General features: G+C 43.1%; 9 protein-coding genes and 1 long non-coding RNA gene across 38 annotated transcripts; 3 read left to right on the top strand and 7 right to left on the bottom strand.

Moving 5' to 3' along the window:
• The first annotated feature begins 3,005 nt into the window (after window positions 1-3,005).
• Window positions 3,006-12,092, top strand: foxo4 (forkhead box O4). The gene is made up of 3 exons (XM_034597413.1): window positions 3,006-4,986; window positions 6,400-7,910; window positions 8,433-12,092. The coding sequence occupies exons 1-2, from the start codon at window positions 4,552-4,554 to the stop codon at window positions 7,882-7,884; spliced, it is 1,920 nt and encodes a 639-aa protein (XP_034453304.1). The 5' UTR covers window positions 3,006-4,551; the 3' UTR covers window positions 7,885-7,910; window positions 8,433-12,092.
• An 826-nt stretch (window positions 12,093-12,918) lies between these two features.
• Window positions 12,919-25,591, bottom strand: si:zfos-80g12.1 (sestrin-3). The gene is made up of 9 exons (XM_034597414.1): window positions 25,367-25,591; window positions 18,440-18,637; window positions 18,087-18,269; window positions 17,711-17,956; window positions 16,697-16,811; window positions 16,389-16,513; window positions 15,366-15,532; window positions 15,105-15,249; window positions 12,919-14,800 (listed from the first exon to the last, which is right to left on the bottom strand). The coding sequence occupies exons 1-9, from the start codon at window positions 25,439-25,441 to the stop codon at window positions 14,711-14,713; spliced, it is 1,344 nt and encodes a 447-aa protein (XP_034453305.1). The 5' UTR covers window positions 25,442-25,591; the 3' UTR covers window positions 12,919-14,710.
• A 5,785-nt stretch (window positions 25,592-31,376) lies between these two features.
• On the bottom strand, window positions 31,377-33,575 carry zgc:92907 (uncharacterized protein LOC436733 homolog). Its single transcript, XM_034598688.1, has 4 exons — window positions 33,378-33,575; window positions 32,603-32,765; window positions 31,736-31,874; window positions 31,377-31,629 (listed from the first exon to the last, which is right to left on the bottom strand). The coding sequence occupies exons 1-4, from the start codon at window positions 33,456-33,458 to the stop codon at window positions 31,518-31,520; spliced, it is 495 nt and encodes a 164-aa protein (XP_034454579.1). The 5' UTR covers window positions 33,459-33,575; the 3' UTR covers window positions 31,377-31,517.
• Window positions 33,576-35,553: 1,978 nt separating this feature from the next.
• On the bottom strand, window positions 35,554-39,720 carry rap2c (RAP2C, member of RAS oncogene family). Its single transcript, XM_034598371.1, has 3 exons — window positions 38,836-39,720; window positions 37,718-38,003; window positions 35,554-36,873 (listed from the first exon to the last, which is right to left on the bottom strand). Exons 1-2 carry the CDS (start codon window positions 39,106-39,108, stop codon window positions 37,725-37,727), a joined length of 552 nt encoding a protein of 183 aa, XP_034454262.1. The 5' UTR covers window positions 39,109-39,720; the 3' UTR covers window positions 35,554-36,873; window positions 37,718-37,724.
• Window positions 39,721-41,166: 1,446 nt separating this feature from the next.
• Window positions 41,167-72,010, bottom strand: mbnl3 (muscleblind-like splicing regulator 3). 13 transcript variants are annotated; one of them, XR_004615330.1, is made up of 11 exons: window positions 71,852-72,010; window positions 71,671-71,765; window positions 63,011-64,006; window positions 56,840-57,004; window positions 56,148-56,351; window positions 55,811-56,053; window positions 54,354-54,507; window positions 51,211-51,321; window positions 48,827-48,921; window positions 47,611-47,723; window positions 41,167-44,426 (listed from the first exon to the last, which is right to left on the bottom strand). XR_004615330.1 is itself a non-coding variant. In XM_034599043.1 (10 exons), exons 3-10 carry the CDS (start codon window positions 63,182-63,184, stop codon window positions 44,412-44,414), a joined length of 1,182 nt encoding a protein of 393 aa, XP_034454934.1. In that variant the 5' UTR covers window positions 63,185-64,006; window positions 71,671-71,765; window positions 71,852-72,010; the 3' UTR covers window positions 41,167-44,411. The 13 variants fall into 13 exon arrangements, 11 of the variants coding, with proteins under 11 accessions (XP_034454934.1, XP_034454937.1, XP_034454935.1 ...); XM_034599043.1 differs by lacking the exon at window positions 48,827-48,921 and having other exon boundaries at window positions 47,611-47,726; XM_034599046.1 differs by lacking the exon at window positions 41,167-44,426 and having other exon boundaries at window positions 47,101-47,726.
• LOC117769860 lies at window positions 57,059-78,029 on the top strand. The gene is made up of 3 exons (XR_004615332.1): window positions 57,059-57,070; window positions 64,627-64,631; window positions 77,863-78,029. It is a non-coding gene; the product is annotated as an uncharacterized LOC117769860 (long non-coding RNA).
• On the bottom strand, window positions 74,601-197,307 carry LOC117769856 (collagen alpha-1(XXIII) chain). 14 transcript variants are annotated; one of them, XM_034599026.1, is made up of 33 exons: window positions 196,704-197,307; window positions 196,025-196,094; window positions 108,732-108,776; window positions 105,350-105,357; window positions 104,147-104,173; window positions 98,243-98,269; window positions 98,129-98,155; window positions 95,673-95,699; window positions 94,724-94,750; window positions 89,275-89,325; window positions 87,209-87,325; window positions 84,973-84,999; window positions 84,808-84,834; window positions 84,609-84,662; window positions 84,441-84,500; window positions 84,267-84,311; window positions 84,076-84,153; window positions 83,906-83,929; window positions 81,242-81,286; window positions 80,461-80,505; window positions 80,275-80,355; window positions 80,130-80,183; window positions 79,373-79,438; window positions 79,252-79,278; window positions 79,104-79,163; window positions 78,942-79,013; window positions 78,818-78,844; window positions 78,648-78,701; window positions 78,301-78,387; window positions 78,036-78,134; window positions 77,058-77,096; window positions 76,872-76,880; window positions 74,601-76,271 (listed from the first exon to the last, which is right to left on the bottom strand). In XM_034599026.1, the coding sequence occupies exons 1-33, from the start codon at window positions 196,983-196,985 to the stop codon at window positions 76,221-76,223; spliced, it is 1,839 nt and encodes a 612-aa protein (XP_034454917.1). In that variant the 5' UTR covers window positions 196,986-197,307; the 3' UTR covers window positions 74,601-76,220. The 14 variants fall into 14 exon arrangements, with proteins under 14 accessions (XP_034454917.1, XP_034454915.1, XP_034454925.1 ...); XM_034599024.1 differs by lacking the exon at window positions 89,275-89,325 and adding an exon at window positions 88,855-88,929; XM_034599034.1 differs by lacking the exon at window positions 78,036-78,134.
• A 645-nt stretch (window positions 197,308-197,952) lies between these two features.
• Window positions 197,953-205,650, bottom strand: clk4b (CDC-like kinase 4b). Of its 2 annotated transcripts, XM_034598241.1 has the most exons (13): window positions 205,465-205,643; window positions 204,140-204,300; window positions 202,056-202,305; window positions 201,327-201,429; window positions 200,931-200,997; window positions 200,719-200,835; window positions 200,436-200,602; window positions 200,252-200,346; window positions 200,014-200,143; window positions 199,844-199,926; window positions 199,671-199,750; window positions 199,465-199,555; window positions 197,953-198,927 (listed from the first exon to the last, which is right to left on the bottom strand). In XM_034598241.1, the coding sequence occupies exons 2-13, from the start codon at window positions 204,298-204,300 to the stop codon at window positions 198,712-198,714; spliced, it is 1,560 nt and encodes a 519-aa protein (XP_034454132.1). In that variant the 5' UTR covers window positions 205,465-205,643; the 3' UTR covers window positions 197,953-198,711. The 2 variants fall into 2 exon arrangements, with proteins under 2 accessions (XP_034454132.1, XP_034454133.1); XM_034598242.1 differs by lacking the exon at window positions 201,327-201,429 and having other exon boundaries at window positions 198,075-198,927; window positions 205,465-205,650.
• A 243-nt stretch (window positions 205,651-205,893) lies between these two features.
• Window positions 205,894-206,991, top strand: tmem126a (transmembrane protein 126A). Its single transcript, XM_034598307.1, has one exon. The coding sequence runs from the start codon at window positions 206,064-206,066 to the stop codon at window positions 206,679-206,681; it is 618 nt and encodes a 205-aa protein (XP_034454198.1). The 5' UTR covers window positions 205,894-206,063; the 3' UTR covers window positions 206,682-206,991.
• A 453-nt stretch (window positions 206,992-207,444) lies between these two features.
• On the bottom strand, window positions 207,445-229,961 carry LOC117769431 (ras-GEF domain-containing family member 1C-like). 3 transcript variants are annotated; one of them, XM_034598304.1, is made up of 14 exons: window positions 229,591-229,961; window positions 216,497-216,718; window positions 216,177-216,299; window positions 215,812-215,949; window positions 213,538-213,759; window positions 212,278-212,352; window positions 211,451-211,552; window positions 210,576-210,678; window positions 210,403-210,482; window positions 210,212-210,307; window positions 210,033-210,128; window positions 209,829-209,952; window positions 209,152-209,224; window positions 207,445-209,071 (listed from the first exon to the last, which is right to left on the bottom strand). In XM_034598304.1, the coding sequence occupies exons 2-14, from the start codon at window positions 216,710-216,712 to the stop codon at window positions 209,047-209,049; spliced, it is 1,473 nt and encodes a 490-aa protein (XP_034454195.1). In that variant the 5' UTR covers window positions 216,713-216,718; window positions 229,591-229,961; the 3' UTR covers window positions 207,445-209,046. The 3 variants fall into 3 exon arrangements, with proteins under 3 accessions (XP_034454195.1, XP_034454197.1, XP_034454196.1); XM_034598306.1 differs by having other exon boundaries at window positions 211,451-211,549; XM_034598305.1 differs by lacking the exon at window positions 229,591-229,961 and adding an exon at window positions 228,875-229,258.
• Between the last annotated feature and the right edge of the window lie 2,452 nt (window positions 229,962-232,413).

The raw sequence follows: 232,413 nt of genomic DNA, 5'->3' as shown, positions 1-232,413 counted from the left end.
CACATTTCAGAAATGGTTAATAACATATGATTATATAATTGTGCAGACACTGTAAGTTACATACAGCTGCTACTTCTAACCTTACTCAGAAAACCCCTCAGTGAAAAATAGGAAAAAACTTTAGATACCAGACAATAGCTGCTTAAGTTTCAGAAAGTTTTTTGTTTTCAAATTTACCATATCTGCTGAACATGTAATTTTACTATTCATTAGATTCATGTCAGGAAGCAAAAAAAATAAAAAATAAGGTCAGTTGTGAATCACTGGTATCTGGCAGACTCAAAAGGAAATAATAATTATTAATTAACTGAGTCATTCTCAAGACAAATGTGTCATATAAAGTGAAGAGAAATCTTGTCAAATCTCAAACATTACTTACACCTACAACAAATAAGCAATGTGTCAAGTTAACAAGTAAAAAAAATTTAAGAAATTGCATGAGTCTTTTTTGTTCCTCAGTGAAACTTGATTATTTCTAATGGGAAGCTTAAGTTACTACTTAAGTTAAGTTATTTCAATATATTTTGCAAAGTCTACAATTTAAGGTATCACAACATTCTTCCCAGGGTCAAGAATGAACATCCATGTTCAAATTCTAAAAACTTACACTGAGGGGGAATCAGGAAGGAGACTTTAAATGTACAGTGTGAACAGGAGGAATTATTACAGAAAAAGCTTATTGTTAATATGAGTAAATTACTTCTCTATGAAGTCAGACTTGAAAAGTTGTGAATGAGTGAGAAAGTAGCAGGGTGATGATGAATGCTGGGCAGTGATAGTAAACTATGTATTACACAAGATGTGTGTAGTGCTGTGTTACGTAATCGGACACAGGTTAATACACAACACGAGGGCCAGTTAAAGTTCTATTGGCAGATGCCGAGAAGGCAATCGTGACATCGGAGAGAAACACGATACAGAAAACCTCACAAACTTCCGAGAATCCAACAGTCAACAGCTTATTAAAAATAAAATGCAGGGCAAAGGCTTCTGAAACCTTTATATAGACACTGAGTTATTTTTAAATTGCATCACTAGGTTGTGTTCCTCAATTATACAATGTTTGTGTTTATTCAGTAATAATAATATAAAAGGCAATAAAATCTTAGTATAAAAATTATGAAAAAAATGTGAACCTGTACGTACAATAGTATTTACCAACAATGTAATCTTTCAAGATATGAATTTCACAATTAAATGTTAAGTACTTTTAAGGTTTCTAATATTAGGTCTGCATTTCAGCTTTATTTGCTATGTATGAGTACACATACTAGGAATTTGACTCCAGTGCAGTATTTGTAGTTCAGTGTACTTATACAAATAGACATACAATTTACAACAGGTTCTGATATTAGGTCTGTACTTAAGTACTTTTAAAGTTTCTGACATCCGGTCTTAAGAAACTTTAAAAATTCCTGACATTAGGTCTGTACTTAAGTACTTTTAAAGCTTCTGACATCAGGTCTGTACTTTGACTTGAGTAAAATGACTAACTTGTAGTATTTTTTTATATTGTTGAGCTGAACTTCAATCAATCAATCAATCAAATTTTATTTGTATAGCCCATATTCACAAATCACAATTTGTCTCATAGGGCTTTAACATGGTGTGACATCCTCTGCCCTTAACCCTCAACAAGAGTAAGGAAAAACTACTTAAAAACCCTTTTAACAGGGAAAAAAGAACGTAGAAACCTCAGAGAGAGCCACATGTGAGGGATCCCTCTCCCAGGACGGACAGAAGTGCAATGGATGTCAAGTGTAAAGGAGAACATCAAGATAAAGGTTTTTAGCAGCATTGATAAGGGTAAACATTTTGAAGTATAACTGAAGGTCAGTGAATTGGTGGATTAATGTCATTAATGGTCAAGTGTCTGAGGAGAAATACTATGTATCGAGCAGTCCTGCTGCAATCATAGTCCATGGTCAGCAGCCAGCAAGATCATGATCCACCATCAAGATCGGATGCCACTATAGTCCACAGTTATTGTCCACTGCCGCCATTAGGATCCATCATCAGCTGCCACCTCGGTCGTGGTCCACTACCAGTATCTGATGCCAACACGATAAAGGATCTGCCTTTGTTATCACGATCAGCCAGCACGATGCAGAATCCGCCATACTGGATCCACCATTACGACCTCTGATACGTGATCCACAGATCCTAATCCATGATGTGGCCACAGCCGCGGCCCTGGGTCTGCGGACAATAAGGCAAAGGGACTCCGGGGAAGAAGTCAAGTCAGTAACATGTATTGATGGGATATGAATTACTTTGATGTGACAAAGATTGAGAAGAGGAAGGAGAAGCTGGAAAGAGAAGCTCCGTGTGTGATGTGTCCCCCGACCTTCTAAACCTATAGCAGCCTAACTAAGAGCAGGTCTAGGACAAGCCTGGACCAGCTCTAACTATAAGCTTTATCAAAAAGGAAGGTTTTAAGCCTACTCTTAAACATACAGATGGTGTCTGCCTCCCGAACTGAAAGTGGGAGATGATTCCACAGGAGAGGAGCTTGATAGCTGAAAGCTCTGGCTCCTACTCTACTTTTAGAGACTTTAGGGACGACAAGTAAGCCTGAATTCTGGGAGCGCAGTGCTCTAGTGGGTTGATAAGGTACTAACAGCTCTTTAAGATATAATGGTGCCATATTGTTAAGGGCCTTGAAGGTGAGGAGGAGAATTTTAAATTCTATTCTAGATTTAACCGGAAGCCAGTGTAGCGAAGCTAATACTGGAGAAATGTGCTCTCTTTTCTTGGTTCTTGTCAGGACACGTGCTGCGGCATTTTGGACAAGCTTCTACTACAGCACCATATCTAAGTGGCCTACTTCTCCCACGTGTGACCGCTAATAGCCTTCTGCAAATAACCTAAGTTTACCTGCGGCTTAGCACACTTTCACAAACGGTTACATAATGGACCACAACAGGTACACGACGCCTCGCGGAGCCGCTGTTTACGCCTGTGCGCTGTCACGTGAATGACTCGCTTTCCCAGAATGCCGCCCGGCGCAGGCGCAGTGCGCGCTGCCTGACAGTGGTAAACAGACGTCAGAAGGGAGTCTTCGCCTCGAGTCAAAACAAAACAAAACAAAACAAGTGAAAAAGACGGCGGAGGAGTGAATATTTGGACCCTCACGACGACAGGAAGTCCCGCCGGACCCAACGCTCGTCAAACGCGGGGACTTGGAGGGAGTTACGTGCGGCTTTTCGCGGACTTTTTCCCGGATTGTAAACTCTGGAGTAGCCGGAGCTCGGAGCAGCTAACGTTACGGAGGCTGTCGTGCCGTTTCCAAAGTGCGGCGGTGGGAGCCGACAGACCTCCGGAGGCGACCCAGCTTCACCCTGCCCGCCGGGGGATCCGCTCCGGAGCGCGATCACCGAGACGAAGCTCGGCCGAGCCGCGGGCCGAGGTCGAAGGAGGGGTTTTCCTACAGCGCCTCTCCGAGCATCGTGTGCCGCCGCAGGAGTGTGGAGAAACATGGCAGATGGTGACATGCGCCTGTCCGCAGTGTGGCGGACCTGAAGCACGGACTTCACGCACTGCTCTTCCATCCACTTCCTCACACTTTGAACAGCCGAACTCCATTAAACCACCGCCGCCGGCGTGGGTTTGATTTCCCCCCAGTTCCCTCGCTCGACTTCTCCGCGTGTTTAGCCGCTTTAACCCACAGGCCACTGCGCTGTTTTTACTCTTTTTACAGCCGATGCACCCAAAACCGCTGCTCGGTTAATCTGCCGTTTTTCCTCCTGCACCCTCCGGACTGATCTGTGACTGTCTGCGGGTCGTTTTAGGATTTAAAGAAAAAGAAAATCTTGGCTGGAGGTATTTTGTGTTGTGGAGCTCAGACATCACGTTGTTTACAAGTGCAGACGGACAGTAGCCCGCTAATCCCTGTTTGTAGCCTTTATGGAATTATAGTAAAATACAACCACTTCCTGGGTTTGGATCAGGAATTTTATATTTAATTTGATAAATCTGGTACGAAACTAAACTTAATATTAGTTTTTTTTAAAATATTGAAACCATTGCCGGGTCCCACTTTGAGAAATAGTTCAAATATACTATTTCTAAATTCTAACATTGACAATTATATAGTTTGAGTTTTAATTCAGAGGAATGGTTTCATATCCATGTACATTCTGGATTGTTTAATTCATCCACAGCAGAGACTAAATCTGCATAGATCCAGATGTTTTGCTGCTCATCCTCACTCAGCCACTTTTGTTTTTATTTCATTCAAACAAAGAGACTCGCATCGTCCCAGCCTCCTTCATTCTATATAAATCGGAAGGTTTATGATAGTTACTATTAAGGAGATTATTTGGGTTCCCTAATCTCCAATCTGAGGATTAACTGAGGCTATTGGTGTGTCCAGATTATTACGTCTCTCTTGTAGGCCCCTCGGTGGGTGAAGCATCTTGTTTTTGTGTCGGGAAGTTGTTTTTTTTTCACGCATCTTCCGGCCTCAGAGTTAACTTCAAACTTTTAAAAAGGTAAATGTTTTGAGTGGCCTCCGTCTTTTGAGGTAGAGTGGAAACCCAGCGCGCCGCCATGGAGCAGTCCTCGGTGCCCCCGATTGACCCAGATTTCGAGCCGCAGACCAGACCCCGCTCCTGCACGTGGCCGCTGCCGAGGCCCGACCTCTCGGTTGTCAAACCGGAGGGCGCGGACGGCACCGAGTCCGCCGCCGGCACCCCGCCCGCCGACGAGGACAAGCCCGAGCCGCAGCAAATCACGTCCGAGCCCGAGAAGGCTGCGGCCGAGGGCGGGGCCGCGGCCGGCGTGGGCGGAGCCGGCGCGACGCCCCGCAAAGGATCGTCCCGGCGCAACGCGTGGGGGAACCAGAGCTACGCGGACCTGATCAGCCAGGCCATCGAGAACTCACCCGAGAAGAGGCTGACCCTGGCCCAGATCTACGAGTGGATGGTGAAGACTGTGCCTTACTTCAGAGACAAAGGGGACAGCAACAGCTCAGCAGGCTGGAAGGTGAGTGTGTCTGTGTGTGTGCATCTTTTAACTGGATGAACTGAACTGTAATGCTGGAATAAGTCATAGATGTTATATCATTACACGTGACAGACTAATTAACTGTATACAACTATATTGATCTGTTTGGTCTTGTTAAATAAACACAAATACATTCAATTAGAAAATATCAAAGCAAACACAACAACCAATATCTGTATATGACATAATATATGACATCCTCTTCGTTATGATTATTTCTTGCATAGTTTTTTTGTGGTGAATTCACTGCTCATAATTGAATGACTTTTTATTATTATTTCATTTGTACTGCATGTTAACAGGACACGTTATTGTTCTTTTTCAATGCATAATTTCCATCATTCATGAATCTGCAGTCTAAGGTTATTCTACAGGCGATGATGAATGTTTTGATTTGTCAAACTTTAATTTAACCTTCTCAAAATTAAGAACAAGTAATTGAGATTTTTTTGGTGTCGTTTTTGATCGAAAGTAACTTATTCACCGAGATAACAATTCAAAAGATTATCTTAAATGTTAGCAACTAATTTTCTTTTAGTCAACTCATTGACTAGTTCAGTGTACTGTATCAACACAAGTTAGCTCCATTGTGTTTATGTCCTGCCAAATGATTACAGAAGTTATCCCAGGGCACTTTTCACAAAGAGCAGGTGTAAACGAAGAAAAGAAATCCCTGTCAAAGGGAGCGGACCTTAAATCAACTGGACGAGGGGGTTCCACATACAGATGTATAATATAAAGACAATAACTAAAAACAAGGCCAATAGTAACAACAATAAGTCTTTAACAGTAATAATAATAGTATCAGTTATATAGGCAGGGGGTAGTTTGATATCACTGGTAACATTCATTAGAGGATATGAATGTGTACAGCTGGAGAAGGAGCAGAGGAGAGAGGTGCATTGTGGGAAGTCTCAATCACACCTGAGCCAGCCCTAACTATGATCTTCAGAAAAAAGCAAAGTAAACGTGGTGAGGGTCCCCCCCCCCCACTTTTGCAGACAGGAACCATAAGTCAGTTAAGTGCATGGAGCCATTAAAGTCTTGGTCGATGAGAAGAATTTAAAATTCTATTATGGATTTTACAAGGAGTCAGTGCAGCGAGGTGATTGCAGGAGAAATTATATATTCTAATGTATCCAGGATGTAAAATTAATCAGTGTGTCACAACAAGACAAATGTAAACATTCGAGGATGGTCTGAAAAAAATATATACATAAGAGTTTTCTGCTTCCTTTTGATGAGAAAATTCCATTTTCTATATTATATTGAGGTGTGCCATGTTTTAGTTTCTGTAGAATCACTTAAACTTCGGCCGTGGCTAAGTATGTTTATTACCAAGTGTGTCTATCTTTCTTTAATCTGCTTATTTTTCCTTCTCCCTCTTCTCAGAATTCCATCCGCCACAACCTATCACTCCACAACAAGTTCTTGAGGGTACACAATGAATCCACAGGAAAGAGCTCCTGGTGGATGCTCAACCCAGAAGGAGGGAAGACCGGGAAAGCTCCTCGACGCCGAGCTGCCTCCATGGACAACAGCAGCAAACTGCTGAAGAGTCGGATGAGGGCCAAGCAGACCAAGAAGCAGGCGGGAGCAGCCGGCGCTGGAGGGGCGCTGCAAGGTGACGGCGGCACGGGGTCAGGGGGAGCAGACAGCCCTAACTCGTCCCAGCAGTTTCCCAAATGGGGGGTCAACAGCAGTAGCCCCTCGTCCCGCGGCAGCCTGGATGACGCTGACATGTGGACCACCTTCCGTCCACGCACAAGCTCTAATGCCAGCACCCTGAGCGGACGTCTGTCCCCCATCGCTCCTGGACAAGAGGACGACGACAACCTGCCTGAGGATGGACTGCTTGGAAGATACGCTTCCAGGAGCTTGACCCCCACCCTCACCGAGACCCTCATGGAGGAGTTGGATCTGATTGATGGCCTCACATTGATGACTGGGCAACAGGGAGGGGCCAGTCCCAGCACAGCCCCACCGGCACCTCCCACTCCGCTGCCCTCCGCCTCCACCCTGCTGCCCCGTGGCTCCAGCTTCTCCTCCTTCCATCAGCTGCAACCATCCAGCCTCCCGCAGGCCCCGCCCCACACTGGAACCCAGGCCTCCATCTCTCAGTGCGGACCCAGCAGCAAAGAGCAGACGACCTTCAGCAATTCCCTCTTCAACCCCATGTCCAGCTCCGGCTCTCGTAGTAACAGCCACTACAGCACCCACGTGCCCTCCAGTCTGGAAGCCCTGCTCACCTCTGACTCCCCCCCTCCGAGTGATGTCATGATGACCCAGGTGGACCCCCTCATGCCTAGTCCCGGAGGGGTTGGCCTGATGAATTTGGGTTCATCTGTGGTGGGTGTGAGGCCCAAACCCAATCAGCTGCTGTTGGGTAAGGGGCTGGAGCCGAACACCGTGGCCCCCATGGCGCTTCAGGCTCAGATGCAGCCTCAGCAGCGTCACCTTCACCAGCAGCAGCCGCACCAGCAGCAGCAGCATCAGCAGCATCAGCAGCATCAGCAGCAGCAACACCAGCATCACTCTCAGATGGGGTTGGGGATGATCCTCTCAGGTATGTCTCAAGACCCGTCACAGCTCTCCGCTCTCAAAGCCCAGCACGCCGCAGGGCCAGCGCTGGGCTCTCTTCATGGAGGGCCCGGCGTCAGTCTGCAGGCGATGGGTCAGTTCGGAGCTCCGTCCTGCTTCCCCGCCGGTCAGGACCGACTGCCCACAGACTTGGACATTGACATGTTCACGGAAAACCTGGATTGCGACGTGGACTACATCATCAACAGTGACCTCATGGACGGAGACGGCATTGATTTCAACTTTGACCCCATGCCTGGAGGCCAAGGCTCCGCTCACAACTGGGTCCCCAGCTAATTCCTCAGCTGACAACGCAAAGCCAGGTACACTGATCACTCCCAGCTTCCTCCATCACACGAATGATTCTTGTTATTATCGATTCATCTACTGTTTATGGATTTTTTTAGTCTATAACTGTCAGAGGATAGTGAAAAATATCGCAAACGTTTCCCAGAGCCCAAGGTAAAAACTGCAGGATACAGGACTGAGGATTTTCTTCATCTGTTTAAAACTAAAATATATTAAACATTTACAGCTTTATAAAACAAGAATCAGTACAATTTAGAATCTGAAATTACTAGAAACATTTATATTTTGGCTCAATACACAACAATCAATATTAATTTGATAATTGATAAATGTTCTGCTTCTAAAACGTGAGGACTTGCTGCTTCTCTCTGTTTTATATCATCGTAAACTGAACATTTCAGAATTTAAGACAAATGCATGAATCATAAAAATAATCGAAAGATTCATGAAAACTAAAAGTGAATTTTCGCTGCAGCATCTCATCATTTATTTAATGAGATGATGTTAAATTTCTCTTCATCGTCTTTATCTTGCAGGAACTGATCTCCAATGAAGATGACCTCACAATATGACAAGACCGGTGCATTCCTCCTCCCTGACGATGGCTGATTCTCAAACACAACACTTCCCTTGGACTAAACCAGACCTCACTCATGTCCTGTGCCAACACTTGCAGAGGACAGGGAGGAGATGACGCAGGCTACTATGCACAAAGTTTCTCCTTTTTTTTTTATAATAACACTTGCAACAGTTTGGCTGCTAGCCATTTTTACCTTTTGAATTCAAACCGTTTTTTTTAAGACATGTGAAATAATGTTTTTAGAGTGAAAAGACAGATCACGAGCCCCCGCCTGCCGGGTGTTCATATTACCGTTGTGTTTCACCACAATAGCTTTAGGGTCGATACGGTACCCCCCCCCGATCTCGATGGGTTTGGTTTTGAAGACTCGATGGACTGCGTTTTTGGAGAAATGGCCAGTTTCCCATCGACACTTGCATAGCATGACTTGCCCGACCAAATGCTGTTTGATCGTCTGAACGCGGTGCACTTACTCTGCCGCACCAGCTCAGATCGCCTCCCGAGGAAACATATCGTCCTCCGTGACAACACGTGACTGCGTTTGTGAAGAGGTGAAAAATAAAGACCGGACGACTGGAGATATAAAAATGTTTGATTGAACATCGGCTTTACATCTGGCCCAATCGTGTACTAAGACTAAGATCATACGTACGATTCATTTTCTCACTTTAGAGGAAAATTGTAAAGATTTTTTTTTTGGTGTAGGGCTGGGCGATACAGTAAAAAACTGTTAAATTTCATATCAGTTGAAATCGACAATTATCATGATAAACATCAAATTATTGTTTATTCCAAGTTTAGAGACTGATTGTCGCTCCTGTTTGACAGTTGGCGAAACTGTGGCTCTTCTTCATGGGCAGAAAACAGCGAACAGCAAAACATTTCACAAATCTGAGGTGGAACATTCAAAACGATGACATGTGTTACACTTCTCACAGGCCTGCACAATGCATAAGCATCACATTGATAAACAATGAACTTTTGTAATGTTGCTGTTGAAGAACATTGCATCGCGATAATTATTCTTATTGTTTTATCGCCTAGCCCTGATGTGGTGATTCACCTCAGAGGGTATGTTTTTGCAGTTTGGCATTTTTTCAATGCAGTGTGGTGAGATAGACGTGAGTTAGAGGGTGTTTATTTTTTATTTTTTAATCCCTGATGTGCAGTTAAACTAAGAAAATGAAGAAATGTGATTTGTGACATACACAGGGCATTCAAGGGTAAATTTATTTGCCAACGAGTGATTGGTTGGCCAAGTATTACATTGTCTTAAACAGCAATATGCCTCCACTGTCGAATGGTCTACCTGGTTTAATTTTTCCTCTTCCTTCTTTTTTATTTTTTTCCCCTCGAGCCTGTGCATTTTCAAAGCACTTAGGTTTCCTGCGACACAGGGACCCCAAACTAAGAGAATACACGTTACGGTTGTACCATTTCATTATAAAAGAGTTTAAATCCTGTATAAAAAAACAATATAACATGTAATGTACACATTGCACATGTACATGATGACACGCTATGCAGATTTATCAGGAGAACAAAATGAAATCTTGAAGGAAATTTGAAAAATCACTTCTTGAAGGTTTTTGCTATTTAACATTTTCCTGATATTTTGTCTACGGGGGGGTGACGGAGGTGCGGGGGCCTCGTGTCAGAAAATCCTCTCACACTTTAATTATTTAGCTCTAATATTCAAGAAATGAATTCACTGTGTGAGAAGTACGAAAAAAGAATATATTTGATTATAGTTTTAATATACAATTTAGATGGAGGTAATAAATGAGATATTAATACATATGAATATATTACTAATGACACGTGATTTTTTTTACATTGGAGGAAGCATTTTTAGATCATTTTTAACAGTAATTTTCTATACTTTTATTTTTGTAAAGGATGAGATGCGTGTAGATTTTTTTTTACATAACCAAAGGAACACTAATATTTGCATTCGCATGGCATTTAGGGAGCTTGGGCCTGACACAGTATCTCGGTGTACATACGCTTAGCAACAGACGCCGCCTGTAACGTGAAATCTGACGCATCAATACTTGACCATTTTTAAAAATTCCCGATTGTCTGCCTCATTATTTTATAGCATTAGTTGTGGATCCGATTGATAGAAATCTGTGCTGAAGCGTGGCACGATGTAAAAAAAGAACGCCTGTGCCACTTTCTCATCTCAAAACGAGACTAATGCAACCGTTACCTCTCAGGGTCGCTCAGAAGAAAAACAACTCCGCACAGATTTAATCAGAAAACGTGATAGCAAAAAAAAAAAAAGAAATGTTGATTTTACTCTTTTTTTTTTTTCTCTGTTACAACAGACTGGAAACCGATATCTTTGTTTTTGTTTTTCCTGGAGACATTTCTGTTGATCTCACGTTTCACTTCCCTCTCTAGAGAAACCTCTTCTAGCTCTCCAGTCACATTTATCAGCACTATCCTGTCCCTCGTTCTTTTTTGTTTTTTTTGACTGCCAACATTTAAAACACTAGCATGATGTTACTCTGTAGCAGGATGGACTTTTATTTGGTCATCTCCCCCTTTGAAAAGTTTGTGTTTTGTGTTTGTATGTAAAGACTTTGTTCATAACCGTCAGGTTTCTTGTGAATCAGGAAATAACATCCCAACAGTTAAACTCCTAATATTCATCATTTCACTGTAGCTATGTGAATACGTTAGTCTCTGATTTATACAAAGCACTCTCTCGTTTTTCCACACGTGTATTTTGTTTTATTTTTGGTGCTAGATGTCATTTCCGTGACATATCCTGGAGTACGCCATGACGCAGTGGGTGCAAATCAGGGCCTTTTGAATCTTTGAATTTTCTGTGTTCAGCGCAAGGATCTTGATTTGGTGTCGTTGCAGAACACAATCGAGAGTCCTTTCCCTTTTGTTTTATGTTTTTTTTAAATATATATTCAGTATATAATAACCTTCCCCCAACCTGGTCACTTAAATCGATCTGAAAACCAAGGGCCAACTTTTAAAATCTGCATGATTTTCTTATTTTAAAAACATAGCATGTTATTATTTTAGGACGTTGTATGTGCAACAGACCCCCCCCGTGTTTTTCCTCACTAATGGTCAGGTGTCGGAGATGTTATTAACTGTGGATAGGACGGACCGCAGCATGTGAACGTGGTTGGTTTGTGAGAATCAGCTGCAGCAGGCTTTCACATCTGTAGTTTACTGTGGCCGCCTTAAACAAAAAGGGCAGATGTGGTATTATGACTTCCCCTTGTATCTCCCCCTCCAAGTAATTAAAACTATCTACATATTTTTCCTCCGTTTCCTTATAAAGTAGCCATTAGTTCCTGTATTTTTGCTTTGAAAATTTAAAATTTGCCCCATTTGATACAGTATTTTAGTATTCGGCAATGGTTGTTTTTTTTATTTTCATTTCTATAGGGGAGGTTGGGGCGGGCAGGGATTGATAAGTTTGTGGATAAGCCAATTATGTTCATAATTTTTGATTAAATGTCGATAGTTGTTCTTTTCTTCTCCCCCCCCTCTTCATTCGTTTTCTTTCTTTACTCCTTGTAAAGTCAGCCAGCGATGACGAACAGTTCTGAACAGCAGAAATAAATTCAATAAACTGTTTAACCCACTTTGTCTGAGTTGTTGGTGCAAATTGAGAGTTGTGATGCTTCAGACATGGTGTTCTTTCAGCTCTGCCACTGGGGGGCGCTGCTTTACAGGAATACTACTGCAAAGTATTCAACTAACCACACAGATACAGCAGCTACTGTTATTTAAACATATTAAAAATGAAATTGAATTTTGGCAACTATGGTTAATTTAAAAGATTAAAATTCTAGGTTCACTTGTTTTTTCTGTAATTTGTTCAAACACAAACTTCGTCTGCAGATCAAGACAGGGAGAGGTCTTCTGTTAAAATTAAAATGTAAGTGGCTTTAAATAATCAAAATATTAACGTGAATTCCACGTTTTAAATATTTCATGTTCCGTCCCCACAATGTGTTTGAAGGACAAAACCAATCAGGAAACTCAACAGTCCAGCGCATTTTTTAACCAGAAGAACCAGATTTTCATTCATGCCGTCATCTCCTTTGTTTGCATTATTGCAATTCCTTCTTCACCTGCCTGAGCCGACAGTCTACAGCTCGTCCAACACGCAGCAGCCAGACTCTTCATCACATCTGCTGAAAGACGATGTATTACTCTACGATTTAACCTTTCTTCAATGGCCTCTAGTTCATTTTGGAATGTGTGATATCCATAGAAACCACGAGTGGATTTTAAATGAGTGAAAATACAAAGGCAGTCTAAACACTAGGGAAGTGATTCAATACCAAGAGGATTGTGTGATTTCTACATGGATACAAACATGCAGCTTGTAGAACAGACCACAGGAGGCAGCAGTTATTTTCATAAAGCATCTTTATAGAAAACATTTCTTCACATTTTCAAAAAACATTTTTTTTGTTTTTCATTTGTTCTATTTTTTTTTTAAAGTTAATTGTCCATTTTTTTTATTCTGCTAAAGTTGAACTTTTTTTTTTTAAACATCCATCTGTGTCAAAGGCTCTCGCTGAGTTGCTGGGGCTCGTAGATGATTTCTGATTTAAAAAACAAAACAGGCATACACAGCCGTAATATTTATCAGAAATGGCGCCGACCACCGTAAGAAAACACAGTTCTCATTCATGTGGGAAACAACACTTGTCAGGTGTCGGCGTTGCCCAGATGCAACCAAAGCCCACATTCAGACTCCAGGAGTCACAGCCCTCCACTTCAGCTGCACTCCAGTTTAATCCTGAAGGCACCTGTATTAACAGCGCTTTGCTTTAGTCGATATGCACTTCTGTTTTCTAATCTAAACCTAATGTCTAACTCTAAAACAGTCCGACACACCTCTACGTCTACCCAGGCGGCAGCACAACAAGCGGGTCCTACCGTCACACCCAGAAACTAAACAGAAAAAGTACTCTACCGTTTACAAAAAAAAAAAAAAAAAAAGTGTTTTAACAACTGGTTTGCACATTGTTCCTCTCTGCAAACTGTACCGTGGATTCTCACTCCGGCTTTGATACAGCTCACAAAAAAAGCTTTAGCACAAAGCAAAGATCTGAACTTAACCCCAACTCACGACCAGTGCAGATCTGCGTCTGCACTTTTCATCTGCCAATTCATCACTAAGTTGATTTTTAATGACCTTTGGTCTGAAAGTCAGTATTTGATCATTTCTGAAGCATTTCAGTGCAAAAAAACCCAAATCATGCTGCAATTGGCTCAGCCTCATCCCAACTGTCAGAAACAGCTCACTGACCGCTTCAGTTTAGTTACTAATGTTCTCATCAGGCGTAAATTGTGTCAAATCAGTCATTGTTCAAAATCCTTCCAATAAGAATATTCACTGAAATATCTTGGATCAAGAAGAAACTTCACTCAGATCTGCAGCTGAGCACAAACGTCTGAAAGTTTCAGGACAAACAGTCTAAAAATGTTTGTTACATGTCATACAGTGACAAAGAAAAGGCATCAGACCCACACAATGTGTGTCTCAATGTCCACTACTAACAAGCTACCTTGCATTATAAATATATAAAGTTTTAAAAAGTGCTTATTAAAAGAAACTATAGTGATGTGATAACTTCCAGCAGTGTCACTGTTGTGTGTGTGTGTGTTCTTGACCAGCATTAATACAAAATGCTTGGGGAGAGCAAAATGGTCGTCCTTCACAGTCCGTGTACTGTCGTCCAACACTGACGAGGATTGTCCAAAGAAACAACAAAAACAAAGGCCCTGGTCTCCCGCTGACATTCATTCAACTTGTACAGAGAGATATGTTCTGGGAAAGTAAAGGAGACTGATCCAACTTAAAAAAGGACAATATTGGCCACTGTAACACGCGGCTACACCCAAGCAGTTTCTCACAGACTGAGCTGGAACACATAACAGGTACAAATTAAAACAACGCTAGTCAATAATTGCACATGATCTTTGAGAGTCAAGATGTTTGACAAGAGGACGTCACAACAGGAGTCTGCAGAAAGGGGGGGGATGAGGGGACTGTGGCACACTATGGTATAAATACATTAACTCTGAGGAAAAGAGAAGCATATTCATGAGGCACAGCTACAAAACAACGGAGCTGTGTCCTTCCAAGTGGCGCTCTCGTCCCACTTCACTGCGTCTTCGTCCTCGTGTCTCTGGGTCTCTCGGTACCGGTGAAGAGTTTCGACTTTGTGCCTCTCCGAGCACTTAGGCAATCATGTACTGAGTGATGGCTCTCAGAGCGTACAGCAGCTCCGCCTGCAGCCGGGCCTCCATGATGAGCAGATTCACATGTATCTGAAGGAGAAAACACACAGAAGGTTAACATGTGGTGTTTAATTAATGTGGTACATTGCGTTTAGCCAGCCGGGCCAATATCTATACGGCTTGTCCTTTTGAGGGCCGACATATAGAGAAAAACATCCACTCACACTCAATTTAGAGTCTCTGATTAACCTAAACCCAATCTGCATGTCTTTAGCCTGTGGAGGAACTTGGAGAAAACCCACACAGACATGGGGAGAACATGTAAACTCCACAGAAAGACCCCTCTTGCTGCGAGGTGACCACTGCACCCCCATGCAAAAAAACTCTTCCTTACCCTTTCTGAAGTTTTGAGTAGAGCCCAACTCAGAGGACACACTGGAGTTTTGGTGGCGTCTGGAAAACAGGCCACCGCCTTGATGTACAGCTTTAAATCCCGCGCCAGCAGCTGGTTCACTTCACCGTAGTCATAGTCGTCATAGCTGTGGCCACAAAATGAAAAAACTGTTGTTGACTAAACTTACAATGAAAAGTAGGAGTTTTGTAGGTGTAAAAATTGTGTTTTAATTGTTGGCAGGTGAATAAAAAGGTGTCTCACCGTATTCCTAACACACAATGGATGTAATTCCAGATCGCCCTCTTCAGGTCGGAGCTGTGCAACGAGGGGAGAGTGGTCACGCTCCTGAATCTGTCGTCCAGGAGGTGCCCGATGTCCGAATACAATCTGTTGACTAAGGAGAAGCCGTGGTCCTCCCAAGAATAGTCCTACAGAGTCAATACAACAACATGTTTACGGTTTGAGACGTGTTCAACCAAACTATTTTATATAGTTTCTGTTTGTTATTTGAATCGTTTTTCAGAGACCAGGGAGTAAAAGGGGTTCAGGAGAAAGAAATTAAGTGGGAAATATAGATATATATTTTTTACAACATGCAGTTACTTTAATAGCACTTAACTGTCACTGCTGTAACACGGCAAATTTCCTGTTATGGGCTAATAAACGTTTATATTATATTATCTTAAACAACTGGCTACCACCCTCAGCCTTGTGTTCATTAATATCTAAGTAAGAACTGTAAATATTCAAGGGGAATAAAAAAACTAACTCGTGGTTCCGATGATTATCTGTAATTTTCCCATCCAGGAACCAATTTGAGATCCGGAGCCAAACAAGTGTGTTAAAACGTCAAAATCAATATTGATTGAGCCGTTGGGCCTGGGGCGGCCCGATTATAGAAACCTAATTTACATTTTAATTTGGCCACTGGCCACGGCAGTTCACTGTGTCGACTGCATCACCGGTGCAGTTTGGAACTCGGCCATTCAAACATAGAAACCTCGTAAATTCTACCAGACATGGGACTGCAGCTTATATTACACATGTCAGTTTACTGTACATGACCTGACAGTAAATCTAAAATCCGGTATCATGTTGTAGAGCATCTGTTTGGTTGCTCAGGTGACAGGTTGTAATCTGACACCGTGGATTTAGAACTGTGTTAATCTAATCTTCAAATCTGGGGCGAATATTCCCTGTGGCCACAGCCTCAAGTGCCACAACACACACATAAAGTTTACTGACAACAACACCTGTCTGATGATTCATGCACAGCGTCCTCACCTGAACTCTGAATACTTGGAAGTGGTCCTCCTCTCTCCGAGCAAACTCCACATAGCAGAAGTTAGGATCTGTGATGAAACGCGACGGGTCTGCAAAGCATATTATCTCCTCCTCCTCTTCCATGTCTAAAAAAAGAAACGACAAACGCAAAGGAGGCGGAGAGAATGTGTCAATAAATGTGACCGATGAGTGGTAATTGCTCAAGTTTCACACCATGCGATCTAAATTTAAAGATGACCCTTCCGAAGTCAGTGGGCACATCAGTGGGCACATCAAAGCAGGGTGCGTTCGTCAGCCAATCACGTTACCTGTTTGTTGGAGCGTCTGGGTCTGCAGCAGACGCTCCTCTCTCTTCTCACGCTCCTCCTGAGACTTCTGAATCCTCTCTTTTAGACAAGCCATGTCGCAGCTGGAGTCCAGAGACTGTCGACACAGAAACCAGACAAAGTACAGATGAAGTTAAATCAACCTTTATGGATTCTGGCACAAAATAACCTCCTCATAAATTTCTTATTTCCTGTTATCTCATATTTATATAAATTAGTTCTTAAAAATCTAAATGAGACTAAGCTACATCAGATTTCATACAGAGAGAAAATAATGATGGTTCAACTCCACATTTCACGCCACAGTATGACATTGGTTTATTCTAACTTTACTGTAATTACTATATATATATATATATATATCTTCATAAATGTAATGTTCCTAAGCAGAGAAGAACCTGAATCCTAAAATTATCTTAGAAAATAATCTACAATTATGCTGAAAACATTTGTCAATTAACTGATAAGGCAATGGTGAGAAAATTAATCAACAGCTATTCTAAGTGTTAAAGTCGTGTCTTATACACAAAGAAACTAACATCCTCTGGTTTCAGCCTCAATGTGTTGATTTCCATTTCCCCTGTTTCTGATCATTGTGTTAAAATGTTTGTGGGTTTTTAACTTTTGGTCGTTTAAAGTTTTTATTTTAAATGTTTTTTCTTCTACATGACATGTTATAGACTAAAAGAATTATCAATAATTGTTAATAATATCCAAATTAGTTATAATTTGAGTATTAGCTTTAATAATTTATTTATAATTGTCTTGCCAGTTTATCTCAATGATGGAAGGAGAAAAAAAGTGTTAAAATAGAATTACATTAAACATTAACCCTCATGTCTATTTCCACAGCTTACATGTATGATGATGTATAAACACAACATTAAAGATACCAGGACATACAAAATTTAAGAAATTAGTTTACAAAACAGCCTGTATATCTTTCTGTAATCCTCTGAGATGTTTACTTAATAAAATACAAGTGTGGTTTCTCACCCGTCGTCGTGTTATGTGTTCGGAGGGAGTGGCGAGGGACTGAGGCACGTTGGTGTTGCCGTTGGCAGCATCAAAGGGGCAGAAGGTCGGCGGGGTACCGTTAGGAGATTTGGCGCGAGGGACAAAGTCTGAGTCTGTGTCACATCCAAACACAAAACTGCAGAGGGCGTGGCAGTGGGCCAGGATCACCACGGCCTGCACCAGCTCCGCCAGCGACCAGCACTGCTCGCCCGACTTCAGCAGGGTCTGGAGGGGCAGAGACAGAGCTCAGGATCTCACAGGTCGCATCAAGGATAATCATAATATTTTCATACCGTCTTTGTTAAAGTTGTTTATTTTATTTTGTGTTGTTTGTCTGTGGTTTGCTTTGCTGTACCTGAATATGTGAGCAGGCGGTGAGCCAGGGTTGGTGGGCCAGCACCTTGTTGATGTGGGCAAGGAGGCGAAGGCGAGGTGGTGCTGCCTCCAAACCCTGCAGCCACAGAGGGTCCCCGCCCACCCTCAGAAACTGAGCTGAGTGCAGGTACACCAGGTAGTTGCAGTGATGTCGTGCAGCAGCCTGGAGGTAAAAAAAACCCAGACAACTCAAATATTAGAGGATCTTAGTCTTTCTTTTCGAATAATACAAATAATAATTTCTGCCATACCAGACAGGGAAACTAACATACAGTAGAATGACAACTGGTGAGATCGTGGTTTTGCAGTAACAATAGCAGACAATTCACTGACCATGATGGCGATGTAATGGCGGTATGGCAGCGGCAGAGGGCCGTCCATGTGCAGGATGTAGTGCTGTGTGCGCAGGAAGCTCTCCAAGTACTGAGGGTGAGAGGCCATCTGCTGGAAAACGGCGTCCACGCTCCCCCTGCTGACCAGAGCCTTCATGAACAGCAGTGACACTCGCTCCTTCTCACCGTTCACCACCACCTACAGAGACCGGGACACAGAGGAGGGAGCTCAGTTTCTGACGGCACAGGCGAAAACATTAAGCTCTTTGTTACAGCAGTGCAAGCTGAGATATGTATGTGACGCTGAGCCTGTCGCCAGTGAAGCTGAAAAGTCACCAATTAGTCAAACTGTCTCAGGAATCGAATATCATATCAGGTTTTTGTTTTGTTTTTACCCAAAAGGATAAACATTGGCTGGTTATAAACGTATCAGATGTGGATCTGATGGTGTTCTTCATTATATATGAAGGCAAACTAAATAAATTTAGATTTTAATTTATAATTTAACATTATTAATTGATTATAAAAAAGAAATTGTTAGTTGCAGCTCTGTAATCTTAAACTTGTTTTTGTCATTTTTCAAGAAAGAAATGTCCCAAAAAGATGCTGCACCAGAATGAAAATGTGCGGCCTTTCTTTGATATATAACTGTAAATCAAATATCTTTGTCTTTTTTGGATTTTAGTTGGAAAAAACAAGTAGTTTGAAGTTGTCACACAAACAAAACAATTTATTAGTATTTGAAAAGTAATCAGCAGATTAATCATTGAAAACTAACTAGACACTTGCAGCCAGATAGTCATAGTCCACAGTGACAGTTAGTAATGTCTCCACTGGTTTTGTGATTCTTGAGCAATGATTAGCAAATGTATTCCTTCAAGCTACTGTGACAGACATATAAATATGTTTTATGTTGAATAAGATTGGATTAAATACAACTAACAGGGCGATGACAGTCCCTTGGAAGTAATTTGGAAGTAAAAGCAGGTATCAAGATACAGTTGGAGTTCAGTGTCCAAACCGTGTGAGGACAGACTCAGACGAGGCTCTGAACTTATGTTCCAGCCTTTAAATCGGCCCGAGAGTCTTGGAAGAGCAGCAGCCATGATACTGTGATAGCGGCGCCACTGGCAAGTAAATGCATTCCTCACATTATTTTTTTTTCTCAGAATAAAACAAGCAAACAACAGTGATCAACTGGGAGCTCAACACGCACACACAGACTAACTCACTCTAGCCACAGCAGGGTCGGATGCTTAATACAAGTCTTCCGTATTGTTATTATAAAATGTAGATGAAGTACCATGCATTGACAGGAATTCCCTTTGGTGAAATGAAATTAATGAGAAACCAAAAAAAACGGCCTGATGCTGAGACCAAGGAAAACAAAACAGCCAGGGTTGTCTTTTGAAAGGGGGATTTACATGCAGGGAGGAACCACAGATGAAGGAACTAATGTGAAAGTTGGGCTTAGGAGGCCTTAAAGAGGGAAAACGCTGCAGCAGCAAAGAAATGAATGAGTCCAAACACACAAACATAGAAGCGTCTGGGCGGACGAGCCCGAGGCCAAGAGAAACAGAGCCATGTGGAGAGGGAAGCGGCCTTGCCCTCGTCGGTAACAGCCCTTTATTACCGCTCTCGCCGTCATACATTCACCTCTAGGAAAAGGTGTTGGAGAGCTCGGCCGCGGGAGAGGACTCAGTTCCTCTGTATGTGAAACCTGAGGGCACAGTGACGATCAAAGCCAAATGGTTCACTCCAGTTTGAACCATATGAATGTTGACCAAGATTTCCTCAAACAGCACAGACTGCTGTCGAGGACTATTACATTCTGCTCAAATCAGAGACACTTTAACTTGTGTGACAGATAGTCGGAGCAAACAGTGACTATTGGGCCTTCATGCAGCTCTTTGGCACTCGGCACCATGTTTATCTGGCTGGTGGCTCCATGAGATATTTCACTTCTGCCTGCAGCGATTGAGGGTTTCCTCCTGATCCTACAACAGGCTCCACCTCTTGACCTACATAAGGGCCCATGCTCAAATCTTAAAAGACATGTTAACATAGTGCAAATTAAACAAATCCTGAGTTTTACACTGATGTTTATATTGCCCTAATCTTTGTTTATAAAAAGCCAATAAGAAAAGTCTCTTAAAGAAACAGGGGGGGGTGCGGGGGTGTTAAAAAAAGCAGTGTGTCTGCAGCAGGAGTTGGCACGAAATGAGACGGGCTCGGACGCAGACCCCGACCCGCTCTCATCCGTCAACGTACACGGGACACGGCGTGGAGGGAACGTAGAGCACACAGGTGCCTGCCAATCAAAGAGCTATTGACGAGAGCACAAGTATCTCTCTGCAAACACAAGAGCTACTGATTAGCATGTTGCACTGCAGAATCTAGGTTACTGCTCCAACAAGAGAGGAGGACTGTTTAACTATCCAGCGTTTCAGAGTCCTTCACCGAACAGACAACATGCTCCGAGTGTGCGACTTATTCAGGGCTTAAAATACCACTTGTCCTATTTTTCAATCTGTCTGTGTAGAATAAGCTATGACTGCGACATTAGCTGATTATACTTTACATCTGAATGTGAATGAGCCATGTGAACAAAATCACTCTTCAGTTTGTTGAATGTATGTTGTGATTTTCCACTGTACGAAAAATATCAATTGAATTCAGTTTGTGTCAGCGATTCTACGCAGATTAAGACACTAAATCTGAATTCAATATATTTAACACATTTAGAAGATGGTAATCTTTTGCTAGGGATTCCTTGCATTTGGTTGTTCAAAAAATTGAGGCCAAGATATATATGAATTATGCATCAGATTTGACGATGGAAAAATGTGCTCAAGTAGGACAAACTACAGTATGATCACAACACTGTATATAAATGAGCGTAAAGAAATCGGCTTATGAATGTAACAGTATTTAGTATTCTCATTCTTTTTTCTGGAGTTAACACTATTTATCGATTAATCTACTGCTACAACCAGAGCCCCAGATAAGAGTAAAGAAACTGTAAATGAAATATGAACACTTCTAGTTATGTTTTTTCATCAGTTGCAGCTGTAATAGAAACTAACTGTAAGTTTCAGAATCACAGCACATCACACGATATGAATTCAGAACAATAGACATATTCGGCTTTTAGGTTTCAGACCTGCACCACAGACTTATTAGAGGTGTGTGGAAAAAAATATGGAAAAAGCAGAGGACAGCAGTCACTCCTGAAAAGCCAGACGAATATGATCCCAATAAAAAAACCTTATCAAAGAGCGACATCAGGGACAATCAGGTGACAGAACTTGGGCACAACACTGTGCTCCCTGCTGAAGTGTCTCCAAGCAAGGCACAGACTTCTGACTCCTCCAGCTTATCTGTGCAGTAGCTCTTTGTCCAGAGAGAATGCGAAAACATCATTTCTGTATGAGGATCAATTCATAGTTCATACTGCTGATGGTAGACCGATAAATTCTGAAATAGTCTCTGTCCGCACCAGCTTCACTGGACTGCTCAGTCAGCTAATAAACACACTGCAGTTGTCAAGAGAAAAATCACAAATACAAAATGAAAAGCCAAAACAGAGAGACGCATCAAATCTCCACAGACATATACGATTCCACTTACTGGTCCTGTCAGTCTTCCACAACTATAAAATCTACAGCTGTGACAAGTGAAATATACGTGACTGCACAATACTGGCATCACACAATCACAGGGAAAAAAGTGCAATCTCTCAAAACATGTCTGAACAAATAACAGGACAAGACAAACTGAAAGAGGAACTACTGCTGGCGTGAGGCGCTGTGAGGCAGGAAATGAGACATCATACAGTTTTTAACTGAGTCTGCTGACACCTTGAAACAAAAGCAAAATTAAAGCTCAGCTACACCCCCTGTTCAAGACAATAGATGGTGTGTTTATGACAATGCAAAATGAAAACTGAGCCCGCATCAAAAACACACCTCGTTTCCCTTTTTCACAGCTGCTAGACTGATTTAGAGAAGCCATCTTTGCTTCAGTGATTTAGCACAGAAGTGATCCATCCCACATGAATTCATTCTCATTAGAACTAATCAGTACTCGTGATTAATGTACACTAGGGGTTTAGGTTTAGGCAGACATCCTGGCAAAAAAGTCCAGACACTTACGCTCACTTCTTTGTCTCTATTGTCTGAAAACAGGCCCGAAAAGCAGCAGTACTTATGATAAGGTGATATGCTTCTTACTGTCCACCCACATGAAAAAACACCCGTATGAAAAAGAAAAAGCTGGTAACAAACACGTGTGGGTGGATATATAAAACAAAACACGTCATCATTTAGGTGACTGTGTGTGGTATTACAAAGCACAGTCTGGTTTTACATAGATGCAAACAGTCTCCTGGAGCACAGGAACATAAAGGCTTCCTGCACATGAAGCTATTAATCCTGCTTACAGTATGCCCAGAAGCAGCCCATTTTGAAAGAGAGCCATTTTTCTCAAGTCAAACACAAGCCTGAGGGTGAGAAAAGCGCGACGGCTGTGTTGATATTAGAGCTGCTGTATTAAAATCACAAGATGAATCCTAACTTATGGGCCGGCTGTAGATGATTTAAACAACGCCTCACAGAGGGACTGTTGTGAGCAAAAATTCACAGGTGCAGATCATTTGACATTCAAAATGAAAAAAAAACACATCTCCCTTCCGAACACAGAAGAGGTCATTTGTTTATTGATCAGAGAGGAGCAAGAGGCAGGGATGAAATGAAAAACAGAGGTGACGTCAGTGAGGGGAAGAAAGGTAAATGGAGACAAAGACCGGCTTTGATAGCAGGGTGACAAAACCAAACAGCAGCAGCCCTGTACGAGCAGCGATATGAAGGAGAGCAAAGGACCACGGTGACACAAAGAAATGGAAAAATTACGCCACCAGTCCTCCAAGGGTAAATGTGTCAGCTCGAGATGAGACGTGCATGTGCGCATGTGGTGTCTGTGTGTGTGTGTGTGTGTGGTAGTAATGGTGGGCTGCAGAAGGGGGGCGGCTGCAGATACAGGAGAGGGACATTCAATCTGCATTCCGATTGAGCCTGGAAGGGGTCCATCCTTATCATGCACCAGCGTCCAAGCGGCATTACTCTCCCCCCCCGCCCCCTTGCCCCCCTCTTTAAATCACAGGAAACACAAGCAGCCAGGGCTGATTTTGGCTCTGCAACCTGAACTCAGGGAGAAGCACAAAACAAACCAGCTGCAGCCCAAAGAGGTGTCTGAGAGGAGGAGGAGGAGGAGGAAGGTGGTGGTGGGCTGGGGGGGCTGCTGGGTGGGACAGCACATACAACACAACCAAGACAAACAAAAACACTGCATCCACATAAAGCCGATGAGTGATCGGACCTGTCAGAAAACAGCACGACGAGCAGGTCGAGCCCGGGGAAGACGCACAAACATGTTGTTGAAATTTGCTGGAGCTTAAATGCAACAACACGTATCTCCCGTTTATTTTAAACGGACAGCTCTGGGATCTGTTCGGCAACTGCTGCAAGTTGCTGTAAACTCAGAGGGGTTGTTTACCTCTGCGAAATCATGAATGTGTCATGCATGCGTTACATTATCCATGCGATAATGTTACTGAATGCTTGTCACCAGTTACAGACGAAGTGTGGAGTCGAGTGCAACAGCAGTGCAGCGAGTGCCAAATGAATGACAGTGAGGATGAACAGCAAACAGGGGGACAGAGGTGCTGGCGGGGACGGACACACGGACGAGGACCTGTAACCAGGCTGCAGGTTTTTTCCTCTCTTTGAGTCCCTGGCTGCCTGCATTCCTCCCTGTTTTGCTCAATTTTCTGGACTCTAATCTGCAGCAAACACGTCTTTTTGGAGTGCACTCGCCACACAGCGCCCCCCTTCTGTTGCAAAGTGAAAGAGCAGCGACAGATGAGAAAAACAACTTTGATTGGCAGTCCAGTTCAGCAATAACAGCACAATAAAAGTGGGCAACGTTAAACAGGACAGCGGGCGGCGAACACGGATCAATCCCGCGTCTGTCCTCGGGGATTAAACCCGTATATCCACCTCTGTGTCACCCGGAGCGGTTTTATATCTAATAAAGTGAATAAATGTCACCGCGTTACTTATGACATTTCTGTCCCAAATCCTCAGATGATGTCATCCTCACCTACAGACTTCTCCTCGCACTGCAGCGACCTCCACCATCACTGGGCCACAACATTTCAAAAAATCTGTGTAAAAGAAACTCCATCTTTTCGCCACATTCAGATGAATCTCTTAGATCAGTGTTGGAGGAAACAACAAAAGCAGAGTCTGCGCTTCACTGACACTGCAGCGGCCGGGGGGGGGGGGGGGGGACGTTAAAACCACAAAACACACGGTGCACATGAGAGAAAGAGGAACAATCACACAAATGTTCTCATCCAGACAAATAGTTAATGTAGCTGCGTAACGTCAGCGGCTGAAAGTGGAGAATGGCTACGAGCTCTACGGGACTTTTGTTGCAGCTGGGGACGGAGAGTGTAAAATGTCCCTGAATGGTGAATAAATGTGGAAACTGTCAACAACGGATCGAATCACGACACATACATTGGTTTCTAATTGTGTTTTCCCAGCGCCGGAGACAAACTGCGGGCAGAGCTAGCTAGAGGAGAACTTTGCTTGTTTGCTAGTTAACTCTGTAACGTTACTGATTAAAAAAAAAGTTTAGACACCGACCAAACTGTTAAGCTGGACGTTAATGTCACACACACACCGTTTTACTGCTGAAAGGTTTTAATTCAAACTAAAAGAAACTGCTGTAAAAAAGAGCCGCTATAGCGAGACCAGCTCCTTTCTTCGGTCGAAACGAGTCGCTGGGACAAATGAATGGAGGCTGCTCGGTTAGCCGCTAGCTCCGCTGTGGAACTCGGGGAACAACGTCAGCTTCTACCGACCTGTTTCTGGACTCGCTGGCACGGGCTTCTCAGGGGGAACTGGGTTCTCTCCATTTTACTCGTACAGATGATCATTTTACTAAAAAGTGCGCTATTGCATGGATGCGGCTCTGTCGGTCTCTCCTCGGTGCTTCCAGCCCCCGGCTAACAAAAGGCAGAGAGGCTGCCGCTGGCCGCAGTCAGTCCGTCGGTGCGCAGCTGAGGAGCGGACTGAGCCGAGCTGAGCTTCCCGGAGCAGAGCTGACAGCTCCGGTAACAGTGTGACCAATCAGAGAGCAGGGGGCGGAGCCGGGAGGACTGAAGGGTCCATGTCTAAATGCTAATGAACATCTGCAAACAACAGACACACACACAGCACAGACACACACAGTACAGACACACACTCAGACCCACACACAGTACAGACACACAAACAGATACACAGACACACAAATAGTACAGACACACAAACAGCACAAACGCACAGCACAGACACACACAAACAGTACAGACATACAAACAGCACAGACACACACAGTACAGACACACAGCAAAGACACACAACACAGTACAGACATACACAGTACATAAACACAAACAGCACAGACACAAATAGTACAAACAGCACAGACAGACACAGTACAGACACACAACACAGACACACAAACAGCACAGATAAGTTTACACAGTGTAAACGTGGAGTCATCAAACTGAAGGTTAACAGATCCTCAGAAACTAGATTTATTAACACAGATTTATTAACACGTAGGTTTTCTACAGACAATGAATTTCCTTTGTTACACAACAAACATTGAGTAAAGAAAAAGGAGAACAGTTAAAACTCATGAAGAAACAAGCACTGTATAACAAAAACTAAATAATTTGATCAAATTGAAAATTTTCACAGCTTAAGTACAAGATGGACTAGAGGCTGTTTCCATCATGTGGGCCTGCTTTTGTAGACAGTTTGTATTTTTTGTGCACATTGCCATGTTTTTTGCTTGCAGCTTGTTTTTCTTTTAAAATCCACGTCGACATCTTTTAACCTTTCAGTCCCAGGCTCCATGTTCGAGCTGACATGACCCTGATGACACGTTCAGGATTTTTGTTTTCTGATACAAGACAAAGCTCCTTCACAGACACAAAACAAGAGTCGACTGCCCATGACAAGTTATTTCTTTTTAACAATCGTGTGCTTGTCAGATCCTTCGTCTCCAGAGTTACTGGCCTCAGGTCGGCGTTTCTGGACTTCAGCCTGTAGGACGTAGAAGCTTCATGTCTCTTTTATCCCTGCAGTTATTCAGATGCTTTATGGCAGATAGTACTTCGCATGCATTCCCAGCACTTCCTTGTACATTTGCATATCAGCCCACTAGTACGTTTGTACTACATTTGTACATTTATACAGTGGCACTTTTGTACTTGGGCGCAAACTTGCATTCCCTGTTCAAGCTCTATGTTTTCAGTTTGTTGTTGTCACAGTCAGTTTTTCTTTGTGTCTATTTGTTGGACGTGAAACCGGGCAGCAAATCAATTTCTCCCAAGTGGGACAAAATCTTGAACCTCCCAGTTTGGTGGTGAAGAATCTGACTTGTCTGCACAGAGCTCTGACCTCAACCCAGTATGAAATGCAACTCTCACACTGGACTATATTGTGGCTGAAGCAGCAACACAACTGGATTCCAGATGTATAGATAGCCGACGTCTCAAAGCTGCGAGAGGTAGTTAACCGGAGTAAAACCGTAGATAGATCCCAACGATAAAATGCGTTCAAGTCATACAAGTGAGTGAACAGGGAGACAGTGAAATCTAAATCTCAATGTGACCGTTCAAACATCCTGAAGATTAAGTAAAGACGCATCCTTTCGTGCTCGTATCTTCATCTTAATACATAACAAGCATTGAAAACAGTCCCTCTCGCCATGGGATGTCCACAACTGACCACTGCATTCAGGCTGTTTTGATTGACCCTCGGCTTTGTTGCTTTTTCTATGAGCTTATTCACTCCATTCTTGTCTTAATGAATGGGACGTTTGTTCTTTATCAGAAATCTTGGTATTGCGTTGGTTCGAATCATGTTGTCTTTCTGTGGGAGTGCAGGAGTCGTGAGGCTCATTTGAGTTTGTTGCAGTCGAGAATCTGTTCTGGGTTTTGGTTGCTTTCTTACCAACTCCAAGGTAAAGATTGTGTTGGCACTTTGTCAATAATAACCTCAGAGCTGCGTTATTTCTTTCTTCAGAAAAACACAGAGGAAAAAAGTAGCGTTGTTCTTGTGAAAGCAAAAATTCAAATATTAACAAATATTAACAAAACACACAGAAAGAGGTAAATAAGACTAATAAAGACTATGATTAAAGAGAGAAATGACTGATTGTATCGTGGCACAACTTACTGTTTTTACAAGGGAATCATCTGTATTATGTAAAACCACTTGTTAGCATGTTGGTTGATAACACACATGTGTAATACAGCAGCTTTAAAAACTGCATAAGAACACATACAGCCACTGCAGCACATTACCTACCTGTACTAACATGGGATATATACAGATAACATAATGTATCAGACAACATGAGTTTTGCATGTAAATAAAAAGCTGCAGGAGCTTCTTCAGTATGGGAGACAAACAAGAGACAGTAGACTAGTGTCCTTCCCTATTAGATTAACATGGACTTTGCACAAACATCATGTGAATCATAATGGAGAAGCAGGCAGAACCAGTGCAGACCAAATAACTCCTGTGGAATTGAATCAAGGAAAAGTAACAAAAACCCGTGACTTGTAGAATCAGACTCGAACGTCTGATGGAGAGATTGAATTAAAGAAAAGATCAAAAGGTACAGGACCAGGGTTAATACTTGTGAGGAAAACTGCTGAAGAATGAACCAAATCACATCATGTTATATAGCTGGAAAAACCCATTAAAATGCATTTAACATTTCAGAGGCAGCACTATAACGTGATTTCAATAAGGTATGTTTGTCCCTAATAAAATCTCTCCCCTTTTTTGTGACTCAACTCCATACTTTAACACTTTTTGTTGTTTTAACGCCTACATTCCCTATACCAGCTTTGACTACTTTATCAAGCCGAGGTGATACAAACAGTTGCTAATCTGTGTCACCACGCAAACAGAAACTATTATGCTTCTTCAAAAGGAGATGGCAGAACATTTTGAAAGCTGAAGGAGGGAACTGAAGAGAACTCTCTGTCCCCGTTAGTTTCACATCACAATCCTCCAGTTCCACAGAAACTCTTCAACAGCGCCGACTATCCTAAGAGGGAAGTCTAATAATCTTATGGCTTATTCCTGATTTACAACAGTGATTTGACATCTGACTCATTCAGTAACAGGTCAGCTATACTTGAAGAAAGGTCGGGGATTCACACCAACGCTGGTGAAATCCTGATTCTATCCTGCCAGTAAAAAGCAGCTGGTTGGTAAATGATGTTGCTGTTGAATCTGTTTCCTGTCATGACTCCTAACTCTAGTTCGGATGTTAAACAGTTGAACTGGACTATGTGCTGCCTTTCATTCAACATTTCCTGTTCAACTAAACTCTCCTGGTGAAGAAACCACACAACAGCCTTTGACCAACATCCACACTTTTCCAAAATTGAACAGTGCGTCTTTCATAACAGCAGTTTCGCAAGGATTTTAAACACTTGGCCTTAAAAATAGTGACTCCACACCAGCTGAACATAACAGAGATTCACATGTAATTTCTAATCCTGGTTTGTTTAAATAAACACAGCGGACACGTCTCCGCTGCACCACAGATGATTGATGACACCTCTCATACGCTGATCACTGAAGCAGATGGCGCGGCCTAATATCAGGAGGAAGAAAACATTTTACGATGCATCTTCTCTCCTGCTGTTCTGCCGATACACAGACAGACTGCGGTAGTAGGAAAAAAGGTCATGTGACACGTTTAACATTTAATATCAGCATATAGTTGTGTTTCATTTTACCGCATATATTCTGTTTCACTATATCGATTAGTTTTTATTCCATTTATAATTATAAGTAATGCGTGTTTACTAATTAATACTGAACTGATGTCTATTTATACTTCTGGAAGATGGCAAAATTCCCCATAGTGGGACTAATAAAATGTTTTTTATATTATCTTATATTAACAGTTTTTAACACTCAATCATTTGGATGTAAACAGGTGTGTTTATTAATGCTCCTCCAGTAAAACATGGGTAATAACATTCAAAATATCTTCATAGGAGAAGTTAAAATGATTAACATATGCTGCATATTAATTAACACTTAAATGTCCTTATGGCTGCTGACAACTACATGACAATTCTGTTATAATCCATTATTTAATTTTTAAATGCTAATAAAGACAATTTTACTTGAGATGTGATCGACAGGACCTGGTGGAACTGGTTGCACACTCCACATGTGCTGGGAGGACAAATGTCAATCAAGCTACAAGGTCATAGATTCATACATCATCTCACCCTTGTGGCAAGAGTTGGTATAACCTGCTTCACTGTGATGCGGCACTATTTACAACAACCTGGCTGTTTGTTTGCCCTGAAATGCTCTTTCCTGTCTTCTCCGGCCATTTGACAGCTGGTATGCTGCGTGCACGTGTGGGCTTCTACTCGTTTGAGTGGGAAACTTGCAAGGTTTCTCCTTGTTGAGAGGGAGGGGGATTGTTCCTTTGAATTAAAAGTGTCGTTTTTGTGTTTCAGGTTTTGTGGTCGGCCTCGGCTTTCTCAGGAGCTTGTTTTGAGTTGAACAGTTTAATATTTTGGGTAAATTGTAAATAAAATATAATTTGTAGCATGTATCATTTACCCTTGTTTCTTTTTGCCCGGTTTTACTTTTAATATGTTACTTACCCCATCTTCAGGACTTCACTGGAATGTAACAAACTGTGTTAGACAAACTGTGCAATTTATCATAGTTTGACAACTGTGATAAATTGTACAGTATGAATTGCATGTACATACATTTATAGTCTATGTAGTTTTGGGTTCCTCCAGCCTGAGATCTTGGCCCTCTGCAGTAAAATGATGGCCTGTAGCACTGAGATTTCATAGAATTAGAAATAGACTAAAGAATTAGAGAATCACAGACTTACAGGATGTGTAAGTTTGGACTTCATGAGAAGAGAGCGGTCGAGTTAACACCTCATCACTATCTGTCACACACAAATACAATCACACAAACTTAAGTAAACAGTTAAAACTGAGAAGTATATTACATACTCACTGTTTATTAGTGGATTGTCAGAAATATAAGCTTGGCTGCTGCCAAAGGGAGTAGAGAGGTGTCCACTAACCAGAGGGTTGATGGTTTGATCCCCAGCTTCTCCAGCATTCTGGCGTGTCCTTGGGCAAGATACTGAACCCTAAAGTAAACCCGAAGGCTGTGTCAGCAGTGAATGAATGGTGTGTGTGATAGAAAAGTGAATGTGACTTGTACTGTAAAGCACTTTGAGTGGTCGATAAGACTGATAAGACACTATATAAATACAGTCTATTTACAATAAGGTCACTATGACCTCAGATAAACGTTTACAGAGCTACATGTACAGTATATACAATAACAACACTGCTTTACTTTCATGCCACTAAGACTAAAGCTGGAACCAGCTTCATAAAACAGATGCCATAAGTTGTTTTGTCTAAAATTAGAGGTTGACATTAAGGATACATTTTCCATCTCTAGATTTACAAACCAGCTGTTTGACTCTACAAACAGCTGGTTTGACTTTGACTTAAAAAAAGTTACCAGTTAACCATGTGCACTAATAAGGATGAAAATCACAGATAAAACCTGACGCTTGTAGATTAAGGTTGACAGTTTTTTAACCAATGCTGCCTCTGTTACATCTCAAAGTTCTTTGCTGTCTACAAATCTCTGAACCAAATTATTTCACTGAAAGTCTTCAGGCTGGTAAATGTCTTTTCCTTTTCCTGTATGTAAATGTTTAAAAACAAAAATTTGAATACATTTAAATACAAAATTTAAATACAAAGAACTAATTCACAACATACATGATTTTAAATTAGATATTATTATAATTTATTACATTCAGAAATCGAAAATATTTTAAAGTTCAGCAGTGTCACATTAACTACGACATGATATTCAGAAAATCATCATACAAAAAAAACAAAAAACAACCAGTGCTGTAAAATTTCACTGAACACCGAGAGCTTTGTCTAGAAAGTTTGCAAAGTTTTTTGTCCGCCCGGGTAAGAAGGGCTGAAGAACAGAGAGATCCATGGTCGTCAGCGTTTCTGTCAGCGTGCTGAAACATTTATCAAGGAGAACAAAAGTTTGTTACTTTTGTTTTGCTGAATAAACCCTGTGTGCATAAACTGATAAACTGAAGCAGGACCGTGTGGCTCACATACCTGCATGTGCAGTACAACAGGTGGGAGTCCAAGTGCAGCTGCTGGGCCAGCTCCAGTTGGTGGTTGTTCATCAGTTTGTCATTAACGACGACGAGCAAAGGCTTTCCTGCACCGAGCGCCTCCAAACAACTTCCTGCCCCTGAGGAGAGAAACACAAAATCTTTATTCACAACAATGTCAGTCTGTGTTAATGCAGCAGCTGGTTTCTACTGTTTTTCACTGAAATATCAAACTTTGAGATTAATACTGATATTTGCAACAACAACAAAAGAGATTTAATGTTTTGCGTTAATAAAGGATTTAAAAAAGGTCTTTTGTTTGTAGTAATGTTGATCTATGACAGAGGCAGGGAACATTTTCTTGTTTCTTCAAAGCTATAGTTACAGGGAAGCGTGGTCAGAGTCAGACCCACTACACATTCATGTGCAGGGTTACACTATACAAATCTATCAATTCATCTAGAAAACTGATTGTTAAATTATGTAAACTGATAGTTGTGTCCTAGAACTTACATTGTGTCAGAACAACTGTATTGTTGTTAAGGGCTTGAATATAAACTTGTTTTAAAATTCTCTGCCACATCCGATTCTTTCATTTTGTATCTTTCTGCCAAAAATAAGTCAATAACTCTTCTGTTGAATGTTTGTGCACTGCTCACAAAGAGCTGCATCTGCAGTAGGAAATGAATTGTTTTGGCACAAGACTGTTATAATTCATTGTTATTTTAAAACCTAATACTATAGAGAGTATTTTGACTCATTTAACAGCATAAACTCTCCGTTTACTGCTGACAGGCTCAACCCTGAGTGCATTGTTTTCAGAGGAGTAAGTAGCAGATGCTCAAGGTTTTAGATTTTGTTTTCTCACCTGCGTGGCTGATGACAAGGTCAGCCCGCTTCATGTCCTCCGCTATAGAGTCTTTGAATCGAAAGGCCTCCAGTCTGATGAGAGGACAGCTGTCAGCAGCTGGAAGGAGCGATCCTCTTCCAACCTGAAGAACCAAACACTCATATCCACGAGCCTTTAAAGCCTGTGGGGAGAGGAACATTTCCTCATTATAAAAATAATCACATGTTCATCCTTTGATAAGAGAAAAGCTCATTCTAAAACCCAGTAGCTCCTTCATTTGTCATGTGCGTATACACTGATACCACACCAAATGTGGGACTGGGTATTTTTCAATTTTCATCGATTTCTCAGAGAAAAACGTATGGATCTTGATGAAAAAAAATAAAATCTGTCGTTATATACAATGATCCATTATGTTTCATAAATGTCTAGAATTGAAACTCTTTACAATAAAATGTGACCAAAGAGGAAATAGCAGAAACATTGAATTGAAGTGCAAGTACCTCAAATTTGTTCTGAGGAAGAGTAAATGTACTTCCAACATTAATGTCAACACAGAATAATCATAGGGGTGTGTTCGGGGGGAACAGGAACGAAAAGGTTGACCAGTGACACGTATATTTTACGAAAACGTGGATCCATATTTTACCTTCCAGCTTCTGTATTTAGAAGACAAACTCTACATTAAGTAAGAAAATACACTTAATATAAAATAGTTGTTTCTTTACTTACATCCCATCATAAACATGACACACCACCACCCTCATGAACAGGTGGAGTGACTGTCTCTCACCTGGACACTCTCTGAGGACGTGATGTTTTCTATCAGCTCATCGAAGCTCGTGGTGCCGACAGTAACAAACACGGTCTTCATGGCGGCTCGCTGAAAACTGTCCCGTCTTCAAACTTTATGTAAACAAGTGGCAGCCTCTTCTCGCAGATCCTCCAGCATCCTACTGAGCTGACAACCGCTTCCGCTTCACGCCACAGTCCGGCTGTTCGAATACACCGTGCTGCCACCTGCAGGCCCGGAGGGGTAACTACCCTTGTACACTGAGGCCGCAGCGTGGAGAAATACCAATTTGTCACTGCTGCTGAACAGTAAACACTGGGAAAGACAGAAAATCCCCCCGAGCTACAACATTAACACAAGACTTTGTGTCTTGTTGTTGATCGTGCTTTTGTGTGAGATGAGAGTTTGGTTGTAACTTGCAGAATCAAAGAAGAGTTCACCCAAAACTGAAAATTCACTCATTATCTCCTCACCACTTTGCCGATGGAGGGGTGGGTGAAGTGTTTCAGTCCACGAAACACTTTGAGTTTCAGGGTTGAACAGCGTTGCAGCCAAATCCAATAGATGTAACTGGTGACCACTTCTTCGAACGTACATAAAATCGAGAAAAATACCATAAAATGCCTCCTGTGGTGTCATCCAATTGTCAATTGTATTGGTTTTGGCTGCAACACTATTTACCCCTGAAACTCCAAAAGTGATTTCCCCTCCATCGGCATAGTGAAGATATGAGTGAATTATCCCTTTAGGCTTACAGTGTGTACACAGGCAACTGAGAGTAAACCAGTCTGTGGTGTTTTGTGGACAAAGACGTGCACACACACCCACACACATACACAGTGGCTGCTGCAGCTCAGGGAAGGATGCACAGGCTCATTGAACACTAAGCAGCTCCACCTGACGGGAAGAAGAACCAGATGTTTGCTCCACGGGATGTGAAAACGACAGTAGCACCATGTGGGACTTGCAAATTGCACAGACACTGACAGCAGCGCTCGGCCACACTGGTGCATGACAAACACAAATAGAGCAATGAGGAAGTGAAACGTGTGGTGGTATTTTCAGCTTGAGTAAAAATGTTTTAACTTCATGTGGTTAAATGATTTTCTATCAGAGATAAAACAGTGAGTCGTCACGCATTTTATGTACAAATGCTTTAAGGATAAGTTCACATTTTTAAAGCCCGGCTTAAAACAATATTTATCCAAATGTTTACTGAAAGAGTTCCTGATCACAGCTCGTTTCTGCTGTCAATACTGGAAGCTGTACATCACTTCTTGTTGAGATTTTAATAAGTGAGAGTTTGAAATCACAGCCTTCTAGTGGCTTAAAGATGTATCCTAAAGTTTCGTTAAGGCAAATATAAGGCTTCAGCAGTTCCCCAGTTTATCTTTGTATCTTTCAATGTCATTGTGTTTTGTGGACAAAAAGGAATTTAGACATTAAAATATGTATAGATAGAACAATTACACCAAACAAAAACTTTCAATGTGTGGACATTGAGCTTTTGAGGGGAACCGGTTCTCTCTAACACTAAACTTTAGTTCAAACTGCCAAGTCTCCTGTTGATTTGGGTGAATCTTGTTTTCAGGTTATTATTAAAACAAAACATGAAGAAATTCTTTTACTGTATCTGTAGCTGCCTTCTCTCCCTGTCACACTTTCTTGGAAACAGAAAGGAAAAGCTGGAGGTGCATAGTTTTAAGGCCGCTGAAAGAAAACCCCCCATCAAACCAGAACGTGCACTTTAACTTACCACAAGGTTTTTTAATCTTTCATAGAAGCAAGGTCTTGTTGATGCAGCTGCAGGAAGGTCTACTTACATTATCGAATAATTGGCCAATTATTTCCTTGATTTGCTGATATAGTAAATAAAAGGTCTAAGGGTAAATTAAAATTCCTCTCATGGTTGCTCAGAACTCAAGGTAACGTCTCTAAACATCTTTTTTTGTTCAGTTCAGTTCATAATCATATACGTCAGGGAGAAAAGCACAAGTTCTGAATATTTGAGGAGCTGGAACCAGCAAGTGTTCGGATTCCTTACTTAAAACAGAAATGACAAAACTGAATTTGGCTCAATTTGGTTCAGCCGCTTAAATGATCAGATCGACGTAGTCAGGGTGAAAACTAACATCAGCGACTGACAATACTGTAACTTTGTCCCATGACAACAGCCGAAAGGCCAGCATGTTTATTACCACACAATGACAGCTGTTAAATTAACTTTGAGGAAACAAAAAAGAAGCATGAGACCAGGGTGCAACAGAAATTATTTAAGGCTCTGTTAAATTCTCAGCTTTAAAATGAAAAAAAAAAAAGAGACAAAAAACAAATATACCATAAATTGTGGAAAGTCACAAAAAGCAAAAACTAGTAAAAAAAATTTAAAGTTTAAAACTGGCTACCCATGTCATTACTTTTTAATAAATAGGTTACTGTAAGAAAAAGAAAAATACAAAGTTAAATCTGATTTACTGTGCCGGAACTTTTATCAAACCACATTGCAGCAGGAGTTATTTAATGACAAGAAATCGGCGTCTCCTGGATTTAAAGCAACACACGTCATTTAGTCAAACACAAATATGCAATGGGAGTTTACTTTGGTCGTTTCCAAAATCATTCTCCTGCAGCGACTCCTCGAGAAAACTGAGAATGGAAGACCTGCGTCCACGTGATTCATGCCTTGTAGAGAGACGGACAGAGTTCAGGCTAGAAACAGCTAAATGGCTCTTCCTCATCACGCCACGTTGATTTAGTAGAACATTTTCAATTTTGAGCATGCACGTTTTCTGATGAGTTTAGCTGCTTCAGGCTACGGCGACAGTAAAAATGGTGAATTTAAAACCACAGGGCAGCAGAGTGGACTGGTGGATAAAGTGGCCGGTTAATCCACAAAGCTGAACATCCTGTCCAGGCTTCCCAAAGTTAAATGACTCATTACACATACGGCTGTCGTTTGTGTCCATTAGAAGAACTAGTCCAGACAAGATTTAAGTAAAGCGAGCAGTACACCCGGGCAGCAAACTGTTCAGAGTATGCATGCTTAAAAGTCAAACTGTTTCAATATTATGAAATACTTTGTCAACTTCCAAACTTGAGACATAATACAAGTAATAATAAAGTATATAATAGTGATTAAAGCAGCTTTAAAAAGAAGCTGCAACCTCACAAACACCCTTGCTTATTATTTCTGGGATACTTCTGACTAAAATGTTGGAAAAGAGAGAATTCTTCACAGATGGCCAAGTCTGTCCGCCTGACTCCATCCCGGGTCATTGCAAAGGCCATTAAGGTTGCAGCAGAAATGTCTTCTAACTGTCGTGATATCAAAAATAGGGCTGACGTCTTTCCTGTCAGATGCTCTGTGACGGGCTGTCAGAAACCACCATGAGCGGAAACTTTACCGGCTGTGGTAAGTTTTTGTCAGAGGGGCCAAAGTCAGGTCATCCCACGGTTCATCAAAAAGTTTGTGGTGATCCAGACAAATGATGCAGCTCTAAAAAAAAATATAAAGAGAAGAGAAAATACAAACCAGGTAAATAATTCAGCAGATTTAAACATGACTGAAAGTGGCATATGTGTTGGCAGTGGTTAGAACAAGCAGCATCTCGCACAGAATCTCAAGTGAACTTCCTGTTTTGGAACATAATTTCTTTCTCAGGATGTTACATTTTCCTCTTTGTACGGTTTGCAGGACCGTCTGCTTCATCAGTCTCTGCTCTTTGGGCTTGTTTTTCCTGAGCTGGTCAGACAGTTGTGTTCTTCATGCCGCATACTTTCTGCAATCTAATGATAACAAACCAAAGCAACGGTTTTGCACGGAGCGGCACCACCCACTCGTCGTTCGCACTTCCAAACCAATCTATCCTCTACGGCACTGAAATGCCACACAGTCGTCACATTTCTCCTCAGCTCGTGAACCATTTCTACGCAGCCGCTGCAAGGACATTTTATCACATTTTGTAAAATTAGCGAGGGGCCAACTGTGCTGCTCTTGTGAGTTCGCAGAAGAGGCTGCCCAAGTATTAATAGGGGCTGCAGAATATATTGTTTCAGCATCGTCATCCTGACATGAAAATGCGCAGTGTTAGAAGCAGTCGTCACATCACAGAACATGCAATGTCAAGTAAGTCAAATTAATCCAGTGAGTCATGCTACAACCCCCCTCCCAAGTTGTTGACTGCAGCCTGAAAGTGGGCGATAAACAGGAAAAAACACAGGAAGGAAGAATTGGTCGTAACGATGACATTAACTGTTTAAAAGTAAGTCTGGTCCAACATCAAACAGCTCTAGTGCAAATCTGACTTTAGGAAAGAGGATGTGAACGGTTCTGCTCGTACCTCTTCCTCACTGTACCACGCAGGCTGTGCAGCACTGTTCCTGCTTCTCTGGCAGCGTGGAGTAATTCATCTGTCGCACGATCTCTGCGAACAGCTCGTCCACCATGGTCTTGCTCTTAGCCGAGGTTTCAATGAAGGGGCAGCCCCACTCTTGAGCCAGGGCTCGACCGTCTGTCCCGGCGACCTCGCGCTCAGACTCCAGGTCGACTTTGTTCCCAACCAGGATCAGCGGCACCTTCTCGAAGCGCTTCACTCGCACTATTTGGTCCCGCATCGGTCTGATGTCCTAAAAAATGAAGAGGGAAAATGTAGTTTCTCTGGGCTATCGATAAAGGTTAAAAAAATTGAATGACCCAGCATCAAGCAACATTCAATTTCCAATTAGAAAATAAACTGTGTAAAAGTGAAGAACAAAGTATAAGTAAAGAGGTGAATATACACAGTTATTGATTTCCCTTCCCCTCAACACTTTGCAAAGAAGCACTTCAAAGAATATATTTTGCAGACCTGTGATGATTAAAGCACTGATTGATCTGTTACTTACTTTCCAGTTAAGAGGCATTTTCTTACTCTTACACACACACACACACACACACACACACACACACACACACACACACACACACACACACACACACACACACACACACACACACACACACACACACACACCTGTATAATGGTTTTTGATTGACAGTTTACAACATCATCCTGTGTGTTATCCCAGGATTAATGCAGCACTATTGTCTGTATTGTTGAGTTGCAACAATATGACGATTAATTGGTTCTGTGCTGTATTAAAACAATTTCCAAACATTTGGTTCTTCCAGTTCCACAAGTAGGACGACATGCAGCTTTAACAGTACTGTGCACTGACAGCAAAATCCATTTCAGAATTCTGGATTTTTTAATTGTTGGTAGCAACCTATTATACAGTCAATACATTTTGTTTTTGCATTTTTCACCATGATTTTGAATAGTGGAATCAAACGTGGATTGTGCTGGACACTGATCAACAACACTTACTAATCAAGTACATTATTAACATATCCGTGAACCGTTTCCACGTGTGTGTTCACATGAAGTGAGCCTGCACACACACAGACACACACTCGTACCTGGAATGACTGCTGGTTGACCAGGCTGTAGACCAGGATGAAGCCCTGTCCGTTCTTTATGTACAGATCTCTCATGGAGGCGAACTGCTCGGTCCCCGCCGTGTCCAGGATCTCCAGCACGGAGGGAGACGAGTCCACCTCGATCTCCTTGCGGTAGAAGTCCTCGATGGTGGGGTCGTATTTCTCGATGAAGGTGCCGGTGACGAACTGGACGGTCAGCGCGGACTTGCCGACGCCGCCGCTGCCCAGCACGACAACTTTGTACTCTTTCATTTGGGTCGGCGGAGGCAGGCTAACTTAGCAGCTAACGACTTAGCGACACGGCTGCACTCGATCCGGACACATCGATCAGGCCTTGGGAGAAGCGAAGGAGCGAAGTGACAGACGCGACACGGTGTGAAATAAGCCCTCCTCGGTCACCGCTACACCCGGGGTCCGCCGCGCATTCTGGTAGCGAGTAAAAGTTGACGTCCGGTGTTAGCTGGCGGCGAAGCTAGCTCGCTGTCCCATGCCCAAGCCTCTGCACCGACCACCGGGGACTTGCTGCCCAGACACAGACAGCAAGAAACACATTACACGTCCCGGAAAGACAACATGTCGACTCCCGCACGCAGAGCACCCCGCCGGCGCTGGCTATGTCCGTGCGTCCGCCCGGGCCTGGTTCTGGTTCCGGCCCGGCGCCTCGGCACAAGGGGCGCGTTATCGACGGACGACCCGCAGATTCAGTGCGGAGATCCGAGGGTCCATCGGCTGGAGTTCGTTGCTGTACCGGCGTGTGTTGGACTCTGAGCGGCTTTGATTACAGAAAGAGACGCTTCTTCTTCTCGCAGCGGGTTCCCTGAAGCTAACAGCCTGACTTCCGCTAACCAGGACAAGACTTCCGCTGAGGCCGTTTTTCAGAATAAAAGCCCTTATATACATTCTATAGAAATACTTCTGGGTAAATAGTGGGAGAGCTCTACAAGCAGGTGTGCTGTAATACACGTGGATGCATTTAAAAAAAAAAAAAACGTTGCAACAAATATAAATCAAGAATAAGAGCTTTTTCACCAGCTTAAAAAATAGGTTAGAAATTACAAATGATTGGTTGAGGGATTCTTACTGAGGCAATGATTCTGTGGTCAGCATTAGTATGAGTCTGTCTTCTTGTACTGATTGCATTTATGTCTTTTTAATATAACTAATCTATACAGTGTAAAAACAAGAAAAATATGTGCAGTGAATGGATTGCACAAGAACCATTGTATAGCACAGACAGATGGATATTGCACAGTTAAGAGAGTTGATCTAGAGTAAGTGCAGTAGATAATGGTTGCCTGTAGTTCTACTGGGAGCAGAGCTGGTTTTACTGTCTCACTGCTGCAGAAAGGAAAGGCCTGCAATACCTCTCCTTCAGACAAATAGGGTGAATCAGTCTGTCGCTGAGGGAGCTGCCCAGTGCTGTGATGGTGTCCTGCAGGGGGTGGGACTGGTTGTCTATCAGAGAAGACAGCCTCACCATCAGCCTTCTCTGTCCCACCACCTCCACACGGGTCAAGGGGGTATCCCAAGACCGAGCTGGCCCTCTTAAGCAGTCTATCCAGTCTCTTCCTGTCAACAGTTGAAATGCTGCTGCCCCAGCAGACCACTCCAAAGAAAGGCTACAAATGAAAATTAGCTTTGAACTATATCTGCCACAATAAATCTACCGTGCATTGCACCTTTTAGTACCTTAATTCAAGAATTAAGTTATTGTGGGATGTGCAAATGTTTGGGAGACGCACTCAATCAACATTTGCGGACTTGTATTGGTGGTTTTGGGGTCATTAGGAGTGAAGGGGGTACAACAAATTCAAGAAAGCCTGCAGATTAGAGACTCTTTTCTTAACCTTGGAGTAACTGTGAAGCTTTGCTCTGGCCCCTACACTTAGTTGGGATTACCGTAGTCTTTCAAATAAATTATTCAGCCAACAGGAATAATCTATTCATAATGATAATAATGTTAAATTATCACAGTAGTGTGCAGTTATAAGTGCCCCCGTCTTGAGATTTTGAATCAGAGAGGCAGGTGTTTTTCAACCCAATTATTCTTAAAAATCCCAATTTGAAATTTATAATATTCAATTATTCCCAATTACATACAATTATTTCTGACAAATAAAACCATTTTTGTTTGTGTGGTGGGATTTGTTAAGGTCATAATCTAAACACTGTTAACTGATAATATATGGACAGTGTTTATTAGACTTCAAACATCGTTCATAAAAAAATATCAAGTCACGCAAAAGGCAAACATTTCATGTCTCTTTAAAGGTAACACATAAAGATAATAAACAACAACACACACTGAGGGAGGATCACAATTATGTTTTTATTAAAGGTCAAACAGAAATCGCAGAACTCATCATAGGCACAGTAACTTACTCTTAATAGCGATACACTGCAAATCAAATTGGCATGTAGCACAGCAGCACATACAAGCACCACAAGCAAAAAAAAGAAAAAAGGAGAGAGAAGCGATAGAAACGGCCGTCACCTTCAAGTCTGTCCTAGAGTGTCAGAGAGAGTTTTTCATATGGCTTAGTCCTGAACAGTCTTTGGCCCTCTTCACCTTCCAGGGGTTGCCATTCAGTCTGCGACTGTACCCAATGTGATTGCGACTCACCAACAGATTACAAAAACGTTTTACACATAGTCAACACTTGTGATGTTTCAAGTCAATTCAAACGTAAAAGGAAAACTACAGTTTGCACAATAAAGGCACAATTACAACTGAACCTTTGAAATAACAATAAATACATTTCAAAATAAAATCACAATCGTATTCCCTTATTGGTGACTGGAAACCCACAGTATGTCAAGACCACTCCACATGTACTTCTCCCCCATACTGTACGTTGGCACTGCAGTGATGATGGCTGCTGGTTAGTCACAGCAGAGAACCTTTGGTGAGGTTTGGGTACACGTCGTACAGAGAGCCGTCTCTGTGAACAGACACTTAAAAGTCAATATTCAACAACAGTCCGAGGGGCTGTGAACCGATTCACCAGGATGACTCAGTCTGTCCACCGCTAGGACAAGTGCCATGGCAACAAAATCGCTGGCTTTGAGAGCAATTGGAGAGCAGTGAATGTCTAAATCTGCAGGAACAGAGTTACGCAAGGACGCTGCTGCTCCAAGAATAACATCGCAAAAACAGGTTGTTTGCGATTGTGACGTAAATCCGCAGGAGAATTCAGATTTATTGTTGTTTTGGATAATGACAACAAGGGGGAAAACAATAACCCATTTCACAAAATGACAGAAATGAAAGTGGATTTAAAACACATCTCATGTTCATCTCTCTCTAGAGTCTGATCTCATATCTGCTCCTCTTGTTTCCCAGCTGTTTTCAGGTGGAGCTACCCTGTGCTTTATTTTGCTTTAGAGGAAAGAGCCTGCATTTGTGTCATCACGATGAGCATATAACAACCAGGTGTTAGTATTAGTTTGTTGTAATTATTCCAGAGGGACTGTTTCTTCTAATCCATCTCTATTGTTGGATGTCAGGTTTGAACCAGAAACGAACTGAAAAAAGCTTTTTAAACCCGCAGCCCATTCATGGTTTAGAGTGAGGCAACGTCATGCTTGGATTAGAACAGGGCTCCAGCAAACAAACAAACAAAGGGCAGATCCCTCAAAGTGATCTTTTTATACTGTAATAAAATGATAGACATATCATTAACAATACACTGATTAGATTTTTTTAATCAACTCTTTTCTCTATATTTATTCAAAATAAATTTTGAGTATTTTGACATAGTTATGTACATAAGTGCAAACAAGGTGAACATCACACATTCAGATACACCTCAGTAAGGATCGTCATCACCCAGCACAGCTGGGCAGGAAGAGACTTCTGGACCACGTTCTGGGCCGAAACTGAAACAGAATTCACTGATAAAACCTCAAACCTCCACAAAGAGAGGAGAGACGTCCACGCTGCAGGCAGGAAGTGAACCGATTCGTTTGATTTGACAGACAAAGATGAAGATCTTTCACTTAGTCCAAAAGCCTCTTCACCTCCCTGACAGAAAGGTGTTTAAGTCCATTCTTATTTCTCAAAAATAACATGTTCAAGAATAACAAAAAAGAGAAAACAATTAAGGTCAAATTAATACAACAAAATAAACACCTGATCTCCCCTAAGGACCTTTGGATATTACGAAGATTTCCATATAAAATATTTCATCACGTCGCAATAACAAGACAAACTAATTAGACATTCCCTTCTTGAATAAGTTAGTGGTGTACGTTATTTCAATTAATGTGAAAAAATTCACAATTAGGATAATAGAAAGGTAGCCATGTTGTCATTTTGTTGCCATAGCAACCACAACTATTACCGTTTACAATGACTCCATCATTGTATACAAATGATTTTCACATTGTATATTTTTTCTTGTTGGTCTACACAAACTATTAACTATGTATAAATGAGTTTTTTTTTTATTTCATGCTGTGTTTTTGTTTTAAGTTAGATTTAAAAAAAAAAAAAAGCTTAACTTACCATTAATACAAGTCATTTTGATACACAGCTATCATATCTTTATACAGTGATCAAGAAATAAGGCCCTTTGTTTGTGCCCTAGGAAACAATAGTAGGCTGAATTAATTGTCCACATGCTAAAGGATCTGGTCACTGCACCCAGTGATCAGATCCTTTTGCATTTGAGAAAATCATGTACATGAGAATTAGAGAAAGGAAAGAAGTAAAATGTTTCTCATGCCACACTGCAGATCCACTAACTAACACACTCTTGTGCATCAATACATACGTCTTAATGTACTTCAAAGTTCGAAGCCCTCAAGGGCCACAACTTATTCATCAAGTATTCATTTTTTTTTTTCAGTCAAGGCAAAATTATGTGAAGGGGGGGGGATGAGATAAAGGCTAGAAGGAGGGGCTTTCTTGGCTGGACAAATCTAAACTCTCAAAACCGCAAGATTGAGATAATTTTTGGGGACATTCTAATCCTCAATTTCATGAGCAGGGGAGAAAGTTTTTCACTAAAATTAGCTACTAAACCCTCGAATACAGAGTTAAAGGAGAAGTACAGTATATGTCTGTGACAAAAAGTATTTTACAGATGTATGGTACCAGACATATAACAGGCTAGGTACTGCTTTTATATGGAGGACAACACGTGTCACAGAAAAAGAGTTAAAACATCAATTGTGCAATAAAAATATGCATTCATGAATTTTCTTTGCAAGTCAATTTATTATTATATAAAAATTCTACAAATGAAATCCATCAATCAATAGTTCAAATAACAAAATATAACACAGTCAATAAACGTATATATCATTTAAAAAATAGGTTATTAAATTCAACATTTAATAATGGAATTTAAAATCTATTTGAGAATGCAATTTGTAAACACGTTTATATCATGTTCTATCGCTATTCCTGTGACACCTGTTGTCCAGTGGAATGTGATCCACATGTGGATGAAATGTAAATGTTTAAATAAATACTACACATATTCACCTTCTTTTCGTAGAATTAGATGAGTAGATTAATATCACTCTCATGTCTGTTTGGTATTTTGAAGTTAGAACCATAAAGACTGGAAACAAGGGAAAACAATGCTTTAGTTCATTGCAGAGATTTTTACACTTTACATTGATCTGCAACGATGTAGAATGTTGGTCAATAAATAACAAGAAAGTGTGAAACAGAAATGCCAGACTGGGTTTGAAGCCGTTTAGAATACTTATATATAGTTAGTGTTTGATTTTGTAACTGATAATAATGTCCTACACGGTCACAATTCTTCGTATTGATGTTTTCAAGAGATTCCAGATTATGCACTTTGCCTGGTTGTTGGTCAAGAAATAGTTAAAGAACGCAATACTACGAAATTAACGAAAGACGCAACGATTCCAGCCTAGTTGTTTCCCCCTGCCTCCAGGTTTGTGCTAAGCTAATCAAATAAAACTCATAAACAGGAGAGCAGTATTGATTTCCTCATAGATAGACAGAAGGGATATTGTTATTATCAAGGGTTCCAACTTGCCTCATTGAACATAATTGATACGGATGTGAAGCCAGTGAATGATTACGTCCCTGTTGCTGCACGAGCATCTCCCACTGGCTGGTCTGTCTACACTTCCTTATTCCCAAACAAGCACAGAGGAGAACTGTCCGATCCAAACCACGAGAAAAGGTCAAAATACTGCAGGAAAAAAAGAGTAACATGCTAATTGTCTCAAATTTGCCCAACGGTTACATCATTGTTAATTGGTGCATTTTGGGCACTTTGGGTATTTTCCACAGTTGGGGTACAAAAACTGACTGGTACTGTAATTTACCTGTATGGTTTACATTGGTACTTCAAAAAGCACAATTCAGCTCTACCTTTTCTGAGAGTGAAAGATATTTCTAAAAGTAGTCACATCACCCACTGACATTAAATATAAATCTATAGAACAATACACATACTTTATATGTCTTTACACACTATCAGCATGGTACCTTTGTGACCTAAGAAATAGCCTATATATAGTGAATCATTACATTTCAACATGCCTGTCTTTTAGAGGAGCATGAATAGTTTTTGCTTTAGATACATTCACGACACAATGACATTATTTTAAATTAATGATGTTCAGTGGGAAATTATCTGCAGCATTTACAACAAACCAATTCGGCGATTCATTGTCTCAACACACTTTACAATGCACACAATACACTGATTTATTTACTTTACATTAACAATAGGACAGCACAGCTGTCTCAGAGAAGAAACTAGTACAGATATGATTCACCGTAATAATAATGTACCAAATAACACATCTATCTTTGAGCACTGGTCTGTTCCTACAGTGTATTGACAGCAGTGGTTTGAGGAGACTTTAAAGAGGCACGTTTGAATTTGGATAAAAGTTATTTCAGCCCAGTTCCCAAAGCCGTTATGTTTAATTTCACATGCCATCAGAGCAATTCATCACAGGCATTTGAAAACCAGAAATCCAACTGGTTCGTAAATGTCTTTTTTCAAAGGGGTGATTTCCTTCTCATTCCTCCATCTTCTAACTTCGCCACAACTCAGTCCTGGTTACTAACTGTCGCTGTAATATTTAGAGTCTGGCGACTTAAGACGAACAGGACACATCAGTAGAAAAGACGACACAATTTAAAGTCAGACAGGATATTTTCAAGTTCTAAGCTTTCTCCCTGAAGAGCCGTGAAACATAAAAATCTTGTGCCGCTCATTCGATCCAAGAGCCACATGAGAGGAGACACTTACATTAGACAAACTGCCCGTTTAAAATACATATCCGCACTGACGAGGGGAGACGTTCATTAGGAGGAGTTATTCAGGTATTGCATTGAATGGGGGCATCACCTTGCATATACCACCACTTGGCACACAGACTAGGCACAACATCAGGAAACAGATCCAGCTTCCTCCTCTGACATCAGGTTTAAAAGTTTACGAAGTACCAATTAAAACGTCTCAGATCTGACCCTCATAAATATAACTTTGTTTCTATTACAGGGAATCCGGATTTAAGTCCAAGGCTCGTAGCTTTAACAGAAGGTGAAATTGACTGCGTTTGTAGATTGTCTTTTTTTTTTTACACCATGTTTGGATGTGAAATCATGGTGAAAAAAGGACAAACAAACCGTATTTCAATCATTAGACAATTACTGACAGGACACAACCACTGACCGAGTCCAGAGAATTCACTCAAATTCAAGAGTAATAGCGAGTTGAGCTGTCTGATGTGAAACTTTCAGAGTTGTACCGAGACAGGCTTCCACATAGCGAACACCACCTCAGCTGCTTTAAGGCAGTTTGTGTCTTAGATCCAGAAATGTTATGTAATTTATAGTTTTTTTTAAGGACTTTTAAATAAAAGGAAGTAAAAAGAAAAATAACACTTGCTGCCATTATCCAGTAAGCACCAGATACTGACTATGAAACGCTGATTCAAATCATACTTAATATTTATAAAACAATTCAAAGTGGTGACCACCGTAATTACTGGAGGAATTAAGAGGGACTATAGGTTGATACAGATTTTTTTTTAACGACATATTTTGCCTTTGATTGGCAATAATAACATCTTTCAGTGTATTTGTGTATTTCAGTGTATCTTGTGGGAAACTACGTCTCCTCTGCAGCTGAGCTGATAAAAACCAAAAGGCACAAACAAATGAACAACGACTCACACCAGTGTCACATTTGTAGCCATCTTGAAACGTAAACATGACATGACATGAAACACTCCTTCATTATGACAAACTGTACTGGTTGCAGACCAGCGGCCGTTTCACACGAGATGCTTGAACCGTCTGAATTTTTCCAGAATCAACTTTTCAGAGTTTCATACTTTGGAACAGTCAAATGTGTTGGGTCGCCACATGTTCATGGCTTCAACCCATAAAGGGCTTTTTAGTCTTACAAGTGTATGTGTGTGTGTGTGTGTTTGTGTGCACACGTCTGCTGCACGTTTAAAGGTGTGGGCATGTATGGCTGTAACAACGAGGGAGCTCTATTGCTCTGCCTGGTCAAGTCAGTATGCATCAGGATGGCTGCTTTAAAGCAACAGTAGTATGTCCGGGCTTGTGTTGCGTGAACCATCGCAGCTTTCCTACTGTCAGAACATAAGAAGTGTCACATTGCCACTCAGTCGTGTGCAGTGTGGGGGCGAGGCACGTGTTCGCTGCATTCAGAAAGATGGCCGCCCCCGGTACTGCTGCATGTTTCAGGGACTTTAATTGGTGTTTCGGGAAAGGCTTACTGAGTTTAGCGCCACTGGAGCTGCCATCAGCAGTTTGGGGACGGGACAGAAATGGGTTTCCATGGGAACGCACTGGAGCTCCACTGGATCAGAGGTCAGAAGCTCTGAGGTTTCTACTGGAAAGGGAGAGAGAGAGGGCAGGGAGGGACACAAACATCTTTACATGACCGTCAGGAGATTATTCTATACGCTGAAGTTAGTGTGAACAGACTAAACATATTCGTTATTAATATCATGACCAAAGCAAACCGTCAAGTCGGCACCGAGGATGTTTTCATGGATCGCTGGTCGACTGAAGAAGCCAGCAGAAAACATTTTGTGCTATTTTATATCATTTAAAGAATGATGTGAGATTATTACGATTATGATTTTGTCTTTATTCAGAGAGGAAAACATCAAGACCTTCATCTTTAAAAAGGTTTAAATGCTCTGTAAAGGGCCAGTATAGTAATTATACTATTAATTTGAGTATAATACTAAAAATAAATGTTAACCGAATACATTGTTTCAACATCACAATGGTCCATGCAAAAGATATAATGTAAATACAATTTAATAAGGACAATGTTACCTATCACTGTATATTACAGTGTATAAAAACTTTATATTACACACTTCATCTTTTGAAGGCTACTATTAAAATTGTATTTAAGCAAATACATAACATTATTTAGCCTGAATTAGATTTTGGTGGCTGCACATTTTCTTTCTGCTCCTCAAATAATCAATCACGATGCTTTCTTACCATTTCACAAAAAAAAGCTAAGATCAGATTATTGCTGCCAAACTGCGATGAAGTGAATAAAATGAAATAAACAGTCAAAAGCACAGCTGTCACTGGAGGAAAGTCATATCTGAAGGTCAACAGAATTTAAATGTATTTTTATGTAACTCAGCAGCTAAATCCAAGTACTGTATTTCAGTTAGAGCAGTGCTGACACGTGACACACTATGTACTGTATGTCCATACATTGGGACAGACAGTGAGTAATGATATGGTTCAATGGCAAACAAAGACATTGAGATGAAAAAAGTTTTATATGTTAGGATTCCTCCGAAATTCTGTTTTCATTTGCTCACAACAGACTCAAAGGTGACGACAGATGAAACGTGGACATGTGTGACTCTACTCGCAGCAGCTTCTTTAACCTGACGAAAAAAGAGACTCAGAGCCTGCGAAGCTAAAAGAAAAGAGAACTGAAATGAAGGAGCAAACCTGATTTGAGGCGGCAGATTCAGCGAAAGGAACATTGGTGACTGGGGTCGAGGCCGACGAAACATTGGAGGTGGTGGCACCGTGCATCATGGGAACTTTTATTCAGGCGAGTCAGACGAAAGACAGAGGACGAGGATGTGGGCGGGAGGGAGGGAGGTGGGGGGGGGGGGGGGGGGACAGGAATGATATGGTTACCATGGCAAAATGTGTCGGATCAAAAAGTTATGGCACAAGTCAAGTGATATTGCCAGGATGAATTTGAACAAGTATCAAGACACATGCAAAACAAAATAAGAGACAAAGAAAATTACACATTTAATTAGCCGACCAGTTACAAAATAAATCAAAAAAACACTGTTCACTAACAAATGGTATTTAAACAAACAAGGCAATACACAGTCATACAATCTAATCAGACTGGAGGATCTGATCATTGTATTGAATGGACGGAGCATGTGCATGGAGGGAGCCAACGATCCGCACGAGAACAAAACCTCTTTCTGTAAAGTCTCAGCTCTAATGTGACACTGGTTTATCTCTTCTTTAGCACTTAGCTCAAACTCGTATGACATTGATTGAAATCTGCAAATAAAATAGTTTTTGTAATTGTGTCTCATTCGCCCTCTGGTGGCTGGCTGCAGTATAGGTCACAAATCCTGCTTACTCCATGTTAGTGGATGGAACATGGAACGAACAAAGTCTAAGTACATCTTAGATAAAACATTTTCCAAAGATCGTTTCAGTCATTTTAGGCAGTTTTTAAATCACATGGTTTTTCATTTGTTAATTGAAATTAAATTAAAAACAAAGTGAAACGTAATGACTGACAGCTGAGACTGACTCGTGATAGGTCGAGAATGTGTATCGGTGTGACCTCATAACCACGGTTTCATCCCCCGATCGCTACTGCGCAGACTCTGACTCCAAATGACGTGATCGGAAGAAGATGGCAGCGTTTGTTTCCGGATAGTCGGAAATGTGAAAATGCGTCATCCACCTTTATTTCCGTACAGTCTATGCATTCAACTCATACATGTCCTGTGGTGCAGGAGCTGTGGACAAACAGTGACAATACATTTACTGCAATATAAGAAACTGTATATTCTGTGATCTGTTTTCTATCAGCATCTTTAATTCCTATTAAAATCACGCTGCCTAATTTACACTTAAATGTCAGTTTGCTACACACCAGGAATTCTACTATCTTAGATCTTTTGTGTCTGAAGGAGTTTTGTCAAGTCTGAGAAAATAACCACTGAGAGTTTATCTCGGCTCAAAGACAAATCGTCCTTCTCCACACTTACATTTGCAGTATCTGTGAGTAGTTCAGTGCAGACTTGTGTCATTGATTTCTTGTTGGTGTCCCAGAATTGTGTGTTGAAAACAAAGTGTGCTTTAGTTGTGTCCGTCTACCAGGTATGGAGGATCTAATGGACTGATGCTTTTAATTGCTTTATGGGATATGTAGTATCTAGTCTTTTTGGGAGTTAAACCTATATATGGGAGCAAAAGTCAGGATATTTCTGCCTTTACTGCTTGATTTTTAATCTGAGTCACCCAACATGATGGAAGAGCAACGCTAACTCACTGGAGAACTAAACCCTTTAAGTCTAGGAAATCACAGCTGGAACAAATAAAACAACGATCAGAAAGCTGGACACCAATCACAGCAGCTTCAAATACTCCGTTTTCCCGACAGCGGCGTGACACATCCCTGGAAACTCTTTTTACGGTGATTCATAACAGAAACAGAAAACATTTCTCTTTGTTCTATCTCCTGAGTTTCTACTTTTACTAACAGTGAAATGATTTTCAAAATGTTGCGTGTTGCTATCGCAGTCTCCGCATGCAGCAGTGGTAAATACTTTACTGATGTAGAACACAAAGTCATGAAGTGCACAAAGGGGAAGTGGTCACACACACTCAGATACACACACATGTGACAACACGTCCTAAGGAAACTCTGTATAATCACCACCTTCAAGTTTTGCGACGGTAACTAATCTGTGCTGCCACAAATGACACTGTAACTTCCTTCTCTGTGTGTGTGAGTGTGTGTGGGGGTAGACGACTGATTCTAATAGATCTTGAATATTTCAGTATAATTTCTTTGTAATCAACACTGCAACACTGCATTATCACAGATGAGTGGCCCATTCAGGTTCACACATACTGTAATTGTTACGGATTGTACTGACAAAACATCTACATTTAATAAATTATCCAATAAGTAGTTTAATTATTCTGATATTTTAGTATCGAACTAAGAAACACGACTCTACACTCAGCTCAGTTACGACCTGTTTGGCTTAGTCTCTGGGATGTTAAAGGGGGCTGGTACAGGTATTATCTGGACATGGATAACCTATGGGGGGTCCCCTCACCACTCAGTCCAGGTACTGACAGGAAGCGGCTGGGGATTTGCCTGCAGCTGCTCCACTCCCTCCTTTCCCAGCGGCTCTCCGCTGCCAGCGGGGCCGGGGTTTTCATAAGTCCTACAAGAGACAGGAGGAAGGCTTAAAGCGAGACTGTCGACTGCTTGGACCTCGTCCTGCTTCCCTGAGCCACTACCTGAGCAGGCGGCCACACCGGCACACACACACACGTACAGCATGTAGGCACACGTACACGTCACACATGCATGCACCGAGTTGAAATGAATTCATGAACTGCTATTGGCTTTATAATGTGACTGCAGAAAGGAAGACATGATGATACACACATGATGCAATGAAACAGTCTGAACGTCTGTCATATGGTCTTTAGCAGCTGAATAATAATAATAATCTGTTGCATGTTCTCACAAAGGCATGAATGTACCTCAACATTGACAAATCTCAAGACCAGAGCAGCTTGAGCTCAATGTCTGAAAATGTCATAAACGTTACAGAACTGTAGACTAGCGGCTGGTTTCTACTCTGTACAGGAGGGTGTGCAAACCAACATACAGATAACTGGTGCTTGTTAGAGAGAAATACATCAGGACAGCACTTGTTCACCTTCACTCTGCGTCCGGGATTTCAGATTTTTTGGACAATCATGAATTAAAGTTGAGCAGCAGATATGAAGGAATATTTGAGAACACTTTGAGGAACACTTAACCGTAATTAAAGATATAGTGAGTAGAGAATAACCCTTGGATTGCCATGTTTTGTCGGAAAGAGAAAGGCAGATAAATTCTGACGTGTTTGTAGACTTTTTCATGTTGGTCTTGTTTGTGGTTTTAATACAGTTTGTTAATATCTGTATCGTTGAGAGAGAACTACAACACAAAGAGACAAACCGTGCATGCCACCAAAACATTTCTCTTAAAGACAAAAACACATTTAAGACCTGTATGTAACATTTTTACGTTTAGAAAAGTCTAAAATTCACATTATTAATTATTTAAGACTTTTAAAGCCCCTGTAAAAACCCTTGTTCATCTCATTACTGTCCATTATTGTAGTTTCTCTCTTTTTTCCCCGTAGCAAAACACAACATTTTGTGTGTCAAATCATTTTTACATAATTCCTCCACATCAGATAGAGATTTTAAAACATCACCTGTTCTCGCGGGGCACCCTGGTGGTCGTAGTGTTTGAGGCACTGAACATGTGACTGACTGTGACCTCAGAATGAGTTTGTTAAACTTCACTCACCATGTTTCTCTCTCCAGGTTTTCTACCAACCCTCCGAAAAACATTTAAATAATTTCATACAAAACTGTGATGACGTGATGATTCACTGTGATACATCGTCCTCTCACAGGAAACCTTACGTTAAAATCCTGATGTAATATATAATTTGTTGACAGTGCTGCAAAATATACATGTTTTGAAGATAATCGGCTAAAACATGCTCTTCCAAAACATGCTCAAGATGATCAATAAGTCTTTCAGTAAAGGCTTCTGTTCACTAACCATACAGAACTGTTCCTGTCATACCAGTGGCTCTGGTTCCATTATGAATAGAAAGAGTGTGGGCTGAAAACAATAAATAAATGAGAGCAGACAAGGAGAACAGCGAGAGGTCAACAAAAAGAAAAGAAGAGCAGCGGTAAAGAAGATGTTGTAACTGGCAGCAGCAGGTAAAGACAAGTCAACAGGTTCAGGTCACTGCAGGCAGCACATGTGACATTGAGGCTGCAACAGTGAGTTGATATGTGTGCGCCAACACACACAGACACAAACACAAGCTGTAGATAACAGCACAAAAGTCAACTGCTTGAAGCTGATGCAGAGAAATGATGCAGAAGCTCTCGTGAGTATTAAGTATATCCAAGCAACAAGAATCTAAAACTTGTGTATAATAAATAAGCCTGTGTATTCAGTATATTCTCTCTTCAGAACACAACACAAAGTGTGTGGGGGTTTTGGCTGAGGAGCTGTTAAATTTAAGTATGTGGAATATCAATAATTCATGTCTGACAGGCTTAAAGCCTTTCACCGAGAAACCACTGTTTCTTTACAGCCCCAATAAAATGAAAAATGTCTGTTCAGTGGCGATACCCACTAATGTCCCTTCATTATGTGCTGCATATATAATAACAAAATGCATTTGAAAAACAATTTTATTAACACGGTTTATGTATTTCTAAGATTATTTTCACTGCCACATCTTCCAGTGTAGAAAAAGTTTCATTAGGGACTGATTCTATAATTATTATTCTAATGAAAGTTTTTTAAATTAACCGATTATTTGTCTAAACTATGACTTAAACAAAAAATGTTTAAGTCATAATTGTGTAAAACAAGTACATAAAACATATTTTAAACATTTGAGGGACTAGAACCAGCAACTTGATAAACAAGTTTAACAACTAAGTGGTTGGCAATTAATTCTCGGTCCGTTGACTAATCAGTTAATAGATGGATTCAGCCCTAATTTCATTTAATTAAACTTATTATATTAAACATTTGCAGCCATAATGTCTTCCTTCAAATAAAGTATCTCCTGTTGTTAAGTATCAACATATTGTCCAGTTTAATATACAAACATATGGAAAGAATTAAATAGTCAAAATCATGTCAAAGGACTTTAAATATGGTTAGAAACAGTCAGGCTTGTTTTGGATGTGCCTGTTATGTTCTGTTTTATCTTCTGTGGTATTGCAGCTAGCTGCTACTTTCAACAGGATCTCCAACATCCTGCAATGCATGTCCCCACCGAGTCTGTAGTGATTACTGTAAGATATTATATTTTTAGTAAACTATGTTTATGGCCCCAACCACTCTCATTGTATGTTAACCGAGTGAATCAAATGCAAGCAGCACAACAGACAGAAGCAGGAAGAGAAGCATGTTATGATAGAAGAGGTAAAGTTGAGCATGTTACACGATAAAGAAACTTTCACAGACAAAACATGCCAACTGTTGCCACTGCTGCTGTAACTCCCTGCATCCCATAATACTTTCCAGTTGTTTAACACCAAAAACCTGTGTGTTTATTGGTTCATGACACGTTTTAGTCAAGTATGAGGAGTCCATAATGGTTTAGCTCTTCCATACGCTCACACTGGATGGATGCTGAAGTGTGTGGAGACTCACCAGCGGGGATAAAGGCTTGTTGCTGCAGCTGCATGTTAGCCAGGGCCTGCTGGTAGTGGAACATGCTGGGGTTGAAGATAGCGGAAGCAGTTCCGTTGCTCTTCTCTAAAATCTGCCTCTTTGGTAGCTGCTGCATGACCCCCGGCGGCAGAGCCTGGGCAGGGGGAGGAGAACCAGAAGAAGGAACAAGACAGAAATGAATATTCAGCACTGGATCCTGAGCTACAAAACTTGTCCATACACTTCCCCTAAAGTAAAATGATCCGGTGTGATGTCAGGGTTAATATCCAGTCGAATCTCCAAGTATCCTTTAGACTCAACATCCAGCTGACACAGATCATTTCTATTTCCCACCACAAGAGGACACTGCAGCATCTAAGACGCAGTAAAGTGATGTGGGACAGCCCAGAGGTCAGGCCAGGGGGAAAATGGGATTACTATGATTTCATTCTCTAATGGGCCCAGTGCTGAAACATCACACTGCAGTGGACGACAAGACGAGGCCTTTGACACACACAAGTAACATGAATAAAACATGTATATGGGGAAAAAACTACCTTTAACAAACAGTATGATAATAGGATGTGATGTCAGGCTGATGCAGGAACAAGTTTTTCATTATACAACTTGATTTACCTCAGGCTGTAAAAATAATGTTCTAAAACCATTGAACAATTTAAATATACATTTTTGCTTATGAGGTCCATGCTCAATATGTCTGAGATGTGCCCTGGATGTGCTGAATTGGCTTATTGACTAATTCTTTCTTATTTAGTTTGTGTACAACTTATAAGGTTAAACAAATTTACCGTCTTTGGACCAAGATCTCATGATGTTTTTTTCTTTCTCAGAATCAAATATTCATTTTCACATTTGCTGCTATTACCTTACAATTAAATTATATAATTACATTTGGAATATTTGTCGACAGCCCTCGTGACCACACAGAGCAGAACGAACAGGGATAGTTTTGCATTTAAACAGCTGACGGCATAAACAGCCAAACCTTGAACATATTCTTTTTTATTTCTTTAACTACTTTGTATTTGTATATTGTTTAGTTTTATAGTGTAGCTTCTTGTTTTCCTTCATCAGATTGACCTGATTATATTTAAGCTGCTCACAATGTAAACTTTAAATCTCGTAGTTTGCTTCACTCAAGCACAGCTGCATGAAAAACAGAATCCTGAGTATACACTATCACATTTCAACACTCTGATCCTTCAATGCATCAGTTAATAATGTTCAAGTAGAGAGGAGGAAGGCCTCTAGTGTTTCACTGCAGATATTGACTTGTAACATTTGAGACGGTATTTATTTACGCCTGAGTTTTTTTATGCTGAAGGTTTCCATCTATCAATGAAAAAGCGTTCAACCCCTCGGTCAACATTTGCTGTTGGAGTAAAGAGAATAGGTTCCCAGTGTTTGTCCGTGTCACTGTGCTACGACGGACTCACCAAGCCTGTGTTGGTGATCGCGTTCTGACTGGCCTGGTGCTGTGCAGCCTTGATCCTGGCCTGCAGGTGAGCAGGCGGGTGGAAGTACTTGCACTTGTCTCGGCTGCAGCGGCCCTTGATGTAGTCCATGCAGACTATGACCGAATTCTCGCTGCAGTCCACCATGCCGGCCTCCAGGGGGTGAGCATAGCGGCAGTCGCTCTCGCCCCGCGTGCAGTTACCGCGCTGAAATTCCCGACAAACCTGGCATGGTCCAGAGGGAGCACGGGTCATCATTTACTTTTCATCATACTTTGGCCAAACATAGAAACACAACAACTGCACACAGGCCACATACCTCCAGCTTGTCTGTGCGCACATGTTTTTGTGCAGAGGTGCCGTTGCCCATGGCTGCCAGGCCGGTGGGACTCCCAGGGACCAGGAGGGGCGTACTGGGCAGCAGTTCAGGCATCAAGCCCATGCCGTGGCCCATGTGGCTCAGATAGGGACTGAACGCCATACTGGGACTGGTTGCCAGGGAGGGCGTCATCGAGAATGTGGTCTGAGGGAGAGAGAGAACAGCTGAGACAAGAGAGACTAAACAACAAGTTACGACAGAGTTTACAGTAAAACTAGAAAGAGCTAGAGGATTTGGTGGTAACATAACCAGTAACCAGTACTATGGGCTTTTTATAGTACTGAGAAGAATTCAGGTACTGTGAGTGGCATGATTACTCTTTGAAGCAAATCAACATAAAAAAAGATGATTGCATTAAACTAAATACAATGTGGCGGTAACCAAATTATCATTTGGCATAATAATTTCACTTGAAAATACCCAGTAAATATATTACTGGGATTATGACGATTTTAAAATATAATTCTCACTGTACATGACCAGAAAGTCAAAGCAAGTAACTGGGAAAATCCTCTTCTCTTTTTTTGTGTAGAAAGAGAGAAATTGTGAAAAATCCTGCCAGCAAGTTCTACCTGCAGGCATGACTGTGTGCATTTGCATTTGTTAAAAAAGTGTTGCTGTGGCCTGCTCACTATGGGCTGCAGCTGGGTTCCAGGCAGCATAAACTGCATCTGTTGAGCCAACATGGCGGCCGCCGCCTTCTGCTGGATCAGGTTGTTCCTCCCGTTAATCTCCAGCTGGGTTTTCAGGTGTGGAGGTGGGTGCAGGTATTTACAGTTCTCACGTGTGCAGCGTCCCTGAGGAGGAGGAGGAGGAGGAGGAGGAGAGGAGAGTGAGAACACACACTTTACGGTGACATGGCAGTGAAATATGAATATTATGATTGAGGCTAAATCAATCAACCCATCTAAGTTCAGCTGAGGACTTATCATCAAGCACAATTTGTTGAACTACAAGAGTCAGACGTGTTTTCCGATGAACGTGTCTATGAACTGTCTTGTAAATTATGTAGAAATAAAGTACTAATGAAGTCCCTGAAGATCTTATGTTGCATAATTCATGCAACACTTTCTAAAAGGGTCCATTGCATTAAAGCATGTTATGCTGCAATCAACAATAAACGGAGCAAAACTGAAACATAACTTTCTTTGGACGAATACACGCAGTAATTACACATAATAAGGCCATTTAGTTAAAATCAAAGTGTACATTTAATTTCAAACTATTACTGACACGTTCTTAGGCACTTTGAAATGCCAGGTGTAGTATTTGAGTCAGCTTTGGATTTTCCACAGTGGGAGACATCAAATAAACCACAGTGACAAGAGATAAAACTGGAGAGTGAGAACATATGCTCCAGTCTCACTGTCCTGTGTGACTGATACTGTATCTCTGTGTGGGAACTATCACAGCAACAGATACACCAACAACTTTACAGAGAGACAGTGAAAATAAAAATATAATGATACTTGTTTAGTGAAGAGAAGAGATAAAATGAGTAAATCTCCTTCAGAATAATATGATGGATTATTATATTTGCATTATTTGATCATTTTAGAAAGACGTTATTCACAAACCTGAGAAGGTGCACATAACTGACATGAGTTTTAAACTCCGGTCATGTGAAGGACACACACACACACACACACACACACACACACACACACACACACACACACACACACACACACACACACACACACACACACACACACACACACACACACACACACACACACACACGATTATCAAACATGCTAATCCAATAAACAAAGAGCATCATGTAACTATTCATTAAGCAGGATGCTACATGATGGTTCAACTGTTTTCTGTATCTGTACTTATGGACTAAATTTGTCCTGTGTGCAAATCTTCAAATAACATTAGAATATAACGCTTCGATTTTCCCTAATGACAAATTAATCTGACACTGTAATCAAAATTTTAGGGATGCAACTAACGATTACACCATGAACAAAGAATCAACAGTTTTTGATGAATCGTTTAGTTAATAAAAGCTTGCAAATGTTTCAATTACTTAATAATTACTTTAATACACTGATGTATTTCTGTAATTTACTTTCAGCAGTCACTGCCACACATGATTTTGTTCTGAAATAATTCTTCATGCCCCATTTTACTTGTCATTTTTGGCTTCCTCAATTTTGGCTTCCTCAATGAAATTTTGAGCCAGGTATTTAAAAGCAATTCATTTGGTCACAGACTGCCGTTAAAGCAGTGTCCTTCATCCCTGCCAGAGTCTGTGGGGAAGGTGAAGATGGTGCTGCAGGAACACTGCAGGTCAACACGCGCTCAGAGGAGGAACTGCAGTCTGCATTAAACCCCCTGGGCCGGCAGCAGCTGTCTTCCCCTGCGGATGTGCTGCTAACCCGCTAAACTACCTCCACTGAGAATCAGCTGCATCCTCTGTCAGCAGACCACAGAGACACGAGACATCTCTCATTATGTGACCGCGACACGAGCATGCTGCACAACTGAAGACAAACTGACGTCATAGTGCAGAGACTATGACGTTGATGGATGATGTCGCGCTGAGATGAGGACGCATAAAAAAGGGGTTTAGCATCAAGGAGAACTACGTGAATCCAGTGTCTCCAGTACCGGCAACCAAGAGAGACTCATATCACACACCAGACAACAAATTATACAGCATGTAGCAGCTTGAAAAATGGCCAGGATGCTACATGGGCTCACACAAACACTCTCACCTACACCCGAGAGGGAGCAAGCTTTGCGTCAGCGAGCTGTGCGCTCAGGGATGAGTCTGTAACGAGGAGTGAGGCCCATGAGCCCAGCAATGCTGCTAAAGCTCAGAGGGAAAGAAAAGTACCTTTTAATGAGCCTGGTGATAAAGTGTACGCAGTGTTTGCTTCGAAACACAAAAGCTGGACAAAATTACAGACTGAATTTTTGTGCTCTGGCAACACGAAGATTGATTCAGACACAAGAGCTTCATAAAAGCTAGAAAATCTGGGGAAGAGAAAGAGGCCAATAAGTGGTGTTGATGAGAGAATCGGGTCCGGAATCCTCCTTTTGGTAGCCACAGCAACACATCAAACAACACAGAGAAAGCCCCTGTAAATACAGTGGGGTGTTGTTGTTGCACTCAGGGAGAGGAGAGAGAAAGGCCTTTGTTAAACAGGATCGCTGCACAAATCTTAACCGTTACCATTATCGCTTTTTTGTATTATTTCCATATATTATACAAGCAGACATTCATGCTCCTCAGAGATGCCCTCAGTTTTCACCTTGCACCAGACTGACATTTTGTTTTTTTGATTTGTGAAATATGTATATTTAGTTTTGGACAAATTGCAAAGAAATTTGGTACAGAAATCTATAGACATTTATTTGCTCAGTTATTTGGTTTATGTGGAAATACCTGCAAAGCTAATGCTACTCTCTAAATCATAAGGTGTACTTTATGTTTGGTACAATTTATGAAATGTTAGCACTCTGACATGCTAAACAGATAAAAGCCCCTCAGTGGAGCCCATAGACAGTTTATGAAGATGGACGACATGACTGCTCCCCAAAAGTGGGGAGTAACTGAGGATGTTTGGGTTTAGGGTTGTTATTTGGACAAAAGAAGCATTTTAGAGGCGTTGTCGTTGGATCTGACAACTTTGTCAGCTTTTGTATTTTACATCATGTTTCAGACCAAACATTTATGTTGCTGCAGATCAATCAATAACAGAAATAATCGTAACTTGCATCCCATACCATGAAGCCATCCAAAAGTCACTCTTAAATCTACAGTATATTGTACAGATGTGATGTCCACACTAATCACATGAGATGACAGCAGCACTCCAGATAACAAGGTAAAAAGAACTGGGAGGTGAGCTTCCCCCCCCCCCCCCTCCCCTGCAGCAGGTTCAGACCAACCACACAGAGCTAATGGAGGAGCAACAGGGAACGACAGCGGTCAGGTCGGACCGAGCCGGAGTTACCAGATATGGGAGTGACGGTGATGAGGAGGAGGGAGGCCATTAGCAGATAAATCCATGAAAGTAACAAACATCCTCCTTTCAGTGGGCAGCAGGGGGAAGGAGGGATGCTGTAGAGCGGCTCTGTGGTGCACAGCACAGCATGTGGTGCTTCTTTGTTTTTCTAGTCAGTCGACCAAACACAACTGTCAGCTGAGTGTAACCCTGAACAACAATGAGGATGGAAACACTGGTGTAAAGAGGTGGTTGCTGACACACTGCGCTGGCACCAAAGCTCTGCTGCGGCTCCTGATAAAGAAGGCCGCTTTGACCTTCAACTGTCACCAACTTCAGTTCTTTCTCAAGCTAACAACATGACCCTGCGGCTTCCGCCAGCCAAACATGTCCTTTAATGCTTGTTCTCTGCCTTTGGTACAAAGCAGCTCGCCTCTTCCTCCCATCAATACAACCAGTATAGAGCCAGGCTGTTGCTCTGTGCTAAAAACAGCCGTGCCACTCAGGAAGATCAAACTATCCAATGGGTACGCACTCCTGTGCTGTTGCTAGGCCCCCCTCTCTTTTTCTCTCTCTCTCTCTCTCCCTCTCTCTCTCTCCCTCTCTCTCTCTCCACAGCTCCCTCCTGCTCTAGAGGACATAATACAGAAAAATGGCTGAATAATAAATTCTAACTCAATAAACCAGGAGACAGCAGCTGCACTCAGACAGAGAGCCCCCTGTCTTGGTCTCACTTTTTCGCTGCAGGAAAGCTGGTTGAACAAAACCTCTTGCAAAAACACACGTGCATCCAGACACACACCCTGACACAGACACAGTCAATTCTTGATTACGGCACAATTGTCCATTTATAGTCAAAGCTTTTCTAAAATACAGTACAGCATCACATCACTTGTCAGAGCGTCAGTTTTTCTGATCTGTGCGAGTCGTGATAATACGGTGGTTCTGTGGCGGAAGAGAGAGGATCAGAGTCAGGAGAGCAGCTGCAGCGATGACCGACTAGCCCACATCAGAGGTGGAGCAGAGCAGGAGATTACGTGTCGGCCAAATGGAAATAATGAATATATTGATAAGAGAGAAGGTGGACGTGTTTCTGACAAACGCATCTACATGTGTTTAGATCTAGAGAATGCTGTTTCAGTTTGCCTGGTTTAAATTAGGGTTGGGCAATATGATGATATACAGTGGACACTGAGAATCCTGGATTCTGACAAATATCCTCCAAGACGTATGTGTTTGATTTAATATCTAAATGAATACGATGAGTATTAAAATATATGTAACGACAGCAAAAATGAGGTGTATTAAAAGAGTTAAACCAATAAAGATTTGCTAAATATCTGCATTATAAGAGTCATTAAACTAATGAGAGGGCTTTCGAAATAACTTTAGTTAAATCATGGAGGGAATAAAATCCATTACAATCATAGAACATACAACTTGTCGGGAATTATCCATTGATTTTACCATTTATACAAAAGCAACTGTGGTTGTATTATCATTATTATTATTATTTCAAGCATTGCTTAAATCAGTAAGTAGGACTGCTATAATATGGTAGTATTGGATTTACATGATCTTTAACCGGTGTGATGAAGTATGTTGATTGGGCGCCATGGTAACCTAGTGGTGTAGGGCAGTGTTACTGGCCTTTGTATTTCATTCGCCTGTCTCTCGTCCAACATCTCCTTCCTGTTTCTATGTATATTATCTAATAAAGGCAAAAATCCACTTAAAATAAAACTTAACATATATTAGGTAATTTAGAGGTTTAATATATGTATATACAAGACTTTAAACTTTAAAATAGCTGTAAACAACTATTTTCTCTGTACAGATAAAGTGGTGTAATGGCGTCCTCTGTAGAGAATGATGTCACACATCTGTGTGAAGTGATACGAGCTTCTCTGTTCTTTGTCCGGGTGCTGGTTCATGTGAGTGCACGCGAATCCCTCCCTGTTCTCTTCATACGTGTATAAAGACTCCAGCTCCGATCAGTGGTGATGCATAAATGTCATCCAGGGACACACACAAATTTCCGCCCGTTCTGCAGTGAAACACTGTAAACATACCTGTCACAAACACAAATAATGTAGCTTCACCTTTTATATACAGTCTGCGGGCTACACACAGCATGACATGACTATCCCAATGATGCTAGCCGTGCTAACTGGCTGCTAGCTTGTGATTGTGTGTTTAGGGGCTGATTTCAGAGGATGTCCCAACACCCATTGACCATGGAGGAAACACCTTGGGAGCTGTGGCCGACAAAGCCTTTGTTTTGGTCTGGGAGCCTGATGCTATTGCAACATCTCGGCGCAATGAATATTATATATATAACCTTTAGATGCACTTTATTTTGACAGTTAAATATACTGCTAGTATGAATTGCTTAAACAGCAAAAAAAGTTGATATCCATCTACTGACCAACTGACATAGTTTGCACAGTTTCCCTCAGGAAATTGTTGAACTGATTGTGCTGCATCTTTTTTATTGAAGAATTTAATTAGCGGATGACGCCCTAAACCAGAGTCACACTCATGAAGTATTTGATGTTTGAAACAGCACCTCTGCTGTTTCTTCAGAATTGAGCCACTTGACCTGAAATAAAGACCATCTCCACTATGAAACTACAGGAAACCTTTGTGTGTGTCTATGGGTGTGTTTGTGTATGTGTCGAATAAGCGGGCACCAGCTTAACTTCAGTATTTATACAATACTTTGCAGAACCAGATGGCATCAACGGACCTGACGTTAACCATAATACACACGTCTAAACAAACATGATGTAATATGGCAAGTGTCGATGATGAGCGCAATGTGTGTCGCACCGTTACCTTCAGCGAGTCGAAGCAGGCGATGACTCGGCCGTTCTCCACATGGCAGCTCCGGGAGGGGTGGGCAAACTTGCACTCGGCATCAGACCTTGAACAGGTGCCTCTCTGAAACTCACGACACACTTCCAGGGTCAGCCATTTGGTGTCCCGTCCCATGCTCATGCTGACAGCCATTGGAGATGCTCACAAACACTAAACAGATGGACGGAAAATTGTCTGACGAGTGCAAGGGTGACTAATGTTCATGCACGAAAAAGGATCCCCAGCAAAACAGAGAGGAAAGAGAAGCAAAAATATTCTCTGTTTTTTCCTCAGCACAAATAGGCAGCGAGTCCTTGCGTTCAATGTATTTTGGGGGATGTTTATTAGTTCTTCCTGGGAAATGTGGCAGCTGAGATTTCACTGGGGCGAGATAGAGGGCCTTGACCGTGAGCAGAGGCCAGCTCTGTCTCAAAAAAAGGAAAAAAAAATGAAACTACTCTGAGGACATCACTCTGGAATGCTTAGATATGTTGCTGAGCATCTGCGCCTTCGTCTGACTTAAAGGACGCCCACCGTAAGTCACCGTTACATTCACGTCAACATGGCCGAGGCTGTGGTAGTCTCTGTGGTGCTAGTTATCTTTAGGAAGATTACTGTAGAACGGGGAAAAAAAAGCAGAACCTCGTATAGGGAAGGTCTCCTTGCACTGATGAGACGAGGTGGCGGCTCCGCTCAGGATATGTTGGGACTGCAGCTCAGCAACATGGGATGGATGACTGTGGCTGTCAGGATGAAATATAGCCTCGATTCAAGGCCAAACACACACTGAGCCCCGTCCTGCTCTCATCCAGCAAAGTCAGACGGCAGCAGACAACCCCTCGCAGTAGGCCCTTCAGAGTTCCACTTCCTCCTCTTACTTCAGTCTCTTTCTCATCCCTCCTTCGCTGTCCTTTATTCCTCTGTTGTCATCCTCCTCACTGACCTCTCTTCTGCATGTCCTTGCTTGTTGTCTTGCTGTGGATTGCAAAAGCAGAAGGGCAAACATTAATCCAAGGCATGAACAAAAACGAGCAGCCTGTTGAGGAGAAAAATTTGAATGTGAAGCCGCAACCTTGTGTGGAGCTTGTTTAAAGCGGAGGGTGATGAGGACCAGGAGGCAGGAGGGTGGACGCGTCAGAGCCAAAGAGAAAAAGCGAGGACAAACACATAGGGGAGCGGAGCATACGGGAGGGAGGGAGGCAGCAATGAACAGCAAAGGGCAAGCTACGTCTTGATTAAGTGATACGAGAGAAAGAGAGAGAGACAGAGAGAGGGAGAGGGAGGAAGAGAGAGGATGGAGGGAGATTGCAGGCAGGACAGAGACGTCACTTCAACTCCCCTGAGCCCCACGGAGCAGAAAGTAACTGACTAACTTGATGGGAATCCTGCTGCAATATACTGTGAACAGCGGTGTCCTTGAGGTGGCACAGGCTGGCACACGTGGTCGACACCGATGATTCCCAGACAGTCATTAATGTGAGGGGAAGAGGCAGGAAAGAGAGAGACTGGGCAGAAAGGAGAAGGGGTAATTCTTCACAACTGCTGTGCTCAATGCAGAGCAGCAGCCAACCGGGCGAGCTTTTGCAGGCAGGCAGAACACGTCACCGACCAATGACAGGGCCGCTTCCACAGCAGCTCCTCCCTCCACAGAGCCCGTCCTTGTTCCTCCCAGGTTTTTTTTTTTTTTTTTTCCACTGGTACAGCACAGTCATGGCTGAGCCACATGTTAATATTCAAACTGTACAACAACGCAGAGCGGACTCCGAACAGCTTTGTCTTCTGCACAGACAAGGTGGAGGAAGTCTTGATGCAAGGGAGAAGCATGCAGTGAGGGAGCAGAGTGACGTGTCCAGACCGTAACTGAATACAGATAATAAATCACTGTAATAAAAATTAAGTACGATTTAGGAAGGCAAAGTCCAAACTGTATTAAAGACATGAGATAAATTAAAGAGGAAGGAGGGCTATCTTGTATGAGACACTGTGGTAAATGAACGCACAAGTGAATAATCAATAGGCAAGATGCAGGAGAGGAGGAGCACGGCAAATAGGAGGAGGAGATGGGCAGATATTATCACTCTCTGTGTCTGATGGCGGCAGACACAGACGGATGAACGGTGGGAGGGGGGGCTGTTTAGGAACGAGCGTGTGTGTGTGCGTATGTGAGAGCGTGCAGCTAGACAGCCCCGTAGGAACACACTGCAATGGAGTGGGTGAAGGAGAGATGAGGGGGGAGGGACTGATACACCCACCTTCAAACACAAGATCTAAAAAAAAAGAAGGCAGGATGAGAGAGGAGCAGGTACAGCTACTGCTTTGCTGGCTTTACCGTCCTGCTCGTCCGTTCCTCCCCCTCTTCCCCGTCTACCTACAGATCAATAGAAACTTTTCTGTGGGGGTGGGGTGGGGGGGGGGGGGGGGGTGGGCAAGCACTCCTCCTGCAGATCTGCCTGTCCTGCATTCATGTCCACATCAGCTTGTGCGCGCCCCCGACGACGCAGCTCAGCAATATGCAAACCTGCATCATCCAAATGCTCCTCAGCAACAATCCCTGCTTCCCCCCCCCCCCCCCACTCGCTCTCGCCACACCAGACACCAAATGGCGCACAGTTGCCATTGCACCCATTCCTGGAAAGCTACACAGCAACACTGGCTCTCCTCCAAATCCATTCCAGCTTCTGCTCCACCCTGTACCTTTGAATATGCACATGTGACGACCTATCACCGACACATGTTTTCCAGGAGTTTCAGCCCCCCACCAAAAAAATCCACCAACTGTTTAACCAATCCTTTCCTTGTTAGCTTTGTCTTTGGCCTCCATCGGGGCTACTGGGAGACAATGGGCACAGTTAAAAATAGAGAAATCATGCTATGACAAAATATACATGTGGATTAAAAGTGAGAAGCCTGGGGGTTGTGTTTGTTCCTGAACAGACAGAGCGACATGGGAGAGTTGTGTGAAAGCCAGTGGATTTAATATTCAGGCAGCAAGTACGTTTTTATTAATTAGTTACTCATAAGTGGGGGCGCAGCCACTTTATCTCCAAACACAGAACTTTAGGACGTGGGACATGATCATGGACAGATGACTCACAAATAACTTTAGGCCAAAACTGCTGAACATCAAAATGCCAACATGCTTTAAACGTTTAGAAGTTACAGCGTTTTACATTTTCAACAAGTTTAAGCTGTTGCTTAACTTTTCTAATTATAAATAAAGGCAAAGTGTTCTGATAGGATCTTTTGTTTTGCAGTTATTTGTTCAAGAATTTTGACCCGATGATGACTATGTAGGAGAGGTCACTTCATTGTAAGCGTGTCAACAATGTGTGTACCAAATGTTATAGCAATCTTACAGGCATTCATTAAGGTACTTAACTCTAACCTGAACCCACTAAAACAATTATATGTCAACTTAAGATCAGCACAAATGGAAAAGTCAGAAATCTACTTAGTTAACTTTGTAAACCAGGAATGTCATGAATTTTGTGCCAATCACCATCATTTCAGAGGATACGTACAAACTCTGGCTTGTTGGTGGTGCTTGATGAAAAGTCAGAGGGTCCTGAAAGTCATGAGGATTAAATGTCTCAGGACAATGAATGTCTGTGCAAAATGTCATGGCAATCCATTTGAAAGTTGCTGAAATATTTCAGCAGACGACCAACGGACCGACGGCCTGAAACTGCCATCCGAATGTTTAAAAAGCAGTAAACACACAAAGAGTTGTGATGGTTTACCCCATGTAAGTTCACCTTGTGACTGATGTGCACATTAGTCAATTAATAATTCATCAACAGCAGTAGACAAATATAACCTCCAATACAGACCTTCATTCCAAAATGCGACATATCAACAGTTACCCAACATTCGGGTTTAAGAATAAAAAAAACATACCAGAGTTGTCACAGAGTTTTAAGAAACCCGACAAACAGCCACAGTTCCTCAAAATGCACGGAAACAGTGACATGGATCATCTGCATTAAGTAAAATACAGAATGTCTACTCGCAATCATTTGATGCTATGCAGTCCTTTTTTAAAAGATAGTGCTGTGGAAGTGAAACATCTCACAACACTATAACCACAGCAGTGATAAAACAAGGAGGCTGCAACTCATACAGGCTTAACAAACAGCAGAGGAGAAACTAATTAAGATGCAATAATAGGAGTGAATAGAAATTGGCTTGAAATGTTCTTACATCTAAATATTGATGAAGAATTCTGCTCGAGCAGAAAGGGCTGGATGCTCCATGCTCAAGGCTGCATTTGCACCCACAGTCCACAAATATCTCAAAAGACGGATGAATGGCTTTATTCATTCATATTCGACTGTATTCATAAGAAAGCATGAAAATAAGCTTTAAGTATGATAGGATATTCTGTGATTGCAAGTGACGATTACTTTCATTAAAAAAATAATATACTGATAATGTTTTAGATTAAACGATTCATTTTCTGGTCTATAAAATGTCAGATATTAGTGAAAAATGCTTGTTATAATTCCCTACAGCTCAAGTAGATTTATTCAGATTTAAAACCGAAATATGTTCAGTTTACTGTGATCGATGACATTGTAATAGTCATTTTTGATTAAAAAGAAACTAAATAGTTTAATCCACTACAAAATTGTTGCATATTAACTTGATATCGACCAATCGTAATAGCTGATATTATTTATTTTTTTTAAATTTTCAATTATCCGCTCATTGTTTTTTTGATTAATCGATAAATGAAATGCCAAAAGGGAGAAGATGCCATTGTGATGACTTTGAGTTGATTCTTTTGTCATTGTAAAATCTAAATATGTTCAATCTAATATCATAGATGATAAAAACAAGTAGCAAATCCTAAGGTTGAAGAGGTTGGAACTAGAACAGAATTATAAATGAAATCAATTTTCTTTCGATCAATGAATCAATTGTTTCAGCTGTAATTCAGGCACCTACTCACTGTACATTATGTACAGAAATAGTTTCTGCTTTCTGAACAGCTTATAACAGCATTAACAGTCATACGGGGATGTGGACTGCTGAATATTAACTGCCCTGGTTTTAACAGTCACTGTGCGGCTGCGTCTTCAGGTGTCTGCAGGGAGAAGAGCAGTCAGCAGTTGGGGGTCAACATGTAGGTGGAACAGGACATGGGGGGGGGGGGGGGGTATAAGGAGGACGGTTGGGGGTGGCTGCTGTTGACTCCAGCGCACTGCGTCCCTCATCAAACACAGTGCACCAAAGAGCTACCTACAGAGTAACCTTCACCAGAGCGCTGACGTCAGCATCATGGCTGGTGTGTGCAGGCCGGGTGCCACCTGAACAGACGGACCTGCTGCACCTTATCAGCTCGCACAAAGTTATAACTGTGAAACTTTAATGGGTCACACATGCAGTCAGTGAAAGACAGAGTGACACATTAACACTTGTGGGGAAACCTTTTATTTCTACTCTTAGATTTCCCCAATTGCTCATTTCTTTATCATGAACATGGTGGGCAGGGGAGTATTCTGAGTGCCATGATTAGTGCTCTCATTTTTTTCCAGTGGTTGATGGAAAGTTTCAAGTTTTTTTGCAGTGCTGATTTTATTTTGAATTCCTCTCAATTAGGAGCATCAAGGCAAATGCAGTAAAAGGGAATGTAAAGTGTTATGAGATGATACTGGAGTTGAAGTGGTAAATGAAATAAATTACAGTACTTTCAAAACAGTCGAAATGACAGTTAAAATTGAAGAACTGAAATAAATTATAGTTGATTCTAACTATTGAGAGAAGTGTCAGTTTAAGAGTGAGTGCTCGGTGAAGCTGATATCAGTTACTGTGAAAATGCCAAAAAGAAGATTAGGGAATATAAATTTCCAATCTGATATATCAGCAGTTTTAAACATATTTTTAAAATACAATTCAGCAATGAAAGATGCTGTTATTAAACATTAATGACAAAGACATTTTATTGAGGCTTGATATTTCACAGTTTAACCATAAACTTTATTACGAATACCTATTATGACTATAAATAAAAAGAAAAACACAAATACAACCAAATATATTGAACTTCAATGAAGGAACTTTACTTTTTTTTTAAAGGTTTTTGCAGGTGAAATATGTGAAATAGTTGAGATAACGAATATATATATATAATCTAAAAACTCAAAGTATACATATTTGAGTGACAGCTAAAATTCAAGAGCTGAAAGTGTCAGTTTAAGTTTGATCACTGGTTGAAGTTTCAGCTTATCTGGAGTTCCCATCATTCCCAGCAGCCTGGTGAATTGAAATTATTAAAATCACAGGTAGTTTTACAACAAATCCTGAAGTTGTTCATCACCGCCATTGATAGTTACACAGTTACACTACAATGACTCTTTCGAGAGCAGTGACACGTTCATGTGCCAAACAGGATAACATCCATAGCCAGATGATTGATTAAAAAGTAAAAGGTGAGAGAACTGCGAATCACAATTAGAGTGAGATCCTGCAGCCTGGAGGGGGGATGTGGGGGGGAGCAAAGTAATTAGGTTAAATATCAATAATCCTTTCAGCTCATTAAAGCACCACAGCTCTAACCCATTCAAGTAAACACACAACAGTTCCATCACACTATACAACCAGTGCAGATTTTACAGGTGAACCAATACTGTGTTGTTTGCATAAAGTTTTAATTTGTTTATTGCTGCCGTATTGTTGGCAAACAGTTGTATTTGTCCCGTAAAAGATGAAGCTTCACCAGCAATTAATGTGGGTCTGTGTCAGAGGGGAAATGAAAACAGGTTACGTGGGAAATATGGCTGCGTTCATGTGTGCGTGTTTCTTTCACTTTGTGGAAGAAACTTTGTTTAGCCTTGTTGTTGTGAGTCTGGCCTCACGAGTTCAAATGGCTGTTTGAGGCTTATATTTTGTGTTTAGATATAAGGTTAGAATAAGGTCAAGGCTAGCGTTGGGGTGAACTGAGGTAAGGCACTAAGTGTCCTCACAACTACAGAAAGACCAACATGGGTGTCTGTTTCAGTTTATCTGTGTTTATATTAGTGGAGAAAAACTAGCTCGACTGGTGCAGAGTCCACAGCCTAAAGGGAGAGTGAACTCGTCCTGACTGGCTGTATCGTTAACTAACAACAAAATAATGGCGATACAATATGCATGGAAATACATACACATAGAGTGTATGAAGGCAAGTAGTGTCAACAACACGGTCTGCCATGGTGGCTGGTGTGTGTGTGAGCCATCTGACCCAACAAGGTAAACAAGGACAAGGCTCAATCTCCTGAACTGAAACGACACACACATTTATGAATGTTGGCTGCAGACGTACACACACACACACAAATTTGTGCAGCTATCCTTATTAGGACTTTGCATTGACGTCCATTCGTTGTGGCCGGCCAAACAAAAACCTTATCCATGACCAATTCATACGTAACCACAACCTTAACCTAACCACAATTTACATCTTACTCCAAATCTTAACCAGGACCTAAGAAATTAAGTTTCGCTTGGTGGAACCAGGTTAAGGTCCTACTGAGGTCTACTGGTACATGGTCAGTGTTTATACTGGAAAATGTCCTTAAGAGGTAAATACAAATGAGTACACAAACACACATGTGCCCCCCCCCCCCCCCCCACACACACACACACACACACTTGTCTCAAGGACACTGCAATGACTTACATTCATTTCCTGTAGACTAACCCTAACCCTAACCCTAACCTTCACCATAACCTTAAACTAAACCTTACCTAAACCTTACCTTAACTTAACCTAAACCTATGCTTAACCTTAACCTGACCTTAACATCGCCTTAACCTAACCTAACCAAGCATAAACTAAACCTGACCTTAACCTAACCTGACATTAACCTAAACCTAACCTTAAAACATGTCTTCACCTTAAAGGTTCAGTGTGAAGAATTTAGTGACATCTAGTGGTGAAGTTGCATGTTGCAGCTGAACACCCCTCACCTCACCCTCCCCTTCCAAACATGATAGAGAACCTGTGGAATCCTTCAGTTGTCATAAAAACTCAAAAGGTGTTTAGTTTGTCCAGTCTGGGCTACTGTAAAAAACATGGCGGCCTCCGTAAAGAGGACTGGCTCCCGATGTGAATATAAAATAATTGTTTATATAAAGGGCCCATTCTAGGGTAAAGAAAACAACAAATCATACAATTCAGATGAAACACACTAATGAAAACATCATTAAGATTATTTTATATCCAATGTCTGCCTATAGATCCCTTTCACCTAAATCTTACACACTGAACCTTTAACAGCTTTGGACTCAATGATACATTCATTTTACGACAAAATACAACTTGTAGTTAAAACACTGGCTCTGTGAGAATCCAACCTCACGTACAGACCCAGAATACAATGCGGCAGCTGTTTGCAGATGTGTGTGAATCCACACGGAGACACCAGCATGTCCACAGCATGTCCACTGTTATCACTGTTGTGTCTGTGCAACACCACAGTTACGCCCGTATTCCAGAATAATAACAAGGGCGGGTTTGAGCGTCTGCGCAACAGGCGGACTGGAGGACGCGTTTAAAACGAACATGGATTAAATATAACATTCGCAGATATACATCTTTGGTTAAAATGCGTCAGGACGCGTTAATATCTCTGCGCCAGACGAGCTCAGTCTCTTACCTGCGTGTCGCGTCTTCTCCCCCAAAATAACGTCGGTCCAATTGTTTTATTTCCCGATAAAAAGACGCCTCGTTGCTCTGATGTACAAGGATCACCTGTGAGTGGAAGCACAAGGAGAAGAATCAGCTAGAAAGAATCAAATCCGACCATGAACAATTATTTGTAAAAGGGGAAAACGTACTAGCTCCGCCGCCGCAAAGCGCGAGGAAGAGGGAGACAGCCCCAAATGTTCCTGCAACTAAATTTGCTCGAGTGAAACAACAACACGGATCAGATTTTAAAAAAAAGAATCAGAGGAAGGGCGGAGGGAGGAGTTGGGAGGCAGACACAGACAGAGACAGAGAGAGAGAGAGAGAGAGAGAGAGAGAGAGAGCGCGTATGTTTGTGCGTGTGTGTGTGCGTGTGCGTGTGTGTGTGTGTTTGTGTTTGCTTTCGTTTATTAGATAACACCGTTAACATGAGAGGACATCAAAGTCACGACGGAGAGGCGGGCAGGGGTCTGCAGCAGGTGGGGGTGCACAGTGTGTGTGTGTGTGTCCATACAGACGATTTTATTATGTTTCATTGAGGGCTATAGGCCAAACACTGGGTCAAGATAATTACAAATTATACCAGTCGATATATCGATAATTATCACGACTTATGTTGCATTTTTATTCCTCTGAAGTTCAGAGACTGATATTTAATAATAGTTGAGTAAAACATTTACAAATCTGAGATAAATTAGTTATGTGTACCTATCTATCCATCCATCTAGGTCTGTTGTTGTTGAATGATAAAAAATGACTTGCCTTAATATTATTTTATTGCCCAGCCCTAATTTCATGTTGTTAGCCAAAACATTATCAGCCATGAAGTTACTCCAACTCCGTGCTCACATTTTAACAATATCATTTAAATGCTAACTCGATTTAACTGTATTTAACATACAATTTTAGTTTAGCATACAATTTTAGCATTTGGGCTAACATGGCCATTTCAAATCTAGCGTTTATTTGTGTAGCTCATGATAATTAACAGTCACAATCTAAAACCTGACGGTTGCCTTAATGAAGGATCCACAGACATATTGTCAGTTATTTATTATTGTATGTTATTTTTGCTTTTTACATTTAGATGACAGACATAATATGTAGGTAAAAAGGGGATTTTAAATTATTCCATCTGATGCTAGGAAGTTGCTCTTGTACCATGATACTAAGACTTAAGACTTAGTCGACCTTCTGTTTTTGACAATTAAAGCAGCTGTAACCCTCTTTCAGTTTTGCTTGGATCACGAGATCGAGTATAAAAATAGACAAATACAGGAATTGGGGATTCATGGTCCGTACCAGTATCTATAAGGATCGAAGACCTGAGATGGGCTTGTGTTATGGTTTTGGTTTTATATGTTCCTCTTTGTTGGGTTAATGAAAACAGGTTAAAAAAACAATACTGTTTTCATATTTTGTACTTATATGAGTACTTCTACAAATGAGTACTTCCTTTTAACAATCCAATAAACTCTATAATTAATGAGCAATACATTTCAGAATTATTCTAAAATTTTTAGGATCAGCTATCCAGACTGAAAATGTCAACAATCACCTCAGCATCTCCATCCAGGAAGTGACGGATTTCATTAAAGGTACTTCAGCGCTCCCTGCTGGTGTTCTAGAGGTTTGCAAGTGCAACCTCAACACTTCCCCCGTGCAGATAATCAGACTAAAGCACTGACACAGGCTTAAGATATGTCTGCATTGGAAAGTGAGCTAAATTTAGTGAATTTTCCTCTAATATCACCCTCAGGTTCAAGTTTTAATTAGTTTTAAGCTCAAATAGCCTTAAATGCTAATGATTTATTCCACAGAACAAAGATGGTGAACTTTTCTTTGTGTATATTTAAGGATTTGTATCTTTACCTTGGACTGTAATTTTTCCTTTTAATGGTTTGTCTCTATTGTTTTATTTTGTATTAATTTGCACTTGACCACATTCATTTCTCTTTTGAATTATAATGTTTAATTTCATACTTAAGACAATATGAATACATCTATAAATTATAGCATGCCACTTTCAATGCAATTTGTGAATATGTAGTATGTTGTGGGGTTGATAAGACATCTCAAAATTAGTGAAGAAAGACTGTATGAATACAAAGGAATTAAACAAAAATAATTGTACATGATTATTTATGATTTAATAGACAAGAAACCATAAAACCAGTTTATTTCATTCTACATGTTTAGTTAACCAGTTCTCAAGTTATACATATTTAGACAAGTAATTACAAAAATAGCTTAATTCTTTTACAACCAAATACACAACCAAAAAAAAACATTCTCAAAAAGTCAAGCTAATACTGTAATATATGATTTGCTAAAACACCAAACTGTAAAGTTAGATATTTTTGCCATCTATTGACGTCATTAAGCCTTGAACCTGCAACTGATAGAATCTGCAAAAGAAATAAAAAGATAAGTGACAGATAACCATCGGCTTCCAGTAAAATAATGCCAAGACCTGCACAATTTGCAGTTAAACCTTTCAATAAAAACAAAGAAATCTCATTCAAAAAGTTACTCAAATGAAGTTTGTGTGTCAGCTATTCTGTGATAGCTTAATGGTAATACACCTCATTTACAGATCTTTGTTTCATGGAAAACATCCCTAGAATACCTCTCGCCAATCAGTGCATTGTATAAGTTTAATATATGATGCACTGATCTTTCTCATAAAACATTTCTGAAGTAAAAAAAAACATAAAACAATGAGTTTATCCCACCGATATGGAACTTGTTATGTGTGATGTCAGTAATGCAACTTTGGCACTGAGCAGTTATAATGTAAAAAGGATCTTTGCAAAAATAAAGCTAATCACAGATGTTGCACATCAGAATTTCAGGGAAGTTTGGTCTGCACTCATGACGACTGCACCGTGACGTGAGCCAGCTTACACTTCAGCTACTCAATATTTCTATTGACCAAGATTACCAATGTACTGTCTGTACTGGATTCAGCACTGAACCAGTCATCCTTCTACTAAATTGCCCTTTTAACGAATTGACCTTGTTGGACTAGCAAGTTCCATTTTCATTTATTCACACATCACCGATACATTTGTGTTCTTCTCCTTAATAACCAGTCGGTAAGACTAGTGATTAACCTGAACATGTATCTTGCCTTAAAAAAAAAGAGGATTGCTTGATATTATTCATATTGTATCAAAAAGTGCAACTAATACCAATGCAGAGTTGATATATGACCGCTAAGAAAATACAATTTACCATGAAACTAAATGTATTTCTACACATGTAAACAGAACCAAATAATGATTTCATGTAATCTCTGTCCTGTATACATGCAGCCAAAAATATTTAAAAAAATAGTTAATGCAGTCTTATACAGGTTATTTCAAAAATGATGCATGTCTGTGTACGTGTGTGACTTTGACAACCCTAGATTGCACATGTAATGCAGAGTTTTAAACAACACAAAGAAATGATTCCAGCTGAGAAAAGGCTTTTCAAAGTTTAAAGCTGTCTATTGCTGATTTAAAATGAATATTTACCATAAAAAAAACTAGGGTTGTGTATACACCTGTTTCAAATGTCATACTTAAAGTCTGTTAGTCCTTCATTTCAAATGACTAATATTGGTTCAAAAAAAAATATCAAACAGAAAAAAACACACATTTAAGTCAGCAGCAAGAAGTTACAACAGTAAAACTGGCAACAGTAATTAAACATGTCTTCATCAATGGTTAAAAGATAATGATCAGTCACGCTGGAAATCATTAAGAAAAGAATCTGATCGGCAAACCGTTTGTCCAGGCAGCTAAAACAGAAACAGTCTAATGTTGGAGCTGATTGGCTCCCTGGTTGAAACACTGAAATAACATGAATAGTGTGACTGGTTCCTTCAAACCCGGTCTTGAAGTTTCACTCATTTATTTATTCCGCAAACATGCCAGTGCACAGGAATGCAAAAATGTAACTGGACAAAATCAGACAAGAGTCTAACGGAATAAAACAAAACAACACGCGAGTCACCACTGCTGTTAAGTGTAAGCCATAAAAAAAGGTTGACCTACCGACTCCTCTGAGTGGCTTGTTCACATGGAAAGACTATTAAAGACTGCTTGTTGCAAATGAAAATGAATCTACCGTCACCTGTCACATCGAGGGGCCACGCATCATACAAGCTTTCAGGATTATGATCATGCAAAAGCTTTACAAAAGGGCCATACAGGAGATCACCTTCACGTGTTCAATGTATCTGTGCAGTAAATTCCTCCGTTATGTGCCAGTGACATCCCCCCCCAAACAAACTGGTTATCAAGCTATCGCGTCACATCATCAGTCAGTGTGCGTCTTCTCTACCCAGGTGGATGTGGAATCGCAGTGTTCTCTGTCGCCCCCCCTCCTGAAGGGGTTTCCAGAACGTGGGGGTCTGAGTGTTCGGTGTGACACGGAGGCCTTGCGTGGCTCCGCTGCTGCATAAAGGCCAATCTGCCCCTCGTGCTCTCTGCCTGTCAATGTGTCCTTTCTCCACCAGGCCCCGCACCCCCTCTAGGGCTGAGAGAGACGCTTGCGTTTGAGCTTCTGCCTCGACATATCCTCCTTTCAGAAAAGAAAGAGAGCAGAAGAGAGTACTGACCCCACACTCCCCCATCTGCCGAGAGATCTGTCCATCCGTCCTCGCCACCGGGGGCGAGTGCACACGCCGTCATTCCCAAGCAACGTTTACTATCAGGCAGCAAGGCAGACTGTGTTAGTAAGGCACTCTTCTCTCCAACATGGTCAGCTGGACTGTCCTTCAAAGTAAGAGTCCCACTGCCAGTTCAGCGCCTTGTCTTCAAAAGCACTGCTGCATTCTCAACCACACCGGATCTCTAGTTTAAAAAAAATGTTTTCATAATACTGTGGACTCAAAAATGTCCATGTTAAAAAAAAATCTCAATATATTATATAAAAGTTCTTATAAAAAAAGTGGGGGAAAGGAGTGGGTTGTTTGTTGTAGTATTCAGTTGCAATATATACCAGATCAATATGTACAGATTCAGTGCTGCTGGTTAGTCATCACTGCAAAGGAAGAACAGGGAGTGTTTATTATTAGTGAATCAAACCAAAATGCACAAATAAGCAATTTGTGATGCAGTCAGCAAGAAAATCTCCTTCATGCATCACTGTTACAGAACTCACACGCTGTTATATACTTACAAAATGCCCCTGTGACAAATCAGAGTCAAGCAATTAATTTAATGCTGACAAGCCATGAGTAATAATAATGACTCGACTGTTAGCTATCCTCTAACCGTGCATACTGCTTTCTATTCATCAGAAGCTAATCGTTTCATTAGTTCACAATATGCTTTTTTAAAACATGTTACTCATCTGAACACTCACCTTGTGCCAGCAGCCTGGTATTGGCATCCCATCTTGTCCCTGCAGAGTAAGAACAGCAGCATTATAAAACATTTTTTAAAAAGCCAGTACAGGTCAAGTGATGCATCCTTTAAACAAACTTAGTCCCTGCTCTGACCTGGTACCAACATCCGTCATGACAGATATGATCACAAGGGGTCAGTGTTAAGTTCGTCTGTTCGAACCCAGAATTAAAATGCATCCTTAATGTGTCATCGGATCTCACTTCCCCACTCTATACGCAAATAGTCATGTACGTCATTCGTGTTCGTGAAAACGAAATGATGATGTTTTTACCCAGTCTGAGTTTACAGCTGTGTTAGATCACACTGGGCTTGTGTATGGTAGTGTGTATGTGTGTCTGTGAGTTGGCATGGGTGAGAGAGTGAGGGGAAACAGGAGGGGCTAAGTGAAGTGTTGGATTTTGTGACGTGGTCATTAACAAATCAGCATGTGGACGCAGAGAAGTGTAAAAGTACATTTGATTCATTGTGAAACTGTAGCAGGTCAGGAGATGTCAGCTGAGTGGGCGGTCCTTCACACGTGGCCCTGGACAGAGTCACCGTCACCCAGCGAAAAGAATGTGACAGCATGCGTCCCAGACCACGTCCATATGTGGTCTGAGTGATCGGATCTCCAGACGCTTTACAGTGTGTTCAGACCTAAACTTAGCTATGACCACTTGTGATCGCTCTGGATGGATGTTTTCACCAGGTCTGAACGGGGTCCTTGCCGTTCTGCAGGCTGCTGATTTAAATATCAATGACAACTATGATAATGCCTTAAGTGTACTGTGTAATATCTGTGTATACTTGTCTTTGCAGTGACGTAGACCTGCATGAAGTATGAATTGGTGACACATGCGTAACAGAGTTCGAGAGAAATAAAAGTGTTTGGCTGGAAAAGAGCAGCTGGAAATGATAGTGATCAGAAAGGAGAGAGGAGGCAGAGCTACTGTACCACAGGACAGGGGGCCTCAGGGCCGGAAGGAGGAAGAGGAGGAGCTGGAGGGGAAGAAAGCTCCGTCTCCACAGACACACCTTTAGTCTCATCACAGCCCTGTCAGCAAGAGCCAGTTACACATTCACAGCATTGAGGAAGAAACTCAGAGGAAAGGACAGGAAATAACAGAAACAGTGCTGAGAGCAGAAAGCAGGGAAATACTGAAAATGTGAGAGGAAAGTGGGGAGAAGGAAATCAACATGTGTGTCTGTATGTGACGTACCACAGGACAAGGCTGGTCCAATCCTGGGGGACCCTGCTCTCCCTTCTGGCCCTTTAGACCCCTTTTCCCTACTGTCCCCCTGTCGCCCTGGACACGGAGAAGACAGATAGAAACACACACACACTCATTAACATGCCACACAATACAGTTAACTGTGTTATTTCTTTATTATAGCACTGATACTAATGACATGACAATATGTCTTCCTCTACGTCCTCAGATAAACTGATCTCCGTTACGACAACAACATTCATGAAGTTTATTTAATACTGAGTGGACCTTTGTAATTACCACCATTATTGTTTTTATATTGATATAAATACATTATTGCTGTGTTGTGTACCAACCTTCTCTCCTCTTTCTCCTCGGGTACCTTTGTCTCCCATCATACCTGGGAAACCCTGGACATGGAAGAACAAAGGCGTCAGAACTTTGCTTATCACAGGATGCAGGTTAAAGATGATGTTAAAAATGAAATGAATTCAGTGAAAATGATCTTCTCATTGAAAACACTTACATCTAGTCCAGGCTCCCCTGTTCTGCCCTGCAAACACACATTCACACACATATCTCAATATTACATTCAATTCCGGCATACTGAAATATAGCAAACACATTTGTGCAAGCGATCGTCTTCTTACTTTTTCTCCCTTTGCACCTGGAAGACCCACTAACCCTGCAGATCCAGAGAGACCCTGGAGGCCATCTGGTCCCTGCAGTTAAAGAGCATCATCACAACTGCATCATGTTTGCATATCTTGTGTTTTATTATCATATGAAAATAAAGGGCCAGTGGCACTTACCCTGGGTCCAGGTGAACCAATCTCCCCCTTCTCTCCCCTCATACCAGCTCCAGGCTCACCCTGCATGAGAGTACAGGGACTGAGTCAACACATGTCACAGCCGCCACCACGAACAGATTCTACTAGAAACATGGTGGTGCAGTCTTACCTTAGGACCAGGCATCCCGTGCAGCCCCTGAAAAGCATTGTGTGATGTGAGTGCCAGAGGACTATAGGTGCAAATAACAAATGTGAGCAGCAGACCAGGAGTGGGACGGTAATACACTCACCATGGATCCAGAGGACCCGGGGGGGCCAGGTGGACCAGGTGGGCCTTGTTGGGATATCATCTGAATCTGAGTATCGTGGAAATCACAAGAGTCAAACAGGAGGCTAATGTTGGCAACGTTTAAAGCAACACTGTAATTTTACTGAGCAACAGCGCAGTTCTGTTGGTCTCTGTGGCTGAGCGATCAATTCCTTGACCAGAGCTCTGAAAGTGTTGTCCCTCGCACACTGAATGGAAACACAACTGAACGGTGGATATTCATGTCTATTCGTGTCTTGGCATTGACTTTGTATGAAATGTCATTAGGCGAAATTTGCTTTGCATTTGCATTACACAAGTGTTTTGAACTGATCTACAGTACAACATGACTCTTGAACTTGCTGCACCTGATTCTGGCTGATTGAGCTGTGACCATCAGTCAGTCACTTCCCACAGGATAAACAGCAACATTCATCCAAGTCAGTGAACCATCAAACTGGATTTTGAAGCTGCTATTTTAAGTTTAAAAAGTTGCACAGAGTTGTTTTAACTGAAACCAGAGATGATTCACCAGTTGAAGGAATTTATTTATTTTGTATGACTGCTGACCATTTTCCAAAGAATACCAGAGTTTAATGTGAATGTATTTGTTTCTATTGGAGAAATGAAAATGAGTTGTGTATTACAACATCCCTGCCATCGTCCTTTTAAGTTAACGACTGCCTGCGGCCGCACGAGTCTGTGATGAACTAGTGTGTTCATGTGTGTGTTTCACTGACCAGGTTGTCGTCCATTCTGCTGTCGCCTTTCTCTCCTTTACGTCCGTCAATACCCTGAATCACAAAGAGCAAAATGAACCTCCTGCTGTTTATGTGCGTGCCACTGTTTGTGTATCAGAGAGACATGTTTAGGGTCACCACTCACAGCAGGCCCAGAGAGCCCCATCTCCCCCTTCTCCCCTCTCTCGCCAGCGGGTCCTGTCCCACCTGTGTCACCTTGAGGTCCCTGGAGGTGAAGAATTAAGAATGAATCTCCAACAACACATTTAGCCATAAAAATGTTGTTATATTTCATTTTTAATGATTTTGTGGGTAATTTCTGCAACTATACCTCCTCCCCATCAACTCCCGCTAGACCAGGTAACCCGAGGTCACCCTGGAAGAAGACAAGGACAGATTCACTCACTCGATGAATACGACGTTAACGCTGCACAAAATCCTGTTTAGCATCTTTGGTTTTCCTGAAGCAACGCTACAAGCTAATGGTGGTTCAGTGCATTGGTAGGATGCTCAAGTGGAAGCACAGATACTTAAAAACAATTTAAGTAAAAGTACTAATTTAAACTCTTTACTCAAATAATAGTATAAAAGTACAGGCTCTGAAATGTATTCCAAAGTAGAAAAGTAAAAGGTTCCCTCTTGAAGGACATTTCTATTTAACTTAAACCGTAAATAAAAACAATCAACTAAAAAGTGATTAAAGCAGGAAAAGATGAATGAAGTATTCCTAAATTAAATAAGGCCAGAGATGGGGAATGTTTTGTTGCTCTGTTGTCGAAATGATCAGTGACGTTGGCTGATTCTTCACTTTCTTCCACGTTGTTGCTCCTTGTCACTGACATATGTCCTGTTCCTCTTCTCCACGGCCGAGTCTCCCTCTCTTGTCTGTTTCGTCTTGATAGGTTTTTTACATATGTTATGCGTGATTTGCACTGATAGCTGTGCAACATGGAATATTCTTGTGTTCTATTGCCCCATCCATATAGGTTGAAATCTGTCTTGATGTTGTGATGGTGGCGCTCAATGATGCAAAACAAAAATAATGTATAACAAAAGTAATGAGCCAGTTTTGAAAATGGAAGGAGCGAAAAATACATTATTCAAGTATTTACCTTTTCCCCTGAAGGGCCTTGGGGTCCAGGTGGTCCAGGCGGGCCCTGGAGAAAGGCAGACAGAAAACAGGAATGGACATATACTCAGTTAGACTTTGTTATGTGTCTCTTTTGACTTGGAATTAGAATGGAGAATATCCATCTTTAAACCTGCAATGATCGATTTCTGGCCACTGTGGGGCAGTAGAGACACAGCACTGGCAAGTGATCATCTGAAGTTCCTATTTTTATCAGTAAAGTAAGTTATGATTCTGTTTTCTTTGCTGTTTGTCCGACAGCAGGATTACTCAAAAACTACTGAGCTGATTCACATGTGCATTTTGTGGAAAGCTGGGTCATGACACAAGGCAGAAGCCAGTAAAATGTGGAGCAGATCCAGGATTTCTTTTCTCTAGGTTAGGGTTAGCCTCGGTGGAGGGATGCACTCTCCAAGCATCCTTCAAGTTCTCTGTTGGTTCATCACCTTGAGCGAGAGCTTTGATTCGTTGTTAATACGATCACTCAGGGGAGCATGTACCTCCGCTGAGGTCATTCAATTACACTGCACCAAATTTCACACACTCATAGATATCAGTCCTGTAAATAAGTGTATTTTTTTTACATCAAATTATTCCCTGAGAAAAAGGGTGAAAACATAAAAAAAACTTGCAATGTTAAGGAAAGAATCCTGGATCTGCCCCCTGATCTGGATCCATACCAGAATGTAATGTATTCTTCCCTGGTCTACACCACATCCTTCCACAAGGTTTCATCGTTTACAAACCAACCAACATACAAACAAACAGGGGTGAAAACCAAACATCTTTGGTGGAGGTAATAAAATACTATAACTGAGCCGCTGTCATTAGGTCTGTACTCGTCAGCATAGTCGCATCGACATAATGTGTATACATCGTGTAGCTGTTTACAGAAACTGGGAACTCACAGAATTTTACCATAAGGCCTGAGCTGGAGCCAACAGAGAGGATTTCACAAAACAGGCCTGACACTAAACAAAGCTGATGACGTCTTTTGTTTTGTTTGACTTTTTTTCCGTTTGCTGATCACAAACCAACTTGAAGCAATTTTTATCTCATTGAGATTGTGAGACACCGTCATATGTGGTTTGTGCTACACATAAAAGCCTGGCATGGTTTTCCATTCTGTTGATGCAGGATGATTTGGACAACAAGCGGAGAAACTAAACATTCATGCGACTCTATGTAACACTGAGAATGGATGAAGAATAGCACAGTCTCCTAAAGACTAACAGGTCCATTTTCTCCACCCTCTGAAAGTCCTGAGCCATCTGGGAGTGATAAAACATGTTGTCTCCCCGAGGTGCACATGCTGAATCTCTCAGTTTCTTTTTAAATTCTCTATTTAAGCCGCAGAAATGAACAGATGTTTACAAACAACTATTTGATCTGAGATATTCCATCATTGGAAAGTAAATTCTACTCACTCGGATAATTATACTAAAAGCTGTAAAATGAATGATGGTAACAAACAAACTATTTCAGCATGGTTTTTGAACCTAAAATGGCAGCTGGGTGGCCGGTAAGCACCCCCGGCTCCATTGATATAACTCTCACGGAGACCTGGCGTGTGATTTGGACGCAGCTGATCCACGCCGACATGAGACTTCTGATAAAATCTCAGGTTCGTGTTTTCACCAACTCCTTTGTAACAATCTCACACTGCAGGGGGAGCTGGTTCATAGTGTTTTATAATCAAATACACACTCCACTGCAGAGATAGCCATCTCTTAGCATGTAGCATGGTACCGAATCAAAGGGTCTTGTGTATGAAGACAGACATGTGAAACTGAGACTTTGGCGACTGTGAGGGGTACGTTCCAATGCATTCCCCTTGTGCAACACCTGAGTAATGTGGAACAGCACAAATACACGTACAGAATACACCATGCTGACCTACAGCAAGTCACAGCCATGTATATTGTGAGGCACGCTGGGCACATAGCATGAAAACACACTCAGAACAGTGTAACAAAGGCGGTTGACTCTTCTGCATGTATGCTCCTTTAGGCTCCGTGTTATCTAACCGAATACAGCAGCTGCACTATATTCGCTGGGGCTGTAAGTTTTATCCCTAGTGAATACAACAGTGAGTGTGGCAGACGAGAACAGTGATGAGCAAATCAAAATAAAAACAAACTAAAATAAAATATGTCCTTTCTTTGTCCTTTCTTTGTCCCTACCACTGAGGTGAGTATGACAGATTCAGATTATCGATCGCATTAGTTGCAACAGGTCAATTTACAGCATCACAAGAAACACTGCAACATGTGCACATAGATTTCTTTGTTTTCTTTTTTGAACATGCTGAAATCAATATTCTACGGGATGACAGGGGTCCCAAATCTCTGACATCTTTACTTTGGGGGCTGAGGCCTGAAAACGTTGGGAATCTCTGAACTAGTAAACCAGCCACATTCAGCAATACCCTTGATACGGTGACCTCTAGAGTGACATCCAATACATCTGAAGTCTGTACTGCTGGATAACTGATCTACAAAAACACACAGATCCACTGTTCAAAGTGGGATAGGGAACGGAATGAGTTGTGTGCATGTATGCAATTCCCTGTCTGGGTCTATGCATTGTTATGTGAGTTAGTTACTGATCACACAACCAAAACCGTGCAGAAACAACAGCCGATTACCGAAATGCTGATGGTGTTGATGGCCTGTCAAGGAGAAACGGCGACATGTTGACATGTTGAGTTTTGCAGTTTCGGAAAAATAACAGACACGTTTATGACAACACTAAAACAGTTTATATCAAAGTTGAGATAAAGTAATAAATGCCCAAAGGAATGTGGAAGATTCTCACCTGGAAAGCATCTAGGAGCTTCCCATTGAAGTCAATGATGTCTGAAGAACCTGTGGCGCCTTTTTCTCCAGGATAACCCTGAGACAGAGAGGGAATAAATAAATGAGCTCGACATAAACATGATAAAATATTGATAATTTTTCGATAGAATTATACTAACAGAGGGCTAACTGAATGAGTGATATACATACCATGGCTCCCTCTGGTCCTTGCTGTCCTATCTCCCCTTTGTCACCCTGTGAAAACGCAAAAATGCATTTTTATGGTCAAATTCCTTCAGATGTTCAAAATTTTACATTTTTGATTTAGTGTAAATGATCAAAATTTTGGATGTGTGAATTTCCAATTTCAAAATTGTCCCATACCTTTAATCCTGGGAGTCCATCCATACCTCTCTCTCCCTTTTCTGCCACACCTGGCTCGCCCTTTTTCAAAACACAATGAACATTCAAGGTCAAATGCATGAAAAGACAAGGCCACATTTAAAACTGTGTCGGATATGTGATTACTGATGAGTAAAAGCTTTTATTTACCTTCGTCCCTGGATGACCCTGTGGCCCTTGATAGCCGGGCTCACCGGCCTCTCCCTGTCAGGTAACAAATTTGAAAAGTTCAAACTTTTGGTCACATTTTGACAGAGGTTGACAAGAGAAGTGAGAAGTTTGAGGGAAACCAAAAGGAAAACAGCTAAGTTGAAATGAGGTGTTTGTGATTTTCCACACATGATCTTACCGGCTTTCCAGACAACCCCTGTGGTCCCTGTGGCAGAAATAAATTTGATTATTATAATTAAAGAGACGAAGACAAATCAAAGACTTAGGGTAATTCTTCATGAAAAAAAAAATGTTACCTAATACTTTTACTTACAAATAAAAATTGGATTTGAACTAAACTCACCTCAGAGCCATCACGACCTGGAAGACCCTGAGGACGACAGAGGAGACATAGTTATGGCCTGAAGTCAGTTTTCATCAAAGAGTTAAAAAATTGGCCACTAGATGTCAGTGTTTGATGAGGAATGGCCAGTCCATGGACTTTTGGTTTGTGAAGCGCTCATTCATACAAGCAGATGATAATTAAAAGGATGAAACTACAATAAACAAGTGGATAAACTGGATACATCTGTAGTGTACAGAACACAAGGGCTTACTGAATGATTTAATGACTGTGAAAATTATATGATTCACACGCTACAGCCTGTTACACTCACCACATGTCACCAAAGTTGAATAACTATGAGTGATGTGTTGGATAACGCTCCATATGTACAAAGTGTTATTCCTCTGCAGTTGTTTGTGTTGCATACTGAAAAATACCACTTGAGGGGGGGGGGGGGGGGTATTGCCTAATTTCAATAAATAAAGAAGTTGTGGGAAAATAGTTTGTTGTATTACTGTTAATCAGTTATTATATTTTATTTATTCATTAGTTTTACTCTCCTTAAAGGCTCAGTGTGTAGGATTTAGTGGCATCTAGTGGTGAAGTTGTATATTGTAACCAACACAATACCCCTCACTTTCCTCTCTAAGAACTACGGTGGCCTTCCTGTATCAAGCCGTCTTCTCCCCAGTGATGAGGTTTCTTTAGACTGATTATTTGATTATCTAGTCTGTAACTGTAGTTGATGGTTCACAAGTTGCATTGAGGTTGCACAAAGTTAGCTTGTATTAGCGATAGCAAAGTAACAAGTTATTTCATTGGACTCGTTTTAGTCCTATAACAGCGAAACGTTTTCTCAGTTTGAGCCATTACCCCCTAAAGAGTCAATATATTTCATGCATGGACTGGATAGTACTTCTCACAACATCATCAAAACACCAAATGAGGAAAGGTCTTAAGGAAGAATGGTGCTCATCCATTGAGTAGATTTCAAAAGCTCAACAATAGAATTTTTCTTTCATTTGTGACCCATCTGCGTTCAGATGTCAGATACGTTTTCCAAAAATATCAAACATCCACCAAAGCAGTTTCATGAAGCCACACATCAGAGGGAAATTATCCACCATTCTTTTACTTGTCTCCACTTCACTGATATAAATGATAAGAGTTCACGGACACCCATACTGGAAGGATTGCTCAGTTTCTGGTGCTCAGCCTTTCCTCCATTAAGACATCTGCCACCAACATGGAGCAGCTCTTAGCACCACACTGCCTTGTTTAACTGTTTGGGGTTTTGCAATGCCTTTAATCAACTTGGAGAACACATTTGAAAATGACGAGGTCACAGAACAGCCCCCCCGCCCCCCTTTTTTCTTCTTCTGTTTTTAGTCATTTTCTGAGCTGCGCTGGCTTTCTCGCTTTTCAGTTCTAGGTTCATAATTCACCCAAGCTAAAACCAATATTTTTCACTTGAATGTCTTTGCTGTCCTGTGACAGTTGAGGGTAAGAACTTTCATTCCTTCCCTTGGATAAACACAAATTACCTTCATAGTCTCCTTCCCTCTCTTCCATCTTAGAACCACAGCTTAAAGCTGAGATTGCATATGAACTAACCTCTGGGAAGAAAACTTAATTTTGAGGAACATAAACTGCCTCAGGCAAGGACACAGCTATTGTTTGGCGAGGCTGGCAAGCTGCCCATGAACTCGCCACAGTGCCATATCTGTTTTCAGGGGTCCACAGCGACACGGTCCTGGTGGGAGGGTGGGAGAATGGGGGCGTGTTGGAGAACATTGTGGCCGCTGTCTTACACAAAACAGATGAGGGCAGGGGTAAAGTTGCTATTCTGGGAGTTTTTAGGTAAACCACAGCTCACTGGCAATCCCGGAAAAATGAGAATATGGGTTCACTACGATTTACTGCATGGACTCTGTTCCCCCTTTAAATACATGTGTATAAATGCACGTGCACACACAGCATATACACACACAGTAACACAATTTGCGATATGTCACACCCTGCGGTTGAAGCATACCAGGTCAACACATTTGGGGCAACACAGCCCCTTATGACTGAGGTGTTTTATGTGACTGCATTCTTTGTGGTGAAACCTTAGTTAGAGGCTGAGGGAAAGGGGGTGAGTGATGAAGGAGGAGAATAACTGCAACTGAGTGAAGTGTGTGTGTATGGGTGTATTGTTTTGTATAGTTTTGAGTGTACATTGGCACTTTGATACATGAGGAGAAACTCTTACCGACTCTCCAGCAGGGCCACGGGGCCCGTCTTTGCCTGTGTTCCCAGGGGGGCCTCTGGGACCTGGAGGACCTGGGGGACCAGGAAGACCAGCGGGTCCTGCCTGGCCCTGGTCACCCTGATGAAAAATAAAACAAAACACAAAAAAATGAGTAATAGAAAAAACTAAGGAAGAAGACTACTATCAGTTATAAGTGTTTTCTTGCCTTCAGTACAGAAATTGGCAGAAACTCTGACCCTCATGCAATGGGTGAAAAATCTTGTAGCTTCTTAAAGTAATTGCAATCGTCAAGGACATCCTAAGATTATTTAGTTAACAGCCTCTTCAGTTTGAGATATAGCAAATATAGAAGACATATTCCTTATGTCAGTAGTAATTGATTTTTCGACCACTTGGTGGCAGCATAAACTAGCTGTAAACACAACACTGATATAATAATTAACAAACATCAGTGTGATAAGAACTACCTGAATGGACAAAAAATGTCTTTACTTGACTTTTTGGTTTGCTCCATATCAAGGCCATTAACATGGAGGAGGCAGGATTTATAACTTAAACTGCAGCAGCCACCAGGTGGCGATCAAGACACTTTGGCGTCACTTTAGGGAGAAGTCATGTCGTCCATCTTTACATACCGTCTACGGTCTCCACTAACTCCTGAGGGAAATAAATGCTCTTTACCAGTTAATTGTTTGGTAGCTTGTAACTAACAGCAGGGAGCCAACATGATAATTTTTTAGGCTTTTCAATAAAAACTGCTGTGGTCAATAATGACAAAAGCTAAATGAGAGATGCTAAAGGTGAGAGTGAACCGAAACACTTCATCAGGCCAGAAAACCAAAACAATGAGCTCCTTAAGTAATTTATCCACAATAATTATAAAAGTATTGACTATAGCAGCCGTTAATATCTTAAATACAACTTAGACCTGTTAACTTTTAGAAATGAAAAGAGAAACGCTTCATAAAACAGAAACTGAACGGTTCCTCATATTAAAGAACCATTCATCACAGTTTACATGTAATTGGGGACACGTCTCCTTCTGATGACTTCCACCCTCGTGTTTATACCAAACAGAAACCATCAGTGCCTCAAAATCTTTCTCACCACTGAAGTAGACGGAGGACCAGGGTTTTCTCTACAGTCACATGAGGATACTTTCTCTGCACCCACTCATCTCTGACTGACATGTGGAGCATTATGGTTCGTTTTGTTGCAAGGAACATGGTACTGCAAGCACTTTCATGAAAATGCTGTTAAGCACTTACAGCAGACCAACACACGATTTCCTAACAGATAATTACATTGTAAGGTCCGGCCTCAACCAAACTGTCACGAACAAACGTCTTCCATTCTCCCTCTAATAAGAAGCACACTTTGAGTCTGTCTGAGACGTGTGTGGTTCATCATCCAAGATGTTTTCCTGCTCTACACCTTCTGTACAAACAGTTTGACCTTACCACATGTGTTCATACAGTTAGAAAAGCAGGCGCACACAGGAAAATTAAGAAACAAAGGTCAAATGTGGTTTGACTGAGAAAGGTGAAAGAGTGAGGAAGGTAGGGGATGCACGGCTGAGCAGAGCTTGAGCGAGAAAGCTTGATTAAAGTGTTAAAAAACGCACACATGCCTTAGTGGTGGTCTACCTTCAGGAAACGTCTCTGAAAGCTGCCGGACTGCTCTCCAGAGAGAAAGCCGTGGTCATAGCGGGGAAAGGCCATCTGAGGATGGAGCAGTAAAGACAAAGAGAAAGACAGAGTAGATGGAAAGAGCCCGGGCAGAAAGAAAGGGTGGAAATAAAAAGGGAAAAGGAGAAGGACATAAATGAATAAGAAAATCTGAAGTCCATTTTTAACTGAGAGAGTCCAGAGGGAAGGGAAACAACAACAACTTCTGTGGGAGAAAACAGAAGAGTGTTTAGCATCCCCAGAAGCTGTAAGCCAAAAGAAGAAGCGTGAGAAGAAACGTTTTGCTCCTCTGTCTGAAGGGATAGCAACAGTTCAGCAGCCTGACAGAGAGCGGTGGCTGCTGGGAGGATAAGGGGACGTTTGCTGGAAGGGACAAACCTTGACAGTGAGAATCTGATTACTGTGCAGACCTGCGTATGTGCCATAGTTAGGGGGGCCCTGAAAAGAGGAGTGACAAAGGGACATTTCAGCAACTTAGCAAACCAGAGCCGTTTTCAGTCACAACCTTTGGAGGAACTCCGGAGAAGTGGGTCTGGACTTTCTCCAGAGGTTTCCTTTCAGGCATGCACAACGCAGCAGGAGATTCTCCGCTCAGACGCATTCACAACTGCAACAAATCTGGATTCTGGTGCAGCAGGCGGAGGCAGGATGTATTGATGTAACGTATTAACTCCGCTGCAGAGATCACACTCATGACGTCTTCGTTGGTGTCTTCTACATGTAGGGCACCGCTTTTTCATCCTGAGATATATGCTTTCATTTTGTATTTTTCTGTTGCGTGTTAGAAATATCACGCTACACGCCCACTTGCTCGCAGTGAATCCTGCAGAGGATCTCCTGCTGTGCTCTCTCATATGTGCTCCTCCACCGACTTAAGGGGGCCAGATGGAAAAAGTCTGAAGGCTCTTACTCGGACATTTGCGTTCACACATACAGCCCCTACGGAGAGAGTCCGTAGGATCAGTGGAGTTCAGTGCATGCCTGAAGGCAGCTTAATATTGGAAAAAGGCATTTACAAATTCTGCAGAATAAATGTACAGAACAAAAACACATCATCTGCAAATAGTGAGACACAAGTTTATAAAAAACCTACAACGTGAGACCCCTTTGTATCCTGTGTGTGTGTGTTCATTCCTATGTCTTCCCGTCTTCCCTCCCTACCCTTTGCGACCGAATGGCTCGGCTCTTTCCAGCCGACTGGCAGCGGGTGTGATGTTAGTCTGTCAAGCTGAAAGGAGCAGAGCTTGTTTGCCACCAGAGAGCTCGGAGCGCTGTGCTGCCTCTCTGGTTGAGTTCCCTCCGAAAACACATGGAAGGATGGAGATGGAGAGACAGGATGGAGAGAAGATCTGAAGAGGAGGCATGGGTGTGTGGGTGTCGGGGGGGGGGTTCGACACAGTAGGGACAGAATGAAGAAGAGACGCTGGTTTCCGTTAACAGGCTGCGGTGAACGCTGGATAGCTGAGGGTTTTTCCGACGCCGCAAAGGCCTCCTCTTCCTCTCCTTGCCTATACACTCCTCTCTCCCTACTGTCACATTCACTCATTCGCACTATTTGCACCATGGAGACCACATACACATATGTTCCTTAAACATCGAAGGAGAATAGGCCGTTTCACTGTGGGCTTCCGCTTTACCTCATACTCATCAGACCTTAGGCTGATACTAAGACAAACAGCCATTCAACCTCGGAGCCCTGTCTAACCATGGTCTACTTGCAGCTGCTCTAGGGGAGGCAAAGGGAGACTTGGCTTGGGATGAAACTCCCATCATGACTTGTCTTTCAACACAGCTTCCAGGCAAACCTAAACACACAGTCTCCTCCGTATGGATTAGACAGTATGGAGGTTGGGGGAAAATTGTAATCAAAGTTGCTTGAGAGAAAGATACAACACTACACATGAGCTTTTGTCTCATGTTGTTGGTGGTTCCATAACATCTGATTGTGTTTTAATGCCCCTGTTGTCCAATCTGCTCTGGAACCATGACTCAGCCAGACAAAGGTCCTGGAAATGATGGATTGACAGGAAGTCACAGGTTGACAGAGATTCATGGCCACTTCCTGTTTTCACATGTATTCCGTAATGTTCTTGTGGAGTTCAGAGGTGACACAGCGTACGATGTTCAAGGCAAGGTGACGACTGCGCTTACGTAAAGGGACGACGCCTCCAAACTCCCTCTGCACCACTTTCCCTCTGCTCAACCTCAGTGGACCTTGAGCTGTTAATTTCATACTCGGGGACCAGCAGTTTTTCATTTGCTTAAAATATAATTTTGCCAGTCTACCCTGAACGTTATTCATGACAACAATAGTTTTAGGAGCTGCAAAGTTTGTTTTGAACCAAATCTGTGTCTCTAAGTGATACACTTAGTAGTTACACAGAGTTTTTCTTAACACTTGAACAAAGTTTGGGCTCCAGACCTCAAAGAGATCAAAGCTGCGGAGGCCTCGACCAAGTACAATATTTACCATTTGGAGGAACTATGTAATGCAGAAAGCCAAAAAGATTTAATTTCTCGAAATCTATAAGAATCGAGGCACAGAAATAATCTGGCTCAGGCCTTGATGGGAATCAGGAATTCCCTTTAAGGTTTCTGAACCGCACCATTAATATTGTTCTGCTGGGCAGCCCTGTCAGATTAACTCTCCATGTATGCTCCGCTGTAAAACAATAGCCCATCATTCCGATACATTTCCACACTCTGTTTGTGTCAGACTCTCAGAAGATCTATAACAACACATCTATTTCTAATTATTATACTAAATCTTGTCTTTTGATGGATACACGCTAAAGAATACGAGAAATAATAAAAACGAGCATTAAGTGGCTACAGAAGGAGTGTACGTCTGTAGTTTTAATAAATGTGGTACGTGTTAGTATTTTGAAAGTGTTTGACAGTCGGGGGTTTGAACATTAAAAGGAAAGCTAAATCAAAATTACAAGCCAACACTTACTTACTATTTGTGTATTACAAATTTGTCATTTTGTCAATTTAAAAATATGATTATGAGACAGATTATAAGCAGCTTTGCTAGGACAAAAAAGCAATCCACCCATCCATTAATCCATCCGCTATACTGCTGATCCTTTGAGGGCTGTTGAGGGGGCTGGTCTGGACCTGGGCCAGTCAACACATCTAGATGTGCAACATGCATATCGTTAAATGTAAGTCCAAGCCATGCAAAAAAAATAATCTATGGTGAATTTACAACTTTTTATGTAGAGATGCAATGATTAATTTCTAAATTGAACAAGTTAATTGATTTAATTGTATTCTAACTTGGCTGATTATTACAGGGTCTCTAAAATATAATTATGTAGAGAAAATTCACATATACTGTGAAAATAACATGACATAACTAAACATAACAAACCGACAAAAACATTCAGGATTTATGGGGTACGTGACTCCTTCAAAGACTTCGAGCCGTTCACCATGTAAAGAACAGGGGGGATTTTTTTTTCAAACCACAGTGAATGAAGCGGCAGATAATTACATAGATCTCATGGTGGCTGGAATGATATCACATAAAAAGACAACACGGAGAAAGAACATGGACCAGATGCAGAGCGAAGTTCTGCTGTGATGTTTAAAAGAAACACTGGTCGAGAGGAGCTGGCAGATATTGGCACAGCCTCAACCGCTGAGTTTTGTTGGTGAGGTTTAAGTATTTTCATCGTACTGAAACATCATCGTTTCTCCTCTCGGGCTTTGGAGACAGACCTCATCATAGGAGCCGGACTAAGCTGTTGGAGCTGTTGCTGGGGGAGGGTACACTGGATAAACCCCCCATACTTCTGATCAACTGTGATCAATGTTTTATCATTTTTATCTCCCTGCATATACACATTGTTCCACCAAGTGTCTTCCCGGGCTTTGTTTTACAATTTGTGGTCTGATTACGGTTATCTGATATGGTCTGTTACTTGGTCTCTGAATCTCCTGACCTTCTCCTTTCTCTGTGAAATTGGAATATGCTCCCTGTGCTTTTCTGGCTGTTCAAATTACAAAATCCGCCTTGATGAATGAAAGAACTCCTGTCTAATCAAGACATATATAAACTTGTTCATGTGTGTTTTCAGCGGGTTAATGACCATTGTAACTGTATCTTTACAGATCTTCGTAAAAAAAAATCAAAGAGACAGCTGCAGCTCGTCCTGAAGTCTGCGGCCGGAGTCCTCACTAACACCAGGAAAGTGGGGCACATTACATTGGGTCCTTAAACCACTACACTGGCTTCCTGTGTGTCAGAGACCAGACTTTAAAATCCTACAGTCTATAAAACGCGAAACGTTCTCGGGTCTAAATAGATCTCAGAATTACTTGTACGCTACAAAGCATCCAGACTCTGGGGGTCAGCTGGGACAGGTTTACTCAGTGTTCCCAGTTTTAAAACCAAGCAGCCTTTAGTTTATATGCTCAGCAACTGTAGAACAAGCAGCTTCCTGAAGAACTGAGGACTGTTACAACTTTCAGCTCATTCAAATCGGGCCTTCAAACACAAGCAGCTTACCAATTAAAGATGGGATCGCTGTCTAATGTTAAAGACACGTTTTCTTGTTTTAGTTTTTATTGTCTTTTAAAAACAGTGTTAATGTCTTCATATTTTTTATTTTAGTTTGCCCTGTTTTCATTGTCCTTAAAATTGTATTTTATTATCTTGTCAATGTTGCTTTTTGCCTCATTTCCATGGATTTACATGCCTCTGCAAAGCCCTTTGAATTACCTTGTGTTTGAATGGTGCTAAATATAAAAACGTGCCTTGCTTTACACTGATCTGTCGCAGATACATGTGAAAGTGGTGTAATTTCAATTGTGCTTTATTTATTCTACTGTATTGGTGTTTGCCAATCGTTTTAACTGTGTCTCAATTCAGGGGCCGCATCCTTCGAAGGCTGCATTTGAGGACAACTCGTGTCATAGCGGCACAACGAGACTGTCCCATGTCAAATGCCTCCTTCCCTCCTTTCCCGATCAACGAAGCATCCAAAAGGTGGATCCCTCTCGGGCCAACCTATCCCAGGATTCATTGCGTGCTAAAGATGACGCTGATGAGCTAGTTATTTGGGTGACTGAGCTACAGTAAGTACAGCCATTTAAATTAGCAAACAATGCAACGGTTATAAGCTGGTGACACAAATAGGAAATCCTTTGTGAACCAGACCGTCTCATTTCCGTCCGGCCTTCACGGTCTAATAAAATAATTATAAGGCTCACAAAGGAGGCGCCTGTCATGGGCACACTCATTTGCTTACTTGCCATGCTTTAGATGATGGGAGATCACAAACCAATAATCCTCCAACTACCTACAAGAAAGTGGTGTGTTTTTATAGTGTTAGTCATTAACGGCTTAATTGAGATTGGAACATGTGGAGGACCTGTTGTTTTGCATTTTATTCTGTCAATCAATCTAACTCATAATTCCAGAAATCCCTGTCTGTCTTCCTGTGTGTCTGTCTGTTTGGGGTCCTGTGGACTGAGTCCTGCAGCAGGAAACAAAGCTGCATCCAGCCCCTTCAAAACAGGCAGGTTTAGAACAGGCACTAGTGTTTTTTAAAGGAAACACACTAGTAGCTGCAGTATTATTTTTCATATTAAGAAAACAAAAAAAAAAGAGGAAGAGGATAAAACTGGAGAGAAAGCTGGAATCAAAGTTCATTTTCAAGTTGTCATGCTTTGCTGGGGGAACAACACAACATTAAAAGGAAACGTCTCTTCATCCACGTCGGCTGTAGAGAAAAAAACTACCTTCTAAAATGAACATGCAACAATCAAAACAATCTCATTTATCTTTCTCAGGCAAAGACAGAAAAACGAGACTTACCCGTGGCCCCATGTCTCCCTGGTCACCCTGGGAGAAAAACAGGAAAGTAACAATTGTCAGCAGTTATTAGCACTGTATATGCACGCAGGACCAGTCATGCAAGAGAAGACTGTAAATGTAGAAGTTACGTGTCAGATAGGCTTAAAAACTAATTCTTCTGTAGAGGAAGGAGCAATTTAAAAGGTCATCCGTGCCCATACCAGCTCAGGATGTTGACATTTTCTGTGTAAATCATTTGATAGGCCTCAATTGGAATCATCTGATGGGATGCGATCGGTTAAGTGAGAGTGGGAGCGCGCGTGCTGGGGACCGATGCTGCTCTGATGAGGATTTGGAGCTCGTGTTCTCATCGTGGCACCATAGCATGATTACACGAAGAGGGCCAATTTTCCAAAACCTCGGCATCGTCCGTCATTTGCAATCCCCGCTCATCAGCCGGAGTCCCGCTCTGACAGATACCATTCGCTGCGGTTGTGTTGTTGTTGTGGTCGCGCTTATCGGGACAAGTTTCGCTCGAGTGCAACAATGCACACTTACGCACGCAGACACATTAAGTTACTTATCAGTGTGTGCACTCAAGCTCCTGCAGCTCCTTCGATTCACTCACATCTTTTGGCTGGACGGAGGTTCACAGAGCGGGAAAACATCTGGCTATCATCGAGCCCCGCGGAAAGGCCCGTTAACCTGTTTAGTGCCTTGACGTGAGAATGTGCGGAGACATATGAGCTCCTACATAACTACATGTAATCTATGGCTGGTTTGACGGGGGGGGTGCGCGGTGAAAACGGTGAACGTGGGAGGGCGATGGCGAGAACACCTGTGAGGTTCTGCGTGTGTATTGTGCGTGCTTGTATTTGTGTCTGTCTGGATCCTTCTGTGAGAGCACACACCCACACCCACACACCCACACACCCACACCCACACCCACAACTGTCTTCCATGAACATACCTTATCTCCCTTGGGGCCGGCTAGTCCCTGTGGGAGGGGGGAGAAAATCAAACGCAGTTGGTCAAGATATATCAGTTATCACATGAGCAACATACACCACAGCGCAATACATCTTCAGCTGGCCTCGAGCGGGGGGGGGGCATTCAAACGGTGAGGAAAGGCAGTAATACCACTCAATGCAGCCGTGCCATAGACTGCTCAATCAGAAGTCACTTTGGTCTGAGCATGTTTCACAATAAGAGCACATGGCTGGAGCTGAAACTACTTATTCAGATTTCACTTTTAGAGATAAAAACAATTTTTTCTGAGAGTTCAAACTGAAAGGGCCAAATGTTCCTTTGTTTGTCCTCCAGTTTCTCTCTGAGGAGAACTCTGAAGAGTGGAATGCTGGAAACACTAACTAAAAACATGGGGTCTCAAAACGTCTGATAACGTCTTCTGGACACCAGGCCCGCAGATGAGCTTCCTCCTGCCAGTCTGGCTGAGCTGTGCCCTCGTCCGTCTCTGTGTCAGCCCGTCTCAGCCCGTCCACTGCTGACAAGTGGAGAAATGACGCCAAATGTGGGGGCACCACAAACCGCAGTCTGACTACGGGCCTCTGAGACTGAGAGGCAGAGAGAGAAGATGATGTGAAAACCTGCCACTATGTCCTCAGCCACAGATCCTTTAAAAGTGACAAGTGGTCAGATCTCACGTCTTACAGCCCATAGTCTCCCTTTATATTAAACTTCTTCACGTCTCTATTCTCTAAACGGTTTGTTTTTTCACCGCAGTTCACACACTCGTCCCCTTTCCCTGATTTTAATCAGTTCCTGCCTCTACATATGACCCTGAATCTGCCTTGAAGCCTCTAATTCGTTCCCCCTTTCCTCTCGTCTCTGCTCTTCTGTGTGAAGCAGACGTTTCTCTGCAGCGGAGATCTAACACTACCAGGAGAACAATGCTGAAGAGCAGTGGAGAGGATGGGCAGTTTGATAATGTGACTGGTCACTTTATATATTGGTGTAATGCAGAAATGAGTGAAAAGCCGGAGGAACTCATATAATACATACAGTTATGTTTATTGTATATAAATCAGAGTCTGAAATAAGAGGATTTTTCAAGCCATAAAGCTGCTCAAAGTAGAGAAGGAAACTAAATGTTCTGGTATTTTTATTTAACCTCTGCCAGGGACGTTATGTTTCCGCCCCTGTTTGTTTGTTCGGGTTGTTTGTGTCTTTTTCAGTTCCATGGAAGAGAGGGATAAGGGCGAGGAAAAAAATATTTCATTTTGGCCCAGATCCAGACAAAGGGGCGGATCCAGGAATTTTTGATTGGTATTTCTAAAATATGGAATTAATATCATAATTATATAATAAAGTTCGGAACATGTTGCAGTAGGTATAATGTAATTTGAAAATTCCAATCGCTACAAAATGATAGACTGTTCACCCTGAAAGTTAATTATTGACCATGGAAAAACAAAAGAAAGCTGAATAATCTCCATGACTTTTCTAGCTATTTTAATCCATTAAAGAAGGTCAAGATGCTCATGAAGTTTTGTTTTTGTTCTTTTTTATTTTAATCAAAAACATGTATAACCTAGTGCTTCTCTTATTTTCTTAGTTTATTGTTAACTTGTGTTTAAACTTAAGTTTCTCTTCAGTGTTGCTTCGAACCGTTTCATTCTCGTCTTCTCACTCTCTGTCATCTACCAACAAATCAGTCTGACTGTTTTTTCCACTTTTCCTCTTGTTATCGTCTCCCTCGCCGTGAGCACTCGACTGTCGTCCTCAGGTCTGTAACACGCCTGCTGTGGTTTTTACTGTGGACACTTGGTGATGGGGAGAATCCTCTTAAAGGAGCGACCCAGCTTGAGTTCTCCTTTAGCAGGAAACAGCAGCCTAATGGTGTTTGGAGAGGAGCTATTCAAACAGCTCTCATTATGCTGTGAGACGTTTACATTTCAGCAGATGACGAGTCGCCCGCTCATCGGGCTGGAGGAGGGGGTGAAGGTTACTTTAATGACTTTTTAAAGAGCCTCTGCTGAGGGTTATAAACTCTTTTCTCACTGGTGTGTAACCCATTCGCTCTACTCTCTGCTCTCCACCCTACACCTGGGTGTGTCTGGGCGGGGTTTCGGGAGGAAACTTGATGGATGGGACTCCGAGGTGAAGAGCGAAAGGGAATTTCAGCCCTCGACTCAGCTGAACCGTGACTCCCCCGTGGCCTTGAGCCCTGGAATGAGTTAAGAGGTGGAACAAGAAACAAGATGGCTTCCACGGACGCTTCACTCACTTGAGATGTTCCCGTCGGAGCAGTAAAAATAATTGACAAGATATAGCAAACTTTCACCTGTCTTAAAGGCCAAATACGCCCCCTCAATTCACAGTAAGACAATCTCTGAGCAGGATTTGCTCCAGCGTTGCTAGAAAACCCAAAACAAGACAGCGGGTGTGTGAGGTGTGACACGGTACCTGGCTTCCTTTAGGACCCGGTAAACCCTGAGGGGAGGAAAAAAACAGAATTAAAAATGAATTCAAGTAAAGCACGTTTTTCAGACGCGTGCAAGGGAATATGGGAATACTCACTGGTTTTCCATCCATGCCAAGTGGACCCTGTCGAAAGGCGGAGAAAGTGAAATTATAAAAAAGAGCAACGCACAAAGTTTTATGAGTAATATCAACACAGAATTATTAAAGGGAGAGCTTTAGTTTTTGCATATTATTGCCAAGAAATAGATGAGGAGACTAACTCTCATCTGACTCGCAGCAAGAAAGTCACCGTGTTTCCAACAACTGACGTCTACGGTCGTGAATAAATAAATGATTAAACACTGAAACTTGACTGGTTTTAATAATTTCCTTCCAAAATGTCACAAAGCAGCTGTTATTTATTAGTAATTCATGATGTCTTGAGTCTGGATTCTGTTTCTCTCGGGGGACAATGTTAAACGATCGTAGGTCAAGTAGATTTTGAAAAACAAATCTATGAAGAGGAGGCAGTAAAAAAGTCTGTTAAGAGAGAAGAAGCAGCTGAGACGATTAAAGTTGAAGATGAAAAGTAGAAAAAGGGAAGAAAGTCCGTCCTGCCTCATTAAACTGTTATAATACTCAGACGTTTCCAGGTGGGTGTCTTTGTAATTATTTGGAGATTTAGTGTGTGGCATATCTGTCTTTCTTGATGAGCTGTGGGCAGATTTGCTCCAGCTGTATTAATCTGACACACGATCTTTGTGGTGGTGACATTATCCAACCAGCAGTTAATTATCTCCCTTATCCGACCTCGCCCGAGTGCTGAAAACAGCAGTTTAAGTTGTCCGCTGTGTTTACCTCAATGAAAACAGCCGCGTGGTCATTGAACTTCCTGTGCAGAGCGATGCTCAGTTCAAAGGCCCAGAACTTTAGATGTTGACTTCAACGTTAAGGAGCCGTTCAAAATAAAACCTTCCAAAAACACTTCATTGTGATGTATGTGGTAGAGGCCGATGTTGACTTCCTCCTTAACGGCCGTGCTCCACGTTAAGCTAACAGTTTTCACAGGGTCCCCTGAGTTGTGGGCCCTTCACAGTCCTGGTGGCTCCTCGGACTGGAAACCATCGCTCTCGGGCGTCATCTCTGGTCTTGCTTAGCTTACACAACGTGGGCTCTTCTCTTCATCTACCAGCTTTACCAGGCCCATGGGTAATATCTGGCCCAAAGTCCTGTTGTGAAAACCTACCACGGTGTCATCGCTGCCCTCCTTGATGGATGGACGGTAGGCGCATGAGGATGAAAGGAAGAAGAGGAAGAGGGGAGGGAGTGATATGTGGCGCTGCTTTCATTAAGTGCTCATGTGATCTTTACTGCGGCTCTTCAGTCCCATAACGGGCCGGCATGGCTATAAACTCTCATCACAAATGTAAGTGGCCAGTCTCTATAAACGAGTTTTGTAAAAAGAAATACAGAGAAAAGCCTCGGAGGCTCCTGATGTCTTCTTGATTCAGGGCCCCTTGTGAAACCAGCAGTAGGTGGCAGAGACTGGAGTGGAACAAATGACTGGGACCAATCGGACGGCAATAATTTCACCACGACTGTCTGAGGTTGAGAGAAGTGTAAAGAGTAACGGCGTAATGCTCTGTCTTTCTTTCACTGGATGCTGGACATAGACGAGACAGGCCGCCCTTCATCGCTCTATTAAAACACAGCAGGCTGTGTCGATCCTGTCATGCATGCAAGGGTTTGAATAAGCCTGCGGACGTCCCTGTGAGTTTTCTCTGCCATGTCACTGGATGTATGCAATGGTAAACTCTGCGGTGTGTGTGTGTGTGTGTGTGTGTGTATGTGTGTGTATGTGTGATATCTCTGCATCTGGGAGTGTTTATCAGAGCTCGGCTCCTTCAAGACTCGTCGGGATGAGTAGGCGAGGTGTACATGGTGAGGTCATCGGCTGCTGCAGAGTCTGAAGTGGAGTAAAAAAGACTGATTTATGGCTGCTAACAAGCCACGCAGTTGCCTGTGATCTGAAGGTACCACTGCTGTGTGTGTGTGTGTGTGTGTGTGTGTGTGTGTGTGTGTGTGTGTGTGTGTGTGTGTGTGTGTGTGTGTATCTTACTTTGAGAAGATGTGTATGTGTGTGTCTGTCAGTGAGAGCAGGTTTATTCTCACCAATAAAACCATAAATCACGTATTTGGCAGCTGACAGTTTGCATGAAGCAGTATATGGTAAATAACTTCTATGACCTGACTTACCTACTGCTATCCAATAGGGAATAAAATAGGCTATATACTTGGAGCAATACATCAACAATATGGCCGTCCACAAAGCAGAGATCCCAGGAGAACGTTTGATGGAACCCCAGGGCCAAATGGGTCAGTAGGGTTTATATGAATAAAGGTTTATATAAATAAAATATGGATTTTATGTGTGGGCTTTTATAGTCTGTGCTTTTCTGTCTGTATAGCTAAATTTCTAAACTGAACCTTTTCTGTTCCTCAAACCAACAGCACAGGAGAAAACAGGAATGACCGAGAAAATCTCCTCATCTCGTACCAGAAATGGATCGAGCAGGAGAAAACCATTTGGGGGAGATTTATGTTAAGAAAAAGTGAGTAAATAGCCCTGAGATAACCATGAAAACCACCAAGTGAATGTGAGGGAAAACAAAATAATGTATTTTTTATGTGTGTGTGGTTTATGTGTGTATTTACTCTTCACTGCCATCTTGTCCCTCAGCAGATAAAAACAACAACAAAAAGACTTGAATCAGCAGTCCCATGGCTTTTAAGCACATTTTCTGGAAAATAGCTTGGCCTGCAGGAGGGCATACGTCTGTGTTTATGTATGTGCCTGCTGACACTTGCACATGTGTGTGTGTGCGTGTGTGTGTGTGTTAATCTCAATGAAAAAAGGGCGAGGGTCTTAATTGTACTCCCTATGGTGCTAACAGGTAATTATCCTGTTGGGTGTATTTGTTGAGGATGCAAAGTGTCTGCACATCAGTACAGACGTCTCAGCTAGACGCACACCTGGTAATGTGTCTCACACATTAGGCTGAATTAGCGTAATTAGGGCGATGTCAAAATAGAGGACTCTTTCCGCTTTCTATTTTCTTGCATCCTCTAAAATCATCGTTTCCTCTCTTGCACTGATCCATCAACGCTCATTTGAAATATGTTTCAGTTTCCTCCTCCTCTCTATTTATTTTCATGTTGCCACAGGGACCAAACTCTTCTCCATGTCAGGACTACAGGAGCACAACTTGTGATACATAAGACTTTCTGTTCGGAAAAAAAAAAAATGGCTGCATCCAGAACCAAAGAGCAGAATAAAGCATACCAGACTTTGGGACAGAAAATTACTGACATGTTGTTGGGTGACTGTCTGGCTTTAATCTGCACTCAGCAGCCTGGAAGGCTGAACAATGGAGGGCTTGGCCTGTTTCTGCTGAGCGAGGTCCGCTGTCTGTCACAGACTGGCACTCTCGTGTAAACAGACCAGTGGCTGGGCAAGCCGGTGATCACACAAACGAATGAGGACCAACTGGTGTGTGTGGGAGTGTGTTTACCCCTCGGCACTGCTCTGTCAGTGTGTCTGACTCTGATTGTTTGACAGCGGGAAGGCTCTTTTCTGAAACTGAAACCCCTCGCCTGTGATTTATGAGAGGAAGAAGTGACAGGGTTACACAAGGAGAGAAAACACACATCAACACACACACACACACATACACCATTCATTAGCACTTTTTAGCATATTACTGATGTTTCTGTGGTTGCTGCATCTATTACTCTGATGAACTTAGTGTCTGCAATACATGTGTGCCACACACACGCACGCGCTCGCACGCACGCACAAAATCATTCTTGTACTTCTATCTTAGTGAGGACACTCATTACAATACTGCATTCCCTCGCCTTGACTATAAACATCATAACTAAATGCCAAACACTAATCATGACCCAATTCTAATCCCAAAAGCAAATCTTAACCTTCAACCATGAAAAATTGTGGAGCGGCCAAAATGTTTGGTTTGTGCTCAGAAATTGTGTTTTATCTCATTAGGACCAGGCTTTGGTCCCCATGAGGTCTACTGGTCCTGAATAGATCAGTGTTTATGCTGGAAAAGGCCCTACAGAGGTTACCTAGCGCACACACACCCACATGCACGCACACACACACACGGCTTATATGACAATTGCTATTTGTTGAGCTGTGTGTTAATGAGTTACAGAATCCAGTTACAGAATTAAAACTTGAGCCTGTTGAGGGTTAAAGGTCTGACATCTATTTAAATCACAGACACATAATAAGGGTGAGAGAGGGCAGGAAATCTTGCTGTTTGTTTAAAGAAAGAAATGTTGTTGGCACGAGTCAGTGGCACAACACGGCCTTTACCGCAGGGCTCTCCGGAAACTGACTCGACTCGTTTGTGTTGACGTGCACATGCCCAGTTCTCCATGTGAGAGATGTTATTGGTGCAAAAACCTATCACACACAATCCACAGTCCTGGCCTTTGTTACGGAGATGCACATGCACCATGGATGGTTGGAAGGAGTTCACACACATTTGCGCATGTGGACACAGAAACACAAGCGCTGCTGAGAACGATCCTTCTCTTCAGCTTCAATGCTGCTACACTTGATCACCTTGTTTGCTGCTAAATGAACCATTGTGCCTGTCTGTGTGAATTGACACTGTGATTAATCTGCTGTTGTTTCTCTGTAACTTCATACATGCAGCTCTCCGAGTCGACGTACCCATACGTACGCATTATAACAGGACGCTGCCTGCCACACTGAACACTTACACAAACCAGAGCTGCTCCAGTTGCAATATTGTCTCTGCTCTGCACTTCTCGAGCTCTAAAGACTGATTTCATTGGAACTGGACGAGGAAGGATTATCTAGATTAGGTTGTTCGAAGACGTAGAATTATATAACTTTACTAAACAGATGTTTCTAGCAGTTTAACGCAACAGCATTAAAATGGGCCAAGAATTAATGCAGTGACAAAAAAACTGGCAAACAAACACAAATATAGAGACACTTATGTGTGTGTGTGTGAGTGTGTGTGCGCTCGCTCCACCTGTGTGTAATTAGCAGCAGGCATTTCCCGTCAGGAGGGCTGTGCAGTGCCAGGCAGACTGGGAATCTGACTGGGAATGAGAGCCCCATGGGGATTCCACTTCCCCCCCGAAAAAGTCACAACGAGACAACGCACGTATGGACACAACACCGGCCGACTATATCAGGCTGCCGTGGCAACCAGACAGCAGGATCGCGGTGAGGCTAGACAGAGGGTCTCGCAGACCCTGCACACGCTAATGCTGCATGCGGTGTGTGCGCCACTATTCGTTTGTGACACGTCCAGCTGTTTGAACTCTTGAAGTGGATGAGGTTGTATCAGGTGATGAGAAAGCAAAAAATTTGCAGCAGAGCCATGAGTCAGAAATCGAACTGGCCACTAGAGGCCGCTGTATCTCTGGATAACACGGCTGCTACTGGAAGTCAGTGATCTGCTTTGCACTCAGTGGTTGAATGTGCATATTTACCTCAAACTATGATTTGTGTGTTGTGGACGTATGTTCCACATGTTCATGGTTTAAACCTTTGTGGTTTATGCTCGCTGATTATATCTTGACAGGGTTGCACCTGAATGTTTATTGCTTTTCATGTTTTCTAGTTTTTAAGTGCACCATATGTTTCATTTCACCGTTTTCTGCCTCGCGTCAGTGCGTTGTCATATTTCAAACTACCGACGGGAAATATAAACCTTTAATCTCATATTACCACTCTGGAGAATCTATATGTCAGTAACAAGAGTTGAAGAGGCAAGATAACAGGCAGTGATTAGAGTAAAGGTAATTTCTTTTAGAAGAGTAGAGAAGAAGCAAACGCAGACAAAGGCCTGATGAAGCTGTCGGAATAAACAAGAGGAAAAAAAACAACTAAAGTGAGAATAGGACCATGATTGGGTGAAGTGAAGAGTGACAGGATAAATAACAAATCAAATTTACCGGGTATCCATCCCGTCCAGCCTTGCCCTGGTGAGGTTAGAGATTAAAGCAGGAAGCATTGGCACAAGGTTAGAACAGAAACCAACAGATGCACACAAACGCTGCATTTACAACAGGTCGCCAGGTCATCCTGTGACCTCACACACTTTATTCTAATAGGAAACGAAAAGGATGTTACAGTATCATGGTTTCCCTTTTACCAAAGCTGTAATTTTAAAGTTAAATATTATTTTGAACCATTATTAATTAAAAAAATGAGCATTATCTGAATGTTGTGCTTCCAAATTTCATTTTACATTGTTCTTGGATTGTTTCTGACAGCTTCTATAGCCACAACACATTGTGCTGCTAGGCTGTTATTTTGTGGAGCAGCAGGTGACTTATTACCATTACCACACGTTGCCATCTATACTTTATGGGCTGCAGGATTTTTCAGGAAAAATAAATTATACATAATTTCATGCATATTTAGTGTAAAACTGCTGCACTGACACTTTCTTGCACTAAAACAATTCCCTGGATCTTAAAAAATGTCAGCTGGACATGCTGTTCCTTTTCCGATGTTTCCGGAAAAGCGTTCCGGTGTGTTTCATTTGCGCCTCAGTGTATCTGATCTGAGCCATGTGTGGCCAAATATTTCTAAGAATCAAACATACAATCAGATATCACTCTTCCCAGGCAGGTCACAACAATTCACATTTACATAAATTAATGTAAACTTACAAACCTAAAAGGCCACAACTGCTTCCACAAAATGTCTGTATTTGTATGTGTGTCAGCAGAAGTTATAGTCCCACAGAGGAGAATAACTTGCTGCTAATACTTTACCTCCCTGACCATCACCGTGAAACACACACAAACACACACACTTCCCCTAGGTGGTCCATTTATTGCCGTGCTCTCTGGATGCACATGTGTGTGTGAGTCTGTGACATTTGGTGTGTCTGTGTTTTACTGCTGTGGGAGAAAAGATCACTTTTGGCTTGAACAGTAGTTTGTCGATCTGTCCAGCGCACCGCAGGGGATGATATACAGTGTGTGTGCGTGTGTGTGTGTGTGTGTGTGTGTGTGTGTGTGTGTGTGCACGTGCACGTGAGCTTGTGTGCATGCTTCATGTCGAAGGTAAAGTGACAGTAACTGTTCTGTGTCCACTAATGGCCGGTTAATGGTGATACTACCTGGATGAGATGAATTTGTACTTACTGGAGCTCCTGCAACAGAGAAGAAGAGAAACATTAGAGAATAAATTCTGTGCATTTCTACTGACACATGATACAAAGCATTTCCCAGTTCTGGTAACCTCTGGTTTGTACAGCAATCAATTCCTCGGAACAGTGGTATGCAATAAAAAAAAAAGCCCTGCACATGCAATGCGGTTTGTTAGATGATGACCGTAATTAACCACCTAAATATGGTACAGAACAAGCTCATTAGAGCCGCTGCCAGTGGAGTTCGTGGTGAACATGTTATGATAAACAGACTTCTGGATAACGGGGTCATGTTCTGCATTAGGATGTAAAGTCACGTCAAGACTTTGTCTCCTATGAGAAGGTATGGGTGTATCAGATGGAGGGCAGACAGGGAGGGAGAAGGTCGGGTGTGCTGGCAAACCGTGTGCCCCCCTTTTCTCCGAGGTAGTCTTTCAAATCTGATTGAAATCCTCTGATGTTGAGCCTCAGCAGAAAAAAGTACATTCTGCTTCTCATTCTTTCCCTAACCAAAAACAACAGCAATGATCAAAGGCTCCTCTCGTTCTCAGTGGTCGTGGTTTTAATGGAATATTCTTATTAAAAAAAACAAAAACAAAAAAAACATCCTCTTAAATATGCAGCGCTGAGGGCACTGATAAACCACCCAAACCTCTACAAAGTGAAGATTTTATTTGGCAATAAAATATCTTTTATGAGTAATTGGGTTATATCCCTCCAATCATGATGCTGATGTGACAATTACATATATGGCACGGTGCAGAGTGACGCCACCGCCACCGCCGCCGCCGCTCTGGTACAGCAGAGCTCATCAGCATGGTCGCAGCATCTACATAAACTAAGCGAGATTGGAAACAGACTCCCTTTAGGGGGAATGTGGGATATCTGTGGAGGTTTGTTATGATTCAAACACACAGAAAATCTTCCGAGCCTAAAAGTTCACCGTTTAATCCGAGGGAGAGGGCATTTTCGGGACAAGAGGGACGAAAAAAAACATGACGGTGCTCTGTGAGAAGAGGTGTGAGCAGAGGTGCTGGGGGGGGGGGGTTTATGAGGCATGAAGACCCAGTCAATCAAGGTTTGCTGCGTCTAGACACTGAGACAAGAACCTCCTGGGCGAGACTGCAGGCAAACAAACGCAAACCGGCAGTGAGAGCAGCTACGAGCGTTGAACTTGAGACAGGTGTGTATGTGTAGACAGAGGGAGAGATAGAAGTAAACAGAAAGAGGGGAGGAAAACAAGTAAAAGAGCAAACAGAAAAAAAATACTGAGACAAGGCGACGTTCAGAGCCGATTTTAAGACGCTTAAATTCTTTGTCTGCCCCCTTTCCTGTTGTTCTGTTTCTGTTACTCATCTACACTCTTGTTGTTTTTTCCTGAAAGACAGAGAGAACGGGGAAAAATCTCTTCTGGTCTAGTAAAAAAACGTTGTCCCAGAGTCGTCAGCTGGCGAGAGGATGCGCGGCCGTCATCTCCCCCCCCCCCCCCCCCCCCCCCCCCGTGCCATACCCAGGCTGCAAACACAAAACTAAACCACAAAGTAGAGAACCTAAACAGAACCACATCACTCCAGAGCCTCCTGAGTGTCTGATCTCCGCTGAAACCTAAACAAGCAGCTTCCCATTTTATGAGAGTTCCCCCTGCTAAACACCACCAGCAGGAAAAACACTGCTGTGTAGTTGCGCAATGATCACCTGATGGAGGGACTTAATCTTTGTTGTGCAAGAGGTAGAGGATGTGGGCATTTACAGGAATAGTTCGTCCAGACTCAATTCTTTTCTTATCGTCAGCGAATACTAAATAAAAAACTAAATTATCCAGCAGCGTTGTCCAAAAACTTTTAAAAACAGCAGCGAGCCGCAACGTTGCAATGAGGCAATCCCACAAACGCTGTCACTCGGCTGTAAATAGTCCCTGACGAACCCGACGCTGACCCCAGGTTGAGCAACGTTTGCTAAAAACGACAATTCCCACTCGGTTTAATTACTGAGTCCTTCTGACAATAGAACTATATATTTGTGACCTGTGTTTAGAGATTCACATGTTCCACAGGAACCAACAGGCCTGGGAGTGAGCGCTGCAAACAATCCGGGAAGTCAGAGAAAGTTTCAAGTGGCTAAAGGACTGTTGGTTTTCTTTTCATATAATTTGTCGACAATAAATCTGCTTCGGACAAACGATTAACTCGGGACATTTTCCGGGAATTTTCCTTCCAGCCCCCTATAGTGAAATGTCTCATTTGTTTATACAGCAGGAAAATTGCTGTGTGAATGTATTAATGACGTTTTTGACAAACAACGTAAAACAGAAGAAAACAAAAAGAACACATATATCTCAGGAAAAGGAGGAAAAAGAGGAGCTGTGCACGTAGAAGACACAGACGAGGATGTCAACAAGATTCGAGAGATTTTGACGATAGCGGACAACACTGGTGTCCAGAGCCGATATTCCAGAGTACATGTCTGAAAATGGATTAGGACTAATATTAAATAACAAACTGTATTCAGAAAATGAATGGGATTTTTACGTGTGGAACCACGCTGGTCAGCTCTGTTATCGGGGCGGCCCAGATGATTCTGTGTGGGCAGTTTGTTAAAGAATGGCTCTGTGACCCCCTCACACGACCAGATAGTCTGAGCTGAACCAACCAAGGTTCCAGACCAGACTCATCCTCTGATTCTTTGGGGCCCGAATCAGGATTTAATCAATTTAATTCCAACAGTGTGAGCCCAGCTTTACTTTTCACAGGAGCAGACTGCATCTAATTAAAGCTCCACAACAATGAATCACAGCCAGACTGGAAAGTTCATCCTCTGACACATATCCTGCAGAACAACGACACTCGTGAAGGTCTGGAGACCACACGATGAAAAGAAACTTGACGTGACTCACAGTTGAAGAACATTCACTCTTTCTGTCATGACAAGCTTTTGTGTTACAAGAATTATGTCCCTGCTCTGTTTTGGTTCCTTGATGAGTGTGTTGCGGTCTGGACGGAAAGACACAGCAACGCAACAGCGGCGATTAGTGATGTTGGCGAGGGAGAATATCATTAGGCTCGAACTATCGCAGCTGCTACTGCTCAGCGAGAACGACCGACATCTGGGCAAAGTTAGTGCAACCACATGGCCGGAGTGAGCGCTGTGTTGCCGCAAATGAGGAGGGACAGGGAGAAGGGCCAACTGCAGCCCATCATCTGCCAGCCCGACTCTCTCACGGTTCAGTGCTTTTACCAGCCCTCGATCCAACCCAGTCCAAAAGAGGGAGCGCGTGAGGGAGAGAGAGAGAGAGAGAGAGATGAAGAGAGAGTGTGTCTTCCAGGAAAAAGAGAGAAAGGAGAAATAAACAAACAAAGCAGGTGGTGGTCGTCACTTACCAGTTTCCCCTCGTCTTCCCATTCTTCCACGCTTTCCTGGAGGCCCTGAGAAAACACACAGACAAAGCAATAAATCGCACAAATCAGCACTGCAGGGATGAGCGGAGAACCACTGGAAAAAGCCGGTGGTCGTGTGTTGCCTGGCAGCACGTCTGTGTGAGCTGGCACAGGACTGACATATCTATCCATGAGTGACGTGAGCACGGATTCAGAAGCTGGAGAAACAAAAATAAGAATATAAGATCCTGTCACCGTCTAAATGTACTGTATGATTTGATTTCAGACAGAACACGCTGGGCCTTGAGTCATGTCGTCTCCATTCAGCCTCCAGAGTTGAAGCTGTTCACCTTTCCGGTGAAAAGCTGTTGATGGAGAAGTTTCGTAGAGTTGTGAAAAACAACAGGAGCGCTGTGCATGAACCAGGGGATGACTGCGGCCTGCAGTGAGAGGGCCGATCCAAACACTCAGACATAATACTGCTAAAAGACCATGAGTCATTTCTATAAAGCCATTGGTTTACATTAGTGTCTCCCTCATTTAACGGAAGTACTGTTTAACAAGATGGTGCAACTGACTACACAAAAATACAGATTAACAAGACCAACATCAGCAATTTCAGCTTGGCTGGGGGGAAAAATGCAGATAGCTACTGTCTCTGTCTGTAGTATATAAGATAATGTGGCATTCGATTGGCTACTTCACCTTATCCCCAATTATGGGTGTAAGAAATTCCGGTTCTCCGATATTCCTTCATATCTGTCGTACTTAACATAGGTCTGGAATTTTATCCATTATGGTTTTAAAAAAGTCTTGAATTTTAATTTGACAATTGCTGAAACCCTGTGAAGGATTTTTGTTTTATCTGCAAACAGCATGAAGCTACTAACATTTAGCTTTCAGGCTGCAGTTGTGATTTGCACCAGCCAAACTTGAGAAAACCTGCTTTTGTCAAATCAAAGACCCATTGTTTCGACAACTAATGAGTGGTTGGAATATACCAATATATCTCCCGCCACGACAGTGAAAACTGCATATTTTCCCATGTGTGGAAACTAAGCCTGACAGCTACAGCAGCGCTAACTAAACCTTCAGCTCCTCCATGGCCTCCAACACCTTACTCTTTCTTTCCATGTGCCCATCCTCCCACACGCCGTCCCGCTCCTGTAGCCAAATGGGAACCATACCGGGCACTGTTCTGATTCTAAGTGGTTGTGGCTGCAGACATGTTTTCCCTATTGTCATTATTGGAGTTATTGTAGGGGCCTAATCACTTCCTGACTGTGCCAGCCTTTTCAAAGAGAGCTCAAATCGAGCTGCTCCACCTCCTGCTCACAGCTACCTCTCCCACTTTCATCCAGCTCTGCCCTTCTTCGTGCAACAGCAATAACCCATTAATGCCTCTGGAATTGGAGGATAAAAGAAAAAGTATAAAAAGACGTTAATTGTTGCCATTGCTTTCGTTGAAGCTTGGCTGTATTTTTGCACGGTGTCACTGAACCAGAATTTCACCTGAGTCTATTATTGCTCTTATAATAGATTCAGTTTACCATTTTTTAGCTTCAATCGACTTTCTTGGCAAACAAAATAACCCATTTATCATGGAACAATGGAGGCCGTGTACAGCTGTGCACCGACTGACTCCTATTTAAATTTTATGTTTCTACAGTTTTAATCATTTAACACCTCTACACTTTCAAACCTCAGACACATATGCCAGCTAACACACACACACACACTATCCACAGCATTTATATTACTAGTCTCCATATTCTATAGTGATCTCTGCTTCCCTTGCTTGAGCCCTGACAGCCATAAACAGCATGGAGCTGTTCTTCTGGGGCCAAGGCCTCTGCTGCAAAGAGCGAGAGAGGGCCAGAGAATCAGAAAGTCAGGCTGGAAGGGGATGTAGATGGGGAGGAAAGGCTGGAAAGGGGGATAAAGAAATGTGTAAGGGAATGGAAGGATAGGGAGAAAAGTGGGCCCTGGCAGATACATGTAATGAGAGAGACAGACAGAAGATCTACTGCCGTTAAAATGACAGGAGAGTCCAGGAGGAACGATGGCAGAGGCTCACCGGGAGCCAGTAGGGATGAAGGGTTGGATGCATTGCTTCACAATCCCATAAAAACTGGACGTTTTGAAGTGCCTGCTCTAGTGCCTCAGTCGCCAAATGCAGCAGGCGTCGCACAGACTGAAACGTGGGCGTGCGATTGGTCCTGAGCGGCAGGGTCGCAGGAGGATGGAGGTGGGCGATGACAACCTGATGTAGGACAGGATTGACTGGAGGAAGTGATGGGAAAAACAGCTGCACAGGAGAGAGGAGTGCATGCAAGCGTGGAAGTGGTTCAGATTTCTATTTCAGGAGAGGGCAGGGGACACAAACCAGCTGAGATGCCGACCGACAAACAGGCACACAAACACATGACGTGACTGGAGGTGTCAGTCGTGACTTCCTGTGTCGCTGTGACATGCCAGGGTCAGAGAATGTCACACTGCATCTCCAAAATAGAAAAGTGTGTTTGTTACCGTCTGGAGTGTTTAAATTCATATACCAGAGACTGTAAATAAAGATGGACGACATGACTGCTCCCCAAAAATGAGGCCAAAGTGTCTTGATCGCCCCCTGGTGGTTGGCTGCAATATTGGTTCAATAAATTCTGCCTCCTCCATGTTAGTGATGGCAAATGGACCAAAATAAAAAGTGAAAGTACGTGTCAAAAAATGGCTTCTGTCATTCTAGGTAGTTGTTATCACACTGATGTACATGTGCTCATGTTTTTTGATAAGTTTGGTTTTAATTAGTTATTTGATGCTATCAAAACAAACTGACTCCTGATTGGCATCAGATGCGCAAGATGGCGGCGTTCGTAACCGCGATATTTAGGCTTCATTTCTGCATAGTGGGAGAAGGAGGAGACACGTCTTCAAGCTTTTGTTGAGGCAGATTTTCCTAGAAGAATTTCAGGAGCAGGACCATACCTCAACCACTCATCATTCCCCGTTTCCCTCCTAACCCTCTGCTTCTTCTTTCATTCTTGTTTACTGCACATTTGGGTCCATCATTCCCCCGGTGCTACGGCAGATTCCCAAGAATCCTTCAACCTCTCATACATCATTTCTATTTCTATTGTCGTCAATAAACTGTTAAACGCATCTTGGTGCTAGTGAATAACATTATATGGTGTGTACCAACACAGTAATGGATTTTATTATAATTCGACTCTTTCCCCTTCTTTCTTTCAAGATATCAAATGTTATCGTTGTCAAACGGTTACACAACTTAACAGACAAAACACGACATTCCCACCAGTGGTTGGTCGGTTTATACAATGTAAAGCAGATGAGAGGATGCCAAAGAAGCAGACCCAAGGGACTAAGGAAAGAAAAAAAAAAGTGCAGTAGAGTGCAGAGATGGGAGGACAAGTCGATGTCCTTCACTGTTATAGGTGTTGAAAATCCCCCCAAAGAAAGACAGATGGAGCTCCACAAACGTCAGGCAGGAAAGACGACTACATCCTGAGCATAGATCTCTCTGTGAGACACACAGAGAGACAGTGCTGTACACATGCAACCTCACTCAGCATCAGCTATCGAGAAACACACACGCTGAACTGCATTTGAACTGTGGATAACTGTGCTTACATGATCCCATGATGCACTCTGTCTGTACATGTGGGGCTAGAATGCATGCAGTCCAAAGTTTGATGAGAAGCCAGCTACCAGGCCAATCCTCCCAAGAGGACTGTGTGTATGTTTATGTGTGTGTGTGTGTAGAGAGAGAATGTCAAAACCTGACACTGAGAGAAACAAACACATGGATCGCAGCCCAGATCCAGCAGCCTTTGTTACAGTCTTGACATGGCACCCATACCGCATAACACACACACACACACACACACACACACACACACACACACACACACACACACACATGAACAGAAAGATAAACACATACGCTTCTGCTGACAGGAGCAAATCAACCTGAGCAGAGTCCATTGATGCTTTTACTGGTTTTAAGGTTTCGTCCAACCCACAGTGACGTCACCCATTGCTGTTTTGAAACCTCAAATTTAGCATTTTGTCCAGCACCATCTTGGTTTTTTAAACCAGAGGTAACTGTATTTGGAGGAGCGAGTGGTTGAGCCTCACAAAGAGCTTACGGACACTGCACGCCCACCTACACCTGCGACCTGCACCCATTGGACAGTAGTAGCTGTCAATCACATGCTATCCATGCCCTAAGTGATGCTCTATTGTTTATTATCATAAACTCTGTGTGATAATATTTACTGATGTTATAAATCAAGTGAGAAGTATAGGGTCATTTTCTCATAGACGTCTATAGAAACTGACTTCTTTTTGCAACCAGTGGAGTCGCCCTCTGCTGGTCATTCGAGAGAAAACATGTTTCAGGCACTTCCGCATTGGCTTCATTTACATGGGCCCAGAGTTTACATCCATTTTAAATACGCGTGTCGAAGGTTTCTTCTCAATACGTGCGCAACAGTGCCACACACACACACACACACACACACACACACACACACACACACACACACACACACACACACACACACACACACACACACACACACACACACACACACACACACACACACACACACACACACGGCTTGGGTTGATTTAGCTACTGTGACATTTCTCGCAAACAAAGTGCTTCCATGGAACAAAGCACCCCTCCACCCCCCCCACCACTCTTTAAAAGGTCCCATTTTGTTTAACCCAACAACTGGGAGCAATAAAGAGCCAAATGAAAATAGCCGAATGTGATACTCTATATGTACAACCACAGGTCTCGCATCCACCCATCCATCCATCTAACCCCCCCACTCTCCTCAACTGTTGCATACTCCTCATGCAAAAGTGGAAAATTCAATTTAACCTGAGAGGAAGAGAAAAGTGGGGCAGGGCCGTAGAGAGGAAGAGTGCAAGTGGCGAAGGTCAACTTCTTGATTCCTAGTTAGCTGGAGGCAAAGTGTCTCTACGACACGTCCTCTCATTTCTTTGGTTGTTCCTTATTTTAAAATGTAGATTTCCCTTTAGTCTCTATGATGTCTGTATATCACAGATGAAGAGACTAAGATTCTAAATCAATGCTCTTGAGACAAACTGCGTTTTATTTCGTATCTGTGGAGATGTTGACAAACCAAATTCGAGAAATTTGGACTCAAACGATTTATCGTAAACACACAGTGAATCATTTGTTTCAGATTAAAGAGTGAGCTGTTTCACTATATCTGAAGAACTTTTATCTGTATATCTAAGCCAACTGCTATCATTGAAACTGTTTACTGAATGTGAGGATTCCCGCGACAGCTGTGAAGCTTCTCTGTCTGAAACTTCCCTCCTTCCTAACCCGTCTCCTGGTCTGTCATCGTTTCCCAGTGTTTGTTCAACTTTCGTTTCAATGAGATGCAGGACACATGCTGTGGATGTAAACACCAACAGAAAGAGTAAAAAGTCAACGGATGTGATTCACATGCTGGTGATTCATTCTCCAGCTGCCGTGCATCCCTCCTGCCCTGGGTCAGACGGGGTTTAATGGCTCAGACTGGCTTTGTATCTTTTCAGGTTTTCTGCAGCACGTGCACACACATCATTGTATGTTACTTTTTGTCACTTTGTGCTCCACACTCAACCATAATATGTTAAATATACTAATTATGAAAATCTTCTTCATCTTGCATCCACAACTTAGCCATGCACATACCTCCATCAAGGCCCAACAGTCCACTTTAATTCAATCAAGCTGCAACAATTTGCACCCACTCACATATTTCAGTTCCCTAAATTTGTCAGATCAAGATCAATGAATTATTCCCAAGGAAATCAGTGAAGATGTAAAAAAAAAAACCCTCTCCACAAAATAGTTTTAGTGTGATGCTGCTTACAAACGAACAAACAAACACGGACACATAATGTCCTTGGTGGAAGTATTTATGATGTCCGATAATTGATGAAAAACGCAAGTTCTTCCCTGACCCGACTGTTTACTTCCACCACAAGTTTCACGATGATCGGCCAGTAGTTTTGCGAAAGTCATAAACAAACAACCCCACCACCAATACGTAACCTCCTTGGTGGAGGCAATGATCTGCTTCCACATAAACACATTATCACCTTTGAGAGTTGTGCACGTTCAACTATTTCAGTATTGGATAATAATGTTTACTCAACTTCACCTCATCTGGATATTATGGGGTATAGCGGTGCAGAGAGAGAGTAGAAAGGGCACTAAGAGACCTCTCTGACCACTTTATCACCATATGGCAAACAAATTGAGACCACACAGATGCATGATTTTTTTCCCATAGAGATCACGCAATTATTTCTTATACTTATTTTTTGTAATCCTTCTAATAGACAAACAGCAATAAAACATAACCAGTGATGAGATGCTGACAAAAGTTTTTGTTGCCTCAGCCAAGGGGATTTTTGTCCAAAGTTTTTATTGCCAATATGTTTTGTCTGTTTGTTTGTTTTTGAATCAATATTACACAAAAACTACCCACATGATTTGCATGAAATGTTGTGCAAGGAAAACCCATTGGCTTAATTTTTACATTCTTTCAGATTCCAAGATTGGGAGGTTTCAAACATTTTCACTGATTCTAAGAGAATAATTAATCAATCTTAAGGAAAAAAATCAGACGACCAGATTGTACAGTTTGGTGCAGATCCAAATAAGAATCTGAGTATAGTGGATTTAAATGTGGTTTCATAAGAAGACAGTTGGGCCTTGTGCTCTACGCTCTACTGGTGTAATATTTTCTTCTTCTATTTTTTAATGGGTCTACACCCACGAATCACAAATAATATCCAGATTATGTTACAGCCCGTCTGCCTGCGGCCTGTACTTCCGCTCTTTGACTGTTGAAATGTGATTTGAGAGACATGCTATACAGTAACCGTCACTCGGATATTCATGCACAGGTCATGTGTGATTAGGAAATAAGAAGCCGAGAACACGACGGTACCAGGTCGACCTTCCTGTTTTACTTTCAGCCTCAAGTGTTCCGTGACAGAGGAGTGGATTTCTCTGAGCGGTGTGTGACAGGGCGTCTGTGTGAGAGGTCATCGGAGAGGGTGTTTTTCACTGAGGAAACGGACGCCTATTTCATGCCCATGCCGCTGTGATCAACATGTAGATTTCTTGACATGCTCCGTCAAGGCTGAGTGATGCTGCTGTAAACCTGTGTGTGTGAGAAAGTGCTCTTACAGCTGCAGGGTTGTTTATGTCTGTTGCATTATCCATTTAGTCCCAATGAGCGCTATCTATGGAAAGCCTTCATTTATTGGGGTTTTCTTATAATATCTGACAGTTCATTTGGGTGTTTCGATTGACGAGCTTTCACTTGAGGGAAACTTTGATCGTCTGTTTATATTCTGCTTGCGAGTGTGCACAGGTTGGGGGTTGGCCACCTCCAGTGCGTTCGCTCCTGTGAGGGACGGCAGGTGGTTTGCGTTGAGTGGCGGGCTGGCGCTGAAAAGCTGCACATAGGTAGTCATCGGGTGTCACAGCTAATGAGAGGCTAAGTCGGAGACGGGCCCGCCCCACACAGAGAGACAGACACAGTCAAAACACAGAGTGCCCAAGCAAAACACAGCCAGCACCAGCCGAGCACGGCAAATAAGAGCAGATCACAACAAAGCGGACCAGAGGACCCAACGTTGAGCTGCCAGAAACAAAGGCTTTGACTTCAGGCAACACAAGCTGAAGTTTCAGACTCAAACCCTGAGAAATAAAAGGTCGTCTGAGAGTTGGAAACAGGGCTTCCCTCTGCAAACCAATTAGCAGAGATAGGGGTCAGGGAGGAACTCATTAGGTTTTGGAGGGAATTTGATAAATCCAGGATTTTGTATCCCTTCATTGCAAGCTGGAGCTTTTTGTAATTTCTTCAGTAGTAATTCATGAATCTTGTTGAAAATGTATTTACATTTAGGGGATGTATATCTTTGAGTGTGTGCAATTTGATAGAGTTTAAATGGATTTAAGGGGACTGTTGGGCCTTGATGGTTGTATGCGCTCTACTGAGTGCTATTCTAGTTTGTGAGCAGCATTATGAAAAAACAATTGAGCTAATTTGGAGGGATGGGAGGACCTGAGAAGAACCCATTCAGTTTTGATGCAATTTTGATTAATGGCATATTTAGCGGACTGATATCTATGATACAGACCCAAATTCAAAAATATCCTCAAATTATTTGGCAGCATTGATTAGCACCGGGTCCCAGTTTGAATCCTGGATCGAGACTGCATGTTCTCCACATGTCCACTTGGGTTTTCGCTGGGTACCTTCCTCCCATAGTCCAAAGACTGGAGCAGCAAATTCCCTTTTTGTTTTGAAGTGCATGTTTCATTTCTTGTGACAATGTTTAGTGTCTTCAAGTGTTCTCACTCCAACTTTGACCATTGGGCCATTTCCCTGATGTCGCTGCATAAAACTCTAGACATTTTTTAGAGAACCACAAACATTACGGGAAAGTCTGGGAAATGTCGAGAGCTTGGATGTTTGGACTTTGTGTGAATACAAGTGTGTCTGTGAATCTGTGTCCTTCTTTCGGGGGGGGGGGGGGTCCTTGCGTGACAAAGCCTTACATAAGTTGACCCCAGATAAACAAACCCTACTCGGGCTGCAGGTGAAAAACACACACGGGTGCACACACATACACACACACACACTTACACTCAGATGTGCGTTTGTTGATGCAGGGCATGTTAGCGTGCATGGGAGAGGCTTGGTTTTTCAGGGGTTATTCTGGGTGGTACTTCCATTAGCAGTGACTCTGACCACAGACGGTGGAATTTGGGCACTCAGGAGAAAATTAAGTGTACAAACACAGTTGCACGCAAATGAGTAATCCTGAAACCTCAACACACACCAAACCTCCATGGCTGCAGATTAGAAATAGAAATACCTGCAGAACGATTCAGCAACGTGTGATATGAGTCGCACTGCAAATGGTTAATGACAAACCTGCTGTAACCAATTGCCACCATCAGATGTGGGAACCAGTGAGTCCCATAGAAAATGGGAGATTTGGCTGAAGGCAGGCGAGAGCATCCATTGGTGCAATGCCGCGGTGAAAATGAGGGTTATGTTTGTAGATCGGATCAGACTGGGGCCACCGCTGCCGCGAGGACTTCCAGGAAGTCTGAAGGTGTGAAATTCAGTCCTCAGGGAGAATAAACATGAGGTTTAGCACACGCTGGCACACATGTAGGGTGCAGATAAAAGAAAACACACCGGTCACCTGAAGGAGCATGGATCTTAACAGGACACGATGCTTTCCTGAACCGCCAAAGTGCCAAATTTCCTTGAAGGGGATTTGGATGACGTTTTTTAAAGCCCACACAAGACAGAAGTATCAGATGCTTTACTGTGAAGAATGTCAGCAGCATCGCTGTGAGCAGTGGTAATTTGACAAGGATAGTTTGAAGTGTTGGTTCGGTCCGGCCTGTGTCGAATGGTGGTCTGCAACAGGATAAAATGCACTTTTATCCTTGAATCCTTTCATTCATAAAATGTGGTTCTCGTTTGACGCTCTGGAACACGTTAGGGCAAAACCGGAGAGCCGGTCGAGGAGGGAGTGGGGGTGGTTCTCCCATTGTAAAGGAGTAAAGAGGAAAGTGCACTAATCAGCATGACTTTTAAATGAAAACGTGAGTATTTGTGTGTGTGGCTGAAACAGAAGACATTGTGTAGGGCACTGTGTGGGCCATGGTCGAGGAAACATAATGTGAAAGTTCAAAAGGCAGCTTTCCTCCAGCCTCCGTCTTTAATCCTGACAGATTTTCTGGAAAGAATTCTCTTGGCTTTTTTAAAATTCCACCTCTTACTTTACTCCTCCAATTGAAATCAAATTCAAATCTTCAAAATTATTGCTTTTTTTCCCCCCAAAGGTGTCCCGCTTCTCATGCCCTTAGCTCTTATCTTACACTAAAGCTTCTTGTTCTGGTTTCTTTCTCCTCTTCTCTCACACTTGAATCCGACAGGCTAACTGCCGCCTACGTGGAAGCCAAGGTGAGATCAAGCAGCCTCCAAGCTGTGGTTTGTGGGTAATAAGAAACATGGTACAGGTGGTCCAGAGGCTGATTACGCAGTCGTGACTTTGCGTGACATGAATTAAACGAGCAGAGCCACAGTAAACTGACTTACAAACACTGTTGCTTGATGAGAGCCTGTTGACTGCAGAAATAATGGAGCCAGAATGAGTTGTGATCAACCACAAGGTTGTAAGATAGAAGTAAACAGATGAGGGTGAACCTCCTGCTTCCTACTTATGAACATGAAGTCCCAGAACATTCACAACTTTACCGTTCAAAGCTACATTTGCCAAACTTTTCCTCTGTTTTCGTTATCTCTATCATTTCATCAGCCCCGACAAACCTGGCTTAATCTATCTATCATGTGCCAATACTTATTTGTTTCTGGTCTGGCAGTGATTAAACCCCAGTGCAAAGACCTCTGGTCCACCATTCCACTCAAGCAAATAACCCCCAACGCCATCTGATACATGTGGATCAAGAATCGATGGCCGCGAATCAACATTCATGTGGAATCAGTTGTCCCAAGCCCGTCATGGAAACATACATAGCAACACCACACGAGAGGAGCAAGTAGTAAAAAAGATCAGCGGACGTCATGTTATTTAGTGAAACACATGTAGTGTTTATATCTTTTAGATAACTCAGATAGAGGATTGGGAAAAAAGAAAATCCTCTGCAGGGATTTCGGGCAAGAAAATGTCCATGTTGGAAAATCTGGCTCCTGAATGTAAGCATACTGAAATAATGAATACAAATGATGAGTGAATGCATCGACTCTGTGGGGGTCTTGGCCCATTGACAACAATGCACATACATATGTAGATACACATCTCCAACGTGTACATGCACAGAACAAATCTGTGCACAATAGATCTCCAAGATGTCAGCGTAGATCTCGGCACCTGAGCTCATTGGCTGCCTGAGGGATCAATGCCTTCTTTCTACCGCTGTGATGCAGGGCTTCTGGGACTTAATATTATTATTAGATGATAAAATAAATATATTCTGGCTGAATTATAATACAAAAAGCAGAAAAAGTCCAAAATGTTTTTTTTGTATTCAACAAAACTTAAAAATGTGTTTTTTATTGATGTCTTAACCTTGTTCTGTCCCCTCCCGCACACCGATTCGGGTATTTAGCAAAACAATGTTTTTCCTCTGCGTCTCGGCCTCTTGTCCACGTGCTAACAGTGTTTTAACAATGGCAGCTATATTCCGGTTTCTCTATGTGTGTTTAGCACTGCTCGGCCTAAATACAAGTTTGTGACTAAATTTAGCATCACTGCACCACATGACCAGTATTCACAGGCATCTGCCTCGCCCAAAATTTCTTGGACCACAGCTCTCTTCTAAGGGATTTCATGGACCACTGATGTAGAGTCTATCGCCACCTACTGGCCCAGCATTCATATTTGAGCATTTGTAGTCACTTTTGTGTGGATAGAGATTTTTTAAATTTTTTAAATGGAGGGGAACATATCCATTAAAAAATATATAAAGCAGTAGTGTAGACAAGACTTTAAAATTGTCTGAATTTCATGTCGATATTATCTAAAATTTGTCTGGATTCAGAAAAATCTAAACTTGAATCAAGAAAAGCCACTTTGACAGTCACACTCCACACACTGGTATAATGTCACCGGAGTAGCTGCTGCAGCCTATTGGGACGTGAACTCTATCCGTCACGTCAGTGCGTTCTGTGTGATCACTCAAACTCTTTGGGATTTCAATATGAGGGTTATCAACTGCCTCTTTTAAAGATGATCACCTGTTTATTTTAAAGACTTACAACACACATATTTGTGTAAGGGGGATATCATTTCATTGTGCCTCTCGATACGATGCCACCACTGCAGGGTTTCTGGATGTCTCTCGTTCTCTGCGTTGTGATGTTACCGATGTAACATGAACCACGTTCCCTTCTACTACTGCGTGCAACAGTGTCGTGTGTCTGTGCTTGTATGTTGTGTTGTTGCTGTTCTTATGGCAGGTGCAGACTTGCCCCAGTGTGAACTTTATGGGTGGGGGTCATGCGTCACCTTATCCGATTGGTGGCTTCCATATTTGGTACAATCAGCTGCTCATGTTCCCGGGGTCGGAGCATGGAGGGCTTGAACACGCTGGGTGATAGACTCGTATCAGTGTGATATTTCAGCCTGTTGTGAGTTTACAAATAAGCATTCGTGTGAAATTTGTGAGATTAATGTGTCCACAACGAATAGAAGTCAATGCAAAGTCCTAATAAACCTGAGTGTAGAGGGTGTGTGTGTATCTCAGGCTCGGTTAGTTTGTGTGGCCGACAGCTGCGACTATGATAGATGGTTGACACAGCTGATACGTCTGATCACCTTCATGTACAGTAATGAAAGTTAAACACAGCTGGGAGCACATGACGGAGGTATGTGCCATTCAATGCTGTCGACCAATCACATCCCTGTGTCAGCATTCATAACGTAATGACCTTGCATAAGGGCCGAGGTGGAGCACGCAGGGATGAGATAGGGGACCACAGCTGCAGAGAGAGAGAGAGAGAGCTCATCTCACTCAACGCGCACTCATCTAACGCCTCATCCACACTCAGTCGAGTTTACCGTTTGACGTAATGGGTTTGATTCTTTACACCCACCATGAACACTGACCAACCTTTGGCTCTCCTGCTGTATCTGGCTCTCGTGAAGCTACTTCAGCTGCTGCTGGAAACTCCCACCTTTCTAAGCTCGCCAACAAATAAGCCGGGAGTGGAAAGCAGTGTCAGTGATAGAAGCAGTCATTCGGATAAAGTATCGCAAGAAACATCTTTCAACGAGCCATCCAAACCAAGGAGTGGTGCACTGACCCAGCCCCTGTCCAAACACTAATCAAGAACTGGAGTCAGCGGGATTTGTTCTTGGGGCCGAGCTGGAGTCCCAGATAAATGGATATTGTGGGTAAAATGATACATCAGTAAAAGAAATAAATTCGGTGATCATTTTGAAAGTGATTTAGGGCCCTTGCCATCCATTCAAAGTGGTGCTGCTTTCACATAGTTTCATATTTTTTATTCACAGGATGGGGCCGGCCTTGTAAATCTTTCAGAGGAGGTTTACATTAAAAACTATCCAGATATTTCCAACAATGGAGGCTTTGTCTGTATGCACCTCACAGTAGTGTGGCCAGTTGGGCCTCGAACAAAACCTAATATGGTGAAATGGCTCTGACAGCACACTTTCCCCCCCTCAATCAACCTTCTGTTAAAGACATTTTCAAAAGCCTATTTAAACAGATCCATCGTTGAAGGTGCAACAATTGATGTTTCTGATCCCAAATTCAAACTCACTCAGCTTGTCTTAATAAACGCAGGAGCAGGAGTCTGATTTTGGCGGGGGGGCGCTTGAAGGATCTAATTACCCGTCTCGCCTGTCAGCAATCACACTGGAGAAGAAGCAGGTCCCACTTAAAGCACCTGTTTATGACAGAGGATTGCAGATGCATGCCAGACATTTAAAGTCATGTGCACGCCAGCTACACCTACGAATCATATAACTTTCATCTCCACTCATTCAGTGAACTGATTAACCCATAGCAGTGCTTTGCATCGGGGACAATGCTTGTTCACTTTCTTGTCAAGATTCTAGATTGATGTCTTTACGGTAAATATGAAGCTACAGCCAGAGGCTAGTTAGCTTAGCCTAGCATAAAGACTGTCATCAGTGGGAAACTGCTGCAAACTGAAGCCAGACTCAACAAAAACGGGGGGAAAAGCGGTGTCATACACGTAGAAGACACTGAGGAAGATGTCAAGACAGTTTGTGGTGATAATTGCCGACACCGGTGTCTGTGTGTTGGCAAGAAAATCACTTGATCTCCGCAGCGGAGTTAATACGTCGCTTCCTGCCTCTGCCTGCTGCACCCGGCTGTCCCACCTCTCGCCTGAATAATGCGGAGGATTTGTTGCTGTTGTGAACGCGTCTGTGCAGAAGACCTCCCGCTGTGTTGTGCATGAAAACGGCTTAACTGCTGAGGTGAACTGTGTCCTGGTTCATGTTCAGCAGACGGACATGAGCGTGGCATCAATCTTCTTATTCAACGATTAGTAAAAAAATTTAAAAAAAAACCTGTGTCCCAAAATATAAAACAATTTTTCGGACAAATCTGTAAATTCCATGTTTAAAAATATTAGCCCATCAAATATAAGTTGAACTTAACAAACAGATAGATCAAAAGGGACAGAACAGGATAAAGTAGCCGAAACATGCGTTACAGATTGAACATCAGAATCCTTGATTGATTTTAACTCTTCCCGCAGGTTTGGATTTCCTAACCATGCCCCCCCCCCCACAGGAGATAAAAGCACCACAGTGACAGCAGAAGGGAGGGAGATAATGAATGAATATAGTAAAGAAGCAAGGGTCAATAGCACGACCCTGAGAAAACAACGCTCTCTTTTTTCCTTTCTCGGCTTCTCATCCTCTCATCCATCCACGTCTGGCTGTTTCAAGCTCCATGTTGCTCCTGATAGATATTAATGATAGAGAGCAACATGATCTGACTTTGTTCGTCCATCCCCGGGTCCAGAGCTTGTTTCATACTGATCAATTCCCCCCGGTCCTCCATCTTAATCAGACATTATCTGATTCACCCCTGAGGCCACATGGGATGTTTGAACACGGTCAGTCAAGCCTCATTCCCTGTTTTATCTTTTACCCAGAGCTCAACACTCATGGCATCAGCAGGCTGGTGTTGTGTGTGTACCACCGCTTTCACTGTGTGTTTGTGTGTGTGTGTGTGTGTGTGTGTGTGTGTGTGTGTGTGTGTGTGTGTGTGTGTGTGTGTGTGTATACGTGTGTGATAGTTAAGGCGTGTAACACAGTCAACATGTGACCTCCAGCGTCCCAGTTGGTGGAGCCCATAAATCTGCCACTATACTCCAACACAGCTCACCTTTGACCCTCACACATACCCATTCACATTTTCTCTGCAGGCGAAGCTGCGCAGCACAGACTCAGCCATTAAAAGAGAGGAAAGTGATGGGCTGAAAGTGAAATCAACGTGCAAACACGTGTTGTGGGTGTTTGCCATGTTTCCCCCTGGAGTTGTGTCATACAATATCTTCTCTCTCACTCTCTCGCTCCTGGGCCTCCGGAATAAGAGCTGGTATCAGTCTGAGAGGGGTCCTCATGTTGATGTCACGTCTTCCTGCCTGGATCTCTGCTTCCATCTTCCACTCACTTTCACTCCCACACGTCTCTGTCCAAGTCACCCTCCTCCTCTCTCTCTCCTGGTGTCTCATATTTAAGGCGGCCCACAGTTGTCCTTTGGTATTCTCTACTCTTGTAAACACCACTTGTCAGGGTGTCACCTTTCAATCACCACCACCAACCCCCATCCCTCCAGCACCTTCCTCACCCCTCAACATACAGTACATACCATCTCAGCCCCTGACACACAAACAGGCTCCCTCCTGACTACGGAGTAAATCTCATCCCTCGACTTAATATGGAAACATACAAGAGAGGACATCAGCTAAAGGATCAATTTGGGTCATAATAATCTTATAGTTCAAGTATGGGCAAAGAAAATCCAAAGGATGATGATATTTTTTCTATTTTAGGGTTATATTAAAAATGTTATCTTTATGTTTCTCCTTTGTAATATTTGTGATTAAATCACACTATTACTATACACTATGTCATAACAAGGAGTCCTGACCCCTAGATTGGAAACCACTGAACTAACAGAGTACCAGACTAGTACGGCTAGAAATGACCCAGGTTTTGAGCCAAAATTGTCCTTGCACACTTCTGGTTGTCAAAAATCACAAACAATCCAGTAGACCGATGTGGCAGCTGAGGAGGCAAATCCCCTCATATATTTTGGAACTTTGTGACCCCCCGCATGTTTGCTTTGAGGAAACAATACATCCAAAGAAAAATTCTCTCCTTGTGTCCTGCCCACCAAGACTAAACAAATCCACCAGGCCTTAAGCCTTGTGCAGACTGTGTCTGTTTGTGGTGGTGCCACAAGACATCACAACAAACACAAGCATGGGAAACTGGAGCTTGTGTGTTATGATGGGAATGGATATCACAAAAGAAGGCAACTTCCTCTCCTTTTTAACAGCATAAGATGATTCATATCAAAAATATTATGCTTTGCATTTATGAGTCATTAACAGTGTTTGCATATGGTGCATATTAAAAAAAGGCCTCAGGGGCTGATTTTACTTCAATGGATACAGTTGGACTGAGTTTGCTGCTGCATTGTCTATATATGCACAGTTCACACACACATTTTTAAATGTCTCCACTTCCAGAGTAGACAGATTGGCTGCATAGTTGCTTTGACATCCATCCAGACATCATTGTAGAAATAAACACTGAGAACATGCTTAGAATAATTCATCAATACATAAATATTCCAGGGAGGGAAACACGATTACTTCCAGGTGTCATTACAGATTCCACCGTCACTCAGCTGTGCTGCTGCTAACTATCCCCGACCCCACGCTTCACGCAACACTTCAATTATAATGAAGAGTTTCCGTCAGTTTCTCCAACACGAGTTGAAAGTGACGCGCAGACCGAGGGTTTCATTTTAAACTGTACTCTGGGTTTCCTCTGAAGACTACGACTGTGCACACTCTTCCCTCTGCAGCTCCAGTGCTGTGCACCCCCCTGCATGTAGAAAACACGGAGCTTTTGAAGATGGAGGCAGGCGCCGCCACAGGGGGCAAACAAGTTGACATTCAAAATTGAAACCTGATGACAGTAAATGATTGATGGATGACGATATGTACATGGGACCTGAATGGCCAGGTGATTAGCTAACAGCAGGAGGTTAGCGTATGTGTATGCATGTTTTTTTCTGTAGTTAGTGTCTCTGAAGTGCAAGAAACTGACATGAGTTGAGACAGTTCAGTGTCAAGCTGTTACCATTCCAACCTGTAATTTGGCACGCGACCTGGACAAAGAGGCCTCTCATGTGCATGCGCACGCACACGCACACGCACACACACACACACACACACACACACACACACACTCCAATCCACTCACAATCATGTTCTTAAAATTTTAGCCCAGAGGCGTCTCGTTTTTTCCCCCCTTTCTCTTCATTTTTCAGTCGTATTTCTAGTTCCTTGCGGTCGGAAATGTCTTGTTTCCTTAATGGTTTCCAGTAAAGTTCCCAGAGTCCCCAGTGAATATACAACCATCCTCCAGAGGAGCGTTCGTGCGGCCAATTAGGCCCTGCTTTCAGAGCGGTGTAATCAAGACATGTCCTGCTAAGCCTCATGCTATCCTGAAACTCAGACTTGATCTGGGATTAAACACTTGTGGAACCACAGTTTAAGCGGGTTTGCCGCAGTGCAGAACTCCCTGCATTACTTCATTACATCTACATATGAATACTGTTAGAGTCTAATTTGCCAGTCTCAAAAAAATGTGATTCCTATGAAAGCCATCAAATGTGTGTTTAATGTTCAGCTACTTGTCCTGCGAGTCCGCTCAGCAGGATTATCCTGTACTACACTGTGAGGAGGAAATGAAGCACAGAGAAAGTGAACATCGAGAGTGTGTGTGTGCGTTTGTGGTTTTCTTCCCTTACAGTATCCAGCTTGTGTGTATGTTATACACTTGTGTGTATATCGTTTCAGTCTGGATCTCCAGCAACACGCCCCGCGCTCATTAACCAGATGCCCTGCTAAGGGAGCTCCGTTCTGGGCTTCACCTCTATGGGAACCTGGGTAATCACCGAGCATCGCGACCCAAGGGCTTGAGCCTGCTCACTGCACCACCGCAGAGTCCACCAGCCATCGTCTAGCATTAGGTCCCCCCTCTGGGACCATGGTCACAATAGCACTAACTGTTGGCATTATAATGAATGGGTATTTAATGGCACTGAGTGCAGAAAGGCATTAAGTAATGTAGGGATTATTAGGGTGGGTTATTAGCAGCCATCCGTGGTGCTTTGGTTCAGTGAGACCAGCCCAACTGTTAGGAAACACACACACGCACACACGCGCATGCGCACGCGCACGCGCACGCGCACATGCACACGCACACAGTATATATGAGGCAAACTGACTATAGAGGGAATCCATGTAAGGGGAAAAAAAGGGGGAGACTCCATCATTTTTCACTTTCATTCTTGTTCCTGAAAAGAATGTGCCAGGAAATTTGGAGTGCAAAAGTAAGGAAATGAATTAGTCTTTTTGCCGGAGGTCTTTCTATTCATCATGCAGCCGGCTCATTTGTCAACTAGTCATTTTCTTTACGTTTCAAGGATTTCCAGCAGAAATGTTTGCCCTGAAGAATCATTTTAAGTTGTTGCAATTGTTCCCTTTTGCTCTTAAGCAAAAGTTTCCAGATTCTCTATAACCGTCTTTTTTATGGCACAGTTTACAGTCCCACCTGCTTCTTCCCGCGCTGACTCTTTGCCCCTTGTTGATGGATTCCCTCATTACGGCTCTGCAGGCTTCTCAGTCACGCAGTTGCACTCGAGGCCAGTGTCGCAGCTGCACGGTCAGCCAGGTGGCTGCTGTAGCATTCAGGATGTCAGTGTATCTTAATGTGCAGTAAACACTGCATGATAAAAGTTCAATCGAATATGTATCCTGTTTACTGCTGTTTATACATACATGTGTATACGTCATTATTGAGCCACACATACACTGGAGAGTGTTGCGTTTTCCTGTTGCCACATCGATATGTTTCCCACTGCAGAGACACTTCTTAGTGGTGTTAATAAAATGAATATAAATCTCTCTTCAATCTTTCTTGTTATTTTAGCTGCAAATAACATATGACGTGCTTCCTGCTGCTGGAACTAAATATAGCATAATAAATAAATTATAAAAATGTATTTAATCTTTGGTCTCTTACTCAGCTGAGTCCATTTGTGGGAGTAGCTTTCTCACCAAATCATGAGGTCGTGTTCTACACTTGTATTTTTGCAGCGTTAACATGATTTTCTGGATATTTACCTTCTTCAAAGAGGTTATGTTTTCACCCCTGTCTGTTTGTTTGTTGTTTGTTTTTAAACAGAGCTCAAAAGCTACTGCGCGCATTACCATGGAACTTGGTGGAAGGATGCGATATAGATTAGGCATTACATCCATTACATTTTGGTACAGATCTGGATTAGGGGGGTTGTGTATGAATTTCTTTTTCACTGTCTATACAAGATAGGGCATTTTTCAACATTTTTGTTGATTTCCCAGAGACTAATTTTAGCACGTTTACCTGACTGATATTTATGAATGTGTGCAATTTGATGGGGATTTAAGATAAAAATCCAGCTCTAGTGAATTTAAATGTGGTTTAATAAGGGGACTGTTGGGCCTTGGCAAAGGAATGTGCTCTACTGAGAACCATTCTAGTTTCTGTCTTTGTCTCAGTTACTTTCTCTTCCCTATATGCAGGTCCTGCACCTCACATCAGCCAGATGTACCGTCAGTTTACCCTGGATTTACCCTGCCTGCTTATCCTCTTAAACAACCCCACAAATGTAGCTGGTCCTCGTGGCACAGATCTCCTGCACTCAGATCCACGCTGTGTGCCAGTCCCAACACACTCCCCGCTCCTTTAATCTGCTGGGTCCAGATCCTCTCAGCTCATTTCACCACAGCAGAAACAAACTTTCTTTGAAGAGCTTCCAGCTTCCTGCGGGTCCGTAACGCTATGACTCACCACAATGACACGAGTACCTGCTGCGAGTGTAGGGGGCTGCGCTCGTTTTCACGCGCACAAACTTTCCCATGGGATGTACGGATAAAGACATATTCCACATGCACGCTATGACACACACCACATAGGTGCAGTCACGCAGTTTGGACAGACTCACGCCACACCACACTAACCCGACTGAGGTGCCGGAGTCCTGCGACGTATCAGTGGCAGCAGGAAAGAGGAGCGTGTGCATGTGAAAGCAAATAAGAGCAGCTCTGAAGTGCATGTGTCAGGTTAACAGAATTAGAGTTCGGGGTCTGCTGCGGTACACAGACGATCATGTTGTCTAAACTTCCAGTCGCTTTGATCTTTGTTTGAGTGAAGCTGCGGATTGGGCCACTGTGCAACAGTATCTGAAGAGAGTTAAGGGACCATATGTGTGTTGTGATGTGTCTTTTACATGCTTCAGTAATTCATCTGACACCAACACGCTGCACAGCCACGAGGAGCGCTTACACCCCTTTATTCAAAAGCCTTCTTAGGTTACCGGTGCCATAAACGCCGGGCGGAACAGAGGCAGCCGTTGATTTGATAACGAGCGTGTTTGCTGTACGTAGACATCTGTGAAGACTTTCTTTTTCACGGTAGGGAAAAAACTGCATTTACGTGACAGGGAACGTCACCTTTTTCCACTTAGGACTGCGTTCGATAGGCATCTCTGTTACAGCACTATGTATGTAACTGTGTTTATTCCTCCTTATTTCTGCACTTGGGACACAAACCAAAGAAAAGTAAAAGAAAACCCAGAGGGTTAACGATTTCACATTTAGTATGAAAACAGATTGTAGCAAAGGAAACCACAGTAGATTAAGATTAGTATGAAGAAATAGATTTTCCTCACATGTTCCTATTATTTTGCCCTTGCACACAGACAGAACAACTCACAATAAGTATCACTCAGAAATACATGGTACTTGAATGGTGATGATGCCATTTCATGGTCTATCACCATCTATAAAATATGTCTTGACAACTAATAATTTTAAAATATATCTTTAAGAATCAATAATACAGAAACAAATGAAGGTGAACATAACATTTAGAAATTTACTTTACTCGTAAAAATGTTCTCCAAATTTTCCTCTTTCAATCGGTCGACAAATGAAATTACCGAAAGTCATTGGCTTTTCTCGCAGCAGGAAATCGAATCATTAAGTTTCCCAGCCACAGCCCCTTTAAATTCAATTCCAGCTGAATTGCACACTCTATCAGTTCCCTCAGAATGAAAATGCCCTATTTCACTGTTGAAGAAAATTAAATTAAATAAAAATCCTGGATCAGCACCAAAATTGAATGGGTACTTTCCTGAGCCATACTACATCCTTCCACCAAGTTTCATGGTAATCCGTCCAGTGTTTTTTTGTGTAATATTGCTTACAAATATAAACAAAGAAATAGACAGGGGTGAAAACATAACCTCCTTGGCTGCTGTCACATTAAAAAATATATAAATCTGATTGTTTGGCCTTAATTTATTCAAATTACACAGACATTGTGTCCTGATCAGTCCACTCTAGTGATTTTAATGCTGTCTGGATAAAACGTGTTCTCATGTACTCATGCATATGATGACTGGTCTTGGGTCGGGGCCAGAGCTGGAGTGAAGAAGAGCAGAGACTGATAACAAAGCTGCCAAATGGCCTCTGTCATGAAGCAGTGAGACGGGGGAACGCTGCTGTGAACATCCCTCCCTCTCGCCGCTCATCTCGCTCGGTCCTCTCCCCTGCTGGAGGCCGGTCAGGATGTGGAGCGTGAGAGTGTTGACAGAAGGAGATATGGCCACGCAAGACCAAAACTCATGCACACAACTTGACAGAGAGGAGAGGGTTCAGGGGAGGAGAACGGGGTCCACATAAATCACGCCTCGCTCCCTCCCGTTAGCCTTCAGCGGGTCAAGAATGGCCGAGGAGGAGCAGGGGGTAAACACCAAACTGTCTAAAAGCAGCTTCTTTACTACTCTGCGGGGGTGGTCAGGTGAGATGAAGGTCATCTCGTGTCAGGGCGTGCATGCTGTGAAGTTTAGACTGAGGCTAATCTGAAGTGTGAGATTTATTTGTTTGTGGTATTCGACGGAGGGAGGTGTATGTGTGTGTGCGTGTTTATAGAGGTTTATGGAAGAGTCTAAACTTGCACCTGATTTCGCAAACACACACACACAAACACACACCAAACATCTGGAGAAGGGCCCTTGAGTGGAGTAGGTGGGGACTGAAGTGTTTCCACTGAAAAACCCATTTGATTACACAATGTTACTGTATTACGTCTTATCACTTCTGTATGTTTGCAACTCTGACTGCACCTTGTACACAACATGAACTCTATAAAAAGACAGGTTGGTAGAGATTATTCAGACAATATCAACACACCTGAATAAACTTTGGTGGAGAAGGCATAAAACGTATAGGGAGGGGGGGGGGGGGGGACCCCCAACCAAAACTGTATATGTTGTGTGTCTAAAACAGGACGACCACAAAGACGGTCCCAATATTAAGCTGCTTTCAGACAAGAAAGACGAAAATGATTGAGAAAATTGGGTCCGGACAATTTCCTGAGTTTTCCTTTCACATATGAAGAACGCAGCAGGAGATTGTCCGGGTCAGGTGCGTTCACAACATCGGGAAAGTGACCGGAACATTCCAGGGAGGGGGGGCGTGGAGCTTGCAGGAGGCAGGACATGATGTAAAGGTTCCACTGTGGAAATCACTTTTTTATTTACAGCACATTGACACCGGCGTCGACTCTTTTCATCAAAAGCTCTCAAATCTCGTCGTCTTTCCAAATTGACTTCTACGTCGGTGTCTCCACATGTAAGAAACCTCTATTTTATTTAACCTTTGCAACCGTCATGTGTTAGACGTGTAATCAACACACCAACTTGCTCTGCTGTTTTCTCACATGTCCTCACTCGAACATTTTCTGGAGCAACTGACTCGGACATTTGCGTTCTCCCATACAACCTCTTACCGGAGTCTAGAACATGTCTGAAATCATTTAGAGGAACAGCTTATTTTAGTAAAGAATAAGCCGAGATTCTTCGGCGATGTGTCACCTCACCACAAGAATCCCATGATAACCTGAAAACTCTCACCGCTGATGAAGCTCATGCAACATGATCGAAGGCTCCAGAACAGCTACTAAACGGACCTTAAGGTGAGATAACTTTGTCAGGAGGTGAAACACCAGTTTAAGCTGTGGCATTCTTATAAAAAAAAAAAATCGGGTTATAATTAAGTGCACATAGTTGAAAAGGGCTAATAAGGGCTGTTAATCAGGTAGAGTGTAGTGAAGCGTTGAGTTAAGACTACCCACGTTTCCAAGAGGTTGTTAAGGGCACATCTGCATGTCCCCCCTCTCCTCCACCACCCACACACACTTTTCACTGTAACTGTAACTCCTCTGCAGCAGGACAGCCGTCGTCCTCTCCGCTCTGTCCGGCTGACTGAATGGGCTGCAGAGTTGAAAGGGGGCTGCGGAGCTGGCTCTGATTAGATTGTTTGCTTTCTATGAGCTGGGGAGAAGGAAGCTCCCCTGCTACGGAGGCTCAGTGTCAACAGGCCACCCCTCGCTGCCCCAGCCACGAGGTCTCCGACAGTCACACGCACACATAAAGTCACGGGGCATACGTGCATGCACAGAGCTGCAGAGGGGCAGGTGTCAAATGCATGTTTGAGACGTGGACATGCAGGAAAAGACACGCCGATAAAGTGCACCACACGCATACGGACCTAAACAAACAGCCGTTCCCATGGCAGTGACACGGAGCAAATTACAGTCAGGGCGGACGAGGAAAGAGAGAAGACGAACGGAGACAAAGCATCGGCCCCCGACTCCCTTCGTATCCTTCACCCGACAAGGTTAAAACCCCAACTAATGTTGGAATCTGGTAAAACACACCACAGCACAGCCACAAATGGCTCTTAATAGAACTTCCCATTATCCGCACCACTGGAATGTGCAGCTAATGCATGGAGACCAAAGCCAGGCCCAGTTAACATACCTGTGGTAACTGCGTGTTTAAAAGCTGTGGGGAGCGTCTGCGTGTGTTTTCTGTTGCAATTAGCTGAGGGTTGGAATAAGGGATGACAGGATTATGGGGGAGAGACTTTAAGGACACAGCGGATCAACTAAAACGGATCGTTATTGCTTTCGTACCGTGAACCGGCGTTTCTGTTTGTTAGGACCAGTATTAAGACAAATACTAATAAATCCCCAACATTCCCAGATTAAGAGACTTTGTAAGTTATACTCACAAAAAGGACTTAAATGTAACACAATCTATCGCTATTATTTGCTTCAAATGTGGGTCATGCAAGATTTAATGTAAATTAGGAGCATTTGATTGAAACAATAAGAGTCGTCTGGAAATCCGCTCTTTCACATGGGAGTGACTAACGGCTCAGAAACCTTTGTCCAAACAGCAGGTGCATCTCTGAAGAAACCGAATCAATGTGTATATTTGACAGGAAGAGTTTCAATAATCATTAGAGCGTTCGCTAAACAGACAAAACGACATCACCAGGGAAGAATGGCAGGAACAAGACAAGCAGGAATATGACAGATGCTGGAAACAGCAGCTTAAAGAAATGCTGCTGGCAAACAGCTGTCGTTCATTCTGCTGTAACTAGTGGACATGTGTTCCTCTCAGCACCTGATGCACGTCACTTTACACAGCATGTTACTGTGTGAGATAAAACCCTCATCTACACCATTATTGATCTGTCCTGACAACACGGAGAGGTGTATGAGCGATGGATTACATTTCTATCCTGATACGGACATTTCACAACACGGCTTGGTGTCTCAGCCACACTCTTCTACAAATGAGTCACAGGGAATAGAAGAAGAAAAGTATTGCCAGGTAAAACAAAAGTATTCCGAGGTTACGCAACATAGATTGTTGAGTGAGTTAACACAAAATATTGCGAAGTAAAGCAAAAGTACTGCGAGAGAAAACAAAACGAGTTGTGCGGTAACATAGTTGGTTTTATTTTTCTCTCTGGTTCGGAAAACTGCGCTCCGATGCTGCTGCTCTCTACTCACAGTCACCAAGTGTCTGTTTGTTGTGGAACTGTTATGTTTCTCTATTATAAAAGGTCTTTACCTTCCTATTTAAAATGCCTTAAGATATTGTATGTTGTGATTTGATGCAAAACGCTATAAATTGAATTGAATTGTGTTATTCATTACATAAATCAGTGGAAAATCAACTTAGTGAAATTAAATTACAAGTGACATGGTTTAAATGTTTTAACATGAGGACAATTTTATATGTTGGGTTTTTATAAGTCTTTCAGTTATTTTGTCCACCTCTGTTAACATATAACACCCGGAGACAGAAGCATATTTGAAAAAGATCACAACTATAAAGATGTCCAACACAACACAGTCACAAACTGTAGCCTTCAACATTTTCATGAGGCTAAATGAAGAATCAAATCCTGCATCGTGGACTGAACGTTATCACAAGTGGAGGATCAGATTTGTCCTTTGGGTGCTCTCACATTCATTTCACTCTCAGTCCACTCCAAACAATCCTGACTGCAGCTGCTTTATAAATAACCAGCATGCGAAGTCATCCACTTCAGTGTGGCTGTGGGGGACAGCACTTAATGTAATTCAGAAGTTGCAGTTCCAGACTCTTTTCCCAAACTTTTTCCGATGTTGTAATGTCCACATATTTCCCCGTTACACTCCCTCTCTGCCTTCAGGCCAACTATGTTCTGCAGGACCCCTCCGTCTCTATCACGCTGCAGTGGGCCATGGCGTGCCACGACGGGCTGTGTCCTGCTGCATGCAGGGAGACGTTGGGGGGGGGGGGGGGTAGTGTTACAGACTATCTGTCACAGGTCAGAACTTTGTCTCAGGTTAATTATGACCCGCGGTACAGTCTGAGCGATGGAGAGCGAGAGAGAGCGAGAGCCTCTTCAGCAGCAGCACAGTCTGGACATGGTTAACTACAGTCCCATGCTGAAGATCGGATGAACGTCGGACACTCGACTGAGATATTATTATTGTACCTGGAACGAGAGGCAGGGCTGTGTGTGTGTGTGTGTGTGTGTGTGTGTGTGTGTGTGTGTGTGTGTGTGTGTGTGTGTGTGTGTGTGTGTGTGCATGGGCAAAGATATGAAGGAGACAAAGTAAAGTTAAAGAGACACACAGACTCTCACACTGAGGGAGGTCTGATGGTGATATTGAGTCTGCAGACGTAGAGAACGGCCTCTGTTCAGCTGTCCCGGGCCTCAACCTCTGAGGGGAAACACTGATAAAGATGCTATGATGTCACTGGAGTCTTCTGAAGCTCCTGCACATGCAGAGGTCAAAGCCACCACAGATACCAGCGCCGTTCAAAGGCTTGGAGCAAATTAGGTTTGAGATTAGGGTGATTTTACGTTGCCTCTTGGAGGTCTCACGGACCTATAGCAACAAGGTGAACACTGGGGCATTCACGCTGCGCCGCCACCGTGAATTTAAGCTCAGCGAAATGCTACAAAAACAGTGAAACGCACAGTGGGGTGCTAATCCTCTGTTAGCCAGATGCTAAACCAACAACGCCAATAGCTTGACCTTTCCTCCACCTTTTGTTCCGAGTGAAAGTTCCCCTGCCAGCACATTTTTAGCAAATGCCATGTGTAATAGGTGGTGCCATGTGGTGAGACCGTCAAACTGCGTGCTACTCTTCAGGTCATCAACAAACAAAAGAAACCCCCGTTCATAATCAGTCACAGGCCGGCCTCAGATGCCGTTGTTTGTGGGTGTTGTTAATTATTTTCTCCTCTTTGGGTTGCATCCCTCCATCACTTCTCCACCCTCAAGTTTTCCATAGTGATTTATCCCGTGTCGTCCCTCCCCCTGTGTTTATTTGCAGAGTCTTTACGATGGCGTGAGTGGAAGCCGGCCTCTGACCTGGAGCTAACGTGCTCGACAGGCCACTCTGGTCCGCAGCGCCCCACGCCCAGTGAGCAGGGAGCTGAAAATGACTTGCTCTGTATATTTGGAAAGGGTTTCCCTATACATACGCAGCCTATCAGTGTTTACCCACAGCATATAGAGGCAGACTCTTTCCACCTGCATAAACTTCCAAAATGTGGACATGATTATTGGAGAACGTGATGGTGGCCTCTCGTTCCCAGTCCCAATTCCTTACCTTGACCCCTTCTGATGTCTCCACCAGCTGGCTGATCATCCTCCAGTTACACGCCCTCCTAAAGACTTCATAAATACGAGTTATAGATCTTAAGGGCCATTTTAACATGTCCTCAGTGACCGGCAGGTAAACTCTCCATCTTTCTCCCAAAAACAAAGAAGAAGGTAGGAATGAGGCTCAGATTTCATTGAGGAAATGGCGTTTAGTCATCATTATAACAAGCACTGACACTGAAGACTTAATCATTGGGGTCAATATCAGTCATGAGATGAAGAAAAATGTATTACATCATCCAAATGATTTAAACTAAACCCCAAATAACCGTAATAATCGGCGATTACGCGGCTCATTTAATGATTTTTAGTGACTTTTAAACCTTTACGAGTTAACCTGTGAGGATATCGGTCCTTTGGGACTGCACGAGTGGCAGAGGCTGCAGCAAAGCCCTCCGACAGAGCGGTGATGGCCACATGTGGTTGGACGGAGAAGAATCAAATGATGTTTAAGGAAATCGACAGTTTTGACAAATCAAAGCACCCTCAGATGTGTTTGGAGAACCGAGGTCTGGCGAACTGGGTAAACAGACGATCGCGGCACGCAAAAGCTTGAAAGTGCCTCCGGTACTTTGGTGGAGGAATAAAACACGACTTATCCATGTTTGTTCTAGAAATGCCACATGCAAAAAATCGAGTGAAGAAAAGTGTTCTCCAATAAGAATCATGGGAAGTGAAGTCCACTACTTAGGGTAATAGTTTTGTGTGAGTTGTCTGTTTCCGTCGTTATTCAAAGGCGTTTTATCAAAGTCTCAACATAAATTAGCAAGACTTGACCTATATTTGCAGGAGTTTTGTCGGCATTTGTTGATGATAGTGTTGATGATAGTGATTTGTGCAAAAACCACACAACAGATCTCAATGGAATTTTGTGGAGGGGTGAGACCTGACCCAAGAAATAACCCGTACAATTTTGGTGTGGATCTGGATCAGGGGGCAGATCCAAGAGCTTTTTATTGCCGTCTTTAACAGTAGGATATTGGGCGTGTTTAAGTATGATTTCAAAATTTCTCAGATTTCTCAAAGAACAATTAATGGATCTTGACAAATCTGACAATTAGGAGAAAAATGGAAATTTTGTGCAGATGCAAAAACTCTGGATCTCGTAAATGTGGATTCATAAGGTATACAGAGTCTAACATGTGTCATTCTAGTTATTCCTGATTTTACCCTGTGAGAGATGTAACAGGAAGTAGCTTTGAGTCCTGTATTTCTAACCTACATTTGTTTACATCAAAATGAGTGCAGAATTATCTGTTAGCATTTCCTGTTGGCAAAGTACAGACAATTACCCCTGGATCATTCTGATACTGAAGAAAAATTTAAAACATGAAGAATTTCTGGCAAATTATACATTTATCTTCTTTTCCATGATTTCTTGGGTATTTGTAGATGCTTCTATTTCTCATCGGAAAGAAATAAGTCAAAGTAAATCCCCCCAAAATGCTTTGTTTGTGTGTATTTTGGACTGAATCGTGACTGAGTTCGATCTTTTAAAGCAAACTGTGATCCTCATTGGAAAGAGGTTGGACATCTGCTTCCAGGAAACTTTGAGGAGAAAAAAATCCTCAGCTTTAATTTCCCCGGTCCCCGCTATGTCACACTGGCACTTTCTCTCTTGTTCACTCCTCTCTGCTCTTATTTGGCTGAAACAATTTTTACTGGCCATGTACCTTGTCACAGTGAGATTCAGTCCTGCAGAAGAACTTGGACTCAGATGAAGAGAGTGAGGAAGTTGTGGCTGCTTATTGCCTGCAGGGAGAAATATTGTTCTTTTCAAGGGGAACATCGGTTTTAATTGTCCACACAGGCCTGGTGCAGGCTGATGGGAAAACTCATGAGGCGACTCCACATATCTCAGACGATCTTTACTGCCGGCCTGCTGCCAAAGTCACAAGTGCTACATTATCTTTAGTGCATCTCTTGCTTCTTTTGGCTTCTGTGGATACTAAACATGACCATCAAGTCCTTACTCCTGTCATCGAACTCTTCTATGTTTCATAATCGTGGGAAGAAAAAACATATAGGAAAGAAAAAGAGAAATGTTTCCTCTTCAAGGCAGCGATTTTAGATGATGCATTTTTCCTTGGGCAGTGTGTGGACATGTTTTAACTGACCCCCATTAAAATGAGTGAGTGCAACAGCAGTTCATCACTGATTTCCCTCTTAAAAAAACTAAATATATATATATATATATATATATATCACATGCAGGGTTTCTTCATCTTTAAGCCATGTGCAGAGGCCAGGCCAGTTTGGAGGAGCTTTTCCAGTAACAGTTCTGTTGTTTTTGGACTGTGCAATGCAAGATGCAATTTATTTCCTCCTCTGTCCTCCATGAAAGCGAAGGGCACATGGAAAACAAACAATACTCACGAAGACGTTATCAAGGGGAACAAGTGTGAACAGAAATGATTAATGCTGCGGATCTCGTTATTTAAACATCTGTTCAATGTGGGACTGATCAGAATCCATCATGCAAATGAAAGTTGCACATCAGTGAGAGAGAAAATGCAAGAAGAGAGAGGAGCGATGGAGGATTGTGAGCAGTGAAGCAGAGACTTCTGCTGAAATAATTAGTTTAACAGACAGGAAAGAATTAATAATTTTAGTAATCAATCTATTGTTTGATTTATTTATGGAGCACAAAATGCCAAAAAATGTCACTTTCCAGCTTCTCAAATCTGAGAAATTGCTGCTTTTCTCTTCATCTTGGGGTCTGGAAAAGTTTAGTGGTCTTTTTATACCATTATTTACTCATTTTATGGGCTGATTAAACATAAAATATATATCTTTGGTCGCTAAGGCTCTCCCGATCAAAACAACAACAAAAGACCAAGTTTGATGACGTCATGAAACAGTGTGGAATCATGGGATTTGTCATCTCCACCACAATTTCATCTCCCATAATCTGCTTTGCGGGCGCTTGGTAATACCCTAATTAAAAGGCGACAAAACCTCCCGTTATCTTGAATGTTGAAGTTGTGGATTTCTCTCGGTTTGAACATTGTTGGAAACATTTTGGATAATGTAAGCACACAAGTAGACAACATATACAACATAGGTCAAGTTGTTTTTACACATTTAAATGAATAATTGTTACTTATTACATATTTTAAAAAATTCTGCAGATTAATTAGTACTTTTACTTTTAATACTTTAAGTAAATTGGATGATTCTCCAGTACTTTAAGTCAAATTTAAAACTAGGACTGCTCATATTGTCTGAATGAGAACAAACAGAAATGCATATTTAAAAGAGTAAAAGATGTTGTGGTGCTTTTTTGTGGTGCTGCAGCACTGACTCCGGCTGCCAGGAAAGTCAGTGTCTGTGCGTCACACTGATGCAGAGTGAGGTCAAAACAGTAATGAAAAGAGGCAGAATTAACGTGCTAAAAGACAAACGTCAAACAGCGACAAAAAGACAGTTGACACAAAGCAAACATGGCAAACTGACAATCCCTCCGAATATTTGAGGCTACTGGGCCCATCCAAAGCTCTCCAGACCCAAAGATAAATTAACCGAACATGAGATAAACATAACCATTTGCATTTCAGCAAAACAAGAGTAAAATAATAAAGAAACTCTCGCTGTATTCCCAGAGCTGAGTGGCTTTGATCTGACGTGTTTAATGGCCCCATGGCTCCCCTGTCGAACAGTGTGGCCGGCTTTACCGTCCTGTGGTGGCCTTGGAGGCTTGTGTTGTATGAAAGAACAGCACAAACAACTGCTGAATGGACCGAATCAGAGTTCAAAATGGAAAGGACGGATAGTGTTCTGAGAGCGAACTGCCAGCACTTCTGGAAGAGGCTTTGTCCCCCTCAGCTGTCCCCAGAGAGAGTCAACAACACAGATCTTGTCTGATCGACACCAGAGACGTTCATGAGACGGCCGACGTATGGTTCAGCTTTCATGGCGATCGTATGCAATGAAATGTGCACGCACAAAGACACACAACGCAACGCAGAAATGTATAAAGAGTTCTGTTATATCCTGTTGTGAAATCAGTCAACAGACCATTTGATTGGAGCCCAGTTGTGGCTTTCACCATCAGGACAGAGTTTATGAACAGGGCTCCTTCCTGCTCCCACAAATTTGTTATCATCATAACCACCACCACCATCATCAGCGCTCCAGAACACCATGTTAACAACAAACAGGAAGAGGACACCATGTCCCCCTCTGTTTGATGCCTCGTCTGCCAGTGATTGTGCATCCCCCCCTGTGGCAACGATGTAATTTAGTTAAGCAGAATGCAGCCAACAGCGAGGTCCGGTGAGCGGAGAGGCGAGGAAGGATGAGCAACACATAAAAGAATGATTCCAACGGGGTCAGAGGTGAGGGAATGGTCTGGGAATGTCCGTTCAGGGTCAAAGTGTCGGCACAGATGGACAGAGCAAGCTGCCGCCTCTCGGGGCAAACGCTGCATCCTGTTAGCAGCTGAAGGAGATACAGCCGGTGGCAGAGGTTAACACAGCAAGGGTTGAGAGGTCAGGGGACCACGTGACCTCACCTGCCCTTCTCTTCAGTTCCAGCCAGTGGAACAAACCTGCTCCAACGCCTGGGGACGGTTAGACGTGAAACATGCCACGCTCGGCTGGGAGAAGCTCCCTGTCATGCTGCATCTGTGCACCAGTGCAAGAGAGACAACACTTCTACGTTGTTTTTGTGGGTTTGGTAGCCTGGGGAGGTGAAATCAGAGAGGTGTGTGTTTGTGTGCATATGCTTCTGGTTTGAAATACATCTAAGTGTGTAAACATTTTCAGCCGTAGTAGAAGCATGGTTCTAGGGAAGGCAATCGCAGTTATCTGGTCCAGACTGAAAAGTTTCTACGGCTGTGCATCAATTCAGGGGCCGCATCCATTGAAGGTTGCATTTGAAACCCGATTGCGTCACAGTGGTTGCGACTAGGCTGTCCCATTTCAAAGGCTCCTTCAAATGCTGCCGACAAATGTGTCCTTTCATGCCTAAGAAATGAAAACCCCACAGGGTAGATCTTTCTCAGCCCAATCTATCCCAGGATTCATTGCGCTTCAGATCGTCTCATTTCGGTTCAGCTTTCGTAGACCGCGTCCTACGAGTATTCCCCGGGACAACATTGGACGACTTCATGGAAATCTGTGTGGTTTAGTTTTTGTGTAACCTCCGTGACAGAGGTAACAGACTGAAGCTCCATTGGTGTGAGAGGATGAGCTGGTGTTTCATCAGAGCTGCAGAAGCCCGTCTTGGATTAAGCGATCAAATGTTTCCTGGTGTAAACATGATTGGAGCGATCCCTCTGTGTGCAACCTGTGTGTACGTGAAGCGTAAATCTGCGGCTGACTGATGAGTCCATCAAGTCCAGATGCATCAAATCCAACAACTCCCAAGAAGTGAATCCTCACAGTTCACACAAACGTCCGTCTCTCCCCTCTCATCTCTGCTCGTTCCCACCGACCCGTGCCTGCTGATGCATGCGTCAGTTCGGAGCTCCGGCGATAAATAGAAAAATAAACAAGCCGGCCAGCTGTCAACCAGACAATCAAACTACAGCCAGCAGCAGATGCCTTTCATCACGACTGCGGAGGACATGCTCTCGAGGGAGAGAGAGAAGGAAAAGAAAACACAGATACGACTGAGGAAGACCGAAACTGTGCTTCTCATTTCAAACAAAGAGAGAGAGAGTTTAGATGAAAGCACCAAGTTAATAGTTATTGATGGATTATTTACTAAACTGTGGAAACTCCTCCCTTTCTGTCCACCCGGGGTGCTCCAGTGGTCGACAGCTCTCAACCTTTATCTCGTCCTCGGCGCAGTTGAAGCTGACAGGCTTATGAAAACTGAGGTTAGGATTTATCATCTCTAACTGTCTCTTTACGGCTCACAGAAGCTCTGCTGAGAGCATTTGTTTTTTCACTTAGACGACTCTTATTGAAGCGGCGAGAGGAGTCTATGAAGTGACGGGTCCTGAAGGGATCATGGAGCACTGTTGTGTTTAGTGATTAAACCCTGGTTAACACAGAGAGAGATGATTGGAACTGCACTGGGAAAACAGAGAGATTATTGAAATATGTGCCGTGCAGGCATTCATGATGGACAAGGCAAAAATAATAAAAATATGGATTAATCCTTGATCAGAAGTGCATCCAACATTGTCCGATTTGCGATTCATACACTTGTGTCTTGTGCAATCTGACAGCTAGTTTTAATTTACTATCCACACTGAGAAAAAAAACCCCTCTTCAGCCTTTGCCAACAAAGCTCTTTATGTGGCTTCGACAACAACGAGAGAGGAGAGCGATGAATAATTTACTGTGGAATTCCTCTGAAGGATTGCCAGAAAAGGACGGAGGCACCAGAGCCGGAGGAACACGAGGCATTCGGTTACAGAGCCAGAAGAATACGAGGAATGAAATCACTAAAAAGCAAAGTGGTGAAAATGTGTTAGGAGGGATAGAAATGACATAATCTGCTGGATTATCTGGAGTGTGAACTATAAAACGCCTCGGCCTCCTGTCCTGCTGAGTAACAGGGACACATCAGCCCCGTCTAAACACGCTAATCACTTTTTAACCTGCATCTTCCTGACCGGGATTAGAGGAATGAAGTCAGAAAGAGTTGCAGAGTGTTTCCATCACAGCAAAAAAACAAGTGATTATTTATCACATGCTAACCATTACCTGTCCCTGTGTCTTGTTTAATGACGGACTGAGAGCGGTAAGAAGTGCTCAGGGAGGAGGCTGACTGGGACCCATCACCTGTTTATAAGTGAATTAAACTAAAACAGGAGACATATCAGTCAAGCTGAACATGATTTAACAGTTTGTGACCAGCGTTCACTCATCTTTGATCATGACAAACACAAAGAAACAAATAAACAAATACTTCATTCATCAAACGTGCTTTTTCTTCCCTTCTCTCCGAGGTCTGCAGCTAATCACGGCACAGAGGAGGGCGGCGCTCACCCATCAAAGCCAGTGAACCGAAAAATGACTCCCCGGGCAGGACAAGCTGAGCGATCGGACTCATTCAGGTAAAATCATCATTTACTACGGAGACGCATGACACCCCCCCCACCCTCAGAGGAGGACAGCTGAGAGAACAAGATGAATCAGTGTGACACCAACTTCACTTTTGACTTATGCTCCAACAGCCACAAGGAACACAAAGAAGTTTGTACTTTGCAAGTTCATCTGTTTTCTTACACACTACAAAAAGGGTCCACATTTACTCAGCAACCCTCCCTCCCTCCCTCCCTACATGCAGCCCCTCGGGTGAGGAGTTAGTTAACCATGCTTGACAGGACCTCAGATCAGGTGTCCCCCTCTCCCTGCGGGGAGGAGGCAGGACTGAGGTGACCTGTAGCCTGAACAGGAGTCGCCTGACACAGGGATCAAACTGTTGGCGTATACTCCCACATCACCCTCCAGTCCACAGGGAGGAAGAGACACATCCATCTCTGACACCAAAAGGCAGCTCGAAAGCCAGTTTGAAAGGATCGGAGAGATAGTTTTTCAGAAGTTGTACCAATAAACCAAAGAATACTAAGTTGACAGGCACTTCCTTCAATTCTTGTTGATGAAAACAGATGAAGACCGTTTCGAAATCAACTTGCAGGGTCTTGATATCTCATCACATTCATGAAGTGCAGCTTTCCTCTTTTTCACGGCACATGTCTTGAGGCTTTAACGATAGAGGAAAAGCTCAGTGCATGAAGTTCCAATCAGATTTTCCCGTGGCTGTCACTCACCTCTGCTCGCTGTCTGCACCACCTGCCTTCATTAGATCAGATCTGTATCTGTCGGAACACACTTCGTATTATTACTGGAAAATAAGTCATTGATTGCAGCTTCAGGCCTTGGCGAGATCCACGTCGAGTTTGATCCAATTCATCCGGATTTAAGCTTTTCGTCAAACTGATGCGAAATAAAATTAAAATGTGGTGAGGGAGAAAGACAGATGGTCAGCACACAGACATCTGGACAAAGATGATGTTACCTCATCTCACTCACTGCCTGCAGTTCTTAAATGTTTCACAATACTGAGTAATACCAGAGCGAGATAACTTTTGTTAATGCACATCAGGATGACTAGGAGCTTTTACTGCTTTTAAAAAGGCAGTTTAACACCTGAAAGTCTGCACCAAGGTTCATGTCTTTGTTACATTTGATCCAGTTTTAGTTTTGGTTTCACATTATAATTTAGGGAGCACACTAAAGAATTTAGTATGACATACATATGTCCTGTCATCACCTACGTGGGCTGTGTTTGCCTATACCTGATTAATTGATTGGGTTGTCGACTGGCTTATGTTTTGATTGTGTTTTAAATTTGACTATTGTATTTAATAACTTATTTGAATCAAGTGCATAGGAAAAATTTTGTCTTTCCGTTTGAAAGGAGAAAATGAATGAGCTGATTAGGTAATTTCATTGCCATTGTAATATAATTTTATTACTACCAGCAAAATGATTGTCCTCGTCATTCAAAGTTATATCGTCAGATGCAAGTAATTCCTCTTCTGCTTCTTTTTCTTCTTCTATTGTTTAATGCCGTCTCAACTTCCTACCACTGGCCTGAAAGTTTCATACTGCAAACAGTCAAACCATGACTGTGGTCCGAGGCACCTTCTACACCTGTTATTTTAGTTCGGACTAAACTGAAAGGTCCGAACCAAACGGTCAGTGTCAAAGCCCCCAAAGAGACACGTGTTATTTTTTACATTTGACATTAAAAGGCATAGTTCACCCAAATAAGTTTTGTGGACTCAAATACTTCTCCCACACCTCCATCGGCTTATTGGTGAGTAGATAGAGTGAATTTTCATTTTGGGGTGAACTATCCCTTAGGATTACAAAGCTGTATATTTAGAATATGAACAAAGCAGCATTGGATTGAATATGCAAAGCTGTTCCAACACATTAAAGCAGCTTGTGAAACATAATTTTTACAGTCAGATTCCACATAAAGTGAGGAAGTGATGTGAGGAGCGAGAGCGTGGAGCAGGCAGTGACATCAGCAGCCCTGGCTCAGTTGTCTTTGGCCGACAGCGAGCGGCTCATTAAAGTGAATCTGGCTCAGCTCTCAGTTACACTGACCAAAGTTTCTTATTCTGCCTCCTCCACTTCGCGTTCTTTGCCACGCTCTCTCCTAACCTTTCGGATTCTTTCGTCTGATCCCCTCTGCAAACTACATTTTTTACTTTTTGAATCTGCTTCTTCCATCTTCTGTCGTCATCCTCTCCTGCTTGTTCTCTTTCATTCGCTGCAGTGTCTGCATCTGATCTCCGGCATCATTTCTCCTGCAGCACTTCATATCTCTCGAGTCATGGCGAACGGCATCGTGCACAGCTGCTCTGCACATTAGCATTACATCCCTCAGTAACAAACAACATGCACGCATACAAAACTCTTTAAACTTGATACGCACCAGTTAGAAGAGTTACTCAATCAGATGGCAACATCCAGCATGTCAGGCACATTGTTTTAGGCTGCAGCCGTGCATTAGAGAAAAGAAGGGGGCCTCTTGTATGGTCTTGGAGGCGCCCTCTCTGACACAACAAGCAAAAGGAGATGGAGTGGGGGGTGTGTGTACCTGTGCCAATATCTGTGTTTGAGGAAAGCCTGAGCTGCAGTACAAATGAAACAAATTATACTCTAAGTGGAGGGAACAACCTGTAATAAGCAGTAATGATCCATCTGTCCCTGCAAAACAAAGGCGATACATCACCATCTGCCCCCCCCTCCCCAAACACCCCCCCCCCCCCCCTGCTCTCTTTGTAGTTCCTCAGTAGTAATATGTCATCAAGTGCACCTCTGCTATCGGACTCCTAATCAGGGATGAATGAGCGCTCGCCTGTGTTGGACTGTTTATTGGCGCTCGCTGAAGAGTTGTACACATGCAGGGTTGAGCTACACTACAGCTGTGTTCAATTCACACGCAATGTCATCAATTCAGAACAGGGATTTTCTCTAAAAAATACAAATATTGTCACACATTTGGCAACTCTGCTTTAAAATCAAGTTTATTGTGATCTGAAAATTATTTGGATTTACATTTGGCAATGAGGAATTACTTTCAGAAATAAATGTATACGCTGCAGCCCAATCATGTGCATTCATCTGCAGTCCGTTAGGTAAATACACACACGCGCACTTGCACGGACATATTATATTGTCTTCATATCCTTGTATGACTGACCAGCTGGGATTATGTTCATATTCATCTGAAACATTCCCATCGCCCGAGGAGCCAAAGTCTCACAACAGAACAGAAACCTGTTACTACACCACCGTATCATCTGGTACAGCATCAGACCGCTCCACGTTCACCTTACATCCTACTGACACTGGACGACATCTAATATGAGATGATCTAATACAGATTCAGAGGAAACCAGGACAGGATATTATATGAATAAATGTGACAGTGAAGAACCTGATGACATGAGGCCGTAATGAGCTCTGCAGGTCCCACAGTGAGACCCCAGAGTTTCTCATTTGGATGGTGGGCTGTGATTTACGGAGCCCTGGTGTATAAAGGGAAATTCAAACTGTGTAACGAGTCCATCGGACAGCGGTTGCGGCTCCACCCTGCAGATACACAGTGCATGTGTTTTACACCACATCCATCAGTCTGAGACACTGGGCCAGAGAAACGCAGATGTGGACCAAACACCTGACTTTGTATTTACTTCCTTATTTTATAAGAATTTCAAATTTATATAGTTGGATATGAAGTGCTAGATTATATATCAGGTATTATAACTCAATACTCAAATACTCAGAGGAGAATTTACTTCAACATCCAGCAGGTCTGGTCTGTGAGGCCCTACTCTGGACCCAGCTTTGAGCTAGATGCTAATAATGGCATGCTAACAGGAATTACCGCCCTGCTGTTGTGTCCCTCTGCCAACCTGTGCAGTTTCAGTCCTTCCAGATGTTTCTGACATGTTGCACTCACAATAATATGAGACCACCATGACCTTGACCTTTGACCACCCAAATCTAATCGGCTTATCTGTCATCCTGTTAGACTCTGGGAGCGTTAGGATAAAGCATTCACAAGGCAAAAAAGACCTTGACCTTTGACCAAATGAAAGCAGTTCATCTTTGAGTCCAAGTGAACATTTGTACCAAATATTAAGAAATCCCCTGGAGGCGTACAGACTTGCTAGCATGACTAAAAGTGCTTATTAATTTGGTTAACTTTTGTTAGCCTACATCAACGCTGTTCAGTATGGAAGGTTCCAAAGTCTTGTAGTTTTTATCATTAAAAGGTGAAATAAAAATTCGGTTTTCATTAACCTTCTTGCACTTATTTTGTGTGCAGGCTACAAGATGTTAATGAAGCTTAATGGTTAATAAGCTTGAATCTAAAGGTTAATTAACCTAAAGGAGGTTAATGTTATATATATTTTTTTCAATTTCCTGTTGTAAAAAGTGTAAAACATGGAATCTCACTTTCTCTCCGTGCGAATACTCCGTCGACTCCACTTCTTCCCACAGGTTAAGGATAATGAGCAGAGGGTCAGATCATGTTTAACCTTTTCACCCGCGTCTCGGCCGGGAGCCGATCGTTTCTGACACGACATCGTGAGCAGATGAGGCGGAGGAGGGAGTCTTGAAGCTATTTGATGAAAGCTCAGGGTTCCTCACATGCAGTGATTGAAAGAGCACATGGTTATGAACAGCTGCTGAGCCAATGCATCAGCATGAAGTCACTGAGGTTAATTGTTCTCTCCGATGCACTGTAAAAACACACAGGTAATTACGCTGTCACACTCACTGTCATATGTCTCTGCACTTTATTAGATCAGGACAGTTTGACTGCTTCAGCATGAATACACAATAATTTTTAAGGACTTTTCTGAATTCAGTATAAAAGCTAATGTAAACTACAACAGATTAATGCGAGGGCCACATCGTGTTTAAAGGATCCAGAAGAGTCGACATCTGCTTGATTTACAGCCAAAAGCTGCAGTCAAATATCAATCAGTGCATACGTTTTGATATGTAATGTGGCGAACCACCGTCTGAGACATCTCTTACTAACTGCTGTAAATTGCGTTTTATGAGAAGCGCTGGCCGACGGAGCGAGCAATTACGCACAGATGGAGAAGCTGCGCCTCGTCCAAATGTAAGCGCAGTTTGGCACGAAACAGATTCCTGTAATGTTTACATGTGCACGTGCAGATACAGCACGCTGTTAAGATGCTGGTTGCATTTATCCGCATTGTGAGTATTCACCTGAGTGTTGGCTTTAAATGCAACAATGTAACATGGAACATATCTTATGCATAACTCCATGTTTGTGTTATATACTTTATCTAATTATACGTTTTTATTTCTGCATGTCCATGTCCAACGTAAGAATAAACTTTGTGGGTTTTCTTCTTTTTTTGTTTGTGTAATATTTGGATATGTGTGTCATGTGTATGTTATTTATTACAGAATAAAAGCAAAGGCATGCAGCTGTGTGACACATCATGTTTTAAGGCCTTGTTTTAAATACTGTGTTGTTTTCTGCAAATATTATTCCATGAAGGTAAAACACTGGGATTATTTTCATGTACTTTTCTTGCACAAGATTCAAAGCAGCAGGACAGCACATAGGACTGAATCGTGTAGAGGTCCAGCTCTCTCCATGTTAGTGGATGGGACAGGGACCAAATTAATCACATGTCAAATGTTTTCAAAGATGGTTTGTGTCATTTTAAGTTGTTCTTTTCCACTAATGTTTGTTCAAGTGCTATAAAATAGGTGAAATGTCATGAATGGCAGCTGAGACTGACTCATGATTGGTCAAGCGTGTGTATCAGTGACACCTCACTACCGTGCATTGCCTCATTTGCTACTGTACAGACTCTGGCTTCAAATGCATAAGATGGCAGCGCTCATATATATTTTATTCATATAAATTTTGGCTCAATTTCTGGATAGTGGGGGGAAGTGGAGACGTTTGTTGGCAGGATCAGAGGTTTTGGTCTTCTCATGGGATTTGTTAACAGTAAGTAAAATATTGAAAATCACCAGACTTGAATCCATTAATAGTATAGAAGAAAATACGTAATTCATTTAGCCATGCACATTACTTTACTTAAAGCGCTGCTTTAAAGCTACTGTACTCGGTCTGACAATGATTTATTTGCGGAAAAACATTTGAAGGATGGAGAAATGAGATGGTGAGTTTCTCTTTTTCCACTTACACCCTGTGGCAGTGTTTACTACCCCTGTCATGAGTTCATTAAATTATCAGGCAGCATAATTTATGTTTGTAAATAAAATGAAGACATTAATAAAGGGCAGATTTCTAATTAAAACCTTGTTTCATCCCTTTGGTTGAAGGTTAACCCTTCAGACTCTGTGGCTTTAGCCTTAAGGTGCTTGGCAAAAATGTCTAATGGTTACCATCAAGCACTGAAAGGAGAGAGGCTCAATTTCGTTCCTTTTAATAAAAAAATATTTTGTCAGAAGTATTCCTTTTTTCCCTCCTTTTTTTTTTATTGCGGCTCAATTTTCCGCCCCTTCAGAAATGTTTACACCACGATATAAACAAGGCTGTTGAAGATGGTAGTGGTTTTAACTGAAAAGGACAAATTCTAACACCAACAAATAGCAGCGCTCGCAGCAACACAAAACACGCACAAACATAAATCACTGCAGAAAACTTGTTTACGGAGCTGGGATTGGATTTCCTCGAGGATTTCCAAGGTCGCAAACAAGATAAGCTCGTAAACATTACCCGTTTCTCTTTAAAAGAGAATTTAGATGATTTACAGCACATAAGCATCTTACTCATTTCAAGAACAGTTAAGGCTCACACTGGTGGTTCTAAGGGTCCAGGTGCTATGTGCAGCAGCTACCTGCTATATGTATGACTTCTTCACCTCATCCACGTGTTTACAATTCAGACAACCATCGCACTTTAATCACTTCCACGAGCCCGTTCAACACATCAGACCAACATTACATCTGAATCCCAGCAGGGACCATGAGAGACAGCTGGATGGATTACCATGAAACTTGGTGGAGGGCTGTGAGGTGGGTCTATTAAGAACCCATTTCATTTTGCTGTGGATCCTGATCAGGGGCATATTTAGTGGACTGATATCTCTAAGTGTCATTAAGTGCAGCCTGATTGAATTGAAAGGGACTGTTGGGCCTTGGCAGAGATATGCGCTCTCCAAGTGTCTTTCTAGTTTCATTAATATAAATAAAAAGGTCAGGGAAAACTAAGGCTTAAGAAACATTCAGGGCAGAAAGCTCCTGCCAAGCTCACTTCTGAGAGATCTTTTTTTAAGTCCTTTTGAGGAATTTTGTGGAATTACGGTTGGGTAACTCCGCTGTCTGTCAAGAGACTACTGTAAAAAGATAAAGATCCCTGGCAGAGCCTGTGATTTCAGAGAACCTGGAAAAAGTCAAACTAAATCCCCATTGTTTAGAGCTGCTGCAGGCGTGTTTTCACTGACAACCACAATGTGGGTTTGTGGTCGTTACCAGGTCCATACGAAACCTGGACTATGTTTGGCAGGAAAATCGCACAGATACACACACCATGGTCCTGCCTTTCATATTCACATTTCTACTCCTACCCCCTTACCACACACACACACACACACACACACACACACACACACACACACACACACACACACACACACACACACACACACACACACACACACAGGCAGTCAACATGTGTGCTGAGGCTTGTTTGTGCAGAGCATTCCAGCGTGACGTTTCCTCGGCACATTAAAGAGCCACCCCAGCAGGCCAGTCTGTGCCCCCCCCCGCCCCAGTAAGCATCCGTTGGGCCAGGGGAGGGGGTCCTATTTGCTTTATCACATTTGTTTGGATTCTACAGTCGGTATCCAATAGCGGCTGCAAGTGCAGAGCTCTGAGTTTGTTGTTGTACTGTATGCATGATCGTTTGAAGTGCCGGGACACCAGGCGAAGGTCCACTGAGAAACAGCGTCGTCAGACTTTGTGCTACATCGGCATCACTGCAGCGGTGATGGCGGCTCTCACCTGGACACTCAGCTCTGTGGTGGTTTTGTGTCAATTTTGAAAACTCAGCGCAGCCCTTTGTCATAGCTGCTGTAAATTACATTTGAATTGCAGGGAAGTTAAAACTGGGGTTGATAATTGTGAAAAATCGAAGAAGAGCTGATTTCACTGTGAAAAAAATACAACGGCCCCCTCCCATCGGCCCACTCGTCAAAACTACACCCCTAAAACACATGAACTTGCCTGACAACTGCTAGATGCTGACTTTTCTGTGACTCGCTTGCTAACTTCTGACTATCGTCTCTGCTTCAGCCGTGTTTGCGTCTCCACCTCCTCGGCTAGTAAAGACTTTGCAGGTCATTCACAGCGAGAGAAACAAATGACCAACACAAACTTTATCTGGTCCCAGGTCTACAGGTCTCAGTAATGGACGACATGACAGCTCCATAAAGGTGAAGCCAAAGCACCACTAGTGGCTGGCTGCAGTATGGGTCATAAACCCCACCTCCTCCATGTTTTTAGATGGGATGTATCACACCCCTTGCCTCCAAATCTCAACTGCCTTTTCTCACTGTTTTGTCAATTAGTGGTAAAAATTCCTGGTGGAAGTTGTGGATGTCGGTCGGTCAGACACATACTGTGACTCACTGAGGCGTTTTCATCTGCTTTTCATACCCAGACAATGTGACTAAATAAGAAGCCAGACGTACATGATTACACTTGTCAACAGCTTTAGATCGAAACAGTTGCTGAAACCGGTAATGACACAATTATCTCTGCACCATGCGACTGTGCCGATGTGCGTGTCGGTGGACAGGAGATATGGCAGCGCTCTGTCATGGATGAGTCACCGCAGGGCAGACGGAAGATCGACTGATAGAGGAGCGAGATGCTTCGCCGCTCCTCTCACCACACACACAACCCTGAAGTCCACCAGCAGACACCCTGAACTATTGACCGCACCAGCCTCAGCCACAGCACAGGACCGTCTATCCTGCAAGTCGGCAGAGCAGTTTGAAGGAGTCACTTGTGTCTTTCTGTTCGGATGTTTACCGCAGACAGATCCACCGAGCACGCAACAGAAAGCGCTTAAGGATGTATTAGCATGAACTCTGATTGAAAACCATGTACGGACACATGTGCTTCACATAGATACAACATGAGTTGTGCTTAAAAGTTGTTCTTGTCACACTTTTTGTGCACACGGACCAAAAAATGATTCGACTTATACTTCTGTTTCCTCGGAGGGAGGAGGGGCTGAGGAGGAGGAGCAGGATGTATTTTTAGACAGAGTGAATAAGTGCCGAGTCACCGCGTGAGCAATTCTGAGTAGAACAGAAAATAGAAAACATACAGGAGAGAGCTGAAGACGTTAAATACATCGCAGGACCCAAGAGTTTAACAGTGTTTTAGCCACAGAAATCACTTCCACATGGCTGAGTCAGAGGAGCCAAAACAAGGCTGTGATTAATGATATTTACTGGCACGTTGTCAAGGAGCGCACAATATATGCAGCGCAGTCGTACAGTGTTTGCCCCAATTCATACCACCGCTGGCTCAACACATGGAGCTCTCATGTGCTGATTTTGACAGTGCGGGGGTTTAACATATCAGTGAGGAGCAGAGAGGCACCATTTGGACAATTGGGAATATGTGGTAGTGTGATAAAAGGAAAGATATGAAGGGAGGAAGAGGGGGAGGAGGAGGAGGGAAAACTCATAACACATACCTGACATGAAGGAGGAAGGTGGACCAAAGGGAGGCGTCATCATGAAGACACGAGGGAGGGAGAGAGAAAAAAAAAAGATATAATAAAGTTAATTTCAGCAGTGTGAGCATGAATAAATGTAGGTCTGCAAATGATGCTTAAGGACAGGAGCATGTGGAAGTGTGTGTGTGTGTGTGTGTTCCTGAGCCCTCAGCAAGCTATCACTGACATACCCAGCTGTCTCAGCTCTACAATCAAAATAAACCTCCCGCAAACCACCAATCTCACACACACACACACACACACACACACACACACACACACACACACACACACACACACACACACACACACACACACACACACACACACACACACACACACACACACACACACTTTATGCACTCTTCAACCACCAAACCTGACCTTAACCATGGCAGCCACATAACTAACCCCAACCCTTAACCTAACCTTAACCTATGCCTAATTGTTCCCTTAACCTTAAAACCAAGTCTTAACCCTCAAACTGCTCTGTGAAGAAGTGAAAGCTCAACAAAGTGTCTTCACTCTCAAGGTCTAAAACACTGATTAGTCCTTTGTGAGGCAGCACAAAACCACATGCACAGAAATAACCCACGGATCCTAAAGATAACACATCTATATACTGAAGATGATGCTTCTGTTATGCATTTCATAATACAACTCAAATGTCACCAAGTAGAGTGAATACCTCCACCAAGGCCCAACACTCCCCTGATGAAACCACATTTAAATTCAATGGATCTGGATTTTTATGTGGATCTGCACTAAATTGCTCATTATATCAGTCCCTTAAACTTGACAATTTTTTTTCCATCAAGATCCACAAATGATTTTCTAATAAATGAAAATGTTGCAAATGTCCTATTTAACGGTGTAAGAAAAAAAGTTAAAACAAATATCTGCCCCTGATAAAGATGAGCCCCAAAATTTAACAGGTTCCTTCCTGACCCATTGAACATCCTTCTGCCAAGTTGTCAAAATCCCTCTTATGTGTAATCCTTCTAACTCACGGACGACAGACAGAAAGATAACCCCATTGATGAAGGTGAAAATGATAGGAAGTCACCAAGAAACCAAGAAAAGGTTTAGAATTTTTTACCTGTGCCTGTTGGCAAAGGTGTTCTTCTGCAGAGTAAAAGGTAAAGTGTGGATAAAAAAATACTCTTTACTTCAGTAATTCCCCTACAGTGACTTTAAGCACTCTTGCAAGATGCCACTTTCTTGCTATTCTGACCCTAAAACCCTCAAACACATGCACATAATGTCCGGCTGTATGATTTCATGGGGTCGACCGTGGCCAGATCACACTGTTCAACATGTATGGAAACGTCTCTGAACACAAGGGGGAGCCTTTTGGCAGCCGAGCAGGTGAGGAGCTGCATCAAACATGAATCTTTCATCCCGTGACAGCGACAGAAGGAAAATCCTTCTCCTTCTGTTGTTTTGGTGAAACTTCCACCAGCTCATAAATAACGCTCTATAACAGATCATCCCCTCATCAGGGACACTGGCACCGACTCCAACCCAAACTCCAACCGACTGATTTACAAGCAGCAGGAGAAGAAAGTTAGTCTCTGGTGAAGAGGCACTCTCTCGCAGTGACGGAGTCGGTTAGAGTGGAATTTATTGACAGACGACGCAGAGAAGGCAACACAGTGATCTCAACCTCTCCACCTGCAAATAATAACAACATGGCCGTAAACATGACTTTATGTTTCTAAACAGCCTGAGAAGATTGGCACAGACTGCTCTCATGCTGCTTTGCAAGCTCTCTCCCTCTTCCTCTCCTCCCCGTCTTTCCCCATCCATCTCCGCCTCCGTGCTCCAAATCAACCCTCTCTTTCATCCCTCGCTTTCACTTTGGCTCACCCCCTTCCACCTTTACCCTTCGGTGACTGGCAGCTCTCTCCGTCTTCCTTCCATTGTTCCGGTCTCTCTTAATGAACAAGAGGAACATTGCCAGAGAGCCTCTGACAGTCATTAAAGTAAAAATTGCCAGAGTGGACTTAATGAAAGTCAGATTATTTCAGCGCAGCTCCTCAAAGTCAGAATCTTTACAGTTGAGACTCTGGATCAGCGAGGATCTACCGAGATCTGCTCGTCCACTTTAACTTCAAAAAGTCACGGAGAAGCCAAAGCCTCAAGTATTGACTCTGCAATGCAAGTGAACGGGGTAAGAGGCGTTTAAATAGCTGCTGAGGGAGCGCAGATAAAGGAAGAGATATCCCTGGACTGACGAGAGCATCCATGAGCAGATGTGTCTTCTTAATGGAATACCTGCCGCAGAACAAACCCAGCCAGAACAACACACACTGGCACGCAATGATCACACCTTGTATGCAGCTGGGGACGAGCGAGGACCAAACATCCTTTACTCAATCAATTTGATTTGTATAGCCTGTGTTTTGCATCGCAGGGCTTAACAATCTGGTGCAACATCCTCGACCATCGACTAGGCTGAAGAAAAAAGACCAAAAAAAACATTTTAACAGCGAAAACTAAATGCAGAAATCTCAGATAAAGTGAGGGATCCCTCTCCCAGGACGGTCACGAGTGCATTAGCTGTTGCGTGTAACTAAGCACAGCACACGTTAAAGACATGACGACAAGTGACGACAAAGCATACCGTGCCTGCGACGGAACCTTTGATCACTTATAAATTAATCGTAAGCGTCCAAATGACAACTGGATAAAATGTGAAGAAATTCCCGAAAGGCAGTACGTGAGAAATCATGTTCAAGAGGAAAAAACAACATGTTTGTGAGGCCACTGTGACTTTGACCTTTGACCACCAGTGAGTCTAAGTGAACATTTGTGCCAAATCTGAAAGTCCTCTCTCGAGGTGTTCTTAATTTAATGTGTTCACAAGGCAAAAAAGGGGTTTGTGAGGTCACAGGGAACTTGACCTTTGACCTCCATATTTCTAACTGAACGCTTGTAACAGATGTTGTGAAATTCTATTATGGGTGTTGTTGATATATCACATTCACAAGAACAGGAGGTCAAGATGACCTTGACGTTTGACCTTTGACACCAAAATCAAATTTGAAGAAATTCATTCAAGACGTTCTTGAGATAACGTGCTGGAGAATGGGATGGACGGACACACCTTTATCCATTTCCCCCTCTTATCCTTCATCTCAGCCTCTGCTTTTTGTTTTGAGGTTTTTGTTGTCAAAGTCCAAGTATGCTGTTATTTCCATAAGCTCACGAGGTGGATCAGTATTTACAGAGCTCTAACATGGGTGAAAACCAGAAAGAGACTGGGATGAATGTAAGGAACAGGAAACGGACAAGAACACATATAGCCTGAATCAATGCTTTGAGGACATGAGACACAAACAGATCATCAGTGGATCTGGGTAAGTGGTGCATTGTTACAGGTTTGTTTAATCGAGAGCATGAAAAGTCGATTCTAAAACATGTCCCTCACAAGATGCCTTATGCAAGTCTGAAGGGACGAAGGTTTTGATATGATTTGTTTAATGTGTCTTCATACGCTTAATTTTAAATTATATCAAAGAAAGGCGAATAAAACACTATCTGGAAATGTTTGGTATTCCTACTTAATAAATTATACGATTTCATTATCAGTTATTGACTGATTGTTTGCTCTAGTTAGGACACATTCAGTTAAATTCCAGCTGATAACCTGTGAGTCAGTTCAGTGTTTCGATTTTTGTTTCCACCCCCCATCATCATCTTCTGCTGTCTGCTTTCCAAACCATGCTGTTCTCATTACAGCTACTTTACAGAGAGGCTCTCGAGTGTTTGGACACACACACACACACACACACACACACACACAGACAGAGAGAGAACCCTCTCCATCCATCAGAGCTGTAACTGAAGATGCCTGTTCGTCCGCAGCCGCCCCTGCTTTTTGTCATGCACCTCAGTCGAGCATTAAGTGGTTTTAAACTTGTGTTTGAATGTGATTTTGAAATGATCGTTTCGGTGTCGCTGGATGAATCATTTAGTTGGACACGGAGGTCATTTTTCAGGGGGTAAGGGATGACTGAGAAGAAATGAAAAGCTGTGTACAGGAGCCGCGTGGTTGTCCTGTGGCGACTGCGGGCCAGAGAGATCCACCTCCTGTCACTCAAAGTGATGATTAAATCTCATAAAGTAAATGAAAACTTTCTGCTGGGCTTCTTCACATTTACGCCTGACACTTTAGACTTTCTGTACATTTACAGTGATGCAACTTAGATGAATTGACTCGTGCACTATTTGTTATTCTTTTTCTCCATTGCCCCATAAATACGCTGACCTCATCATAATTGAGCTGCACAGACTTTATGAGGCGAACTGATGAAGGGATTGATTCCTCCCCCTCCCTCCAGGACGAGCACTCTCACACTCTCACTCTCACACACACACACACACACACACACACAGTGTCTATTGAACAATAGGGTTTGGCCTAAACTCCACAGAGATTCTTATCACCTCTCTTCCTTCTCCCCAGAGGGCTAAAACAACACAGATCAACATGTGGCTCATTTATACTCAGGCTCTATGCAGCGGGGGGTCTAATGCTGAACAGATCACAGAGATACCACGCCATTAGCCCGTTGATGGCATCTCCAGAGCGGCCAATCAGAGCCTGGGAAAAAGTCTGCCAATGCGAGTCCGTGTCATGTAGCGTCTGCAGTCTATTAAAATGCAAACTTTGCCAATAAATCGCTATCGCCCGTTCTCCTGTCCTGTACAAATTGGTGGACGTGCACAGTCTGACTCGGCGTTAGTGGGATAATTAGACAGCGAGCGGGATGTGCTGGAGGTAAATGAGAAAGAGGGATTGAAAGAAGGCGTCTCTGCACAGAACACATCGAAGTAATTACACAGCCTGTTGGTGATGGAGAGGGATGAAACTGGTGCTGAGTGAGCGGCTGGTTATGGATGCCTTTAGGACCCACTCTGCTGCTACAGTGGTCTGCACATGTGAACTGCAGATGAGAAACAGAAGCTTTCATTTCTGAATTGTCCATAAGTCATCGTTTCCCATCTCCTCTTTCTCATACATCCGCCATAGCCCTCTCATCACTTTCCCCGTCTCCCCGAGAAGGCTGGACGCATCACTGCGGCTTTCCCACATGCTCCTAGCTGAGAGTCAGCTGTCGCTCTTATCGCAGAGTGATGGGCCGGGTCACACATCTGGCAACCCCTGGCAGGGGTGTCCCCTGCCCGCCCCCCTCCTCTCCCTCCACCACAACCCCCACATGCTTTATAGAGCTGACTGGATCAAGATCTTTCATTGGCTTTTTTACGCCTCCTGAAAAAACAAAACCAATAAAGAACCAAAACACTGAGGGGAGGTCTGTCTTTCATCTCGGAGCCGAGCAGAGGTTACACATGCTCGTGCTCAAGGGCTTTTCAGCACTATACTGTAATAAAGCAATTTAACAGTTATCAATTAATCTGTGATAAATAAATTGATCTGCCCCATAATCTCTGATCATCTGTTGCAAGCTAATGGTTTTTTCCTTTAATAAATGACTCACCAGCGGGGTTATGTCATTACAGTTTCCACTTTTCCCACATGCCTTTCTTTTCCTCTCTTCCCAGCACAGTTTGTGGGTCACCCAGTTACTGGGGCTGAATGGTAGAGCTGTTTGGAGAGCAGTCCGCCCGCCTGGCGTGACAATGTTAAGTCCTAAAACTAACGGGGCCCATTGAGCGAGCGGAAGGTGACTAATCTCCCTATAGATACACCCTGCAGTCCCGAGCAGCAGAGTGGAAGCCCCGAGCATCACATACTGCAACACAAACCCGCTGCAGGCCCGTCTGTACGAGCTGGTTTGTAATACATGGTCATGGTAATGGTTTTAGATGCTGATTTATTGATCTTACTTCAGCGACTGATCGAACACAGCTGTGTGACTGACATATATTCTAACTCTATTCATCATTTTTCTTATTGTGTGCCACACCACATTACAGTTAGTATGTTACCATGTTGCAAAGACAACAAGGTTCACAAAGTGGCATGTTGCAATGGTCAAAATGTGGCATCTCACACGGCATATGATTTCTTCAGTCCATTCTCCAGAGAGAGGCAGATCATGCAAGTATGAAATAAATCAATGTGGTTTCGATTATGGTCTTTTAGAATCTGTGTGTTTGTGCATGTGTGAGTATATGTTCTTGTGCGTGTGTGCATGTGTTTGTGCGTCCACCACTGGGACGATAGCAGCATTCCTGCATACAGTACAACTGGATGACGAGTAAAAGTGAACATGCTCTTGATGAAGTTTACATCAGAAAATCAGAACAATGCCAAAGAGAGAAAATATGAAAACAACCAAACAATAGCAGCTGACAAGCTGAGATCGGATGACACGGAGGGAAATTTGCATTTCATTTGACCCTGGATTCATCTGCTGAAGCAAAAATCCTTGTTGGCACGAGGGAGCAGCTGAACTGCTGCTTTCCTTCGTGTGGACTAATACTTGAATTAGAAGGGATTGGTGTGCACTCTTGTGGCAGGAAACCAAGGCACTGCATCATCTTTAGATGCATCAGAAACGAAATTCAAAAGAGTAATTATCACAGACGCAGCATATGCAAGAGCAAACTAGTTTAAAGTTGTGGGAGAGTCTTTCTTAAGTCCATTAAAGTGAAAGAGCATTTTTGCATCCTGCAGCTAAACACAAGATGCAAAACAAAGCTTGCAATTACATAACACTCAGAAATGTTGCACCTTATACAGAAAAAGTTAAAAAGTAAAGTTCACAGAGCTGCAAAGCATCTGCCTCCTGAAACAAGACAGATGTGCAGAACTGTATTAAAGAGTATACATGATATATATGACGAGATTTGAGAACGTGACATATGAAAGGTATAAGGGCAGATATCTAATCATAACATACGTGTTAGACGTGCTGGGTTTCAGGGAAGGTGATTGGCTTTGACTGCGGCTGACCCTCACATGAAAGACAGTCGGATGGAGGAAAAGCAGAGGAACAGCAGAGGAACCGTTTTGCAGTAACCTCTGCTTCACCTTCCATCTTTCAATTTATAGTTATCTTTTCTAACATTTAAGAGCTTTGTGGAAAGGGGGGGGGGGTCTGCTTTGAAGCCTGGTGAGACTGTTAGCCCATCACTGAGGTATTCACAGAGGCACACCATGATGTTCATGGTAAACGGTCTGTATTTATATAGCGCTTCTCCAATCGACCACTCAAAGCACTTTATAGTACAAGCCGCGCATTCACGTGCACGATCATACACTGTACATATACAGTACATGGTTTCTGTCGGCTGGAGATCGAACCGCTGACCCTCTGGTAAGTGGATTAATTTCTCTACGGAGAGACACAGCCGTTCACTCTCTGGACGTCTGAATGCAACCATGTTAACAAAGTTATTGCCGTAACTAATGGCAACAAATCATGGAGGTCACTTCTGCCTTTTGGTCTTTTTCAGACGCAAATTACTAAATCAGGAAATGTGCATACAAGCAAATGAACAGTCACTGCATCTTTTGACTGATTTCTCTGAATTTTGCCATAATTCTCTTTCTGACACCAAGCGGTCCACCCTCTGGTCCCTGGATGCTGCTTTCTGCCAGACTGGTTTCTTTTTATTCAGGTGATGAATTGGTGCGTGGCATGTTGCCAACTTTTCTACTGCTTCAGGCAGTGTACAAACAGTAGTCTGGTCAAAATCCACCTCGTTTTTCTTTCCAAGAACACACTGGAAAGGGAAGGCAGTCACAAATCACCTTCGGTGGCCTGCAGGGGAAAATTCTTTCACTTTTGAATGCTAAAGCAAATAAATGTAAATGGCAAAGCTGTGCTCCAAATTTCCAGTAGCAGTTGTAGACCAATTTGAAAATTTGCACATTTACTGAAATGGTCATTTTCATTGGAACTCCTAAAAAGTTTGAACCCTGGCAAATACTCAAAACTTGGACACTTACCTCCCACTCCCTTCCAAACAGTCATCTAAACTCTCCTCAACCGTGTGAGTCATCCATGACTCCAGACGCCTGGCATGAGATCAAGCACAGGCAGGAGAGAGACTCCCTATAAAAGACCGATAAAGCCTTTCTGTCTTTATTCTTTCATTTATAACGACATATTGAAGGTTCGATATCCTTCATTCGGCTCAAAGTGACCTTACGCTGTACGAGCTGGGAGAGGAGATAAGAGCCCGTCTGGTGGTTTAGAGACTTAGAGGTAGGAGAAGTGACGGCTGGAGAACAAGAGCTGGTTTAGCTTCACAGTCGGCTCTTCCTGCCTAATAATAACAGACCTCGCTCTATTGTCTGTGTGTGGTGGACAATCAAATGTGTGTGTGTATTTGTGTGTGGGCAAAAAAAAAAAAAGGCATGCGGGGTGCAGTGACCGAGACAAATCAGCCGTGTCACAGTGCTGTGGCTCTCTGCTGCCGCGCTGCCTTCGTGCCCTCGGGCTCCGTCAGGTTCCCAGGGGCCCAATCAAAACCCAGCGTCACCCGCCGACCTTCTGACCCCAGCTGTAAGCGCTCTGATTAAGACCTCATCAACACACTGCGGCCCTCGCAGCTGCACGCTTGTGCACACAAGCCCAGCTTTGTCCACCTTTAGCAGACATGTGCAACAGTACAAATACCATACTGACCCCGAATCATTGGATGGTAGGAACTTAGCAGCCTGCAAGCTCCATGACGAGCTTCTTAATCCCCCCCTCTCCAACCCCTGAGCCTGATGCAAGTGTGTGTGTGTGTGTGTGTGTGTGTGTGTGTGTGTGTGTGTGTGTGTGTGTGTGAGGGCAGGGAAGTGAGGTGTGAGAAGCAGGAAATGAGCATCCAGATAAGAATAAGCCTGGATTCATATCTATTGAGCAAGACAGCGTGAGTTAAATCTTAGTGTGTGTGTGTGCGTGTAGGAGTGATGATGTCAGATCAACTGGACGTGAATGGGTTGGCAGGGGGCAGGAAGACTGTAAGACCCTGGTTTCCAAACAAATAGATGCTCCTTAAAAGTACAGCTTAACCCCCTGAGAGCCTTCAAACACCCGTCAGACCCCCGGGCTCACCCTCCTTTTGTAGTACTGTAATGAAGTCATCACAGTAAGGCACTGGAGACGTTAACAACCTCCACAGGCCATCACAGCTTTTTGGACTGGCTGAGACTGGGATGCAGGCAGCTGTGTGACTTAACTCCAGATTGAAAAGAAATTAAGGAATTACATTAGTGTTTGTTGAGGAAGTCCTGTGTAGAGGCTCTGGTTCTGAAAAAGAAAACATGACTGACTCAAAGAGGTTATCTTCAATTATCATGGATAACAACAGACACCAGAGCAGGAAGGGGGGAGGGACGGGGCTGCGGGATCGCGGTGAGGGTCAGCGCGACGCTCCAACTAAAACAGAAAAGTCACTCCTCTGAGCGTCATGCTGCCAGTTCCTCAGCCCAAATAATTCATAAATTTACATGCCATTTCAGCTTGAGACACTGAGTCTCTCTAGAAAGATTTACACTCTCACATGTTGTGCAAGCACACATGCACGGAGCCAAACACACACACACTCACTTTAATGATAGGGTCACAGAACCAAAGTGAATGAAAACAATGGAATGTTTGGCTTTTATCCCAGACGAATGCTGGGGTTCACAGTGGGAGCTGGTGCTACAGTTTTATTAACAGACATCCTGACTGGACCTCATCAGTTCGGCCACCGAGCAGATCGCTGTCAGCTGTAAGGCACGGACACGTTACAGCCACAGATCTGCTCGGACCGTTTCACAGGGCGTGTGCTCTGCTCTGCAGGATTATCACATGGAGACAGATCTCATTTCATGGTTATATCTGCTTACGCTTTTACAGTGATGCATCGGCCATGGTTCATAAACTCTGTAAATTTCACAAATTAACTCCCAGCGAGGGATTCACTTACAGTAAAACAGAGAAAGATATAAAAATGACAGCAAAGGAGAGAACAGATGGAGAAAGAATAACAAAGACCCAGTAACGGGGGAAAAGCGAAAAGTCCGATTAAAAAAACTAATTAAAAAAGTGCTGAAGCATAAAATGAGAGAATCCAAAACCGAAGTAAGATACATTGTAAAGTAAAGAAAAAATAAATGCAAAGTACAAACGACACAAAAACTACGTGAGGTATAAATGACGTTCGTGAGGAGACAGTGAGGGTAGAGATTTTTGCCTCTGCCTGCTTTTTAACCAGCATGACATTACATTACCCCACTAAGTGTATCTCATCTCCTCTCAGGTAACCTGAACACAAATGCATTCTCAACAGTCGCACAGAAATATGGAGCCAACCTCCCCTGTAGTATGATATTTACCGTATCTGTCAGTCCGTCTGCTGGTTTGGAAAAATAAAACCTCGGAGTGCAACAACAGAGAGTGATGCTTTTCTAAAACAGGAACCATGTGCTGTTTGTGCTGTTAGGAGCCATTTGACATGAGCTGACCTTTATGGAAGTGGCTGTGCAGAGAGGTTTGAGATTACATGTGGAGTATTCACAAGTGCTAACTATGACCAGGCTGTGAGCGTCCATATCAGCAACAGAAATAGTCATCCGTCTGCCTTTTTTGATCCAGGCAATAAATGCGATCGATTACCGAGGGAGGTGATCACCTGGAGTTAAGCCGGACAGGATGGGAAGATTTGAGATCACGTGACTTTGTTTACATCGCTGTCGGCTCCTATAACCACAAACTCTCTTGACATCTTCATCTGTGTCTTCTACGTGTGTGTCACCGCTTTTCCACCCGGAGATATTTGTTTGCTTTATGTTGGATTTTTCCGTTTGGCATCTGTCGAGTGTTAGAATATCATCAACCCCCCTCACCCCCGCTTGCTGTGAATCCAGTGGGGGATCTCCTGCTGTGCGCTCACATCGGATTCTCCGGACTTTATACAAGGGGGACAGGCAGAGAAAGCCTGCAGATAATCCGAAAGCTCTTAATCTGACATTTGCCTGAATACAAGAAGACTTCCTTCTTATAGCTGCATTACCACATGATAGTATTGCTCCAATTAAATGAGTATTACAAGTATTTATCTGTCGATGCAACTTCATATTCATACTGCAATAAATATTTATAATCATTGCAACAATAGTTTCAGGGTAGGGTGGTAAATCAATGATAAACATGTGATTCTTTGTGGTGTGCTTTAAACAATTATCCACATTAAACTGTGCATTGTTTGTTGTTCATGACCCATAGTGGATTCATTTAAATTCTATAAACTGCACATCTCTTAAGAGGTTTAATGGATCAGCCCACACAGAGAGGCAACATGTCTTCCCGCTCCTCACCTGTACTTTATTTCCACAAACTGTGGCAGGTATGTACCCACGCACCGACAGTAATAACAGCTGACTCATGGAGTGTGAGAGATGGAGTGTTTGCATACGCGTGAGCACTATTACCCGTGTGTGTGTTTGTTAGGTAAGACTGTGTAAAACAAATCTGCCACTAAAAACAGAGCAGGCCCAAACATTTAGAATATCCAATGTGTTTGAATTAGGATGAACAGGGTCAGTACACAGTTTAAAGACTCATTCCAGTCTCAGCATCATTCCCACCATGGCAGTGTAAGCTACGAAGACCGCAGAGGAAGTGTAAGTTATGCCAGAAGTCTCGGCCGATCAAGTCCCTCCTGATCCTTCATTGTGTGGTCGGGTAGAGGGTCACACTGTGATGAAGGTGGGCACCTTTCAGGCTTTGTGATCAATTATGCGAGAGGGTGCTATCAGGGTGGAGCCTGGCATGATGGGATTAATTGATAACCCCAGTAACCTTTGACCTACCAGTATCTAGTACATACATGCCCACTGGGGTGGGGGGAGCCACCCAACTGGGAGAATTTAAATTGAGAGAAAAATGTAAATTTCAGTTGAAGGAAAAATAAACATTTAAATTGAGTGAAAATGTAAATTTAAAGTTAAAGAATGATGTAAATTGTTCCCATTGGGGTGTGGGGAGCAAACAAAGTTGGGGAATTCAACTGGAGGGAGAATGTCAATTTAAGATGAGTGAAAATGTAAACTTAAGTTGAGGACAATGTAAAATGTTTAAAATGAAAAAAAAAAGTAAATTTAAGTTGAAAGAAAATGAAAAATTCAAGTTAAATGATACCTCACTGCATGTACAAAGTAAGGGACACATTTTAAATCAATTCCTTTAACAATTCCTAGGAAAAGTTGAATTTATCTTAATTCAATGAAACTTACATGATTTAGCCCTTATCTTTGTGAGATCTTGTGAGGTAGTACAAAAAATATATGTTTTATGTAATAAGTGAGAAATATGTTTTAAGGATCAGTACTAAGTTGTGTGCTCATCTGGCCAGCACTTGTTATGATTTATCTCTGACTCACGTTTCAAACTGGTCCGATGTTGGGGACTGATTAAGGATAAATGCATATTAAAGAAACCTGCACATACCTAAACTCTAAACTGTTGAAAACCATAAGTTTCTCAGGAGCTCAGATGATCTCAACACATTCAGGCTCCTGTGTTTCAAAGGCTGGTTGAAGAAAGCCAGAGTCAATCTCTGACCTCAAAACCGAGTTAACGCTCAATGTGTTTCCACTTCAGCAGTGCCACTGGATGACAGGGCAGCACTTTCTTTTTTCAAAAATTTAAATTGGCCGTAGACATATTGAGAAAAATAAATCACCAATATAAACAGGGAAATTCTGGCATCTGGACTTTTACCGAATCAGAGAAAATATAAAACACTGAAAGGAAGAATGCTAAAAATGTAACTGAGACACAAGTTTCTAATAACAGCATAAACTGATTGAAGTGACACACACAGGCCCCCCCCCCCCCCCCAGCTCATTACAGACGACCTCACTCTGAAACAGAAAGCAGTGTGTTCCCAACAAACCCTATCGCACACAGACATCTCCACAGCCCCCAAAACACATCTCCTCTGACACAATAACCGCAGCTACGCATTATCACATGCAAGCAAAGACCGTCTTTGAAAATCAGCCAGTCCTCAGAAGGTGAGCCTGTGCTAATGCATGGATGGCTGGAATGTGGCTGGTGCTGCGGTGGGTGGTGGTGTGGGCTCAATCAGGGCTAACAAATGGTCTGCATGAACGCTTCTACAGGGGAAGGTGATAACAGCTCATAAAAGGTCAGGAGGCTACTGGCTAACTGACTCAAAGTGCTGAATGGCTTATACATCTTTTTAAAAAGTGTTGGGTATTTTGGAAAGTATTTGTTTTCTTGCAGAGTATTAGATAAAAAAGATTGATAGCCCTCCGTCTGTATAATTCCTAACAAAGAGGCTGGAAATGGGGGAAACAGCACCTCCAGCAAAGTCACTAATAATAATTTATATCTCACATATATTTAAACCGAACAAAAACTGAAGTGTTAAAATATCCAGATGTGGTTTAATGGCTATAGGAAATTATGTGCAGGATTTTAGGTTGGAAGTCACTGCACGCAGCCAAGATATAGTCCATAACCTCCAGTATAATCACAGACTGTCCGTTTTGCTTTTGTAGAGATTAAATCAGATTAAACAAACAAGATATTAAGTATTAATTACTGAGATCTAAAGAGGTGCTGCTGGGCTTTGTTGTTTTTTTAGCTTTGGACAAAAGCATGCCGTTTCCCTCTGTTACAAGTCTGTTTCATAGACAGTATATAAAGATGGATGATGCGTCTCCACTTCCTCTGACTATCCAGAAAAATAAATAAAGGCAAAATATCCCGGATACAAACGCTGCCATTTTGTGCATATGGAGCCAGATTCTGCATAGTAGCGATCAGAAGAAAGAGCCGCAGCATCGAGGTCCTGCTGATAAACACACTTTGATTATGCACCCGCTCATACCCCTATGTAGAGTGACGCAGTACCTTTCACTCTGGGCTGATATGTGAAACTGAATTGTGGTGCCGTTGCTTCACTTGCGGTAGGAGTTGTGAAAAGTTCATATTAACAAGCATTTCATTGCGGCATTGAACGAGTAAAATGGAGAAAATCGGACAAAAAAACGTGAAGAGCAACACTGAAAAGGCTGGGAGGGGGGGGGGGGGTGCTCCGTGAGAAAGTCCGGGGCCAATTTTCAAGTTCCAGTCCGTCCCTGGTCTCAGCTGTCAATCATGATGTTTCAAAACTGGACACTCGAACAAACATCATTGTGATAAGAACTCTTTATATTTTATATTCTGTATGACAAGCTTAGCTAACCACCTGTTGGCTTTAGGTTCAGATTGTGGCTTCGATTGGATTTTCCCAAAAAGTCCAGTTCCTCTTAGTTTCAAATCTCCAACATCATCGTCTCAAACCGTCTTTTGTAGTTAATTTCCTGCTTCTATGAAAACTTGGTTGGACGCTTGATAGCGTCTCAATAAATCAGCACATTTGGGTTGCATCATGACTCTCATGCTATTCCAAATGCAGGGGAACTGTCCTGAGGCCGACATCTGTGATAAAAAAAAACAAAAAAATCAAAGGATTGGTGCGGAGATAGCTGAACCACGGAGGACAAGGACTTTACCCTCAAGTAGAAACAAGCTGACTGACTTCTCCTTCTCCCTGCAAATAATTACCCACTTCACTCCTCCCTTTTGCCATCTTTATGCAAATAGACCTTATCTCAGTCCGTTTCCTCCCAAACAGGAAATGCTCGTCTGCAGAGAGATTTGATTTTTATTACGCAGAGGAGGAAGGCTGGACGGGAGGTAATTAGTCAAACATGCCGAAAGAGAAAGAGACACACACACACACACACAAGTTCGATGATGGGACTAACGGACTGTGAAAGTATTTATGTACCCTTGTTTTTTGCCGCTTCCTGAGTTTAACTCGTCTCAGATTGTATCTCCTCGAAAATAACACTTTTATAATAGCCTTTAAAAATCTCATTACTTGGCCTAAGAGAGTTAATGTGAGCTAACAGGACGCTGTTACGGAGGGCACCCACTGAGAGAGCGCAGGCAGCCGCGGGCCTGCAGGACCTCAGCCAGGGGTCATGCACAGCTGAGGTACGGCCCTGTGATCTGCTGCAAACACACACAGGCTTATTTCCTCACTTTCTCCTGTCGCGCTCTTTCACTCTCTCTACTCACACACACACGGATTCAAATTATACACACACACATCCTAATTAGTCACACCTGCCACCCCAAACTGAGACGACATTAAACGCAGCTCGGAGCATAACCGAGAAGCGTATATGACACAAATTATAATACGAGCTAACGACCCTTTAGTTTGAATTTCATGGTATATAAACAGCTTGGCCAAATATGTGCACCTATCTGTAACACAATGTGGATTTTCTGCCTCGAGCTCCGTGGAAGATTAATGGGCAGCGTGTCAACAGACATTCAGAAAACAAACCTCTTAATTGCCCTGGTCGTACGGCTCTCCTCTTTGATTATTATGCTTTGAGAGGGGTGTTTGAGCTCAGGGTGCTTCATTAGTGCTTCAGAATATTTTTGCAGTGGTAGTTCCCATGCCTCGATCGGCCTGCACCACAACAGCAGCTCAACTCTCTTATTACCCCTCATCGCCATCTGTGTTGTGGTACCTCGAGGAGCTCGACCCAGTCTCTCTTCATCTTGCCCACACATGACCTCTGACATGCCCTCTGACCCCCTCAGTGCCTCTCCATGGTTGATCCCCATGGACCCTGACTACTTAGGCTCCATGCTCCGTCACTTATCACCCTCCGGGAAGCCCGGTCTGTCCCGGCCAGGCCAGGCCCGGCCCGGCCTCTCTCCTGGGAAAAGGAAGATGGAGTGAAGGGCTGGAAAAGGAGCGGTAGATATCGAAACTTCTGCTCTGTGTGAGATTCCTCCGTCAGCGCTGGGGGGTTGTCGTCTTGCTGTCTGCCAGGGGCAAGGCCAGAGAGTGGGAGTTGAGTATCTTCAGAGGAAAATACTAAAAAAAAAACATTAAGCTTTTGTTTTTTTAAAGCTTTTAGATTGTGAAAACGCTGCGGTAGAGTGACCCGACTCAAGTTGAGACAGGAGTGGTCACTTAAAATAAGAAATGACTAAAATGGCTTCCCCCTCAACAGCTGTCAACCAGAGCACAACTAGGCCTTCAGTGTAAACTACCAACACATGAGCTTCTCCTCAATAAAGTGCTTATGTAAGAGAGATTAAAAGCATCTACATTTCACTGTGTCAGTGCAGAACAACCTGGGTGTGGCCCATTCTTGCTCTCACGCTCAATTGAAGAGTTTCTCATAAGAGGGACATCTGGTCCAATGAGGGGGAACGTCTCATTCTGTCAAGTGGGGTTGAGTGATCTCTGTAGATTACTTCAGCGCTGGTTGCATGGAGGAGAGTGTTGCAACTTTGCGCTTCAATTTCTCACTTGAATTATTCAGAGCATTATGTCTCGTTGTTTCAGGCGGCGCTGCCTGCTGGCTGAAGAGGGATGTTTCCATTCAGGGACCAGGCCAGAAGGTCATGAGTTTTACCAGCTCAACATCACAGACCAATGATACCTCTGCACAAGGCAGACACATGGATGAAGACAGGGAAGGAATAGTCTTGTAAAAAGACCACATGAAGATTTATTGGGCTTTAACACCTACCTTGTTTGGTCTGAACCTTCAGACTTTACAGTTTAGTCCGAGTGAACAGCTGGGAAAGGTGCCTCCAACGACGATCCGGAACATAATTCAATCCGACTATAAAAGCTGGTTTTGGTTCAGATCAAACTGAACCACGGTTCGGTTTGTTTGCAGATAGTTTGACTTTCGGACCTACTGCAGGAAGTGGAGAATGACTTGTAGTCTTTTCCTCAAATACGGCAAATGCTCTGCTGCAACGTTAAAGTTATTTGTGTTGATCTGCACTGAACTGGCTGTGAAAACAAAATTCCCCAAGGGGACAGTAAAGTCTAAAGACTAAAAAAATCTTAAAGTCAAAATAAGTTAAAACAACAAAGACATTCATTCCGTTACGATCATACCATAAAGATATTACAGTGGCAACAAAATTAGCAAAGTGAACCAGTTTATAAATTTTCTCCATTCAAATGGGAAAGAAATTCTATTCACTTTATATTAAAACCGTTCAACATGCTAAAGCCATTACATTTACATTACATTTAGCTGACGCTTTTATCCAAAGCGACTTACAATAAGTGCATTCAACCATGAGGGTACAAACCCAGAACAAGTACAATTTCTTCAAAAAAGCAAAACTACAAAGTGCTATAAGTAAGTGCCATTTTAAGTGCTACTAAATTGTTAGTTTTAAAAATGTTATTCAAGGTATAGTCGGAAGAGGTGTGTTTTTAGTTTGCGGCGGAAGATGTGTAAACTTTCTGATGTCCGGATGTCAATGGGGAGCTCATTCCAAGCCAATTACAAGGCTGTCTACAAACCAATCAATGTGAAGTAAAGGTAGATGCAGCCCAGGTAGGTGATGAAGACAGGACGTACGTATGTAGCACAAATGTCTAAGTCGGCTCCATAAATTACAATGTAAGAAAAACTCTAACTGGATCAAATCCTGGGATCCTTTAAGCCTTAAAGGATCCCAGGTACACCTTAAAGTTTAAGGTGTAAAAAAAAAAAAAACACACTTTGAGGATTTACTTGATCATAAAAGGAACATAATCCAGAATAATTCTCATTAATCAGAAATTACACCAACAGCTCTTCATTTATATTCCACTTATCTAATACGAGAGGTCCCTAGCCCCTTACCCTAACAATCTCAACTACATGCCTAGCCCTTACCCGAACCTAATTGTGACCCTAAAACCAAGTCTTAACCCTCAAACAACCCTTTGGATTTGTGAGGACAAACCAAAATGTCCTCACAATGATGTTTTGAAACAAAATTGGCCCTCATGACTAGAAACACACACACACACACGCACCTTGCCCTCAGGCCAGATGTGAGGTCAAGTCATTGAGAAGATGATGAGAAGTGGCAGCCATCTGTCTTCACACCAGAATATTGCTGTTTCCTTCCATCAAGAAGTGCAAGTTTTGTATGTGGACACATTCCTCTCCCCCCAGCATCAAACTCCAGGTAGTGCAACTTGAATGGTCACAGCGAGGGATCAAGGGGGCTTAAACCTCCCGGGACACCTGTCAATAATGGGACATCTACCGCGCTGACACAGATAGAGAGAGACAAGAGGGCAGCGTGCACGCCAGGTGAAGATGGAGGAGGGTGGGTGGAAGGTGGGGAAGGGTCAGGGTGAGGGTAGAAAAATGGGGACGCGCGCAAAGGAGGCACCGAGGGGAGTAAAAGCAGGGGTGAGGGTTGAGGGCGCGGACGTCCAGGGAGCAGAGGGCATGTAAGGGAGGTGTGGTGGAGGGGCGGCACAGGAAAGGAAACGGCAGCGCACTTCAGACGGCGTGAAGGAGGCAAGGGGGCAGAGGGCAGCGTACTCCTGCCAACACTTCAAACACATTCCAGTACATATAGAGACATTACAGTCTGAGAACATGGACACTCCTGCAAACACGACTAAAAACAATCCTGAAGAGGGTAAAACACAACCTCAGAGAGGATAAGAGCGCTGGATGAACGAGTCGGAAACAATCAAGTGGAGGGTATTAGTAGAATGGATACACATGAAGCAATAATAATCCATTTCATACTTTACACAAGATACACTGATGCAAGAGTCTACTGCCCAAAGCGTGGGAAGCTCCTCCGAGCCAAATGAGATGTCGTACACACTCAGTGTCCATAAATCATCTATTAAAAGCACTCAAGGACACGTTTTCCTTCTCGGCCACTAAGAGATCCATTTGAAGTTGCATCTGGTGGAGGAGTGTTTACACACAAACATCTGCTTATCCAAGAGAAAGGAAAGTACACAGATCTAACTTGTGCCACCCAGTTCACAGCACTTATGTTCATTAATACTGACAAATGTAAACTGTGTGTCCTATAGGAAGCGACGCTCAGAGGGTTGAGTCGGCATTACATTAATGGGTTTTAAATCCTCACAAATTATAAACATATGGCCACGAAAGACAAACACACACACACACACACATGTAAAGACACCATGTTAAACACACACACACAAACAGAGACAGAACAACAAATACAGAGAGTGAAAGGGTTCATGATTGTCTCTTTGCATGGGGTGCACAGATTTGTATTATTCTTAAAGGAATCTGGAGTGTGTGTGTGTGTGTGTGCACGCATACATACACATGTTCTTATACTTTGTGTGTCCATAGATAAATATGTTTTTTTCAGGCTCTGCTGGAGCTGGCAGAGCTGGAACTAATGACACTTCTAATCACAGTGATAAGCATCAGAGAGTGACTGCATGCCAAACACACTCTGCACACACTTTGCTGCAACATGCCAGGACACATGATGTTAATGATTTGGGATTTCCTTAGAAAGAAGGGTCTGCAAGGTTCTGCACTGCAACAAGCAGTCCCCTGAAGTCAAAGGTCGGTGAAAGATATAATGTGGAACAAATCTTCAGCGAAACGTCTTAAAACACTGAGATCTCTGTTACATATTTTGTTGACTTGTGCACTTGAATTATCCAAAAGGTTTCCAACAATGTTCAGACCCAGAGAAAATTGATTCAAGGTAACGGGAACTTTCATTTCGGTCGGTTTTTAGTTGAGTCATATCTGCTTTACCTGTGTTTTCGCCCCCGTCTCTGCTATAACTTCTGGGGCAAATTACGTATAACGAAATAAAAACACACTGCTAGACTGTCGGCAGTTTTTTCCTTGTATTGGTCACGATTATTCATTGCTATTACATAACGTAAATTTAAAACATGACCTCTCCGTGAACATGATTTCCGCAGGAGTCGGGTCAGGTAGATTTCAGCAACGGTCGTAAAGACAACAACTCCCATGATCCCACGCTGCTTCACAACGTCATCAAACTAGGTCTTTTGTTATTGTTTTGTTAAGAACCCTGTATTGGTCGAAGTATTGTACATTTATTAAATGCAAAACAAATGAAGGATGAGCCTGGTATTATCCCAATTATCAGCCAATTCCACAGAAAGAAAAATGTGTAACCCCATCACTCCTTACTTTCTGACTTCCCTGCCTTTCGGTTTTCAGAGTTTCATTTATACAAAAGGCCTCTGAAAACAGTTGCATTTATGTAGATTAATACTCATTTGATGTGGCAACAGAACAGAGATCTGACGTGATCTTCTGATCTAATTTACTCGACACAAAAACGTCTCGTCCACTCCTGATTCTCTTTATCTGACGGACCACAATTGTTCACTGCAGAAAGTTGAGCGTTTACGGGATTTTCACAACGAGACAATCCTGTCAGAGGCGCTAGGCGATACAGTGAGGAGGATTCCTGAGGCTTCTGAGTGGAATTTGGAAAAAGGGGGTAGTGTTGACACAGGACTTTATAAAGTTTGAGCGGACAAACCACACTGGGCTGGTAATTCGATGGTTTTTCCGTCGGCTGTGCGTCTAAACAATGACAGCGGAGACACAGTCCTGTCAGCATGGCAGTTATTTGCAGATTTGGGTCTTCTGCATGATAACCATCAATTTAAGTGACAAAATTAAACTGTCTTCATGCTTTTCTCGAGTCACATTTTGTTAATCAGTGTCCTTCTCTGTAATTACTTTCACATTATTGTTCCATTTTGACAAGTCATCGAAACTGAACACTCGACCAAAGCCAGCCTGGGACTCTGAATCTGCCCAAAGCAGGCAGCCGCGAGGACGTGTGTGTGTGTGTGTGTGTGTGTGTGTGTGTGTGTGTGTGTGTGTGTGGATTGCAGAGTGAAGCATGGCAATGCAAACCTCCCCGGGGGAAGCTCAGCATTTAAGAGCCACATTACAGGGAGGCAATGCCCGGCCACACACAGATGGAGCCCACATTCCACCAAACCAGAAGTATTATTCCCATAATGTGCAAGTTTTAGATTTATTTGTTGTGCAATTAGCAGCAATGCGGAGCGCCAACAACAATGACAGTGACATTAGACTGCCTGAGAGGTTATCCAGCTCAGAAATCTGCCCTCCTAATCCTCCACAGGCCCTCGCGGTGTAACATAACCGGCTTGGCACTTTTTCAGATGAGAAGTTAGACAAGAATAGCATTGGTATAAGTGTGAGTGTGAGTGTGTGTGTGTGTGTGTGTGTGTGTGTACGCATACATATGCATGGTCACATTCAAATATGCTTTTGTGCAGGAGGACCATGATAGTGAGCCTAAAATATGACAACCCTCTTCCGGTGGGCTTCGCCTCAGGGGTCTTTGGCTTAGCCTCAGTCTTTTGTCTGGCCGGCTGCCTGACTGTCTGACTGTTTATCCGCTTGTCTGAAAACGCCAGGTCCCATATGCTAAGGTGACTGTGTCCTTCCCATCTGAACCCCTCTGGCATCTGATGCGTGCTCATGTGGACAGAAGGATTTGCATACCTGTCGCTATACGATAGAAAAGAAGATGGTGGGCAATAACAGCCGGTGCCGGTGGGTCGATGCCACGATGCCAACCAGTACTGGCCTGGTCGGTGTTATGTCTTTTAGGGAGGGGACGACGGGAATGCAAGTAACTTGGGAGCACAGTCAACCCGACACCACCATCATCAGACCAGCGGGACGACAACGGGCCAAAGCATTCCACACTCATCCCAAAATGGCCTTCACTCCTGTGGTGCAAGACACTCCTGAGCTTTAGTGTTCCCAAAAGTGATCTATGCGTCACAGCAAATATTTATCCTAACCCTAACCCTGCGCCCCCCCAAAGTTCTCAGAAGAAAAATCGTTTTTCTTTCGGTTGTCCGTTTAGCAAATTGGGGGCGTCCACTTAGCAGGAGCAGCCGATTGATCAGGAAGCCTTAACCCCCGACAGTTCTGATAAGAGCATGACAGATGCTAAACACAAGGCCTGGATTCTCCATGCGAGGGGCAGATAGACTTATCATGGAGACAAACGATCACAGGACAGCTCCCTCACAATTCACAGAGAAGAGGAAAACATTGTTCCTGTCTACTTCCACTAACTGGCTGCTTTGAAGGGTCTTTTATTGCTAACTATTAAACTGCGAGGTTGGTAAAACACAACAAAAGAGACCAAAACGTCAGAGAAATTATTATTTGTCTTAATTATCCCCAAAACATCTGTTCTGCGTTTGTCACCACAACAGATTCTGGGTCCAAAGCTCATCTTGATTTCCTTTTGTTAATTAGACGACACACAGACAAAAACAGCCAAATATAGAGTGAGAATTTTAATGAAAACTGGAAATAGTTCTGCGTTAAACCCCAAGCATAAGAGGTTGCATGCCTTTTAAATGAAAGAAGCTCCATTTAATGAGAGTCTATTTGCAACAGCAGGCACGGAAAATGTATTAGGCCATTTAGGAAGGAGCATCGCTACAGGGTCACTGTGTTTATACAGGAGACCTTATACACTGTTCATGGCCACTCGCTCACTCCCTTACTTTTCATACTTATCTCTCACTCGCACATGCACACACACATAGACCCTCATGCACGACAGACCCAGGTCATTGTGAAAGGGCATCCAGCATTCCCAACATTCCCAGTGGTGCCTGGCATCCTTGCCTCTGTCAGTGAAGATTTGCCAGATCTTCTGCACACACACACAGACACCAACACCCACACGCCCACACATAAAATTACCCACAACCTCAAATGAACAGCCACGAACCAAACTGCAAACATGAGCCGAAGCCTCACTCAAAGCCTTAACGCACCAGTCAAACATCACCCAATTTGACCTCTTCTCTCTTCCCCTCACTCCCTCTCATTCATTATAATTAGCTGGCGGCTGCACAGGATCCCTGTATACTTCCAGTAGTGTCACTGTATTCATGTAGCACTTCGCTGTAAATCCTGTAATCACCTCAAACTCAACAGGATGGACGAACTTCCTGACCTGTTTTGCCTCCGTGCAAAAAGAAAAATGGAGAAGGTGGAGTGGGGAGTTTCAAACAGATTCGGTCTCAGCAGGTCCTGAGAAGTACCAGCGTGAAGTGTCAAAGGTCGGGGGTGCACAATCTCAGTCAACTCTCTCTGTCGATGTCTGTGCTTTTACTGGGGCTGCTACTAAGTAACAATTTCTCCATTAATCAATTATTTATTTGGTCTATAAAGTGTCAGAAAATAAAGAAAAATGCCCATTACAATTTCTTAAAGCCCAATATGTTGCTGCCAAATAGTGTGTTACGTTCTGGACTCACATAAAAAAGATCTTATTGATTAAATGACTAATTTCCCTACTTTTTATTTATGACTGAAGACACTTTTTCCTTAAACAAATCATTTTGGTAGGTTTCTTTGCTAATTAATAATTCATCAGCCCACAACTAAATAACCAGTTCTCTGCTGAATTTGGCTCAGGAGCTGTTCAAACAGTTCAGTATAAAAGCAGCACTTTCAGACTGACAGGAAAGTGATTCCCCTCTGCTCAACTATAAAGTCTGTTTATCTTCTGCTGGTCTGGCAGGAGAAACTCTCATTAACATAACTCAAATATACCATATTCTGGATATAGACCTGAGCAAACACTGGATATATTAGATTTGTCGAGTGATCTGTTGGGCTTCCTGGGGAAAAAGAAATATTCCTTGACAAGCAATCAGGGGGATACTTTCAAAATTGACCAAGAGGTCTTTAAAAAGCACTTTGCCTACAAGTGGGTATTAATATAGAATCCTTGTGTCAGTGTGACACAAGCACACACACACACACACACACACACACACGTTTGTACCTCTATCTCAGTGAAGACACTCAGCAACATAATGTCTAGCACCTTACCATAACCTTAACCTACCAGAACCATCCAAACTCAATGCCTAACCCTAACGTAAACCTAATTGTAACCCTAAAACCAAGTCTTAACCCTCAAAAAGCCCAAAGTCAAAATGTCCTCACTTTGTAGGGCTTTACGTGGTCCTCACAAGGAATAAGTACAGGAACACACACACACACACACACACACAGCAGGAAGCAGGACTGGTAAAGTGTTGATGTGTTATCTGCCCCAGTAGTGGGCAACTCCTTCCCGTCTCTGCTGTCTTCATCCGTCCCCCACGAGCACTGCAGAGGAGGCATCCATCCTCCACACCTGTCAGGGGTCACGACCCCCTGATCCTGCTCACGATTGGCCCCCCGTCACTCTCTGTACCAGGTGCTTTCATTTCACACCTCCACCAGTCTATCACCCTGTCCATCTGCTGCTCCATCTATCCACGCATCTATTACCAGCTATCTGTCTCTCAGGTTGAAGTGATGATCCCCCTGCTCATCTCCGGTCTCTGGACTTGATCATCAGGGCACTAACTTCACACCCACACACAAATATCCCTAAAGCTCCTGCTGCTGCCCGCTCTCCGACAATAACTGAAAAATGAGACGCTGAGAGGTTAATGAAAGCCTAAATTTAACACTGCTGCTCTGATCCTGCACAGACAAGTGGCTTCATTGAAAACTATCAGAGGAATTTGGAGATGGCTACTTAGCGCGCTAATAGGCTATCGTGCGTGTCTGCGGTGACACGCGAGGGATGAAACAGCCCACGTTCTGGGGATTTGCGGACATAAATACTCCGGGGTGCAGCGGAACGAGAGATGTGGAGGAACTGAGTGGGAAAAGAAATGCTTCCTGAGCTGTAAGGGTCAGCCTGGGTCAGCTGACGGGCAAGTGAGTGGAAAAGCACGGGTCCCGCTCTGTAAATAGCAGGACTGGATTAAATTATCTACAAATCATTGGTGGGGTTTGGTTTGAATTCACTTAGGGTATTTACTGTGTGGTTTTTCAACAAATACGGTTTTATTTTATCCTTTGCCACAAATATTAAACGACACAGGACAAATATTCTCTAAAGGGATTATCACTTTCTGGTATTTCCATTGGCAGGATGTGATCAAAAGAATAAGGACCAATAATAATAACCATCGTCAAAATTACCTCCGAGTACCAGGGTCTGTAGAGAGTGTGATAATTTGAGGTGATTATATGTTGGAAGACAAGAGTGAGAGGTTGAGAAAGTCAGAAGAAGAAAGAAGGAGAAAAGATGAAAAGGGGAAGAAAAGATGGGCTCAGTTCAGCTGATGGTTAACAAACGCATTGAAGATCGTGTTCTACAGTGGTCTGGGATTTTTACTGTCCCCTTTAATGGCCTTCCACAATGGCCCTGACATCTGTATTCCTACTTAAGAGAGAAGAAGAGAAGAGAAGAGAAGAGAAAGAGAAGTAGAAGGGCACGAGATGAGAAGAGTTTTCTGAGTTATAAATCAAACCTTTATTTCTAATAATCCTGTTAACAGAAGTTTTGTTGTTATCAAGAACACGAATAAATGCAAAAAACAAGAAATAATATAATATTATGAATAAATAATAATTATGTTCAAAATGTTATGAGTAGAGAAAAGATGGATTGGAAATGAAAAACAACAAAGTAAAGACACAGATGAACAATAAGTGTAAAGAGGTCTAATTCACATAATGAACAGTCTGCTTGCTGCTCTGCAGGTGTGTCTAACAACATGCTGCCTCCCTCATTATGACTCTGTGCTGTTACAGTCGTCTGCAGTGGAAACATCTTGACTGAATCACAGCCTGAAAAGACCAGCGCACCCGTCAAACGACAAGTGAGAGCCTGTGGATTGAAAGTGACAGTGGTGGTTTTGGCTGAGCCCTGCTCTGCCTAACCCAGTCAAACAAAGGATTTAAGAAGTCGGGCTGAAGCAGAGTTCTGGCTCTCGAGTTGGGACGAAAGTTTGAGATCAATTTAAGCATCAATATAGCGAAACAAAAACCTGTCAGAGGCATGAGTTTCTGATTGGATGTGGTTAAAGCTGTTTGAGAAAATGTAAAGGGGGCGCAGCAGACGGAGCATATGGAGAGCTTGATGTCCGGCTTTATGTGTTAAAGCAGATTTTAAAAAGTTAAAAGTGTGGGTGTAGGGAATCAATATTTCTGTATTGGTCTTACAGTTGATGGCTGATCTTGATAGTTGTATTGTTTTAACCTCTGGTTTTACTTTTAGTCCCTACTGTTCAGATGTGATGCACTGTTTGGTGTCGAAGCCTCTCAACCTGACTTTAACCTGGTTCTACTATTAACTAACTAATTCTTGTGTCACATATGTTGATAGTTGTTTGTGTCTCATCAGATTTTAACATTTGATTTTACTTAAATTATTCTAGAAAGGTGCCGCCAAGTAAAAATCATTATTATTATTAGAGAGCAGAGTCTACTGCCATGCTAACTGCTCTACACAGACTGATGATTGGAGTGTGAGCATGCTAACAATTGATTAAATATCAGAATATTATTGTTTTAAAGGGATTTCAATTCATCCTGAAAAGGAAAAACAGATCTGTACCAAATTTATGAAAGTCTCTTCAAGATCTGTTGAGATGTTCCCCTTAAGGATTCATCCACTGGGGACAATGAATGTCTGTAGATAATTTCATGGTAATCACCCACTACTAGGAAATAAAATTAAGAAATTACCAATGATGGTCCCATCACAAACCCAAATGTTTTGGCTTTTCTTTGCCTTTACTCTCAGACTATATGTCAAAAGAAGTAAACATATTTATGTACAGTAATTTTATCAGACGGAACATTTAAACCTGTTCCTGCTAAAGGAGGAGTCCCTCTTGTTCTTTACGACAGCCAGATGCAGGTTCTATTGGTCAGAGTTCCTGATGCTTTCCGGAGCTGGCTGCAGTGTGTGAGCTCACTTCCACGACCCTGCACACATGGGCTGCACTTGCAGAACACATCTAATCAGAGACAGGAGCGCGAGAGCACCTTAAGTGTGCGCACATGTCTATTTATGCCGGTGTGCGAGAGAAACGTCAATGAAAAACAGCACTGAAAAATTTAGTTTTTTGAAATTCACTTAAAGAAGAGCCGTGTTTAGCCCGTCTGCCCCCCCTCAGTGTTACCACAATACCACACCACATAGCACAAATGTGGTACCGCAGCACACAAGACTAAAGAGCCTGCTACCACACGTACAATCACAACCAGCAGGAGAGAGGGCCGTGGTGCAGCTCTCCTATGCCGGCAGCAGACGTTTTCTGCTTCGTATAGAGTATCCAAACTATAGGATGAAAAGAAAGAGGGATAACTGGTGGCTGGAACGAGGCGAGAGAGGACAGACAACAATAGGCTCATTCTGTGGCCCTCAGGGGGAAAAGAGGAGAGAAGACAATCAGTTTCCTCTTTTTCCTGCTCCTTTCTACACCTCCTGTACATGGGACGCTCTGTGGTGTGGGTTAGGGGCAGGGGGTCTACAGTCACTTGGGGACTTGTCTTCCTTATGGGAACAAAGAGCAAGTTCCCATAATGTAAATCATTTCATTTTAAGAAACGACTGAAAGTCTGAAAGTCATTGTAATGTCTTCTGAAGTCATGGAGAAGTGTGTGTGTGTGTGTGTGTGTGTGTGTGTGTGTGTGTGTGTCCCAAAGTCTTCATGGGTTTGTTGGGCTGCATCCAAATTCTGTACACATATGACCATGGCTGTGCATGTATGTATGTGCATGTATTGTATTGCACTGCGTGTGTGTCAGCACGTGAGCTTTGCCTTTGTGTACATATTCATGTACCTGTTTATACTGGCCCCTGTGGTGAATGACATTTGTTTGCTCTTTATAACCAGGTTACTCGTCCTCCTCAGGGCCTTTATGTTTCAAGCTTTTTGGGTCCAAGAACAGTTGGACTAACTCGATTAGGCTCCAACTTCAACGACAACCGAAGTCGAGTCCAGTATCAATGCCTGAAGTCAGATATTGGTCCGAGGGGCCAAGGCAGCGTGTGTGTGTGTGTGTATAGAGGCTAAGTGACTGATGATTGACAGTTGGGAGACCTGTAAACAAAACACAAGAGTGACAGACTGACAAGGAGACAGATGGACAACTTCAGGACCACTGCAGCCAGGTCATCTGATCCTTTTTTTGTGAAGGGCCATTTGACCCCCTTAAGAGGACGGATCAGGCCGATCACAGACCCCTCATCACCCCATCAGATCTCCTGCTGCTGCCTCTTGATACATCCTGCCCCTTATGTTTGCACTGGTGGAGGAAGTATTCAAATCTTTTACTTAAGTAAAACTACAAATGAATAGACAAAAAGTATCACAGTAAGTATTTGCTTTTAAATATACATAAAGAATTAAAAGTACTTGCTGATTGAAGCCTAATGAAACAGTCGACCATTAACTGTGCCCACTTTAATATCCTGTTTAATACAAGAATAGTAAAGACGCTGCCTTACAAAATGCAGCAGATGATGCTACTGAAAAAATTTCACTCAATCAAGTTCAAGTGATTTTTTTACCAGTGATGCTGCTGCAGCTAATTCACTAATTTACTCCCTGAATCCAAACCAATAATATACAAATATATGAGTTATACATAAATATTCTAAACCAAATTGTATTATTTCTCTTCCCACTCCAAAAGAGAGGTTGTCCCCTCTAAGTGCAGGTGACTGAAAAAACTATTGTTTAAAGTGTTGTTTGAGCTGCTAGTTGTATTTATTTATGATTATATTGATCTTCTTATGTCTTGCTCTAGGTTTCTTTTTCTGCTTATGGAGCGAGAAGAGGAGATGCGGGTCCAGGGGAGAAGGTGTGGGTGTAGTTGCTCTGTCATCCTGTTTTGGACACACTGAACAGGACTTGTTTGGGGTTTAAAGTTTCGTCCAGGAGACATTATGTGGCTCCACTCTTGCTAAAAAGGTCAGGAGGTCGTAGGGTTACTGGCTGAGGATTATTAGTGGACACCAGAGGCTGGACAAACAACAGCAGAGACGCTGATCTCCAGAAAACATCTAAAACTGAGCTGAGTGAACTTGAGTCATTACTAACAGCCCAAACCCTTCTGTGATCTTTTTCAACGGTCTGTCAGCGGAGCGGACTATTTACAGATATGGGTCTGGTTAAAGTAACAGGAGGGACCAACACGGGGCAAAAATAGACACGAGCTTGCAACAACAGCTGTCTTTGTGTCGCCGTCCACACTGAGCTAAATATACTCGACAATCGTTCCAAGACATCAAAAACTGATGTTTCATATTTCTCCCCCAATTCCTCACTCTCCTCCCCCCATCTTCATCATGAGCCTTATTCTTATTATCTCCGACAGGGAGGTGTTTTAATTTGTCTGTTAGGGGGATCCAGGATTTCTTTTTCTTTTTTTTTTTACATTTGGTTTTTTTCAACATTTTCAACAAGGAATAATTCATGGATCAGGCATGTTTAAGGGACTGATATTTATAGGTGTGTACAATTTGGTTCAGACCCAAATAGAATATTATTAAATTTCAATGTGGTTTTCATGTGGGGCCTGTTGGGCCTTGGCAGAGGAATGTGCTCCCTTAGTGCCATTCTACTTTTAATGCGGATTATTACTCTACGGAAAAAGAAATCTTGTTAACTCTCACTCCTTAGGTCCCAAAAAAAAACAAGCACAGCTGCTTTGCACTGTTTTTGCTTTGTCTTGATCGTGTTAAACACACAGACCCACACACATGTAAATTCACATGAAAAGTATTCACGCCCCAGCGGAGAGACCCAGCTTTGAAATGTTAGGTCTACTGTCATGTCTGGGACACGGCCCTGGGGAAAACATGAAAGACGATCGCTCAGTTTAGAAGGGCTAGTATTAATGAATGTGGTCAAAGAGCAAGCGAGAAACAGAGGAAAGACATAGCATTACATGGTAAAGCCTGACCCCACTTTACTGAGGTCCTGCTGAGACAGGGGGGGAGGAGGGAGAGGGGTAACGGGGGAGATGTAGAGGAGGCAGTAAAGTCAAGAGCAGGAGGGAAGACGCCACACAGGAGGAGAAAAACGATCTGAGGAAACCACAAACATGAGGAGGTTGTTTGAAAAATAGAGACTAATGGATGGAGCGATGGACTCGGAGGAGCTGGGGAGTGAAAAGATGAGCTGAAGCAGGAAGGAGATATTGGGAGGTGAAACGAGGGGGACGGAGAGGACACCGAGGCAGAGGGGATCGAGGGGTTTGGAGGAATGCGAGCGAGGCAGGGAAAGGGGTCAGCTCAGGAAGGCTTCCAGCTGTGCTCCCTCCACTCTGATCTTATCTGGCCTGTTTGCTTGGGGTACACACACACACACACACACACACACACACACACACACACACACACACACACACACACACACACACACACACAGAGAGAGAGCCCCTCCTTCCTCCCTGCGGTCTCCAGCAGTCGTCCCCTCTGTCCACTGTACCTCCAGTAGCCCAGAGTGTCTTGTGTTTCACCTGCTTTGCCTATAAACGCACGGCACGCACCGCACAGTATACATGAACTCGCAAGGACACACAGGAATTCATGTGCGTTTGGTGCTGAACCCCGGGACAGGAAAGATAAGCATCTGGCTACTTACGCTCCATTTACGGTTGTCTGTCTTTCCGATATAGGAGGAAACAGACGTACAGAGCAAATGAAAGTGGAAAAGACTTAATAAAGAGCCATCAGCTGATCTGCCGGGGAATTCATTGTTGTATCCGTCTGATTCGATCACAGCACTGGGCTCAAATAAATCATCACATCTACTTGACATCTGCTTGTTTAAAAGGCCCGGCGGGATCCCCGCTTCCTAAATGTGCCAGGTAACAAATGCCTCCCAACCGTCCGCTCTGTGCTTTGGAGAAAATATAAAACAGGAGAGCAAGACGGAGGAGTTTCAGTGAATTACAGTAGTTGGGCTCCTCAGGGCTGGACGCTGGCACGGAAAGACAAGCAGTGATAATAAATATGCAGTGAAAATCCATCTGCACGTCAATCTGACAGAGGATGTTTTTCAGTTTTAGAAAAAACGCCATGGCAAACACTCATGTTCTCTCTGTGCTACTTTGAGAGAAAGTGAATAGCAGGAAAAAAAAAAAAAACACTGAACAAATATTGTGTTTGGCTGTGTGCTGGTACCAATGTTTTCCACCAGCGGAGAAAAATGGATTAGGATAGGTTTACAGACCCACAGCGCTCAAAACTACATCGCAGATGTCCAACAACACGCAAAGCAGCAGCGAGGTAATACTAACTATAATTTATAATCTGAGAAGAATGTAGGATCTGGCATTTTAGAGCAGTAGAAGTATTTCTGCTGTCGATCTGCACATAAGCTCGGATCAATCAGGGCCTTGCATAAAAAAAAACATGTAACGAGTCCTCTGCTTTGTAAAAGAAAATACATAAATCCTGCAAAAGAAATAATAATCGTGCCAAAAATCCGACCTCCCGTCTCTATGCCTCCGACAAATAAAATTGTAATAATCCTCGCTAATTTGATCTGCTGTACTTTTCTCCTGCATGTGTGCAGACTTGTTTCTTTGTAGATGATAACATTGGGAGTCGAGCCAATTAAAAGTGTGTTAGAGAAGCACTTAGCACGGGCGGTTTGGCTCTTGCAACTCAACATGTTTTATCATAAGCAGCTTGATTTAAGTCAAGTCTCTTTTTGATTTCGCTCTTTAAGGGCCAATTTGGGTAGTTATAGCCCTTTTTACATACTCTTCATGGTTTATTCCTTGCTTTAAACAGCCAAACTCTTTGTTTAGAGTTTAAAAGCAATCACACGAGGTCTGGGGCAGAGCAGGCAGCACCACGGGCCAAGAGAGTGTTGCAATAGTCACATTTTTGATTATTGGGACAGGAGAGTGCAAATTAAAGTGACACGGAAACAAATTGCAATTCCATTCCATATGTACGCTTCATCTTAAATTCTTTCCTTTCTCTTGGTCAGAACAACATTAGACTCTCTGACGCTCCCTCCTCTTCTTCCTCCTGCCGGGGCCCTGCTCTCCCTGCCCGTCCCCAGTCTCTGCCCTAGTTCCACTTCACACAATCAGAACCACATTGACGTGAGAAAACACCCAGAGTGAATAAACAAGACCCCCCCCAAAAAAAGGACCTGTTCAGTTCCAAAAGCTATTTAAGAAGTATTAACAGCAAGTAAAACAACGTCAGCGCCATAAAAATGTGCGTGTGCCTCAGGGTGTTGATGTGCGTTGCAGTGTGTGTTTGTACATGTGTGAAAGCATTTGTTGTCTCTGATGCCTTGTAAAACCGCAGCAGCTCTCCACAACTTCATCTCCTTGTGTGTGTGTGTGTGTGTCTCATTCTGCAGCGTCCGAAGTGTGACACGAGCAAACACATGTTTAAGTGCGCACAGTCATTGGAACACACTGACGCACGTCTGATGTTGCAGCCACTTCAAAATCCAATCCATCTAAACTAGTGTTTCCCATTAATTATCTGGAAAGTGGCGGCCCGCCATACTCTCATCTGTTGCCCAACAGTTTCATGAGGAATCAACTTGGTGTTTTGTTGCATGATCACTCGTGTACTTGCGCTATCGTCCATCCACGCAGACGTCATAGTTTCAGCTGCAGTTGTTCGCTGACCTGCAAGTGGCAAAGCAGTTCTTCTCTCTCATACGAGAACTTGTCTTTTACTCCGTAGTCTGTGTACCTGTCACTTGAGAATCTGTTGCATTGTACATTCATGCACGTGCACCCTAACTACCGCCATATATTGAATGAATTCTGTGGGGAATGCTGTAAACCCTGCATGGGCTGCAAAAGAACTGGTAGATGTGACTTTTGCAAAGTTGAGAAAAGAAAGTAGGGCAAAAACTAAAAATGGGGGGAAAAGAAGTTTGAAGGCAGTCAGACAGAGAACGAGAGGAGGAGAGGAAAGAGAGATGGTGGACCTGATAGATTGTCCACATGTTCAACCCCAGATATTCCCTGTGTAACCCGACCTGACTGGACATCTGTGATATACTCTCCTGGCTCCCAAAATGCACCCAGGACTCATTTTATTATGATTCTTGAGAGGAACAGCAAATATGCAGATAAGAGGTCCCCATGGAGGCTGGCAATGGAGATGGGCTGTTTGGCTGGTATGCAGAAATGTGAGAACACACACACACACACACACACACACACACACACACACACACACACACACACACACACACACACACACACACACACACACACACACACACACACACGAGAAGTGCACCACACATGAGGTGGGACAACATGCAGGCCCACACATATAGACGCAAAAAGGAATGCAATGTTTGCCCAATATGTAGAAAAACTGATGGAAAGCAGATTTTTTTAAAAGGTTTCAACATCGGCAGGTATATTTCGCCGCACTAAGTTTCTACGTTTCCTCCAACCTCATTACCCCCCCCCCCCCCACATCTGTGCCGCCATCTGGCTGAGTCGGCTAAACAGCGAGCCGCGGCAGCAGCGACGGCGTTCTCGACAGTCACCGAGTGTTTCAATTTAATGGTGACAAGCCATTGTGTGTGACCACCACTGTGCTCTCATTAACACATATTTAACACCCGTTATCGCACTGTCACTGCACCAACGGCCTGAAAATCTGCTGGCAAACATACACACGTGTAATCGGCGATATACTGCACGCGTGAACTTACACACGCACCTGGCCGGTGTCAGGCAGAGGTAAAGAAAAGGCATGTTGACATTATGGTGATTAGCTATGCGCATGACATGGCAATGCAAAATCCATAAGTCTGTGTAAAACGTCTGGAAAATTGCTTACAGGCATTTTCCAGAGTTTGCATTTCACATATGAAGAATGTAGGAGGAGATTGTCGAGGCGTTCACAGCAACACGATAATCTCCATGACATTCGGACGAGGTGGTGGAGCATGCCGGGGAACATGATGTCAGTTCTGCTGCAGAAAGTGTGTGTTTGCAGAACATCGACACCAACGTCTGCGACATTTTAGAAAGGGGACTGGAAGGACATTTTCTGGAAAAATATCAGGAGCTGCTAACTCGGCTGTTTGCTTCTTACATACAGCCCCTCCAGAAAATTTCCAGGAGAGTGTCCGGAGTTCCGTAGATGTGCTACACGCGGCTGGAAAGACAAAGAAAGAACAGCTGTAGGTCTTGGCTGATAAACTCTTCTATTTTGAGAATTTAGCAGATTGCATCTTGTTTTAAATCACTTGAAATTGACCAAAACCCCCCAATGATTCATTGTTTCTTTTATTGAAATTGTAAGAGTATAATTATCAAATTATTCTTTCAAAATGTCAGTGAAATACAGCTGCCAGCTATAAAAGCAGGAAATGCATGAAAAGCATGTGGACACACCTGAAGATGTACTTAGTTAAACCCCCCCTTCCTCTTTCCATTGTGTTTACAGTGATAACCATCCCCCCCCCCAACCTCACTCCTGGCTGAACTTTGGGTTTATGTATACATACGGCAAAAAGGGCTGATACACTGTGGAGGCACAGCAGCCTCAGGGCATCCAGATCCCTGCATTAAATATACACTCGTCCAACCATAAACACAGACAGGGATGAAGAGAGAGAGAGAGATACATCACTGTAAACACAGTCAGAAGTCGAGACAGTGGAGGGGGAAAAAAATTAATTAAATAAAAGGGATAAAAAAAGGACAAAGACTGGTTTGGAAAAGGCCAAATGGAGAAAGAAAGCAGGCCTGACACATGTAAATACACCCCGCTGCCCCAGTGCTGGTGTTAAGTTGTTGAGAGCTGCTATCCTGCGCTGCGCTCCGCTCCAACACGCCCTCGCCTCCCTCTCCTGACAGAATAACATGGACCAGTGATGCTTAGGGCTTGTTCAAACGTTTCGGGCCCAGTTTTTACGAGCCGGGCTCTCATTAAAGAGGTGCCGGGAGAGTGACGAGCCTGTTCAGGGGCTTTTACGCTGAGCAGGAGCGTGTTCGGCTCAGCGAGGAGTGGACCATATGCCGGGTGTCAGCGAGGACCCTGCTGCCCCCATCGCCCCCCGGCTCCTGGGGAGAGATACCTAGATCGCTCATTCCTCCCTGCGTCTGGAAGGTTTGGAGGGAGGAGCGATAACCTCTGCTCCAACTCTGCCTCCCTGTTTGTCTGGGTTCACGGTCAGAGATGCTATCTATCCAATAAATCCAGGTGTGTTCGTGTGAGTCCGGTGCTGCAGCTGGATTGAGCCTCGCTACATTCCTGATGGATTAAATGGGCTGCAAATGCCAAGGAAGAGGCCGACACGGGAAACCCATTTCTGCGGATCTTTATCCATTTGGGGCATCTCTCAACAGATGCTGGGATTCAACTAAAGCCTGTTTACATGCTTCATAGGTTTGCAAGTGACAGCATTATCTTTCTTATACGATTAGACCAGAGTCTACCTGTCCTGTAAATGCAGATAAAGGATAAACAGGTCTGGGCATGGCACTGCTGGGTTTCAGCGAGCGATCGTCTGACCTCACGCTGCCGTCAGCCAGCCAGACGCTGGTGGTGTTAAAGAGTTTTTCTGCTCGCCCGTTAAAAGGCTATTCACCTTGTCACCTGCCACTTGTGATAATTAAAGAAAACATCATAATAGTTTCCACATTGGGCGGCGTGTCTGCTCAGCACGGGGAGCTCGCTACGCTCTCGCCTCTCCGGCTCTGCTCTCACGACTATATTGGTTGTTGCAGAAAATACGGCGTCCCTGTGAGAATATATACGTACTCTCAAAATATTTTGACACAGACTGATTGTTTGCGATATTTGAGAAATCTATTATGGCTTTGTCATATTTTCTTCGTGGCTGAAAATAAGCTTACCACAGTTGTTTTTGAGGGAAGGGGTTATCCAAACATCCAAACTACTCGTGTGCGGTAATGGTTTCAGATGCATTTCCTTAAACTTAGAGCCAACTTCCAGGTTATTGTAGCTGATATCTACAAAACAGATTCCACATGTGAACATGGAGAATCTGTAGGCGACAGACAAGAAGCTCCTGGTTTCTGTTCCTAGTTTGACCAATCACGTATGGCGTTTGCTGCCCGCAGGTAAACAGTCCGTGTGGAGACTAAAAGAGGTGGAACACATTGACCGAAAAGCATCGGCCATCTGCTTTTTAATTCATCTACATTCATATGCAGACAGCTGTTAAGAGAGATGAGTCAAAATCTCGTCTGGAACCACAAAAGGTAGCATCGTTTGTGTTTTGTGCGAAGAAACAGTCGACTTGTGTGATAAAGGAAAGTAGTTGGACTTTAAAGAGTGGACGGCGAATGGAAGGAGAACCTATAATTCATTATCAGATGATGCTTGACTAATTCATTTCACACACCTCTCACACCTCTGATGTTGCAAAAGACGGCAACAAATATTTCCATTTTCAGGGACAAATCAAATGTGAACTGTTTTTTTTTACTGCTACTTCAGTCGCAAATTTATTGCAAAGCTGCACTGTGCTGCTACAACATTTATAGTTTGTAGCCTCCCTCAGTACAAGAATGTCTTTGAGTGCAACATACATAATATGGACGTCTGCCAAGTCAACAGATTCTGTGGCTCCACACACACACCGTGAATGTGTTTCTGTGGCGGTGCTCGCAAATCAATTCAAGACTGAGGCTGTAAATCCCGTCTGTGCGGTTTTGCACTCTGCTTGATGCTTTTGATGCACACTGCTCCACTGAAAACAATTGGTGTTTTGAACTCATCTGCATCGCACAAAGCATCACTGTATGGAAGGCACGGGATCAGACGTTCCTTTGAAAGCAACGCGTTTCTCACATTCGCCTCAAATGTCAGGAGCTGTAAACATATTAATACTTAATCACATCCAACATTGTTTTGAATGTGCAAAAATAACAACTTATTTAGGATAAACTGTACAATAGTTCTCAAATGCAGAATTCGATCCCATGTCTGTGTAACTATGGTGATAAGGAATCATCTGGTCCGTGTTAATGCTGGGGGGTGTGTTAGAGAATAATCCTTGTTTTGTATCCTAGCACCACTATAGGAGCTGTGCAGGTCATGATAAAACTGTACTCCTTCAATTATGTAAAAAATAAACAGGCCGTACATATCGGCTGTTGCTCAATCGCAGCCTCTTTTTGGAAGAGACTCTTTGCCAAGTGGTGACGACACTTTAAGTACGAACACGTGCAGGCGAAATCCTTGAAATAACTTATAATTTGTGTTTCCTCCGACAACCGCTCCACATCATTTCCTGCTCCCACTGATCAGGCAACTCTCACAGTGGATGCGACACTATGTCAGTAATTACTTTCAGTGTTGTAACTGATTGGATCAGTCTTCTTCCAAAAAGTTCTTCTTGGTTGTTGTTGCATCTGTTCTGCAATGTTTTACTGCAGAGACGGACCCGAGTGGAAACCAGTGGCTGAAACACGTCTCTGTATAACACTTTGACTCGACTCATCCTGAGCCTCACTGGTCGGCATCAGACCCTTTGCTCCTGTGTGTGTTCCTGACATCGTTGTGTGTGTTCATGCTGCCGACTGACCAGCCTGTGTCCAGCTGTTGATTTTCCAAATGGCAGAATGTCTGCGCCGCTGTTAAAACACTGGCTTCTCAAAGCCAACTTTAATAAGACGGCTGATGAGAGACGGAGAGGGGAGGAGTTTACAGGTGGGTGATTGTGCATAGTGTGTGTGCGTGTGTGTGTGTGTGAATCCTGCAGGTGGCGTTACAAGGTTGAGATTTACACATTACTGAGTCAAAACAACACATTAACTACTTCTTAGAAAATAACTACCAGCTGAAGCATTTATATAACATTTTCCACAGCACATAACAAAGCTAATATTACAAACACGATGATAATAGCTTGATGCTAAATTAAAATAAATTAACTTCGTGAAGTTCTCTGTCTGCAGATATAAATAAAACAGTGACACCTACATTTCTAAAAGATATCTGCAGTTAAGTTTATTTAACTACTGCTATTTTCATACTTCATGCTTGTTCACTGACCTCCTGTTTACAGTGTTTGAATTTTATTGGACAGCACGGCAAAAGTTTCCTAGCAACCAGTTCACACATTACTACAATAGTTACTGGCGAGGACCTTTTGGCTGTGTCCTGATTCAGAGGCCACCTCCGTCAGAGGACAAACGAAGAGGGCCGCCACAGAGAAAGTCTTGATGCCCCTTGTTTGTTTAACATGTGTACCCTTAGATGTCCACTTGAGTTGAAGCCTGACTCTTCCATTTTGAAAGTGTAAGCATCAGATGTTTTGGTCTCTCCACTTGCCGTTGCCATTATCTCTATGAAAAGCAATTTGTCAATGAAGTGCGATAAATCCTGAACAAAAGGAAGGAGGCCTTTGAAGGAGCCTTTGAAATGGGACAGCCATAGTCCCCTGAACCGGGACACAGCTACGGTCACTATTATTTAACAACAGTTCAACTGAGAACAAAGCAGAGATGAGGAACAGGCAACAGATGTTCGGTGAGCTCACTTCTCTCAAACTCTACATCAGACTTGTGTTATCTTCTAGTCTTCAGCCTCAACCAACAATGACTCAAGTGACATCACAAGTGATTTTCACTCAATCACTATATCGAGTGCTAGACAGTTACTGAGAACGAGGGAGGACGTGTACACTCAAGCTTAGACTTCCAAATAGCTGGTCCGTCAGTCCTGGAGAATGCAGCCCATCCATGGAGAAGAACCTTTTGAACCCAAAATCTACGACCAAGTGACTCAGCCTTTGAGAGACTCAACCATCTCCAAACTAAATATCTCCAACTGGCCGAGAGGCAGCATTCCCCCTCTCCTTCTACAAATAAACGCAGCACACTCGAGCTTCCAAATAAGAACAAGATATCAGGAAGAGTCGCTCATTTCTTATTCCCCTCTTACAGTGACCACGGGGGAATAACAGACACCTCGGCTGAAGGATAAAAGTCACCCGAGGACACAAAGCTCACAGCTGTGCACGGAGAGCTGCTGTCCATATGACTGAAATGAAAGGCTGGGTGCGAGAAAACAAGGAAGAAGTGTCTTAGGCTACTTCCTTTCCGACAGAATCCTCCATATGATCACCACCGATGACGTTAAGAGCTCAGATTCAAGATAATGCAAACATCATGGTTCAATAGCTGTGACAACTCCATTCTGCAAATAAAAACTGGGCTGACGACTTCATCTCGACTCCACCTGACGATGTGAAGCAGCAGGACAGAAATCATTTTGGATATTAAAATTATACCCAACTATTTTCCTTTGGTTTAAAGTCTCCTTTCCCCTGCAGCATGAATATAATAAGCCACCTGGATTTCCAGCCACAGGATACTCAGTTCATAACTTACCTCATAGACCCTGCGCGCGCGCGCGCACACACACACACACACACACACACACACACACACACACACACACACACACACACACACACAGAGAGAGACAGAGTATAAGGAACTCGAGACTCGCACACATGCAGAGTTAGTTATGTGCTGCTCTCCAGCATATTAATACTTAAAGAAAGTGCCTACAGCCTATTGCAGTGGAACAAATCTAAAATGGGACCTCTTATGAAAACAAACTTCCTGGACTTATTGTTTTAAAATGGTGGTTAATGGATCGTACATGGCCTATTCGTTCTCTCCGTGGCGATAGATTGCACAGGTAGCTGCAAGTTTCCTGTCTGATTTATTATGGCTTTTTAAATAAAACGCTGCCCTGAGGGGGTGTTGGCTTCATTGTGGGTCTCCGTCTCCTTAAAGCCAACTTTCCCCATCTCCTCCTCCAGGTGGGAGAGCAGGAAGCTGGGACGGGAGAGCCTCCCCTCTGCCTCCTGGGCGAGAAGCTGATCCCCAGACAGGGCGGATAACACCAGCAAACCGCTGATGGGCTCCGCACAGGACGCTGCACTGGATTTCTCAGCCTATTAAACATCGGTCTAGTGCAGACAGTGGGATATAATAATAATCCTCCACGTATGCAGGAATTTTGGGGCACAATAAAAACACAAAAAGGAGCTGAGAATTTTTGTGAACAAATGATTGTTGTTATGCGCAAATGTGAAATACTTCAGGACACCCCGCTGTGAGCCTGCGCTCTCAATTATATAAAAACACACAAAACACATGTATGAGGTTCTGTGCTCCCGTCCAGAGGATTAATGAGCTCTTATCTGATGGAAATGGATCCGACTGCACAGCCAGAGGTCTGACCTCCTGCCCTGATATCCAATAAAACCAAACACTCAGATACTCTGCGCCGAGTCCATAGGAACCCCCTCTTTTTTGGTATTCACCACCTCAGAGCTTGGGCTTTTCAGAAGAAGTTTTTCATGAGTTGTGACATATTTGCACAAAAAATTGCAAAAACTTAAAGAAAAGTCCAAGATGTTTATATATTTGTTGACTATGAAGTTTAATTTATTGTGATTTTAGTCATATTGAGTTTTTCCTTAATAATTTCAGGCCTTATGCAAGTGTAATTACAAGTATTCAACCTTTCACTCTTTTCTATATTCATGTGCTCTTAAGTCTTCGTTCTGAGTATTCTTATTTTATTATGGTACATTTTCTTCTTTATCACACTGGTACTGAAATAACTGGTGTGACAATAAACATCTTGAATCTTAGAAAATCTGAGGAAATTGTGGATATTCCGACAGTCATCTTTTCCCTCCATCATTATGTCTTGGCGTTTCATGAATTTACGTTACAGGCCTGTTAGTTTTCTAAACCGTTCGTCTTTGTGGCTTCTAGACACCGACAGTAATGTCAATATTAGTGTCCATGTTGCCATTGCTTAGCAGCAGTGTTCTCACCTGAACGGCAAGCGCAGCACGTACATGACTTCCCACATCGTAACCTCCAGCTCGGGGGTTCCATCTGAAGGCAGCATCAGTCCCCACTGTGACTCAGGACACTTCAGGACATGCAACTGTGTTTAACTTTGCCAAATATATTGGATTCATCATTTATTTAGTCAATAAATAAATTAGGAAAGTTGAGAAAAGCCACAGCTTCCTGAAGCCCAAAGTGACATCTTCTATTTGCTTGTTTTGAGCGACCGACAGCTTTAACTCCAAGTATAATTACTCTAGAGTCATAAACGTCAAAGAAAAGCAGCAAATGAGTGTGAACTGCTTTGTTTTAGCACCTTCTCCTGCTGCACCGTCTGCAGTCACTGCTGGATGACGATGGTCTGGCATTTAGTTCTGGGCCCGTGCCCAATTGTGGGCAGACGTTGTGCCCCCTAGTCAGCATCAGACCTGTTAAAGAGCCTTTAAATGCAAATTGCAGAGATGACAATACACTCCCTCTACACGGACAAATACAGCCCCCACATGGTTCTAGTTATCCAAGGCACCATAAAGGTGGTATGTTCATGTGTACGTAATGGATGTGTGCGTACGTTTGTCTGCGAGCATGCGTTGTGTGTCTGTTGAGGGAACAGGCGGGTGCTAATTGCAAACACCTGAAGCTTGTAAGCAGAGTTGGACTCTGTGACATAGTTTTCTTTAACGACGGCTGGAAGTGTCCGTGAGCACAGAGGTGTCACAAAGCTGCTTCCACAGATAAATGTCCAGAGTCTGAGTCTGTGCTTGAACTTTATTTACTGACCGAGGCTCCGCTTCTCCAGCAGTGACTGAAAAACGACTTATTTCTGCCCAAAGGAAGTTCTTCACTTCAAGTGTCAATAAAGAAATTCAACATCATTTCCACTAATGCAGCTGAAGTGCTGCCCCCTGTTGGGCCCCCTGTCTTAATGCACGCTGAATGATGAGCACCCTGATGTGGAGGGCAATGCTGCTCATGCTGTGTGGTACTCTCACACAGACAAGCAGAAATACCTTGGCCTGTGATCCTGGTGGTGAGAGATTCAAGTTTCAGGTGGCGAGCGCTGGTGCTAAAGGGAGAGAAGGGTCTCTTCTTACAGTGTCGTGTTGAGAGAGGTACCTCTGTCGGCCCCTCAAAGGCTCACTGGCTGAAACTCACCCACACGCATGGGACCATGATACAGCTTGTACGCTCTCGCACAATGACACAGATGCACGCACAGAACGAGGCTCGGATAAATGCACATAGTAACATTTTGCATCTGTCACATGAGCAGCACTTGGCCCAAACACATGCACGCCCCTGATAGTACCCAGCTCACGTGGCTTCTTACGCTCAAAGCACCAAGAAAAAGGTTTATCGCCGGAGAAACCCTCTTTAGAAGTTAAAAGGAAAAGTCTGTATTTCGCAATCTAATTGAACATGAATAAAACACATGTCCACAGGCATTTGGCTGCATCAAAGCCACAACACAAAAAATAGCCTTTTGTTTCTGCAAAATCAAACGTCCTTATTTAAAAAAGACCAAAAACTGAAATGAAAGGACCCGAAATAGTTGTGGAGGGATTGTATCTCAGTGCCAGAACAGTGTGATTACACAGCAGTGCAGTGAAGCGGACAGAAAATGCAAGGCAACATCTGAGAGTACAACAATAATAATTAATATCAATAATAATAACAATATCTAATGGAGCAATTACATTCAAATGCACAAGTAGGACAGTGCAGGCTGATCTAATCATGTATACGGCTGATTATATTTCTCCTGAGTCATACTTAGTGGGAATGGAACGAACCCAAGAAGTGCAACTGTAGCAAAGACCTGCAGCTTCCTCCAACAGTAACACTCCTCCGACCACTCAGACAGAGCAAGCAAGCGAACTTGGCACCGCACACTTCAGACTGGAAAACAGAATGTGTTGAAAGCGGGCCAGAAATTCCACGAGTGAACGTTTTCACCTGTTCTTGTTGTTGCAGGGCTATTCACACCCGCAGACAAAGCAGGAGAGAAAGAGAGAAAAACAAGAGGAGCCAGGGAAGGAAATTCTCCCAAATCTGCAGATAAGCATCTGAGAAACTTGACCTGTACGTCTTGAAATCTTCTCGATCCAGCACTCGAGTGGAGGGAACCCACAAAAAAAACACATGCACAGTCAAGAACATCGGCTTACATTGATTTCCTGGACACTTACTGTACCATATCATACCTTAACCATAGTTACTATTGCCTAACCTTAAAACATGTCGTCAACTTAAAATTTAATGATTTACATTAAGGCTTTTTAGCCCCAACAGGTCCACATAATGTGAGCAGATTCAGATTCACACGCACACACCTTTGCTGCACGCTACAGCAAGTCTCTTTCCATAAATCAGAAACTTTCCTTTCCATGGGTGAGGGGTTAAAATAGCCCATGTTAACCATTAAATGCACTGCTGATCAGTGGGTCACACCCATCATCAATATGCATCAACACCTAGGAGCACACGCCATCAAATATCTCACTTGACCCAGAATAGAAGAGATTGCATGTTTTCCTCACTTCACAGGTGTGACAGGAGTGTCTGCGTGTGTAACATGATGCGGATCACACACTGTTCTCCGCTCCAGGAACTATCACAAGCCCTGTAATGAACACCACAAGCCAAACGTAGCCAATCTTGGCACGCGGCTGCTCCATGTATTAAAGTGATAAAGCACCCCCCACTGACACAGGGCTGCAGGGCCCAAGGTGGTCGACCCAACCCCACTGACCGGCAGAGTGCTGAGCCACCCGCTGCATATAAAAGGTTGTAATCCCCCCCCCACACAGAGAAAAGACAAGTATATGCAAACATGCATTTGGAAAGTTCAGGAGTATAAACAGCATCACAAACTGAGACACAATCAGTCAGTCAAGCTTAGACTGAACTTCTCCCAGAGATAAGAACTGTTTCTCAGTGCATTGCTTGTTTTGTTTATGTCAGTTGCACTAATGCTGCAAATAACACACACACACACACACACACACACACACTTACGTACCTGGAGGACAGGAGCACTCTTGACCAGCATCCCTTGCTGTTCGCACTTTCGGCATCAGCACCACCACTTTCTGCAGACACACATTCCAGCGTAAGACCAAAATCCCACTTCACACTGCATGCAAACTCTCAATGCACAACACTGTAGGTGATAGTTTTCATTTGATTTGGTTTGAGCAAGATGTGCGCCACAGAATCGGTCACATTGACACGAACAGGTTGATATCATTACACTGAAAACCCATAAACTGTAATGAGATGAAAACCAACACGTTAGCTTTCACTGACAATTACGAGATAATCACGATTCTCTCATTACATGTAGCTCTAGAAAGAAAGGTTTCTTTCCCACGTGTTTAAATCAAATTAATGTCTATCATCAGTGGTTATGTTGCCCTGTAAAGAGCTTTAGTAGTAAACTAATTGGCCAGCTGCATGCACGGCTCATCCCTAAGGTCATGCATTAAAAAAGGGACAGATTTTACGAGGAATTGTTAGAGTACAGCTCCCAAACAGTGCCAAGTCTGCGCGTCTGCAGAGCCTCACTGGATTCCCTGTCATTACGCACACTTTACGCACGGCCGAGCAGCGCGTCTCTCGGAGGTTCCTGTGAGCCACATGTGTCTATCTATTAAAGAACAAGTGGTTTTAATGAAATCCACAACAGACGAGATGTATACCTCTTCCACGAGCTTCCCAATTGGGACGCTCAGCTCTGGAACCAGGGTCCCGTCCTCGTTTAGAAAAGCCCTGTGCGGCGGGCTGAAGACGGACGCCTTGTCCATCTCCATCTGCAGGCGGGTCTCCAGCTGGAAGGTCTTGAGGCTCATGAGGAGACACAGGGCGATGGAGCTCAGGGACATGAGCAGGCAGAGAGCGACGGGCAAACCGGGCAACCACCGCTGGACCGCAGACTTGGGGGCACACTGGCACACCGGCTTACTTTCCCCGGCTGTATCCATCCTGCTTCAGGGTTGAAAGTTGGCAAAACAACTTGTTTTTTTCTTTGTGTTGCCCTGCAAGCTAATTGCAATTAGCCTCTGTGGACTCACTAAGCAGCGCTGTTAACACGTTCACAACCCCCAGCTCCAGTTCACCAGGCGCGGGGTTCAAAATGAGTCTTGGAACAGGAGGCGGTGCGCACCGGGTTTACGCCGCGCACAGATGGGAGCGATCTGGGCACTAATGACAGATGAAGCGCCTGCTGACTCGCGGGTCGTTGTTTTTCCTGTTGAGGAGCAGCCGACGTGCGTGTGCGAGCGCAACTACAAATGGGTCCAAATGTTTGCCTCCCTAAAAGTCGCATGTTCGACTGGTGGAGATGCGCCCGCCCTGCGGACCACGTGGGAGGCTGCAGATTGACAGCTGCGAGACTGAGAGGGTTTGGATCAGTCAACTTCTGATGAAACGTCAGGGAACTTAAGAGTGAGATGGTACAGTCCGCTCACCTGGAAGCTACGAGGACGACTTGAACAATGTAGATCGCTGTTTGCCTTGTTAGTGTCATGCATTGTGAAAAGTCGTTAATTAAATACATAACCGGACAATTACGGAGTCAAGTTGCTGTATATTTTGCAACAACGCAAATATCCTGCAGTCGTCGGTTCTCCCCAACATAGATGCACACTTCACAAAGCAGCTGACCGTGCAGGTACCCTGTGAACTGGTGCTTCCACCTTCAATATAGAAACTTGAAACAGCTTGAATACTCATGAAAATGTTTTGTTGTTTTGCCCCACACACCACAGATACATCCTTAAAACTCGACTAAGCTCAACGCTCAGGTGGCTCCTCGGTCATTTCACTTTTACGCAGTGTTGCCAAAGCTCTTTACTGCCCCCTTGTGGTTTGATACAGCGACAACACCATATATTTATCAACATGTTTTAATCACTGAGCTGTAACACAAAGACTAACACGGACACACTCTTGTAGTCTATTCACGTTTATTGAGAAAATGCACAGGATGCAAAAGTTACACAAGTCAGTGAAAAAAAATATCTGAAAGAGGTATTTACAAAAGGTTTCTCTGCCTGCAGTAGCTTTTCTTAAACACCTACAATGCTGAATAAATTATTTGTGCTGCGATCAAAACAGAGCACGGGCACAGTCACGCATTAGCAAATGTAGCAGTAGCGAACTTTTACCTCCCGTTCACTTCCACTCTGTGCTAGCGAGGAGGCGTCTGGAACATTCACTTTGTGTAGCAAAGCCAATCTGCAGCGTGGCTTCGCATGGAGTTCAACTTGTTATTAGCTTCACATTTGCGTATGTGTGACCCTGTCGTTAAGCACATCTGTCTGTTGCATTACCCATCACCGTCTTGTCAATGCACAAACAGAACGTGGACAAAACCAGAGTAGAAAGGAATAAAAAAAAAAAAGTGGCTTACAAGTATATATTCTGAAGCTACAATTTAAATTACAATGGCAAATAAATAGAAATCATTCAGGAGAATTCATTACATCAGAAACATGCCAAGGATGAAAACGCATGAGGATGCGTGATTTTAAGACACACTGGTTTCGAGACAGGACACAGCAGAGCAGGGCAGAGGACTGATACAGTCAGTAAAGGTACACCTCTCCTGGAGAGTCAGGAACTGGCAGGGCACTGGGCACCAGGAATCACAGGGACAGCTAGGCCTTGTGTCCGAGGTTACAGGTCAAAGTTTTCAGGTTCCGGAGTTCAGTCTTTTTTGCTGCTTTTGCTGCTGCTGTCTTTGCTACAGCTAATGCTGCTGCTACAACTGTTTTTGCTGCTGCTTTTGCTGTAGAAACAGGAGAAGAAGGGGTGTCGGAGGGCCTGTTCAAGGCTGAGGCGCTTAGCTGGGTCGTACTCCAACATCTTCTCTATCAGGTCAAACATCTGCTGGTGGTCTTCACCCTTAGACAACATGTAATGCTGATGGGAAAGAAGGACAACTGTTAATGTGTGTCTTTGAAAGGTCATAATTAATCTAGTGCTCAGCATAATATTCTACATCACGTGTTCATAAAATGTATATTCAACTGATTTTGAGGACGTTTCCTCTCTTATATCTTAACAATATGAGATGGGATTGATTTCTCAGAATAATTATTTGATCTAGAGTCTTAAAAATCAGGCATCTTTAGGCGACTGATATTTAAAGTGCTATTTGGTGTAGATCCAAATTAAAATCCAGATCGTGTGAATTTAAATGTGGTTTCATATGGGGTCTGTTGGGCCTTGGTGGTGGTATGTGCTCTTACATCTTCAGGTCCTCGTTGTGACAGTCATGAGCTATGTAAGAAGTCACTAAGCAAAGCCAATTAGTGATACTTAACATGATGCAACACATAATCAGAGTTTTGGAGCTGTTGAAAGATGTTTTTAAAATCACATTTACTAAAAGCAGGTGTATTCATCAGCACTCTGACACCAACTGTCTGTGGTCATCTCCAGATCTATTACTCTTACCTTGAGCGGTCTGCAGTGTTTTCTGACATATCTCCCAGAGGCACCGTACATGTCCCAGTCGAGTCTGCACCGGTGAACAAACCGCCGTTTCCTACACAAGACACAGTAATTATTTAGCAGAAATCATCCCACTAATACTCTCAAAGCCAATCAATAACACAGCGATCAAGACCTGTAAATTAATAGGTCTGTTAATGAGTTCCTACTTGGTTTTCTGCAGGAGGTTTGCGGGGATAGGGCCCAGGACTCTCTCCATCATAGCAAGGTGCTCTTTGCTGTCATGGGTCTGATAAAGAGAACAATACGAGGCAGATTAATAAAAACAATGGTAAATGTCCCAAGTATTTATCAATTCATGATGCTCTCTACTGCCACCTACCTGGAAAAGAGTGGATCCAAGGTAGTACTCAAGGAATATACAGCCCAAACTCCAGACATCACAGGAATGGTCCCAACCCAGATCTGAAAGAGACAATGTTAACTCAATCAAAAGGTACCAACAAAGGGTCGGCTGAAGTGTTAGTGCAGCGCTTGAAAACAGCCACTTACCTAAAATAACCTCAGGAGCACGGTAGTGACGTGTTGACACCACTGATGTGTGGTGCTCGTGTTCATACGTGGCATTACCAAAGTCCACAATTTTCACATCTGGGTTCTTCAATGTTCGTTCATCCCGTCTCTAAAAGGACAAAAACACAATCATATCCTCAAACAGCTGCGGGAACAAACCATGAGTATTGGGCTTTTGCAGGTATGATTCTTTTGGTTAAATATTTAGGACACTTACTTTGACAGAGTTGTACTCCATATCGTAGTCTGAGTTGATGAAGAGAATATTCTCAGGCTTCAGATCTGTGTGAGTCAGCTTGTTCTTATGCATAACTGAAAGACAACACCACACACAAATCTTAATCAGGCTATTTTCTGAAACATTTTGTATTTTCTGTGTAGAACATGTGTCTACTACTCACATCGAATAGCTCGGATGATCTGGTATGACATGCGTTTGATGTGTTCAATGGGAAAAGGCTGGAAGTTGTTCTCCTTGAGAAAATCATAAGTGCTGAGGCCAAGCAGCTCAAAGGCGATACAAACATGGCCATGGTAGTCAAACCAGTCCAGCATGTGCACACACCCACTAGAGGAGGAAAGATACAACAGATGTTAAGTAAATTTCCTGTCTGTCAAATTCTGAACACAATATTCTTAAACTTATCTAACTTGAGTGGTATGAAGTTACTCTGGATGACTTACTATCTCTTGTCAGAGTCAAGCGACTTCAACTGTTGAAGCACCTCTACCTCAGACATAGCTGCGTCACGGTAGCGGTCTATGTTTTTAATGATCTTCAGAGCCAGTCGAGCTCCATCCCTTGAAACACAAAACATAAATACATTCAATATAAAATGAGAGAGATGGTCGGAAAAGAAAAACTATGTAGAAATATTAATGAGGATTATACTTACTTAGAGTGATCTATGCATTCAACGACCTTTCCAAAGGCACCCTCTCCTAGAGTACACACAATCTCATCTACAGAAAATAGAGAGGTCAAGTTAGAAACACAGCAGTGACAAAGGGAAACACTGTCCTTTGGCTGGTTCACTGCCGGATGTTACATTGCTGTATAGGTACACTACTATAACAGGCTTCTCAACATTGGCATATAACTCTACGCTAAATAAGTTACACTGACTAGCGATATCAAACCAAATAGATTAAGTCTTTTCTAGTCTATTCTATTCTATGGCCCAAATACTTCAGTCAATAAATTACTGTTTAGAAATAAAAAAACCAGACAAAAAGAGAGTGAGAGGCACAATGTGTGAACAGAAGAAAAAAAAAAGGTATATATTCTATACATCTCGCTCTTAGCATGTCTCCAGTGTGATAGATGAGGTGACCCTCGCCATCATCCTCAACACTCCTGGATCTTTTCCTGCTCCTGCGGGGATGGCTCCTCCTCTGCACCGGAACCGCCCAATCCGCCATCACATCAATAACCCATCAGTCAGCCAGCACCAGGCCACCACAATGGGACACCGTCATTCATTCAACCAGGCCAAGGGGGGAGGTGTAGGGGTGGATAGATTCGGCCCGTTCAGTAACACCGCCAGGCGAATGGACGGAGCAGCAAATTCAAATTCAGCCCCGTCAGAGAAATTGGGCGCCAGCCACCACATAGTGTGTGTTACAGAAGAAAAACATGGCAACAAGATTTTCAGATGAGAAACTTTCTCAGAGTAGTACAGAAAAAAACTGAACTTGAGTGATTACAGTCTTTCTACATGTAGTTCTTTGTAAAAAATCAGGTCCCATAACTTCCCACTAAAATTTCAGCACAAATACATGGTCCTTTTTTTGTCTTGCAAATCTATACAAAACTTTGAATCTCTTATTTCCCGAGCCCTTAAGCCCCCCTAGTTGTCATTACTGGAAATCATGCTTAATAGTGAGGTGCAGAACACCCACAGAGATACAGAAAGACGACTAAATAGGTGTTAAGCATTGGCTTAAAACCTGTAATAATGACCTTTCTCATTTGGTGGTATAGACAGGGAAGGGGGTAGAGGGCAGAGAAGTGTTCATACCGTGGAGGACCTGTGGCGAGAGTGACTACGCCTGCACTTTCGGTCTCTGTGCCTGCGACTGCTTCGCCTGCTGCGACCACTCCGTCCACTACGCCCCGATGACTTGCTGTAGTGGTGCCAGTCAAGGTCTCTGTTCTTGCAGGTGGCTTCTCGACTGTCCTCCTCACAAGCCATGACCAAACTGGGGTCCTGGGTGCGTCCTTCCCGAGAGTCTAGCCTCTGGTTCAAACTGCGGGACTCCAGGTAATGCCTGCAGACAAAGAAAAATTAACAAACACAGGTGAAAAATAAGAACTACAAAGCAAAGGTCAGATCAGGCAAAGCCTTGTTCCATGTCTGTGATCAGGCTCCTAAGTGTGAACTGTATTTGACTGGTCAGAATGGTCCGCCTATTCGCTGACACTCTACCCCGAGCCTTTTATGCAACATTTGTAATTAGCAACATACTGATTTATAGCTCCCATACCCAAGCATCTTGTTCAATGAGAGGGTACAGTTCTGAAAACATTTTATTGGCAGGGTGTCAATATCCAAATAGCTCTTTTGGGTGTAAGCAAGTGCCAAACATTTTGGCTATTTTAACATTCATACGACTTCTCCACTGGCAAGTCCCTTAAAGCTGTTCAGCACAACCCGATGGAGCATAAAACAACATGTGGTTCTACACCAAATATTAACACCTACTAGTATTGCACGGTATATACTAGAAAAGTTATTGTGATACCCAGCCGTTAAAACGTTAAGCTGACTAATTTTATTAGTATCAGTAGTTTAAGAATGACGTCCGGGTCACAACGACTGAGGAACGCCAGCGGGACATGTGCGCCGCGTATGTCTTAGTGTTGCGGTTGTCGGTTGTTCACACCGGCTGCTGAACAGGCTCAGTTCACCTGAACTTCTTTATATAACTACAGCCTCCCTGAAGTTTCTGGTATAACTACAGTATTTCCTTGTTTAAATGTAGTCCTATGCACTCAAGTAAATACCAGTACTATGCAGTTTCCGCTTCTGCAATTACCAGTACTATGCAGTTTCCGCTTCTGCAAATATTTCACAATAAAAACCCTTTAAAAACAAATGAATAGATTCAATCAACAGAAACGCTGGAATGCGTTTATTTAAAAAAATAAATAAAAGGGTAGCCTATAGGAAGTGTAACAAACATTAATGTTTTAACGCAAACGTAACCCAAAATTCAAGACCATGAATCTCTAAAAGAGCAGCGTGACTCGCAGCTGAATGCAGTCGATGTTCCAGCTCTAATCTGTTAACATAGGCCCTGAAATAAAGAGCAAGCGGTGTGCTCTGAGCGCGAGTGTTTATATACAAGCTGCCTATTTCCTGTGTGTGCAACGCTTTGCTTTCATTCCATGCAGGCGAACCTGCAGTGCCTCCTTATACATAGCCTAATGCTATAAAGTGAAGGCTACTTATCCAATAGTGAGGTGCACTTAAGCCACCACCAAGGTTTCCAATCAGTTCCAGCACACCTAGCCAGGAGGTCATGTTAGCATCTAAGCATCCAAATAAGACCAAGAAACACCACAGCCCTTAGCACCTCGATGGTGTCAGTTGTCATCTAAGAAGAGGTCGGCCTCTCTACAGGATTAAAATTAGAGTAGATATGGAAACATCTTATGTAAGCCCACTGGCTCTCATCCATGCCCACAAGAAGCTAGAATTGCTAAACTTAAATACTGTACATGCAAATATTATAATTTAATAACAAAGGGATCAATTCTTACACAAATGATGTGCAACCAAGAGAACAAACCTTACAAATTATTCACACATAAGCTTTGTGTTCTACAGTGCATATACAATCATCAATGTGGAATACACAAGTAAAAAATATCTGAAGCCTTTAGTTTAATTCAAATAAAATAGCATTTCTGTAGAAACATAAATAGCACCAAAATAAAGTACCAAAATGGAAATGGAAACAAAATGGGGTCTGTAGCAAATAGTGATTTGATTTATATAGTAATATGTGGCGTGATTGTTTTATGTATAGGTTATCATGCTGTTATAACTTTAGTAAGGAAGTACTTGACAAAAACATGACAAAAGCAATTGATAATTACCCCTCATGTGCGTTGAGGTGGCGGCGAGTTCTGCTGGACTTGTTTTCTCTTTCGCTGCTGTGCGAATCTTGTTTCCTTCGCTTGCGACCCTCCATTCTCTCTTCCCAGCTGTACTCGTCCAGCCAGACACCTGGGGAACGCATTCGTTTTAAGTTGCGCATCTAGAAGACGGAATAAAACAAGTCGTAAATGGCTACATGGAATCCTACGGAATCAAAAACATTTAATTTCGTTACAGCCATGGTCAATCCACAACAGGACGTTTCTGCCGAGAACGCTCCCCATTGCAGGGAGGCCATCATACCGCTTCAAGTGCGCCTGCAATCGGTTAAAATCGATCTGTAGAGTTTATAGAAGAGAATATTTAAATAAACTATATGTAAACTAATTGAAAGATTGAGTCTAGATGGCTTCAGATTGGACAAGTTCAACAATGTAACTTAAGCTTTGCAAACACTTGACAAAAACAATCATACACTCTCACTTCCGCTTCTTTCTAAAATAAAGGGTTAAATTCAAGATATTTGTTCCAGGTTTATAATCAAAGTTGTTATTATTAGTCAGAATATTCCGCTATATTAATCCGCAGCGATCTTGTTTACATGCAGCTCTTGCGCCATTTAAAGTGAAATGTGACACCAGCAACACCAAACTGCCGCAAATAAACCAGAAACATGCAGAGATCGACCAGATCCGCTCGTTGCAAGTCGCACTTTTACTATCACTTGGTAAAATGCTTAGAAAACATGAAACGCAACTAAATGGGAACTTGCAGCTAACGTATGCTCGACGTTTTCATAATATGACATAGGCCTGTTGGGGCCTGTTGAACCACAAACTGCCCACTTTACTCCATTATCGTGTTAATTGATAAGGTAACAATAGACAGTGAGGTTTTGTGAGTATTCTGTAACAATACGTATTTAACTGAGTGCATGCGAGTAGATAAAGAGACGCTGTTGTCGAGCTGCAGTTTGTTCTCGATCCAAAGGCCCGACGAGCACTGAGCACATTAACTATCCACCCATGTAACAACATTCATGTTGACTCCATTAGCCTAATCGATGATGTAAAATTAACCTTCATTGTGATGTTTTAACAAATTAAACAACTGGAGAGTGTTTTCGTGAAAGAAAGTAAGAACTGTGAACCTACAACATCCGATGAAACATATTTCCTCGTCAGAAGAGCATATGTCCTGTCGACGAGACGTCGAATATCGGAGAAGCTAACAGGCTAACGTTAGCTTGACTCACGCAATACATTAAACGTTAGGAAACACAATAACATGGCGACTGGAAATGAGTACAACAAAATGCCCTTACCCCACGTGAACAATGATAAACAGTAGGTTTGTGAGTTTGTGAAAAATATGAACAAAGAAACTGGAAAGTGTCTCCAACTATTCCTCTTCCAAGATGGCGACGGTCGCTGAGTGCTGGAGCGGATACGGACCAGAACGTTCGAAAACACGTAGCATGTCGTCACCGTCACGTGCTACGGCTCCGCCCACTAGGTTCAGCCTTTGAAGCATAGACTGTATAGAAAAGCAATGAAGTTTGTTTGTCCTGAGTTTAGTCTTTCAGGTCAAGTCAAAGTGAAGTACGTGTATTCATGCAGCTCATTTAAAAAACAACATGACTTGGATTCCACGTTCTGCCAAATCAGACTCCACCATTTTCAAATAAATTAAGACTGTATAAAAAAAGAGGTGTAACAATTTTCTTTCTTGCCTGAAAGTCTGAACTCAGGGCAGCAAAACCTCAGATAGCGCTATGAATTATGGGTAAGATTAGACATGTCTGCGCCCTGTCTTCATCCGGAGCACAACCTTACCTCAATGAGATAACAGCGGGATTCGAGCTGTAAACCAGGATCTCCAGCTTCTGAACTCTGGACATTACCAGTTTGAAAAAGTGTGAAGATGTCGGAAAACACGCAGCAGGTGAGCGTGGCGGGAAACACGCGCAGCAGATCAGTGGTCGCTGAGATGCTGGCGAAGAATTTCGAGAGGCTGCCGGACTCCGACAAGAAACTGTTCCTGTACGGACCCCTGTACCTGGGGGGGAACGGGGCGCTCGCAGGGCTGGTCTCCAACAGCTTTTACCGCAGAGCCCTGAACGTCACACAGGCGGCTGTCACCTCCAGCCTGCCGATGGCGGTGCTGCCCTTCATGACAACGGTGGCCCTGTACAACGCGGCGGTGTCCGGCCCCCTCCTGTCCGGCGACCTCAACTGCCCCAGCTGCGCCCTGATCCGGGGCGCCCTGGTCGGCCTGGTCGGTGCCGGCGTGTACCCCATCCTCCTGGCCTTACCCGTCAACATCGGCCTCGCCACCAGGTACAACACGGCGCCCATGCCGGAGAAGGGCAATATGTTCCGGTACTGGGTGGACCTGTCCCGGCCGATCCTGAGGAGGATGAGGGCGGTGCTGGTGCTGCAGGTCTTCTTCGGCACGTACCTCGGCTCCAGGCATTTCGAGACGTACACCAAACTGGCCCAGATCACATTCGGTTCAGGTGGAGAGGAACTTAAAGACTGAGACTTACTGAGCTCAACCTCCAGAGAAACACGAGCCTTTCTATTGATTCGCTCACTGACAGTTGTTCTGCCAGGAATCAAATCAAGTGTGGACTTTCTAGTGTTGCTGGTATGTAAAAATGAACAATAAATAAACTGTACAAACTCACTGCTTCTCCTGCACCTAAAGATTCTGTATTTAAAAAAGATCTTATTCAGTATTTGGCTTCATCTTAATGTGTATGCTTTTCAAAATAAGAGCTGAAACAATACATATATGACCCGTCTTTAGAAAAAGAATCAACAAGTTATTTAAATAAAATGTTTAAATCCTTTTTAGGCAACTTATTTCTATGACTATGTGACATTTTGTGCAACTTAATCGAGTGGAGATGGTGGGAACCAGAGGTATGTGTTCAATCCAGTGCTGTTCTAGTTACAGTAATGTTTAACATGGGGTTGCATTTGGCTGTGCTGACTGCCTGAATGATTTAAACCTTGGTGACTCTGTTTCAAGTTATGCAGATATCATAACAATGCACTTATTCATTCAACTGTATGTACTAACATTTATGCTTTTTTCAATCCAATCAAATAGTCAGGAAATATCCACATCCAAATGAGATAAAATGGTTTTAAATCAATAACCTGTCAAGGCTAGTGCATTATTTTGAAAACCCTGAATGTGTGTATTGAGAAACCTTGAAGTCATAAGAGTACAAAATTAATCAAACCAATGAACAAAAAACAACAGAGCTGATGTAAAAAAAAAACAACAACACATGTTCAACTGCAGGCAATGTTTTATTTAAACATGTCATCACCTCGATTTGCAGGTTTAACATCACATCTCTGGCTCTCGTTAGTCTTCACTCGTCCGGGGAACATGTTACAAGAAAAGCCAGTTTGTTGGTGACACACGAGGAGGGAGAATTACAGACAGTCTGTTATCGAGAGGGAAAGGTGCTTCTTAAGAGAAAACACTGACATCAATCAATTAGAGCAAACTGAATAAGACTTTTTAAAAAAAGCTTATGTAATAATACAGTCCCCGCTCCCTTTACTTATGTCCTCCCACCCCACACCCTCAAAAATGTTTCCCAAATCACAACAGAACCACCAAAATAAAAAAAAGCTCAGCAACAATCCCACAAAACAATAAACAAACACATTTCAAGTCAGAGGAACCTGAATTATCAAGACAACCAGGGACTCATATGGCACAAGTTTCCCTCTTTTTACATTTTCACACAGAGAAAAATCTCATCATAGTCCTTCTACAGAATGCAGCAATGCATCGTCACTACATAGGTTGTGTTAAACATTACAAGGTGGATACACTTAATGCCCCTTTAAATCGCCTCGTCGTGTAGCATGCCATCGGACTTCATATTCAGTAAAGGAAAGATACGATAAAAACTATACATCTGTCAGCACAGAAATCTCCATAAATATATCAGACAACTGAACGTCAGTCAGAGAGAAAACTTCCTGAAGAGCAGAAAGATGATGGGTTCACTTGTCACCTGTACACGATCTACACCTCCTGCTGTGACCGGCCAGAAGCGATACTGTGGGTTTCTTGCATTAATGGCACAATTCATTTAAAAGGAGTAAACACTTAACAGTTCATATTCCACTCCCCCTGTTCAACACTTTCCCAAAAATAAGATATAATAAATAAAATGACAGGAGGAGATGACCAATAAACAGGTTTCTCTCATGCAAACACTACACGTGAGATGAACTGGTAAAATGCTTGTAGCGTGTCATCTTCTGTCGTCTCAGATAGACACGGTCGTCGTTCCTTCAGTAGACCTATAAAATCTGATACAGGCTAGCCAGCGCCCTTCACATCATGGTAAGTTTGATTACAGTACATTACAAGTTGAGGAAAAAAACTAATTTAAATTAAATATCTGGACGCGGCGTTGGACCAAAGGGGAAGAGAAACAGGGAGAGGAGCAAATACAAAAACAACTAAAGCATCAGTAGGAATTTCATTTTATAAAGTGGTTTTCCCTGTAACTGTTCTCTCTATAGTAGTAAACATATCTTCACAGAGTAAACACACATGGAGGGGATGGGGGGGGAGGAGAAGCTGTATTCGCTCTCCTACATAACTGTACCTCATCACTGATATGCTCCGAAGGCATTTCACTTTTAGCTTAACACTTTCAATTCACTTTTTTTCCTGGCTTGTTTATTATTATTCTTTTATTTGTACAGTCTCCTTGATGAATCCTGTTCATCGGGCTTCTTTTTTTGTCATAGCTTCTTCATAGAAAATCACCTAAGTACCAGCTTGGTTCCTTCACAGTTCATTTTAGTGCAGTGAGAACACACGCTCCCTCGCTGGTGGGAGGGGTTTAGCTGCCGTCAGCACCTCATGTCTTTCCCAGAACGTTAGACCTGAGAAGAGGAAACAGATGCTGATGAGGGACAGAGCATCTTTTTTAACATTTGAGACCATCTTTCATTGTGAGTCTTACCTGAGTGCTTTCCACCTGTCCTTCTCTACCTGGTTCTCTGGACTCTCGCTCTCATAGGACGCAAGGTAGAGACCTGGGGAGGAATGAGAAGAGACTGATTATGGGTTTTTTTCTTGTCTTTATTCAACAGCTTGTCCTTTCAGTTAGAGAGCAGGACTTATTGATTTCATGTTCAGATTTCCTGATGCTTTTACCCAAAACCCTGCACTCGCACTAAAATAGCCTCTGCTTGTGCTTAGATTTGCTCTGCTTGTGCTCCAGCTGTGTGGTTGCACTCAGATATTTTGTTGCTTGGATGGATTTCCTGGGCTCCAGCTTCAGCTATTCTCCTCGCGCTCACATGAAATGACTGCTCTCTGATTTATTCTTCTACGCTTGGATTTTTGGGTGTTAAAAATTCCCCAACCAATAATAAGCTGGAGTGCAGGAAATCTGTCGAAGCAAAAAAATAACATCTGAGTGCAAGTGCACAGTTTGAGCAGAAGTAGAGCAGGTCTAAGCAGATGTTTTGAGTCAGAGCATCAACATCAGAATATAAAATCAAAAAATCCTGCTCACCACGCTCTTCAACAAAGATAGGAAAAAAACCATGTTAGATCATTCACACTCTGTTACGAAAACACTTGGATAATAAGCTTGTTCCGAAATGTTCTTAAAACAGCAAGGCGGGTTCTCACCGTCCTCGCTGAAGATTGGAGCAGTGTGGAGGTAGTGCAGGATGGCCCGGTCCTCCTCGAATGGACACTCCACCTGTTTCCATGTCATGAATTCCCCAACCTGACGTGCCAGCTCCACAAATTTCTAAGACACAAAATTACACTAAGCACATGTTTGCAGGAAGGTAAAATGCAACAGGCTTCAGGAGAAAAGCGACAGCCTACCTCAAAGTTGACGTGGCCATTGGGCAGCCGATTGGCACATCCTTCATTCAGGAAGTAAATATCTTTGATCAGCAGACTGAAGAAGGGAATTACAATCTGAGGAGGAAACATGGACAGAAAGATATAGAGATATTGGCATGAAGGTGGAAATAAAAACACAAATGTTGTAAAGCCTTTACCCTTTCTCTGTTGCTGTTGGCAGTCCGAGAGCGATGGGCAGCCCCCCTCAAGGCCGTCCTGTAGTTGTAAAAATTTCCTGTAGGATCCATCTGATGCTGTCAAAGCAAATGGAAACAAGCAAAACAATGTCAGCTACAAGTTCTCACCTGTCATGTGCCTCTCGCTCAGTGAATGGCTGCATTGTGTTTACCTCCAGAATGAAGAACTTGGCAGTTTTGGCTTTGCCCCAAGTCTTCTTCAGCCGTGACACAGGACTCATGTTCATACCGGCTACAGGAGGGAATGAATTTCAACTATTAGTCCCACGTCGGGCAGGAGAAATCTCAGAGAAAATACTCTCAGCTATGGCAAAACTAGACTCACAGATGATGGCCATGAGGGAGTTGAAGTTTCCAATGTTGAAACACTCCCTGGCAACATCGATGAAGAACTCGATCACCTGGGCTCTTTGCTTTTTCTTCGCCGGCTGCAAAAAGGTGGAGAGGTTTGTTTAACTCACTGTTTTTACTGATTTTCTCATCGATACAGACACATATCATTAAACAAGCCTGCTCAGTGAGAGTGTAGTAACAGAACGATACCATTAGGGGGCAGTGTTGCTCCAATACAACTAGCTGTTTCTCATTAGTCCAAGGAGTTCATGTTTCCACTGCTGTTTCTCAGCAGGATTATGCAAAAACTACTCCACTGATTGAATTGTTGGTGTAAGGGTGGGGAATGGGCTATGGAAGAATCCATTTAAGTTTGGGGCAGATCTGGAAAAAAGAGTGGATCCAGGAATTTTTCAAACACTTTCTTTAACATTGCAAAATGGGGCTTTTATTTTTTAACATTTTCACTAAATTCCCAGGGAATAATTCATGGATCCTAATTTACTGCATTTTGGTATGCACTGCCATTCCATTTTGTAGAATGAAATTCTACGACAGTATGAAATTATTCCAGGATTTATTTATTTAAAACCTGAATTTCAGTGTTTTCAGTTGTTTGTTTATGAAATAAAAATCCACAGGCTCAAATAATAGACATATAAATATGTATATGGTTTAATTTTCAAGTTTACTGCATGATTGAAGTGTGTTTCATCCTTTGATGAATCCTATTTTGTGATTCATGTTTTGGAGTCTTTTTACACTCCTAACGTTTTGAAAAGAGGAGAATATTTTTGTGAATTTTCCTCTGACGTTTAATGACAGAATGAATAAAGTGTAGCTGGTATATCTGCATTTTTCACTCACCATGCAGATCTCAGTAGCTACCAGGTAACACAGTCTGTTGAACCACCGGACATAAGCCTCCAGGTTGGAGGTTTTCTTCTTCTGGTCACTGAAGCACGGCTGCTGATGATACACACAAACACACACACACACACACACACACACACACACACACACACACACACACACACACACACACACACACAATGAGTAAAGGAGGCATTGCCACAGGGAATGCCTCTGATACTAATTAACTAACTTCCCATCTACAAGATGACCCCCCTCTATGCGAGCGTAAATGACAGAGGCAGCAAACTGGGAGCGGAAATAACACAATCGATGGAGAGCAGGTGAAAAAAACCCACAGGGGAAGAGAAGGATGGAGAGAAGATGAGTGAAAGAGACAGGAACTGAATATGAGGGAAAAATAACAGTGGACGAGCAACAGTGGAGGAACAGAGACTGAAAGCATTGAGCAGTTTTGCTGAGGGCAGATGAAGAACTCGTTCCTGTGCTTGTCACAGCTTGTGATGTTACAATGTGCTGTTTGCGACCTTTTGACTATCTGACCTCTGTTTAGCCCCTTGAGAAGCAAACATAAAAGGCTTTTTACACCAGGAACAGTGTATTTTACTGTGACATATTATTCTTCAAAGATTCCCCAACAAAACAAAACTGAAAATATGAAAAAAGAACGTGCAGTGTTTTGGCCTGAGGACAGACTATGGGTTTCTACTGATATGGCAAAACATTACAGAAAAATTGTTTCAGAATTTATATGTAAGATTTTCCATCGAAAATAATAATGACATAAACAAAATGGTTATTTAGAGAAATGAAAGGTATACCTTTGTTACATCTAGTGGGTCCTTCTGAACAAAGGCTTGGACAAACTCCTCTGGTCCAATATGACTCAAATGTTCCTGGAAAACATACACACAGACACACAAGCACACAAAGACACCACACACACAGACGGGGGGAGCACCATTAATAACTCTTTCATTTCAGTAATGGAAGGCAATCAATAAAGGGAAGTAATGACTCATCGACGTGACTCATTGGAATCATATTTCCTCAAAGTGACACTTGAGACAATATTCACTTCTATTAAAAGAAGACTAAAACTATATAGTTACATACATTTGCAAATCAAAAATCCAAATGACACATTAGACCCTTCTTCTAAACACGTGACACATGCACACACACACCCACACACACACACACACACATGCAAGCAAGCACGCACCCCGTGGTTGTGGTCGTGAGCACAACCTCAATATTCTAATATTATTATCTAATAACAGATTATCTAAATCTTTTTTATCTGAATTAGCATGTTGCGGAAACCTACAATGCATTAATTAAAGTGCAATATACTGTATGTGCACTGTATGTGTCTGTCTGTCTTTCTCTCTCTTTGTCTCTGTGTGTGTGTGTGTGTGTGTGTGTGTGTGTGTGACAGAGTGTGAAGCTGTCAGGTCACATTTATCCACACTGGTTTTATCCCCTTTGTTTGAAGCCCCAGGCACATCACTGACTTCTGGGGTGATGTCACCGCTCAGTCAGGGAACAAGCTTAGTCAGGCACACACACACATACACACACACACACACACACAGAAACACTACCACCCTCACATACACGTGCTCACATCAAGACACACATGAATAGACTGAAGGCACCATGCATGCAATGTGAGGGACACTGCAGAGATCCCTTTGTTCATGTATGTTTCATTGCATTATTCCCTTTGTTCTTGTCTCGGTTAAATTGGGTGAAGACCAATTATCTGCAGCCATCTTCAAAAATGCAAGTACAGGATCACAGTGTTAAGTGTGTCTGCCAGTTTCACTTCGCAACTGTACCTCCCACCGCCTTCCCTTTGTTCTTTCAGACTCATTCTCCAACACGCTCATATCCGTTTCTATTCCCTCCATCTCCTCCTCTCATTGTCTTTTATCCTGTGTTTATGTCCTCGACACAGAGTTAATCTCCACACGTGCTTCACCATTCATAGACCCCTCCCAATCAAACACCCTCTCCTCTCCGTGTCCATCCCCTGTCATGACCCCTTGCCAACCTCCCCCCTCTCCTCTCCTCACCAGCTCCACGTGGGTGAGCTGCTGTGCCAGCGTGTACGGGTCGTTGCAGATGGAGAGCATGTCCTTCTGGATGGGTGGAGGCTTGGTCTTGAAGGCCACCAGCTTGTCGGAGATGGAGGAGGCGTTGAGGGAGACCTTGACAATGCTCTCCTCCCCCTGGCTCATCCGGGCCAGCCTCTGGCTCAGCTTCTGCAGCACCTGGTTCAGGGTTTTCCAGTACGCCTGCAGACGAGAGGAGAGGAGAGGAGAGGAGAGGAGAGGAGAGGAGAGGAGAGGGGAGGAGAGGGGAGGGCGGAGAGGAGAGGGGAGGTGCTGTCAATAACCAACTTCCTGAATAATTTATTAATGCTTCATAGATCAATAATAGGCATGAATCAAAAGAATCTCTGGGTTTCCAGGTTGTGACTCATATTTGTGCTCTCCAATCATAGTTTAGAGTTGGTCAATAATAAGTGTTTTTTGGTAAATGATGTTCAGCAGTCTAAAACCAACCCACATCACGGACCTTTCTAAAAGGTTTTTAGATTGCCAGTAAGGGAGTGTCCAAATCGCTGTTGCACGTTCCGAAGATGTAAACAACAATAAGCACACACACATTTACATTTGCACACACTGATCAGAGCTGGAGCCAACAAACTCCTGTATCTACTGCAGAGTCATGTGACCCGGGAGTGAATGATGATTGTATCTACTCCCATTGCTGACAAAAGCCAGATGTTATTGGGTGTTACTGGATTTCTTGACCAGTGGAAAAGGGACTTTTTGGTTTTGCCTTAACCAGTTTACCTCCATATATTTGTTTGGATTAATGTCCAGATGAATTTAACTGTATCATCCTTTAAATCGGCATCATCCACTCTGTCGGAGTACTTGTGAGCTACTGGGAATTCATAATTCACAGGGAAATTTATTTACTCTTTATATGTGTAAATTTGTACCTCATTAACCGTATCGCTGTGTGGCTGGTTGAAGAAAACCTTCAACCTCCGCTCCTCCATTACAATTTAGAAATAACAGCTTTACTTTTTCGCACAAAGGCGACGCATTTCTGAGAGGATTTAACGAGCTCAACAATCCAGAGCACAATGTAATCTTTCAGTGGAATTAAAACACATTTCATCGAGGTTTTCACTAAGCAGCTGCGATGTGCTCTGTGTCCAGGAATGTGTGTTTCCGTGGCCCTCCCTGCAGATGACTGGTCACCGAGGCTGTTACAGGTCAGCCTGTCGCACAAATGAGCCACATGTATGCACACACACCCCACGCCGTAGACATAGCAGCACATTCATCACCACCTGCCCTTCCCTTCCTTCTGTCCTCTCTTCCCCTCCCTCCTTTTTTTTTCTTCTCGTCCTCCTCCCTGACTCCATCACCCTCCTCCACCTTCATGTCCCTGTTTCCCATCCCCCCATTTTCTCCATCCATCTCCCTCCCTCTATGTTCCCCCCCGAGGCTGCAGATAGATCCACTCCTCTAACATCCTTCCTTCCTCTCTCTCCTCTCCTGTGTTGTAAGATTGTGTAACGCGGAGCTGCGGCTGCTCACCCGACACTGACACTCTGACTCCTTCCACCACAGCGGTAGTGATGATAATTAAATTTTGTTCCCCATCAGAGCATTTCAAACTGCAGCTACAGTTTTGAAAAGCTGTTATTGCCACAGCGGTAATGTGGCTCAAAATCACAAATTATTATCTTGTTATGAGCAGCAGAGGTGTTTCTTATTTTTCTCTTTTTGAAGATCTAGGATCCTTCCAAAACTGTAAAAGTATTCCTGTCTTTAGTGAAGATGACTGATCAAAAGGAAACTGATACAGGCTACATCCACACTGCTACGTTTTAGTTGTAAAATGCATCACTGCTGCTGTGTTTGCGCCTGAAGTCCACACAACTCCTGAGTTTTTGAGCACCTAAGACGGAGAAGTTTGGAAATGCTGCTGGCTTTGTTTTAGTTTGAAAGCTCTGGAGCTGCATCATAGTCTGGAAACGATGATGCAGTCACCCACATTCGCTCCCTGATTGGTTCTCAGTCGAACTCGACAACCAGCGGTGAAGGCCGACCGACTCTAACACTTACTGTCTGCCTCATGTTTACATGTACACTGGCACGCACATGCCCAGTGTACATGAATGGTCCCATGATTGCCGTTTTCAGTTTGTATGGATGAGGATTATTACTGATGTGGAGTTAAAATGCTTGTGTGGGCAGAGATTGTTTTTATTTTTAAAAGGAAAACGTATTATTAGTAATCACAGTTCCATGTCATCACTGTACCTCATCACACGGAGCTATCCTGTGGATGAAGTCTTTCAGGAGTCCGACCATCTTCTCGTCCCGGAAGTCGGTCGGGAACGTCTCTGTCCACTCTGTCAGCAGCTGCAAGATCTTCGGGCCAAACTTCCTCACTTTTGCCTGTTGTTGACGAAGTGAAAGAGTTTTACCACAGTCTGGATTTATGACTTTATCAGCAAATCAAAACATTATCCTGAAGTCAGCAATTTGGCCAAAAATTGGTGGTTATGTTTACATGAGGAAGTAGGTATGTCTGCGTGCTTTCTCTGCTCCTGCATGTGTTTCTGTTTATCAGCTCATGCATGTGCACACAGGTGTTATGCATTGGTGTGTGGTGCAGTGCTGACCGTATCGAGTGGGCTCTGATCCAGCCGCTGCTGTTTGATGCACAGCTCACACACCCTGGCCAGTAGCTCCGGAGGAGGGATGAACAGACGAGCGCTCAGCAAGAAGGTAAACACATAGACTTTCTGTCAAAGGACAGAGGGAGACATTCACTCAGACACTGTCACTACATAATAAAAAACACTGCTACTTACAGTAATTACAGGGAGCAGAAGTGGACTTTAAACAGAGACATGGGGATAATAATGTAATTGGCAGGACTGTCATTACCTTTATATACTGAAATGAAATTTCTGATGGACTGTGCTACAGTTCTGTTTACCTCTGGGTAGTAATCGGCAGTGGGCACCAGATTCTGGATCAGGGTGTCCAGAGAGGCAGAGGTGATCGGGGGCCCGTCGGCCAGGCAAGCCCCGGGCTCCGGGCCCTCCTGTGGGGCCTCCTCCTCCTCCTCCTCCCCAGGCTCAGCACAGGCCAGATGAGGGCTGAAGCCACTGGGAGTGGTGAACATGATGCCTGAGCACACAGTCTGGGGCATTCCTGTCTGAAACACAAATAGACAGAACGAAACATCAGCAGTTTATTGACAGAATGAGGAAGAGGTATGAGATTGAGTTTTAAGAAATAGGAACTCAAGTACATTTTGTGGAGGTAGTTCATCTTACTCGCTGACAGGGAATAAACCAATGCATATTGTGCATATCACACTGTCTCTGGCACAACTAATCCATTTCTTGCGATTGGTGGTCATAGTGAAGTGGTAGTTTTGCAGTAATCAGTCAGATTTAATATTATATTTTATGCAATTAATATTTTGTATCTGTACAGCATGTTAAAATGTAAAATGTGTGGTACTCAGCACCAGGATTTTGTATAAGGAAAGATGACCGGTACAATCTTAAATTATGTTGCACATACTACAGTGATGCAGCTTACGTGAAGCAGAATATAAAATTGAGTGTGTGCAGTTAGATTTTGTTAGCCATAAAAAAAAAACCTTGCAATGTGAGAGAAAGTGGAAAAAATTCACCTAAACTGGATCCTCACCAAAATTTGATGGATTCTTTCCTGACCCATAAAGCAGTTAACCTTCATGGTGGATGTGATAACTAAATAACTAACTAACACATCCTCCCCTCCCTCCCCGTCTCTGCAGGAACTTTTGAAAGTCACACACCTGTGCCTGGTCCTCTCTCTCTCTCTCTCTCTCTCTCTCTCTCTCTCTCTCTCTCTCTCTCTCTCTCCCTCTCTCCCCCCCCCCCCCATATTTCTCCTCTCCCCCCATCTAGACGCCAATGGACGCCCACACTGAGTCTGGTTCTGTGCAAAGTGTCTTGAGATCATTTATGTTGTGATTTGGTGCAATGCAAAATGTTATTAAATTAGCTTGTCCTCCAACTTCTGTCCCTCTTTTTTCTAATCTTCTGTTCACTATCCTGGAGTAATATCTCCTCTTTCTTCACAGCAACACACTCATCCTCTGCAGCAGATGACCCGCTGTCGTCGTCGAGGGACACAAAAACACCCTCAAACAGCTGCCCCCGTCTCCCACATCTCGACAAGACAGAGGAGAGAATGTAAATGTGGGTCACTCAGTCGCCGTGGAGACACTGGTGCAGCCCGAAAGCGATCGCGTGGCCTCTATCTTTGCCGGGTGCCGTTTGTCTTTCCCTTTAAGAATGCTTCGGGTTGCACATTTTAAAAATTCAACATGTTCCTTCCCTCAATGGACCAACACTGCAGCTGTAGTGGAGAGGAGCACTTACTGCGTACGCTAGAGTGGGCATACTACGGAAACGAGTACCGTTATCCTCAGGGTACAATTATCCCCATCACTCATCATCTCCTTGATGCCAGCCGATAAATCACACAGCCCCCTCCTACATTTACAAGTTTCACATGGAAATGTAGAGACAGTGGATATATTGGTCGAGCAGAATGACATTTTGTGCATTTTGGTCTCTTATATTTGAATTTGACGTTAAGTCTGCTGTGCTCCTGCGCTCGCTGACTAAACCTGGTGACTACCTAAATCAGTCATCATCATCTCCGAGGACGACTGCGGTCTCTGGCTGCCCTCGGGCGAGTTCAGCGGCACAAAGCCTCTCTGCCTGCAGGGGTCACGAGAAGGACAGCAAACCCCACATGCTGACAGCGAGACCTTCAGCAACACCCAGGAAGTTTTATGTAATGTAAACGCGCGAGTATTCTTCCTGTCGTTTGTAGCTCAGATGACAGGCAGGGCTCGGCCACAATGTGCACTCACACGAATATACACACTGATGATGATGATGAACAGAAAGACAGCAGAAACAGAGAGGAGAGGTGAAAGAGAAGCCTTTCCTTTGCTCTGGGTTTTACTAGAATTACCTCAACAGATTGTTACACTGCAAAAACTAGAATGCCTCTTAGTTAAGAGCTCTGCCAAAGCCCAAAGCTCCCCTTAAATTCAATCAAGCTGCATCATATTGCACACACTCATAGGTAGCAGTCCCCTAAATATGTCTGATATATTCATCAAGATCCATGAACTATTCCCTGGCAAATCAGTGAAAATAAAAAAGGCCTATCTTGCAATGTTGAAGAAACTCATTCTGCATTCTTCCACTAAGTTTGTTGGTAATCTGTGTGTTACTTTTTACATAATCTTTCTGAATGACAACAAACACACGCAGATGAGAAACACAACCTCCCTGGTGCAGATAATGATGCCACTTGCGGTGACAGTTAAAAGAGAATTTATGAACCGCAGTGCTGATATGACCACATTAGCTATTATCAAGGAGGAAACCGGGTTTGCTGCAATCATTTCATTCTCTGCTGATCCCACACACACACACACACACACACACACACCCACCTGCCTATGAGCCACCTCGATGGAACAGTGTCCCTGGGGTGAAAGGTCAAGCACACACTGGCATGCAGAAGAGCAGCTCATGTCTCAAGTTTCCTGTGTGAGAGGTTCAGTTTCCCTTTGTTCCCCCACACACAAGCTCTTATTCTTGCACTTGTACACACCTAGAAACGGACGCATGCAGACAGGCACACAAAAGGCTGGGGGGGGGGGGGGGATGGGCAGTCTGTCTTTCTGCGAGGCATTTTACTGCCTTCCTTCCGGCTTACAGTACACTGACAGCCATGGCCATGTCTCTCACAGTGTATGTTGTGCTTAACAGGGGCCGACATCTTCTTGTCCGTTCCTCAGAGCTATAACCATGGAGGGGTGGGCGAAGTGTTTGAGTCCACAGAACACTTTTGGAGTTTCAGGAGTAAACGGCGTTGCAGCCAAATACAATACAAATGAATTGCTATATGCCATCCTCATGCATGCATCGGCCACTGTACATGGTCTATTTTGCAGTGTAAGACAAAACCAAAGAGCCTCAGATGAAAAATAATTTCCACCACAGTTCAACGCGCAGCTGTAAAATGTCCTTAACGTTTCGTTTCAGCTGTTTTCCTCCCATTGTCTCAGTCTAGATTAGGTTCCATGAGGGGGGGAAGCCTGGGGTGTCCTTGCCACAGAGAGAACTGATAAAGAGAGAAATGGAAAAACCTTCACAAGCTTTGTGGTAACTGGAAGGAATTTCATTTTATGTTCGGACTGTCAGGACGGCAAAGTCTGCTCAGCTCTAAGAGACAGTGTGAATGAATCCAGGAGTTTATCTGCAAGTCATCTCCTGCATACACACACACACACACACTCCTCCTTCTCTGTGTTATTCATATATGTGCGGGAGTGACTGAGAGTTTTATTCTACGTGCTCACACTGTCAATGATTTCCTGTATCGCTTGTGATAATCTTCACTCTCCTTATTGCTCTGTTGCTTCCCCTGCAGCTCTCCTCTCCTCCCCTCCCATCAGCGTTTCTCAGGCTCTGATAAATCATTTCATTATGGTTTTGCGTCTCTGCCAGTCAATGTTGCACAGTCTGCAAACAGGGGGTCACTCAGGTAACTCCTCCACAAATGCGTACATTGAATTATGGACCAGCCGCTGTGCACGTGTATCACATCAGTCACAGTGAACAAGTCTTTGGCTGATGTGAGGCGTGATCTATATTTGTTTCTGTATTAGTAAAAGCCAAGTTGGACATATTGAATATTTCCCAGTCTCATTGTGATGACTTCAGGTGAACCGGTGTTTACAAGTTAGAAACGTGTGAATAACTCCAACTTGACATGAACACATTATAGTCATAGGGAGAGAAAGAGTGGAATGGGACTAAAAGCAGATAAAACACACGGTGCTTTAGCAATGAGATAAAACCACTGAAATGTTAAACTGTAACAGTGGCAAAAGGAAATAGAGCCTGATCAATTTCTCATATGAGCATTTCACAGACATATAAGTACCCAGGTTTATATTAGCTGGTATGAAGACTTTTACTTTACAGAATAAACAAAGCAGAAAAGATGTGCAGTTGTATTTTACATTAACAAATTGTTTATTTTCTTAAGTTCTATATATTTGTGTTTCTTTATATATATTCTTAAACTGTAAAATATCGACCCTTATTTACATATGTTTTATGAGGGGTTGATAATGAGAACTAAGGAATTATTGCAATATCTTCTTTTTTAATATATATATTGGTCACTATATCGGTATCAGAAATTTCTGAAGGGTTAGTGTAAATGTCGTCATCCACCTGTGTCCGCTAGAGTACGCAAGGACCCCTATGCAAACGTCCACATGCAGCCAATAATTTGTTAGCACGCTGACTGTAGTACGCAAATCTCAGCAGACACAGAACAAAGACAGTGTGGTCAGCCCCCAAAAACCATATTGATCAGGCTCTTTAAGGAAAGTCAGCAAACTGACCCAATAACGTCAACGATAACATTAAGCTAATAGTAGCCACCATCGAGGTATTGATCACACCAGACCAACTAATGTTTGCATGAGCAAAACCACTGAGTGAGGTGAATTGATAATAGCTGTTAGTGTTATTGCTTATGGATTACAAGTTTCCTTTGGGGAGAAGATTTGATCATTTCGCTCTTAAGTGGAAATTGTGATGTCAGAAGGCTGTGAATGTTTATTATTTTGTATTATTTTACAACTATATAACTGATACCACATTTTCTCCTGCAGTTTGACCAACAAGTCATCCACAGCTCTACTCTGTGTATATCTTGTTTCCACACCTCACGGTACACCCAGCTCCCCATGTGCCTGGCAAGTTGCATCAACGCTGCGTGAAAACACACATCGAGAATCAAGCAGCTGAGAACAGGTGAGTGTAGTGGTGTGTGCTCTAATCCCCTCTGAGATCCCCAGCAGTCAGCCAACGGCAGCCCTGCACTCCGTCTAGACAGCTGGGGGAGTGTCATTGTTCATGGACCTTGCAGCATGAGTAGTTGTGTGTGTGTGTGTATGTGTGTGTTGTCTTGTAATTCTGTCAGGCTGTTATCGTTGCCATCGGGGGATCCGCCTGCTTTGTTCTGCGATGATTAACAGAATGGCACTGTTGAGAGACATACAATCTTTATCAACACCCTTGACTGCTCAGCTGTCGGCCTGTGTGCTTGCATGTGTGTCTGTGTGGTGTGTGTGTTGAAGCAACAATGGCATTTCTGACACAACTGAGCAGCTTGAAGCTGTCAAGTAGCTTCCCCGCTCGGTTTTCTACAGCCATTCCAGTGTAACCTGTTTCACCACAAAAATGACTCACATCTACCTGTGTGTGGGTGTGTGGGTGTGTGTGGGTGTGTGTGTGTGTGTGTGTGTGTGTGTGTGTGTGTGTGTTTTGAGGAGAGTGGTGACCCAGCTGCAGACAAAGCAGTTCTGCCACTGAGTTGACGGATGAGGACAATCAGCATTAGAGACAGCTATCCATTAAGACTGAAGAGGCTTTCTCACAACAAATCAAACCACTGTCTGACCTAAGTCAAGAGTCAAAGGTGTTACTGGTCCTGGGTAGGGGCGGATGCACAGTACCAGCTTTGTTGGCCTCCAAAGTCACTCTAGGGTCGAGGTTGTTTCAAGACTACAGTCGTATTCCGACATGAACACCAGAAAATACCAAGAAAATCAGTTGTGGACCTTTTCAGGACTTTCACATATGAAGAATGCAACAGGAGATTGTCCGGGTCAGATGCTTTCACAACAACAGGAGCATTCTGGAGAGAGCTGGGGTCTGGGTAGAGCCGACAGGAGGCAGGACACGACTTATAAATTCTGCTGCATTGTTGCACTGGCATCGGCCATTATCACTCGAGACATTTTCAAAGAAGGTCCTCAAGAAAAAGACTTTAAAAGATCCATTAAAACCTTCACAGTTAGCTTAGATTCACGTACACCGCTGGCCATGTCTATTCATCATCATCATCCCCCGAATAATGCCTACCTCTTTATATAGCAGATCCACATGCAATTTATGGCACTAATAGTCTTTCAAGGGGACAAATATAGGATATGGTTTCTCAGTTTATATGCTGAATTTCTGTTAAAGAAGTTTGAAATACTGATGGTGTAGAAAAATGAATTTCTTTCAAAAACCCAAACTCTACCTGAAATACATAGAACCAACCTATAGACAGCTTCTTCTTTTTTTTTATCTTTGCACAGCAGCATTCTCCCTCAAGCTTGAAAGAAAGTCCCACACAGTCGTTTTCAAAGTTGTTTTCATGTCCTTGAGCACAAAGCTGACACACAAAGGCCAATTCAATCCATTCCTGCACCAGCAGACCTTATCCAGCGGAGAAGGGGATTGTTATTCTTATGTCAAGCTTAATCAGGTGTGCTGTTGGGTGAAAAGATCAAATATATAGAGTGGAGGCTTGTAACCTGTTGCCCTATTGCTCCCCAGGAAATGTCACAATATAAAACGATTTGATTTATTGTGATGTATCTGTTCCTATCTTTCATTGTCCTTAGGGCTTTTTTCACTGACATTTATGCATGCGTGCAATATGGAGCAGATCCAAGTAAAAATCAGGATGTAGTGAATTTAAATGTGGTTATATTTCTTTTTATTTAATTTAATAGATTTGTTTTTACAGAACTGATGTGCTGTATCGGTGTAGAACAACTTCAAGATGTGATGCGAAGCTGTTCTTCGAGGAGCAGCACCTCATTGCAAGTGACCACAGCAAATATCCAGCGTGGGTATCGCGGCAACATTTTGATTTGTTTTTTTAGTTGCTTCCTGGTTTAAAGGATCAGTTAAAAGGAGATAAAAAGACAAAGAGGTAAAAAGCTGCATCCCCTGCCTTGCTTGGGGGTGTGATGATGAATATAAGAATAAGATGGCAAAGATAGAAAGAAAGAAAGGTGGTACTGTGGAGGAGGATGAGCAGGTGATACTCACCCCCAGGGCGGTGTGAAGGCAGTCTAAGCTCTCTGAATGCCACACTCACTAAACTCCTCTTTTTCTGTGCTCCCAACCTTGCTAACTAATTTACATACTCTAACACTTCCTGTCTAATTTAGGACCCACATGTTCGCTCCTTCAACGCCTCACAATTCCAACTCTTCATCTATTTTGGGGCTGTGCTCTAAAAAAGCAGATCCTTGTGTATTTTTGGTCCTGACACTGTTTTGCGTGCCTCAGAGTATTGCAGCTATGGCCTGAATTTTTCCACAGCATTCTTTGAAAGCTGAAATGATGCAACCACAGAAACAATGAAGTATTCTCATGATGGCATGGGCTTAAAAGAAAGTAAACACCTCTTTGTCATCCAGCCTCACACTCCCCTTCCCCTTCCACATGTCCCCTCAATTCCTCCCTCCTCCTCCGTTATGTCCCATCGACGCCCTACTTTTCCAATGAGCCCAGTCAGGACGCCGGCACAGATGGCCCTGCAGCAGGCTGCTGTCCCAACGGGAGCTGCTGGCATGGGAGGCGTTTTGGCCCTCTGCCCCTACCATCATCCCCAGTCTCTACAGGAGCCCAAAAGTGTACTGGCGCCCAGACTGAATGCCGAGGTACAGGGGGGCCAAGCCGATCTGGCTGCTTAGCTGCACGGTGACTGCTTGGCACCGCTGACAACAGAGAGAGCGCAAAATACCACACATATGTCACCACACACACACTTCACGACAAAATCAAACCAGCGTACTATTGTTGGTTAATGGTGTGTGTGTTTTTGGAGAGCAGTGGGGATGAAAACAAATGGGTTCATTGTGTCTTGAAAAAAACACATGCACACACACTTGCACCCACACAACAGCCAAACACAGGATTGAGTTACAGTCGAGGCATTCCGGCCCCCCACCCATTCCCCAGCCTCGCTCTGTGGTACGAGCCTGACAGGAGGCTGGGAGTCACACGCTGGCCTCAACGGGACACACTCCCTTAATCCCTTTTATACTGTCTGAGCAGGGTCACGCCGACATCCTGGCACCTGTTCGGCACGCACCAGCTCCATCAGTCCCAACGTAATGCTCAGTGGGAATCCTCCTCCATGAACCCCCCCCCGTGCACGTGTGTAGACGTCCTCATTCCTGAGCGAGTTTGGACACAGCTGTGCGCAAGCATGGGTTTGTGAATGTGCTTGAAAAAAAAAAAAAGGGGGGCTGAGGAAGTCAGGGTGTATGCCAGTCCAAATGAAGTCATTCCTTCACAATGAAAACAACCATCTGTCCTACTGTTCTTGAAGAGGTGCGGCTGGACTTTAGCCTCTCAGCCAGTTCCTTGCATCTTGACAAAAAATTGTAATGTTACACGAGAGAGGGTGCACGCATTTAATCCCTCACATCAGACTATTACCTTGCGGAACATTTACATTTAGATGGAAGAAAGATCAGCGTTACACAAAACCGTCAGCCTGAGAGAACGTCTCTGCTTTAGAGGCCAACTCTGAAGGTTGACTGGCCTAACCCACTGTCTCCACTTTCAAACCACTCCACGTGTGTGTGTGTAAAATACACTTCTGAATCTATTTCCCCGAGTTCGACCGGGAGGAAAATGTTGCACTAAAATGAACTGAAGGTCTCCGCCATGCGATGGGTCTGGGCAATCTAACATGTTGCTTGGAGATGATGGGAGCTGAGCAGGGATTGGCTCTTAGTGAGCATGTAGCGCGTCTGAGCCTTGAGCGCCCTAAATCTGTCATTCACAATGGTTATAATGCTTTAAAAAACAAGTCATGTGTTATTTATCATTTTCCAGTTTATAACCGACTCTTGATGCAACACTCGGTGGAAGAGAATCGGACACGAGAGGTTTTTGTCTCGTCCTAAGCACGCATCATTTTATCTCAAGTGTCACTTATGAGGAATTACCATGCTCAAGCAAGGGAATGGAAGAATATGGAAAATAACAACAGAGCGGAGTGATTGATACGAGAAGGCTGAATGAAATAATGCATTGTCTTCCTCTCAGTTAAACCTGCACAATACCCACCACTATCTAATGAGCGAGAAGGTAAAAGATGCAAATCTAATAACCAGATGTTCCTAATTTCATCAGGGCTGTCTCCTGTCCTGTTGAAGTACATCGATCTGCTCATTACAACCAGCGCGGTCAAAGGCCACACACCGTGTCCCTGCTGATGTATGATGTCAAAGTACTAATGAGTTGAGGGGGACTGCATGATCTGCTCTGTTCCCCACTTATGTCTTATGTAGTTTGATATGATCAGAGACAGACACAGGTCAGAGAACGTTTGCATTAGCCTGCAGCTAGTGGTTCCCATGTTGATATTTGAACACACAGAGATTTCAAATCTATAAATCTCATTTTTCATGATTAACATTACATAACACGATATGTTACATGGTAAATTCAGATGCTATGAAACAGACTCAGGGTGTGTTCTCACTTTCAATATGAGGACTTGTGTTTGTAATGAGCATAGACTCTATATAAAGATGGACCACGTGTCTCCACTTCCTCCCACTATCCAGAAATGAAATAGAAATATCTAATATACGAACTCTGCCATCTTACACATTTGGAGCCAGACTCTGTGCAGTGGTGATCAGGGAATGGAGTCGAGGCAGCGCCGACACACCCAATCCACCAATCATGTGTCAGTCTCAGCTGTCAATCATGATGTCTCTCCCCGTTTTTTATAGCATCGAATAACTCATTACTACCAAACTTGTCAGAAACATGAGCACTTGAACAGTGTGATAAAAACTACCATTATTAACGGAAACCCTCTGCATGTATTTTTGACGCTTGGTCCATGTTCCAGCGACTAACATGGAGGAGGAAGGATTTATGACCTATACTGCAGCGAACCACCAGATGGCAGTCGAGACAGTGTTTTTGTTTAACAAAAGATGACAAACTTCTGAACGGCTAAATCTTTTCTGAACTCGAGCAGCTAATTTTAATTCAGATTTAAATCAGAAACGATCAATGACTGACGAGTGTGAATCGGAGCAAGAACTCAATACTTTCCCCTGTTCAGACGCAAGTAGTTCAATACCAAACAACAAGGCTGTTCCTCATGAAATTCCTTCAATAGCTCAGCTCAGTATGGATTGTTTGGAGCTGGAGACACATCTGTCACATCATTACTCAGGTGTGCTGAAGCTCTGCGGCCTGAAAAAACTAATATGTTTCTCAGAAAACATGCTGTTCACCTCATAAGGTTAATTTAATTACATGGAGCCTGATGGTATATAATCTATATGTTTACTCCAGTGGTTTATTGAACACACCAGGGATCTAATCATATTCCATTATTTTTTGCACGTAGCCAATCCATACTCACAGACTGTCAATAGTTGCCCATATGACAGCATGCAGGCCATGTGGAGGCAGCTCAGACCGGCTCTGGAGAGCGCACAAGGTTCCCATGGAGTCAAAGCTCCTGTTGGGAGGTAATTAGATGCCTGTTGTGTCCCCACTGTGACTCCCCCTTTTCCCTCTTCTATTCCATCAGAATTCCTTGTTTCTCACCCCCCCCCCCCTCTCACTCTCACTTTCTTTCTCCGACTTTTGCTGCAAAGACAGAGCAGCCGGCTGTGACCGAGCACTTCCACTTGTAAACCACGTCCGCTCCGGCCCGGCAGCGAGATCACTCTCATCATCACTTTAGCCAAAAGACATGTCATGCCATCACAATGTTCAGCCCTTTTTAAAATCAAGGCCCTACTGAGCTGAGGAGCCATGATGAGATAAAAAATCTATTTCACTATCTAGTGATAGAGGTGGAGATTTTTTGTGGCAATGGTAATGGGGAAATTCCCAACTAAATGAATGTGTGACTAAAATAGAAAATGAGAAGTTTTCCTTTGTACAGTCGTCCATTTTTTCTACTACTAATTTGACTAATTTTATTGTTATGTAATTTCCTTAAGAGGCTTTCTCTGAATTGACAAATGTTACAGCTTCTGCAAAAAAGAGGAAACAAAACAATTTCATTCTCCGCCAACTGATCGTTCATTCATCCAACCAACAAAGGAAGCCGGGGGATGAGTCTCAAGTCTATTCCAGTACGGACAGGAATGGATCATTCAATAAAAACTAATCTGTTTAAACTGGAATTCATTGTGCTCGTTGTGTTTACCAGTGGGATGTTGTGGATTGTAGTCGTGACTGCTGCGCCACAAGGCAATAGTGGATTTCTATCATGTCTGTAGAGTAGAGTAGCATGTGATCCATGATTCCTGCGAACGCACATGCACACACACACTTAAAACACACACACAATCAGACACACACCCCTTTGCACATGCACAGAGCCATAAAGTTAGTGTTTACCTCTGTGTTGACCTGTGCCAGACAGACCCTGCCCTCTCTCTCACTGTCTATCTCTCCACACACACACATACACACACACACACTGCACACACACTGCACACACACACACACACGCCTCTCAGTCTCACATCAAACCGAACGATGCCCTCATTAACAGCACACCTGTTATTCTCTGCAGACTCGGCCTGAATTGGAGGGAACGTGTGCCGCGGCCTCAGTCTGTACCTGCAGACTTGTTACCACGCTTCTGACAGATCCCTGCTCCTGTGACTCATGTCAGTTCAACCTGTACCGACTGCGCTGCTCCACAAAGCTGTCATTTCAATTCAAAACCATTATATCACCACAGGACAGCCAGGTTTCACTGGCTCCGCACCGACAAGCTCAACTTCAGAGGAGAACCCGGAGGATGCACAGGGTCTTGACCACTGGAGGCCGAAGTCAAAAGGTGCTAATGATGACACAGGTTCACAACAATTCACTTTTTTCATCCTGATTTGGTGACAGCAAAACTGGAAAGAATCAAAAGAATTGATTTACAGCGTTTTTTTTTGTCATTTTACAGAGGAACCTCAAACACAGCAGGCATGACACAGAACAAATGATGTTTGTGTTTCACCCCTCTGGGCACACAGGAGCACACACTGCCAGTGAAGGTGAGAGTGAGCAAATACACATTTCCCAGGGCTGCCTCCTAAACAGAGGGAGGGGAGGGGGGGAGTAAAGAAAAAACGAATCTGGGCTCCACGCTGAGGGAGCACAGTCATGAAACGTGATGCCCCCCCACTCTGGTGCTTCACCACTGGAGGGTGATGCTGGTTGATGGGGTGGAGAGGGCTGGAGATAAGGTGCCTTAACTGGTCATTACAACAACCTGCAGCAAGAATATGTCTCCCCCACACAACTGGTTTCTGATACTTCTATGCACCTGCTGCAAGAGACAGATAACAAATCCTTTCTGGTTTGTATTGGTGAGCTGTGCAAGCATGCTACGTCGCCCTTGGGGGGGCGGGGGAAAGGGCTGCACTCACCGCCTCTTGGATGCATGCAGTGGATGATGCAGATTTTTCTCATTCCAAGCAAAACATAGAGTACATTGTCAACAGTGCCACACCTGTTCGTTCTGCCCTGTGTGTGTGAGGCAACATGCTGCAGAGATGTGAGCTTGATAAAGAGCCAGGCAGCGTCTGAGGCTCTGCTCCCCGCGTTAATGATAACACAGACTGGGATGAAGCTTCCAGCCCCAAACCAGGTCCGTGACAGCAGAACGTGAGACGTGCTGCTGTCTCTGTTTGGGTCCCCCTGTGCTGTGAACGTGTCAGGGGCAGAAGACGCAGTGAGTCCGGGCTCCTGTGTCGAGCTGGTTCCTCTCACGCGCCCTTTAAAGCGACCTGCACGCCGCTGACTCACGGACACACACCGGGATGCTCTCTCTCTCTCTCTCTCTCTCTCTCTCTCTCCCTCCCTCTCTCTCTGTGGAGCTGCACCATCTGTAACACCTAACACACACATTATGATGTCGTCACTGGTGCTAGTAAAAGTTACTACTGTGACGACACAGGGTTCTAGGCACAGTACGGAGAACGTGTGAGGGGAGAACACACACACACACACACACACACGCACACGCACGCAATCACACACACACACACACGGGCACGCAGCTAGTGACTGTGGGCGTGAGGGCAATCTCAATATTCTAATATAGTACAGATTTGGTGTGACGCCGCTTTTACGCGCTACTCACCAGCACTACACTTTAATCCCCATCTTCGATCCTCCGACCTGGATCCGGGGACAAATCAATCAGAAGAGCCGCTCCGGATATTTCCAACAAAAAAAAAAGAATTCAAATGAACGTTCACACGCGAGCCCGTTCAGCTGGAACCAGCCGGGCTCCACAGGCGCACGGTCCGGTTGTTGAATGGTCCTCGCTCCGGACAGGTTCCCGGGTGTCCCACCGGCTGAGCAGCGGACACACGCGCAGAGCTGACGCCGGAGACAGAGTGCGTCCCTGAAGGCGTGGCGACCGTCCTGTCCTGCGCCACGGAGACACGGCGGAGCGCGCAGCACATCCACACACACCGCCACGGACTGAGTGAGCCGGAGGAGGAGAGGAGAGGGAGCTACTCACACTCCTGTCAAGGGAGCTCACACGATCGGGCTTCTGTGCGCGCTTTTCAAAATAAAACACCCCCAGAACAAACGCATTCCTGTGCTATGGGTTCTGTTCTGGCTTTTGTATTATTTTGAAGGTGAAATTGATTGATTTCCGGTAGTAAATTTGACGCTTCAGTAGGCAGAGTAACCCTAACACACTCACAAACACAAACTAACACACACGCACGTAAACACACAATGGAGGAAAAGCTTGAATACCAATACATCCCATCCAGTTTACTGAGCCGGTAACATATATCCTGTGCCAAATGTTTAATACTTATTCAACAGTATTCAATATTTATTGTATTGGTTGTGTGTGGTTTATTTACACACATGCACAACTGACTCATCTGACATCAGGACTACACGTTTTACTCATGTTTCACCTGACAGAACCACAGTGAAGTGGTGTCAGACATGTGGACCACACTCTATTTATCTGTGTTCTCTACATCTAACACTTACATGGATGTCAATCGTTGTGAAAACACAGGCAGCTGTGTTATGGCCATATGGATTAAAAACAAATATAAGAAAGATATTTGTTAATTTAATATTCCAAATTGTCTGTAGGTGGTTAATGAGTCCATCCCATTTCATATGAGGTTACAATAAGCAGTGAGCACTCTTTTAATTTGTAATCCCCAGGCAACCCTTCTGCCATGAACACTCGCCAACCTGACCCCTGAATGATAAAGAGCCATCCCTACATATGGATATGGGGTGTTTTTAGCTGTTATACCCATGGCTGTTACTGTCTTATGGCTGTTTTTTACAAGGGAGAGATCAGTTATTGGTGGAGAGTAATTCATGTGAAGGGAAGTGTTGCAGAGACAGTAGGGGAGAGGAAAAGAGACGGGGAAATAATTAAACGAATGAGATGCAGAATAGTAAAGGTCCGTGTTGAGCCGTGAGGGGCTGTTTGTCCCTGGAGCTTTGATGCCGGCTACTATCGGCCTTAGATGAGGGAAAGGATGAGTTGCAGACACTGCAGCAGAGGGCCGAGATAAAACTATAAAAACACAGCTGCTTTCAGACATGCAGCGAACTCTGCATAATCTCCTGAAATTATCCAGAGGGGCTGAACGTGAGAGGGCAAATATCCGAGTGAGTTGCACTGGACATTCTCCGGAGATTTTCCACTCAGTCCCCCCCCCCAGTAAAACTTATGTGACATTACAGCAGGATTTAGCAAAACTAAAAAACAAAAAGAAAAACAGACAAAAAAAAGAATAAAAATATCTCAGGATGATAAAGAGGTGCCATACACATAGAGGACACGGATGAAGATGTCACCTTGGAAAGACAATGAGATTCGAGAGCTTTTGGCGATAAGGAGTTACCGTAGGCGTCGGTGTCCTGTAAACAAAAACATGTGCTCTCCACAGCGGAATTCATACATTATGTCCTCACCCCTGCATGTCTTAACCTGACGCCCCCCCCTAGCCCGAGTGCTGCAGACATTTTCCTGATCTGATGAACGCGTCTGACTCGGATAATCTCCTGCTGCGTTCTATGTGACAACTGGGTCCAGACATCTTCCAAAGTCATGTCTGAAAGCAGCTGTTCCTTGTACACACACACACACACACACACACAAACAAACACACACAGGCACAGAAGCAGAAAGATAAGAATCGAGCAACATGTAACTGTTTCACTAATATAAAATGGCATTTACTGTATACAATTACGAATTAGTCACAGAGTATATCGACTTACATTAGTTCCCCAGAGTCTCTTTAATATAATAATTTGGATTTATTACAATTTAGGAAATTGGTTTTGGCCATTATTTCTATTGGCTATCATAAAGTATGTGCTGGGATTCAGAATACAGCATCATCACTAACACACGATGTCAGACGGGGCAAGAAACCAGCCTGGTATCTTCTGCTACGCAACATCTAAATATGTGTGTGTTGATGCTAAAATTAATGTGTGTAGAGGTCAAGCGTTTTTCCCCACATGAACAGGTGATTCCCCTCAGTGTGACTGAACATAGGTGGTTGATATAAATAAACACACAGACACGCACACACATACAGCGTGACACAAAGAAATGAGTCATTTTGCTCACAAGCAATCATATGTGGTTATTTTGTTTATGAGGATGTTTGTCAGTGTTTCAGATGTTCCCTCGCTCACTCCTCCTCAATAATCTTAGCCCTTTCTATAGGTTATTTCCTCTTGCCGTGCTCGACTGCGTGCACAGTTGTAGTCACTTGAACAGAAGCCTCAGCTACTGATTACACAACAGAGCTGTGTTGTGGTGCCCTGCACATGTGAGAGAGGCACTTGTTATAGTTTCCGCACAGCTTTTCTGGAACAGCAGAGGAAGTAGACAGAGGCACATTAAAATGTTTCACATTGCCTCTGCTCCTCACTCTCCCCTCGCAGGCTCACA

The sequence above is a fragment of the Hippoglossus hippoglossus genome, chromosome 10, assembly GCF_009819705.1.
Source record: "Hippoglossus hippoglossus isolate fHipHip1 chromosome 10, fHipHip1.pri, whole genome shotgun sequence".
In the NCBI taxonomy this organism is placed as follows: domain Eukaryota; kingdom Metazoa; phylum Chordata; class Actinopteri; order Pleuronectiformes; family Pleuronectidae; genus Hippoglossus; species Hippoglossus hippoglossus.
This window is presented reverse-complemented; position numbering and strand designations above follow the sequence as displayed.

Excerpts from the sequence above, each read along its gene's own strand:
- tmem126a (XM_034598307.1), top strand. The coding sequence starts at position 206,064 with ATGTCGGAAAACACGCAGCAGGTGAGCGTGGCGGGAAACACGCGCAGC.
- foxo4 (XM_034597413.1), top strand. The coding sequence starts at position 4,552 with ATGGAGCAGTCCTCGGTGCCCCCGATTGACCCAGATTTCGAGCCGCAG. Across the intron at positions 4,987-6,399 it reads ACAGCTCAGCAGGCTGGAAG|AATTCCATCCGCCACAACCT; the intron begins GTGAGTGTGTCT and ends CCCTCTTCTCAG.
- mbnl3 (XM_034599039.1), bottom strand. The coding sequence starts at position 63,184 with ATGGCTGTCAGCATGAGCATGGGACGGGACACCAAATGGCTGACCCTG. Across the intron at positions 57,005-63,010 it reads CCTGCTTCGACTCGCTGAAG|GGACGCTGCACACGTGAGAA; the intron begins GTAACGGTGCGA and ends CCTCCTCCTCAG. Across the intron at positions 47,727-51,210 it reads GTCAGTACCTGGACTGAGTG|TAGAAACCTCAGAGCTTCTG; the intron begins GTGAGGGGACCC and ends CTCCCTTTCCAG.
- si:zfos-80g12.1 (XM_034597414.1), bottom strand. The coding sequence starts at position 25,441 with ATGATCATCTGTACGAGTAAAATGGAGAGAACCCAGTTCCCCCTGAGA. Across the intron at positions 18,638-25,366 it reads GCCAGCGAGTCCAGAAACAG|GTGGTGGTGAACGGTGAGAA; the intron begins GTCGGTAGAAGC and ends CGGTCTCTGTAG. Across the intron at positions 14,801-15,104 it reads TACTCAAAACTTCAGAAAGG|ATACATGTGAATCTGCTCAT; the intron begins GTAAGGAAGAGT and ends TTTCTCCTTCAG.
- LOC117769431 (XM_034598304.1), bottom strand. The coding sequence starts at position 216,712 with ATGCCCCAGACTGTGTGCTCAGGCATCATGTTCACCACTCCCAGTGGC. Across the intron at positions 213,760-215,811 it reads GGATAGCTCCGTGTGATGAG|GCGTACTGGAAAACCCTGAA; the intron begins GTACAGTGATGA and ends TCTCGTCTGCAG. Across the intron at positions 209,225-209,828 it reads TCCAATCTTCAGCGAGGACG|GTCTCTACCTTGCGTCCTAT; the intron begins GTGAGAACCCGC and ends ATTCCTCCCCAG.
- zgc:92907 (XM_034598688.1), bottom strand. The coding sequence starts at position 33,458 with ATGAAGACCGTGTTTGTTACTGTCGGCACCACGAGCTTCGATGAGCTG. Across the intron at positions 32,766-33,377 it reads CGTCCTCAGAGAGTGTCCAG|GCTTTAAAGGCTCGTGGATA; the intron begins GTGAGAGACAGT and ends CTCTCCCCACAG. Across the intron at positions 31,630-31,735 it reads CTGTTGTACTGCACATGCAG|CACGCTGACAGAAACGCTGA; the intron begins GTATGTGAGCCA and ends TAAATGTTTCAG.
- LOC117769856 (XM_034599024.1), bottom strand. The coding sequence starts at position 196,985 with ATGGATACAGCCGGGGAAAGTAAGCCGGTGTGCCAGTGTGCCCCCAAG. Across the intron at positions 85,000-87,208 it reads GTGGCCCTGCTGGAGAGTCG|GGTCTTCCAGGTCGTGATGG; the intron begins GTAAGAGTTTCT and ends TGTCGTCCTCAG. Across the intron at positions 77,097-78,035 it reads CTGAGGCCCCCTGTCCTGTG|GGACAAGATGGGATGCCAAT; the intron begins GTACAGTAGCTC and ends CTTACTCTGCAG.
- rap2c (XM_034598371.1), bottom strand. The coding sequence starts at position 39,108 with ATGAAAGAGTACAAAGTTGTCGTGCTGGGCAGCGGCGGCGTCGGCAAG. Across the intron at positions 38,004-38,835 it reads TCAACCAGCAGTCATTCCAG|GACATCAGACCGATGCGGGA; the intron begins GTACGAGTGTGT and ends TTCATTTTTTAG.
- clk4b (XM_034598241.1), bottom strand. The coding sequence starts at position 204,300 with ATGCGCAACTTAAAACGAATGCGTTCCCCAGGTGTCTGGCTGGACGAG. Across the intron at positions 200,144-200,251 it reads TGGAGTACAACTCTGTCAAA|AGACGGGATGAACGAACATT; the intron begins GTAAGTGTCCTA and ends TTGTCCTTTTAG. Across the intron at positions 199,927-200,013 it reads TGCTCCTGAGGTTATTTTAG|ATCTGGGTTGGGACCATTCC; the intron begins GTAAGTGGCTGT and ends TGTCTCTTTCAG.